The sequence below is a fragment of the Hippopotamus amphibius genome, chromosome 14 (assembly GCF_030028045.1).
Source record: "Hippopotamus amphibius kiboko isolate mHipAmp2 chromosome 14, mHipAmp2.hap2, whole genome shotgun sequence".
NCBI classification, from domain to species: domain Eukaryota; kingdom Metazoa; phylum Chordata; class Mammalia; order Artiodactyla; family Hippopotamidae; genus Hippopotamus; species Hippopotamus amphibius.
In genome coordinates, this window is record NC_080199.1 from 61982595 (window position 1) to 62226387 (window position 243793).

The 243793-nt window shown below is 37.2% G+C and overlaps 2 protein-coding genes across 4 annotated transcripts; both read left to right on the forward strand.

Moving 5' to 3' along the window:
* The first annotated feature begins 50627 nt into the window (after nt 1-50627).
* FNDC3A (fibronectin type III domain containing 3A) lies at nt 50628-216157 on the forward strand. Of its 3 annotated transcripts, XM_057707362.1 has the most exons (26): nt 50628-50868; nt 77519-77656; nt 114584-114659; nt 150970-151046; nt 161878-162115; nt 167146-167415; nt 169289-169347; nt 177075-177232; nt 179137-179196; nt 180404-180542; nt 181926-181979; nt 184077-184201; nt 184577-184751; nt 186542-186628; nt 193079-193217; nt 193763-193831; nt 194615-194733; nt 196527-196632; nt 196718-196893; nt 198355-198468; nt 199144-199293; nt 199397-199680; nt 199781-199993; nt 204184-204350; nt 205543-205670; nt 213653-216157. In XM_057707362.1, the coding sequence occupies exons 2-26, from the start codon at nt 77558-77560 to the stop codon at nt 213965-213967; spliced, it is 3597 nt and encodes a 1198-aa protein (XP_057563345.1). In that variant the 5' UTR covers nt 50628-50868; nt 77519-77557; the 3' UTR covers nt 213968-216157. The 3 variants fall into 3 exon arrangements, with proteins under 3 accessions (XP_057563345.1, XP_057563346.1, XP_057563347.1); XM_057707363.1 differs by lacking the exon at nt 181926-181979; XM_057707364.1 differs by lacking the exons at nt 50628-50868; nt 77519-77656; nt 114584-114659 and adding an exon at nt 146769-146876.
* Nucleotides 216158-232032: 15875 nt separating this feature from the next.
* On the forward strand, nt 232033-236072 carry MLNR (motilin receptor). Its single transcript, XM_057707635.1, has 2 exons — nt 232033-233075; nt 233821-236072. Exons 1-2 carry the CDS (start codon nt 232169-232171, stop codon nt 234189-234191), a joined length of 1278 nt encoding a protein of 425 aa, XP_057563618.1. The 5' UTR covers nt 232033-232168; the 3' UTR covers nt 234192-236072.
* The last annotated feature ends 7721 nt before the right edge of the window (nt 236073-243793 follow it).

Consider the following 243793-nt stretch of genomic DNA (forward strand, 5'->3'; position numbering starts at 1 on the left):
ACTGCGGGTCACCATTCTTGGATTTCTTTATCTGGGTTTCACTCTCCTCCTTTTCCCTCGGGCCTGGATTCAACTCTGAACATCCAGACTCCCGGTCGCCATAGGAAGTTTCAAACTTCTTTCTGGCTCTCCTTCTCAGATTGCTTTTTTAATATGTTCCCTACGGTTTGTCCCCTGATCATGGCTTCATACTCTTTTTTTTCTTTTTTTAAATTGAAGTATAGTTGATTTACAATATTGTTTTAGTTTCAGGTGTACAGCAAAGTGATTCAGTTATATATATTTTTTCAAGATTTATTTTCCATTGCTGATTACTACAAGATATTGAATATAATTCCCTGTTATACAGTAAATCCTTGTTGCTTACCTATGTTATGTATAGTAGTTTGTGTCTGTTACTCTCATACCCCTAGTTAATCCCCTCCCTACCTCCCCTTTTGGTACCATAAGTTTGTTTCCTATGTCTATGAGTCTGTTTCTGTTTTGTAAGTAGATTCACTTGTATTACTTTTTTAATTCCACATATAAGTGATATCATACAATATTTGTCTTTGTCTGACTTACTTCACTTAGTATGATATTCTCTAGGTCTAACCATGTTGCTGCAAATGACATTATTTCATTCTTTTTTACGACTGAGTAATATTCCATTATTTACATATGTATATATGTAAATATATCTATACCACATCTTCTTAAACTACTCGTCTGTTGATGGGCACTTGTGTGGTTTCCATGTCTTGGCCGTTGTAAATAGCACTGCTATGAACATTGGGATACATATATCTTTTCTAATTAGAGTTTTCATCTTTTCCGACTATATGCCCAGGAGTGGGATTGCTGGATCACATGGTAACTCTCTTTTTAGTTTTTTAAGGACATGGCTTCATACCCCTGATCCATAGTACTGAGTCCATCTCCTCCCTCTTGTTCCAACAGACCTTCTTGCCCCTGAGTGAGCTCCTAGCCCCAACCCCTCCTGGCTTGGCCCACCCTATCCCACTGTCCCCACAGTACGATACCTTATATTTACACAAGTATTGATAACTTTCCAAGCCAAGGATGACCAGGCCAACCACTTAGTAGTGACTGCTTAAAATCCGCTTTTGGAAAGTATTCTGAGGCTAAGCTGCAGCGTGTACTATGACTGATTGGCAAGATCTGCCATGGGCAAGGTACTTTTAGCATTTACTGTGATGCCAGTGAGAGCTACTAAAGTTTGAGTGCTCGCTATGTGCCAGGCCCTGGGCTTAATAAAGCACTTGCATGCATTCTTATTTAATCCCCATGATGAAGAAAATGAGGCTTTAGGAGTTAGCAACTTCCCAGGATCACACAGTTAGTTAGTGAGGGGCCAACCTGAGACTTGAACTCAGGTTTGTCTCATCAAAAACCCTGGCTTTTAGGTCAAACACTTCTTAATATTCTGAAAAGACCCTCAAGGGAATAGGTGCCTTTTCCTGTGAACTGTACACTCACTAGGTGTACAATCATTGTTAAGCCATGAGCTTGTCCATTGAGATCTACCCAGTCAGATCTACAAGGAAACTGGAAAAAAGCACAAGCTATAAGAATAAACTAACATGATGGAGTGTCAAATGGAGGAGTTTAATGGAAAGATTCAGCAGGAAAGATCAACCCAAGATAGTAGCTGACATCCTAATTTAAACACAGTGTTGAGAACAAAGCACTCATCTTACTCCCTCATCACTGCACCATGTGTTGGACACAGTGAGGCTCTGAAAGAAGTCTCCCCACTTCAGTTTTCTCTCAGAGAGAAATGCAGCAAAGGAGCTTCAACTTGCAGTTATCTGCTCCCCGTTCAAGGATTTCTCTAGTTCCACTCAGACTTTCCAGCACTGAAACCAAGTAGGACCCTGGAGGGCCCTCTCAGTACAAAATCCTTTCTGTGTTCCCCCATTTCCTGTTAGTAGGAAAAAGGCTTCAGCCTCCTAGACCTTCCCTGGGTTCCAAAGGGCAGATTCAAACAGTTACTAATGGGGTAATGAGGGGATGCAGAAACAAAGGAAAAGCAGTCAAACAACAGTGCAATGATAAAGCAGAGTCCTAGTTCTTCCTTAAGGGATACACAGAAAAATATGTCTTCCAGTTTTTCTACAGCAACTAAGGCCCCCACCCAGATGAAAGATGGTAACTTCAGGCTGAAGCACAAGATTCCTGGAATACCATCCCATTACCTCACCACCAACCAATCAGAAGAAAGTCACACACCCTGCAGGCCTCACCCCAAATTTTGCTTTGAAAAACTCTTCCCCAAAAACCATCGAGTAGTTCAGCTCTTTTGAGCATGAGCTGCCCATACTCCTTTCTTGGCCCTGCAATAAACACTCTACTTTCCTTCACACAACCCAGTGTAAGTAAATTGGCTTTGCCACTCTAGCAAGCAGACTCAAGTTTGGTTCAGTAACAGCACCATGTGACTGCACCCAGCCAAGGGGATCTCGAGGGATCCCAGAAAGGGTAGAAGGGTTGCAAAATACGGGTCTGGCTCCACTCACCAAGCTATGTGCTTGAGGCACAGCTCTGTCAGCCTTGGAGGAAGAGTGCCTATTTTCTAATTCTCACCCAGAGGGCACACATTTTTTGAATTCAGGTGATAGAGACCACCCTGCTTATAGTTTTTCCTTGGCTTCACCAGAACAGCTTTTGTCTATTCTGTAGTTCCTTAGACCTTTCTCTGGGAGTGGAATGAGCTAGAGATGTGATTTGTTTATGTTATTATTTTGATTATTTATCCTCAGCCTCAGGAAAGAACTTGGTAGACTGTTTGGAAACCCTATTGATATCTCTGAAAAATACATTAAATGGTTATCAGTAGATCAAAAAGATATATTGGTAGGTCTTTTAATTTAGAGAAAAGAATTACAGAGAAATGGAAGAAAATTTTGTGTAATGTTTTATTTGCTCAATATTATAAAATTCCAGAGAGAGAACCATTCACCACTGCCGAGATTTGCTTCAGTGTCTAACAGCCTCCCTACCAGTAAGGGAGACTGGAAAACAATTTCACAAATAATTCCACCGTATTCAAGTCTCTGTGTACGAGGAATGCACAAAGTCAACAGTCAGTTCTTACAGAAGTCTCCACAGTGGACACCCAATGACTGCATGAGTCAATGACCAAGGTCCTATTTCTGTCTTTTAAAACACTTACCATATTGCTTTTTTTCAAAATGATGTTTATTGATTTCAATTGATTCAATTCCTACTCCCATAATATCCAGTTGAAGGTTGATTACCCAATAAATATTAATTGCCTTAAACTATCAAATTTCAATAACATTTCATTATTTTAAAAGGCACCCAGATACAGTGCTGAAATGTTTAAAACAGAGACAGAGGGATCAGCACGTTTATTTGATAATAAGGAAATATGGGGACTTCCCTGGTGGTCAAGTGGCTAAGATTCCACGCTCCCAATGCAGGGGGCCTGGGTTGAATCCCTGGTCAGGGAACTAGATCCCACATGCCACAACTGCAGATTCCACATGCTGCAACTAAGATCCTGCATGCTGCAACTAAGACCCAGTGCAGCCAAATAAATAAATGCCTGACTGAGATGAATTCAAAAGAGAATGGGAAGAGAGGAAAGTAGAAACAATGAGTGGAGACAATTCTACCAAACAGCTTTGCTGAAAATGAGAACAGAGAAATGCAGTGGTAGTTGGAGGGGGATAGGGAAGCTATGGGGGGGATTATTTTGACGGAAGACACTACAACTTTTTTGCATGCTAATGAGAATGATCCAAGGGTGAGGAGAAAGTTGATGATACATGAGAGAAGCAGAGAGATTTCTGGAGAAACAGCCCTGAGTAGGATGGGAGGCAATGAGGTCTGTGTGCAGGTAGTAGGCTTGCCTAGATAGGATTTCCAGCTGGGCTCTTATCTTCCCACTCTAAGGATAGATAGACATCTCTTTCTGAAATTCTTTGATTCTCTTCTTTCACCCACCTACACACCCAAGCGGCTTTTTCCTATCTGTCCACAGCAACTAAGACGTGTAACCTACTTTCCCCCTATTTTCTAACTAACTGACATGGCTGATTTTCCTTGATTTCAATAAATTTTTCTCTATCACAATTTCCTTGCTTCACTAGCTATTGACTCAATAAACACAATGTGCCAGGCATTGAGCTGGTTGCTAAGGATACAGGGATGAATAGGACTCCGTTCCCACCTTCGAAGTTCTCATCATCTTGTTTGGGAAGAAAAGCAGTAAAACAAGAATTGTGATGGAGTGGGATGTGTATTAAAATAGAGCTTGGAGCACAGTATGATGAGAGGAACATGGAACAGACCAGAAGCAGCAGCTACGAGCTCCATCTTCACGGAGGAGTCAAGCAGGACCTGTCAGAGGAGATGACATTTGGTATTTGGGGTGGGGGGCTGGGTAGGGCTGAGTACTGGACCTCAGGGATAAGGAGGTGGATTGATTGTTACCTTTGGTTTATGACTCCTCCCCTGTTTTGCTTTTTCCCCTTTATTCCCATTCATTCCTCCCATATTCCTCTCTCTCACAAGCATTCGCTTCACTGTATTTGGTATTTGTCCTCCAATATATGTGCATCCTTGTAAAATTTGGAGTGTTACTTCGCGTTTATACATTTTCTAATTTATTTAAATAGTATTATGCTAGCAATCTGTTTCTGTTTTGTTCTTTTTTCTCTCAACTGTGTTTTTAAGACCCATCAGTAATGCTGTACGCTGCATTTAGTTCATTGCTTCTGATTGTTACATTGCATTCAATCATTTCCCTATCATTTCCCTACAGGACACTGAGCTTGCTTCCAGATCCTCACGGCCTCAAACAAAAACAGGGCCATAAATAGCCCCATACCTGTCTTTCATAGACTCCTGCACAGATTCCTCTGGACTGCTGTGGGAACTGCAGTGTCATAAGATAAATGCATACTTAATTTCACTAAAGGCTGTCAAGCTACTCTCCAGAACAGCTGCAGCAGTTCACCTCACCTATAACGCTTAATGGTTTCCCTTCTCCACTTCTTTGTCAACACTTGCTGTTATCCATGTTTTTAATTTTTGCCAAAATATTAAATGAAAAGTGGTATTTCATTGCTGTTTCCACTTGCATTTTTGTGATTATGAATGACATTAAGCCCCTCTTCATGTACTTGTCATTTATTTGCATTTCCATTTTTGTTCATATCTTTTGTCCTTTTTTCAGTTGTCTTAATTATTGATTAGCAATTAATAATACATTGGTGATTGGGGCATTGCAATTAGCTTCTCTTGTTTTGGCATCTGTGTGTTAAATCTATCAAAGTGTCCTGTGTTAAATAGAAATCTTTATTTTTCACATTGTCAAATCTATCAGAATTTTGCCTCATGGCTTAGGTGTGTTTGAGTCACAAAAGTATTCCCTACATGTCCTTCTATTAAGGTAATAAGTTTATCTTTCATATCTTTAATCCATCTGGAAGATACCTTTGTCTGCTGAGTAAGCTAGGGATTCAAGAAGGTGACAATTGAGCTTGGAGAATATCTACTCATGCACATTTTCTAGCTCTCCAGTTCTCACCATCCTTAAGTCATTGAAAATAACTACTGTCCTACATTTGTAGAAACATGGATGGACCTAGAGACTGTCATACAGAGTGAAGTGAGTCAGAAAGAGAAAAACAAATATCGTATATTAACATATATGTGGAATATAGAAAAATGGTACAAATCAACCTGTTTGCAAGGCAGAAATAGAGACACAGATGTAGAGAACAAACATATGGACAACAAGTGGGGAAAGCCGGGGGGGGGGAGGGGGGAGGGGGGAGTGAGATGAATTGGGAGATTGGGATTGCCATATATACATTACTAATAAGAAAAAATATATCAAATTGTACACTTTAAATATATACAGTTTTTTGTATGTCAATTGTATCTCAATAAAAGTTCTTAAAGGGAAAAAAAAAGATATTTAATGCCAAAAAAAAAAAGAAAATAACTACTGTCCTAGAATTCTACGGCCAGTGAAATTGTCTATCAATAATGAAGTCAAAGTGAAGACATCATACAAACAAAAATAGAGTCTGCAACCAGCAGGACCTCATGGAAGGAAATTCTAAAGGACATTCTTTAGACCAAAAGTAAATGATTGCAAATGGAAGAAATGAAGTGCATTGAACATGGTATATATGTGCAGAAATATAAATTAAGATCATTTAAAACAATAGTAATAGCATCACATAATGTTTCAAACAGAGCAAGAATAAAAATATTTAACATTTCTGTCATATTGGTGAGTAGAGTGAACAAATGCAGTTTAAGAATCTGAAGTCTTTGTATTATTTGGAAAGTAAAGCTATTAAATTTAGAATTATGATAGTTATGGTTCATGGTGTGATTTCTGGAGTAAAAAATACTGCAAAAGGAAAAACGAAGGTGTGACTGTCAAGCTAGTGTGTTACTTCAAGTTCACTGAGAAGCAGATGCCACGACAGGATTAGAAATGCAAGAGGTTTGTTGGGGGAAACATCTGTGAAAGAGAAGGGTTGAAGTCAGAGAAAGTAGAAAACCTCAGACTCGAATACAGATCTGACACCCGTGAAGAACGGGGGAAGGAAGAAGGATTGGGTAGGATCCAAGCTACTATTAGGGGAGAATGTTCTAGGAAAAAGAGGAACAAATACAAAGCCAGAAAGGAGAGAGAGTTCATGAAGCATTCTGTGACCCGCAAAAGGTTCAGTATAACAGGATTATTGTGCAGGGAGCTCCAAATAGCAAGGCAGAAGGAGACTGAACAGCCTGGTAAGGGCACAGTCCCAGGAATGGGGACCTGGAATGGGATGGTCTTACATGCCATGCCAGGATGAAATTTGGATTTTAACCCAAAAGCAATAGGAAGTCATTGGATGACATTTTCTTAGAATGTGGCTTCTATTCAACAGGTGTTGGAGCACCTACTATATACCAGGCACTCTGTGGCTGCCTAAGAACAAGACAGACACAGACCTCACCTTCCTGCTTCAATCAGGATTGACCAGGGAGGGCATAGGCTTTGGGGGAGGGCCGATCAGTAGATAGCAATGTGGGGAACTGAGATTACGAAATGAATCAGTGCAAGTAAATAAAGTATAAGACGCCAGTGAAGTATAAAACCAGGCCAGTGGCAGAGTTCCATGGTGTATCTGCAGGGCTTGGACTAGAATGAGGCCAGCAAGGTACCCAGGGGTCAAAATTTAATGAGGCATTTACTCTTAGGCTCATGCAAGTGTGGGGTTCACACCTGAAATGAATGCCTCTTTAAATTTTTCTTTTAAATAATGGCTTTATTGGGAATTCCCTGGTGATCCAATGGTTAGGACTTTACACTTTCACTGCCAAGGGCCCAGCTTCGATCCCTGGTCAGGGAACTAAGATCCCACAAGCCTTGCAGCAAAAACAAACAAACAAGCAAACAAACAAACAGACAAACAAAAAACCTGAATGAAAAAAATAATCCTAATAATAGCTTTATTAAGATATAATTCATTACCATAAAGTTCATCCTCTTAAACTGTGAACTTTAATTCTTAGTATATTCACAAAGTTGTACCTCCATTACCATTAACTCCGGAACACTTTCGTTACCCCTAAAAGAGACCTCATACCCGTTAGCAGTCACTCTTCTTTTACCCATCCTCCCCCAAATCCCTGGCAACCATTAATTTTCTGTCTCCATGGATTTGCCAATCTGGACATTTCATATGAATGGAATCAGACAATATGCCTGGCTTCTCTCACTTTGCATACTGTTTTCAAGGTTCATCCATGCTGTAACATGTACCAGCACTTGTTCTCTCTTTATTGCTTTATTCCATTGTATGGATCTACCTTTTCTTTATCCATCCATTAGTGAACACTCCAGTTGTCTCTACTTTGGGGCTCTTATGAGCACTACTGCCGTAAACATTGGTGTACAGGTTTCTGCGTGTACATTTATTTTCAGTTCTCTTGGGTATGTACCTAGGATCATATAGTAACTCTATGCTTAACCTTTTAAGGAACTACGACAGTGTTTTTCAAAGCGGCTGTATCACTTTGCATCCCCATCAGCAATATATGAGGGTTCCAGTTGCTCTATATCCTGACCAATACTTGTTTTTCCCTCTTTTTCATTGCAACCAACCTAGTTGGTGTAAAGTATTATCTCATTGTGGTTTTGGTTTGCATTTCCCTAATGACTAATGATGTTGAGCATCTTTCATGTGCATCTTTTCAAACCACTTATCACCCAACCATCACCTTAGAATCTAAAGAAATGAGGGAGACAAAAGCATTTCCTCCTCAATAATGTAAGAGACTCTGGATATACCTGTCCCGTGTCTCTCCTACACCCAGGAGGTGCTTAACTAACTCCTCCTAGCAGGAGACACTCAGGATGTACGCATTTCACCAATATGAAATCAAGCATCCTTAGGTTTTGGTCACAGCCTCTGGCTTACATCAAAATCACCCCGTGACGTCATTTACTTTATCAGATGGCTCGGGATTTCTTTACAAACAGCTTGCCTAGAAAGACCCTTAGAAAGTATGACTCTTTAACCTCCTTATTTAACATAGCTACACCACCTTTTACTGGCGCAAAGCCTCTCCTCAGACACAAGAGAATAAACTCAGACCTTTGTTTTTGTTTTTCTGGGTTGAGCTTAAATGTCAAATACTCTCCATGCAGACAAAAACACTTGCCAGACTACCCGGCTAGCACAGTTAAACTTAAATGTTCACATATGATTTATTTTGTAGCAGAGTAAATTACACAGCTTGTTTATATCAGCCTTGTCAACAGCAAAATGAAGTCATTTACAAAAAAGCCATATTGATAGAGGATGCTGCTGTGGCATAGGACTGAAATCTGACTGAAAGCTATCAAGAAATACCATCTGTGTTATGATTTATGACAATGCTAAAAAAAAAAGGCTGTTAGACTGCTTTGGAAATACTAAACACATTAAGGGCAGCATTTGGTACCACATTTTATGATTTGAATGCATTTTAAGTATATCTGCCTTGGAAATGCATTGCAGTTTCAGGGGAAAAAATATTTTTCTTAAGTCTGATTTGTTTTGAATAAGGACAATCATGGGAAAGTTAGACATCAGCTTATTAAAACTTAAACCAACATTCAGAAGAGTTTAATTACAGAGAATCCTTGCAATTAGACCCTGTAGGAAACTTATCCCTGACTGAAATGTTTCCATATTTTGTTCCTTATTTTTAAGGCCAACTTCATCAGCCATGAATCTATTATGAATCACTGAATTGGAACAAATGTATCCTAAGTTAAAAAGAATAAGAGCCTCTTTTTATTAGTGTGGTATCAATTAAATTTGAATTTTGCCTTTTTAAAGAGTTTTCTCACAATAAGGGTCAAGATTTTATAAGGAATCAGTAGAATGTCAAATGTCTGCAAAGTATGGAATAAGGACCCAAATAAATCTATGTTTAAACTAAATTCCAAGTTGCCTTTTTCTTTATTGTTTTCTAATGGTTTCTAATCAAAACATTCAATCCTACCTTTTTCCTGCTTTCAGTACTTCTGTCATTGGGATATAAATTCCAGTTCTTGTGAGCAACAGGCACAATCCTTTTTTTTATAATTGGAGTATAACTGTTTTACAATCTTGTGTTCATTTCTGCTGTGCAACAAAGTGAGTCAGCTATATGTTACATATATCCCCTCCCTCTTGGACCTCCCTCCCACCCCCTCCGCATCCCACCCATCTAGGTCATCACAGAGCACCGAGCTGAGCTCCCTGTGCTGTACAGCAGGTTCCCACTAGCTGTTTTACACACGGTAGTGTAAACATGTCAATCCTAATCTCCCAGTTCATCCAACCCTCCCCCTCCCACCCTGTGTCCACACATCCGTTTTCTACTTCTGCATCTCCATCTTTTAAAGGCTTTTGTTTTTTAATATTGGGTTTCTGAGTAAATAGCTACCTTTACCAAAGTAATAATTATTTCTAATGGTTCGTAAACAAATGTTTCTTTCATTCTCTCATTGCTTTGCTTTCTCATACACTCAGAGTAATAACAAAATTGGAACAAAGAGAGTAAAACAGGGGTCTGTACAGTTGTCCCATAAGTCCAAACCCCTCTTCCATTCTCTGCTTTGTGGTGCCTGTGCCAGGACCCTGCAAATCACATTTCTACTTTGCCTCCCTGTCAGACTTTGCCACAAGGCAGCACCGGAGGGAGACTGCAAGGCTGGAGGATAAAGAAAGGACTTGAACTTCCTGTTTGCTTCCTCTTTGCTTCTCGTCTACTTCCAGTTCCTGTGACTATCACTATACACATTGGCAACTACAGTCCCTTCCTGTACTGTTAGTTGGATGAGTTTGCAATTTTTCCAACACTTGCAGGATGAACCCCATTTCACTTCCTTAGAGACACCAGCACCAACTGGCTAATGTTCCCACCTCAGGGGTCTGGGCTCCACCTCCACAGGGCTTCTCCTTCAAGTTCAGAGATGTCAGAGACAGTCAAGCTGTGCTCCCTTCCCAGAGGTCTGAGTTCCAGCTGGGGGTAGGGGATGGGGGATGGGGGGGAGTCTCCTCCAAATTTTTAAGTTTTAATAATGCCGACATCTTCCCAGCCATAAAGATGGTAGCCGGTCCCACAGTTGCTATCTTCACAACGTATTAGGGTTCTCTTTCTGCCTCTTCCTTAAATAATTATCAATTTAATACCTAGTCAATAATTCTTTATATTATCTATGTTAAAATAACTTGTATAATTTTTGTCTCCTGAGGTACCAACTGCACATGAATTAATACCAGAAATTTCTAAGGGAAATGTTTAAAAATAAGATCTAGAGGATGGATTTGTGTCCTTGGGTTTGCAGGTAATGCCTTGATAATGGAATCTGGAATAGTGTTTCATGTGTTGGTATTAACAATTTATCAAATTATACCTGTGGTTGATTATGATGAAGTTCTTAATGGATTAAGAACTTTGCAGAAATAAGTGATTGTTTCACTTGATTGTTAATGAAGTAATGTTGACTACAAGGAATGTGGCATTGAATGAATTCTTTTGAGTGCAATGGAGCATTTACAGAAAGAAAATTAGGAGTCCAGATCTTTACACACTGAGCTTAAGTCACAGATTATCAGAGAATTTCTACTCTACCCCTAAAATAATCTCTTATTTCTGGTAGCCACAGGGCAAATATTGTTGAAAACGAAACACAAAATTTAACAGTACAGGTTGCAAAATTACAATGTAAATTGAATTTGTAGCCTCCCTAAGTCACACTCGTGTGAAAGTGAAGGCATTGATTGAATAAGAGTGAGACTAGGAGATTGGAATGGAGACATCTGCTTGGATTCAGAAGACACTGAGACTCTTAACCACTGCCCTTCCCCCCACCATCGCCACACCAAGTCACTTGGAGATTTTCTTGCCAGTAGAAGGAGCCTGCCCTACATGTCTAAGGAGACTATCTACTCCTTGCTTGAATACCCCATAACAACCTCATCTGAAGCAGTTGCCTTACAAGGTGGCACTCATTCCCCTGAAGAATTAGCCTGAAACTTCCTTGTTGTCACCAGGATCATATAAGATCAGATCTTGTCATGTTCAAAGGGGGAAAGTACATAGTCTGATTTGGGAGACAACAGCTTAAAGAAGTGCCAGTGTTGCTAATTGTGCTGACATAGACCTGGAGAAAATGTGTGAGAATGCAAACCAGAAGGTGAAAGGTAAACCCCATGAAAATTCAGGAACCCATCACCTCAGTAAAGTTTCCAGATTCCTGTGACCTAGAACACGCTGAGATATCTGTCCCCTCCGAGGAGAAAAACAAGTTGTTGTGTCTTCCACCACGGACCACTAAAAACGTGGCACAACACTTGGAGGGCCTTTATTTTGGATTTTGGGTTTTGGAGGCAATTTATGTCACTTTTGAGTGTGCTACTTCATTTACAAAATACATGTAAGACTGTCGGTTTTGAGTGCAGAACCTAAATCAAACCTGGGCTGACCTTCCCGCTGGACTTTATGACCCAGTAGGTACAATAGTTTTCAAATACATGAACAAGAGAAATACAAGAAAGTGAAATTACAGGTCAATTTCATTTAAGAGCACAGATGCAGAAATTATAAACAAAGTTTAGCCAAGTCAACCCAGCTGTGTATAAAACACTAGTGTGTAAGCTCTATGAAGGTGATAATTTCTAGTTCTTTTTTCTCCATTACTGTATCCCAACACCTTAACACCACATGGAACATAAATGGGCATCAGTATTATTTTTGAATGAAAGAACCACCAAAATAGGTATATCCCAGGAACACAAGGGTTGTTTAACAATGGTAAATACGTAAACGTATTTCACCACATTAACTGATCAAAACACACACATATGATCACTTTAATAGATGCAGTAAAAGCACGTGATAAAATCCATTGCCCAATCACTAAAACATCAACAACAACAAAAACTTCTCAGCAAACCAGAAAACATAATTTAGAAATAGATGCAATCTAGAAACTTAGTAATAAATGTTACACATATCTATAAGAACTTCGTGGAGAAAAGTTTAACGTTATTAAAGATAATTTTTTTAAAAAAGACCTAAGGAAATAGTTCCCCCAAGCACGATTTTAAGACTAAATATGTTGAGGGTTTTTTGGAGGGGTAAAGGGGTTGGTTCTACAAATCTTTGCCTTGGAGGACTGTTGGGATTCCTATAAGCTTGGGAGAAACATAAATGACCTAGTTTGATAAAAAGTGCATTAGAGCATGTAAACAATATTTACAAGTCCTTACTGCTGTAACCAAGCCTTTGGCAGCCCCCCGAGGAATGTATACTATGCTTTTGTCACAGGAACAGAGGTTCTGGAGTCCATCTGGTTTCTCCAACCAGCAATATTAGGAGGAGCAGTTCACCTGCATGACAGCCCCCTCTCTGTCCTTCTTCTTCCCCTTTTAAAGGTAAAAGGTCTCCCAAACAAATAAAGACGGGGAGGCAATTAGGCAAGTAATCAGAATATGGATAAATTAGAAATTCAACCTGAACCCTAAGTACTTTAATAATGATTGCCGGGGGAGTTCCCCTGCAGTGCAGTGGTTAAGACCTCACCTTCCAATGCAGGGGGTGCGGGTTCGAACCCTGGTTGGGGAGCTAAGATCCCACATGCCTCGTGGCCAAAAAAAACCCAAAACATAAAACAGAAGCAATATTGTAACTAATTCAATAAAAACTTTAAAAATGGTCCACATCAAAAAAAAAAAGTCTTTAAAAATAATGATTGCCAACACATATCAAGCTCTTACTGTGTGCCAGATTGTGCACTAAGCACTTTACATGTATTATCTCATTGAGTCATCACAGTAACTCTAGAAGTAGGTGACATTATCCTCTTCGTTTGATAGAGGCAGAAACTAAACTGTAAAGTGTCGGTTAACCCCAAAGTCACACAGCAAGTGTATTAGTTTCTCAGGGCTTTCATAATTATCACAAATTGGATGGCTCAAGACAACACAAATTTCTTCTTTTACAGTTCTGGAGGCTGGAAGTCCAGGTCCAAGACGCTGGCAGAAATGGTTCCCTCTGGAGGCTCTGAGGGAGAATCCCTTCCATGTTTCTCTCTTAGCTTCTCTGCAGCCATTGATGTTCTTTGCCTTGGGGCTGCAGAACTCCAGTCTCTGCCTCCATCTTCAATGCATATAGCTTTCTTATATCTCTGTGTCGTCTCCTTTTCTGTCTCTTATAAGGACACTCCTCATTAGATTTAGGGCCCACCCTCATCCGGGATGATCTCATCTTAAGAGCCTTACCTTAATTACATCTGCAAAGACTTATTCCAAATAAGGTCACTTTCTGAAGTTTCTGGTTGACATCTCTTTTGGGGACAATGATTCAACCCACTATAAGTAGTAAATAGTATAACCAGTGACTTATATACAGTTCTGTTTGACTTTAAGATCTCAATCTCTTATCCATTATTTTATGCTTCTCTTTTTACCAAGTCTTGCATATAGTAGATGCTCAATAAAAGCTTAATGGCTGAACAAGACTTAAAGAATAAATAAGATACTTAGACAGTCTTAGAGTTTGTTGTACTGGAATTTGTTCTCTAGTCACTTCTTTGAAGACTGATTCAGAATAATCACACTGTGTATAGTTACTATTCCTTCTACAAAGATGTCACTAACTTGCCACTTCCTCCTTGTCATTATCCAGTTCCTCTTTGATCCTTCACAATCTGTTGTCTTAAAAGCAGAAACCAAAGGCAAATTACAAATTCACTCAGGACAGAATTAAAGAGAGAGGTGTGGTCAGTGAGCCCCACTCATGAGGTAAAATGGTCAGTACCAGGCTTCATTCCCACTGATCAAAAGGCAAAATGAGCAGTCACAAGCCTCTCTCAGCGTCTCTGTTTTCGACTCTCAAGTAAACCTTGGACTGTAACACTAATCCACTTCTCATGTTTTCCAAGAACTAGAGAGCAGAATTCCTAGAACAAAAAGGTAGCAGGGTCATGGGGTTTCTTGGTCACTTACTGTGATTTGAGCCCCAGGATGTTTCTGAGGTGGTTAACCTTTCATGTCTATGTCCCAGAAGTCTAAGGGCATGGAAAAAAAAGAGAAAGGAAAAAACAAGAATTCCATCCTGAGTATTTCTTTAATTGAAAAATGTGGTCATGTGAATGATGAATGAAATGTTTGAGATGAAATTTCCAGTGAATACTATCAGCTCTTTCTTTTTGAAATGATTTCTAAAATCTATGAAAAGAAAGATTTATATTCAGAACCATTAATCATGTGAGGTTACATCAGTCTTTGTACACTGAGGATGAATGGTGTTTCCATAGTCAAAAAAAGTAAAAACATTTAAAAGTAAACTCAGTGGATATATGTGATTGTAATCTATCTTTCTAATTATGATGTGCCAAGTGCAATCATGTTCTTAGATGATGACAGCAGAAAGGGATTTTTTAGATATATTTCATGGAATTAAATTCTTCTCAAATTGTCTGATTTCCCTCCTCTCCCTCACAAAAGCAGGGCTGGGGAAGGAAATACAGGAGCACAATTAAGGGTGGGTAGATTGGTTGCTTTTATCTATGATGTCAAGCTTTCCAGAAACTTTCCATTTCCAGTTTCCCCACCAGAAAGTAGACAGTGTTATCTTACTGAGAAGTGAGGTCTTGCAGTGATAACTTATTGAAAGTCAACATCTATATGTTTTTCTATATGTTTAATCCACATTTTTGGATTAAAAAGTAAAGCCATATAGTTCACAATTCCACCACTCCAAAGCGCAGATTTGCTCTCCAGAACCGATATTCAGTGCATTCTCGGCGAGCTCTGGATCTTAGATACCCCGAGAAGTTCACTTCTTTATCCTTCTACCCCCAATCTTGCTTGAATGGTCTGGGCCCCAGGGTGGGACTTCAGCCTACGTTATCCCAGTTCCAGATTTCTGTTCACCTTTGTCACGAAGCGCTGTGGTCTCAGGATGGCTTATGCCTAAGTTCACCCAGATTCAACACATCCTACTTCATCTGTCTGTAAGCATTTGTTAAGGATGCAGGTACACTGTGATTTCTAGGAGACCCCTACATCCTAATTTGCTCCCTGCCTCTCTGACTACCCTTCCTCATTCTCCTTCATTGAATTCCTTTCCCAAGCCAACCACTTTAACACTGATGTTCCTCTGGTTTCTTTCCAGATCCTTTGACCTTCTCAGACTACTGTCATAGACAATCTCATCCCAGTGCTACGGTTTAAATAAGGCATCAACAAACTATAGCTCCCAGGCCACATCTGACCCACTGCCTGTTTTTATAAAGTATTATTGAAACATAGCCACATTCATTTATTTATGTATCGTCTATAGCTGTTTTTGAAAAAGGGAACATAGGTGGAGGAACAATTTTAACAGGAATGAAAGGTAGCAAGAGAATATGTTTGACTTTGCAATCTTTTCAGTTGTGTACCAGTGGGGCAGCCAGTTTAGGTCTAGAAAAGAGTCAGATACGTAAGACTGAAACTAGAGGTAGAGGTGTGAGGATACAGATTTGCAAGTCATCACTGTTTACACAAGACCTGAGTCCTGAACTAGGAATGAGATCAACTGGCAGGCATGCGGAAAGTGTATTTTAGCAACCCCAGGTAAAGGAGGCCAAGGGAAATGAATATATTCTTCATTGTAACCCTAACTCAGTCATTTGGTAAATGCTGATATGGCTTAAGAAAAGAGATAAGTTAATCCACAGAAGACAATAGAAGTGTGCCCTAAGTGCTCGGTGTGGAGGATCAAATGCTAAAAATCTTTGTTGCTGCAGTAGTGGCTGTTGCTTTAGCCAGCCAACCTTGTAACTTTAGACAGTTTGATAGAAAGATAAGCAATCCCTGATAAATTTAATCCATGCAAACCACCAGTTTAGATCAATCTCAACATTCATTCTCAGTGACAAAGTCTTTTATGTGAATTCCCTGGCTAATCATTCCTATAGTAACTAGATTTTTTCATTAAATAATTCTTGTGTGTTGGCACATGTAGTTATATTTCAATTAAAATGCATGATTTATATTTACATATAATGGATTTATTTTTCAAGTAAGCTTTTTATTTTGGAGTGATTTTACATTTATAGCAAAGTTACAAAGACAGTACATGGCTCCTATATACCCCTCCTCAGTTTTGCTCTGATGTTAACATGTGACATTACAACAGTACATTTGCCAAAACTAAGAAACCAACACTGATACATTACTATTAACTACATTCTGGACTCTATATATGTATCACCAGTTTCCCCACTCACGTCCTTTCCCTGTTCCAGAATCCCAAGCAGGGTACCACATTGCATTCAGTCATCATGTCTCCTCACTCTTTTCTGCTCTGGGACAGCTTCCCAGTCTTTCCTTATCTTTCTTAAACTCGACAGTTTTATAGAGTATTGATCAGGCATTTTGCAGAATGTCCCTCCATTTGCATTTATATGGTGTTTTCTCATAATTAAATTAGGGTTATGGGTCTTGGGGAAGAATACCTCATCAGTGAAGTGCCCTTCTCATCACATCATATCACTGGGCACACAATCTCAACATGACTAATTGCTGGGGATATTAACCTGGATCATTTTGTTAGGATAGGGTTGCCAGATTTCTCTATAAAGTTACTTTTCTTTCCTTTCCATACTCTATTCTTTGGCAGCAAGTCACTAAGTCCCGTCTATACTCAAGCTTCACCTCCTGGAGAGGGGAATATCTACTTCTATTTATTTGGAATACTTCATTAAGGAAGACTTCTCTCTTCTCTCCTATTTATTTGTTTATTCAATCATTTATTTATATCAGTGTAGACTAATACCTATTTATTTTATATTTGGATTGTGATCTAATACTGTGCTGTTTCCTTTGTTGTTCAAATTGTTCCAGATTTGGTCATTGGTATCTCCTTTAGTTTGGCTCCTGTGTCCCTTTGATACGTCCCCATCTTTTATATTTTTAGCATGTCCTTGCTTCCTCGCACTACAGATACCTCAAGCTCATCTTGTATTTTCTCTGCTAGAATCACCCACTTCTTAGTTATTTAGAATAAAGAAAACAGTTTGGCAGTAGCTTAAAGCATTAAACACAGAGTTATCACACAGCAGTTTCCTTCGTAAGAGAATGGAAACATACATCTACGTAAAAACTTGTACACAAATGTTCCTAGCAGCATTATTCATAATAGCCTCCTAGTGGAACAATCCAAACGTCCATCAGCTGATGAATGGTTAAGCCGAATGTGGTACACCTATACAACGGAATATTATTTAGGCATGAAAAGGACCGAAATACGGATACATGCTATAACACATATAAACCTTGAAAACCTTATGCTAAGGGAAAGCAGTTAATCACAAAAGGCCACATCTTGTCTGATTCTATTTATATGAAATGTCCAGAATAGGCCAATCCACAGACACAGAAAGTAGGTAAGCAGTGGCCAAAGGCTAGGGGGAGAGGGACCAGGGAGTGACTGCTGAGAGTTATGGGGTTTCTTCGCAGGGTGATGAAAATTTCTGAAATTAGATCATGGTGAGAGTGGCATCATGGTGAGCATATGCTGAGCCATTGTTTAAAAAAATGCCCTTTGGAAACCTAAAGGCCTTTATCAATATGTAAATGTTCTAATATTTTCAAGTAAATAAATCTTTAAAATACTGAATGAGCATGGCAATAACAATGGCTACTTTTCACTGCATACCCACTATATATCAAGCTGTACCCTGTGAAATTGCTGCATTTGACGGCCTGGGAGCTACAAAATGGCAATTTCTTAGGGTTCCGTCTAAGTCAAGACTAGGCCCTTGAATGCATATCATTTTCAACACCAGAAATGTCCCCACCAGCTAGGAAAAAGGCCCAGCGAGATTAAAGAGTTGCTTAAAGTCAGTGAATACCTGGAACAGCCGGAATGCAAATCCCGATCTGCCTACAAATGCTAAGCTCATTCTGCTGGTCCACATGGGCTCCCAGAGCAAACAGGGCTCTTGAATTTTACATGTAATGATTCTAACCATTATTTTCATGAAAATTAGTCATGTACAAGTATACTTGGTTTGGGTTTTTTCTTTAGAGTTTTTTTTTTTTTGAAGATTTATTTATTATTTTATTTATTTATTTTTCGCTGCATTGGGTCTTTATTGCTGCACGCGGGCTTTCTCTAGTTGTGGTGAGCAGGGGCTACTCTTTGTTGCGGTGTGCAGGCTTCTCAGTGTGGTGACTTCTCTTGTTGCGGAGCACAGGCTCTAGGCGCACCGGCTTCAGTAGTTGTGGTGCATGGGCTCAGTAGTTGTGGTGCATGGGCTTAGTTACTCCATGGCATGTGGAATCTTCCCAGACCAGGGCTCGAACCCATTTCCCCTGCACTGGCAGGTGGATTCTTAACCACTGCACCACCAGGGAGGTACCAGTATACTGTACTTGTTTTTAAAGAGGTCAGGGAAAATTAGACTACTTATTTCCAACCTGGAGTACACTCTTGAAAGAGCTCAAACCAGAGCTTAGTATCTTCTGGTTTAGACTTTTCAATTCAGGTGTTTGTTTATCTCTCACATTGCTGATGGTCCTGACATCTCTAGGTAGGCAGGACTTCCTATTTTTAATCTTTTGACTGTTTTCTAGGACCAGAAAGTAAAAGAGGGAACCCAGGAACTTTATGGAAAATAGAAACAATCAGTGGTACACAGTTTGGATAAGACTGTTAACTCTGACATAAACTGCTTTTAATCTTACTTGATTTGTTTCTAACTTTATCTCAGGATTTCTCTATCCTGGAATTGGGTCTTGCCCCACATTCTCAGAGTTTGATACATGAGTGCAAATTTTTAATAACTAGAACTTTTCCTCCTCTGTCTCATGCCAGTTTCCTCTCTTCTTTGATGCTTTATCTTTCTACATCTATTTCTTCCAATTTTCCCCATTTAAGAGTTAGCATCACGCCTCTTATTTATGTTCGTTGCATTAAATGTCATATGAATGCTATGAAAAAATAAAGTTCAGACTATATCTCTAAATATATATGGGTTGGGTTTTTTTGGGGGGAGGGATAGGGAGAGTTAGCATTTTTCAGGGGGAAGAATACATGGTCTTACAGAGTATAGAGTAAGTTATGTGTGTGGTTGCAAGAAAATAGAAAGGAAATAATAGCTTCCCCACCCAACCCTACGTTCCCAACCCTCACCCTGTTTTATTTGTCTCCTTAGACCTCAACACCACCTGACATAATATTTGTTTGTTTATTTTCTCTCTCCCCACATTCAGATGAAAACCCTAGGAGAGCAGGGTGGTTCGTTCCCTGCTATATCCCCAGTGTCTAAAATGGAGCTTGGGCTAGGGAAGCCTCTCAATAATTATTCGTCATATAAACAAATGAATTAACAACATAAACACAAAAGAAATAATTATGTTAAGGAGAATTACAGGCCCTTTTTCCCTCTAAAATTTTCTTTACAGTTACGATATCATATTTAACAGCAGATAAAAAAATGAAAGAAAAAAATGCTTCTTATTCAACCTGAAAATGCTAAGTTCAAATGTTGACAGGCTTTGTGAGACTAGCTGACTGGTCTGAAACATGAGAGGAGGGTAGAGATTAAATGATTGATCTCAGGGAGAGGAGCAAGCATGGGGGCCCCTGTGCAGGATGACTGGTAAAGGAGAGAGAAGCTCATCTGACAAGAGCATGGAATACATTTTTCCTTCCTTTTCCCCCCCTCTTTGTCTTCCTTTGACACATAGCTGATTTCTTTGTCTTAACATTAATTGCAATAGTTAGAAAAGACCCTAATTAAGAGCAAATTCTGTTTAAGCAGAGTGAGTAGATTACAAACCTGTTCGAAGGCACATGTGGCCTTTGGATGGAGAAAGAAGTGATGCTGAATGGCTGAGGAAGTCAGGCCACATGCTCAGAGCCAATTAGATTTGCCGAATGTCCAAAATGTAGCAATCTCTAGTTTAAAAATGAGGTTTGTTTTTTTTTTTTTTTTCATGAAACAGCCTTACTGCCATTTAAAGGCAAACTCATTATTATGAGGGTTTTTTTTTTTAGTAAGTATAACCTGTCATTCACCAAAATGACACCTTAAAAAGTCAATTTCAAGAATCACCTTGGCTGTCGCTCAGTCTCATAAATCTTTTCAAATCCCTTTAGAGCCAGCCTGACAGCGCAACCTCACACAATTTAGGATATAAGTCAGCTACACCTGTTGCCTATTAAATGTGGTTTATTACAACAAATACAATTGTAAACCTATATGCCCCAATCCTGCTTTTATGGTGAAACGCAAACACTCTTGACTCTTGTATTTGATCCTTAACGGTTGTCTTGAACAACACACAACATTTAATAGCTCTCAACATGGCCGTTCTTGATTCTCACGGAACATAAAATGGACTTTCATGAATCGTGGCTTCCCTAAGATAAACCACGTTGTCTATGAAATGAGTAGTAAACGCCTGTCACGTGATCTCTTAAAAAGCTTTGCATTGTTTTCAAATAAGAATACAGTATCTTTCTGACATAAGTTTCCTGGTGGGATTACAAATCTAGTCATTATATCCTGACTATAAATCCAGCCCCTTTCATTTCAGATGAATGAATTATATTCATCTCATCTTAAATGCTATGGAGATTTGCTCTGCACAGTTAAATTGCTGCCATCCTTCTCCCCAGATAGTAATAATAATTTACATTGTATAACTCATCACAATTTGCAAATTCCTTGCACATAATTTTTTTTCTTTTAATTCATGATGGAATACCTCTGGGCCAGGTTTTATTAGTTCCAGTTTTACAGAAGAGGGAATTGAGGCTAAGAAGAGATAAGTAAGTTGCAAAAAGTCAGACAATGATCATTCTCTTATCCATTTTAGACCCAGACAGTAGTATCTCTTTTTCTTTTTCAACTTTTTATTCTTTTACTTTTTACAATAAACTACACATATTTAGAGTGTACAATTTGGTCTCCCAATCTCCCAATTCATTCCCCCCCCAACGCTCCCCGCTTTCCCCACTTGGTGTCCATGTGTTTGTTCTCTACATCTGAGTCTCTATTTCTGCCTTGCAAACCAGTTGATTTGTACCATTTTTCTATAGTCCACATGTATGTGTTAATATACGATATTTGTTTTTCTCTTTCTGACTCACTTCACTCTGGATGACAGTCTCTAGGTCCATCCATGTCTCTAAGAATGTCCCAGTTTCATTCCTTTTTACAGCTGAGTAATATTCCATTGTATGTATGTACCACATTTTCTTTATCCATTCATCTGTTGATGAACATGTAGGTTGCTTCCATGTCCTGGCTACTGTAAATAGTGCTGCAATGAACATTGGAGTGCATGTGTCTTTTTGAATGATGGTGTTCTCTGGGTATATGCCCAGCAGTGGGATTGTTGGGTCATATGGTAGTTCTATTTTTAGTTTTGCAAGGAACTTCCATACTGTTTTCCATAGTGGCTGTATCAATTTACATTCCCACCAGCAATGCAAGAGCGTTCCTTTTTCTCCAGACCCTCTCCAGCATTTACCGTTTGTAGATTTTCTGATGATGCCCATTCTAACCGGTGTGAGGTGATACCTCATTGTCGTTTTGATTTGCATTTCTCTAATGATTAGTGATGTTGAGCAGCTTTTCATGTGCCTCTTGGCCATCCGTATGCCTTCTTTGGAGAAATGCCTATTTAGGTCTTCTGCCCATTTTTTGATTGGGTTGTTTGTTTTTTTGATATTGAGCTGGATAAACTGTTTATATATTTTGGAGATAAATCCTTCGTCTGTTGATTCGTTTGCAAATATTTTTTCCCATTCTGAGGGTTGTCTTTTCATCTTGCTTATAGTTTCCTTGGCTGTGCAGAAGCTTTGAAGTTTCATCAGGTTCCACTTATTTATTTTTGTTTTTATTTCCATTACTCTAGAAGGTGGATCAAAAAAGATCTCGCTGTTATTTATGTCGAAGAGTGTTCTTCCTATGTTTTCCTCTAGGAGTTTTATAGTGTCTGGCCTTACATTTAGGTCTTTAATCCATTTTGAGTTTATTTTTGTGTATGGTGTTAGGAAGTATTCTAATTTCATTCTTTTACATGTAGCTGTCCAGTTTTCCCAGCACCACTTATTGAAGAGGCTGCCTTTTCTCCATTGTATATCCTTGCCTCCTTTGTCATAGATTAGTTGACCGTAGTTTATCTCTGGGCTTTCTATCCTGTTCCATTGATCTGTGTTTCTGTTTTTGTGCAAGTACCATACCAGACAGTACAATCTTTTACCAGTAACCTCAGCCCTGTCTAGTTTTTGACAAAGGTAGAGAGTATATGTGCATTAGGAATGCCAGGCACTAGTTAGCAGGGCCTTGAAGTTGGTCTTGCTGCAGACCAGAGTCAGCTAGTCCTGGGCATTCTGATGCCCTGATGGGACCTGCCACTCTTCCCTGCCTCTGCCTCAGCTCCATCCCAGTAACTGGTTCATGTCTCAGTTCCCCCACTGGCACTGGAGCTATAGTGAGAGCCCACTCCCGCTTATCTTGGCTTAAGAACTGACAATATGCCAAACCTGTGGCATCTTCATCTCTTTAGGAATTATACCCAGTACCTTAGCTGCTGCTAGAAGCTTGCCCTAACCCGTAGAATTCCCCTAAAGCTATAATACGATAAGGCTTACACTGACCTGCAAAGAACAAGCCACTCTCTGGAAATTCCAACCAAAGAGCTCCCGATACGAGATAAGACCTGGTCCCCGTGAAGCCTAAGGAAAGAGAACAATCACAAACATAGACCCTAGAAAGAAAGCTCCTACTGTACAAAATTGAACACATTTATCTTATTTAAGAATTGATTATTAAAACCCAAACTTGATTTCAGTTGTTTCTTGGCAAGTACTAGAATACCATATTCTTGAAAGATCACCACCTCTTCTTGAGATCCTTCAGACATATATGTATAGAACAGAAAAATCCTCTGAGTCAGTTAGGATTAGGTTCAGCTGTGTTATTAGAAAACTCAAATTAATAGTAGCCAGAACATAAAATATTTTATTCTATTAAAAGTTCTGAATTGATACTACAGAGTTGGTATGAAATCCATAAAGTTCTAAGGAACCTAAGTTCCTTCCAGCTTTCTGCTCTACCATCCGTAACATATGGCCTTTGTCCACCTGGATCAAAATAGCTATTTGAGCTCCAGCCAACGCTTCCATATTCCAGTCACTAGCTAGAAGGAAAGGGTCAAGAAGAGGACACCTCAACCCTCTGAAGACTTCCCAGGAGTCACATATGACACTTCCACTTAAATTCCATTGGCTAAATTTTAGTTACATGACCACATCTAACTGCAAGAGAAGCCAAGATTTAGTCTTTATTCCAGGTAACTATATGCTTCTCTCCAAATTAGGATTCTGTTACTAAATAATAAAAGACAAATGAATACTGAGAATCAAATGGAAGATTTTTAATTTTTTTTATTTTTTATTTTTTTTGCCATAGTTCTTTCCTCAAACAACTGTTGAACTCTTCCCAATGCAGGGGGATTCCTTACTCTTCCTTTCTCCAGGACTCCATACCTTACCCTAATATCTCTCTTTGCCCAATTCATGCACCTAGGGATCCAGACAATGGTTCACAAACGCGATCCAGTGCCAAAGCTGGCTTCAAAAGAATCTCTTGAGGAATTTATTTAAAATACAGATTCTTTGGCCTCAAAATTTGAAATTCTGATTCAGTGGGTCTGGAAAATGTTCCTGAAAGCTTCATCTTAAAAACAAAACCAAAAACTCTCCAAATGATGCTGGGTAATAAGTGTGTTCAGTTTGTGAAAATTCATCATTTATACTTACGATATATGCATTTAAAATGTATGTTATGCTCAATAAAAAGAGTTTCTCTTAATGTTTAGAAACATTTCCAGATGCTTCTGTTACACGTCAAGCCATGGAAGCACAGAAAAGAGGCTTAACCAGAGCTTGACTATAACCAGTTCCTGGAGTCAGAACCTTTGTCTATGCTATTTCTCCTGGTTAAGCTGCCATTACTTTTCACACTAATTTTACTGGGAAGCAAGCACTCATTCATTCACCTGCTGACAACTGAATGTAGGTTTGAGACAGGTGATAGGAGAATGTGAGTTGCAAGATTCTCCTCTAATTTTTCGGGGAAATCTAAATTCATGCTGCCACTTTTCAGCCTCTCAGAAGCATTCTAGGATATGTTTTGTTTGTATTTTTATTGATTTCCATTCATTTTCTCCTTTCTCTGCTGGCTTCTTCTCTCTGTCTATGTGGTCTACCTCTCGCTAGGAGAAAGACTGGCAATTGTCACAAAAAGTAGTAGAAGTAAAGGAGAGGTCAGCTGGACAGAAAAGTGAGTTGTAGAAAAAGAGACCTCATCTACCTAAGCCAGTCTAGCTCTGCACATGTGAGGGATCAACGCAGGCCTTCTTGCCCCCATGAAATGACAAGAAAGTCACCAGGGAAGGGCATGCCATCAGGGATTCTGGGCCCCATTCCTACTTGAAGTGTCAAGGTACTGTACAGAGACTCAACCCAACATAGGCTGTCTTGAAGTAAAAAATACTAGAAAATCCCCTATAACAGCCAGTATACTGCGCAAAGATAAAATTATCTCACATTCCACCAAGCATTGCTTTTCCCACTAAAAATTATGGGTGAAGATGTTTTGAAATACTTGCCTATCTTATCAACCCCAAATAAAACATTCACTGCAGTCATAACAATTTTTACCTTAGATCCATTTTGAAATGTTTGCTGATGGTGCAAACATTCCTCTTGGAAATGTGCTTGCTTTTAAGACAATGCCAAATGAAACAATTTTCTGTGCATATAGAACATTTTGAAAATCCTTGCTGGTGTATGCAGGGTCTGTGCAATGTCAAGAAACATATTTAATCAAACATCCCTGGGAGAACAGCTTAGTTCCCATTAGCCTCATTATACAGATAAGAACACTGAGATCTAAATAGGTTAACTAGGGGTTGCAGAATGCTTCATAACAGCAGAGTGCTCTAAATATACCATGTGTACGGAAAGAAAAATGTGATCTCTTGTAGGAAAGAGACCAGGGAAAACAGCTCAGAGGCGAGGAGAATTTATATTTTTGTTTTGAAAGCTTTCATGGCTAATGTCAAATAATACATTGTTCTCCTGAGCCACATACAATTTTCTTATCCAATGTTTTGGGGAATTATGCTAGTTCATCTCCAGAATTTGAGCAAATTAGATGCATGCCCGTGGCTTTCCTCTGTGGAGTACAAAGTATAGTAAGAAAATTCTGGTTATGTTATTGCTATCAATATCCTGCATAATCAGCACATTGCTGATGGTAGCATAGCCCATACAAACCTAATAAATAAATTGCAGGAACATATCAACTCTTATTTCTTCATCCATCAAACATTTACTCTGTGGCAGCTCTGAATCAGTCAATGTGCTAAGCCTGGAGATACAACGATAAATAAGATAGCCCCTACTCTTTAGTAGCTTGGTATGTAGAAGAGAGAAACAAAACATAATCAAATAATTGGAAGATAAAATGATTAGTTAAATTAGAAATACATACAAAGTAACCTGGAAGCACAGAGAAAAGTACAACCTGCTCTGCTTAAAGAAAACAGCAAAAGAATTAGAGGATGTGATATTGGAAGAGCGTCTTAAAACAAAACAAGGCAAACAAGGTGAAAGGCATTGCACACAGATAGAGGTGTACATGGAAGCGCAGAGAAGTACAAAGGACCTAATATGGGAAGAGGTGGGAAATGAAGATAGAAGATTAAATGAAGGGCTACATCATCAATGAGGAGCCAATGAACATTCTAAAAGAGAGAAGGGACACAATCATACTTGGGTCTTGAAAAGATAAATCTGAGTAGAGGACAGACGGACTGAAGAGGGATGCACTGGAGGTAAGTTGGGGCCAGTTAGGAAATCCTGAGTCTGTGCAGTGGTCCAGGACAGAGATGATGAAGCTCAAACCTTTTTAATGTCAGTGAGGGTAGAAAACAGCGAATGAATTCAAAAGATGCTTGGATGGTAGAATCAACACGGGTTGGGGACCAATACTAGAGGTGATAACTTGGGTACTATGGGATGCTGATGTCATTAGCTGAGTTAGGATTATGGGGGAAAGATCAGGTTTGGAAGAAGATAACTTGGTATTTTACGTATATATGATTTTCTTCCTGAGTAAACAGAGTACAGGAAACATAATTGAATCCTTTATTGATTGTTTTGCAGTACAAACATTGTCTTGAAATGAAGAGCTCTCCCATTCCATCAGAAATCTGTAAGTATATGAGTTCAGTGGCACTTGTTTTGAAGTGTCCTTTTGCTTGCCTTGAGAGAGAAGCCTCCCTCCTTGTCCCCAAGCCTTGCAGACCTATTTCTTCATTTCTAAAGCCTGTTGGAAGTCAAGATGCCAAAGGTGCATGCAAAGTGGGAATTGAAAGAGACAACTCAAGACATGCCTTTCCATCCTTGGGTTCCCAGCTTCCAGTACAGGATACAGCCCATGGATCATGCTAATGAAGTTTGAATCTCATTATCATCTGCTAAGATCTGTAATAAGTCAGTGTGGGAGGTCCTAGTTCTGGCCATTAGAAGCAATTAATGACACAGATTTGGAGATATTGTTATTCAGGAAATGGCTTCCAAGAGAAAGATTCATAACACACCAACCTTGTGAGTGACATTGGCCATGGAAGAGTTTAAACATAAACGTCCTTGGGTAACCACAATTGTTTTTAATAATCTGACCTAGAAGTCACTGTGGCACCCTTGTTTCTGCCTAATGGAAAAGCTGGTTTCAGTTCAGACCCCAATTAAGAAATTATTCTTTCCATCCCCACAAAGCAATAGATCACAGCAGCTGACCAGCACAATTAAATTAAAGATAGGAAAGGTAGAGAGCCACACAGAGAATAAAATTATTCCCAGGTAATGACTAATAAGTGATGGAAGGGATTTTATAGATCATAGTGAAGGGAAATACCTTTATTTGCTTATCACTAAAATAATATACTTACACTCTGAGCAATAACATAAGTAGGAATTGATATATTTTTGGCAAATAATATTTGATTTTAGAATAGAGCCATTTTAATTGCTCTTTTGATTAAAATTTTAAAATTAAATGGTACACATATCTAAAGACTTCTGACTCTTAGAACCATTCAAAGCCTGCTCTAATTAATGAACCGTAGTATTTACCTGTTTACCTCAATTACCTTCTCAGGTGTGATCCATGTAGAAGGATGCAAATGTGGTTCTTTTCCATTCATCAAAGGGGAAATTCTCTTTTCTCCCCCAAATTCAAATGTATCAGTTTGTTGAACATTCTATCAAAAGCTTAGACCAGCTTCCCTTCTCAAACTACTGGGTTTCTCAGTTCATTATTTTGTTCTTGTTCGAGGAGCAAAAGAATTCAGGTAAAATTAGACACTTACTGGTTATTGTCATATTATTTACCTCGTGGAGAAATCTGTCAAGAATCACATAAGTCTATAAACCTTTTGTCACCTTCAACTTTGCGTTGGTTTGAGAAACAAGAGCTGGTTACGGACAATGCGACACGAACACAGTTTCATTTATTGATCCTCATATGTGGCCTGAATTTTAATATTTCTGGTCAAATGGAAAATGCCATTACAGTTTAGACAAAATAATTCAACTTATATTTCAATTATTTGAATGCATTGTCTCCACTCTCCTCCAGTAATGCTAAAGATATTTTCATTTTGTTTTGCTTTATTCTACTTGTTTACTTGTTTATTTTACTTAAATGTTTCTGGTCCCCAATTATCTTAAAAAAAAAGAAAAAGAAAAACTTCACGTAAGTCCCTGACACCGAAACTATGTTTAAACTATATCCTCCAAAGGGTAATAGACTCATATTTCCTAATTCCAGGCAAAAACATTAATCCATGTAGTAACTTGAATTACATGGTGAGTTCATCAGAAAGCTATTTGCTTAAAAAAATAAATATTCCATGGGAGCATTATTGAGATTTTTCTTGGCCAAAATTATTTGTCATGCTCAATGGGTTAAAACTTTGGGAAATTCGATCACATATTTTTCATGGGCCGAAGACAGCTCACTCTTTCTTGAAGGAAAATCTTTTTCTCTGGAAGTTGCTTTTGATATTAAGTCACTATCCTCACCAGCTTTTCTGTCTTACCCAGCTACAGAGTGTAACAAATGCATTTCAGTTCAACTGATGTTTCTAGATAATTAAGCTCTTACTGTTATAAATCATTAATAATTTTTCAACATAGAGTCCATGTATTGAATGTGATTTTAAATATGCCTTTTTAAAATAGCTTGTCTCATTTCAGATGAATAACATCATTGCAGACCACCTCAAGGATTGTGGCTACAAACTCAAGGGAGGTGCTACAAACATAAATGCTTTAACCTTTTAAAAAGAGTTCGTTACTTGGTTCGCTATTACACTCATTCACATTTCTATCTGTTTTAAGTAATTCCGTGCTAGAGGATTTAGCCCACAGGGTTTTACTTTATGGATACATGCAAACTGATTTTAATATTTTTAGTTCGATATTTGATTTGGAGGAAGAAGTAACTATGGAGTGTCCTTAATAAGCATCAATTAAAGAAATTATCTTTCCTGGAAAAGTGGAGTGTGGTAAAAGGAAGCGGTTATTATCCTCATTTCAAACTATTCCTAGAAATGTTTTCACCTGAGTATTTTGGTCAGTGGGATTAAGGGGAAGAAAGGAATGTATCAAGACTTTGTCCAAGAGAAATAGGAGCCTAGTCATGTCATCTGGAAATGGAGTCATTTTACAGCCAGGTCAGCCTCCAGACACAGAAGTGCTCTGCAGTCCACACCTTTGTTCTCGTACAAGGCAGAACCTTGTGTTCAGCGGGAGGAGGGGGCGTCTGGAACTACCTGAACAAAAGGAAGTCATTTACGGCTCAGAGTTTAAATAAAGCATGTAACCTTTCAGTAGGTCTCTTTGCTCTCACTGAGCTGTAGCATGTACTGAAATTACATGAATCTATTATTTCCTATGACAAGATATTTATATCATTAGCAATTTGCGATTAAAAGTGCCAACTCAAAAATGTTGTTTGGATACAGTCAACATAAAACTATGTCTATCCATCGCTTCCTATCAAAAAACATTGTGTTAAATCCCACATTTTAAAAGTTTCTGAAACCATAGATTTAGGACCTTTGGATCACAGGTGTTTGTTTCTAACTTGAAAATCCTTCCATCTTACATTTATCTAGTCTTTCATTCATTCAATAGGTGAACCCCTATTATGTGCATAGTTCTGTGTTGGTACCACAAGGTGTTCAAAAGAAGTATGAGGAGGACTTCCCTGGTGGTCTAGTGGTTAAGACCCCGAACTTTCAATGCAGAGGGCATGGATTCTTGGCTGGGGAAGTTCCACATGCTGTGCAGCATGGCCAAAAAATAAAAGAAAGAAAAAAGTGTGAGGAAAGGCACACTCCCATTAAATATTTAAGTGACATATGACAAAAGATTTAGAGCTAAAATGAATGGGAAAAGGAGTTCAAAAGAGAAAGCTACCCATGTGGGCAGTAGTGGTCTAGAGTAGCTTCATTTTATTTTATTTTTTTTATACATCTTTATTGGAGTATCATTGCTTTACACTGTTGTGTTAGTTTCTGCTGTACAACAAAGTGAATCAGCTATACGTATACATATATCCCCACGTCCCCTCCCTCTCAAGCCTCCCTCCCACCCTCCCTATCCCACCCCTCTAGGTCGTCACAAAGCACTGAGCTGATCTCCCTGCGCTATGCAGCAGCTTCCCACTTGCTATTTTACATTTCGTAACATATATATGTCAATGCTTAGAGTAGCTTCATTTTAGAGTCATCTTAAAGCCAAAATTATGAAATCGCTCCCTTCCATTGCTTTCCTGACTCTAGGTACCCACTGTCCTCCTGTGATATTCCTCATTCCTCCTTCAGCCACACACAAACACAGAACCAGTTGGAGCAGAGAACCCCATTATGAACTTCTTCTCCCAAGCAGACTGCGTAGGATCTTTCCTCCCTCTCCTTTTCCCGGACCTCATCCCATCTTACCTATACATTAGACTGTCTTCCACTTAGGGTTTTGTTTTCTGCTACAAAAGTTTCCTACGTATCGTATGCTTTCAGCACTAATTCACAGAAATGGTGTGACCATGGTAATATTGAACACCAGATTGAACAGGTTGGTCGTAGTAATGTTTTTGACCAGAAGGTCAATCTAAGCAGCCACAATTGGCCAGCGCATGGTGACGATCTGTGTGTTAAATTGGCTTCTCTGAAGGAGAAGAGGGAGAGATGAGGTGTTGGTTGCACAAACTTCACTTGGAGAGTGCTCTCAGGAGATATTCCTATAAGGGAGGGAAGACCGAAGTTGAAAGCAGAGGAGCTGACTTGCAAAGTCGTTGCAATTGAGGCCTCAGTCAATCCTTTAAGGGGCTTTGGGGCTGGGTGCTGTCCCATATTGAGGCATGGGGGTTGGTCCTTTTATCCCCATATCATCCAGTCATTGGCCACAAGCTGCTGCTTAGTGGGAGTGGTTCCTTGGTAAAGGCAGTTCCCTGTGACAGTTCCAGTGAGAAACAGTGTGGGCTGACAGCACCCAATATGCCCAGCAGCTTGGGAATGGGAGTGTTATTCCTGAAGGGAAAATCTGAGGGAGGACCAGAGTATGAGGGCAAGATTGGAGGAGTGTCTGTTGGTATATATACATTTAACTCCCAAGTTATTTTTAAGACTAGGCTTCCCGCACTAACAGAGTGGATGCTGATATTATTTCCTTATACATTTATATTCTGTGATAAAAAAAAACTAAGTTTGATGACTCATGATGACTGTCTCCATCACCTTAATAGGAATCGTGATTTTGCAAATCCTTGATTTCTCAAGTAATTAAAGATGGGATTTCATACTTTCAATTTAGTACACAGTCTAAAATTTAATTTACCACACTGTACTTCTAAAAGGGACTCTCATGAAGAGAACAAAGGTCTTCATTTTAGAACAGGTAATCTAACATCGTGCCATTTCATTTGAAATATTCAGACTCAACCTTCTACCAAAAATAGCTAGTGTTGAATTCAAAACACATCCCCCCGGGCTAAAAATTATATCCTCTAATTATCTGGTCTAAATTTATGATGTTCTCCAATGAGTCTCTAATCTGTTTAGACATACCCTTTTTTGAGTCATCGTACGTGTGACAGATATTCAAGTTGTTGTTTGGGACTCCTTAAAATCATTTTGAAATTCAATTTGTATCCCTCAAAATATCATTTATATCAAATCATGAGCTCTTTGGCCAGTTTAAAGCTGGATGACTGCGGAGTTATAACTCAGGAAGTTGAAAGCTATGAGGGATGGCTGGATAAGCGTCAACCATGCAAGTCAAAAAAATTGACTTCATGCAAAGGGTCTGATAGCAATTGTATTAAGACTGCTGTTAATTCCCTGAAAAAGGGTAAAAAGTTCCCAATAACTAATCTCTAAAAGTATATTTGATGGCTCTTTTAGGAATGATTATTATACCCAGACAAATTTACACCACCATATCACCACTACAGGACTTGGCACAATGCTTTACGAGACCCCAAACTAAACAGCCACATATTCTTGTATTACCCACTCAATTGGGGCGGGGGTGGGGGTGGGGGTGGGAGGGTGGGGGGTGGGCTGGGCAGGCAGGCAAGTAGTACCGCTTATGGAAAATATTGTTAAACCTCATTAGCAGAAGCAAACTGACTCCTCTAAGATTGTGCGTACAAACAAACATGCAGAGAAACCCTATAATAAATGTGTTCATCAGAGCTAAGAGGAAAATTAAAGGTTGGATTCATGTCTCTCCCCACGTGTAGATTTGACTGAAATGTAGCAGTGGGGGTGGTGGGGACATGTAGGAAAGATTAGATGGTTTGGAAATAATTTATCCTTCCCAGTTTAATTGGAAATACTAACAAGGACAGGTCCTTTTGTCTTTCCCTTTGAGCTTTTAAAAGGCAGGATGTTCATAATAATGCTTAATACTTAAATAGTACCTTTCTTCTTCAAAGAGTTTTAAATACAGTAACTACCTGCTAGAATTTGTTCCCAGCAGGCCAAGAGAGCCTCTTACCTCCAACCTAGCTAAATTGCTGAATGACACACGTTAAAGTGTAGTGAGAGTAGAAAATACGAAGAAAATAACGGATCCACAGTCACCCCATACCATACAATCATAGAGAGACTGGTTAAAATCCTGCACGCTTTTATGTCCTTTCAAACCTACTATATTTTTCAATAAAGTTTAGTATTCTTTTTTCCTTATTATAAAGGGAACATATGCTTATTGCAAAAAACTTAGAAAATGTGAACAAGGAAAAAAAAAAAGCCAGGTCACTGAATTGCTAATTCACTTTATATGCTGTGATGCTTGGCCTCATGACCTTTGTCGTTTCTTTGTTTTTAAAGAGTGCAATGAAACATTGGAAGTTTAAGCCTGAAAGCGGTTCTAGCATAACTGGAGAATACAATGATGCTATAAAGTAATGAGAAAGAGCAAGGTACATTTAAATCAAACAACTTGTTTTTTTGTGTGTAATTTTAAGTCATCTATTCTTAAAGGAGATGGTTTGGTTTCAATTTCAGCAGCCAAAATATTTACCAGAATGTGTTAACCAGCTTTTGCTAATTTTTTTCCCTCTGAATCTTCCTTGTTCTTTATTCATGTAGTTATTCATTCAGCAATTAAGTACTAAGAGTATGACGTGTGAATGGCTTAGAGCTAGGAGCTGAACAAGGTACTTAAGCCAAGAAAAGCCTGAGAACCTAGCTTCTCGTTCCCTGGGTTGGACTCCTCTAATTTTTAACATTATAAGTAAATAATACTAATATATGAAAGAAAGATTTGAGTAAGTACTTAGAAAATAAAAACCTTTAAAGATCTCAGATTTCTCTTATTTTGTTTATAAATGTGATATTTTACAACAGATTCTAGATCAAGCTAATTTAAGGATCTGTTTTTCATACCACATACTTGGGCCTTATCTAAACTACATAGACCTGCTTTCTCCGTTGAGAAGCTAACTACAGTACTTCATATATGATACTTCATATAATGTGAATGTCACTGCTAAGAGAAACAGTATATAAATTATGGGGCAGGAAAAAAATTTCAAGGGTAAAAAATTTTTACTTAACTCTTATTAAGTAAAGAATTTCTAGTTCAATGAACTCCTTTGTAACAGGGAAGGCATTTTTGTGTGTGTGCCTATAAGACTTCCTGCCTACCTTCAAGGACCAACAGGATAACACCCTTTCCAGGCACTTTCTAGGTCATGCTGGCCTACAGTGATTGTCTCCCATCTTTGAAATCCTATGGCACTTTTTATACATATGTTGTATATAAGATACGCATATAAGACAGAAACCTTATTGGTTACCTTGCTGTCTGAATATGTTTGCCCTCTCAAGCTAGATTATAAATGCTTTGAGGGAAGGCTGTTGTGATGGCTAATGTTACGAAATATATATATACCAAACATATATATATTTCTGGGTGTGTCTGTGAAGGTGTTTCTGGAAGAGATTACCATTTGACTCATTAGACTAAGTGAGGAAGATCACTCTCACTCATGTGGGTGGGCATCATCCAATCCATGGAGGACCTGAATAGAACAAAATGGAGAAGGAAGGGCAAATTTGTTCTCTCTTTGCTACAGCTGGCACATCTATTTTCTCCTGCCTTTACACATCCAGCGCTCCTGGTTCTGGAGCCTTTTGATTCAGACCAAGACTTACACCATCAGCTTCCCTGGTTCTCAGGCCTTCAGACTAGGCCTGAATTATACCCAGGCTTTCCTGGTTCTCCAGTTTGCAGACCCAGGTCGTGGGACTTCTTGGCCTCCTTAACCATGGGAGCCAATTCCTAAAATGAATCTCCTCTTATATCTACACATTCACATATGTCCTGTTGGTTCTGTTTCTCTGGAGAACGCTGTGTAATACAGCTGTATCCCTTATGTTTCCTTATATTTTCCCAGAGTGCTTCCCAAACTACTGCTGTTATGTAACCGTGGAGGGTTCTGTTAACGTAAAATCCTAAGACGCTTCAACGCAGTAGCCCTGGTGATTTTCACAGTGATGATTGTATATTTCAGTACATATTCTCTTTAGAACTACTCTAAACCACATCTAGTTTAGTCAATGTCTCCAATCTTCTTCTTGAACATACTGATCATTTTGTAGCTTCCTGTATTTAACAACAGAAAGATTGTAAGATGGCTGCTTGTAAAATAGGTGGGACAGGACAGAGAGTAACCCTGGCACAATCCCCGTAGTCCCAAGCAGGCCCCAGATATCATGTAGGAGAGCCATCCTTGGACAGTAAGTTTTCAGGCTTAGAAGTGGATACCAGCATAGATAGGACCACTCTCCCAAGAGAGGAGAATGGTGAGAATTCAGGATCTTCTTTTTTTGTCTAACAAAAACCATTTTACTATATATCATGATGTTGTAGGCCAGAGATCAGCTGGGTGATTCTTCTGTTCCATGTGGAGTTGACAAGGTCCAAGATGGCTTCAATTACTGCCTGGAGCCTTGGTAGCAATGGCCGAAAGGCTTGGGCTCAAGCAGGACATGCACATGTATGTGGCCTTTCCATCACAGTGGTCCAGTCAGACTTTAGGTGGCAGTTCAGGGCTCCCAGAAGGAGTAGTACGAGAGCCTAAATCCTTTCTGTTGACTAAGAAGCTTGTCCTTTGCTTCATGCCTGCAGATTGTTGTTTACTTAAATAATATTCTTAGGAAAAATGTTTTCTTTTCAATAGTAAGAATGTTCTTTTTAAAAAATTTGTTATTATTTTTGGTATTATAAAGATTACACATTCACAATCATGTAAGAGATGCAATCAAAATATAAAATTATAAGAAATGAAGTAAAACTAATCTAAAACCCACCACTATCAATTATTGTGGGCCATGTTAAACATTTTTATAAATAGCTGTGTATATGTATAAATATATATATTTTATACATACACAGACATATACGACTTTTATAAACACAACATTGATTTTATAAATGCCACTTTATAACTTAGTCATGGAGAGGGCAGATAGAATATATGTTTGATCTCTATAGTGGTCAAATAAACAACCAAGCAATAACAAGGTTTTTTTAGTTAGTTTTCTGCTGCACTAACATAGGTTAATAGGAATGTAACCTTACTCATTGATGAGGCTAGGTAACTATCAGTCAAGTGTTTGCATTGTACTGCAGAAACCCAAAAAAAGAGAGGGTGGGGAAGGGAAAGAAGGAAGGAAGGAAGGGAGGGAGAGTGGGAGGGAGAGAGGAAAGGAGCGAGGAAGGGAAGAGTGCTTGAATAAATTAGGCGTTCCATTTTTTCTTTAGCTGCAAGAAATCTAGAAGTAGAAAATTGAGGGCTGGTCAGCGGCTCCATGATGCAATCAGTATCCAAATTCCTGTATCCTTCCACTCAGCCATCCTACTCTGCTCATCACTTTGTGGTCCCAAGGTGGCCACTTCACCTCCCAACAGTGTGTCCATGTTGCTGATGGAAGAAAGTGAAGATCAAAGGGGAAAAGGGCAAAATGTTCAAACCAGCTAAGTTTGTCCTTGTTTTAAGGGTTTTCGGAGGTCCTACACAATAATTTCTGTTCCTATCTCAGAAGTGAAAATATGATTGCCCTTGTCTGCCAGGAAGACTGGGAAATATGAGTTTTTGTTTTGTTTTGATGGTTTACATGTAAGAAGGGGAATTCTCACATCAGGCAGGCAACTATCTCTGCCACAATAACTAGTATGTCGTATTTTTAACATACGTAGGTGAAGGTATATGTACATTCCCAGGAAACTTGATCTAAGAGAGGAAAAGACAAAATGAATAAAACTTTTATATAGATAGGGAAGTCTGAATCTATGAGATTGATTTTAGAATAAAGTCCGTGAGAATTCTCAATGAAAAGAGAATTTCTTTATTTTCGATTCAAATTAACATATGTCTGAGATGAGAGAGGAAAAAAAACCCATGATGGATAGAAATATTTTCCTGCCCTCAAGGATTTTATTCCAGTGACATGGATGTTCAAATAAATAATTTAATATAAAAATCTCTATTGCACTGAGAAATACATTAAGGAATATGGGAGTGGTGGGAGAGTTTTGGAAAGGAATAAATGTAGAGTCCACATGTGCTCTAGGCTTAACAGGTAAGTAAAAGTACACCAAGGGGATGAAATACGGGAAGGACTTTTCAGGGCAATGGAGTGGTAAAATGCAGTGTATATTAGGTGCTGACTAGTGCCTTTAAAACATTGTGCAAGAGCACAGGTTGTTCAGAGTTTGATCTATGAATCACACGCATCACAAGTAGGATACTCCAACCCCTGTGATTCTGATTCAACTAAATCAGTGTTTTTGAACATACTTTTCAGAATTCTTATGCACATCAAAGTTTGAGAACCCCAGGTCTAGCCTGATGGAAGAGAAACTGGGTCAAAGAGACTACCACCCTATCAATACCTTCTTGTGTTCTTGTCTTGTACAGTCTAAGTATATTTCTGAGTTATGCTGATTTTTGACTCCTTCCCAGACACTCCTCTTGGACATGCCCTCACTGAGTTCCTAGCCCTAAACCCATGCCATGGAACCAACACAGGCAGAATAATGCAAAGATGTTGAAGCTCTGCATCTAAGATTTTATCCACTTTTTCTGTGGAAGACCCCTTTGGTAATCTAATGAAGTTATGCCCTCACTTCTAAAAACAATGTTTTTAAATACATTAAAATTAAACATATAAAACAAAGCAAGCCAATTATGTTGAAATATATTTATCAACATACTGAAAAAAGGAAGTAAATTTGCACTACTGTTATGTGCTTTTCTTAATGCACTATATAACAAGCAAATGTGTGTAAATTATATAAAGAGAGCGATACCAATGTGAAGATTATTGTTGCTCAGCTTGAATAGAGCATTAATGGTGGTCTTTGACAAAGCGACACATATGTCATATCAAGCATGAAAGCATATGTACTTTTTTTCCTTCCAAGTTCATGTGTCTTCCGAAATCATATGTGTCTCTGTGGACCCCACATTAAGAACCCCTATCTAGGAGATTATCTTGTTGAGTTGGCCTCAAATGGGTCAGTACTGCCCTCCCTGGTGCATGTGAGAAATGTGAGGGAGCAATTTGAGTTATCACAATAATTGCGGGGATGATATTGGCTATTAGAGGACAGGAGGGCCAGGAATCCTGGATGGCCAGCAATGTGCTGAGGAAGTCCCATACAACAAAACACTGTGCTGTCCTGAATGACTCTCTAATGTCCTACCATATATACATGTAGGTGAAAATCCTCTCTATAATCTTATGAATCTAAAATCTATCTCCATTTTACATAGGAACACAAAAATAATATATGCTGAATTGTCCAGGAAAACAACTATGACACAAATTGAGAGAGGAACAATTATAATTTGTTTTGTTTAAAACTTTACTAAGGATTTTTCACTATTTTGGAAAATTATGTCACCAATAGCAAGGCCATTGAAGAAATCCAAGTCTCAAGAACAACACACCTATACCTTGTAACTATTATAGTCCTATGATTCTATGTATGGATGTGCATATGTGGGTGTGTATACATATTTAGCCTCTTCATTTAAATGTCAAATATAAAGTTAAATATAAAATAAGCGGTAAATAAGATAAATGATAAAACATAAAATTAAAATGTAAAGTAAAAGTACTGGTAATATCAAGTTAAATATTGCTTTCCTTCTCTTAAATTCAAACTTGAACATTATAAGTATATGTAAGCATGTGACTACTTCATCATGTCTTCTAGTGTGGTCATATTCAAACATTTATTTACATGTCAAAAAATACATTATTTTTGATAACTTACTTTCCTTTCACTAATGCATTATATAGCCATTATGACATTGTATTGATTGCTTAAAAATTTTATGTATTGTTGTTATGTTATCTATGTATTTTATTTCATGAAGTAAAGAAGGCATTACAAAATATTAATTACAAAAAGATGTATCTGGGTCAGATATGGTTAGGAACCACTTGATCCAGTCCAAAATTTTCACAGTCCTTCACTAAAAGAGCTATTAAAATACATGCTTCATTCCACAAGAAGAAAAGCGAACCTAGAGGGAAAGTATAGGATACAAGAAGCAAAAAGGAGAACAGAAATAGCTAAAAATATGTTAGTAAATATGAATAACTGAGTATAAATTAATATATAAATATATTTTTATGTTCAATTAAGAAATACATTAAAACTTTAGATGTAACAAAAACAGTAACAAAATGGGAGCATTCATTGAGAAAGCAAGGGAGTTGTATATACTAAAGAGTAAAGTATGCCAAAACTGGAATTGTGCTCAGTGAGAGGATAGAAATAGAAATAAATAAATAAATCCATTAAAAGAACAGAAAATAATCTGTAATTTCCAAGCAAGCAGAGAAAATTATGGGACAAGTGGAAAACTTTGTTTACCCATTAGAGAGAAGAAAGGAGGGAGAAAGCAAAGAAAAATATGATAAAAAGAAAATACAACTAAAAATGTAGAAATATGTCTAAATAGATGAATAATCGCAATAAATATAAATAGATTATACTGACCTATAAAATGATAGAGATAATCAGAATGTACAGAAAATACAGCCTCTGGATGCTTATATGAGACACATGTAAAACATAACCACAAAAAAAGACAAAAAATAAAGGGACAGAAAAAATGATATATGCCAAATCAGACAAATAGAAGAACACTTAATAGCAAAAATAAAATGAGCCAAAATAGAATTTAAGGCAAAAGGTATTAATAAGATAAAGAGAGATATTGAATAAGAAGAAAGAATGATCCACCAAGAAAATATAGCAATCTTCAACATATGTGTACTTAAAAGCATAGCTCCAAAATACAAAAAGCAGTATCTTACTAAATTACAGGAGACATGGGCAAACTGACAATCTCAGTGAGACTGAGAGCTCAAACTCAAAATGACTAATAAGAATATTCAAGAGTTGAACAACAAAACTAACAAGCTTGAGCCAATAGATATGAATAGACTTTTGCGTCAAATAGAAAATATGCATTCTTTTCAAGTGCACATTTTTTTAAATGATCACATATTACATCACCAGAGTTCAACAACTTCAAAGAACAGCTATTGTGTAAAATATGTTCTCTGCCCAGTATAAAAAAGATTAGAATTCAAGAATAAAATGTGAATTTAAAATGTTTGGAAAGGAAAAGATGTATTCCTGAATAACTCTATAGATCATAGAGAAAATCATAATAGAAATTAAAATACTTGCAGAACGGAATGGCAATGAATGCACTACACAAAAGGCCCTCAGGAAGTACATGTTGAAAGAGCAAACTAGCATCCAGAGTTTCTGACTTCCAGGCTGCTGGCTTTCAATTGTCATTATGAAAAATACAAAATGAAATATTTGAAAGACAATAGGTAAAAATAAAGGACCAGGTAAACTTTAAATAAAGATAACACTTTTCAAACTGTCAGGCTAAGACTTCCAAAGATACTTAGGGTATCTAACAGAAAACAAATGTTTTTAAGATCTCACTATAAATGGTATTATCCCTACCACCTATGTGATAAATAGACCAGGAAGAAGTCTGGTTTATAAAAGAAGCAAACAAACAAAAATTCCAGGGGTAAAATAACCAGTGAGCCATCGTTAAGAATGCCAGCATCCACTAGCTTAGCTAACTGTTGGAAAGCCAGAACTCTATGTCATATATAGAGTTCCAAACCTATCTGCCATAAATTTAATAAGTTTAAATAAGTCTTAAAGTACAAGTTGATAGAACAGAGAAATATCTCTTATTTTGCTGTATCTACTTCAATTATTCTCTTTCTAAAGAGGAAAGAAGAAATTACTTGAAAAAATAAAATTAACTGGAAATCCAATCAAATGTTTTATATCCTCTTCCTGAACAACAAATATTTCATCCTCTTGAAAAGAAATGATTTTTAACACCAGGTTTCCTTTAGGTCTTTGCCTACATCTTTTTGTGTACTGTTCAATGGAAAAATTACTGTAATAATCCTTATAAATCTAGTCTAGAAAATTTTTACTTACAGTATACAAAGGTCATCATTAAGAATAGTTTAAGCAAGCATTTTAAGGTTAATGGATGCAGTTCTTTTCTTTGAGTTACCTTTGCATTTTAGAGACAAACTGTATGCAAAAAGATAACAAACACTGTCTTCCATTATATAAATACGCAGGTATTTTTTTAATTCATCATTTTACTCTTTCTTCTTGTAGACAAAATGTTTGCTTCCTTATAATCAGGCCATTCATGGAAAAAAGTCTGGATTTGCCTTTTCTTCACACTAGGCGGGTTGCATTTTTAAATCCCCTTTTCCCAGATAAGGTATTGGATTTGAAAGAAAGATACTAATTTGAAATCCTCTGAGATTCAGTAGAGTCAAAGCCTTGTTATAATAGACAATCTACATTCAAAGCACAGGCAGTCCCTAAGTTGCAAATGGGTTATATTCCAAAAGTTAATTTGAAAGTCTGCTGTTTAGAACTTGCAAAGGCATTTTGCCATGGAAACAAAGTTATAAATGACAGTTGAATTTCCAGGCTAACCCACAAAAGTCTATCTAACCCATAATGTGTCTGAATCCAATTGCTTCAAGGAAAGGTTTGTAACAGAACATAATATTCCACTGACAGGCTGATGTGTGGCCCACTTTATTGGTATCTCTCAATTTAGGGTTGTTGACTTATTCTAATATTTTTTTCATTTTATCCCCTAAAAATGTATTAGTCAAATAATAATACCTTTCTATAAAAAGTACTTAACATTTCTCATAGCCGTGTAGATTATTCTAGGACATTGATTTATCTTATAGCAAAGGATAAATAAGTACCAATATTCTTTTTTTTCCCTCTGTGATAAAAACCGTGGTTTCTCACTCTAAAAGTATTTTTTTTTTTTTTGCTTATTTTTTCGCTAACCCTGAAGTTTATGCAAAGTTACAATTCCTTTTCTAATCACTTGTTTTGATGCTTAATCCGTAACGGTTTTTCTCTTGTTTTTATTTGTTGGTTATTTAAAAAGCCTTTGATAACAACAGTGGCTTGACAAATATCAGTGATGAAGTCCATTCAAATAGCTTTTCACTTTTGCCATTTCACATCTCCAAACCCTGATTTAAAACATGTGGTTTCTAAATTCCTCATGTGCCACCGAGTCCTTCTTAATCTGGCCCCAACCTACTTCCTCTGCTCTGTGTGATAATTTCCATCACGAACTTTTGCACAAGTTTATTTCTTACCCCCAGGCACACTTGGCATTTTCCCAATCTCATGCCTTTGTTAGCTGTCAGTGCCATTAAAGTGCTCTCCCCTGACCATTCTATTTGAAGCCTACTCTTCAAGATTCACCTCAAATTTCACCCCTTCTGAACTAACATGGAATAATGGAAACAATGCATTAGAGTTACACAGACTTAGGTATGAATCCCAGCTCTGCTACCTTCTTAGCTGTATGTGAACATAGGTTTAGCCTCTCAGAACCAATGTTTCTCATCTGTAGAATGAGAATTAATAGTACTTTGATCACACTGTTGAAGATTAAATCCCAGAAATTAAATTTAAAATGCATGATGTCTGTGTTTGATCAACCCGTAGCAACTGATTGGTTGCCTTTTGAACCTATGTAGCAAATTTTATCAGAACTGTTCATTTCAAATGTTATATTTCTGAATTTTTTTTTTGCATGAGTAAATATTGTCTCCTTAACCAGACGTTTTAAATCTACCTGGTTAAAATCTACCAGTCAAAGTCCAGGCAGGAAATCAGAAAACATGCTAGGTATTTCAGACAGAGGGATTTAATTCAAGGAATTAGTCATGTGGATATTGAACAACTGAAAGGGCAACAGGGATGCTGAAGGAAGTAGCTAACACCTGCTGGGCTGGGCTGGAGCAGGGTAGAGAACTAAATGAAAAAAATGTCATTGCTTAGAGGAAGAGTCCTCATGTAGTTAATACCTAGGTCTATGAGGGAGGTGTTGTATGGCTGGTGTTTATGCTAATATGGGAGTACCCACTGACTGGTCCTGGTAGCATTGGAGGGATGTGGCACAGCTGGTGCTAAATATGCCAAAGGACATTGAAGCTATTTTGGAGCTGTTACCTTTGACAGGAATTGGAAATACAAAGCAAGTCCTGTCTCTCCTTCACCAGCCTTCCAATTTCTCTTTAATTACCACAGCCTTCATTGGCCAATCCTAAGATGAAGGCAGCTGGTAAGGGAGTCTGGGGAATGTAGTTTCCAGAGCTACCCCAGCATCCCAGAGCAGAATAGAAAAGGGTGGGCTTGGAGCTGAGAGCAAAATATAAATAATCAACACAAAAAAGTAAATTTGTTAAGGTCAAGGCATTTGTTCTTTATACAGAGCCTTCAATATAAAAGGTACTCTGTAAATTTTTCTCGAATGATTCTCTCCTTTGCAATGGACCTCTCACTGAAGCAGATTTGGATTATTAATTTAGATTCTTACAAGAAAGATGTTGCTCTTCGATGCCGAGTAAGATGCCTAGTGTAATATCAATGTTCAATAGACACTGCTATTAAGAAAATTAATATAGTAAATCATTTCATTGACATCCAAGTCCCTCATCAGAAGTACTTAATGGTTTTTGTAGCTGGGGTCACAGCTTGAGTTAAACTGTTTTTTGGTCTAGGATCTGAGCAAGTTTGGGCCCTTTTACAGAGCAGTAGAGCAGTCTATTTACAGAGGAAGGAAAAAAACCTCATCCTAAGTGAAGAGAAGTACGAAAAGATCGCTTCAAGGTCAATTGCCCAGTGTTAGAGGAAAAGACTTAGTGGAACATGCTGTCTATTCCATGAACTCATGCCTCAGTCCTAGAGCTACAAATAAATTGTATAATTATATGCTTTGCTACGGTATACATGGGAGTTTTGGAGCTGAAGACAAGAGCAACAGGAGATGGTACCCATGGAAAACTATATCTTGGCACAGACATGAGTGCCTTCAGGTTAGGGGTTGGTAGTTTTGGCACAGACAGAAGTGCAGCAGGGGAGTTTTGTTGGCTTTGGAAACAACAGGAAAAAATACCTCAATATGTCAGGTGAGGGGAGGAGGATGATGGTGAATGCCATGGAGTTTCTCAGAGGACTAATTCTTGGAGTGTACCCATGCAAATCCTTGGGGATTCTTAGAATCATCTGGAAGAGATTTGAGTGTGGATGGGAGAAGAGTGTGAGACTACTCTTTGTGAATTCTACCACAACCCTAGTTTTACTCTTAGTCTGCTGTAACTTGGGAAAAGGGGCTACATTTGAATTTCCAATGTTTTAAGTCAGTAGTTTCTCTAATTCGAAGCTGAGTATTTATTTGGTAAACTCATCTTTCATTATTTTTAAAATAAGTCTCTTTAGTTTAGTAATGGTAATTACTACTAGTAATTAATTTTAGCTTTTGTCTTTTCAATAGAATGATACTAGGTTTGTATTTTATATACACAGTGTAAAGAGAAAATAAGATCGAAGTTCAGATGTGCCTTGATGTTTTAAAATTTTATACATAAAAATTTGAAATTAGAAATGAAATTAGTATTTTATTTACCTCATTAAAAGTATTCAATTTATAAACAATTTTCCTAGTTTTTCCCATTACTATACCTCATTGTTCTTATTTAAAAGATGCCTGTTTCATTTGTATATGTAAAAATTAAAGGCAACTTATTGTATATGCCATGACTAGTTGATTTGCCTGGTAGTTTTAAAACACAATTTGGTTTAAATATTTACTTCTGAAGTTTGCTGAAGAATGTTAAGTTTAGCGACAATTCCATTTAAATTATCTGAATTTTCATTTCCTAACTCATTTAAATTTTATTTTTAATTTTTCCCTATTAAAATTCCATTGTTATCTTGATAAAGTATTGCTCTGGTTTTGAAATTTGATTTTTTGGAAAAAAAAAAAAGGCAGGTAGATGGAGATAGTTTTTTCAAATCCCAAGTCATCTTCAGCCTCATTATCCGTATAGATGCCTATCTCCTTTTTCTGTCTTTAAAACTGATTCATGTGTCATCTGGTTATGCTGGATAATGATCACGGTGTGTTCAACCCCAGGGCTGCTATCAGTGCCTCCTAAAGCTGTACAAAACATCAAAGAGCTGTTGACAGTCTAAAAGACAGATGTAGAAACCTTATTTTTTCAACCTAGAGAAAATCCTTATAATCTGTCTATTATTGTATAGCCCCTTCAGGTCAGGAAACTATTTAATAAGTTCTGGCCAGTAACCAGATAAGACTTTCCCCTCTTTGGAAGTAAGACTGTCTCCAATAGCATTGCTTTGAAACCATATCATTAACATTGACAAATTTGGACTATTAGGGTATCATTTTGTGATTAAGGAATTCCTTAGTCTTTCCTAATTGGTTTCTCTATAAAGAAGAAACAACAGAAAAGACTTGAACCATAGATGAGCAGTTTTCTTGAACAATTGAGTCAATCCCAGTTTAACTCCATGTCACAGAGAGAAAAACCATCTTATTTGTAAACGTTGACTGCTGTTTGAGCTGTTCTAAGATGTTCAAAGTATGGCGCATGGACTACCTTCATCAGAAACTCTTGGAGTGCTTATAAAAATGCAGATTTCTAAATTCAAATCTTGGTGCAGAGGACACATGGTAGAACTACTATATCTTAAGCATTCCAGGTGATTTTTATTCATGCCGAAGTTTAAGAACTACTTTTCTAGGACAGAGTTAACTCTTTATCAAAGATCACTGAATCACTGAATGGATCTTTTTGATTTTTGAAACGAAAGTAAGGCTTCCAAGGCTACTCTGGATAAAAACAAGGACAGAAAACAAAAAGCAAAATTGCTCTGAGCAGTAAATTAACAAGAATTTGGGAATTGTCCCAAGACAGATTTTGGGGGTCCGGGAAATTTAGAAAAATGTGGGGAAGGGTCTTCTCAGAGTGAGGGTCCAAAGCAACATAGTGGCAGGGTGGGGTCTGAGGAGAATGAAGGCTGGTGAGAAATTTCCTGTGGTGGGAATGGCCAGTATTCAAGGTCAATTTGCTTTCTATTTTATTCCTTGTTTCCTTTGCTTTTAGGGAAGGAGCTTTTTCATCCATGAAGTAAAGCATGGCTGGGAAAGCACAGTGAGGGATGGCGATTGCAACAGGATCAAGAATTTGGAGCAAAAGTTGACTCTGGCCAAGTCCCTTCCCAAGTATCTTTAGAAATATTGACAAAAGTCCTGAACTCTCCTAACCTCACCAGGTCACAATTATCCAGGGCATCCTAATCATACAGTTATTATTTATTTATTCAGCATTGGGCATATACCAGGCATTTTCATGCATTATGCCATTTAATCCTGCAAAGTAGGTATTCTATCTTTAGATTACAGGTGAGGAACTGAGGCTCAGGAGGATAATATGCCCAAGATCAATTGATCAGTCAGTCATAGAGCTGAGATTTGAGCCCAGATTTACCTGACTCCAAAGCCTTTCTCTCCTCCCTCACATTATACCACACCCCTCAGAGACCAACAAAAAGCTTTTGGCTGCTTTAACTGGTGTACCTCCAGATCAACCGCTTTCACCTCCCTCTGCTCTTCCAGACTTGCACCAGTTCCCCATCCAAAGAGATGAGCAATGGCAATTAGTGTTCTCTCTGGCTCTGTTCTGAGTTAGGAACCCCAGGGTTGCTCAGAGGATACAGCCAGCACAACCCTCCCACTGAGGGTTCTTCTGTCCCGGCTCTCTTCCTTACCAAACTTTTTCCCCAAACTTCCTAAAAGACAAGTTTCCACTTGCTGTTTGACTTTTTCATCTCTTTCTCTTCAACCCATTTTATCTTGTTAAGAACTGTGAAGGGTCTGAGATTTTACACTCCTTGCAAGTTAATAACTTAGCCTGCTACAGTTTCTTGGATGCTAGCAGAAGACCTGAGTCTTCTGGATCAAAGGAGTGTATTACATGTGGCAGAGCAAGCAGCACCAGCTTCCTGATCACAGCAGTTCCCTTGCCTTCCCGGTGTCACCCAGGGCAAGATGGAGTAAACCAAGTGATGCTGCACATGCAGTGAGTTTGCATCAAAGAGCTGAGGAACCCCAAGCTTAAGAAAGCTCCACTTTTTTACAATGGGCTACAAGCAAACCTGCCCAACCTTTGCTACAGAAGGAGACATTATCATATTGGATGGTAAATGAGTGTGCCTTCTATTCCAGTGGGAAATACTATCTCTATTTTCTAAGTCTGTCTGCTATACAAACATCTGGGACTTTCCTGGTGGCACAGTGGTTACGAATCTGCCTGCCAATGCAGGGGACATGAGTTCAATCCCTGCCCCGGGGAAGATCCCACCTGCCTTGGAGAAACTAAGCCCGTGTGTCACAACTACTGAGCCTGCACTCTAGAGCCCTCGAGCCACAACTATTGAGCCCACAGGCTGCAACTACTGAAGCCCGTGCGCCTACAGCCAGTGCTCCGCAACAGGAGAAGCCATGGCAATAAGAAGCTTGTGCACTGCAATGAAGGGTAGCCCCTCTCCGCAACTACAGGAAGCCCGAGCGCAGCGACAAAGACCCAATGCAACCAATAAATTTTTTAAAAAAAGAAAAAAAACCCAAACATCTAGAAAAGATAGATAGTCTAGTGCAAAAGCTGCTGGTACCTCTGCTTACTAGATGTGCTAAAATATAACAGCTCTGTGAAGAATCATCTCCCAACATGTTCCTATATCTCTTTCCACTAATCATACAAAAGATTCCTCTTTCCAAAGTGATCAATAATCTCCTAATTGCATGATTCAACAACCTTCTAAAATGCTGAAAGGGACCTCAGAGAACAACATTCAATCCTTTAAGAAATATTTGTGGGGCAGCTACTAAATGCCAGGCACTGTGTAAGCAAAAATAGGCTCAGTCCTTCTCCTCATGAAGGGAGCAATAGACTCATACCTAGTATTTACACATACCAAATGTTACCAGCTGTGGTAAGTCATAGAGGGAAAGGTACATGGTGGTAGGAGGGCTGACATCAACAAGGGGTCTTGAACTTGTCTGGGAAGTCAGAAATGTATTTCCTCACTCAAGTTAAAAGGGAAAAGAATGTCATGTACAGAGAGCCTATAGCTGTTGGGATTACGGCACATTTGAGAAAATAAAAGGCGGCCAGGAAGTCTTCCACACAGGAAGCCAGGGGAGAGTGGTGTCAGATCAGACTAGAAAAGGCAAGACCTCACATGTTCTCGTAAGCCACTTTAAGAATGCTAGTCTTATCTTAGAGCAATGAGATGCTGTTTAAGGGTTTTATATGTGAAGTGGCATAATCTTATTTGCTTTTAGAAAAACTGTTTTGGCTGCAAAGTGGAGAATAAATGGAAGGGCTCAGATTGTATGCAATGAGACCAGATTAGATTGGTGGCAGTTGGAAAGAGGTAGGCCAATTTGAGAGATTTTGGAGGTAAAATTGCCAGGACGTGGTGCTGCAATGAATATGGTTAATGAGGGTGAGGGAGATGTCAGGGGTGACTGCCGCCTGTTGGATTTGAACAACTGGATAGATGAGGGGAAAGGAAAGCAGGAAGTTTGTGAACTAAGTTGGACTAAACTTTGTAACTTTAAGACTTTAAGTGAACATGTCAATGAAGCAGTTGGTATCAGATTTGGAATTTAGGATAAGGGACTGGGTTAGACACATACGTGGAAATCATCAGCATATAGATGAGAACTAAAGCCACTGGGGTGGGTGATTAGGTTTAGGCCAAGAGATTATAATGAAAACAGAAAAGAACCTAGACTGAATTGTGAGGTACTCCTATATTTAATAGCTAAGGAGAGGAAAAGGAATCTGCAAAGGGGATTAGAGAAGCGGTACCCAGAAATGTAGAGGAAAAGCCAAGAGAGTATAGTGCCAAAGGAAGAAGAACCATTCAAGGAATAAGTGGTCAAAATGTTGGGTATTACTCAGAGCTCAAAAAAGATGAGGATTTTAAATAACCCTTATTTTACTGACGAGAAAAATGAAGCACTGAGAAGTGACTTGTTCAAAGTCAATGTAAATGCCTGTCCCTCTCTGGATTACCAGAGAATTCATACTGGTGCCCATGCTAGGATTATTTATGTGTGTGATTCACTCTCTCCACAGAACATAAATTCCCTAGTCCTCACTTGACTCAACCTTACAGCATTGTACACTGTTGACTAATCTGTCTACTTCAATAACATTCTTGAATTATGTCTTAGTCTCCTTCAAAACAGCTGTTTTCTTGTTGTGCCTATACATGTAGGTATGCCCAAAATATAAGTTTTTTAAAATGCCTTTTCTTCCCTCCCCCACCGCAACCCCAAAGAATCAAAATCTTCAGGGATGGATTACAAGATTGTGTCTTTTTAAAAAGCTCCGGAGGAGCAAGCTTTGGAAATAACTAGCTAGTTTGGAAACCACTAGCTTTGTCTCAGACCAAACAGAGCTAGGTCAGCAATATGGAGAAGCCACCCAACTCACCCACACTCTGATAAATCCTCATATTTTAAAACAAAATACAGTTATGCTTCAGTTATTCGGAGATCAGCTTTCCAGCAATTTTGTCTGGAAGAGGGCAAATCTGGAAGTTAAGAAAAGGAAACACCTCTCACAGAAAAAGAAGTTTTGAGAGTGAACAACAACGAAAATATCTCAAGATACCACTTGATATAAACTCACTGTCCTATTTACTGATGGGAAGAAGAGAAAGAAAAGAAATCTCTCATTGGCTGGCTGTGGATATAAACATTTGATCAATCATCACCTGGAGCCATAGAGAAAAGCAGTCAAGAAAGGAAGAGTAAAAAATAAACAGTAAAGGAGAAAGGACGAGAGGATCTCAGCGGATCAAGAGGCAGATGAGGAGATGAGAAGCAGTGACAGATATCGGAAAAGGCGATGAGAACATTCCAAAGAGAAAAAAGAGATCACCTAAGTAGTGATCCTATATACCTCAGCAATCCCTTGGGACTTTAGCGCGTGCCCGAGGTATGGTGTTTGAGGGCCAGTCATCAACAAAGGATTTCATTAACCATTGTATTCCTCAAGAAGGTAGGGAATAAGTACATTTTAAAAGGATTTCTGTAAAAAAGGTGAGAAAAAGCTCTATTTTTTTTAAAGTCAGCACAAGTAATAAACTGATATCAAGCCAAAACAAGGAGCCCGGTTACATCGTCATTGTTTTTGAAAGGACAGTTCGTGGGGTTAGACTCCCCGTCCCCAAGACTACCCCCGTCCCGAGTCCTCCAGTGGAAACCGCGAGAGGAAGCAGCCCTCAGGCATTATTGCAGCGCCCCCAGTTGCTGGAGGTTCAAGGAAATCTCCGCTGCGTTCCCTTCAGACGAGTCTTCAGGCTGTTGCACAAATTAAGGTAATGGGTTTCCACGCGTTTTGACTGGGGGAGAAACCAAGAAACTAACCCTCACGTTTTCAACTAGAGTAAATATCTAAATATTTTTGCTTGCTGAAGAGATCCTGGGCTCTAAGTGTTTGGGATTGAAAACATCCAAGCCCACTTCGGTTGGCTTCGTATTCCTTGGGGGAGTGTCTTTAAAAGCACCTGCCGGCATTAAGTTTTGTGCTTTCTGAAAGAGGCAGACCGGTGCGCCTCGGAGGCTTTTACAATCTGGACTGAGAATTGTGTGAGTGGCCCCAGGATCGTCAATTAACTCTTCATTTCCCTAGTGCCGCTAGCAGCCTGGCCACGGCGGCGGCTGCGACGACCCAGGCGTCGCCGGGCCTCAGGAGAGAGCCCGGAGCCCCGGGAGGGCGGTGGGCGCCCCGGGAGCGGCAAGAGCGACTCGGGCACCCCGTATCGGCGGTTCCGCGGACGCCTCGCGCTCCGGGGAAAGACCCACGGGACGGCGGGCGAGGGCGCGGGGCGGGGACGCGGGGTCCGGGCCGGCCGGGGGCGCCGTCGGCTGGGCTCGCGCAGCCGCACTCGGCGCGCCGACTCCGGGCTCCTCCTCCCGGCTCCGTAGTAAGCATGGCGGCGGCGGCGTTCGTGGTCCCTCGGGTGAAACAGAAAGCGGGAGCTACGCGGAGAGGGAGCGAAGAGCGGGGCTGAGGCGGTACCGTCACTGCCGGGAAACCACCCCAACAGTCAGTGCGCCTGCGGCCGCGGCGGCCCCGAGAGCTGGCTCTGCCTCTGAGGTGGAGCGGGAACGATCAGGAACCCAAAGAAAAGGCGCCGGGGTAACCGCCTTCCTCCGCCTCAGAGCGGCGTGACTCGGAGGTGAGGGCGCGGGCGCTCCTTTGGGGAAAGGCGGGGGAGACCGACGCGTCCCGTTCCCGTCCCGCCTCGGAGCAGGCGCCAAGAAAACCGTTAGGCTGGGTGTGAGGGGCCGGGGCGCCGAGCGGGGCTCGGGCCCGTCGAGGGGCCCGGCCCACCCGGTCCTGTGAGCGCGCGCTGGGCCGAGGGGAGTGGGCCGCGGGCGGGACCCGTCCCCTCGTCCGGCACCTGCTGGGCCCGAGTCTCGCCTGGAGGCGCTCGCGGGGGCGCGGCCGCGGCCCCGCCACCAGCCCGCTGAGGCGGCACGGGGGCGCGGGCGGCCCTCCCTCCGCCCCCCTGGCCCGCGGCCCGCGGCCCGCGGCGAGCAGCGCCTCTGCCGACGGTGCAGGGGGGTCGGTTGCGGAGCCCTCCGGAGAGGATCGCCGGGCAGCCTCGGCGCCTTCGGCTTTGGCCGCCGGGCAGCCGCCGAACTTGAACGCTCCTCTGAAGAGAGTGTCCCCCGCTCCTGTTGGGGTTAAAACCTCGAAAACCCGCCCTTGTGCTTTTGATCCTGTTTGGCCGGTGCCAGTACCTGGCCGTTCCTCCAGCCGGCGGAGTTAACCACCTGTTCAGTCGGGGGGTGGACTCCAGGCTGCAGTCCTCGCCCTGTTTAACAACCTGGATCTTTGAACTTTTAACACGGCTGTGAAAGGACGTCATGTGTTAGGTAAAGGAAAATGAACACATAATTTAGCCATAAAATCGCGGGCAGAACGGCGGCGGTTTTAATTAACGTAGTCGTTAGTCTTTCTTTTATTAATCTATTAGCGTTAAAAGCCTTGGGATATTTTTCTGTGGGGGGAGGGGAGGTGATGGATAATGGGGTGCCAGGAATCGTAAATCCGGGATTTTCTTTTGTGAAATTTCATGTGAGTTCCTTTGGACACCTTTGTGTCTGAGCATCTATTAACTAAGAATACTAGGCTGGCAAGATTTTTTTTTTTTTAACTGTATAATCCTCATGTACGTGTAGACTGTGGACACTGAAAACCGAGCGGTATAATTATTTTGCTTCTTCCCGTGGTCTGTGTTTTTAGCTCTTGAAAGCAAAATTGGTGTGTGTTTTTCTGTATTATAAGAATGAAATAACAGAAGTTGCACTGTTACTATAATATTTTATCACCATGATAGTACCAGCACTAGTGCTAAACATATGCCACCCAGGAGTTGGAGCCATATGTTAGGCAGAAACTAATTGAGTTTTGTGGCTGTGATCTTGTATTTGGATAAATATTTAGTTTTTGTGTATTTGGTAAATCTGTAGTTCTGCCATCATGTAAGTTTTAAAATCACCTAAAAATAGTCCAGAGAAATGAGTCCCCTGCTTTTTTGATATTTTCTTGGTTGGTTTGATTTTTCTCAAGTAATGAGATAAAGTGCCCACTGAGACAGATGGTGGACTTAAAACAGTGATAAAAAGGATTTTTAACACATCTTTTATAACATAGAACCTAAATTTTGCTTTCAGTTTCTTAGCCCACTGATAATTCTTGCTATCACCTCTTATACTAGTTACTGGGAAGAAGGGGTGATGACTTGACAGGAAAAAGATTTTGTTAAAATTTTTATAAATAATTATATGTTTAAGAATTTTAGCACTATCACAAATGTTACGAAATTTTCTTCTTTGCCTTCATAGAACGTCTCTCAGTTTTCTTGTGTAGGTTAGCTGAACATTTTTTATCCCAGGCTTGCTGCTTTTAACCACCTGTATGCTTCTGAATGAACTCCCCCTTTTCCTCTTTTGTCTGAACCCTCAAAAATCATTAACTGTTCAGGAAAAATAAATTTCTGCTTGACATTGGCTTCAATCAAACATAATTACAGGGGTAACTTGCTTCTCACAAATTGATGATATGCATTTGAAAAAACAGATTCTAGGATTATCTTGTGGTGTCATCTGTCTCATCACTTTCCCCCTTTGTATGAGTAAGTGAAAGCTGATTTATTTTATCACGCATTTAGTGATTGCATTTTAATTTTTAAAGTTCTGAAGTAATATTGAGCATATTTTATTACTAATTAAGAAAAAATTTCTCCCTTTTTAACCAACCAGGCAGAGGTCAGGATTGAGAGGCTGTAAAACTGGGAAAAAAGACAAGGGGTGCATGATTAATATTCTCATCATCTTTTGTAGCTTCACTTAGGTAAAGAGCATTTAATTTATAATTTATTTTAGACTTATGGGTAATAGGCCTTTTAAAAAAATATTTGTATTTTTTTAATGTGCATACATCCAAGGCTTGTGCATCTTCTATTTTGCCTATATTTTTAAAATACAGTTTGATGAAGTAACCTAAAGGTTTTGTTTTTTCTTTAATGTTCTTGGTACATTTTTCTATGAAAATGAGTCTAGTTGATATCTTTGAGCACGATGTAGGGATATGCATGTGATTTCCAATTTTATTAGCCAGGTAATCAAAAGATAAATGATAGCTTTTTTTTTCCCTCTAGCAGTCTCTAGCAGACTTCAAATAAATTCGCAATATTGTAAATCCAAAGGTTTAGAATACTCTGCATGTGATTCCATTGAGTCTTTTAGTGCTTCATTTTATCACATTGCAAAAAGAAAAAGCAAAATGGCCCCTGTGGATATCAGTGTCAAGAGCTGCCTGTTAAAAAGAAATTAATGACCAATAGTGTTGAAAGACAATTTCTTTTTACCTGTATTGGGAGCTTTTATAATTTTCTTAGTATTTTGGTCTCATTTTAGAGTGTTGTGCTGTGGTCTCTTTATCCCTTGATCTTTATCTCTATCCTCCTACTAGTAGTTTTGCTTATCTTTCACGTATACTTTCTAAGTTTGTGTAGTCTTACGGTCTTCCATTCAGTTCCTTTGTAGGTGTCTTCCTTTGATATTTCCAGTTACTTATCACCCATTACCAGTCCTCAGGCTGTTTTTTCTCCAAGATAGAGAGATGCACTTGGGAGATGACACATACTCAGAGGATGATGAGCTGCTATTAGAGTGGGGATACAAAAGCAATGGATGTGTTTCCTTCCTTCAAGTAGTTTATGGACTAGTTGGGGATACTAGACGAACACACAAGAAATCATTAGCAAAAATATAAGATGGCATTACTAAATTGTGTGGCAAGGACTGTAATTTAAAGGAAAGTGAGGCCACTGAGGGCTAGAATGATCCTGGAAGGCATTTAAAGGAAGTCAGACTTGAAGCTTAGGAAGAATTTAGATATCTAGCAAAAGGAAAGACATTCCAAAAAAGATTGACAGAGCTGGAAGTAATAGCAAGGATACCAGTCTGAGAGCATCCATGGATAAGTATCAGGAGGAAGAAGGAAAGAAGGTAAAAAAGTCAAGATTTTGGCTAAGTCTCATGGCATGGTCAACAGAGGAATAGGCAGGGTTGGACAGGACAGTTGAGCTGTATCATTATGAACCTATCATTGAAAGAATGCTACATCTGCCTTGACATATTAATAACTTAAGCTTTATGTGTGAGAAATAGCTTATATGTTTTATATGTATGTTTATTACAGTTTAAATCAGGAATCAGCAGACTTTTTATGTAGAGTGCCAGATAGTTAATATTTTAGGCCTTGTGGGCCATTTACAGTCTCTGTTGAATATCCTTTTTTGTTTGTTTTTTTACAATCATAGGATTTGGCCAGCAGGCCTAGTTTGCTGACTCTTGGCTAATAATTGGCTAGGTGATTGTCCATGTAGCACATAGTGTGAGCTGTCTTACATCATTTGTCTACATGGTTGTTTTGTGTGTTTTGTTATGACTATCATTTATGTTTTTTCCCCATATTGTAGTAAAAATAAAGAGAACATTCAGAAACGACTACTATTGTAATTGTTATTTTGTGGCCAAACATCTAGCATCTGCCTAGACTGTCTCAGAACTAGGAAGTGAAAGAAGAAAAGCATTTGAGCTGGGCCTTAGAGCAGTGAAAATAGCTACCCCATATCTTGATTCAACCGGCATTTTAGAAGCGTTGGCTAGGATGCTGGTCGCCTGTAAGTGACAACTGGGGAGCAGGTAGTAGGAAACCTTGTTTTTATTTTTTATTTTTAAAGTGTTTGTCATATCATATTTTTTGTTTTGTTTTTTTCTTCAGATCTTTATTGGAGTATAATTGCTTTACACTGTTGTGCCAGTTTCCACTGTACAAAAAGTGAATTAGCTGTATTTATACATATAGCCCCATATTCCCACCTTCTTGAGCCTCCCTCTCACCCTCTCTATCCCACCCCCTCTAGGTCATCACCAATCATCGAGTTGATCTCCCTGTGCTATGCAGCAGCTTCCCACTAGCCATCTCTTTTACATTTGGTGGTGTATATATGTCAGCGCTACTCTCTCACTTCATTCCAGCTTCCCCACCCCCACCCCGTGTCCTCAAGTCGGTTCTCTACATCTGCGTCTTTATTCTTGCCCTGCCCCTGGGCTTATCAGTACAGTTTTTTTAGATTTCGTACATATGCATTAACATACAGTATTTGTTTTTCTCTTTCAGACTTACATCACTCTGTATGATAGACTCTAGGTCCATCCACCTCACTACAAATAACTCAGTTTTGTTTCTTTTTATGGCTAATAGTCTATTGTATATATGTGTCACATCTTTATCCATTCATCTGTTGATGGACATTTAGGTTGCTTCCATGTCCTGGCTATTGTAAATAGTGCTGCAGTGAACATTGTTGTACATGTATCTTTTTGAATTATGGTTTTCTCCCAGTATATGCCCAGTAGTGGGATTGCTGGGTCATATGGTAGTTCTATTTTTAGGGAAAGATTGTTTTTAAAAGTAGTCTAGAATGAGTTAGTGAAGAGACAGACAGTTGGACATCCCTCAATAACTCCGAGTCATTGTGTTATAGAATAGTCTAATAATTGATATTTACATTGATGAGTTTGAGTCATCAAGAAAAGATTGTATCATGTGTAGATTAACACAAAGAAAAAAGACCTAGAAATCTTTTAAAATATTTTCATTATGATTGTTTAAAGATAAGTTACAGTGATTTAAAGGATAAGTATCAGTCATTTTGAAAATTCATTTACATGAAATATCTCTTTGAAGTTTCTAAATTTACAGGTGTGTATTTCTAAGGCAATTCTATTTCCTTCAGCACATTGTGTTTCATGTACCATTACCAGGTAGATAGTGGTGCCTCAGGTTACGTTTCCATGAATAAATTGGCAAAGGTTACTCTATATTTTGTATTACCAAGAAAGTAAGAATATAGCATAAGAACATTCTTTGATTCAACAGGCATTGGTAAATACATTCTGTATATCAGAGATAGTATTAGGTACTGGGAAAAGTAAAGATGTATAAGATGGAGAGCTGTCTGGATAAAATCAGTGGTGTTTCTTTTTTTCCTCTTAAAAATATTAAAAAGCAAACAAACCAACAAAATCCCAAAACTTAAGTTAACATTTGTCCTTTTTCTTATGTTAGCATTTCCCATACTTTTTAAATGTATGTACTGTCTTTAAGTTTTAAGGTGGTACAAACCTTTTGAAGTAAATTTCAGCCTTCATGAATTGCTACCTAGTAAAAGTTTGGCTTCTTAAATTTTGCTTTAAGAAGAAATTAACAATTCACTCTCCCACCACCCTTTTGTCAGTACTTGAAACAACTTCATTATTCCAGCTGTTTCCGTTTCCTAGATAGGAGATAAAGTACCTTGGATCTTAGTTCCAGCTTCACCCTTATTGAGCCATATGATCTCAGATTAGTTTTTTTCAATCTTAGGTTCCTAATTCTTAAAATGGAGAATAGTATCTATCCTGTTTTCTCCACAGAAATATTATGAGCGACCAAAGAGATGTTGGGAACCATGACAATATTAAAGTACCATATGTGTTTACATTAATACTACTACATTAAAAGCGATGCAGCCTTTTTTTTTAGTAAGACCAGAAATCATGAGTTCAAGTTTTATTCTCTGAAGTTCTGTAAATATAGTATTCCAATAAACATTTAGTTTAGTAAAACATTTTAACTGCCTTCTTGACAAAGAGAATGCACATTTTAAAAGCTTTCTTTCCATTCTTGTTAATCTTTCAGTGTGGTCCGTATCCAATGCCTCTGTTCTTCTTTGCAAGAGAATACTAACCTTCTATTCCAAGGAAATTCAGCTATTCTTTCCACAGTGGGATAAAAATATGCAAAAGTGAATTCCTTATGGTTTTCTTTTTTTCAAGTAGAAGACTATTTCTGTATCTATAGTAATAAGATCCATTTGAACTCTTACCGGAAGGTTGATTATTTTTTTTAAAAACTCCTATATAGACCTGCCAGATATGTGATAGTGCTCTCATTTTACAGATGAAACTATTACTTCTGATTGACTTCCATCTCTCTTCCTCCCTCACTTCTTGAGATTGCTTATGTGCTAGTTCTTAGAAATATAAAATATGATGTGTACTTTGAAATAAACCTTGTTGTAAAGTTATCTAACTTTGATATATTAGATTGTGTTAATCAGCCTCCATTAGAAGTGTCTGAAAGTTACTGTTTTCTGTTTTCCTTCTTCAGAATCCACATTTTAGTATATATTTGAACAGAATAATTTAAACAATTTAAGTGATTTCTTAGTGAAATCCAATTCCCCAGTAAAGAGAAAAAAAATCTTCCTATTTCTCTGAGGGCTCTAAACATATGTTTAAGTACATTTTAAAGCACAGTCAAGACTTTTCTTTAAAAAGTAATTATATGCTTTCTTTTGCAGAAATAGATGTCATATACAAAACTGTACTTTTGTTGAGATCTAGCTTGAAGGAGTAGTCATTTCAAAATCAGTTTCTCTTAAGATTGGCTTAAATAAAAATAAAAGTGAAAACATAATTTATAATTTGTGATTTCATTACATTTATATTTTCTAGATTTTTTTTGGTTTGCTTTTGATAGCCATTCTTTTTTGTTTTCCAAAGATGTTTTCATTTTTATTTTATATTGGAATATAGTTGATTAACAGTGTTGTGTTAGTTTCAGGTGTACAGCAGAGTGATTCAGTTATACATATACATGTATCTATTCTTTTTCAAATTCTTTCCCATTTAGGTTATTACAGAGTATTGAACAGAGTTCCCTGTGCTATACAGTAGGTCCTTGTTTGTTATCTTTTTTAAATATAGCAGTGTATACATGTCAATCCCAAACTCCCAATCTATTCTTCCCCCCATCCTTCCCCACTGGTAACCTTAAGTTCATTCTCTAAGATTGTGAGTCTTTTTCGTGACAGCCATTCTCAGTTACAGTTTCATTCTTAAGACCTGATTTTTTTCCATGTAATATTTTCATTTGCAATATATGCTTTTTTCTTACATTTTAGTTAATAAAATATATTTTTGTTTCTTCTGTGTTAGGACTAGCTATTTCCAATACTTTAGATTAGTAGATAAATCATTATTCCTCAAATGCCATAGTATGCTAACAATTTTATTTTTTTATTGATTACTTGAACCTGATCAAAAACTGGTCTAATCTGTGTGATAGAGTAGACTTTGAATAAAATGTACGGGCAACTGTCCCTCTAGTTCATCTTCAGGCTGCTTCCAGACTAATATTTCAGTAATATGAATTTGTTCAAATCATTGCTCAATTTTAGATGTTAAAAGCATACTACAGTTCCTGCTGCATCAATTATAATGTCTTCTATCTCTATTTTAGGGTTTATACTCTGTTGGTATCCTGTGAATGTATCTGTTTACCACCACATCCCAACTTTGTAGGATAAAGAGCATATGTTCTACATTAAGCAGATATAGGTTTGCTTGTTGGCTGCTTCCCTTACTGGCTGTATATAAACATGAGCATGTTACTTTTACCTCCAGGAGCCTTAGTTTCTTCACTTTAAAGAGGAGTGATATAGGATTTATCTCCTAGAATTAGCTGTTATAGGGATTAAAAGAAAGAGCCCATTTAACATAAGTAAAATGCTTGACATAGGATATTTATATCTAGAACTTTGATAGACATTTCTAATCATTGTTACCCAGGTATCCAAATTCTTGTTTTCACCACTCATTTATTTATTCATCTATCATTTGTTAAAAACTTTAAATGTCCTAGATACTTAGAATATGAATGTCACAAAAATGAGTATCGTATTCCTTTTCCTCTAGCAGCTCACACACTAGGATGAGGGATAAAGACGTGTAAACAAATACATATTCTAAAATAATTAAAAGTAAATAAAATACCTCTTCTCTTGTCTCTCTTCCCTTGTGTGAATCCTTCCTGTAGTTTTGGACTGAACTTCCATATGTTTCCATAATATGCTCAGAATATCATGACTGTGTGTATAACATACTATAGCATATTTTTTTTTTACTTGCCTGTCTCGTCTATTAGACTGTGAACTCCTTGATTTTGAACATACTTCTCATGTTGGCAGTTTTATTGTTGTTGTTTTTCTGTAAAGAAGCAGATAGCAAATATTTTAGGCTTTGTGGCCATAATGCCACTGTTGCAACTACTTAACTATGGTGTAGGAGCATAAAAATCGCCATAGATAAATTATAAATGTTGTGTATAACTGTGTCCCAATAAAACTTTATTTATAAAAAGCAGGCAGGAGGCCAGATTCAGTGCACAGGTCTTAGTTTGCTGACCCCTGCAATGCCACGTACCTTATGGCTGGCAAATATAATGTACTCAGTAAATGATAATAATTAATATATATTAAATGCTTTCTGTGTTCTGTGTACTATTCTAAACAGCTTTTCATGTATCAGTTTACTTAATTCTTAAAACAACTCTCTGAGGAACCTATTATTGTCATCATTTTAAAAATGAGGAAACTGAAGCACAAAGAAGTTAAATAACACACCTAAAATCATACAACTAGTTAGTGAAAGATTTGGGATTTGAACCCAAGCATTCTGACTCCGGAGCCTAGCTTTGAATCATTAAATCATGCCAGTTCTGATATGTTGAATCCCAGGAGTATAATATTGATTCAATAATAGGAAACATATTAATATAATTCACTATACTGGTAGGTTAAAAGGGAAAACAGTATGTTTATCTCTTTGGTACTAAAAAAAAAAAATCATTTTCTAAAATTCAGTTATCCCTGACAACTCTTCATCAGCAAGAAATAATCTTGTAAAGGGTCTCTACCAGAAACCTGTATTAAATGTCATAGTGAAATATTAGAAGTACTTTCATTAAAAAATAGGAACAATGGTAGAAGTCTCAGCCAGTGCATTAAGAAACAAGAAAAATAAGTAGCCTCTAAATAATGGGGAAGAGGAGTGAGGTAGAATATATCGCTGCTGTTATTTGCAGTTGATATGATTATCTACTTAGACAAGACAGGCAACAGAAGATGATTTGAGTCAAGAAGAGATTTCAGTAAACCAACTGCCTGTGAGATAAACTTAGAAGATTCATTAGCTTTCTTATACACCAGCAATAACCAGCTATGCAAAACAGTAAGAAAAGTAGAAGCTTAAATTATAAAATACTTAAGAAATTTTAAAAATATTCAGCACCATCTGAAGAAAACTACAAGAAGTCTGAATGGATGGAGGAATAGTATATTCCTTAATGTGAGAACTTAATACTATAAAATTAGCAGTTGCCACCAAATTAATAAAGTCATTTTAATCCTAATTAGAAATCCAACAGGATTTTTAAAATGGAATTTGACAAACTGATGTTTCAAGTTTTGAGAAGGAAAAATGCTCAAGAATGGCCAGATAAAATTTCAAAAAGAAGCATAACAAAGGGGTACTTCCCCATCAAAGATTAAAATATAGTGTGTAATTATAATTATTAAATAATAAGCTTTTGGAGTGGGAATGAGCATGTTGATCAGAGGAACAGAAAAAGGAATTCAGGAGAAACTCCATGGTTACAGAATTTATTATATAATAAACAAGTGAGTAATGGAAGAGTAGTCTATAAATCATGTGGGACAACTGGCTGTCCAGTGGATGTAAAGATAATTAGGTACTCATTTTGTGGCACTCTCAAAACTAAGTTTCAGTTGGACTAAATATAAGTAAAAAATAAAATGGCAAAACTTTTGAAAGAAGTGAATTAAAAAAAGTCAGGATAATGAAAGTCTTTTCAAATGAGCCATCAAACTTAGATGCCTTTTAAAAAGGTAAGCAATAGACTGGGATAAAATATTTGACATGGTAGACAAAGTTAATATTCAGAGTATACAGGTATGTCTACAAATTAACCAAGTCAACCTGGTAGAAAATGAGAGTGGATAAGTAGGAAATTCATAGAAGTAGAAATATAGCCTATAAAGTTTTTTTTAATAGATTTATTTATTTATTTGTTTGTTTATTTTATTGGCTGTGTTGGGTCTTTTTTGCTGTGTGCGGGCGTTCTTTTAGTTGCGGTGAGTGGGGGCTACTCTTCATTGTGGTGCGCTGGCTCCTCAGTGCTGTGGCTTCTCTTGTTGCGGAGCACGGGCTCTAGGTGCATGGGCTTCAGTAGTTGCAGCACGTGGGCTCAATAGTTGTGGCTCATGGGCTCTAAAGCGCAGGCTCAATAGTTGTGGCGCACGGGCTTAGTTGCTCTGCGGCATGTGGGATCTTCCTGGAGTAGGGATTGAACCCGTGTCCCCTGCATTGGCAGGCGGATTCTTAACCACCTAGGAAGCCCACCTATAAAGTTTTGAAGAAATATTCAAACACACCACTAATAAGAGAAATTCAAAACATCAATGAGATTTTTTTTTTTTAATCTTTGCTAATAAAATTGGCAGAAATTGGAAAATCTTAGTATCAGTAGGTGTCGGATTGGAAAGTAGGCACTCAAACTATTGAACAGAGTATTTACCCTTCATCTTTTTAGGGTAAAAGTTTAGCTGTATCTATCAATTTTGAAAGGACATACTTCTAAGCCAAAAGTTTCATTTCTGTGTATCTATAATACAGAAATACTATCATAGGATCATAGAGAATGTTACCTGATTGTTCCTTGCAGAGGAAGAAAGATATGAAGAAAAGTGAAAGCATTTTGTGTTCATCATTAGAATAAATTATAGTATGCCCTCATAGTAGAATATTAGCCATGGGGAAAAAAATGAAGTAGCTACAGATTTAATTCTTTAGGAAACTCAAGATATTTTACATGGAAAAGCAAGACACTGACCAGTACATGCAGTCACATTTAAACCACTCCCCTAAACCTCATACACACATAAATGCAGAGAAAAAGTCTGAAAGGATACATTCCACAGTGGGTAGCTGTGGAAATGGGAGTTGTGATGGGGCAGGAGTTTAAAATAATGTCTCTACGTATGTTTTTAAGTATAAAACATACAATTTGTGATGTAACATATAATAGAACAAAAGATGGTTTGGATGTGGTGATTGTGACTAGTCCTTATTAGAACCATACCTTCTAGTTGGCCAGCCTTCGTTTATGTCTGTTTCCCTGTGTGATTTTTAACAGCAGCTCCTTTCACTCACAAAAGCTTCCCCGTTAGTGTCTGAAGTCATTGGTGCTTTTAAAAAGAACAATTTCAGTGTAGTGTTGGGTCTGAAGCTGTTACAGCAGGTTAAAGAAGTGAGAATTGTAGGCTAGTGAGTGTAGGCTCAACCTTTATATAACCATATCTGCCAACCAGGACAATTTTATACTTTATTTTTTGAGTTTCTATTATAAAAGCAATTTTCTCTTTCAAATATAAAATTATAATTTTGAATATAGTTGTTTCCAAGTCTTGTGTGCCTGGATATTTTGATCTCCCTTTTTAATATTAGAACCTAATATTTTGGGAAAGTTGGTGGTAAATTTCAAGAGAGATGTCAGCTTAAACTGAAGACAAAGCAAAGAAAAGGAAGATTTTAAAGATAAGATGAGGAAAGATGAGCATATTTAGGCAGTAATTTTTAGCTCAGGCGTAGTTGTATCTTTATAAACAAAGAATGTGGTTATCTCAGAAAGGACAACATTAAAATACTGGGTCCTAGGGACTTCCTTGGTGGCGCAGTGGTTAAGAATCCTCCTGCCAACACAGGGGACACGGGTTCAATCCCTGGCCCGGGAAGATCCCACATGCCACGGAGCAACTAAGCTCATATGCCACAACTACTGAGCCTGTGCTCTAGAGCCTGCGAGCCACAACTACTGAGCCCACGTGCCACAACTGTTGAAGCCCATGAGCCTAGAGCCCATGTTCTGCAGTAAGAGAAGCCACTGCAATGAGAAGCCCTTGCACCACAATGAAGAGTAGCCCCCACTCATTGCAACTAGAGAAAAGCCTGCACGCAGCAATGAAGACCCAACGTAGCCAATAAAATAAATAAAATAAAATAAAATAAAATAAAATACTGGGTTCTACAGACAAATCTTTCTTCTCATGGAAAATACAGAAATGTTTCTTGATTTTCTTATGATAAAATTCTCTATTTGGGAGACACTAATGAAGGAAATGTGTTAAATATGGTGAAGTTATAGTAAAACAGCTTTTACAGAAGAATTCACACCTTTTGGTTGTGAACCTACATGCTAAGGTGTTCATTTAGAAAATATTCAGAAACTGCTGTTTTTCAGTCTTCAACCCAAAATCATTCTGATAGACATAACCAAGAATCTGAAATTCTGAAAAAGCAAAGTAAATAATCTAAATATATAAGCTAGTATTCTACAAAAGGGCAATAAAATATTTGTAGGTGAAAATAGAATTGTCCCACATGTAATTACATTGTGCTCTAAAGGTAACCCAAGTGCTCTGAAAATAGCACTAGACAGCTAGGAGCTGTAAAATGGGATTTAAGCAGTACAGCTGTTGCTCAGCATCTGCAGAGAATTGGTTCCAGGACCCCTGCAGATGCTCATCTTCTTTTATTAAATGATGTAGTACAATAGAGTTGGATATCTACACGATCCGCACCTACAGCTATGGAGGGCCGACTGTACTTAAAAAAAATATCTGTTGGACTTATTTATGTGCACATTATCTGTCTTTTAACAGATTGGAGTTAATTTCTTGGAAGAAATCCTGCTCTCTTTTCCCATAGTTTCCTAAGAAGTATCTTTGTGATTTTTTTTTTCATCAAGATTGCTTTTGAAGTTTTCATGTTAGTATTAAGGTGTGATTTCTTAGTGGAGGGGCTGGAGCTGTATCTCCTGACTGCTTATTAAATTAAGTTATATTTAGTATATCTGACTAAGGAGAATAATGGCAGTGGCCCTCAAACTCTCAACCCTTATTTTAAACCTCTGTTCACTTAAGAGGGGTAAAAGACTGAGGCCCACCCATCCAACCCACTTTCACCTTTCCTTTCCAGTGAACGAGTAATTGGAGAAGAATAAGATAAATGTTATAGTAAATTTGTTGCTGACAATCTTTATAAATTGCCACTTATGGTTTAAGAAAATGAGTATATATATTTGCTTTTATTAGATTAAACCATATAAAATTATTTTAATGTTTCTTACCTTAAGTCGCAATTTCATGTGGTTCAACCTATTATATTACAGAACTGTGCCCTATAATCACTGCTCTCTATATAAAAATACATTATTGCACGTACCAGAAAAATATGTTGTAAGTTATTTAATGTAAATTCATAAGCAGCACATTGCTTATGAAATGTCACCATATAAGCCAAATTGCAAAGTTTATGAATACACCTACTTAAGCAACAAGGATAAAAATGATAAGCCAAAAGTATTATTAATTCATATACGCATCATTGGACACTATAGGGTTAATCAATCAACCAGCTCCAAAAACTAAATTAAATATGAGAATGATAAGCTAAACATAGTAATTGCTAAATAAAAGCTATTAGATTTAAAACCATGACCAGTTGAAGACACTGCAAAAGCCAGAACTAATTGAAGAGAGCACTGATGATAAACAGATAACAAAGTATCCTTCCCAGAAATTGTGATAATCCTGTCTGTGTTGCATGGCAGCCAGATGTCTTAGTAGAATCCTGAATCAGAGGCCCAACTAGTCTCCAGAAATATATTAATTATAGTTTACAGATAACACATTTTTTTAGTCAATAAGAACTCACTCTGTAAGTTGCTGGTAAGTAATACTTAGCCTTACACAGAAATCTAAGAAAACAGGTGTCATTTTCCCAAAATATCTGTGAAAAGAATATTGATTTTTTTTTTTTAGTTCAGGGTATATCAAGAGCACTCTGGCTTCCACTGGTGAACCCAGACCCTACTTTTTAAAATGCTTTTAAAGCATTGCTGTTTGTGTTCTACTTGTGGTAAATTCATTTACCTTTCTTATGCCCATTGGGTACATTAAAAATTAAGAGTAGTGAATTCAGTTCCCTGTCAAGATGGAGTAAGGCAGACTAAACTTACTCTTCTATCTGAAACAACTAAAAAAAAACTAGAAAAAACATATATGAAACAGTGGCATTCAAGATGTTAGACATCACACAGTAGGAGAGGGAAAACATGATGAGCCTTAAGATTGGCCTTGCTTATTGCCTGGAGAAAGTTCCCAGGACATGGCGGGGGGGGGTCCCAAGTAGGTCTCAGCTCCCTGAGTTGAGGTGAAGCTGGCAGTCCAAAGAGAATACAGTGTGCAGGTCCAAGTACCAGAGAAGAGAATGCTAAATATAAAAAGGACTTCAATGATTTGGAGAAGGTCCCCCTTGAGTATTCAGCACAGTACTGGTAAGTGCAGACATGTAAGGAACTGTCCAGGGCTAGAGAAAGAGTCACCTAAAAGGGTTGTATATTAAATAAAACAGTATCCAAGGCTATAGAAGGCCAAAAATAATGCCTGTAACCACCAGCCAGAGTAGAAAGCCTCATAATTCTCAGGGCTTTTGATAGAGTACTCTGGAGGGTCTTGGCTCAGTGGTGGGGAAAAATTAACCCTAGGCTAAATGTAGCTCTGTTCCTGCCTAATACAAGAATATAACTCTGTTCTTGCCTAAAGCAAGACCCAAAAGGATCAAACTGTTTCTAAGTCACTTAGCCACATCTCACAGCAAAGCTCAAGAATATTTAATAGGAGTATAAAAATATCCATCAGCCAGCAAGGTAGAATTTACAGTGACTGACGTTTAGTCAAAACTACTAAGCTTGCAAAGAAGCAGAAGAGTACAAACCACAATGGGAAAAATCAGTCACTTGAAACTGGCCCCAAAATGACATTGATGATGAATTAATAGTCAAGAACATTAAAATAGTTGTGACTGTATTCAGTATGTTGGAGAAGCTAGAGGAAAAATTGAACATGTTATGTAGAAGTACCTTCTAGATTAAAATTACAGTGTCAGGGATTTCCCTGGTGGCGCAGTAGTTAAAAATCTGCCTGCCACTTCAAGGGACACAGGTTTGATCCCTGGTCCGGGAAGATCCCACATGCTGCAGAGTAGCTAAGCCTGTACACCACAACTACTGAGCCTGCACTCTAGAGCTCACTAGCTACAACTGTTGAGCCTGCATGCCACAACTACTGAAGCCTGCATGCCTAGAGCCTGTGCTCCGCAACAAGAGAAGTCACCGCATTGAGAATCCCACATGCCAGAACGAAGAGTAGCCCTGCTTGCCACAACTGGAGAAAGCCCACGTGCAGCAACAAAGACCCAACACAGCCAAAAAATAAGCAAGTAACTAAGTAAAATTACAGTGTCAAAGACAAGATACATTGGATAGGATTAATGGCATGTTAGACATTGCCAAAGAAAAGATTAGTGGGTGAGAAGACATAGCAATAGAAACTGTGGAAAGTGGAAACACAGAGAAAAGAGAATTGTTTAAAAAGGTGAACTGGAGGGGCTTCCTAGGTGGTGCAGTGGTTAAGAACCCACCTGCCAATGCAGGGGACATGGGTTTGATCCCTGCTCCAGGAAGATCCCACATGCCGCAGAGCAACTAAGCCCATGTGCCGCAACTATTGTGCCTGCGTTTTAGAGCCTGTGAGCCACAGCTATTGAGCCTGTGTGCTGCGACTACTGAAGCCCATGCGCCTAGAGCCCGTGCTCCGCAACAAGAGAAGCCACAGCAGTGAGGAGCCCACACACCACAATGAAGAGTAGCCTTTTCTCACCACAGCTAGAGAAGCCCATGTGCAGCAACAAAGACAACACAGCCAATAAATAAATAAAATAAAATAAATAAAAGGTGAACTGGAAAAATATTTGAAGAAATTGAGATTTTTCTGAATTTGATAAAAACTGTAAGAAGCATGATAAGCACAAGAAAGATATATGTCTCAAAGGAATCATAATTAAATCACTTAAGTGATAGAGGAAAAAATCTAAAGCAGCCAACATTAATACAGGACAAAGATAAGGATAATAGCAGATTTCTCATCAGGAGTGATGTAAACTAGAAAATAATGGAGCAATATCTTTAAAACACTCACAAAGAAAAATAATGTCAACCTAGGATTCTTTACCCAGTAAGAATATCTTTCAAAAACAAAGGCAAAGTAGTGATTTTTCAAACATGCAATAGCTGAAATAGTTAATTACCTTTAGTCCTGTACTGAGTGACATGTTAAATGAAGTCCTTCAAGCAGAGCAAAGTTGATTTGAACCATATGGATACCTGTACCTAAGGAAAGGAAGGAGGAAATGATAATTATGTGGGTAAATATATGATTTTAAAATTATTATTTAGGTATTTTCAAAGGACAGTTGACTGTTTAACATGATAATGATAATGACTGGAGTTTATAACATGGAAAATTAAAGTATATCATAATAATGGTGCAAAGAAGGGGAGAAAGGGCAAATATATTGTTGTTAAGGTTCTGATACATATACCTGAAATAGTAAATTAAACTGTGATTAGTTAGATTGTGAAACATTAGTCTGTAATAAGTTAAAGATGCATGTTATAAACCCTAAAGCAACCACTAAAAAAGAATTATAGTCTATAAAGCCAACTGGGATATAAAATGATATAGTAAAAAATAATCGAAGACAAAGCAGTCTGTTTTAATAAACCCTGCAGGTGATTCTGATACATGCCAAAGTTTGAAAACCGTGGTCTTAGAGCAGCAGTGAAACATTACATACTTAGTTACTGGTAGTAGTAGAACTTATTTCAAGAAATCTCGCAGGATGGCATACTTAAAATTTGTGTATTTCATCACGTGTAAATTTTGCCTTCAAAAAAGAGTTAAACAAATACTGAATAGTAGTTACTAAAACATGCCTGAAGTGTTTAGGGGTAAAGTATACTGATGTCTGCAACTTTGAAATGCATTTTTAAAAAAGATGGATAGAGGAATGCATGTGATAAAGGAAAAATGTTAACTTTAGTATCTAGATGGCAAGTATGTGGTATTTAATTATTTCAGCTTTCCTATAGGTTTGAAATTTTTCATGATAAAATATAAAATTCTCACAGTTAAATTTTTGTGCAAGATTTTGAAATGTGCCCAGATGTGCTCTTAGACAATGATGGGTGGTAATAAAATTTTAGCATCTTAACAGTAATTACGGGCAGATATAGAAGACTGTGTTTTAATATATTGATACTGCATTTGTTTATCCTAGAAATTGGCTATTTGAGATATTTCTACTCAAATTAAAATTGGATATTAAAATATGATCTCATTAATGTTCTCTGTTATCTCCATTGATTGATTCAATATGTCAAGATGAAAATGTTCATTGGTTATACCTACATGATCTAGTTATCATTACTTTTAAAAATATACACAATTTATTGGTTTTTAAAACATTTTGTTATAGAAGTCATACCAATCAAATGGAAAGTATTTATGTTAAAAGAGGTTTTAAAAACCATGAAAGTGAATAGTAATGTGTACATTTAATATGAATCTTGATTCGAACAAATTTTAGACAATTTGAAATTTGAACACTGTATTTGATGATTTAAGGAATTATTGATTTTTATTTATGGTAATGGTCTTGTGGGGGGGGTTTCCTGTATATATTTTTAAAAAGTCCTTATCTTTCAGAGGTACATACTGAAATATTTGCAGATGAAAGCACTTCAAAAAATACAAGATGGGAAGAAGTATGTGGTGGTAGAGATGAAACTAGACTGGCCATGAGTTGAAATGGTTGAAGCTGGGTGATGAGGACATGGTCGTTCATTATACTAACATGTTTACTTTGGAGTATGTTTGAATTTTTTTTTTTTAAGATTTATTTTTTATTTATTTTTCGCTACATTGGGTCTTCATTGCTGTGTATGGGCTTTCTGTAGTTGTGGTGAGCGGGGGTTGCTCATTGCAGTGGCTTCTATTGTGGCAGAGCATGGGCTCTAGGTGCTCAGGCTTCAGTAGTTGTAGCATGTGGGCTCAGTAGTTGTGGCACACAGGCTTAGTTGCTCTGCGGCATGTGGGATCTTCCTGGATTAGGGATTGAACCCATGTGCCCCGCATTGGCAGGCGGATTCTTAACCACTGCGCCACCAGGGACGTCCCCTAAAATTTTCCACAAATAAAAATATTTAAGAAAGATATACTAGAGGTTAAATTGAACTTGTGCAGTGTGATCTGAGACCCTAACAACCATTTAATACATTTCTATGGGAAAATATTTTCCAAGTTTTTCTGACTTCTAAATGCAGTGTTGGAAGGCAGCCTGTTTCTAAGTTGAGGACTGCTGCTTTTTTAATGTAATACTCTTCCTTATTTGATATCAATCATTGAAAATCATTGATAGCACTCTGTCTTCTTGTACAAATATAAATTTCTTCTTAAATTAAAAAAAAAAACACAACTGTCCTTTATGGCTTAATGAAAGTTCACCTTAAGATATGAAAATTTAGTTGAGGCAAAATAATGCATTAAATTAATTACATATATTTTAAAGAGTTATTTTTCTGGAATACAGTTAATGTCAGACAGGGTAATTGAAAGAATTAATTAGTCTTAGGAGAAATATAAAATCTAATATGTACTTATTGTTAAATAAAATCTGTGAAATATTTGTTTTAGGTTTCTGGTAAGACATGATAAGATGATTTTGCATAGTGATTCCTGTAACTTTCATCTCAGGAAGTTTCACTATAGGTGGTTTTAAAGTGCCCCCCCCTTAAATATTTATTTATTTATTTATTTATTTATTTATTTATTTGGCTGCGTTGGGTCTTAGTTGTGGCACAAGGGCTCTTAGTTGCAGCATGCGGGATCTAATTCCCTGACCAGGGATCAAACCTGAGCCCCCTACATTGGGAGCACAGAGTCCCAACCACTGGACCACCAGGGAAGTCCCACCCCACCCCCTTTTTTAATCTGATGTAGTCAAGTTTAGAAAGTAAAAAATGCAAATGTGGAAAAGAAAAAAAAAAGAAATAGAGATCTAAATTGGAAAAATACATTTTAGGAAATCAGTTCATAAGATAAATTGGTAATTTGGATAAAACTCCAAGTTCAAGCAAAATGTCTTAAAATTTCACTGAAAGGATATTTACATAGTTGAAAAGCCAGATATGACTCTAGTTGCCTAGGGCTTCTTAAGACTGTTCATTTTTAAATCAGAATTTTGATGAAAGTGGTATAACCATATACACAGGACAAAACAACTGGGGAAATAGACAAAAAAATACTGTAATTCCACCATCTTAATATAATTGCTACTATAATTTTAGTATTTTTACCTAATGTTTTTTCATATGTGTATTTTCAAGTAATCATAAAGTCTAGATTTAAATACACTAAATCTACTTTGGAGTGTATGATAGTCTTGTGATTTCAGATGTGGCCTTGGAGTCCTATAATCTTTAGTTTCATTGATTTAGACAAACCAAAAGACCAGAAAAATATATTGGACTTCTCAATCTAAATGTACATATTTTTCTTATGAGTCTCTCAATTACACTATAGCTGTAATTCAATAGGATCCTGCGTTGCATCTTCCCACCTACTTTTTAAACAAGTAGAGCTGAAGTTTTAAACCCCAGGCCAAGCTTATTGCCATGAGTTAGCTATCTTAGATTCTAAGTATAGACTATTGTCATTATGACAGCAGCATCCTTAAAGTAGCACAAATTCAGGTAGAATGGATGCCTATGAGTGAGATTAAGGAAGAAAAACTGTGGCAAAATATATGCATAAGGAAACTGGTACAGATTCAGAATTATAGCAGGGACTGAGTGAGAAAGCAGTACTGTTTCTAAGCCTAATAGCATTGTAGACTACCTCCCTCCCCCCCACCCATTCATATCTTGAAGCCCTAACACCCCCCCACCCCACCCCCACACACACCATGTGATTGTTTTTGGAGATAGGGTCTTTGGGAGATTATTAGGTTTAGGTGAGGTCATGAGGGTGGCGCTCTCATGATGGATTAGTGCACTTATAAGAAAAGGAAGAGACCAGAGGCTTTTCTCTCTTGGCCAATTGAGGATACAGAAAGAAGGTAGCCCTTTGCAAACCAGGAGAAGGGGACTCAACAAAAGCCTGACCACGCTGGCATCCAGATCTTAGACTTCCTACCCTCTAGATGTGAGAAATGTGTTATTTAAGCCACCCAATCTGTGGTGTTTTGTAGCAGCTGGAGCCAAGTTTGCAAATATTTTTCTCCCATTCTGTAGGTTGCCTTTTCCCTCTTTTGAATGTGCCCTCTGATGCACAAAAGTTTTCAAGTTTAATGTAGTCTCATTTGTCTATTTTTGCTTTTGTGGCCTTTGCTTTTGGTGTTATATCTAAGAAATAATTGCCAAATCCAATGTCATGAAGCTTTTCCCCTGTTTGCTTCTTGGATAGTTATGGGTCTTAGATTTGTGTTTTTAATCTATTTTGAGTTAATTTTTGAATGTGGTGCAAGATAAGGGTCTAAATTCATTTGAAAAAAAATTTTTTTTTTTTGCATGTGGATATGCAGTTTTCCCATCACTGTTGAAGAGACTGTCCTTTCCTCATTGAGTGGTCTTGGAGCCATTGTCAAAGATCATTTGACCATATACATGACAGTTTATTTCTGGGTTCTCTATTTTTTTCCATTGGTGTATTTGTTTGTCTTTATGCCGTTAATACAATGTTTGATTACTGTGGCTTTGTAATGTGTTTTGTCAGGGTTTTTTTGTTTTGGGGTTTTTTTGTTGTTTTGTTTTTGTTTTGGGTTTTTTTGTTTGTTTTTATTGGCTGCATTGGGTCTTCGTTGCAGTGCTCGGGCTTCTCATTGCGATGGCTTCTCTTGTTGCAGGGCATGTGCTCTAGACGTGCAGGCTTCAGTAGTTGTGACACGTGAGCTCAACAGTTGTGGCTCACTGGCTCTAGAGTGCATGCTCTGTAGTTGTGGCACACAGGCTTAGCTGCTCCGCAGCATGTGAGATCTTTCCCAGGCAGGGATCGAACCCATGTCCCCTGCATCGGCAGGCAGATCTTTAACCGCTGCGCCACCAGGGAAGTTCCTGTAATGTGTTTTGAAATCAGGAAGTTTGAGTCCTCCAGCTTTGTTCTTTTTCAAAATTGTTTGCCTATTTTGGATTCCTTGAGATTCCATATAAATTTTAGAATGAATTTTTCTATTTCTGAAAAAAATGCCATTGAGATTTTGATAGGGATTGCGTTCAATCTGTAGATTGCTTTGGGTATTATGGAGATCTTAACAATATTGTCTTCCAACTACGAACACAGGATGTCTTTCAATTTATGTGTACTCTTTAATTTCTTTTATCAGTATTTCATGGATTCTAGTATGCAAATCTTTGTTCTCTTTTGTTAGATTTATTCCTATTTTATTCTTTTTAATGCTGTTATAAACTGAATAGATTTCAGATTGTTTCAGTTAGTGTATAGAAATGCAGCTGATCTTTGTGTGTGGATTTTGTATCATGCATTTTTACTGAATTTATTAGTTCTAATAGTTTTTTAAAAACCTTTAGATTTTTCTACATGTAAGATCCTGTCATCTGTGAACAAAGATAGTTTTACTTATTTATTCCCAATTTGCATGCCTTTTATTCCTTTTTCATGCTTAATTGCTCTGCCTACGACTTCCAATACTGTGTCCATTACTGTAAGTAGATGTGGTGAGAGTGGGCATTCTAGCCTGTTCCCAAGTAGAGGAAAAGCTTTCAGTCTTTCACTACCGAGTGTGATATTAGCTATGGGCTTTTCATATATGTGGCCTTTATTATGTTGAAGTAGTTTCCTTCTGTTCCTAGTTTGTTGAGTGTTTTTATTATGAAAGGATGTTGAATCTTGTCAAATGTTTTTTCTGCATCAGTTCAGATGATCATGTGTTGATTTTAACTTTAAAAAATTTTATTGAAGTATATGCAGAGAAGTATATACATAGTGTGTACAGATCAATTTATAATACACTAGTAATTACCGTATGACAACCTCCCAGGTCAAGACGTAGAACAGTACCAGCATCCCCAAAACTGCCTCTACGCCCCTCCCGGTCCCCATCCTTACTTCTCTTCTGATCACTACCTGATTTTTAATACCACAGACAAGTTTTATTGGTTTTTAAACTTTCTAAAAATAAAATTATGTAATTCGTACTCTTCTGTGTCTGTTTTTCACTCATTGTATTTGTGAAATTTGTGTTTGTATGCTACTAGTTCATTCATTTTCATTGCTGTATACTAGTCTGTTGGATGAATCAGATACAATTTACTGTTTACTATTGAGGGACATTTAGGTTATTTATAGTTTGGGGCTGTTAAAGAATACTGCTGCTATATACCTTCATGTACTTATCTTTTGGTGCACATGTACATGCATTTCTTTTTGGTATATATTAGGAATCTAATAGCTGGATCATAACTGGGTCATAGAATATTTATATGTTCAATTTTGGTAGGTGATATCAAACTGGTTTCCAAAGTGATTTTGTGATTTTATGAGTTTATGAATTCACATTTCATATGAGTGTGCCAGTTGCTCTGTTGCCTCACTAATACTTGATATTGTCGGTCTTTTCCATTTTTATCATCCTAGCATGTGGTGGTATTTCATTATGATTTTAATTAGTTTTTTCCTAATAAATAAAGAACTTGAGGGTCTTCTTATATGTTTATTGGTCTCTTGAATCTCCACTTTTGTGAAGAGCATATTCGAGTCTCATCTCATTTTTCTATTTTTTTAAAGACTCAGTTTTTAGGAGGCCTGTATATATGTTAAATATGTGCTCTTTTCCAGTTATATGTGTTATAAATATCTTTCAGTCTGGCTTGCCTTTTCATTCTCTTAAAGATTTTTTTAAATGGATCGTAATTTTTAATTTTAATGAAGTTCAATATGTCATTCTTTTCCTTTATGATTTAAGAAACATAATTTATACCCTGTTTAAAAAATCTTTCTGTCTCACAGTTATGAAGATATTCTTTTGTGTCTCTTTGGAAGCTTTTTTGTCTTACCTTCTGCCTTCAGATATGCAGTCTACCTGACATCAATTTTTTAAACATTGTTTAATTTGAGGTTAATTAGAATTCTGACTACTAGAAAATTTGCAAGAATACTAGAAAGATATCCAGCTGTTCTTCACACAGACCCCCGAAATGTTAATATTTTATTGTGTTATTACCACATAGATGGTCACATATTGATATAGATATAGATATAAACAGAGATATGCTGGAGCCCATCTTGTACTTGCATACAAAAGTTGATTGTTAAACTTCAGGCATTTTTCAACAAACACATGAAAAGATGCTCAACATCACTAATCATCAGAGAAATGCAAGTCAGAGCCACAATGAGGTATCACCTCACACCAATCAGAATGGCCATCATCACAAAGTCTGGAAACAACAAATGTTGGAGAGGGTGTGGAGAAAAGGGAACTCTCCTGCACTGTTGGTGGGACTGTAAGTTGGTACAGCCACTATGGAAAACAATTTGGAGGTTCCTTAAAAAACTACAAATAGAACTACCATATGATCCAGTAATCCCACTCCTGGGCATATACCCAAAGAAAACCATAATCCCAAAAGAAACTTGTACCATAATGTTTATTGCAGCACTCTTTACAATAGCCAGGACATGGAAGCAACCTAAATGCCCATCAACAAATGAATGGATACAGAAGATGTGGCATATATATACAATGGAATATTACTCAGCTATAAAAAGGGATGAGATGGAGCTATATGTAATGAGGTGGATAGAACTACAATCTGTCATACATAGTGAAGTAAGTCAGAAAGAGAAAGACAAATATTGTATGCTAACTCACATATACGGAATCTAAAAATGGTACTGATGAACTCAGTGACAAGAACAAGGAAGCAGATACAGAGAATGGACTGGAGAACTCGAGGTATGGGAGGGGGCGGGGGGTGAAGGGGAAACTGAGAAGAAGCGAGAGAGTAGCACAGACATATATATACTACCAACTGTAAAATAGTCAGTGGGAAGTTGTTGTATAACAAAGGGAGTCCAACTCGAGGATGGAAGATGCCTTAGAACACTGGGGCAGGGAGGGTGGGGGGGACTCGAGGGGGGAGCGTCAAGGAAGGGAGGGAATATGGGGATATGTGTACAAAAACAGTTGATTGAACCTGGTGTACCCCCCAAAAAAAATAATAATAATAAAAAAAAACAAAAAAAAAACTTCAGGCATTTTTAAGGTTGATTTTTAAACCATGATGGCTTGAAGTGGGCCATGGAGGAGTATGTATTCCATGGAAATTATCAAATACAGTAAATCACTTCTCCCCTATTTTGCACATATCAAATATTACATTATAAAAAACAAGCAAAAATAGGTGCATAACTTAAAACAAGTGGGTATTTGTGGCCACAAGATAAGCAGAGAACATAGGAACTTAGTAGTAACAACATTAGAAGAAATTGATTGAAAGAAGAAGCTGTCAGTGTATTCTGTGTAGGAAGGAAAGGAATTTTTAGGTTTCTAAATGCAACATTTTAGTTGCATGACTGAAGTTTCCAATTTGCAAGCGGAAATAAAACCAGCTACTTTGCATGTAGTGCGATGAATATGGCCATACAAGAAAGCAGTTCATAAATGAGATGATGTTATAGCTTTGAAAAGAATAAAACCGAAGATAACACCTTAAGTGGAATGATAATATTAAAACATAGCAGTGGCTTTAGATTCATTGTGTATACCACTCTTCTTGGAATTAACTGGAGATTCAGAAGAAATTTGTATGTCTATTTGTAAAGCTTCCATTCACCTCTTGAAATCAAATTATGGTCGTACCTTCAGCATTACATTCTAAAATTTTTATAATAATGGTGGTTTGCAGTTTTAGCTAAGTGTGTTAAATAAAATATTAGAATACAGTGACAAAAGAAAAATTCTCAGTGGTTGTTTTTTAATTTATTTTAAAAGATAAATTACTTATAAACTTTCTCTGGTTAATCCTGAGTTAACTTCCCTAAAATGTTTCTTCTTGAACTAAATCATATGACATGCAAGAGGGAAAATACATCAGCTGTTTCCCATCTTATATTTCTTTGTATGTTCCACAGAGTGAAATTATTTGACATGATTTAAGGTACTCAGTGATTTTATTGATCTTTAAGAAATATAGCAATGCAGATTGTCAGAATTTAGATTTGCCCCTCCATTTATGTATGTCCGTAAAAATGTTTATATATTGTATATATAAAACATACGTGTTTATATCATATGCATTTATTATGTAAATGGTTATATATACATTATGTTTAAATGACATGCATTTGTATGAGATAGTTAAATAATATAAAATGTTCCATACTATAGTTTTAAGTATAAAATCTTGAAGTAGATAGCTGTATTGAATTTTTTTTTTAGTCTTAAAACAATGGTTATATATCTAAATAGAAAACTGTTTTCAGGTTAAATCAACTTGTATGAAAGTTTTCTGCAAAGATTCAAGATTTTTAAATAAATAACATGAATTTAATGTCTTATAAAAGGTAAACATTTTAATACTACCAAATTGTAGAATGCTGTAAGGCTCCAGAAATGTTTGTTATTTTGCCTTTCAGTATAGATTTGATAAAATTTATGATTGAGCTCAAAATTGTACTGATTTTGACATATAATTTGCTGACTTTATTGGTTGATGTTATATATGGTAGACTAATAGTGCTTACATCAAATCTTTTACTTTTTATATGTGATACTGTATATACAGTTAAAGAGTTCTAAATGTATGTGCTTTTATCACTGAAATGATTTGGCTTATTGCAAAGTACTTAGAAAAAAATAATAAAACCAGAATGACAGAAGACCAAAGCCAGAGCTTAACACTTAAAACTTGAAGGTTCTTTTTCTAATCCTGAGCACATTTTTGTACCATTTTGCTCTATTTGAGGAATCCATGAAAAAGTGATAATTCTTGTGTAGTTCCTAGATACTGATAGGGTTATGAGGGGGAGTTGGGTCTTCATAAACACCTTCTCTGCTCAAGTTAAAAAAATCGGTGGTAGAGTTGCCTCACTCAGTCATTGCATTTTAGTTCCTATTCCAGTGTTTAGTTTAAAGTAGTGGTGGTTAAATTAAATAAATATTATACAGAGATGGAAGGGATAAAGAGATAGACAGACATGAAATTTAAATAGAAGCTCCTGATACATATTTTGGTTTGCTGTCTACATTGACAGACAGTAAATGAGAAATATAATTTCCTTAAATGATCCGTTGACAGAAAAAACGTAGTCAACAGAGTATTGTAAAATTTCCTTTGACAAGAATATCTCTGTATCTTGAATGTATTATATTTTAATATATTTTTAAGGATGTACACACAAATGGCTATATATTTTTGTTTTTCAGAGTTGGAGGGTTATCCGGTATATTAATGTCTTATTGATAATGGCAGAACATCCACCACTGCTGGATACAACTCAGATTTTAAGTAGTGATATTTCTCTTCTATCTGCCCCTATTGTAAGTGCAGATGGAACACAACAGGTAAGGAAACTGAAATGTTTATTTTCTTTTGTCTAGTACACATGTATTTCTTTCAGAAGAATGCAAAATTTAGAACAGAATGAGGCATCACAACAGTGGGTTCCTGTTAATACATATTTTAAACTCCAGTTCGAAATGTTGTTTTGGCTTCATAGGACAATGAAATAATGGGACTGTTTTTGAAGTTGCTTCTAAAATGTCTTGCTAATTAATGATTAAATTTCTTGTCTTTATATTTAGTTGCCACTGAAATTGTTTTTGTTTTACTTTAGACAAACAATGTACTAGTCCTTGAGTGCTTTTTAACTAAGTTTAACCTTGTACCGTAATGATTATTATAAATCATTACTTCAAATCTTTATGAAGTCATGACTTAAAGTATGTGATTAAATAACTGCCTGCATTATATTATTATAAAACTTTATCTTCTTTTTCTTCTTTTCTCCTCACCAGAATCCCCCCCCCCCCCCAAAAAAAACAAACACACAATTCTTGGTATATTTTTTTCCCCAACCCAGGGCTTTATAAATAGAGTTTAATTTCGTTGCTGCCTTATTACCCCAGTAATCCTAAAGGAATGGGAATGGGGGACTTTCATAAGTACCTGTTATGTGCCAAGCAATGTACTTAATTCTCACAACAATCCTATATGGTAGTGATTTTAATATTTTAAGTGAGGAAACAAGGATTAAGGACATAATAATAAGGAGAAGAAGGAACAATTTGAGTTTTCACATATAAAAAACATGTGCTAAGAACTTTATGATCTTATTTAATTCTTTCAGCAATTCTGTCCCTCTTGCAGATGAAACAAAATGAGTTTCAGAAATGCTCAAGATCACACAAAGCTTTTTTGCTCCATCACTCGTACTACTTCCTTGCAAAACTAAAAGAAATACAGTTGTATTTTGTTACTTTACAAACTTAGTATCTGTAGTGGACAATTATTATTTGCTTACAAAATAAGGGACTACTTTGTTAACTGCTGTCGAAAAATCAAGAACGATTATTTTGTGTTGTAAATTTTCCTGTTTTGAACAAACATGGCACAAAAAGTATGTACTGGTCTTGATTTTCACATGTGCTCTGATGCTTTTAGCTGCAGCTTCATTTCACTGAAGTTGCTTTTTATGGTCAAATTTAAGTCTGTTAAGATATTTTTTCTCCCTTAAAAATAATAGATGTAAAAGATATTCATTTACTTCAAGGCTGTGGGAGTGCCTGCAGTTATCATTGTTGCCTCAGGCAGATCAGTGGCTTCAAGTTGTTTATAGTGTAATTAATACAAGAAAGAATCTATTTAGCAGTTAATTACAGTATACTGATGTAGTTGCTACAGTGTATAGTCTGTTAAAGGGAAGACAATAGGCTGAAAGAAGACCACAATGCCCTCTCAAGACTTATTTCTCTGTTTTACCCCAAAAGGAGATTCTATTGGCAGAATTTTTCTTGAAATCTTGAGGGCACCATGGCTAGCATATAGTAGTAGTTGTGTAGATGGATATAGAGAAAGGAGCTGGGAATAGAAGAGCACACTAGAACAGGATTTGAAGGATCAGGTGGAATTAGTAGGTCTAGAGGACCTATTTTTTTTTTTTTTAGGTGGGGTTTGAAAAATCAGGTGTCAAGAGGTTGGAATAAAGCCCTAAATTCTAACTAGCAAAGAGAGTGCCTTGTAGTTTGATAGGGAGAGAGAGAGAAATGAGTGGAAAGAGCACAGGATTTGGTTGATAGATTTGATTTGGGTAACTTCAGACAAATTATTTAACTTCTCTGTGAATGTTTGCTTCTCTATAAAATAGAGGTAATAATAGCTGCTTAGAATAGCTGTAGCTATGAGGGTGAAATGAGCTTGAAGGAGCTCAGAAATATTTGCTAAATTTGAATTGAAGTACTCAATAAATGTTTAAAAGACTGAAGAAACTCTATGTCAGTCACGACTTAAGTCAACAGAGATAGTTTTAGTAAGCTAAGAGATAATTATGATGGATACAAACTAAAGTGTAAGTGTAAGAGAGTGGACCAGTAGCTATGATAGAATGTAAGGAACTGAAGAAAACTAGATAACAATAAGTAGATAACAATTGACAACACGCATCTCTTTGTCTTAACTCAGGAACTTACTGGTGTGCCAAGCATGGCCAAGTTAGAGCTTGCCTGTGGTGATATGACACCACCTGGTTAGTGCCCAGAGTAAAGAAACAAGCCAAAGACAGTTTCTGACAGAAGGAAGTCTCATGTACGTGTGTGATGTTAAAAAGTTAGGAAAACAGATAGATTGTCCCTTGTCTTTACTTTCTTGGGAATATTATTCTATTTCTTGGGAATATGAGATGGTTTCTGTTCCACCCCTTGAGATCAAATTAATTTTCTTATGGTTGGCCATCCATATTATCTGTCTCCTCATCAATATTTTCTAATTTTTTATAGCAAACATATTTTATACAATGTAACATTATACATAGTGGGTTTTTCAGCTTATGAATCATACTAGAGAGAAACTCTCCTGATACCGTTACTGCTAGTGTTGCTTTTAGGAAAGCTATAATAGAAATTTATCATTCATTTTGACTGGCAGCACCTGAACTATTTTTTGTGTTTGAAGAATTTCATTCCCCTCTTTTCTATTAATAAACTTTATTTTTAGAGCATTTTAGGTTTGCAGAAAAATTTAGCACAGAGAGATTTTCTCATATGCCTCTTCCACATAGTTTCCCCTATTAAAAACATCTTAATAGGTACATTTGTTGCAATTAATACACCAATACTGATACATTATTATTAAGTTCCACGGTTTACATTAGGGTTCATTCTTGGTATTGTCCAGTTCTATGGGTTTTGACAAATGTTCAGTGCTATATATCACTATTACAGTATTATACAGAACAGTTTAACTGCCTTAAAACTCTGCAGTGCTCTATTATCCCTCCCTCATTCCCCACCCCTGAAACTTTGGCAATCCCTGAAACTTTGGTAACCACTGATATTTTTACTGTCCCTGTCATTTTTATCTTTTTCCAGAATATCTTATAATTTGATTCAGACAGTATGTAGCCTTTTTGGACCAACTTCTTTCACTTAGCAATATGGTCTAGAAAATTTCTTTTTGTGGCTTTTTCAATAGCTTCTTTTTATTATCATATAATACTTCATTGTATGAATGTACTGGTTTATATATTCACCTATTAAAGGACAGCTTGATTGTTTCTAGTTTTTGGCGATTATAAATAAAGCTACTCTAAACATTTATGTGTAAGTTTTTGGATAGACATAAGTTTTCAACTCAATTGGATAAATATCTAGAAACACCAGTGTTAGATCATATGGTAAGACTATGTTTAGCTTTATAGGAAACTAATAATCTTTTCCAAAGTGGCTGTACCATTTTTCTTTCTCAAGTATGTCCTTGATTTGAGATTGTACCCTTTCCTGAGAGAGCAGGTAGAGCATTTATGAGTGCTTGTGCTGCCCTTTTAGAACCCCCAAATATGCTTTAGGGAACTTGAGCTTTAAGCACAAGTGGAATGCTCCCAACTCTATTCACTATTTCTACCATCAAAAGAAAAGTTCAGATATTTTGGTTTCTTGTATGGTTCAGCACTTTTTTTTTTTAATTAATTAATTAATTTTCTTATTGGATTTATTTTTTTATTGGTTGTGTTGGGTCTTTGTTGCAGCACACGGGCTTTCTCTAGTTGCAGCAAGCAGGAGCTACTCTTCATTGTGGTGCTTAGGCTCCTCATTGTGATGGCATCTCGTTGGAGAGCACAGGCTCTAGGCACGTGGGCTTCAGTAGTTGCGGCACATGGGCTCAGTAGTTGTGGCTCACAGGTTCTATCTAGAGTGCAGGCTCAATAGTCGTGGCGCATGGGCTTAGTTGCTCTGCGGCATGTGGTATCTTCCTGGGGCAGGGCTTTAACCCATGTCCCCTGCAGATTCTGTTTTTTTTTTTTTTTTTTTTTTAGAACTTTTATTGAGATACAGTTAACATATAATAAATTGCATATATTTAGAGTGTACAGTTTGGTATCCCAATCTCCCAATTCGTTCCCCCCCAACCCTGCCCGCTTTACCCACTTGGTGTCCATATGTTTGTTCTCTACATCTGTGTCTTTGTTTATGGGCAGGCAGATTCTTAACCACTGCACCACCTAGGAAGTCCCAGCACTTTCTTAATTTAACTTTACCTTCTCTAATTTTTACTCATTTACCTCCAAAAATATTGAATGCATTTAGACTTTTGGCTAAGATCTTTAAAAACTCAGTGCCTATCCAGCTCCTTTATCAGAATCTTCTCCATTTCATTAATTTTTTAATTATTATTTTGTAACTCTCTAGAATTATTTTATCTGTCTTTTACCTGTGGGATTTTGATTTATGGAGGTGGCTGAGTAATGACGTAGAGAGACTAACGCCACAGAAAGCAAATCTTTACTACTTACAGTTCCTGAAAGGAGGGAGCACGCCATGCCATGCTGGGCCACAGGGAAAGCATCAGGTTTTGGTGAGAAGGCGGAAGCAGGAACAAGAAGGAAAGCATAGACCAAAGCCATTAATTGGTGTTTTCTCAGGAAAGGCACAAAAGGGTAGAGTGAGTAGCTTAGGATTGGCTGTTTAATAATTGTGGCAGACAAGAAATAACAGGTATTGACAAGGATGTGGAGAAAAGGGAACCCTTGTATACGTTTGGTAGGAATGTATTGATAAATTGGTACAGGTACTATGGAAAACAATATGGAGACTCCTCAAAAAATTAAGAATAGAACTACCATATGATCCTGCAATTTTACTTCTTGGTATTTATTTGAAGGAAGTGAAATCACCATCCCCAAAAGATATATGTACCACTGTATTGTGTTCATTACAGCATTATTTACAGCAGCAGCAGAGACATGAAAACAACCTATGTATCCATCAGTGGGTGAAAAGATAAAGAAGTTGTGGTATATATATACAATGGAATATTATTCAGTCATAAAAAAGAAGAAAATCTTACCATTTGATACAATATGGATGTACTTTGAGGGCATTATGCTAAAGAAATCTCAGACGGAGAAAGACAGTTACTGTATGGTCTCACTCATATATGGAATATTTTTAAAAATGAACTCCTAGATACAAAGAACAGATTGGTGGTTGCCAGAGGTGGGGGTTGAAGGGGGGGGGGCAGAATGGGTGAAGATGGCCAAAAGGTGGACACTTCTAGTTATAAGATAAATATGTCCTAGTAATGTAATGTACAGCAAGGTGACTATAGTTAATGACACTGTATTGTATTTGAAAGTTGCTAAGAGAGTAGATCTTAAAAGCTGTCATCACAAGAAAAAATTTGTAACTATGTTTGGTGTTAGATGTTAACTTACTGTGGTAATTATTTTGTAATATATTCATATATCAAATCATGTATGCTTAAAACTAACTCAATGTTCTATCAATTATATCTCAATTTTAAGAAAATAAAAAAAAAATTCTGGCAGATGTTGGGCTCTACAGGTGGTCTGGTCTTTAGTTGCCTGTTACTTGGGCCTGGGATGATTTGGACAACAGAAATACTGGCTTGGTGTGTAAGAGTTCAGTAAGGGGGTTAGTTGCAGCTGTAGACTTGTAATTGGTTGCTTTGCATATGAGAGGTGTGCTCCTGGCTGAGCCCTTTGCTACCTCTAAGAATTGGTTAGCTCTGGGATGGGCAGTCTCTCCCCAGCCAGCTTAACCATAAATGCCAGAGCATTAAGAACACAGCAAATACAAAAATATGGTTAAAATAATTGGCCCTGTGATGAACAGATGCCAAATAGACAAATACAGAATTTAAGAAAACACGGAACATGCCCTCAGCTTACTCTTTTCAAAACCTGTTTAAATTGTAAGCTGTAACAGATATATATATATATAAAAGTACATAAAATATAGTATAGCATATGATTATAGAGCATAAATCTTACAACTGCCAGCCAGACTAAGAGATAGAATACTGCCAACACCCAAGAAATCCCGTGTGTTCCTTCTGCATCACAATACCCTCTCTAGTTGAAGGTTACCACTGTCCTTTTATGGGAATTACTTCCAGACTTTTCTTTATAGTTTTATCTATGTATACATCAATAAGCAATAATAGTTTAGATTTGCCTATTATTGATCTTTAACAAAGTAAACTTTACTGTAACTGTTCTTTTGTGTCTTGCTGGTTTTGTCCACCATTGTTTTTAAGATTCATTCTTATTGTTGTATGTTGCTGAAATTTGTTCTTTTCATTGCTGTATAGGCTTCCATGTATGGATATACAGCAGTGTATTCATTTATCTCTTCTATTCCTAATGGACATCTGGGCAGTTTCTAGTTTGATGCTGTTTTTTCTTTTTGATTTGTCAAAACTCTTGATATATACTCTGGATGTAAACCTTTTGTCAGTCACCAGTGTGGTGAGTGTTTTCTTTTTTCCTTGTAACCACTCTCTTTAGTGTCTTTTGATGAACAATTCTTAATTTTAATGTGGTCAGATTTGTCAGGTTTTTTTTTTCTTTTTTTAGTTCTTTTTATCTAGAGTTAGTGTATTGTTCTTTGTTTAAGAAATTCTTTCCTACACTGAGGCAATGAAAATATTTTCCTACATTTTCTTCTAAAAAATGTAGTTTGGCTTTGAACATCTTATTCAAAAATCCACTGGAGTTGATTCTGTGAATTGTGTCAAGCATGGGTTCAATTTGATTTTTTTCATATGTATATCGAACTATCTCATACCATTTATTGAAATGACTGTCATTTTCCTGTCACTTTACAGTGATATTTATGCCATAAATTGTGACCATATATTTATGGATTTGTTTCTGCATTATTAATTCTATTTCATTGATCTGTTTGATTATCCCTGTGCCTAGAATACACCAATAACTAAATGAAGTCTCGGTATCTGGTAGTGCAAACCATCTCACTTTGTTGTTCTTTGAGAGTGTCTTGATAATCTTGGTCTTTGCATTTACATATAAATTTCAGAATTAGCTTCTCAGTACGCACATACATAACCTGCTGAGAGTTGGATTTGAAATACTTTGCATCTATAGATCACGATAGGAGAGAATTGACATCTTTACAATACTGAGTCTTTCAGTCCTTGAAACTGAAGTTGGTATATCTAAGCTGTTAGAAATTATGTGCATGTGTGTGAAATTTCATGTTCTCTTGTTGGTAAATAGAAATACAGTTTATTTTTATATATTACTTTAATATCTAGCAACCTTGCAGGATAATAATCTCTTATATTTTTATTACAAGAGAGTGGTACCCCTCCCATTTCCACCCCTTGATTTTTGGACCTGGACTCATGAGTCCTGGCTATGAGAGAAACAGCACCATATATTGGACACCAATTTAGGGCATATACCACCTCCTGGAAAACCTTCCTGCAGCCTTGCAAGGTATTGTCACCTAGCTGTTTCTATAACTTAAAATATTAAATATTTTATAGCATTTTAATGAAATATATATGTGTGTGTATACACACACACACACACACACACACACACACACACACACTTAAACCTGTTGTGAAAGACAGGATCATCAGACTCTAAAGGGAACAACATCTTAAGGAAATGAAACATAATGGTCATGGAATTTTGATGGATTCTGGTCTAAAAATAATTGATATTCTATTATATTAACTCCTAGATATTCTACAGTTAGAATAATTCCTAATCCTCTGTAGTTAAGTGACTCTATAGTTAATCAACTCCTGTGCCCTAGAATCCTGTAGAAATTGTTGACTTTTAAGAAATGTAATTTGGGCTGAAGTGAGGAGGAAATAAAGAATAACTTGTAAGCAGCACTGAATAAATAAGGAAATTCATTCAACTGAAAATTAGCTATGGAATACTGAAAATTCTTTAAAGTGAATTGATTATAAACTTCTGTAATAAGAGATACTAAATGAAAAGGAGGCTTCTTACTTACAAAGGTGATTTTTCACATGATCTTTTGTATGTGCTTACATTAGCTTCGTATAAAGCAAGGTGGGTTTTTTCTTTTTTCTTTTTTTTGTTTTTTTTGGTCAAAAATTATACAGATGCTTGTAGAAATAGAAATTGAATTCTGCTTTTTCAACTCTCATAACATTTCCCTTTCGATAATAAGTTATGGTTATTATATATTCAATGTACTGCTGTATATCTTCTTACCACCAGATAGGATGTCCAGGATTCAAATTTCTGAAATGCATTTGTGTGATTTTTCAGGAAAGAACATTTTGAAAATCAGACAAATATGCACACACATATAAACACATGACAGAAAGTTATACAAGAAATTATAAGCAGGGACTGACCCCAGAAAAAGAGTTTACGTTTTACTATACAACCTTTTGTACTGTTTGAATATTTTTTAATCTTGTGGATTTATTACTTTTTCAATTTAAAAAAAGCTTTAATAGTTGAAAAAAAACCAAAAACCCATGCAGTTCCAAGTATACATACACATCACAGGAAGAAAAGCTCTGGACACATACATACCCATTTATTAACAGTGGTTCTTCTCAGGAAAGAGGGATTTGTTTACAAGAGGTGGAAATTTTGCTTTATCTGAACTGTTTAAGATTTTAGAATGTCTTTGTTTAAAACCAACATAATGTCAGAAAAGTGCACAGATCATTTCTCTGCAGCCCAATTAAGAAAATAAAGTGAAGAAAATTTAAATACCTTGAGGCAGGGACTTCCCTGGTGGCACAGTGGTTAAGAATCTGCCTATCAACTCAGGGGACATGGGTTCAATCCCTGGTCAGGGAAGATCCCACATGCCGCGTAGCAACTAAGCCCTTGTGCCACGCCTAGCCTGTGCTCTGCAGCCTGCAAGCCACAACTATTGAGCCTGTATGCCACAACTACTAAAGCCCACGCACTGAGAGCTCATGCTCTGCAACAAGAGAAGCCACCTCATTGAGAAGTCTGCCCACCGCTACAAAGAGTAGCCCCCACTCTCTGCAACTAGAGAAAGCCTGCATGCAGCAACAAAGACCTAACACAGCCAATAAAATAAATAATTTTTAAAAATACCTTGAGGCAAATGACATTGAAAACACAACCATACAAAATCTGTGGGATGCAGGAAAAGCAGTTCTTAAAAGAGAATTTCATAGCGATACAGGCCTTCTTTAAGAAACAAGAAAAGTCTCAAACAACCTAACCCACCATCTAAAAGAATTAGAAAAAGAAGAACAAACAAAACCTGAAGTCAACAGAAGGAAGGAGATAATAAAAATCAGAGAAGAAATAAATAGAAATTTTAAAAAACAGAAAAAAAATTCAATAAAACCAAGAGCTGGTTCTTTGAAAGGGTAAACAAAATTGGCAAACCTCTGGCCAGATTCACCTAGAAGAAAAGAGAGACCCAAATAAAATAAGAAATGAAAGAGGAGAAATCACAACTGATACCACAAAAATACAAAAAAAAACATAAGAGAATACTATGAACAATTATATGCCAACACACTTGACAACCAAGAAGAAATGGACAACTTTCTAAAAACATATAGCCCACCAAAACTAAATCAAGAAGAAATAGATAACTTGACCAGATCAATTACTAGAAGTGAAATAGAATCTGTAATTTAAAAAAAAAAAAAAACTCTCTACAAACAAAAGTCCAGGGCCACATGGCTTCACAGGTGAATTCTACCAAACATACAAGGAAGAACTTATACTGATCCTTCTTGAACTCTTCCAAAGGATTGAAGAGGAAGGAATACTCTCCGAGACAATCTGTGAAGCCACCATCACCCGGTTACCAAAACCAGTCAAAGACACTACAAAAAAAGAAAATTATAGGCCAATATCTTTGATGAATATAGATGCAAAAATTCTCTACAAAATATCAGCAAACCAAATCCAACACCACGTAAAAAAGATCACACACCACAGCTAAGTTGGATTCATCCCAGTGTCTCAAGGATGGTTCAGCTTACACAAATCAATCAGTGTGATACACCACATCAACAAAAGAAGAGACAAAAACCCCGTGATCATCTCAAAAGATGCAAAAAAGCATTCAGTAAAATTCAACATCCATTCATGATAAAAACTCTTACCAAACTGGGTGTAGAGGGAACATATCTCAACATAATGAAAGCTATTTATGGTAAACCCACAAGCAATATAATACTCAACAGTGAAAAGCTGAAAGCCTTCCCACTAAAATCTGGAACAAAATAAGGATGCCCACTCACCACTTCTATTCAACATAGTACTGGAAGTCCTAGTCACAGCAATCAGACAAGAAAAAGAAAAGGTATTCAAATTGCTAGGGAAGAGGTAAAACTGTCATTATAAGCAGATGACATGATACTGTATATAGAAAACACTAAAGACTCCACACAAAAACTACTAGAACTGATAAACAAATTCAGCAAGGTAGCAGGATACAAGGTTAACATACAGAAATCGGTAGCATTTCTTTACACTAACAATGAAATATCAGAAAGGGAATGTAATCAAACAATCCCTTTTAAAATCACAGCCAAAAAAAAAAATTTTTTTTTTAAATACTTAGGAATAAACCTCACCAAGGAAGTGAAAGACTTATATGCTAGGAACTATAAAACATTAATAAAGGAAAGTGAAAATGATTTAGAGAAATGGAAAGATATCCTTTGCTCTTGGATTGGAAGAATTCATATTGTTAAAGAGGCCATATTACCCAAAGCAGTCTACAGATTTAATGCAATCCTTATCAAATTACCCATGACATTTTTTTACAGAACTGGAACAAATAATCCTAAAAGTTATATGGAACCATAAAAGGCCCAGAATTGCCAAAGCAATCCTGAGGAAAAGGAACAAAACAGGAGACATAACCCTCCCAGACTTCAGACAATATTACAAAGCTACAGTAATCAAAACAGCATGGTATTGGCCCAGAAACAGACATATGGATCAATGGAAGAGAATAGAGAGCCCAGAAATAAACCCACACACCTATGGGCAATTAATCTTTGACAAAAGAGGCAAGAATATGCAATGGGGAACAGACAACTTCTTCAGCAAGTGGTGTTAGGAAAGCTGGACAGCCACATAAATCAGTGAAGTTAGAACACACCCTCCCACCATACACAAAGTTAAACTCAAAATGGCTTAAAGACTTAAATATAAGACATGACACCATAAAACTCCTAGAAGAGAACATAGGAAAACATTCTTTGATAAGTCATACCAATGTTTTCTTAGGTCAGTTTCTCAAGGCAAAAAAAAATAAAAAACAAAAATAAACAAATGGGACCTAATCAAACATACAAGCTTCTATACAGCAAAGGAAACCATAAACAAAATGAAAAAAACAACCTACAGAATGGAAGAAGATATTTGCAAATGATGTCACTGACAAGGGCTTAATTTCCAGAATGTATAAACAGCTCATCCAACTCAACAAAAACAACCCAATCAAAAAATGAGCAGAAGATCTAAATAGACCTTTCTCCAAAGAAGACATACAGATGGCCAATAGGCACATGAAAAGATGCTCACCAGTGCTAATTATTAGAGAAATGCAAATCAAAACTACAATGAGGTACCACCACACACAGGTCAGAATGGCCATCATTAGAAAGTCTACAAATAATAAATGTTGGAGAGGGTATGAGGAAAAGGGAACTCTCTTACACTGTTGGTGGGAATGTAAATTGGTGCAGCCATGTGAAAAAGTTATATGGAGGTTCCTCAAAAAGCTAAAAATAGAATTACCATGATTTCACAGTCCCACTCCTGGGCATATACCAAGACAAAATTACAATTCAAAAAGGCACATGCACCCCAGTGTTCATAACAGCGCTATTTACAATAGCCAAGACATGGAAACAACCTAAATGTCCTTCCACAGATGAATGGATAAAGAAGATGTGGTACATATATACAGCAGAATATTACTTAGCCATCAAAAAGAATGAAGTAGTGCTTTTTGCAGCAACATGGGTGGGCCTAGAGATTATCATAGTAAGAGAAGTAAGAAAGAGAAAGACAAATACGGTATGATATCACTTATATGTGGAATCTAAAATACAACACAAATTAACATATCTACAAAACAGAAACAGACTCACTGACATAGAGAACAGTCTTGTGGTTGCCAAGGGGGAAGAGGGGTGGGAGAGGAAAGGATTGGGAGTTTGGGATTAGCAGATGTCAGATCGTATGTATAGGATGGATAAACAAGGTCCTACTGTATAGCACAGGGAACTGTATTCAATATTTTATGATAAACCATAATGGAAAAGAATATATATACGTATAACTGAGTCATTTTGCTCTGCAGCAGAAATTAACACAACATTGTAAATCAACTATACTTCAATAAAACTTTTTTAAAAATTAGAACACCAATATTTTAAATGGGTAAATTATACATAAATGAAGCTATTTTAGCTTATTGCTTACATTTATTGCTAAGATAAGTATATTTAACATTTTACCATAAAGTTAAAGTTTTTGGAGTTTTTATAACTTCTTTGTTTTACTAAAGTCTTTATTATTTGACTATAGAATTTCCGAGATTATTTAAGAATAATCAGTCCAGCTTCAGTCTTTGTGAAATTATAAATGTGGAAATTTTGAGAAGGTACATTATGAAAAAGGAAAGCTATGACAGACTACTGTAAGACACTGGAAAGAAAATAAGTCTTTTCAGGCACTAATTAAAGAGTATTTTTAAATACTCTTTAAATAATCAGGCATTTTTAAAGAGTGTTTTCAGTATACACTTTAGTTAGTGTATTTGTTAATATGTTTGAAATGACAATATTTCATGCATATACATAAACACTTATTATTTGAATAATTTATTGCAAACTTTAAAATAACCTAGCAGTATATTTGTCATCCATATAACTTTGTCATCATAAAATTTTTGAAACTTAGAATTACTTAAGCAGCTCTTTTTTACTTGATCCTATCATGTTGTAAGACATTATTTAGTCTCAATATTTCTCATTACTTTAATTCTAAATCTCAATATAAAAACTTGTTTGAGTTTTAATGTGCATAATGGATTGATTTCAAAATACTGATGCAGTTTATGTAAGAAAACTTACTCTTCTGTGAGGAGACTGTCAGCATATAAAATAAACTTTTTCTTTTATTTTTTAAGCATAAAGCAGTAGTTTTTATTAAAAAGATAAATTCATTTTCAAATATAGGCATTTCATACTGGGAATATTCATGTTAAGGTGGTATATGCTATCATTTGCGTATAATCTATGTGAACAGTGAATTCAAATTTTAAATTTAATCCTAAAATGAACAAAATAATAAGTGTGCAAATGCTTTGTTAACAGTAAAGTGAAAAACACAATTTTTATCTGGTGATGTTGTAATCATCCCCTTGACACCCTGAATTTATTTTGAATGTCAGTTTTTAAAGAATAATAGAATGATTAAAAATATATGGACATGCAAACCCAGATGAATATCTGGAAATTTGAAGTGACAGTGATATTATAATTATTGTAAAGTGGATTTCATTTTCTTTAAACATAATTTCATTTTGTTTAAAATGGAAAAATGTAAATATGACCATTTAGCAGAACTGGCTTTAGAAGCTAAAGATTTAATTGTTGCCAACCCACACGTCTTCAATGAAATAGAAGGTGCACTTGTGCAGGTATGGCCCTTTTTAGTAGGATTAGTAAGAAAGTGAAGAACAGATCCTTTCATAAGCCATTCCGAACTAGGTGAAGACACAAATCCTCAGTTGCATATGTACAGACAAAGGCATGGCATGATGTGCGCACACATACACATCTGAATATCACATGTGTGCATACATTGTCTATATATATTTTTGTTGGGGAGGCAGATATTACATTACTTTTATACCATTGTCAGTAAATGAAGTATTCTGCCGTCTAGATTGTTAATTAGGATTCTCTTTGTACTGGATTTAAAGGAAATATTAATTATTTTTGAGTGTCTGTTGTATGTCAGCCACTATGCTGGCATTTTGTATATAGTGTTTTCCGTTAATCCTCCAAAACACTGCATTTTTAAAAAGAAGACACTAAAGTTCATGGAAGTTAAATAATTTGTCTAAAAACCATGTATTTATTAAGCAATAGAGTAGAATTTCAGTATAGAATGACCTGATTCAAAATTCATATTTTTTTCTGTTACAGTACTTTTATTTCTAAAAAGAAATTGTGAAGACAGATGAGCCTAAGAGAAAAAAAAAATTTAAGTATTTTCTAATTATCACATATTATATCTTATATTCTAGTTTAACATTGTAATTGGCAGTAACTGTCTCCCTTATTGATTCATCCTTATATCCTCAACTCAGCAAAAAGTGCCTAACATGTAGTATTTGTTCATTAATTATTTGTCAGATAAATAAATGACTGGATGGTTGACAGATCTCAATTGTTTGTCTGTATGGTGGTATGTATTCTTACCTGAGTTTGAAAATGATTTTCCTTCATAGGACTAAAAACTAAACTCAGATTCATTAGTTTGATAGTTGTCCTTTTATTTATAATTATTAATATCTGTTTAGACTTCATCTGAAATATGTTACGTTAGCCAGCTCATCTACAGATTGACAAGATCTAGTGCAGTACAAAGTGTGATTCAGCGTTCTTATAGTGAAGTCAGTTTAATAACACTTTGATGTTTAAATAATTCAGACTTTTGTGAAATGAATTTCCCAGCTTAATTTCTCAGGAAAATCAGATGAGTTCAAATTTAGACATAATAAGATTGGGTGCCTGCAGTTTATCAAGGTAAATAAATCCAGAAATTAGTTGGAAATATAATTTTGGAGCTTGGGGAAATCTAGAGCTATATTCTAATATAGTAGCCATTAACTACATGTGGCTATTTAATTAAAATTAAATAAGATCAAATAAGATTAAAGATTAGTTATTCATTCTCACTAGTCACATTCCAAGTGCTCAGTAGCATTTCTGTATATATACAGACCATATATAGCCAAATAAAGCTAGAGTCTATTATCAGACGGCACCAATATAGAACCCTTCCATCATCACAGAAAGTTCTCTCAGCTAGCCCTGTTCTCAAAGCCAGAGGAAAAGATTTAGGAGCTATTTAGAGACTGGACAGTAGTTAATTCAGCAGACATTTGTTCAACTTCTGTAGTCTCTGTAACTACATATAAAAATAAATAGACTGAAGTCAAGAAGGGCTCGTGTTGTAGTGTTGACAGCATGCAAACAAGTGAATACAATCATGCGCTAAGTGTTATAACAGGAGGATGTACAAACTGCTGTGGGGCCTAATACAGGAATAATCTAACTCTGCTTTAAGGTGTCAGCATCTTGAAGGATGGAGAGTAGAAGAAGAAAGTAGTTCCTTATAGGAAAATGTCAGCAGAAGTCAAGTTTGAATCAAATATTGTGCTAGAGAATAGTAAATAAATCACAGACCAGGAAATGAAGATGAAACTGTTGACTATGGAACACTAGATGGAAAGGAATAAAGCAGATGGATAGCTGGAAGGCTGTAGAGTGGTCAGTACATGAAAATATGGAAAGTAAGAGGCAGCTAGGTGTCCAGCACCAGTTCAGGAGAAATCTCATAAGCATTGTGTCCTGTGTTCTCTCTCTTTTGTGTAAATTGGTCCATTTCTCCTAAGCTAGAGGGCAAATCCTTAAAGCAACAGATCTGCACTGTTAAAAATAATAATACTAAGGTCTACACATACATTGCTTACAATAGCAACAGCTAACATACATAAATAGTGCTTACAACATGCCAGTCACTGTCCTAATCACTTGACATATGTTAACTCATTTAGTCATCACAGCAACCCCATGGGTATTGAGTAAATTTGAAGGCTTTCAACCACAGATTGGGAAACTGCACTGTTAAAGGTATGTTAACTATTATTTAAGGGTACAAGGCCCATAGGATTTTCCCCATTATTATTACTCTCAACCTCCTTAAGTTGGTACCCTAGACCAATCATGAAGAAGCAGTTGGATAAAGAAGGGGGAAAAGGATTAGGCATTCCAGACAATTTTGTTCAGGTGTCCTTATAATAGGATTTTAGGACACAGACACACATAGAGGGAAGACCTTGTGAAAACAGGAAAAATACAGCGATTTATGAGGTTAGGAGAGGGGCTTCAGAAGACCAACCCAGCTGACACCTTGATCTTGAACTTTTAGCCTCCAGAACTATGAGAAAACAAATTTTTGTTTAAGTTTCCCAGACTTGGTACTTTGTTATGGCAGCCCTAGCAAACTAATAGGGTAGCCAAGATAATACATCTGTAAATACTGGAAAACATGAATGTATGTTTTTGATTTCTGAGTTGATTTCTTGCTCTGTCTGCTAAACCCTCTACTGAGTTTCAGAAATAGAGCTGTGAGGTATTTGCTTTGTTCTTCTCAGACCTAACTTAATGTCAGTCTTAATGTACAGTGAAGAATGCAGGGACTTCCTAGAAGGCACAGTGGTGAAGAATCTGCCTGCCAATGCAGGGGACATGGGTTCTATCCCTGCCCAAGGAAGATACCACATGCCACAGAGCAGCTAAGCCTGTGTGCCACAACTACTGAGCCTGAGCTCTAGAGCCCATGAGCCACAACTGTTGAGCCCATGTGCTGCAACTACTGAAGCCCATGTGCCTGGAGCCTGTGCTCCACAACAAGAGAGGCCACCACAATGAGGAACTCACGCACCACAATGAAGAGTAGCCCCCTCTTGCCACAACTAGAGAAAGCCCGTGTGCAGCAATGAAGACCCAATGTAGCCAATAAAATTAATTAATTAATTAATTTTAAAAAAAAGAATGCAAGTTGTGTGTCCTTTGAGGTAGAGAGGAAAAAATTAAATTATATGTGCAAGATTGATGCTGTCCGTAAACATTTTCCTCATTTTTTTCAATGATGATATTTGGTTTTGTAGATTATTTTTATAAAAATACAGGTGAACATTTTCAGAAATTAATGCATCCTTAAATGTTTCATAGTTAGATGTATAGCCCTCAAAATAAACAATTTTTTAAAAAATTTATTTATTGTTTAATTATTTGGCTGTGTTGGGTCTCTTCGTTGATGCCCACGGGCTTTCTCTACTTGTGGTGAGCAGAGGCTACTCTTTGTTGCGGTATGAGGGCTTCTTGTTGCAGTGGCTTCTCTTGTTGTGGAGCACGGGCTCTTAGGCATGCAGGCTTCAGTAGTTGTGTCACATGGGTTCAGCAGTTGTGGCACACAGGCTTAGTTGCTTTGCGGTATGTGGGAATCTTCCTGGACCAGGGATGGAACCCATGTCCCCTGCATTGGCCAGCAGATTCTTAACCACTGCGCCACCAGGGAAGTCCCCCCAAAAAACAATTTAAACTGTTAGAGTTTAATAGTAGAAACAAACTTTAAAATTATTCCCTAAATTCAAAACGTTAAATTTTTAACTGCACAGAGCAAATTACTTATAATAATTTGTTTTTTTTTCCTGTTGTTTCCTTTAGAGATTATATATAGAATATTATACTTTCTGGAACAATAAATAATAGCATTGTTTTTCTGATGGCATCTTAGCAGCTTATGAGTAATTACATTAGAAAACTGATTATTTCCCTGGGATTCAGGTTAGGGGAAAAATATCAGACTGCTTACCCTGTGGAAATGGACCTAAATATCTATATAGTGTTTTGAAAAATTTCAGAGTGATTTTAAAAAGTATTCCTTTTCATCTAGTGCACATCTTCTTTTTTTTTTAAATAAATTTATTTGTTTATTTTATTGGCTGTGTTGGGCCTTCATTGCTGCACACGGGCTTTCTCTAGTGGTGGCTAGTGGGGACTGCTCTTCATTGTGGCGTGCGGGCTTCTCATTGTGGTGTCCTCTCCTGTGGCGGAGCACAGACTCTAGGCGCATGGCCTTCAATAGTTGTGGCTCACGGGCTGTAGAGCTCAGGCTCAATAATTGTGGCACATGGGCTTAGTTGCTCTGTGGCATGTGGGATCTTCCTGGGGCAGGGCTCAAACCCGTGTCCTCTGCATTGGCAGACAGATTCTTAACCACTGCACCACCGAGAAAGTCCTCGTGCACATCTTCTCATCTAATATATGTGGGTGAGTCAAAAATGATCTGCACTCTGGCTGTAGAATTCACAGAAGTTTTAGTATAACCAGAGTGCGGATAATTTTTGACGCACACTAGTACTTTGTTGGTGCTGTGGGTCATTCTCATTTTACACGTAAAGAACTTTGACAACAGTTAAATTGAAGTATATGGCCAAGGAATTTTGTGTTTTTGAAATGCAAAAGAATATTTTCGAAGTTATATTTAGCAATTATTAGTAGCAATTGAAAATTAGATAATAAGGTACAGTTTATACCTAGGTGTTTATGTTTTTTAAAAATTGTTCATTCATTATTTTTTCCTTTAAAAGATATGCAAATATTATTAATAAATGATATGCCCTGACATTTCATAAAGTCAGTTTTTTTTGGTATTACAAAGCATTAATTAATTAATTAATTAAATTTTGGCACTTTTACATAGTGGTTCAGATTCCAAGGTGGTCCCTTAGTCCTGTATTTTTTATTGTAAATGTTCATTTGAATTTGCCTCACTTTAAGTGGTTAGTTGATATAAATTAAGTTTTAAGTCCACTGCACTGGGAGTTTACCATAAGAGAACAGTTGTTTGAATGGTTTTGTAAAATGAAATAATTTTTTCAATAACGCCAATAGTCTCATTTTACTTGTTAAAAAATAAATCTGCATTGGACTAAATGATATCTCAGGTTTCCTTAGCTCTGTCTCTTCCCAGGCTTTTTGCCCTTTTTGTTTAGAGGTGTTCACATCAGGTTTGCTGATTTCAGATATCTATCTATGCACCTTGGTCCTTCTCGTTCCTTCCTCACTCCAGAGATGTCTTTTTCTGCTATCCTGCTTCTTTTGAAAATTATTTCTTTCTCTAAGGAAATAATTTTATATTTTATCTTCTTAAATGTTATCTGTCTTCTTCCATAACTTCTCCAAGCCACTGTATATTTTTTATTATTTATTAGGGAATATAGGGAGCATTAAATTTTAATTACATTTTTCTAGATTTTTCTAGTCTTCATTAATGTATATACTAGGTATGGTTATAGCTTTAATCAGTGACATTTTCATTATACTGCTTTTTTTGTGTTACTGTTTAATGTAACATTTAGTATAAATATTTCCATGTATCATCATAGCCTACTTGTAAGAATAATTTAAAAGTCTACATTATATGGCATTATTTACAGTCATTGTCAACTTTAATCTGCCCTTTGGTGATAGCCATCTTATCCAAAACATATGTTTCAAGCATATGTTTATCTATTATTCAAGAAGTAATGTAAATATTAGTAGTACTGAATATTTAAGTTCAGAATACACTTAAAATGTTCGATAGCTCTACATATCTCTGTTCAGAAGGCTAGAACTTGAACTATTGGCACATATTCAGGCAATTATTTTTATCAGTTGTCTACTCACCCCCTGTTGACACTATTAACTGAAGCCAGTCATTAAAAGCATTTTCCCTGAAGAACGATAAAAGAAAACTGCCTGGCTGATCTATCCTGTGAGCTGAGTGAGGTCTTGATCATGGCACCATGGATATGGAAATGTAAGAAGTGAAAGAAACTGCGTGGAGAAGAGAACGTATTTAGTAATTTTACAGAGGGTAATGAAACTGTCAGATCCGAACTCTGATTTTTTAAAAGTGGTTAGAAATTGGAAGATCAGCAGTGTATTTGCGATACATACAAATATGATCATTTGTTCTTGTGAAATTTGAAGATGTTGAAGAATCTCATTTTTAAAAGTCCAGTCAAGTACTTCATAATCATTTTATGATACTGTATTTGTGGAATGTGCTCTGTAATATTTCCCTATGCTAATAGAGACATCAGTGATACGAATCACAAAATGGTGAATAATTTGCCAGGGTTCCTCATCTGTCACACTTCTGAGAGTTACATTGTTTATAAGATTTCTGTGTTCCCCAAATTAGATAGTAAATTTCAAGAAGCTGTACTAATTTATTTATGACAGTGCTGGTGGGAACAGTTTGGGAGCATATTTTATCTCAGGTAAAATAACTATCATATGTAGTTGTTGTCTTTCTCCTTATCACACTGTACTGTTGTTTATGATGAGATTATGGAAAATTCTACTGCATATCTGCAGATGAATGTAAAATGGCTTAAGAATCCAGATAATTTGAAGACACATTAATTCTGAATTTTGCAGCTAGACAAAAATCTCTGTTGATTATTTGCCAGAAACTGTAAGTAGGCTTAGAGTTAAGGCAGGAACCTTTATTACAAAGTAGCCCCAGTTTGATCTGTGATGTTGGCAGCAGTGAAATGATTCTCAACCACACATACATACATGTGTCTGTTAATTTCTTCTAATCAATCTACCTTTTCTTTAGACCTTTAAAAATAATTGTCTCAGTTGGTATTACTCAGTGGCATAACTTGAATCCTATAACTTCCTTTTTCTGCCATAACATGAAGGCAGATTGTTTTTGTCTGTTTTATTACCCTAGCTCCGCTACCTAGAACAGAGCCTCACATTGTAGTAAGACCTCAGTAAATGTTTGTTGAATGCCTACATACTTCCAAGTCCTCAATGTTCAGCTGTTAATTCATTGAACAAAAGTTTGTTGAAAACCTACTATGAGCCAGGCTCTCGGGTATAGCATTTTGTAAGACAAGTCAAGGTATTTGCTTTCAGGGAGCTCTTGTTCTAGTGGAATGGAAATGGCTCAGTAAACAACTAACCAAATAACTGCACAAAATAATTTCAGATAGTGATAAGTGCTAGCATTCAAAAAATAAAATAGACGGATTTGATAGAAAATATGTGAGGGTGCCCGGACAGTTCAAGATGGCAGAGTAGGAGGATGTGCACTCACTCCCTCTTACAAGAGGACCAGAATTACAACTAAGTGCTGAACAGTCATTGACAGAAAGACACTGGAACTCATGAAAAAAGACACCCCACATCCAGAGACAAAGGAGAAGCCACAATGAGACGGTAGTAGGGGCGCAATCATGTTAAAATCAAATCCCATAAATTCTGGGTGGATGACTCACAAACTGGAGAACAGTTATACTGCAGAAGTCCACCCATTAAAGTGAGGGTTGTGAGCCCCACAGCAGGCTTCCCAACCTGGGGATCAGCAATGGGAGGGGATCCCCAGAGAATCAGACTTTGAAAGCCAGCGGGATTTGATTGCAGGACCTCCACAGGACTGGGGGAAACAGATTCCACTCTTGGAGGGCACACAAAAAAATATGCTCACCAGGACCCAGGGGGAAGGAGCAGTGACCCCATAGGAGACTGAACCAGACCTACCTGCTGGTGTTGGGGGGTTGCCTGTGGAGGTGGGGGGTGGCTGTGGCTTACCGAGGAGACAGGGGCACTGGCAGCAGGGGTTCTGGGAAGTGCTTATTGGCATGAGCCCTCCCAGAGTCTGCCATTAGCCCCACCAAAAATCCTGTAAGCTCCAGTGGTGGGTAGCTTCAGGCCAAACAACCAACAAGGTGGGAACACAGCCCCACCCATTAGCAGACAAGCAGATTAAAGCTTTACTGAGCACTGCCCATCCAGCCCTACCCATCATCAGTCCCTCCCATCAGGAAGCACCCACAGCCTCCTAGATAGCTTTCTCCACAAGAGGTCAGACAGCAGTATCAAGCAGCATCAGCAGTATGTCATTCTGTGGAACTGAAAACCATAGCCATAGAAAGATAGAGAAAGTGAAAAGGCAGAGGACTTTGTACCAAATGAAGGGAAAAGATAAAACCCTAGAAAAACAATTAAATGAAGAGGAGATAGGCACCCTTCCAGGAAAAGAAATCAGAATAATGATGGTGAAGATGATCCAGGACTTTGAAAAAAGACTGGATGCAAAGATTGAGAAGTTGCAAGAAAAGTTTACCAAAGACCTAGAAGAATTAAAGAACAAACAGAGATATGCAACACAATAAGTGAAATGAAAAATACACTAGAAGGAACCAATAGCAGATCAACTGAGGCAGAAGGGTGAATAAGTGACCTGGAAGACAATGGTGATAATCACTGATGAAGAAAAGAATAAAGAAAAAAGAATGAAAAGAACTGAAGACAGCCTAAGAGACCTCTGGGACAATGTTAAACACACTACCATTTGCATTATAGGGGTCCCAGAAGGAGAAGAGAGAGAAAAAGGACCCAAGAAAATACTGGAAGAGATTATAGTTGAAAACTTCCCTAACATGGGAAAGGAAATAGCAACCCAAGTCCAGGAAGCGCAGAGAGTCCCAGGCAAGATAAGCCCAAGGTGATACATGCCAAGACACATAGTAGTCAAATTGATAAAAATTAAAGACAGAGAGAAGTTATAAAAAGCAACAAGGGAAAAACGACAAATAACATACAAGGGAACTCCCATAAGGTTAACAGCTAATTTCTCAGCAGACACACTGCAAGCCAGAAGGGAGTGGCACAATATATTTCAAGTGATGAAAGGGAAGAACCTACAACCAAGAATACTCTACCCAGCAAGGATCTCGTTCAGATTCGATGGAGACATCAAAAGCTTTCCAGACAAGCAACAGCTAAGAGAATTCAGCACCACCAAACCAGCCCTGCAACAAATGCTACAGGAACTTCTCTAGGCGGGAAACATAAGAGAAGAAAAGGACCTACAAAAACAAAATTAAGAAAATGGTAATAGGAACATACATACCGATAATTACCTTGACTGTAAATGGACTAAATGCACCAACCGCAAGACACAGACTGGCTGAATGGATACAAAAACAAGACCCATATATATGCTGTCTACAAGAGACCCACTTCAGACCTAGGGACACATACAGACTGCAAGTGAGGGGATGGAAAAAGATATTCCATGCAAATGGAAATCAAAAGAAAGCTGGAGTAGTGATACTCATATCAGATAAAATAGACTTTAAAATAAAAAATGTTACAAGAGACAAGAAAGGACACTACATAAAGATCGAGGGATCAATCCAAGAAGAAGAGAGAACAATTATAAATATATATGCACCCAATATAGGAGCACCTCAATACATAAGGCAAATGCTAACAACTATGAAAGAGAAAATGGACAGTAACACAATAATAGTGGGGGACTTTAACACCCCACTTACACCATTGGACAGATCATCCAGACAGAAAATTAATAAGGAAACACAAGCTTTAAATGACACAATAAACCAGCTTGATTTAATAGATATCTATAGGACATTACATCCCCAAACAGAAGATTACACGTTCTTCTCAAGTGCACATGAGACATTCTCCAGGATCACATTTTGGGTCACAAATCAAACCTTGGTAAGCTTAAGAAAATTGAAATTGTATCAGACATCTTTTCTGACCACAACACTATGAGATTAGAAATCAATTACAGGAAAAAAACTGTAAAAAACACAGAAACACATGGAGGCTAAACAATATGCTACTAAATAACCAACAGATCACTGAAGAAATCAAAGAGGAAATCAAAAAATACCTAGAGACAAATGGCAATGAAAACACAACGATCCAAAACCTATGGGATGCAGCAAAGGCAGTTCTAAGAGGGAAGTTTATAGCAATACAATCCTACCTCAAGAAACAAGAAAAGTCCCTCAATAAACAATCTAAACTTACACCTAAAGAAATTGGAGAAAGAAGAGGAAACAAAATCCAAAGTTAGTAGACAGAGAGCAGTCATAAAGATCAGAGCAGAAATAAATGAAATAGAAACAAAGAAAACAATAGGAGAAATCAATACAACTAAAAGCTGGTTCTTTGAGAAGGTAAGTAAAATTGATCAACCTCTAGCAAGACTCATCAAGAAAAAGAGGGAGAGGACTCAAATCAATAAAATCAGAAATGAAACAGGAGAAGTTACAACGGACACCGCAGAAATAAAAAGCACCATAAGAGACTACTATAAGCAACTATATGCCAATAAAATGGACAACCTGGATGAAATGGACAGATTCTTAGAAAGGTATAACCTTCCAAGACTGAATCAGGAAGAAATAGAAAATATGAACAGACCAGTCACAAGTAATGAAATTGAAACTGTGATTAAAAATCTTCCAACAAACAAAAGTCCAGGACCAGATGGATTCACAGGTGAATTTTATCAAACATTTAGAGAAGAGCTAACACCCATCCTCCTCAAGCTCTTCCAAAAAATTGCAGAGGTAGGAACAGTCCCAAACTCATTTTATGAGGCCACCATCATGCTGATACCAAAACCAGACAAAGATACTACAAAAAAAGAAAATTACAGACCAATATCACTGATGAATTTGGATGCAAAAATCCTCAACAAAATACTAGCCAACAGAATCCAACAACACATTCAAAGGCTCATACACCATGATCAAGTGGGGTTTATCCCTGGAATGCAAAGATTCTTCAGTATACGCAAATCAATGTGATACACCATATTAACAAATTGAAGGATAAAAACCACATGATCATCTCGATAGATGCAGAAAAAGCTTTTGACAAAATTCAACACCCATTTATGATAAAAACTCTCCAGAATGTGGGCATAGAGGGAACCTACCTCAACATAATAAAGGCCATATATGACAAACCCACAGCAAACATCATTCTCAGTGGTGAAAAACTGAAAGCATTCCCTCTAAGATCAGGAACAAGACAAGGATGTCCACACTCGCTACTACTATTCAACATAGTTTTGGAAGTCCTTGCCACAGCAATCAGAGAAGAAAAAGAAATAAAATGAATCCAAATTGGAGAAGAAGAAGTAAAACTGTCACTGTTCACAGATGACATGATATTATACATAGAAAATCCTAAAGATGCCACCAGAAGAGTACTTGAGCTAATCAATGAATTTGGTAAAGTTGCAGGATACAAAATTAACACACAGAAATCTCTTGCATTTCTATACACTAACAATGAAAGATCAGAAAGGAAACAATCCGATTCACCATTGCAACAAAAAGAATAAAATACCTAGGAATAAACCTAACTAAGGAGGTAAAAGACCTGTACTCAGAGAAATATAAGACACATATAATGAAATATAATGAAAGAAATCAAAGATGACACAAACAGCTGGAGAGATATACCATGTCCTTGGATTGGAAGAATCAACATTGTGAAAATGACTATACTACTGAAAGCAATTTACAGTTTAATGCAATCCCCATCAAATTACCAATGGCATTTTTCACAGAACTAGAACAAGAAATTTTACGATTTGTATGGAAATGCAGAAGACCCTGAATAGCCAAAGCAGTCTTGAGAAGGAAAGACGGAGTTGGTGGAATCGGGCTTTCAGACCTCAGGCTATACTACAAGGCTCCAGTGATCAAGACAGTATGGTACTGGCACAAAAACAGAAATAGAGATCAATGGAACAAGATAGAAAGCCCAGAGATAAACTATGGTCAACTAATCTATGGCAAAGGAGGCAAGGATATACAATGGAGAAAAGGCAGCCTCTTCAATAAGTGGTGCTGGGAAAACTGGACAGCTACATGTAAAAGAATGAAATTAGAACACTCCCTAACACCATACACAGAAATAAACTCCAAATGGATTAAAGACCTAAATGTAAGGCCAGACACTATAAAGCTTGTAGAGGAAAACATAGGAAGAACATTCTTCAACATAAATCACAGCAAGATCTTTTTGGATCCACTTCCTAGAGTAATGGAAATAAAAACAAATATAAATAAGTGGGACCTGATGAAACATCAAAGCTTCTGCACAGCAAAGGAAATTATAAGTGAGACAAAAAGACAACCCTTAGAATGGGAGAAAATATTTGCAAACGAATCAACAGATGAAGGATTTATCTCCAAAATATATAAACAGTTCATTCAGCTCAATATCAAAAACACAAACAACCCAATCCAAAAATGGACAGAAGACCTAAATAGGCATTTCTCTAAAGAAGACATACGGATGGCCAAGAGGCACATGAAAAGCTGCTCAACATCACTAATTATTAGAGGAATGCAAATCAAAACTACAATGAGGTATCACCTCACACTGGTTAGAATGGGCATTATCAGAAAATCTACAAACGATAAATGCTGGAGCAGGTGTGGAGAAAAGAGAACGCTCTTGCACTGTTGGTGGGAATGTAAATTGATACAGCTACTATGGAGAACAGTATGGAGGTTCCTTGCAAAACTAAAAATAGAGTTACCATATGGCCCAGCAATCCCACTACTGGGTATATACCCAGAGAACACCATCATTCAAAATGACACATGCACTGCAGTGTTCTTTACAGCACTATTTACAATAGCCAGGACATGGAAGCAACCTGCATGTTCATCGACAGATGAATGGATAAAAAAGATGTACATATATACAATGGAATATTACTCAGCTGTAAAAAGGAATGAAACTGGGACATTTGTAGAGACATGGATGGATCTAGAGACTGTCACACAGAGTGAAGTGAGTCAGAAAGAGAAAAACAAATATCATATATTAACGCATATATGTGGAGTATAGAAAAATGGTACAAATGAACCGGTTTGCAAGGCAGAAATAGAGACACAGATGTAGAGAACAACCATGGACCCCAAATAGGGAAAGTGGGGAGGGTTGGGGGGGAATGAATTGGGAGATTGGGATTGCCATATATATATTACTAATAAGAAAAAAATACCATATTGTACAATCTAAATATATGCAGTTTATTGTCTTTTAACTGTATCTCAATAAAAGTTCTAATAATGAATAGAATTCTTTTTTCATTTGTTTTTCAAATTTTAACTACAACGGGCTTTAGTTGCAGTATGCAGGATCTTTTTAGTTGTGGCATATGGGATCTTTAGTTGCAGCCTGCGAGATCTTTTAGTTGCAGCCTGCAGGATCTTTTCGTTGCATCATGTGAACTCAGTTGTGGCATGCATGTGGGATCTAGTTTCCTGACCAGGGATCGAACCCGTCTCCCCTGCACAGAGGAGGAGCCACTGGACCACCAGGAAAGTCCCTGGATGAAATTCTTCAAATAAATTCCAATGAAATTAGAGTTGCTTTTCAGACAATTGTAATGTAATCCAAGGGGTCCTATTTCTGTTTTGGCATAAGTCTTCAAAATAACTCAAAATTATTTATGGGTAAAGTGAAGTCTGAAATCTCAGTGCTTAAATTAGAGTCTATCTTCTGGGATAGAAAAGTCATCTGTGATTGCCAGTTGTTTCTGTCCCTAAATGATGGTAGAGGTCTATGTTTTTTGATAAATATAATTTGATGTGCATTCTTAGGTTTTATTATCAGTAATAGTTCACTTCTGTTCATTATTTTTCATTATAATTTCTTCCTTAATCCAGAAATTATTGAAACTTTTTAAAATTAAGCTTTTTAAAAATTGCTGGTTTCTAACTTAATTGTACTTGGAGGACATACAGTGCTGAGCTTTGAACTTTGTGAGACTTGGTCTGTCATGTTGTATATGGTTCATTCTTGCAATTTTCATTTTAATTCCTTATATGTTTGAAAAGTATGTGTATTTTCTGATTGATGCAGTATACTTTATGTGGCTATTAGATCAAGATTATTAATGGTGGTGTTTATATCTTCCTTGATAATTTTTGTTTACTTGTTCTGTTAATTACTGAGAAAGGTATTAAAATATACCTTATTTGTGGGTTTAGAATTCTCTCTAGTATTTTTTAAAAATTCAGTTTTATTTTCTCTATTTTTTTTAAGTAGGCAAGCTTAGTCCATTTGTATTTATTTTATTAATACATTGGAATTTATTTCTAACAGTTTACTTTGTGTTTTCCGTTCACTCTGTTTTTCTGTGCTGGATTTTTCTTTTTTTCTACTTTCTTCAAAATGACGGTTTTCCAATCTTGCCTGAAATATTTTTATTTCACTCTCTGATTGAGTAGATGGCCTAGAAATCTGAGTATAAATTTCTAGGTAATATTTACTTTCTCTTAAGACTTTGAAAATATTAATAGACTATTCTTTTACTGTTGTAGTTGAGATATTTGCTGTGCTAATTCTTTTGTAAGTAATGTATCTTTTTCTCTCTGGATGCCTTTAAGATCTTCATTTTTGGTGTTGTTACAGCTGTGCTATGGAGTTTTTAGGAGTGGATTTTGATTTTTTTTCAGATTTATTGAGATACTGACATGCAATACTATATAAGTTTATGCTGTACAGCACAATGACTTGACTTATGTATATTACAAAACAGTTACCACAGTAAGTTTAGTTAACATTCATCATCTCATATAAATACAGAAAAAAAAAAAAAGAAACCGTTTTTCCTTGTGATGAGAACTTCCAGGATTTACTCTCTTAGCAATTTTCAGATACACCATAACTATAGTCACCATATTGTACATCACATCCCCAGTACTAATTTATCTTATAAGGGAGGCCATTCTCATCCCTCCCCAGCCCCACCTCTGGTAACCACAAATCCGATCTTTTTTTCTATTAGTTTAGTTTTGTTTTCTGTTTGTTTTTAAGATTTCACATATAAGTGGAGTCATATGGTATTTGTCTTTATCTGACATTTCACTTAGCCTAGTGCCCTTGAGGTATATCCATATTGTGGCAAATGGCAGAATATCCATCTTTTTTATGATTGAATAATATTCCTCTGTGTGTGTGTGTGTGAAAGAGAGACAGACAGACAGAGAGAGGGAGAGAGAGAGGGGCACAACTTCTTTATCCATTCTCATTCATCAGTGGATACTTAGGCTGTTTCCATGTCTCAGCTATTGTAAGTAATGCTGCAGTGAACATGGGTGTGCAGATTTCTCTTTGACATAGTGTTTTCCTTTCCTTCGGATATATACCCTCAAGTGGAATTACTGGATTACATGGTAATTCTATTTTTAATTTTTTGAGGAATTTCCATACTGTTTTCCATAGTGGCTGTGCCAATTTATATTTCCATCTATAGTGCACAAAGGTTCTCCAAATTCTTCCCTGCGTTTGTTGCGTTTTGTCTTTTCAATGATAGCCATTCTAACAGGTGTGAGGTAATATCATTATGCATTTTGGGGTTTTTTTTTTAATAAACTTATTTGTTTATTTATTTATTGGCTGCATTGGGTCTTCGTTGTTGCGCACTAGCTTTCTCTAGTTGCGGTGAGCCGGGGCTACTCTTCTTTGCAGTGCACAGGCTTCTTATTGTGGTACTTCTCTTGTTGCAGAGCACGGGCTCTAGGCACGTGGGCTCAGTAGTTGTGGCTCTCAGGCCCTAGAGTGCAGGCTCAGTAGTTGTGGCACAAGGGGCTTAGTTGCTCTGTAGCATGTGGGATCTTCCCAGACCAGGGATTGAACCCGTGTCCCCTGCATTAGCAGATGGATTCTTAACCACTGTGCTACAAGGGAAGTCGTCATTATGGTTTTGATTTGCGTTTCCCTAATGATTAACAATGTTGAGCACCTTTTTATGTACCTGTTTACTATTTGTATATCTTTGGGAAAATGTTTATTCTGATCCTTTGCCCATTTTTAATTGCATTATTTGGTTTTTTGCTATTGAGTTGTAGAAGTTACTTATGTATTTTGGATATTAATCCTTTATCAAATATATGATTTGCAAATATTTTTTCCATTCTTAGTTGTCTTTTAATTTTTTGGATCATTTCTTTTGCTTTGCAGAAGCTTTTTAGTTTGATGCACTCCCACTTATTTATTTTTGATTTTGTCGTTTGTGCTTTAGATGTCATATCCAAAAACTCCTTGGTAAGACCCATTTCAAGGAGCATATCTCCTGTGTATTTGTCTATGAGTTTTATGGTTTCAGGTGTTACATTGGAGTTAATTTTTGCGAGTGTTGTAAGATAGAGGTCTTAGTATCTTTATACTACAGCTTGAAATCAGGAAGTGTGATACATCCCATTTTGTTCCTCTTTCTGAGAATTGCTTTGGCTATTCAGGGTCTTTTGTGGTTCCATATAAACCTTAGGATTATTTTTTCTACTCTGTTTCCCAAAAAATGCCATTGAAATTTTCTTGTGGATTGCGCTGAATCTATAGATAGCTTTGGGTAGTATATGCATTTTAACAATATTAATTCTTCCAATCCATGAACACAGGATACCTTTACATTTATTTGTGTCTTGATTTCTTTCATAAATGTTTTGTAGTTTTTAGTGTAGAGATCCTTCACCTCCCAGGTTAAATTTATTCCTAAGTATTCCTAAATTTATTGTTTTTGATGCTGTTGTAAATGGGATCTTTTTTTTAAATTTTTTCAGATAGTGCATTGTTACTGGTTTTGCATGTTAATTTTGTGTCCTGCAACTTTACTGAGTTTGTTGATTAGACCTAACAGGTTTTTTTTATGGGACAAATGGATATCCACATGCAAAAGAATGAAATTACACCATATAGAGAGGTGGGCCAAAATGAATGGTCTAAATAAGTTAAAACTATAAAATTTTTAGAAGAAAGGAAGAGTACATCTTCATGACCTTGGATTTGGTAGTGGAGTCTTAGATATGACACCAAACATGCAAGCAACAACAACAGCAAAAAAAAAAAATTAGATTGTAGTTCATCAGAATTAAAAACATTTGTGCATAAAAGAACATTATAAGGAAATGAAAAGATAACCTCCAGAATAGGATAAAATATTTTCAGATCTTACATCAGATAAGGGTCTAGTATCCACAGTATATGAAGAACTTTTACAACTCAACGAAAAGGCAAACAACACAATTTAAATTGGGCAAATGACTTAAATACACATTTCTCCAAAGAAGATTTACAGATTGCTGACAAACACATGACACCATGCTCAACATCATTTGTCAGGGATGTTAGGGAAATGCAAATCAAAACCACGATGAGATATTACTTTATATCCGCAGGATATCTATAATCAAAATAACAAGCATTGGCAAGAGTCTAGAGAAATTGTAATCCTTGTATATTGTTGCTGGGTATGTGAAATGATGCAGCTGCATAAGGAGCATGTTGTGGGTCCTCAAAAAGCTAAATGTAGAATTACTATATGACCCAGCAGTTCTACACCTGGGTGTATACCCCCCAAAATTGAAAAGAGGAAGTCAAATATTTGTACATGAATGTTTGCCACAGCACTATTCTCAATAACCAAAAAGTTGAAACTGTCCAGTTGTTTATCAGTGTTCGAATGGATACATAAATTACAGTATATCCATACAACGGAATGTTATTTAGCCATAAAATGAGATGAAGTACCGATACTGCTACAACCTGGATGAACCTTAAAAACATTATGCTAAGTGAAAGAAATCAGTCATAAAAGGTCACACATTGTATGATTCTATTTATGTAAAACATACAAAAGAATAAATTCCTAGAGACAGAAGGCACATTGGTGGTTATCAGGGTTTTAAAGAGGGAAAAAGTGGAGTGACTCCTTAATGGAAATGGTGTAGTGAAATGTTTTGGAACTAGAAGGAGATGGTTGCACAACATATGAATATACTAAATGCCATAGAATTGTACACTTTAATAGTAGTTTATAATTAATATTTTGTGAATTTTACTTCCCTAAAAATATTAATAGTGACAGGAATGGATTATAACATTGATTTTTAAAAGAACCCATGAGCCCATACTCATACTAAGAAACATATAAAGTTGGGGTGTAGGATTAGGGGAAGAATATAGAAAAGAAGTCTCTTCTTAATAGAAGAATGGTAACTAGTAACTATAGAAAGAATGAGGTTTTTTTTAATTGCCATTTTGCAGCTACCACGATGATGTTTAGTAATAATTGTTGAAACCATTGGGTGAAAGACTATTAGGGAATAGAATATTCACAGAGTCTCAAAGTATCACCATTTTGATTGTTTATTACTTTCAAAGGGAAATAGTATCTTTATAATAGAGACATCTAACAGATAATCATCTAAAACCAAGTGATCAAACTTAATACCACTCAGGTATTCTAAAATGGTGTATCAAAAAAAGAGTGAGTGCGGGACTTCCTAGGTGGTGCAGTGGTTAAGAATCCGCCTGCCAATGCAGGGGACCCAGGTTCAAGCCCTGCTCTGGGAAGATCCCACATGTCGAAGAGCAGCTAAGCCAGTGTGCCACAACTGTTGAACCTGTGCTCTAGAGCCTGTGAGTCACAACTGTTGAGCCTGTGTGCTGCCACTACTGAAGCCCACACGCCTAGAGCCCACCCTCCACAACAAGAGAGGCCACCGCAATGAGGAGCCCGTGCACCACAATGTAGAGTAGCCCCCGCTCACCACAACTAGAGAAAGCCCGTGTGCAGCAACGAAGACCCAATGCAACCAATAAACAAATTTGATTAATTAATTAATTAATTTTTTTTAAAAAAGTGAGTGTGAGAGTGAGCAAATGTGGCAACCCATTAACAATTGGTGAATCTAGGTGAGGGGTATATGGGCATTCACTGAATCAACCTTCAGTTATTCTGTACATTAGAAATATTATAGAATAAAAATTGGGGTAAGATGAAATTTGAGTATGACCCTTCCCTGTTTAATAGCCTTGCCTGAAGATTTAACTCCTTAGCTTTATGTTTAAGGATCTTCATGATCTAGCCCCTGTTTATCCTCCCAATTTTATCTCTTTCCATTGCATTTCTCAAACTAGTTTAAACTTTAGCTGTGCCACACTTCTTACCATTTTCAAATTGTCCATGATCTCTTGATCACCCTCATGACTTCATACATGCTGCGTGTGCTCTCTCCTGGAACATTCTCTCCCCGTCTTTAGCTTGTTAATTCTTGGTTGTCCCTTTGAGCATTATGTAGCTATCATCTCCCCCAGGAATCTTCCCTTATCATCCTGGGCTGAGTGGAACCTATAGTACATTGTTCATATCTCTGTTACACCTCTTATTACACTGTACAGTTAATTGGCTGAGTATTAGCCTATCTCCCTCACTAGACTGTGTACTCCTTGAGGCCTTGGACTGTGATTTATTTTTCTTTTTGGTGTCCACAGTACATACAATAGTAGGTGCCACACAGTGGGCATTTAATAAATGATTTTTAGATAAATGAATAAATTTAACCTCCTACCATTTTCCTGAACATCTTATTATAATTTAAAAGAGTTTGTTTATCCTTTTTTACTTAATATCAGGATTATGTTGGTTGTGTGTGCACCATGTTTGATTTTCTTAGTTTTATTTCTTTTTCCCAACTTTGTAGTGAATGAATTCATTACAGGAATTATTAGTATTTTGTATGTTATAGAACTCCGTAGTACAACCAATACTGATAGAGGATCATAATTTTTTTTTCTTAAAATTTTATTTATTTATTTGGTTGTGCCGGGTCTTAGTTGTGGCTTGCGAACTCTTAGTTACAGCATGCATGTGGGATCTAGTTCCCTGACCAGGGATCGAACCCAGGCCTCCTACATTGAGAGCTCAGAGTCCTAACCACTGTGCTACCAGGGAAGTCAAGGATCATAATTAAAAGAGATAACATATATGTAAAGCACACAGCATAGTGTGACACAGTAAGCACTACCTTGGGTCTTTAACCCCATTAAGAATTTAGTGAAATCTAATGAAAATAGTGAACCCTTTCCTAGAAACTTATAATATCTACAGAGAGTTTCATATATAATTCTAGGTGGTTCACAAACCCTTTGAATAACCTTTGGCCCCCAGGTTAAGAGCTCCTGTTCTTAACCCAATGCTTGCCTCAGGTAACATCCTTCAGTAATTCATTACCTCCACTAAATTCTAACACTAATAAGAAAAGGAGTGAAAGAAATGGAATGGGTTAAAAATTTTCCTAAAGAACCATGGATTTGTTTGAGATTGATAAAAAATGTATTGGAAATAAAAACAAAATCCTCCAACCCACTTTCAAAATCAGAAGTTTTCTTTAAAACGACTGTTGGCTCACAGAGGGAATGAGAAAGTAAATGGCAGAAAATCTAAAACAATAATAGTGAAAATATTCTTTATGGTTAAGCCCAGTAAAAATTCATGGTTTTAAGTGCATATATTACTGAAGAAACAATAAAATATTCAACTGAAAAAGTTAGAAAAACAATATGATAAGCCTAAGGAGAACAGAAGAAAGAAAATAATAAAAGTTGAAAATAGAAATTAATGCATTAAAAGAAACCTACTTAGATGACTGCTGTAACCTCCTGCTGTGTCTTCCTATATCTGGTTGCTACACTGCAGCCAGGGCAATCCTCCACAGCACTACCTGCTTATGTAACTCTTCCTTGTCCTTAGAATGGCTCACAAGACCCTTCTTAACCCAACTCCTGTCTTCCTTTCCCCACATTTCTCACCTTTTTCCTGTATCCCATTTCTCCAACTCTTACCTCCATCTGCCCCATTCTCCAGCCATATAGAACTACAGAACTTCTTTTGGTTCATTGAATTTGATAAACTACTGATGATGTTTCCTTTCCTGGAGCTTTGTATTTGCTCTTCTCTATACCTTAAAGGCCTTCCCACTCTTCTTGCCTAACTAGTTCCTTCTCAACCTTCAGGACTCAGCTTAACTTTTACATTCTCTCGAAAGGCACAACACACACACACACGTGCATACACATGTACACACACACTCAGGTAACAGACTAATTTAGATGCTTGGTGCTGTGTGCTCTGATAGTGCTTAACTTCTCTTATCATAGCACTTATCACCAGTCAATATCAAAGAAACGTTTGAAGAAGAGTAGTAATTGAAGTATACCATCAGAAAACATATTTCTAAAGTTACAGTATTTAAAGTCATTAAAAACATATTTCCAGAGCTACTTTTGCCAAAGTAGATAGTGTTATGGATGAGATAGGCCGGAAGAGTATATTGTGTGCTAAAGGAGGTATCTTAAATTGTATTGGTTAGCTCTCTAGGGAAAAAAATATTTTTGGATCTTCTCCAGATAAATTTTAGGTGCATTAAAGAACTAAATATAAGCAATTAAATTATATAAAACTAGAAGAAAAGAGAAATTAGCATTTTTATCAAACCTCTAGGTCAGTGTTGTCTAATGGGAACATAATGTCATTCGCATAAGTAATTTAAAAATTTTTAGTAGCCACATTAAAAAGTAAAAACAGGAAAAATTAATTGTAATAATGTTTTATTTAACCCAATATGTCCAGAATATTATTTCAACATGTAATCAATATAAAAATTATTAACAAGATATTTTACATTATTGGGTTCTTTTGTACTAAGTCTTTGAAAACCAGTGTGTATTTTACACCATGGTACATCTCCATGTAGACAAAGGCCACATTTCTAGTGTTTGATAGCCAACCACAAGTTAAATTTAGAAGCAATAGAAGATGTCACAAAGGAAAAAATTGGTAACATTGGCTATAGGAAAATAAACAATTGTATTAAAAAATTGAGAAGACAAAATGGGAAAATATTTGTAGCATATTACAGTACAATATTATTATTACTACTGTTGTTATTATTATTATTCAAAGAATTCATATGAATTGCTAAGAACATGTAAGACCCCAAAAGATAAAGTAAGATGACAGACAACCAGTTTATAAAAGAGCTAGTAGTAAATGTAAAGATAGACTTTAACCTCATTAATAATCAAAAAAAGTACAAATTAAAACAATAGTGGGACTTCCCTGGTAGCACAGTGGTTAAGAGTCCACCTGCCAGTGCAGGGGACACAGGTTCAATCCCTGCTCCAGGAAGATCCCACATGCCGAGGTGCAACTAAGCCCATGTGTCACAACTACTGAGCCTGTGCTCTAGAGCCCGAGAGCCACAGCTACTGAAGCCCATGCACCTAGAGCCCGTGCTCCACAACAAGAGAAGTCACCACAACGAGAAGCCCAAGCACCGCAACGAAGAGTATAGCCCCCGCTGTCAGCAACTAGAGAAAGCCCGTCTGTAGCAGAGAAGACCCAAAATTAAATAAATTAATTAATTAATTAATTAATTTACTTTAAAAAAAACAATAGTGATTACTATTTTAATCTATCAAGGTAGCAAAAATTTTACAACTGTAATTTTTAGGGTTGCAGAGAATTGGTTAAATGGTATTCTCATAGACTATGAGGAGGCATGTGAATTCATAAAACCCTTTTAAAAAGCAGTTTAGCAACAGACATGGGAATTCTATTTCTTGTAATATATCATAAGGAAACAATATTAATTATAGAGATGGGAAAACTACATACCAAAATGCTCACTTTGAAATTGTTAATCATGGAAAATTTGAAAACTACCTAAATTCTTTAATTAAGAGAATGGTTAAGTAGTTTATGGTATAAACATTTGATGACATACTTTGAGTAATAACATGGAAAAGTCTTTTTTTAATATTAAACCCAAAAAATATACAGAATTGGAGATCTTATTTCCCCCCCCCCTTATTTTTAAGGGGGGAAATTAAGCCCATGCATAGAGAACAGGACTAAGAAATTTATCAAAATACTAACAACGTTTATTAGGATGGAAGGACTTCAGTTTTTTTCCAGTTTTTGTTTTTCAGTTTTCCAGATGTCATAAAGTTAGTGTGTGTTACCTATATAATGAAAAGAAAACTACTCAAAATTATGATTAATTTAACATATTTTCAAATATACTGATAATTTGAGATGTGATACTAATTCAGGTATGCTCATCTCATTCTCTGCCTATCATTTTATACTTTATTTTTAGAAAAACACAATACTTTACAACTGATGAAGTAAGCATAGATGATCCAAATATTCTGTAGTTTGACTCCATCTTTGTTTCAGAGTGACGTTTAATGAATTTCCAGTAAAATTGTGCCACTATCTTTTTCTGTTCCCTTACTTTTGGCTTAAGTCTGACTTCCAAAAAAGTGAAGTAATTAATACTTTTTCAACAAATATGAAATCCCCATTTTCCTTCCCAGTTTCATATGATTAAATAGCTCACATCTGCTCTCTTATTAGCAATATTTAGTATCTTGATATACTGATTTACTCTATTGTTCTTTTGATTAATACTTCTTCCCATCATTTTAAGGTTATTCTGGTACAAGTTAACCCAGGGGAAGCATTTACAATAAGAAGAGAAGATGGACAGTTTCAGTGCATTACAGGTAAGACTGGTAATTTATTATCATTTGAGACGACTAAGATTTATGATACATAAAAGTGTATATGCTTGTGATTTCTTCCTTTTTTTGTCACTACGTCCACACCAAGGCACAAACTCTGAATACTTTATGGCTTAACTTTTGCAGTAGCATCCTAATTAGTCTTTTGCCCTGGTTTCTTGATTAATCTTACTATAATGTTGTTCATGATACTCCCCTGATCAGAAATCTTCAGTGAATCCAGTTCAGGTTCCTTAGTCTTTTTGAAAGATCCTTTCTCTTTCTTGCTTGCTTCCCACTTTCCTTTCAATACTGTTCCCTTCTATCTTGCTTAGTCTCCTCATTCACTGCCTCTGAACCTTTCCTGTACTTTCTGTACTATTCTTATCGAGAGTTTACCCATATCACTACTACCCTCAGCCTATCCAAATGCTTCCAGACTGAGCTCAGATCTTATCTTTAAAAGGTTTTTTATAAAGTCTTTAGTAAGCATCCCTTCCACACTGCTCACTAGCCAACAACTCCTCCCCCAGACACACACACACACACATTTGTGCCAAACAAAAATGTCTCCAGATATCACCAAATGTCCCCTGGGAGGCAAAACCACCACTAGTTGAGAACCACCACTCTGTGTGAAGATGAGAGCAAGAAAAAGGTCATTAGCTTTGGAATTAGAGAACCTGGGTTTAAATCCCAACTCTGCTACTTAACTGGCTGTATGAACTTTTGCATGTTATTCAACCTCTATCAGGTATGTTTCTCAGTAAAATTCCCATCCCTGTGAATAATAACACACCTCATAGGATAATTGTGAGGATTGACTAATATGTATAATAAAGCACTGTAAACCAGACCTGGCACATATAAAGAGCTGAGTAAATGGTGATGGTGGGTACTGTGGTGGTGTTTAAGAGATGACCCCATCTCCTGTGAAACCGCAGAACACCACTTACTGTGCCGTTCATTTAGCAAGAATGCAGTTTCTGGTAACATTTCTTCCAGTTAGTATTTTGAAAAGTCATTTAAATTTTGTGTGTTTAGCTTGGAATGTTTATTGAGTCTCTCCAACTAAGGACTTTATGGGCAGATACCATTTCTTACATTTCTTTGTATTCCCTTCAGTTCTTGGCCTTCCACATACTGGGTACCTATCTAATAGTTATTGCTTTCATTTGAAAAGAGCACGTTAGAAGCAGGGGAATCATATGCTTTATCATCCAAACCAGGATACTCTTAAGAGTAAAAGCGGACCCTAGCAGTTATTCCATGACAATTGGTATCAGTCAAGATTGTCCCAGGCAAACCAGGACTTATAGTACCTTCTCCCCATCCGTCACCATTTAACCTGGGCTGTCAAGTCAATATAAGCGAAGAAGAAATAGACCTAACTCTTTCTCGAGAAGCAATTAGCTCAGTAATTGCAATTAAAACTTTTAGCCTGCCAATTAAACCTTACATGTCTTAGAGTTAGCACTTTCTCTAAGTTAATTTAAATCTTTTCAGTGGCAGTTATTTGGTAACTTCACAAATAGGAGGGGTCCACATATTGTGAACTTAAACCAGGTAATAGAATTTGTAAGCAGTATAATAAACTTTGCCTATCTTTACTTATCAATTAGGTTTTCATAAAAATAATTTCATTTTTATTCTGGGTACCTCTTAGAATATGTTTTTAGTAGAGCATACCCCTTAGGTTTATTTGTACATCTCTTTTCAAACTGTTTTCAATAAATGTTGTTTATGATGGAAGCATTTTAACTAATATAACATTGGTCTTTTCAAACACATCTGCAAATGAAGATACTCATTAATGTTTTAATGTGACTTAAAATGCAAAAACTGATCATTGCAATTGTATAACCAGATTTTGAATTTTAAATAACTTATATTTAAAAGTCAATTTGTAACTAATTTGTACACCCCTTCCATCATAAAATCAATTAAATTGATTTTTTTATGCAGCAGTTATCCCTTCAGTCAGGACCAAAAAAAGCCTGTCTAGTTTATAATGTGCCTGTAGTACTAACAGTATCCTAATAGTAGGAATTGACTACCATGTGAAGGATTTTTAGGCAGGGATGCATTTCTTTGCTTCAATAGAAATGGGAGACTCTTCTCTCTATACATCAGATTATAAGAGTGGAGACTTTGTTTTAAAATTACTACTGGGCGGAGTTTTAAAAACACAGGAAAGTTTAGCAGGAACCATACAGAAAGTAAAAAGCTCTCCTCTCTTTATGTTTTTGTTTGTCCAAAATTAAAAGATGGAATATAGATGGAAGGTAGTAGTAAACAAGAGATTGGGTTGAAGTCTTTGTGAAGACCAGTGTGCCCTCACTCCAAGAAAGAGAAGACAGGACAAGAAAAGGCTAAAGGCTGCTGGTGCTCCTCTTTTCCCTTTTTTTGCTCTTTGCCATCACTGTTTCTATCACATGGCAGTCATCTTCTGGACCTAGTTCTTGAGCTAGGTAAACAGTCAGTATAGGTAGAAGTGGAGGCAACACATGAAAAAGGGAAAGCGAAAGTCTTAAGGAAGGAAAATGATGTGCCAATGAAACTGAGAGAAAAATAGGGTCCCTAAGGCCATCAAATTAGGAAAGCTTTTCTCTTCACAGCAACTTTACTGTGAAAACCTCTGTAGTAAAACCTGAAGAATTGAGATAAATCCGGTGTAAATTAATAAGCATTTGAATTAAACTGTTCTTTTTAAAGTAGTTTTTATTACCTATCAAGAGTTTATAGAAACAAAGACTAAGTTAAAGAATCACAGGGAACATTAGAGATCTAAATAATCTCCCTATTTTATTGGAGATTCAGAATTTGTGAGTTACAGCTAGTTATGGATAGAGCTCAATATAGAACATTTTCCTTCTGTATAGCACACTGCTTGAATAGATAAACTACTAATATTTTTTTCATGAATTTACAAAGCCTCTGCTGAGGTATACTGTGCCAGCTGCAAGGGATTCAAAGAAAACTATGACACAGTTCCTGCCATGCAAGAACACAGTGTGGTAGGGGAAAGGGGGGAAAATTAACAGTTGTATCACAATATAAAAAGAATCATTAGAGATATGCACAGGGTGTTGTGGGTGTATAGGAGGAGTAATCGCAGAGTGATTATGTCAGGAAAAACTTCAAAGAAAAAGTGACACGTCCTGTCTTTCAGGAAAAGAGCAGTTGGCCAAATGGACAGGGGGTCTCAAGAAAGTATTTTAGGGTGAGGGAGCAGCGTACAAAAGCAACAGAAGAAAACAACAACTTGATTTATTTGAATAACTGCAAAGAGATTGGAATTGCTAAAAAAGAAAAAAAAAGTTGTATAAAGGGGATATGGACAGAGGTAAATCTGAAAATATAGTCAGCTCTTGAAATGGCTTGACTGCCGTACTAAGAATGTTAACTTTATTATAAAGGTGAGGAAGCGCCATTGAAGGAGATTATGCAATAGAGTTAACATCCAGTTTACAATTTGGAAGGATCACAATTTGGAAGGATCAGTGAAGTCTTGCTCTTCTGTTAATATGTGGTCATCTGTTAATCTGAAAATCTTCCTACTTCAGATATCTAGAAATGTTCAATAAAATGTAACAAATACTCTTAAATGCATTGCATAGCTTCTCTCTCTTCCCTCCATCCCTAAAAAAGAAGAAAAAAAAAAGAAAAGACATTGTTATGGGCCAGAAACAAGGGCTTTTCAATATTTGTTTTTTAAAAATTGTTTCATATTTATTATGAAAATGTCATTTGTTTATTTAATGTGACCTTTTTTATTGTTCCATACCATTCTTTCTGAGTCTAATACAGGATCTAATGTCTGTCTTTCCTTACTCTTTGCCTTATTTCGTGTCCTTTTAGACAACGCGTAACTCTTAAATATCTAAAAGTGTAGCTCCCTGCCTTTTACCACTTTTCAGTTTGCCATTCTGCTTATTGGTTAGGTTTATGGATACTACCTGATTCTAACCTATACCTCATTTTTGCCATCTAAAGCCACTGTTGATGGATTTTAACCCAAATACATCATTTTATTTTTGAAATTGGAGTACTATGTTGAATCTCTCTTTTTTTCCTATTAAAAGTTATTTTGAAACCTCTAACAACTTGATGTTTTATGTTTTTTTAGTGAATTGCATTGATAGCATGTCAACAAATTCTCTTTTGTATAATGAGGGATATTATGAAAATTCATTTTTACTTGGTAATTGTGCATAGGAATGTAAAAACTTTATTATGTGAATAAATATTAAGGTTTAGTATTAATAGATCTTTGTAACAAGTGCTAAAGACTGCCCTTCTTAGTTTTGTTTTATGGGGAGATACACAGAATAGAGAATTAACCAAAGTTTCTGAATTTGGGTTACTGGTGAGGTCCTAGAAGCATATTTTATAGAGAGTATGTGGTGAACTCATTTAAGATCCCTGTTGTAGAGCTGACTTTCCTGACAGTAAATTGGTACCCATCCTTCAGGCATCATCTGTTCTGTGAAGTGTTTGCAGACAAGATCTTTCTTCACTTTCTCTCCTCTTCTACCCCTGGATACACATACAGAAATCATGGAGGGCAGAAATTATGTTTGACATATGTTTGTAGACCTGCTGTCTTGCATAGCACCCAGCACACAGAGAATGCTCAGTAAGTGTTTAATTAAGTTGAATGAGAAAGAGAAAAAACTAACCTTTCTTGAGCATTTCTGTGTGCCAAGTAAATGGAGTCTGTATAGACAAACGATTTTATCTAAAAATCCTCCTTATTGAGAGGTAGGTATGGCTTTTTTTTCCCTTCTTTTCTTCCAAGGTATCTCAAAATGAATAAATAGGACTAAAGAATAAGAATTTATTAATTAAATATCTAGTGGTTTTGCATTGTTATGGGACTTCTGCTGTGGTATGATTCCATGCTGCCCATGTAAGATACAAAGATATCTTTAAAAAAAGAAGTATATAAATCAGCTATGCTTGAATAGTTTTTATGTGCCCTGGCCTCAAATGATATACTTTAGGAAAGAAAGATATTGATGATTGTTCAGTTTTGTTAACCTAATAAGGCAGTAGTTGAGCTCATGCTACCTGGGTTCAGTTTTAGCTCTGCCACTTACTGTTATATCAGTCAGATTGTATTAAGCAATTTAGTGATTATTTTTACATTCTATCTTATACTTGTTGGTGTAAAGAGGGAGAGTGTGTACATGAAAGAGTCTGTCCATCATATAGGACTTGGAATATACCTAGTCACAGAGATTGTTATTAGACCATACCTTTTTGACATATTGTTTATATCTGTGGAATCATAAAACCCAAAAGGCCTACATCAGATATATAAATCCTAATCATGTAGATCATGGATTAACCAGATCTACATTTTGATGATTTGTTTTGCAATATTGCTTCCACATTTGCATTTCAGCACGGATGAGGACCTCATATTCTTCATCCATTAATTCATTCATTCAGTATTCAGTAAGAGACAGAAGTTGAATAAGCAAGCACTCTTTACTTCCTCAAGGTTATTTGACAGACTTTCTCATATATCTTTATGGAAAGATAAAATAAAATTTCGTCCCTGGCCCACTGCCAGTTTAAAGCTTTGTCTTAAGTTATATTACCTAGGACTTTGTTCTTTAGGGCTTTCTGTGCACTTTTAATCAATAGCTTTGACAAAAATAAATGACATGTTTATAAAAGTATCAGCTATGAGACAGTTACCAAGGACAACTAGTAACATTAAATAAATGCCAAACTCAAGAAGATCAGGATATATTGAAATGATAGGTGAAAACCAGTAAGATAAAATTTAAGAGTAATAATACAAAGTTCTACATTTTGATTTTAAAAAATTAATTGTACTGGTACTGTATAGATGGTGTGTATCAGAGTTCCTTTTTGAAACAGACTCTTGTCAATTAAGCACAAAAGGAGTTTATTACTATGATACTGAGACCCTCCGCCTTCTTCTTTTTCCTTCCTAGCACTTAAGTCCTAAAGCCATTGGATGGGGCAGAACTATGTGGACACTTGTCGTAGTCCATTAGGGCTGCCATAACAGAATACCATGGACTGGGTGGCTTGTAAACAACAGAAATATATTCCTCAGTGTTCTAGAGGCTGGCCATCCAAGATCAGGGTGCCAGCATGGTCAGGTTGTGGTGAGAGCCCTCTTCCCAGGTGCAGACTGGGAAGAGGGCTCACTATAACATCACGTGGTGGAAGAGACAAGGGAGCTCTCTGGGGTCTCTTTTATAAGTGCACTAATCCCATTCATGAGAGCTCAACCCTCATGTCCTCATCACCTCCCAAAGGCCCCACCTCTTAATACCATCACTTTGGGGTTAGGGTTTCAATAAATGAATTTTGTGGGGACACAGACATTCAGTCTGTGAGCACTGCACTGGTGGGAGTGGGGGAAGTGAGCTGTAGTGCCCCAGAGTAGGGTTTAGAGCTAAATTGGGGGAGGAGTTCATCATATAGGACAGCAGCCTAGTGTAGAGAGTCAGAGCCCAAAGAGAGTAAGGAGGAGATTCACACAGCAAAGTGGCCTGCTGTATGGACTCAGAGCCTAAACAGGCTGAAGAGGGTGTCTTCAAGAAGGGTTGGCCTGATGTGAATCAGAGCCTGAGCAGAGTAAGGAGGTAGTCCACATGGTGGGGTGAGGGATAGAATGGCCTAGTGTGGAAAGTCAGAGTAGCCCAGCACAGGGCATTAGAGCTAGTGTGTGACCACACAGAGCCAAGGAGAGAAGGACATCCACATGGGAGTGGGGGTGAGGGGCAGGAAACTCAACGTGCGAAGTCAGGGCCTGGGTGACTTGAGCATCCTTTCTTCGGGGGATAATATCTTGAACTTTCCTTGCCCCGGACTTAGAGTCAGAAATGTTGATTTTTCTGACTAAATTACCACAGGATTCATTCTAGTTTCCTCCCTTTCCACGTCTGTAACTCCTTCTCTGCTGTATAAGTCTTATCCCAGAAAGAAGGAAGTGCTCAAAAATGGTTGGAGACATGTCAGAAGGACGTAGTAGCCAGCTTGAAAGAATTTCCAATAGCAAAATCAGGCACAGTTCAAGCATCAAAATAATGATAGAAATGGATTAAAGCCCACTGAATAAAATAGGAAACAATGAGTTAACAAATATAAATAAATAAATGAATAAATTGCAAGTCTGATGAAAATGGACTGTTTACATAGTTTCAAAATACCTCTCCGCAAAATGCTTATTGATTCAAGTCAAAAAAAAAAAAGTAACTTTACAGTGGAAACTTGGCAGATACTGTGTTAATCAGGTGATCAAACTGTATGTCATCAGTAATGTCAGAAATCAAAATTGTGTGCTACTTGATATGATGCATTAAGAGGAACGTGGTGTCACTTCTGTGATATTTCTGCCAAAAATGCACGATATGAATCCAAACTCAAGGAAATAGTAGACAAACTCAAATCAAGAGATGTTCTACAAAATAACTAGCCTATAATCTTCAGAAGTCAAGATCATGAAAGTCAAGGAAAGACTGGGAAACTGTTCAGAATGATAGACTAAAGAGACATCCTAGCTAAATGCAATATGTGATTCTGAACTAGACCCTTTTGCTGGAAAGCACATTATTAGGACAGTTGTGAATCTTAGGTGGGATTTGAAAATTAGGTAGTTTATTAGTTTCTTAGGGCTTCCATAACAAAGTACCACAAACTGTGTGGCTTAAAACAACAGAAATTTAATATCTCACAGTTCTGGAGGCTAGAAATCCAAGATCAAGGTGTCAGTAAGCTTGGTTCCTTCTTGGGGAGATTTTATGTCTTTTTCCTAGCTGCTAGTGATGGCCAGCAATCCTTGGGATTTCTTGGCTTGTAGATGCATCACTCCAGTCGCTGCCTCCCATCTTCACATGGTATTCTCCCAGTGTCTCTTTGTCTTCACATGGCTGTCTTCTTAAAAGGATTCCATATTGGATTAGTACCACACTCTACTTGGGCATGACCTCATCTTAACTAATTATGTCTGCAGTGACCCTATTCCCAAATAAAGTCATGTTCTGAAGTACTGATGTGGGGGAACCTAATTCAACCCATAGCAGATAGTAACAAGGTATCAGTGTTAATTTCCTGGTTTTGATGGTTGTGTAGTTATATCAGAGAATACATACTAAATGCATGCTAAAGTATTCTGTGGGTGCTGAGTCATCGTCAGCATCTTACCTTCAAATGGTTTAGGGAAGAAAGCTCTTGGTGCCAGCTGGACATGTAGCTTTTTTTGTAAATTTGTGATTATTTCAAATTTTTTAAAAAATATTACTTTAAGAAAGTGATATTAGGGGACTTCCCTGGAGGCACAGTGGTTGAGAATGCACCTGCCAATGCAGGGGACACACGTTCGAGCCCTGGTCCGGGAAGATCCCCCATGTTGGCAGAACAACTGAGCTTGTGCACGACAACTACCGAGCCTGTGCTCTAGAGCCCTCGAGCCACAACTACTGAGCGTGTGCGCCTAGAGCCTGTGCTCTGCAACAAGAGAAGCCACCGCACTGAGAAGCCCGCATACCTCAACGAAGAGTAGTCCCCGCTCACCGCAGCTAGAGAAAGCCCATGCGCAGCAATGAAGACCTAACGCAGCCAAAAATAAATAATTTATTAAAACAAACGAAAGAAAGAAAAAATGATATTGGCTATCTTACAGAATCTTTGGGAGTATTAGAGAACCGTACTCAAGGCTAAGCTTAAGGAACAATGTCCCAAAACCATGCTACAGTACTAGTTCGATTAGGAAGTCATCATGAATGCCATGATTGTACCCACGCCCTTTCTTCACTAAGAATTCAGTGTCACTTGCTTCCAGCACAGATTCCACTTCTGGAACAGGAATCTTGTAGTACCTACCACTGTCTCCTACATTATCAGCACCTATAGGAGCAGTGTTCTTTACCTCACACCAAGGTGGCTCCTCCAACACACAAAAGGACTGTAGATAGTATAGATCAAAACAGACAGTGTCCACTATAGTGCAAGAGAGAGGACTTTATGACTAGAACTTGCTTATTTTAGTAGAACTAGGGCTAAGTATGAGTCACCTATTGACTCTCATTTACAAAAGTGAAAACAAATGAAATCCTGAAGTGCAAAAATAGAAATGTATGTTCACAACAGATGGTAATGCTGTGGTTAGGTGGTATCTTTCTAACATGTTTGAAAGAAGTAGTAACAAACTGAGATTGAACCTAGGAAGGTAACTAGGAGAGCAGAGAATCATGGAATCATTCTTATAAAAAAACTATGTAAATACTTGAAGGATGTTAAACCTAGAAAAGAGAGCTGTGTTTTGCAAGACATTCTTCTCTGTACCTTTAGGGGGGCAAAATTTAGACTAACAGGTGAGACAGAGTTACAGGGAAGCAGATTTTGACACACAGGGAAAAACTCTCCAACAATTATGGCTGTATAAAAATGGAGTCCTTGCTTTGTTATACCAGAGTCCCATCATTATGTGTGCTCATGTACTGGTTGGATGATATTATAAAAGTAATTCTTGCATAGTAAAAGAATTTTGGTTGTGCAAGTTCCAGCATTCATTCTATCAAAAGATTCTTTGATTCCAAAATGACCTTTTAATTAAACTGAGATCTCCTTAGTTAATTTTGGAAGTGAGTACTTTGATTGAGAGTCTTAAATTTAACAAGTCTGTCTGTGCACTGGCACATTTCATAGAGTAATCGAGCTAGTGAATAGTTATTGCTCCTAATAGACCTATATATAAGATGCCAACTAGCTAATTTACTAATCTGAATTCCTAATGAAATAAACACTTGTGAGAGAAACATCCACTAAACTTCAATCTTATAGGGGCAGAAACAATAATGCTGTCTTTAGTTTGGTACATAAAACCTTACACAACGAAAATGTTCAAGGAATATTAGCTTCCTTCTATTTTGTTACCTTAACAATAAAAATTGTCCCTTTTTTTTCTTTGGTTCTCTGTGCTAAAATAATGCCTTTTGCTAGGTAGGCGTGCTGTCAATGTTTATTAAAATTAACTACTAAAATATTTTTCAGTATATTGGTAATTTGTTTACCTTGGTAACTACTATATACTGAAAATATACATTTATACTTAGGGGTATTTTAGTGCCTTGGAGTCTTCAGTATGAGCACCAATTAAGATTGTAAGGTAATATGGAAATTTTAATTTAAAAATGTAAAAATATAAATGTAGTGAGCCATAGACAATGCCTAGATGTTAATCATTTAGGCAAACCCTGGATTTCTGCCTATTTTCTTATGATTTGATTCTCACGTGTAGAAAAATTGTAAAAGTGAGTTCAGGTTTGTTGAAAGCTATTAACCTTTGTTTCTCACAGCTCACCTTACTTAGGGAAGTCAGAAACCTAACTAATAACTCCAGAGTGTGTTGATTCTGAGCGCTTTCACCCACTAGCGTTAGTATGCCATCAATACTACCTCTAAATCTTCCTGCTTTCCTTTTTGCTTCCAGGTGGCTCTGACCAGCTTCTGCGTAGTTACTGATGTTTATTTCACCATTTTTGCTGCTGGTGGGAGATTATTGGGCCCTTGTTGCTTCCACTGTCACCTTATTCAAAGAGTGACCAGCACTGTTGTTCCTGGGGCAGTTACTGTCAGCACCTCCGTTCCTGTTTTTCTTCTCTTTACTGCTGCTGTTCTTTTTTTTTTTTTTAGCTCTTTATTGGAATATAATTGCTTTACCCTGTTGGTTGCTCTTCTTTATTACTGCTTTTATGCTCTCACCTTATCTCCTCATACACCTGATCCTGACTCTTCCTGATGTTATAGGGATATTGAAGTTAAGGGAAGGTTTGTCCCCACCAGTAAGTACCACTCTGTCCTTCTCTGTGTTTTGGGATCATAGTGAGTTGGAAACACACATGTGTAGCCTCCATCCCGCAGTTGGTCTGCTCTTTCATATTTGCCACCTCCTTTGCAGAGCATTTTATTAGCAAGTCTCCTCCTAAGATGAGCCAGATGACTTTTGAGGTTCTTAATAAAACAGTATTTTGTTAAATACTTATAAGCTCTGTATCCCACTTATCCCAACTCTGTTACCTCAGAGTGAGTTCTCTGCGCTCCAAAAGTTGGAGCTCCTGGCTTTACTTTTCTCTGTGTTCTAGTCTGAATCCTTATGCTCACCAGATGTAATCAAAGCCCTTTTGTCTTTATAATTTTACCTTTGCTAGTAATATCTCATAACTGAAATCAAACAGCATGTAGAATTTTACTTCTGGCTTCTTTCACTTAGTACAGCAAGTTTGAGATCTGTCCATGTTGTGCACGTATCAATAGTTTGCTCATTTTTATTGCATATTTTTGTTACATTGCATGGATACCCCTATCTTGTTTATTTACTCACTTGTTGAGGGGCATTTAAGTTGTTTCCAGATTTTTGCTAACATAAATAAAATGGTTGCAAATATTTGTGTAAAAAAAAAAAAAAGGCCCTTTTCTCCTAGGATGTCTTTGTTGGGGATGGGAAAGGAAGTTGAAGTTTTCATGCAAGTAGGACCTTGCATGAAAGGTCCTAGTGACCTTCTCTGATATCCTGAAATCCCTGAGACATGTATACAAACTACACCTCAGGCCCCATGAATCTTGTTAGATATGAGGGTGAGTCAAAAATTACCCACACTCTGGTTATATTAAAACTTCGGTTATATTAAAACTTCTGTTGACCCCACTGTCTTATCAGTGCTTTCCATTCAAGGCTACTGTCTCCCCAGTCACTGCTGTACAGGTGTGAACATGGTACATCAGTTCATTTGTAACTGCGGTGTGAGCAAAAATGGGTATCCCACTTGTGATTTGCAAAAAAGAAGAGCAGCATGCAGTGATTTGTTTTTTGTGGTATGAGGGTGACCTGGTGCCATTATTTATCAAAGGCTTTGTGCGCAGTATGGATAAAGTGCTTTGCTGCGAAGAAGTGTGTGTGAATGGATAGAGATGTTTATTGAAGAGCTGAAGCTTAAACTTGGATAAATGCAGAGGACTGCTGTCCAAGGGCGTTGTGATCTTGCATGACAATGCACGTCCACACACTTCTGCCCACACTGTTGACGTGCTGCAGAAACTTCATTTTGCGATGTTAAAGCATCCTTCCTGTAGTCCTTATTTTGCTCCATCAGACTTTCACCTGTTTAATCCCCTGAATGCAGCCCTGTGAGAACGAAGATTCACTTCTAATGAAGAAGTGAAGACAGCAGTACATCTGTGGCTCACAGCTCAGCCTAAAACATTTTTTTAATGAGGGAATACGAAAACTTGTTGACAGATGGACAAAGTGTATTGAAAAGCAAGGAGATTATGTTGAAAAATGATGTATTTGTTCTTCTCTAAAAGTTAATTAAATTCCACAGCCAGAGTGCAGATAATTTTGACACCCTTCTATGTCAGACCTTTGATATTAAAAATACCTCCAAAATTTATTAGCGGTTAAATGTCTGTTGTTTTATATATCATGGTCATTACACTTTTTTGCTATAGTTACTATAACTAGCGGTATGAAATATAACTTTTCTTCCTAAATTCACAACAATAAAACTTTAAAGAAATAACAGGACATGTGAATTAACTAATGGTACATTTTTAAAGGTACAAGTCTGGGAGTAGGTCAGCCTAGGTTTTAGGATCAGTGGATGGGAGTTAAGGAAAAACAGATTTAGCTCAGTATGAGGAGCAACTTTGTAATAAACAGAGCTGCCCAGGAGACTCGGGAGCAATCAGTTTCCCATCCTCCTTTGTAGGTGGTAATACATATACTGACTTCACTTGATGGTGCCATTAGGAGGTTTAATTTCATAATAGATCATGGATTATTGGAGTTGATGCCTTTTAAGGTTCTTCACAAGTCTAAAATGTTATGATTCTATATCCTTGGGTTACTTAAATTATTTTGCACATATATGAAATGAGGATGGCCTAGTGTGAATGAGAGTCAACAATTTTCCACCAGCTCTCAAGTTTTTGGGTATTCATAACTATGCTAATATCTTATGTGCTATCTTAAATTTATTTTAATAATAAGTAGATCAGTATTCCAAGAATTCTTATAAGACCACTGATTATCTTCAGACTAATGACTTTACTATAAATATTACTGAACTTAATGAAGTTCTTTAGGGTCTACAGAAATTATAAGTAACTGAAGTCCAAATCATATGTCGTAGATTCTCATTCCCATATGATAAGCCATTATTTACTTTTTTCATAATTTAACAAACTAAAACATGGAGAAGTTATATCCTTTATACATTACTAGAAAATCTTAACTACCCTTAGAAAATGCTCTGAAAGTGTAGGTAACTATTTTTCATACTGGTGGAAATCACATTATTATATTAAAAAGTTTGCCCTTTACATTTTCTCCTTCTAAGATGAAAACATCAGTTCTAGTAGAGAGGCTCAAAGTACTCATTTTGAAACATTAATGAGTCTTGTTTGTGAAAATGAATCATAATAGATCATTCATTCATAAATTCAGCCCCTTTTAGGTTTAGTGAATGACTATGACTCATCCTGAGTACATTGTATAATAGTCCCAGGTTGTCTCTAAATGCTATTAAATGTTACTTTTCAAGAGAAACCATGTTATATATGACTTAGTTAAAAGCAAATTGCAATGTTTATGCTAAAAAGGAAAATATAGGCAAATTAAGTTGTTTTCATTTCTTTATGTTCCTAATGAATAAAGTATTCTGTTAAAGTTGTTCTCTTGGAAATAGGAAATCTAAACCAGTTCAGTGAGTTTGGTTAAAATAAGTGAAAAAAATCTCAATTTTAAAAAATTTTAATGAGTGGTGATGGCAAAAGGAAAGTAAGACCTAGATATATAATTGTGTAAAATAGCCAGCAAGTAAATGAGGATCTTAGTCCAACAACCACAAGAAGCTGAGTTCTGCCACAGGCACATAAGGTTGGACGAGGACTCCAGCCTCCAAATGAGAACACATCCTAGCCAATACTTTGATTTTCACTTTGTGAGACTCTGAGTAGAGAACCCAGTCCATACTATGCCCAGACTTATGAACTACAGAACTGTGAGCTAATAAATGAGTGTTTTTTAAAAACTACTAAGTTTGTGCTAATGTTACACAGCAATAGAAAACCAAGACAATGGTAATATGAACTTTTTTTCTCTCATGCATTATGTTCGAAGGTCAGTTAGTACTTGTATGGAGTTCTTTGCCCCATAGGTAATAAAGGGACTCAGGTTACTTCTATCTTGATCTTCCATCCTAAGGATATTATGCTCATCTGCATGATCCAAGATGGCTTACCACCATGTCCGTATCCCAGACAGAATGGAAAAGAGGAGAAGAGAGACTTCCCTGGTGGTGCAGTGGCTAAGAATCCACTTGCCAGTGCAGGGGACACAGGTTCGGTCCCTGTCTGGGAAGATCCCACAGCCATGGAGCAACTAAGCCCATGTACCACAACTACTGAGCCTGCGCCCTAGAGCCCCTGTGCTGCAACTGCTGAGCCTTCGTGCCACAACTACTGAAGCCCATGCACTCTGGAGCCAGCATGCCACAACCGACCCACATGCTGCAACTACTGAAGCCCACCCCACGCACCTATAGCCCGTGCTCCACAACAAGAGAAGCCACAGCAGTGAGAAGCCCATGCACCGCAATGAAGAGTAGCTCCCGCTCACCACAACTAGAGAAAGTCCTCGCACAGCAGCGAAGACCCAATGCAACCAAAAAATAAATAAAAATAAAATACTGGTATCCACAAAAAAAAAAAAAGAGAGAGAAGAGATAAAAGATATGCCCTCTTTCTTTAAGGACACACTGTGGAGATTATACAGATCACTTCTCCTCACATTCTCATTGTCCATAGCTTAGTTGACCACTTCTAGCTAGACAAGAGGGCTAAAAAAAGTTTAAATAAAATAAGGGCTATATATAAGAAACTTCTACCTCCTCCCTTTCTTTTTACCCAAATACTAATCCCTCTGGGATTAATATTTCTCCATGCTTCCTCTTTGTCCCTCTCGAGATTTTTGTCATTTGGAGTTTAGTCAGTGAGCTCAGCCCAAAGGAGGCCATGTCAAATATACATACATGTGTGTGTGTGTGTGTGTGTGTGTGTGTGTGTGTAAAATGAGTTACGTATATTAGATATTTTTAAGTGTTTGATGCCTTCTGATATATTTTATAATAATTAATAGAAAAAGGTCATTCCAGTTTCGTTGTCATTGCATATGCGCAATATTTTAACAACTTTTTAGGTCATATCAGTATTTATTTTGTAAGTTTTTATTTATAGCAGAGGCTTAGTGCCATTTATAAAGTTGAGAGAGTAGTACATTCTGGGTTTAAAATACCCATTTTGCCTGTTCTTTTTCTAACTGAGAACTGTCTATATAAGCAGCTTCTTAAGTGAGGAAACCAAGACTAATGATACTGTAATTTATCAAATCACTTTAACTAGCTGTATAAATTGGGGAAGTTTCCACAAATAGCCACATTAGAGAGCTGTACTTTCTAACTGGATCTGATTAAAACATGTCACAGAAACCCGTGTAAGCATGTATTACACCTAATTGAGTAGTTTTATGGCCTTTTAAGCACATTAGTCCCTCATTGATTAGGATTCAAATTTCTTTACATAAGTCTTTCACTTTTCCATATTGATTTCTGTAACTACAAGATGGGCCTTCCTAAAACTTGACTTTATTATTATTATTATTATGCTGAAAACAAACTGAAAAACCTTGCCATCTTTCATTTCATATAGCATAGAACTCTTAGCCTAATTTTCTAAGGCACTCCATCATCTCATTCCAGTCTTTCTTTCTAGTTTTAATTTCAGAAACCTTCCACTCCAGTTATTCCAGAATTAGTAGACACTCTAGTCTCTAAATATTTCTTACAGAGACCCCTCTCATACCTTTGGTCACATTGCTCCTTCACTGAAAAATTACACAGGAGTGCGCACACACGTGCATGCACATGTGCACACACATGAGAGGGCTTTCTGAATTTTTGCAGTTCTTCAAAACTCAATGCTAACTATTTCCACCTCTTGAGATTTTCTTTCTCACCAGCCCAGGATTAAAAAGTGTTCCTCCGTTTCCTTTTGTACACGTTGTCTAGCCTGTATCTCTAATTTGGCATATGTTATTTATTGGTTTTTACCTCTTTTCTGTTTTAGAGTCCACCACTATTAATGTAATGAGTGCTCTTTATCTGCCAGCATTGTGCTGTGTACAATTAATCTTATTTAAACCTTAAAAGAGTGAGAAACCTGAGGTTCATGAAAGTCTCAGAGCTAGTTATTGGAAGCTCTGGGACTCAAATGAAGGTCTTCCTGACTGTAACAATTATAATTTTTATCACTACACCAAGGGATCTCAGAATCAGCTGGGAAGTTTAAACATGCCAGTGTCTGGACCCACATCAACCTTTTTCAAGTGATTATGGTACAAAACCACATTGTATTCTTGTGTGCTGGATCTCCTTTCCCTCCCCGTAGCACCTAGAACTGCCCCTTGCATTTATAGAAACTTTAAGTGTTTATTGACTTATTTTAGGAATAGGCAATAGAATTGTCTTTATTTCAGCTTTATTTCACTTACTCATTTCTAATTGCAAGACCAGTGCCTTATAGATCCTCAAGAAATGCGAAAAGGGTCAGAAAGTGACTTTGTATCTAATTAGCACATATGATACTATCTAATGGTTATTAAACAATTACTGTACCAGTTACTTTTGTAAACATTCTACAAGTAATTAATCTGTTTAATTCTCGCATCAACACTGTGAGATAAACCCTGTGAGATAGCTATTACTATCTTCATTTTATGGACAGGGAAACTGAGACATAGGTTAATAACTTGCCCGGAGTTACCAGGCAACTGAATAACTGAGTGGCTGAACTGGGACCTGAACTCTGGTAGTCTGGCTGCGGAGTCCACACTTTATAGCCTCTTTTCAAACATAAAGTACCTAAGATGGCACTCTACTCATAGCTTAACAGTAGTTAGTTCCTCTCAACCACATACCTTTTTCTGAAATATTTTCATATACCTACTGTAAGTCATTCAAAATTGTATTGTAATAGAAATGGGAGTGTCTTATTTCTAAAGATCTGAAACCAAATTACTGTAGACCGGGAACTTTACTCATAAATTCATCTCTGAACCCTGAGACCAAACCTATCAAAAAGTACCACTTAGCTTTATATATGTTGTATTACATGATGCTAGGGCAAGGGAAAAAAAAATCTCTTTTGCTTTTAATTGTAAAATGTAATTTTTCCTCAGAGCACATCTCAAAGCATGTTTTATTTCATTTACTAATCCTTTGAGGAGTAAACAATACCAGATTTTATATTAAAAACACTAAGTATTAGAATTTGAAAAGGTTCTTTCCTCATTTATACCTGAGAAAGATCTTAATTTTTATTACCCTAAAAAGGTGGGGGAGGGTAATAAAATTAAGGGGAGGATTAGTATCTTTTGATTCTACCTTCTTGTCTTTTGGGGAAGAAACCTTCATCAGCTGGCTTTAAGATATTTTTGCCAAAGATGATATTATTAGAGTTAATAACTATGGCATAAGGTATATGCTTTAAACTTTAACCTGGGGCAGAGTGTTTTTGTTAAAATACTTTTCTGATTAACTGAAAATCAGAAAACTTTTTTCCAAATCATATTACCGAAAATGTTTACAAAATGAACGCTTGACATTTAGCCTTAGTAAATAGAATGTACTGAAAATAATTCATTGTCTTCCAGTGCCCTAAATCATCATAAGCATTAATACTGATTTCATGGTACTATAGTGTAGATTATTTAGAAGATTGAATTGAATAAATTGATGAGTCTAGATTAGAATGTGAGGTTTCTTTTAAAACCCATTCTATTATTTAGCAAATTATTATGAACTTGATACGTACAATTACTATTCCAAAACTCTGGAGATTCAGTGATGAGTAAGATAAACCTTATCCCTGCCCTCCATGAAGTTTATGATCTCATAGGGAAGACAAAGTATTCACTAAAATAAGAAAAGGTTTGTGATTGAAGAGAACAGGAAGGGTGCTATGCAAGCTCCAGCAGGAACATCCAAACCAGTCCAGGGACTAGGAAATACTTCCTAGAGCAGGGGTTCCCAACCACCGGATCGAGGAAAAATTGTCTTCCACGAAACCAGTCCCTGGTGCCAAAAATGTTGGGGACTGCTGTCCTGGAGGATACTCAAAGGATAAGCTCTATTTTTTACTTTTTACTTCTCCAAAATGGAAAATTAAAAAGATTACTAATTAGTAGTTTTATTTAATCAGGACTTGAAGTCTGTTTATTTGCTTATATATTACTAAAGATATCAGTGGAATTAGCTCTTTTGTAATAAGGGAAAATATTACTTTTAATGAATATATATGCAGCAAAAATAATTTGAGCACATTTTCTTCAAGTGCCTGTCCCTATATGGTAGAATTACAGTTGTCTTTTTCCTTCTTTATATTTTCTGTATAATTTGATAATTCTGACAAATATTAATTGCTTAAATAACCATATAAATGTTGTTTTAACTCCTTTAAATTTTAGTCCCAATTTTATTTTATAAAATTTGTAGTTTTATTTTTTAAAGCTGAGACCCTGAGGAAAATCGTGGACCATACAATGTATTTTGGTGCAGATAAGTGGATTTTTTAGTATAAACTAAAAAAAAAGGGGAGGGGGGACATAGCAAGCTTATAAGTGTAAACAAATAGTCTGACAATTTTTGAAATCAAGAGGGTAGGAAAAAGGAAATGTGTAAATTTGATACCATTATTTAGAACTGGCTTAAAGAGTTCTGACGTTCAAAAGGATAGATAAGAAACCAGGGCGAAAAGTTCCTATGTTGAGGATTTTGTCAACTCCAAAAAAGTACCAGTGTAAGCTAGGCTGTATTTATGAAAGAAGATGTGTTTGTTTGGATCCTCTCTACTTAACCAAATCATTCTGTGAAGGGATGGTAGGAAAGAACCAGTACCTACTACAAACCTATTTTTGTGCTTTGCATTCATTTTGTTAACCCTATGTAAGAGCATCTAGAAAGATCACTTTCCTTCTTAAAAATAAAAACCAGACTCTCTAAAGTTAGCTTCACTAGAAGAATCTCCGGGTGAGAAGAGCAACTAAATTACTGATACAGAGATTTACCTTATTTTAGCCTTGCAGTAACTGGAACCACAATTTTGGACTCAAGGAAGTGCTAATTAAGCAGTCTAACCTAGGCATAAACCTTTCTGTTTTTTTTCACCAAAGCATAGCTGGGATAGGGCAGGACTAGGATCCTCAGTGAACATTTATATAAAGTTATAAAGAGACTACCATGAATTAATTACGTAATCTGATTTACATACCCTTTTACTTATCTGCAGAGATCGTCCCAGGAAAAAAGAAAAGATCTTTTCTGGTCCTTTTCTTTATATGGCAACATAGTGAAAGTGATTTTTAGTACCTACCTAGATATAAAGGGATGGAAAAAAATCATTCTTTCACAAGTCTTATTTTCCTATGTCACAGCAACTAACACTAGGCATAATCTCATATCTCATGAAGATCCTCCTTATACTTATAAAAGTATGACTTTGTCCCTGACTGTGGTTATGGTATTATATTAAGGTACATCCAAACATGCTACCATTAAGCATAAGAGTCAGGCAACAACATAATAAGGGTGGTGGTAGAAGATTTCCTTGTAAGTATGTATTAATTTCTCTAAGGCTCCAGAGGTTAAGTTCCTCTCTGCCAGAGTCATAATTTTAACATAAGACTCTGATCTCAAAATCTGTGCGTTAACATTATTTGAGAATGTTGGCTCACTTTTGGAGGGTGGGCTTTAATCAAATCCTGTTTCCATTTTTTATGGGTCAGCACAGTTCTCTTATCTTTGACATCCTCTTCTGCTCCATTTTATATAATCCCTCAGCATTTTTAACAATCCCTTTATCATTACAATGAAAGATCATATTTGAATATTTTAACATTATTTTTAGTCAGCATATTGGAATTTCTCACCCTCCTGTACTGAATCTCAGGTGCTTGCCAGAGCACGGAAAACACAGTAACTAAGGGCAGGCATGAGAGAGAATTTGCCCACATCTCTTCCTATTCTGAAGGACAACTCATTCTTGACAGCCATTTGAAGGACTTAGACCCTGCTTCACGGCACAGTGTGGGAGACAGGCAAGTAATCCACAGTTAAAACAGAGAGGGTAATAGGTGCTATGATGGAATTAGGTACCCCCGGATATATGAGAGGCCAGAGGAGACGTACCTAACCCAGCTTGGAATAGTTGTTGAGTACGTGCAGGAAAAGATAATGCTTAAAAAAATAGAAGATAACCAAGAGGAAAAATAATTGAGAAATACCTTAGAAGCAGAAGGAATGGCATGTGCAGAGGCATAGCACAGAGAAATTAGAGGAGACTGATAAGGTATGATTAGAGAAATAAATTGGAGAGCAGAATACATTGAGGAGTATCAAAATGAGACTAAAAATGGAAACAGGCAGTGTTACAAATACCTTTATATTGCATGCTAAAGAGTTCAGGTGTTATCCTGAAAGGAACAAGGAGCCACTGAAAGATTGATTTTAAGCAGGAAAATACTGCCCCCCCCACCCCACCCCCCAAAAAGTAATAGGGATAAGACCTGAGGACTCAATGTGGAGGATAAGAGACTAGAATGATTTACAAATTTCACAGTCAGTTGAGCATAAGGATAAATGACTGTGTCTTTTGCTATGCTACAAAATATAGGGGGAAAAAGAGAATTGGTTTGGGTAGAAGGATGGAAATGATTCATTTATTTCTGAACATGTTAAGTTCAAAATGCTTTTTGGTTTTATAGCTCTTTCTCATAAGAAAGTCTTGGAATGTGTATTAGAGTTCTCCAAGAAGTCCCATAATCTGTTAACTATAAGCTGGAGAACCCGGAAAGCTGGTGTAATTCAGTTAGAATCCAAAGGCCTGATGGTAGTCCTGATCTGAGTCTGAAAGTCCACAAACTAGTACTGTTGATGTCCAAGGGCTAGAGAACACAGATGTCTCAGCTCAAGCAGAGAGCAGATTTGCCCTTCCTCTTCCTTTTTGTTTTATTCAAGTCTTCAAAGGTTTGTATGATACCCACCCATGCTGGGCAGGGCCCTCTGCTTTACTAGGTTCACCAATTCAAATGCTAATCTCTTCTGGAAACACCCTCACAGACAAACACAGAAATAATGTTTTACCAGCTATCTGGGCGTCTCTTAACCCAGTCAAGTTAACATATAAAACTAACCATCACAGAATAGAAATAGTGAAATTGTCAATATGAAATTTGAAGCCATGAGTTTGAGTGTGTTCTTCAAGAAAAGTATGCAAAGTAAGAAGAAAAAGAGTTTGAAGTTGGAGGCATGAGAGACATTTTAAGGGATTCATAAAAGAAGAATGAATAAGATATCATATAGAGAAACATACAAGTTTCTTTTATCTATTCCTTTTAAGACTCTAGCAGTATAACAGGTACTGTAGGATTGTTGGTAGGTATTATAGGAGGAAAAAAGTCCAAAGAGCTGTTACAAAGAAAACAAAAGAAATTTGTTTGCTGTAGACTACCAATGCCTTTGACATGCTAATATTCATCAAGAGTTTTCAAGAAAGTGTTTGTTGTTTGCAGCATGGTCTAAATTCTTTTGACCATAGAATCCTTTTTTAGAAACTCCTTTTGAAACCAGATTTTATAAAACATATGTTCAGAAACACTGTCCTTGAGCAAACTCTTGAGTTTTAGCTTTCAACTTATAACATTTTGATACTCATCCCCAGTGTTATCCTCTTAACATCCAAGAATATGTATACTATAATCTTGGGAAAGGAGCAGGGAGGAGAAGGACAATGTAAAAAAAGGTAAAAGACAAGAAATAGAAATATTTGCAGCTTATCAGAAACAGCTAACTTCTTAAATATATAAAGAATGTTGCAAATCCAGTAGAGAAATAAGCAGGGGCTAGGAAAAGATCACGGAAAATGAAAAATAAATGATTCTTAAACATTTAAGATGAATATTCAACCTTACTTATAAGAAAATGCAAACTGAACTACATTGTGACACTATTTTCATGTTTTAGATTGGCATATATCAAAAAGTTTGATAACTGCTGGTAAGAGTGTGTTAATGAGAATATAAGTACAAACTGAGATTTGGTCATTTCAAAAATACAAATTCTCTTTGATACAGCGTTTTCACTTCTAGTAATTTATCCTTCTGACACATCTATGAAGTTATTTGTACAGAGATATTCATTGTACCATTGTTTGTAATAGCAAAAAGTTGAAAATAACTTGAATATCTATCAATAGGGGAATAGTTAAATAAACTATGGTACATTGTTACAGTGGAGTGCTATGCAGCCATTAAGAGGGTGAAGCAGCCTGTGCATATACCAACATGGAAAGATCTCTAAGCTATATTATTGAGGTTCAGAACAGTGTGTATAGTATACCATCATTTGCATTTTTTAAAAGAATATACATGTAATTGCTTTTGTATGCATCGCATACCTCCATTAAGATTTATACAAAACAAAAGAAGGGTTGCTTTGGGGAGGAAAATTACAGCTGGGGGGCAGAGTTGAAAATTAAGGCCTCAAACCTGCAATCTAAATATTTCCAAAATGTTTAATAGCCACAAGCAAAGAGCTTAGGAAAAGCCCTGTCTCCTACCTTTCTCTGCTTAATTTCATCATAAATGATCTACATAAATAAGACTCTACTTCCCAGTCTGGTAATGTTTGAACCATTGAAGAGAATGAAAGGGAGACAGGGTCTCTGTTCCTGTCTTTGACTTTGTGGAGTTTTTGCTAATTCTTTGAACTCTTTAGCATGCTATCAACATAGTGAGTTTTTAATTTTCTTTTTTCCATTTAAGACTGTGTTAGCTCATAGGGACTTGCCCTGAGAAGGCTGAAAAAAAAAGTGAGTAGAGTAAAATAGAAGCTAATAGCAGATGATCAAAATATATAAATCATGATAGAGAAAAATAAGACCTTACAGTTCAGTCTTCTCATGATGACAGTTGATGTGCAGTGAAAAAGTATAGAAATATTTTCAATTGTGAAATAGCATTTGGTGTCTACTGTGGAAAATCTGGATTTAAAGATTACTCCTCAAAAAGAACTATGAAGACAACTGTCTCAGTAATTTTTATGTTTTCCAAATATTTCTTTCAGATGATTAAGAGTTAAAAACAACAACAACAACAACTAACCAACCTTAGGATTAGGGAAAGCCCTTTCTTTTCCTTCTTTTTTTTCAAGTTCTGTTAAGAAACACCACTAGTTGAGGAAACAACATGAAAGCAGGTGCCTGAGAGCATGGGAAAGGCATGTTTCCATGTTAGTCTGATTATGTCAGAACAACAAAGATAGAATGAAACACCTCCAGCTCTCAATTCCTTTCAGCTTTCCAGTTCTCCTAGGAAGTGATAGTCTTTGAGGAGAACATAAGAAACTAGAAGGACTGGTGATACTTTTAAGTGTAGAGACTGTTTCTTTTCAGAAGAACCTGCAGCAGGATGTGAGTGGTCTGTGGCAAGCCTCCAGGGATAGTTTCTGTTCCTGTTATAGGAGAGGAAACCTGTAATTCCAGGTGGTACATGTAATTCAAGGAGAAGATATTTTGAAATGTTATACAATGGTTACTAATAATAAGCCATCTTTTCCAATGTCTCTGTAACCATAAAAAATTAATATTTTGATGCCAGTAAAGCTAAAAACAGTAAAAGCTCAAAGAAGAAGGTGACAGTGGGAAGAAGACTCTGAGATGGCAGTGAATTGTGAGGCCACAGTGTAGTGCTCCAAATCTAAATCTGAATGTTATTTATCAAGCACAACATGTTATATAAAATGCTTAATCAGGGATGGCATAGTCTTCAAAAGATTTGTCTGTAAGAGCCTGGCTACAGAGGCCATTTTCCAGATAACTCGTGTGGCTGGTGGAGCCTTAAGACATGTTTTAAAAGGTCCAGAACTTAAACCACAGAAGCTGTGAGGAAATTTAAAGGTAAATATAGTCTGTATGTGGGAAATATATAATTAAAATAAAAAAGTTTAGCCATTATATAAAAAGGACCTAACACAACCCTTTTCAACATCAGCAGTACTGATTTAATGCAGTCTGTACATGTTGGATGATTGATCGGCCCCATCATGAAGGCACTTTTTTTTTCAACCCCTGTGGCCTTAATGTTTGATCCTGACAGGATTTGCGTCATTGATCCATATCACAGTCTGTGTGATGTCAGCATGTGGGTGTACAGTTATGGAGATGTAGTTAACCTCATGTGCTGCAGTAAATCCCAAGCACTGTTTCCTACTAGAATAACAAAGAATGATTCATCATTGTTCACATTAGACTGATACTAAAAATAGTAATGTTCATAACATGCTGCATCCATGCATATTAATATCAGAGCCTTTGTAGCTTTCTAAACACGAGCACTAAAAATAACTCTTGTTTAGAAGCAAGTGCTTGTTAAACACATCTCCTACTTGAAGTTTTCTATCTATATACAGTTTGATTTCGTGCTAAAGGTAGGTTCTAACCATAATATGATAGTCATTCTTCACCCTTTTTCTACTTAGTGTGCTTTTCACTGGTATATCTAAATGATCAGCAAATCTAATTATAGAAATTTTCAATTACCTGTACACAGATAAATGAAGGTACCCATAATTGTGAATCATACTTAGGCCCCTGATTTAAACAGTCTACTTTATCCAGCCTTAAAAATGAATACTAAATTTTCAAGGAAAAGAAAGGCCCCCTAAAGCAGTGAATAATAATTTCTTTGATCTTTTCTCTTTCTTCTATAACTTCCTACCTCATTCTGTTCCCAAATTATGATCACCAACTTGTTAAAATTCCTAGACTCAAGGCACGTGCTAACTGCCAGCCTTGTGAATAAATGTTGCCAGGTGTTTTGTAGCCTGAACAAATAAGCATCTCTTATTAATAAGGTGACTTTATGGCCCATTCTGTCTGGGACAGTCCCAGTTTATGCCTCTCAGTATCTAACCGGTTTAACATTTGTTTCAGACTTTTCATTTTTTAAGAGTATAATTAATAGTTCCATTAAAATAAACTGATATATCAACCATCATTTTGTATTTCCAGCTTCTGCCATGATCTCCTCTAAGCAAGCAGTTTGTCCATCTCTTATTTTTACTTTAATAACCTGTGATTAAACTTGAAGGCAACCAGAATAAACCGTTTCTCTTTCCCTGACCCCTGGCAGAAGCCAGTTAAGGATAGCAGTTGAGGTACTTAGGTAGAGCAAAGTACTCTTAGATAAAGAAGGACTAAGGACAGCTAACTCCTTCCAGTCTCTTGGTGGTAGTGGCTGCAGAAGTATGTGATGCTGATGCCCCTGATGGCCACTTGGTGTCACCAGGCCACCGGTTGGAGGGATCAGTGGGACGCACATAAGAATAGATGAATGAAAAATAATATGCAGGAAATAAAATCTACATATCCCTGCCTCAGAATATATAAAAAATAGTCTGAACGGTTTTGTCATTTATTATATAAACCTGTAACTATTTGTTATTGGCAGTGCTTTTTTATTTTGCAATAAACCCTCTCAGCAAAAATAAGCTAAAAAACTCCCTAAATTTAGTGAAACATTCAAAAGAATTATAAAGAGAACTCAGTGAATTTTGTTTGTAAAAATATTTGAAGGTATTGTAGTCCCAGTGAAAATATTTGGACTGAAATATTTACACATTTCAATAAGGAAATAAATGGAACTGAGAATATCCTCCACTTAGCAGAATTTGTTCCCAGCTTACCAAACAGCACCTCAGAATCATAGTATGCCCTCAATATAAACCTTATAGTCTTAAATTAAATATTATAGAAAAGAGTCAATTGAACGTATCAATAGTTTCAAATTTATTAACTATAAAATACAACAGTTGCAGGCAGTTTTATGAAAAAATTAAAAATAAGACTACATTGAAAAAAGGAAAATTTTCAGTTAAATACCAGTGATATGGAATTAGAGACAGATATGGCTAACAAATTGATTAAAATACCTAGATACGTACTAAGAATAATTGTTCCTCTTATACTGCTCTTTAATATTCAGGTATTCAATTTAAAGAAATCTATAAAATGCTCTTTAACATACTTGCATATGTGCTTTTTAATGAAGCATTTTTTAATATTTTTGATAGTTCTTTTTCGTGTTCTGCAATATAATAAAATTAATTTATCAATCAGTAAAGAATAATTTCAAATTATATAATTTTAATGATTTTTTAAGCTACCCCTTTCACTTTCAGAAGTGTCCTAGATTAGATGATGGTAATATGATTACCCTACCTATGCTCTGTTTTCTCCCTCTTCCATCACCAGAGTTAGTCAGCCTTGAGGACAGATTCTTACCTCTCTTACTACTGAGAGTTATTCCCAAATTCTTGTTCATAGATTGGGGGAAGTTCTACCAGTCTAGGAAATGCAGAAATAGGGATAATGTAGTAGTTATTCATTAAGCTAAATTTATTTAACTTAAAGACTTTGTTAAATTCTGAAGTTAAGGACTTCCTAGGTGGTGCAGTGGTAAAGAATCCGCCTGCCAATGCAGGGGACACGGGTTCGAGCCCTGCCCTGGGAAGATTCCACATGCCATGGAGCAACTAAGCCCATGTGCCACAACTATAAAAAAAAAAAAAAAAAAAAAAAAAAAAAAAAAAATTCTGAAGTTAAATCCTTGCTGTTTTGAGCACCTTTTCTTAATGAAATTATGTGATAATATAGAGTTCCTTCCATCTGTGCTTCTTTTCCACCTTCTTTCCTTTCAGTGTCATTACTTGCTCTCAAAAAATGTTGGTTACCTTAATGAGTCCCCAGAATTTGTTTTGAAATTTATATTGGCGTGTAAATCCAAATACTTGGGAAATACTACATTAGAAGTATTTAGACATCTAAATTAACCATTCCCTGGCTAGTATCTAGGCTTCTAACCTCCAGCCACCCTCACACCCCAGTCAGTTCAAACCATATCTGGTTTTAGGATGATCCTCACATTTGCTTTCTATTGGCATGCATCATAGAGAGTAACACTTTTGTCAAGTTGACTGATACTTTAATGTAAGTAAAGAGGGAAATTTTAGAGAAAGAAAATGCTATCGTGTGCCTCAATTTGCAAGGTGACTAAGGCTCCTAAAAGGCAAAAGAGGAAAAACATGAGCAAGCAAATAAGAGAGACTTAATATAAACAAGGTATAGAACTCTGCCCAAGATAAAGTTATAGGTTCCAATCCTTTGCTCCCCTTACCTTCCTGACGTTATTTGCCTATATCATTGTCAGCCACTCCCCTGTAATATACTCCCTCCCGTAGAGCATTTGATTAGTTGCAGATTTCATTAGCCTTTTCTTGGTCCCTTGACTCTGTGGACATGTATCAGTTATGGTCTAAATTGCATGAGCTTAACACATGTTCTTTAGATGCTTTTTCAGAACCTGTACCTTAGGACTGCCACGAGAATCGGAGTCACTATCGTGAGTCAGTCAGTCTTTTGGAGGATTAGCTTTGCATTTGCATAGAGGAGTAGAAGAGGGACGTATTTCACATCCCCACTCTTAAATTTACATTTTATATGATTTGAAATCACTTTTTGCTAAGGTGAATGAGTTGGCCTCTTAAATTTTCTGGCATGCAAATGACCCAGACTTATTCTTACAATCTAAGAGCAGCCTTAATAAACAACTGATCTTATTTATTGCCAGAAAGAATTTTATAAAATCAAAGTCAACTCTTCCAACTTCTAATTTGCTTCACAGATGATAATCCCTTTCTGCAAGTCAGCTGATACAGCTGTCTTACTGTTTAGCTGTTCATTTTGCAGCTAATAGTTATCCTTGAGGATACATTGCTTAAAGTTAGATACTTATTGATACTTTACTAAATTTCATATATGACCAAAATCAGCATTAGTTTAGAGCTGCTCTAGTTTTTTTCAAGCCAAATCACTGGGGCCATGCTCTATGGCAATTTGAGATGTACTCGATCTGCAGAAAATGAGGACTAGCTTGACAGTGTGGTCCTTGATATCTCAATCACATTTCAGCTTATACAAACCAGAAAGTTTTTATGGCCCAACTCTAAAAAGGTCATAATGCTAGCCTCACTCCTTATTTATATTATTTTTTCTATCTTAATTTTCCCTATGTTAATTTTCCCTTTTCTTCAGTTTCTCATCTGTTTTGTTTTGGGGTCTTGTTGGTTGCTTGGTTGCTTGCTTGGTTTTTTTAGGGGTTTTTTTAGCTTTTGTTTTTGATGCTGTATGTATCTCTTAAATCTCCTTAGATTAACTTTTAGAACAAGTTTGGTTATTGAGTAATTCACTGAGTATTTTCCATATGATATCCCTCACTTACTAGAAGTTTTTAGGATCTTTCTTCTGGACAATTTTAGTGAGATACATTTAGCTACATTTTGCTTTGTTACCATCATATGTAACTAACAGATATTTGGGATATATTGTGTGGGATCTTCCATCCCAATGTTCACTGCTATTCTGTTTGTGGTTTATCTTCAAGAAAATTTTGGTGTTATTGTGCTGCAGTTTTTCTCATTCATTTTATAATTTGTATTATTTGTTATATCCTAAACAATAGAAGCAGAGTAATGACATGGTGAAATGCATGGGTTACAGAGCTAGACCACCTAATTCTGTTGCTGGCTTACTAGCTGTGAGACTTTGCAAGTTACTCAACCACTTTTTATCTTAGTTTCCTCACCTATAATATGGAAATAATAGTTATACTACTTCATAGGGATATTATGCAGATTAAATGAGTTAATATCTGTAAACCACTTAGACCAGTGCCTGGTACCCAATAAGTGCTTATAAACAGCATCACCCAACCATAGTGCTACACTGACAAGCCTACCTGAAAATCAGTATTTCAGGAATGCTAATAATTAGTGAATTAAAATCAGGTACTAAAGGGGAAATGAACGCTCATCACTGCATAATGTTTTCCTGTAATTATGATGTTCTCAGTGCATCTTCTCTCTTTCTGTGGGAAAATTGTTTGACTGATGCACATTCTTGAATTAACAAGGTCTTTAGGAAACATAAAATATATATAACATATTTTTTAAATAACTGTAAGATCCTTGAAAGTATGGACCCTGTCACTAATCCTGGGCATTAGAACTCTGTGGCAACTGTGAGGATAGTTGAGGACAGTTAGGATATAGAGCTAAGTCTTGTTAAAAGGGTACTGAAGACAGACCAGTAAAGCAAAGACCCCAGTAGAGGAGGAAGTGGAGATCAAATCAAGAGTAGAAGTGGAGAGATAGCTTTCACATAGTGTGAAGGGACAGTGATTTTTCTGAAAATAGAAGAGGTGAGAAAAGTTTGTAAATAACATTGAAAAAGTTCAATTTCATGCTGAGATATGCAGTTGAGGTTGGGTTGCGGAAGGCCCTTAAAGAGTGGTGAGGGTCTCTGATAATCACTGTAGAAAACAGGATATTGGTTATTAACCAGGGATAAATTCCTGAGAGGATTCCTGAGACATGCTGATGGCTGAGTTAAGGTTGGATATAGCTAAATTTATAAATGCCAGTCCAAATACCATTTGATTTCTACAGTTCAAGTCTCTGAGAAGATAGTTATCTGATTGATTAAAATTGGGGATTTTTAGAGAAGGAGAAGTAAAAGGAAGACATGGATAGGAAAAAAGATCAGGCCATGAAGACAGTGGTGGATCAGGAGAAATGGGAGATCATTATGAGGAAGACCGAATGTTGTAGAAGAAAGAGAACTGAAGAGATGAAAGATAGATATTGTGGCCAGAGACTGAAACATGAAAGTTTAAGGTTTCAAAGATGAAATAGTGGAATTCTAAGTGATAAGTTCCAAGATACATCTTTGAACATGGGTTACTAAAAATAGAATGGAGGAAGAGAGTTCAAGAAATGTTCAAGTTAGGATTTCTTGGACATGAAAGTCATCGTGCTGATAGATGCGAGCTGGGAAAAACACTGTGAACATGGTGCCAAAGTTCTCAATAATCATTGACAGCAGTGATAAAGGGCAGAGGGTGGTATAGTCCTGTGGCGTGATCTCAAGGAAAAAGAAACAAGCGTGAAACAGGAACAACAGTGGTAATGGGAAGCAGCCTTGGAGTGTCTGGAGACGGCCTCAGGGGGAAATGGGAAGCCTCTGCTCCCAGTGGCTGCTGGAAAAACTGTCCTGGGGGAGAGCCAGGTTTCATTTAAAGAAAGCAAATGAACAGGTGTTCTGTGAAAAGGTTGAGGCTATAGGGGAATTTATAAGGAAGAGGTTCTAGTGAGCACAATGGAAAGAATTGAGAAGGAGATCATCAGTTAAAGAAAGAGTCAAGAAATGGCAACAGCTGTGTGAGAACATGAGCCAAAATGAGAAGTGGGCTGCCGGGGCTTGCTTTTTGTTTAAGGGCTGAAGATCAGAGGCATGATTGGATTTACTGGGAGCCTGAATCCATCATTTATGAGGAGATTCTGTTAAGACCAAGAGACTCTTAGCTATGAAGTCTAGCTCTTCAGGGTAGCCTTGCCTTTTAGTAGAAACTTAGAAGGTAACAATTTCCCTTCCCCACTGGTGAGAATAATCCTTTAGTGTCTTATCTCCTCTGGACTGTCTGGCATGTATTTATTGAAACCTATTGCTCCAGGTTATCCCTTGCTAGTTCTTTCCCACGTTTTTGGAAGACTGAGCCTTTAAACATGGTTTACGTATTTTTTAAATATTGCCCTATTGTTAGATAATCCTGGCTTTGCCTCATTGTGTGCCCTTGGCAAGTCACTTAATTGGATTCTTCTTCAATTTCCTTACCTATAGAAGATGCCTACTTCAGTTATTGTTAGGATTGAGTTAACACATGTAAAACACTGAAAAGTGCCCTGTACATACTCTGCACTATAGAATTATTTTTTAAAACATATAGTGATCATACTTTTACTTATAATAATAACTATCATTTATTGAGTGGTGCCAACCAGTGTACTTGATAATTTAAATTTATCTAATTTGATTCACATAACAGTGCTATGCTATTATTTTAACCTTTTTGCAGAAAGAAACAGACTCACTGAAGAGCAATACATTGCCTTGCTAATAAATATTGAAGCTGTTATTAAAACTTACATCTTTGGTACCAAAATCCATTTTCTTTTCACTATGCAACTTATTTCAAATCACAGTCATTATCATTACCTGTATATATGTATTAGCTATTAATAAATTTCCTTAACTACATAGAACCATAAAGTAATGAAACGACCCCCACAAGTTCTCAGTCTTATTCCCCTTTCCTGTAACTGAACATCTGTAGACTCCTTCCTGGTCTCCACACATGCTTGAGTACAGTGCTTTAAGCACCAATCATGACCTGTCTTTTCAGATTTCATGGATGAGTAAGTATGCCATCCACCAAGTATCTGTACTAATGTCCAGGTTAAATCTTTAAAAACAATGACAACAAAAAATTAGAGGAAAAACAAGAAGTAAACCCAGCAATAAAAGTGGTAGCCTTTATTAGCTTGAGAGGTTAAATGCCAGCCTGAAATAAAAATCCCATGTCTGAGGAACACGTTGATCAAGCCTATATTCCATAAACAGTTCTTTTGTATACTGTGGCATTCCTTAAGGGTTGAATATGAAGAGTGGATCAGATTACATAAGGACATTTCAGAGCTAATCTTCTAAATTAGTGTTATATGTATCCTAAAATTTATAAATGAAAAGCAGCTGGCTGGGTAATAAAATTTTAATTAGTAGATAGTGCCTATTATGTTATCAGAGGGAAGTGAGAACAAAGAGAATTGTTTTACATCAGATATGTATTTCTCCATGTATATTTTGATGAGGTTCTTAAGGGAGTCTGAAAATGGTCAAATCGAAGGCAGAATCAGTAGAAATCATTTAATCATTTACTGTATCCCAAACACTGGCAGCAGCACGCTTGCTTTTTTCCCTTTCCGCGGGTCACTGTAGGTCACGTGATAGGTATCACGTGACTCGGTCAAAGGATCTTTTCCTCTCACAGCTTTGCAAGAAAAAAAAAAAGCCGCCGCCGTTCTCCAATTAAAGCTGTTAACGTGTACTACGCTGTTTCCTTGTTGGATTTTCTCGTTCTCTGCTGCTACTGTAAAAACAAAATGAGTGGTAAGATTTGCTGACTGATTTTGAACATTCTGCTTTTATTTTAAAACGTAGAAAGTGTTGTATTAATCTCAAGTCATACCGTGTTTTTTCAATGGATGCCAGATCTACCTCTGTAAAAATATTTTAAATTGTGGCTACGTACTTAAAGTTGGGCTGATTTTATATTCCACAGAATATATTTTATATTCCAGCGCGTTTCTTTTTACAGCTAAAATCTGTAAATTGGCATTAGATTATTTGGAAGCCATTGTGAAAGCTTGCTTATAAAGAGAATGTGTGGCACGTCAGCAGTCCGTTGCATTTTAGGAATTTAAACCCAAATATCTAGTTTCGTTTAAAAAAGAAAACAACCTCAAATGTGAATGTATGCTAATAAATAATAAAAAAGAGTTTAAATTATGCTAGATGAAATATCGTCTTTATTAAATCATGATGGCACTTTTTAAGGAATTGAGGCTTCTCAAATTTCTGAAGATAATTGGTGAATAGAGTTGTTTATTCTTATGCAAGATTTTGGAAAAGGAAATATGCCCTTAAAAATCAATAGCTGTATGATTTGGGGTAGATTTTGCTCAAATTATATAGGTTATTAAGGAGTTACTAGGTGTATCTACAGTTGTTTAGTTATAGGCATTCTGCCAGATGTGCATTTAATGGTACAATCTGTAACAGATTTAGCTTCTTCATTGGGACAAAATCTCCCTCACTGCCCTTAATCAAGGTTTGTAGTTAATCTTTTAGTGGTTCGTAGATTAAAAAGTATTGTTGAAACTAGGAAGGTAATTGAACTTTTGCATCATTAAATATGCAAGGTTTTAGAGTTTTGCTGCTACAGACAGGAATAGTAACAGAAATGGTGTTGTAAATACTGTAGTTATAAACATGAATACTTATATTTATTATGTTTATACAATGGGAGTTTTATGTGTTCAGTGTTGCATGTAACTTTACACCAGTATTTTAGATATTAAATAATGATATACATGAATTATCTTTTTTTAAGAAAATCTAACCTTGTATCATTTCTGCCTCAAGGTAAGAAAATTCACTTGCTAAAGTGAAATGATTACTTCATAGATAGGAGTTAATCATTATTCCTGGACTGCAACTAATAATGGATTTACTGCTGGTTTATTTTAGATTAGGTTTGTTCTCTCTTCAGTATCACACTTAAGTATAATTAAAGAATAAAGTAGCATTTTGTACTACTAAAGTAAAAGCAATTTTAGCAGCTTTCAAAGTGTAATATGGTTTGAATTATAACTACTTAGTATTTATATATTCGTATTTTTAGTAAAAGAAGGACAACCCAAAGCAGTTATGTAGTTTTGCAAGTTTAAATGTAATCAGTAATAACTTATTTTTTACTCTGAAGGCTAAAAAACAAACAAAAACTGGTTCTGATGACTTGAAGTAGGGATTAAATTTGACCACATATGCAAGGAACCATAGTCCCTGGCACATAGAGTAGAAACTCAACAAAATAATTTCCTTTATGAAGATTACAGATATGATTTTCAGTGAATTCTCTTTCTGGTTCTTAGCTAAATTTCATATATTCTGAATAATATCTAAATCAGCTGTCAGGATTCAGAAATCTGGTTTGCTATAGTTTTATGTAAATTAACTAATAGAAGTAAACCAGCATTACTTTAAAACTGCTGTCATTTTCTCTTGAGTCCAGCATATAGAAGTTAAAAGGTGAGTTTCAGATGAAGCCTTTCTTGCCTAGAGGTATAAAGCACCTCACAAGTTTTATTTAGTGAATTTATAGGTAATGTTGGCTTAGATGTGGAAAAATTTTGTTCTTCTGTCATATTTTTCAAGGATATGAAGATAAAGAAGGCCTTAGTTTTCATTAGAAGCATCACAGCATAGTTCTTAAGGCTCAAGTTACATCATTTGCCAAAAGTGCATATTTTAGTTTACTAAATACACAGTAGAGATATATCCTTAGAAATGAAACTCCCTGGTTTTGTATCCTAGCTCTACCACTTGGGCTATATTATATATTAACCTCTCTGCCTCAATATCCACATCTGGAAAATGGGAGTAATAATATTTACCTAATAAAATGATTATGAGGAGAAAAAAAGTACATAAAAGGCCTAGCACATAGTAAGTTAGTATTAGCTATTTTAAGATAATATTCTGAACAACTTCATGTATTTGGTGGACTTGTTTTGGATGGGAGAAGTATTGTTGAAAGTTATTTTTAGTCATATACAGTATAATTTGGTAGTCTGTCCACATACATATCACTCCTTACTTCCTCTTAACCATTGGAGTCTTTTTACTGCTTTCTTCCGTCTACTGCCTGCCTTTTCTTTCCTTCTTCTCCTCCTCCTCCTATTCGTCAACCCCTTTCCTTCCCCTCCCCCCTCTCTCCCTCCCTTCCAGCCCTTTTCACTTTCCTCCCGTCATCTTTCTTATCCTTCTCCCTTTCCTATTCTCTCTCCTTGTTTGCCTCCTCCTCCCTCCCCTCCTGCCTTTATCCTCTCCTTCTCCTCCTTCCCTTCTCCCTCTCCTCTTTTCACCCTTTCCTTACCACTGTTTAGTATTTACCCTCCTGTATTTTCCTTTTTTCCTGCATTCTCTTTTCTCTTACCATCCCCACCTTCACCTGCCTTCCCCTAGCTGCACCACTACTTTGTTGTTTGGTCCTCACCCCTTCTCCTTCCCTAGAAAGAGGAGAGTGGCTATAATCTGGATTTGCTGTAACCTCCCTGCACTTCATTTTGTTTTTCTGAAATCTGTATAATGTTACCAACGAAATTTGTTTCTTTTCTTTCCTGTGATTTAACTTTCCCTCCTTGGTTTCTTTTATGACTGGGATCCATTATACGTACTCTGCAGATTGAAATCTACATATGAAAGGAACTCTTCCTTCATTACGTTCTTCATCAGACTCTTGGGTACCTTTATTTTCCTAGAAATGAGTAAAGCTCTCTGAGAAGGTTTCATTTCACGTTATTAAAAACTAGTGGGTGACTTGGTGTACCTCAAAAAAAATAATAAATAAATAAAATGAAAAAAAATTAAAAAAAAAAAACTAGTGGGTGAGGGGACAGTGCAGTCTAAAGTTACAGGGGAAGAAAAGGATCTGAAGGTAAGATATTCTTTTTTAAAGTTATGTAAAGCAAGTAAGATTTTAGTTCCTAGAAAGAATAAAACACACCTTCGAAGAGTGCCTGATTAGAGAAGGGAAACATCATATTTTTAAAAATAGTTTGGAAAGGATATCACTGTAAAAATGAAAGGAAATGTAGAATAAGACAAGCTGAGTTTTTTTAAAGAACTTTTCAATGTAAGAAACAAAAAATTTTTCTTTCCGTAAGTTTACGTGTATAGCATTTCTCTAACTTTGTTCTCAAGCCCCCACATACACGACTTACACAAAGCAAGTTCCAAATTTCTAACTGTTCTTCCTCATACTGCTTTTCCCTCTTGACTTTTTCTTGATTTTTCCTATTGCTTTCCAGATTTTTGCCTTTTGTATTTTTCATTGATTTTACATGCAAAGTTTAGTTTGATTTTCTTCTAGGTAAGTGTTTCTTAACTTGCATAATTATAAGAATTACCTGGGATATTTGTAAAGCAAACATGCTGATTCAAGACCCCCATTTACTGTAGGCATACTAAGCAAGAATCTCTGGGAGAACCTGGAAATCTGTGTGGGTTTTTGTTTTTTTTGTTTGTTTGGTGTGGTTTTTTGTTTTTGGCGGCGCCACAGGGCATGTGGGAACCTAGCTCCCCAATCAGGGATCGAACCTACACCCCCTGCAGTGGAAGCATGGAATCCTAACCACTGGGCTGCCACAGAAGTCCCTCTGTGTTTTAAAAAGCTCCCCAGGTGACTATTATGATCACCAAGCAAGTTTGAGAAACACAACTGTAGATGAGTATTCAGTGCATTTTTAAGATAAACATTTCTGTTTTTTAGCGGGTGAATCATCTGGATTTCTTTTCATAGTAATATAGTCACTGTTAAGAGTGTTTAGTTTAGATGAAGAATTCAAAGTGTAATTCAGGTTGTTTTCAATTTTTTGCTAAAAAATCCTGGATTAATACATCATTTCTGTGACCCATTCAGGTCCTGCTCAGGTTCCAATGATGTCCCCAAATGGTTCTGTGCCTCCTATTTATGTGCCTCCTGGATATGCCCCACAGGTATGTTTTATGTTATTTTTCTTTTTATATCTATGTAATAGTGATCATAATGTTACTATTTAATTCAGACAAAAAATACCATTTAAGTGCTGAAGCTTGCCCAGTACAGTATATCCTTGGTAAATCTACTTCAGATATTTTAGTACATTTAGTATATTTGGAAAGGAGGAAAACTTAAGTTAGCAGCACTCATCATTTGGCCTTGTCTTTGGGTATTGAATTATAATAGAGAATTAATTTTAGAGTTTTATCTCCTTGGATATGTGGATAATATATGTAATATCTTAAGGTTTAAAGGTACCTACACTAACTTTTTAAAATTAATCATTTGCTTAAAAGTAATCCAAGACAGTGCTTCCAAATTTATTCTTACAGTCATTCATAGACACCCGTAATAACTGTATGACATGTTGTGGTCAATAGAAGAGAATTTAGACCTGTAGACCCACAACCCTAAGGGCTAAGAGGATCAATATCACCACACACTTGTAGCCCTTTCCTGCATACCAGCTGGAAAGCCCTGGCTTGAAGAAAAAATGATAGCTAACTTATTTTCACAGACAGAATTAAACTGTAAGATCTGTAGGTGTTCAATATCTGCTGCTGAGATTCTATGTAGTCGGCATTACTTGCTTCAAAACCTTTCTGGAAATATCCAGTTTCTTATCCTAGCACTGAATTTATACTTGAAATTTTCTTCAGACCCTCTCTTACTTCCTCCCTGATTATGCCAGAATATTGGCGGGATATTGTTATGGATTCACTGCCCACTCTGAAGCCTACCACTATATGAATGACAGCAAAAGAGGACCATGATGCTGGGGAGAATGGAAGTAGTGTAGGAATTAGAGTCAAAAAGCTGGATCCATATTATGTTTAAAACCCTTGCTGAGAATAAAGATGCAGGCATAGAGAACAGACTTGAGGACATGTGGCAGAAGGGGAAGCTGGGACAAAGTGGGGAGTAGCATTGACATATATACACTACCAAATGTAATATAGATGGCTAGTGGGAAGCTGCTGCAGAGCACAGGGAGATCAACTTGATGCTTGGTCATGTGCTAGAGGGGTGGGATAAGGAAGATGGGAGGGAGGTTCAAGGGGGAGGGGATATGAGGATATATGTATACATAGAGCTGATTCACTTTGTTGTACAGTGGAAACTGGCACAACATTGTAAAGCAATTATACTCCAATAAAGATTTAAAGGAGGGACTTCCTAGGTGGCGCAGTGGGTAAGAATCCGCCTACCAATGCAGGAGACACGGGTTCGATCCCTGCCCCAGGAAGATACCACATGCCGTGAAGCAACTAAGCCCATGTGCCACAACTATTGAGCCTGTGCTCTAGAGCCAGTGAGCCACAACTGTTGAGCCCATGTGTCGCAACTACTGAAGCCCATGCGCCTAGAGCCCGTGCCCTGCAACAAGAGAGGCCACTGCAATGGGAAGGCCACGCACCACAATGAAGAGTAGCCCCTGCTCACCACAACTAGAGAAAGCCTGTGTGCAGCAATGGAGACCCAACACAGCCAGTAAAATTAATTAATTAATTAATTAATTAATTAATTAATTAATTTAAGAAAAAGATTTAAAGGAAGGGAAAAAAACCCTTGCTGGCTGCATGGCCATGGAAAAATCAACTTACTTGAGCCTCATTGTCCTCACTGTAAAAGGGTAATACATATGAGATAACATATTTGAAAGTGCTTTGGAAACTTTTCAGAAGAATAATCTGCTCACTATTTCTACTTTTGTTCAGCACATTGACTCCTTAGCCTGCATTCTGCCTTATTACCCTACTAAATTTACTCCCTGGTTTATACCAAACCAAAGGCCTTTTTCCAGCCCGATCTTCTTTGACCTCTAAACATTTGATCCTATTCATATGATTTACTCCAGATTATCCAAGATTTCCTTGAAGTAATGCTATCCTGATTCTTCCTACTTCTCTGGTTGCTCCTTCTCAGACCTTTCTCCACCTACGTAAAGTGGATACCTGGTCTTTTCTTTCTGGCAGAGTTCAGTTTAACAAATGTGTTGAATGGCACCATGTGCCAAGCTCTGTACTGGGTGATAGTGACATAAAAATGATTAAGATAAATTCTTTGAAGGCAGTTACAGGGTATCCTACTATTCTTTCAGCTAACAGTACCTTTTACTTTTATGGCAAATTTCTACCCCTCTCATTTCACTCAGTCGTGACCTTCGAGAATTAGCCTTCTTTGAACATTTTCAGGTGCCTCTCCTCTTGGGTTCTTACGGCACATTATGTATATCCCTCTTTTAATGAACTTTTCATGCCACTTAGTTAATAAATTCTCTTTCCTGAGGAGATTATGAATTCATACAGTTCCTGTATTTAGCAGTTTTCAAGAGAGACGTATTGAGGGCTTATATATGTCAGGCACTCTTCTAGGTGCTTGAATAAAAATAGGCAGGACCTCTGTACTTCTATAGTTTACATTCTTGTGGGGAAAAGGAAACAATAAGCATAATAAATGGATAAATTATATAATGTATTAAGTGATGAATAATGGAAATAAAATTGAGCTAGTTGCATTTTAAAATAGGGTGGTCAGACTAGGCATCACTGGAAAGGTGCCTTTGAACCAAGTCTTGAAGGACAGTTGGGAGTTAGCCATGCATTTATTCAGGGAAAGAGGATTCTGAGAACAGAAACAGCCAATGCAAATGGCCTAAGATGAGAGCGTGCTTGAACAACAAGGAGGCCATCGTGGCTGGACTGAGTCCTTAAGGCAGAATAATAGTAAGCAATGAGGTCAGAGAGATAATGGGACTAGATCATGTAGGATTCCTATTCATCTTTATTTCCTCAATGCTGAGTACAGTGCCTGTCATATATTAAGGGCTCAATAAATATGAGTAAATCAGTCAAATAATCATCCAAGTTGAGGTTCTGTTTCTTTAGGCCAAGAGCCACTAAAATAATCTTCCTATATTACTTATTTGATTTTTTTCACTTCTGTGCTCATTAGTTGTGTTGTCCACTCAGTGAAGTCCAGATTTCTTGACACGCAAGGCTTTAACATAGTTCTGTTCTAGTTCGTCTTCATACCCTTCTCTTGATACATCTAATCACATAACAGCCTAACATGACTACTGTTTTTCTTTCTCCATGTTTTTATTAATGCTATTACCTGAGGAATGTTATTCATTCTCTCATTTCTGCCTTTTGAAATTCTACCCATCCTTGAGAACCTAGATCAAGTTATTTGTACCATTCTTTGGTTATATATTTTGTACCACCTGGTATTATAATTGTATGTGTATATATATATACTTATATGAGATTTTAAGTTCCTTGAGCATAGGGGGGTACCTTTTAATTATTATGTTTGTTCTGTAGTAACTCAGATATAGTAGGTGTTTCATAAATAATTGTCAAATAAGTGAATGAATTTTAACAGTAATGTTACTGAAAGGATAATGTGAGGCTAATAATTAATGATTAGTCAACCTTACTTTAAGATTATCTCTAGGAAGTGTATCGTTTTAAGCACACAGCGGTAATCCAAAGACAAAAATCTAGTCTCATCATTACTGAAATAACTTAAGTACCCACTATTTAAGAATGGATTCTAACATTTTGACATCACTGTTGAAATACATCCCCCATTGCCTGACATACACAACTTCTGATGTTAGAAAATACTCAAAAAGAGCCAAGTTCTGGGCACAACTAAGAGCTTGGTAATTGTCCAAAACTTGGCACATAGCAATCATAATTATATTAGCAAATATAGAAGCTGGGAGTTCAACCAAACGTTAGGACACATAGATGGCTATTGTAAAGTGCACGTTGTATTTGGCTCAGCAGGAACCGAGTAGCACATACATTGAATCCATGAATAGCTATCATCTATAGTCTCCTTTTAGACTTTTGTACACTGTTCTCCTCTTAGAGCAACAGGTTTAATCACCTCCATCCCAGTCTTATGTGTATCTATTGTTGAAGGCCAGTGAGCCAAGGAAGGTCAAGTAATGTTTTGCTATATCATGTAATTCAGTACATGCTAATAGGATGCAGCGAATGTATGTATCTTAAAACGTTTGATCAGGCAAGCAAGGACTGAAAAAATTAAAATCCATTGTTGGGACCATTTAGCTTTACCACTGAGAAAGTAATAATGCTACATACCTAAGACCATATTGAGGCCAAAAAATGAAAGGTTCAAAAGATAGATCTTAATTTAAGATGAAGATCAAGATTTAACAAAAGTACTTATTAGTAGAAACATGAAGAAATCATGATTTACCCAGGAGAAATCAACTTTCAAATTTTTGATGTTGGTACCAATGGCATGTCCCTGTTAAGTTTAGAAGCACTTCAGATGTGAACTGATCATTAATTCACATATATTTTAACTTCATTTTTGAGAATAACAGAGTATTATACATTTGGTAATTTGGGAATTAATTGGTTCTGTTTTTCTTATTTGCAATTTGCAAAGCCCAAACTTTCCATTAAAATTGCCAGTTGTGCTTTCCTTCCTTTGCATTTTTATTCAAGAATTCTCCAATACTGTTTATTTTAGAATATTTGTACCTTATTGCTCTAAGACTTAGCGTTCTACTCAGAAGTAATGAGAATAATCAGACTTAATTTTTCAGTTACATAATTTTTATTGTTGGATCAGAAAAATGAATCATCGTTTTAAAAACATTTTTTTATTAACCATAACACTATATATGATACTGTCCAATATGATCAAGAAACCTAAAGTTAATTAAAATGATATGCATAAAGCGAAATGTAACTGTTCACTGGAAACTTAAATATAAAAGAATACTAATTTTGCAAACAAGCCAGTGGGAAATATATTTATTGATAAAGAACAAACATAGTTGTATATTTTAAAAGTTGTGTATTTTTCTGATCATTACTATGTAGAAAACTTGGAAAACATGTAAAAAAGTAGAGAAAAAGATTTCATTGAGTGTTATAACCCAGAGATACTCTCTGTAAACATTTAGTATATTTCCCTGTAGCCTTTTTCTAATTACAAACATAATTTTAGACATATCTTAATGAACTTTAATATTACAGTTTAACAAACAAGAAAGGGAGATTTATGAGAAATTTGATATACTGCATAGAGGCAGAAATGTGTGCCAACGGAACTGAGATATCAGATGGAGAAACAAATAGTAAAACTCAAAAGCAAAGCAAATGGTGACACAGAAAGCAAAAGGTGACAAGTGTAGAAGGAACTTAATATCCTGGCACATAATAATAATTTATAGTCTCTAAGGGCATTGCAACTCAGAATAACACTTGATATTTTACTGATGAAGTTAATGAATTATCAAGAAAATATTGTAAACTTATCTGAATGGGACTCCTGAAAGGTAATATCCAAAGTTCTCTACTTCAGCCTTTCTTGCAATGGCTGCCCTGTTTTTTTATGGAATGTGGGTTGTTATGGTGATGAGAGGGTACTTAACAGGGAGGGGATTGTAGATCTCATAATGTGGGGAAAGGGCATCTTATCAGCTTCATGAAAAGTTTCAGATTACTCCTTTGAGCTGGACTTGGTATTTCATTGTACCTCTATGTCAGCACGTAGCAATGAGGTCAGTAAATTTTTCAAAGATTCTACAAACCAGTCTGATCTCAGTCTTCTCTGTCTCTCGTAGAGAGAACAGTCAAAAGAGATGGGCAGCAGTGTAAGAGACTAGAGGGGGACTTAGAGGTTTAGATGAGGATGAAGAATCACAGTAAAAGCTGAAGAGAGATGTAGTTGCTTAGTGACATGACTGTGTGTTTGATTAGATATATAAAATAAATACCTGTTGGATGAATGGCCAGAAATATCTTTATTATTGTTTAATAGCTTAAAGTTGGAGTAGTTCAGAGTTCAAGGTGAGGCGATAGAAGTAGGTTGCTAAAAGTAGCAGGGAAGCAAAGGCTGTAGGAATTGAAGAAGTCACAGAACCCTAGTAGTTCGGTGGTGTTGGGGGGGTGTGCGGGGGACATTCAAGTGGAACTAATAGAAGTTGTTTCTAGTCATATCATTCTTTAAACAAATTTTTTGTGGACATCTGTTATATGCTAGGTGTACTGTACCAGATATTAGAGAGAAAACTATGCAGAACGGATCTGTCATGGAATGTATGTTCTGGTGCACAGTGTAAAATGTCAGTCAGTAAACACAACCTCCTTTCTCTGCAGCTTGTTCAATTACATCTGTGTTCATTAAAGAAAAGAAAACAGAGCTTTGTCTAATCAGAAATTCTGTGGCATATGTGTTTAGATGGTCAGACTATGCTGATAGTTCCGTTTAATTTTCTCATTGTCTTCAATTTTTTTAAACATAGACTAATTTGAATTATATTTTACCCTTTTTTTTAAACTTTTCACAACTTGTTGATTTTATTTTAATCATCACCATCGGTGTACCCTGTTGATATAAAATTCAGTGTTTTGGCTATTTCTTAGCAGCTGAAGACTTACTAGATAATTTTGAGGTCTCTGGCCTCACTCTGAAGTTACTGGCTGCTCCGATGGTTACTTGAAGTAGTGGAGTTCTCCACACTCTCTTGGTCCTGATCTGGCTCTTTTTTTTTTTTTTTTTAAATCTCTGCACCTTAGCTTTTTTTTTTTTATTGTGTTAAGAAAGATACACATTAAAAATTTACCATCATAACTATTTTAAATGTGCAGTTCAGTGGTATTAAGTACATTCACACTGTTGCACTACCATACAGCCACAAGAACTCTATATTTTGCAAAACTGAACTCTGTACCTTATCAACCTTAAAAATAAAATACAGTTTTTTAGCAGCAAAATGAGGTTATTCAGGAATATCAGAGGAATTGCAGTTCAGGGCATGCAAACTATGGCAAACCACAAGCAAGTCCCCAAAACAAAGAAGGGAACTATTCTTTTATAAAGAAAAGAAGGAGTTGGGAAGGGGTGATTTCTGAGCAGAGTCCACTGGAGGAAAGATAGCTCAGGGTTATGGCTGCTTCTCATTAGGCTAGTTGTGGTGGCTTCTCATTGGTTGGGCTGTTGCTGGGCAAGGAGAAAAATCTTCCTTCCTCCAGCTAGGGTAAAGTAAGCTTCTTCTGGTTGGAGAATGCCAGATATGCTTCCTTCTAGCATCTGCAAGGGGCAGCAAGCAGTAGTACCTGAGAAGCCTTCAGGGGTTCCCAACTCTATTTTAAATGAGGTTTCTTTTATTCATTTTCACAACCTGTTAAACAATAACTCCCCAATTTCCCTTCCCTCCGCTTATCTTTATATTTGAAATGTTCTTTTTCAGCAGAAAAGTGGTTTTAATTTCATAAGTAATTTAACCATTTCTTTTTTAATCAATGAGATCTCACTTGTGTTTGTGAAATTTTAAAAGACACTAGAAGGCACGTATTTATGGATTGTGTGCCCACAAAGTGAATAAGGGCGTAGATTTGAAGCCAGATTATCTGAGTTCAATTACTAGCTCCTCCACTTACTACCTGTGTGACCTTGCAAGTTATTTAACATCTCTGTGCCTCAGTTTCCCCATCTAAAAAATAGAGATAATAATACTACCTATTTGTAGCATAGCGTTGAGGATTAAATAGTTAATGCATGTCCCTTGAGAAACTTAGAGTTATAGAGTAAGACATATGCATTTGGAAAATTAACAAATACTGCAGTGTTGTGGATATCAAACAATAGAGAATAAATGCGGTAGAATTGTTAGGAAGGAGAGATCACTGAGATTGTGGTTGAGATTGTGGTGTCTAGGAAAGGGTTCACAGAGAGCAATCAAAAGAAACTATCTACAGACTGCTAACCGCACATCTCTACCAGCATCTGGAGTCATATGCTCTACCTTCTCATCTCATCAGTCCATACTTCTTTTTCATGTATAACAAAGACAAACTTGTCTGCTTCTGTCTAGATCCTGTGCCCCAGCTGGAGTCCTGAATTTCATCTCCTCTTGCCTGCTCAAGGACATTACTCTAGCACTCTCTCTCCCACATCATCAATTTCTTACTCTCTGGTGGTTGTGCTCATTAGTATATCAGCATGTTGTAATTGCTCTCACTAAAAACAACACATTTTTTTAAGCTGCTTGATTCTACTACTGTCAGTCACCACCCAATTCCCATATTCCCCTTTGCAGGAAAATTTTCCAGAATTGTGCTATTAGTACAATTACTCAGCAGCCAGAGTAATTCTATTAAATGTAAGAGTATATCAGGAATATCTCAACCTCAGCACTATAGACATTTTAGGCCCAATAATTTTTTGTTGTGGGGGGTTATCCTCTGTGTCGTAGGGTATTTAGCAGCATCCCTGACCTTAACTCAACTAGATGCTAAGTAGTATCTCCAGCTCCAGGTGTGACAACCAAAAATGACTCCAGATATTGCCAAATGTCCTCTAGGGAGCAAAATCACCCCTGGATGAGAACCGCTTGTTTATATCCCTCTTCTACCCAAAACTCTGTAATGGTTCCCCATTCACTGAGTAAATACAGGAAATACAAGTCCTTAGTAGCCTATACAGCCCTACCTCTTGACTTGGGCACCTCCCCTACTTTTTCTTTTTTTTTTGACCATGCGCAGCATGTGGGATCTTAGTTCCCTGACCAGGGGTTGAACGTACGCTCCCTGCATTGGAAGTGCAGAGTGTTAACCACTGGACTGCCAGGGAAGTCCCTCCTCTACCATTTTGTATCTGTTTAATCTCATCTGCTTCTGTCCTTCCTCCTCCTTTATGTTGATCCAGTCACACTGGCTTCCTTATAGTCACTTCTACTTTAGAGGCTTTGTTCTAACTGTTCCCTCTACCCAGAACACTTACAGATTTTTGCATAGCTAAATCCTTCAGTTCCTTCAAGTCTCTGCTCAAATTTCATTTTGCCCATAAGACCTATCCTGATCATTCTTTTATACTACAACCTGTTCCCCTCCCACAATACTTCTAATCCCCCTTACCTGTTCTGTTTTTTTTTCATAGTATTTATCACCATGCACCATACTAAATAATTTACTTTTGTTGTTATGTTTGCCCCTGTTAGTGTGTGTGCCTGTGCAGACACATCACTCTGTTTCTTCTCTTCTAAATTACCAGTGTCTTTCTGTTCAAAAAACAAACTTTTTATCTTTTCAATGAATGGAGGAGGTTAATGCTAGATTTGGAAGAATAGATGGGATTTGTGTGGTTATAGATTAAGGGGAAGCAAAGTGAAGAGGGAAGATGGCATAAACCAAAGTACAAGATAAACATGTAGGTAAGTATGAAGATAGATTTTTTTTAGTAGACCAGCCTGGCTGGAATTAAGGGTTTAGAATTTGGTATGGAAGAAAGATATAGCAGTAAAGATAGGTTGGAACCAGATGGGATGCTAGGTGGAAGAGTATGTATAATACAATCCTATCAGAAATGGGGGGCTCATTTAAGATTTGTGAGTCAGAGTTGATAAAGGTGAAAGTAGTATGTTAATGACAGGCACTGTGGTTTGGCTCATTCAAAATCCATTTCAAATTCCTTCCAATATCCCTTTCTATAGGTTAGAGGCTGAAAAACTATTAACAGCTTCCAGATTATCTTCAGCTAGGGTTCCCAATATGATTTAGTTTCCACCAGTTATATGCACTTGTCTGAGGCTTAAATCCAGAACTGAGTTAAATAGGGAGAGAGGTGGGATATGAGGCGTCCACTGTGCCGGAAGCAAGACATTGTAATTCTAGAGCTAGTTTATAAGAACAGTGGTTCATTTGCTCTTCTGGTCCCGTATTACAGACAAGTCATCTCACACTCCAACAGGCAAGGTTAGTTTAATAGGCTATTTATTTAGTAGCAGCTATATTGTTTCTAAAGTAGTAATTTATTTTTAATTTAGGCTTATCTATACCCAAATAAGTGAGTTTTCTAATATTCCTACCTAGCACATATGTTTATAAACAAAATTTGCAATTCGTTTAAGCATAGTAAAATGTATCCTTCCTGAAAATTTAAGGATTTGCCTTTAAGTTAGCGCTTAATCATTTTCTGTTATTAGCTATTTGTTACACTTCAGTAGTAATCATTTAAGTCTAAAAGATTAAGGACCCTGTTTTAGTAGAAGGATTTCTAATTTTGAGGTTAAATCTCATATCTTTTTTAGGCTTCCTGTATGTCTTTGTTGTTTCAGTGAGGTTCAAAGGGAACAAATCTGTCATTTTTAAAAATCCTTTGCCACAGTGTGACCCCCTATTTAAAAATGTGTAATTTCTAAAACTCAGAGTCACAGATATTTTTCTTATCTGGGAGTTAATGTATTAGGTGTTTGCCTCCCTTGAAAGGATCTTCAATTATTGAAGTTGTTCTGGTCATGTCCTAAGAGTTTTACACCTGAATTCAATATATGGTTGATCTTAGGAGTCTGGATCCAGTTTTTTTTTTCCCCATTTCTATTTCACAATTTCTGTTGTTTCCACAACTTATTTTTCCCCCACCCATAATCTGGAAAAAGAAAGTAACTCCTGACCCTATTATGTTCAAACCAAAAGTTCCCTTGAGACTCCCTTCATTTTTACTGTATCACTAAATGCATGTAACACTTGAGATAAATACCAGATATCATAACTCATTGTTTATATTATTATTTACCTAGTCTTGTCAGTGTTTTAAGATTTATATTGCATTGTATAACAACTACTTCACGTTGTTGAGTGTTAATTCATATGTAGGTAATGTATTTAATAAAATCTTTTCATGTTCTGTAAAATTTCTTAATTCCTAATTGTGTAAAAATTCTTACTCTAACATATTTGAAAAAAATGCTTACATTCTATAGAAGAAACTTCTAATCTTTTGTTCATTTTGTAGGTTATTGAAGACAATGGTGTTCGAAGAGTTGTTGTGGTTCCTCAGGCACCAGAGTTTCATCCTGGTGGTCACACAGTCATCCATCGTTCTCCACATCCTCCTCTGCCTGGTTTCATTCCTGTCCCAACTATGATGCCCCCTCCACCACGCCATATGTACTCACCAGTAACCGGAGCTGGAGACATGGCAACACAGTATATGCCACAGTATCAGTCTTCTCAAGTATATGGAGATGTAGGTAAGAATCCAAAAATATTCCCGTTTTATGGAGTTGGCTATTCTTTGCTTGGATATAATAGATGCTATTATCATATTATATAAAAGAAACAAAACATGATAATATTACAATCATTTTCTATTACTCAAACACTATATTAGGGAACTCTACTCAATACCCTGTAGTGACTGATATAGGAAAAGAATCTAAAAAAGAGTGGATATATGTATAACTGATTGACTTTGCTGTCCAGCAGAAACTAACCCAACGTTGTAAATCAACTTTTCTCCATTAAAAATTAATTAAAACAAAACAAACAAAAAATATGATATTAAATGTTCATCTTCATGATCACCTTTCAAGGCAGATAAGTTAACAGAAAATCAAAGAGGGGAAGTAACTTCTTATCGTGCAGCAATATTTAGTGGGGACATATTCAAACAAGAGGTCTTCTTTGTCCTACTGCTCTCCTTTTAAGCCAGGAATAATCATGCTGCTGTTAAATCCTAAAGCCTCTGATGCCACTAACCAAAGTTGCTAGGTTCTGTAAGATACTGAAAAAAAACAGTAAGACATACATAACATCTGCCCTCAGGGAGTTTAAATTATTGGGAAGAAAAGACAATTACACACACACAAAATAATCTTATTCTTTCCTATGGCTTTAAATACCATCTATATACTGACAGTTCTTAAATTTGTATCTTCAGTCAAAACCTCCCCTCTGAGCCCCAGACTTTTTTTTTCCCCATACTTTGCATTTCTTTATTTTTTCCCTAACCCAGACATTTATTTTTAACTGCCTTTTTTTTTTTTTGACTGTGCCACACGGCTTACAAGATCTTAGTTCCCCAACCAGGGATTGAACCCCAGGCCACGGCAGTGAAAACCCGTAATCCTAACCACTCGGCCACCAGGAACTCCCCAACTGCCTTCCTGATAACTCCACTTAAGTGTCTTATACATCTCAGTTATAGCATTTTAAAACATAAATCTCAATTATGGAACCTGCTTTTCTCTGTCATCTTCAAAACCAGGTGGCCAAATTTAATTCCTCCTCTTTTAACCCCCACATCAGTTGGTATCTATTTTCAGAAGTTTCCCAAACGCATCTACTTTTTCTCTACTGCTGCTCAGTTCTAGTCTACCATCAGCTCTTGTCAGGACAGCTGCAACAACAGCTTTCCAGTTGGTTTTCTGCTGTCATTCTTGCCCCGAACCATCCAGGCTCAACCAGAGTAATCATTTCAAAATATAAATCAGACCATTCTTCTATTTTACAGATTTCAGTGACTTTTTATAGCATTTAGAATAAAATCCTAAGCGCTTCCCCTGGACCAGGATTTCTCAACCTCAGCACTCTTGATCTTTGAGGAAGGATAAGAGTTTATTGTGGAGGACAGAATTGTGCTTCATAGGATGTTTAGAAGAATTCCTGCCCTCTACCCACTAGATGCCAGTAGCACACAACTCCAGCCCTCACCCTCATCGCAACTCAGTTGTAACAACTAAACATATCTCCAGACATTGCCAAATGATTCCTGGGGGCCAAAATTGGCCCTGGTTGCAAACCACTGCCCTGGACAAGATCCTGCCTTGTCTCACTTGTTCCCACACATGTGCCCTACCTCCAGTTTTTGAGAACCAAGCTCTTTCTTGCCTCTGCCTCTGCAAACGTTGCTCTCTCTGGGGGAAGGGCTCTTCCCCCTTTTCCATGCAAGGCTTCATTTTTTTTTTCCTTTAGATTTCAGCTTTCAGAGAGATCTTCCATAATCTTTCCTTGTCAGTCTCTAGCACTGAAACCTTTTGTTTCTTTCACAGAGCTTAACAGTTTGATTTTTGTTATTGTTGTTTATTTGTATATCTTTCTCCCTTATTTAACTGTAAACTACCTAAGAACTGAATCTGTTTTATTTATCACTGTTTTCCTTGCACTTAATCGTACCTATCATTTATGCTTAGTAAATTTGTAGAAGAAATAACTCTAAATACAAATTTTAAATTATGCAGCATAGCCTGTAAGTAGTAGGTGTATTATATATATTGTCATATATTACATTTTTTTCAAATTTATCTCTGTTGCCCAAGTAATGCATATTAATTCTGTAGGTCTGAGTGTGGTTGGTTTTCTGCATTTCTAACAAATTCCCAGGTGAGGCTCATACAGTGGTCCAATGAACATAATTTTGGGTAGCAAGAGTATATACTACAAATCAGTTTCTTCCATTTTTTCACTCCTAATTATGACTTAGTATTTTTAAATGTGTTTGAGAAAATTATAAGAAAAAGCTAAATATTACAATTTACTGCTATTTTACATTGTTAAAACCCATTGTTATTCAGAGGATATGAGATATGCCTTAGAATATATGAATATGAATCACAGTGATGAGTAGGAAAGTGAAGCATACAAATCTGTGAAGAGCATAAATCTAAAAACCAGCTACCCAGTGATGGAAGATAAGAGTCATATTGTTTTTGAGATTATAAGCAATGGAATTTACCACTGGATCCTAATGACTTACAGTAGTTTTATAATCTGTAGCTGCCTCCATGACCCCTTTTCCATGCTTTTTTTTTTTTTTTTTTTTTTTTTTTTTTGGCGCATGGGCTTAGTTGCTCCATGGCATGTGGGATCTTCCTGGAGCAGTGATTGAACCTGTGTGCTCTGCATTGGCAGACGGATTCTTAACCACTGCGCCACATAGGAAGCCCTTCCATGCATATTTTATCCAACATTTCACTGTCAACAGCTGTGGTTATTGAGCCTGAACTTTGCTAGACAGTATGCTCATACACGTATTACTTCACTTAAGCCTCAGTAAAATTCTCCAAAATACAGATGAAGAAACTGAAGCTCAGGACTATTAGTAACTTCCTGCTCCCTTTGACGACAACATATTTTTTATTTTCCCCTCATGGTTAATTTTTCGTTCTGTTTGAGTAATAAGTGAAATATAAAAACATTTGGATAACTACATTTTTAAAGTATGCACTAATTAATTACAGTCCCTGTGTTCTTTTTCTTTTTTATTGAGATAATTTTGACAAAATTCACCATTTTAAAGTGTACAACTCAGTGATTTTTAGTATAGTCACTGGATACTACATTCACTACTGCTATCTAATTTCAGAACATTTCTGTCATCCCAAAAAGAAACTCTGTGTCTATTAAGAGTCAGTCCCAATTTCTTCTTTTCTCCCACCTCATAATCTGCTTTCTCTCTCTGTGGATTTGTCTACTGTAGACATTTCATGTGAATGTTCATACAATATATGGCTTTTTGTATCTAGCATTCTTCACTTAGCATATTATTTTTAAGGTTTATTTCAAGCTTATACCATGATCAGTACTCCTCTCCTTTTTATGGCTGAAAAATATTCCATTATATGGATATAATTTTGTTTATCCATTCATTAGTTGATAGACATTTGGGTCATTTCCATTTTTTGCCAGTTATAAATAATGATGCTGTGACATTTGTATACAGGTTTTTGTGTAGACATGTGATTTCATTTATCGTGGGTATATACCTAAGAGTGGAATTACTGGCTTATATGGTAAATTTATGTTTAACTTTTTGAGGAATAGCAAAATTGCTTTCTGTAGTGACTGTACTCTTTTACGTTCCTACCAGCAGTGTATAAGGATTTTAATTTCTTCCTATCCTTGCCAGAATTTGTCTTTAGATTCTAGTCATCCCACTGAGTATGAAGTGTTATCTCATTATGGTTTTGATTTGCTTGTCCTTAGTAACTACTGATGTTGAGCATCTTTTCATTTGCTTATTGGCAATTTTTATATCTTCTTTGGAAAAATGTCTGTTTAAATCCACCCATTTTTAATTGGGTTATTTGTCTTTTTATTGTTCAGTTGTAAACATTTTTATGTATTTTGGATACAAGTTCCTTATCAGATATATGATTTGCAGATATTTTCTCCCATGTTGTCTTTTTACTTTTTTGATGGTATCCTTCGATGCAGAATCATTTTTAATTTTAATGAAATTCACCTTATTTTTTTTTTGATTGCTTGTATTTTTGGTGTCATCTCTAAGAAACTTATCAAATCCAAAGTCATGCAGATTTGTTTCCTGTTTCCTTCTCTAAGTTTTATAGTTTTAGCTCCTACTTTTAAGAGCTAAAACTGTAAAGCTCTTTGATTCATTTTGAATTAATTTTTATGTATAATATGAGGTAAGGCACTAAAGTCACTCCTTTACTTGTATATATCCAAATTCCTATTTTTTTATTTTAGTATTATACATATCCTTACAATATTCAAGAATATTATACTAATTTTCTTAAATCACTGATAAAGTAAAACATTTTTACTGAGATTGAGACTTCTTTTGAAAAATATTTTCTCACCACAGATTTTAAATTTAAAATGAAAATAAACTCTGAGGACAATTAATTTAACAATATTTATGAGTGTATTGATTTATATTATATTACTATATGACTTTTATTAGAATGAATACATTCTTCTAAGTCATAGCCATGTTTACAATATCTGAAGATGTAATACTCTGTACCTAGATTCTATTATTAGTGAATAGTCCCACTCATTTCTTTTTGCTAACTCTTAAAACCTTTTTTTTTAGTGATGATTTGCTTTTTTGAGCCATAAGGGAATTTAGGCAGGTGGTGATTTTCTGTTTACTATTTTATATGTTTGAAGTTGAAAGAGATGGGAAAAGTAATGGCTGCAAAAGAGTAAAAGGAGAACTGTACACCAGCTCAGCTCTTATTCCCCACCTGTGATAGTCATAATATACCACCAAGCTGTTTCTATGGAGATTAATAGTTGAGAAAAGAGGAAGGAAAGAAATGTCTGTAAGATTATAATAATCATCAAGTCACAAAGCTTGGTTCGCTCAGTTGGTGGAGACACAGGAATAGCTTTGTTTTGCAAGATTATTCTTTGAAATATCGTATAATATATAAGTTTTATATAATATAATGATAGATCCTGTTCTTTTCTCATGCCATAAATGTGTTTGGAGAAAGTGACCTTTTCAAATGTTTATTTTTTATTTTCTCCTCAGATGCTCACTCTACACATGGAAGGTCCAATTTTAGAGATGAAAGATCTAGTAAAACATATGAACGTTTGCAGAAAAAATTAAAGGATCGCCAAGGAACACAGAAAGATAAAATGAGCAGTCCACCATCATCACCCCAGAAATGCCCTTCTCCCATAAATGAACACAATGGGCTTATGAAAGGGCAGAATGCTAGTGGCGTAAACACAGGATCAGCAAAGAACAAGTCAGGAAAGGGAAAAGGTGGTGCACAAATTGATACGGAAATAGAAGGTAACTATTTAAAATAAAATAAAATTCTAATTGTACTTTTTATCATCACTTAACCTACTAAAAGTACATTCTAACCTTTCAGTCGGTTCATCATACGAGGGTGAGTCAAAAATTATGCACACTCTGGCTGTAGAATTTATTTTAATTAACTTTTAGAGAAGACAAATGCATCATTTTTCAACATAATCTCCTTGCTTTTCAATACACTTTGTCCATCTTGTCAACAAGCTTTCGTATTCCCTCATTAAAAAATGTTTTAGGCTGAGCTGCGAGCCACGAATGCACCACTGTCTTCACTTCTTCATCAGAAGTGAATCTTCGTCCTTGTAGGGCTGCTTTCAGGGGACCAAACAGGTGAAAGTGATGGAGCAAGATCAGGACCACAGGGAAGATGGTTTAACACCTCAAAACAAAGTTTTTGCATTGTCAACAATGTGGGCAGAAGTGTAAGGACGTGCATTATCATGCAAGATCACAACGCCCTTGGATAGCAGTCCTCTGCGTTTCTTCTGAAGTTCAGGCTTCAGATCTTTAGTAAGCACCTCCATCCATTCGTACACACTTCTTCGCAACAGACACTTTCTCCATACTGTGCACAGTCTTTGATAAATAATAGCACCAGGTACACCCTCAGACCACAAAAAAAACAAATCACTGCACGCTGCTCTTCTTTTGTGCAAATCATAAATGGGACATCCATTTTTGCTCACACCGCAGTTACAAATGAACTGATGTAACACGTTCACTCCTGCACAGCAGTGACTGGGGAGACAGTAGCCTTGAACAGAAAGCGCTGGTAAGACAGTGGGGCCAACAGAAGTTTTAATATAACCGGAGTGCAGATAATTTTTGACTTTTCTTGTACTTCACATAAACTGTAGATAAATAGCCTAACACTTCTTAAATGTGAGGGGAAAGTTTTAGAACCTAAATTGTTACTAGGGTATTTCTTTTCACATTTTGGGAAAGCTCAATTAATTTCACCTGTATCATAAATTTTACTAACCAAAAGAAATTTCTATTTGATAGGAAAACTCAAAGTTCATCAGATTCCTTTCCTTCTCTTTCTGGACCTAAATAAGGCTGTCCTGCTTTTTATCAAAACTCTATTCCTCTAAACTTCTTTATATGCAAGTCCCTGATAGCAACTAGTTCTGTCATTCACAGTCTATTTATATACTCCATTTCTTTCCTCAAAAGTTCTTTTCTTTTAAGATCCCCATGTTTCCCTTGGATCCTTCCTCTAACCTGTGACTTCTACCATATGAACTCTGAGCACCACTTCCTTTTCTTTAAAATTTCCATTCCCCATCAACAAATGTAATGCTTTAACAGCCTCTTGGCTTGTATATTAACATTTATTAAAATGTTCTTCCATATTTTTGAGAACTTCTGATCATTGTTTTCAGCACTGATGTTTCAGAAGAGTTAAGCTAAAGTTTCAGATACATCAGTGGTGACTATAGGTTATGGTCAAGTCAATTATATTCCTATTTTGGGAACCACAATTATAGCATGACATGAAACAAACAGTTAAGTTGTCATTAAGAGGTATGAGATTGGCAAATAAGAGCTTTCCAGAGAGAGCATTTTTTTACTTTTTTTAAAGTGTAAAAATATACTTTCTGTAAGAAAAACTTATTGACTATTTCAGACATATATAGTGGTTTTATAATTAGTAATCATAGTTAAAATGGACATAGAAACTGAGGGAGAAGAACTCTAAGAGCCACAAACTGTGGAATATGAACTAAGGAGTAAAAACTAGAAAATAAAACTCTGAAATACCAACCTCTTGGTATATGTTTCAGAAGACATACTGTGAAGGGAGTGGGATGATTGCATTTAACTTCATTTTGTTTTTTTTTTTAAGAAAAAGATGAAGAAACTAAAGCTTTTGAAGCACATCTTTCCAACATTGTCAAACCAGTGGTAAGTATCTCATGTATTTTCTTGACATTTATATTTAATATATTCATATAGGATTTTGGTATATTCAGGCCTTGCTTAAAATTTAACTATATGTAAGGAATGTGAAGTCAGTAATGGATCAATACATATCTGCCATAATGAGAGATAGGTTAATCAGTGAAGCAGAATACTCAACCAAGAATTCATTTTTTAAACAAGGTTTTAATGTATGCCCAGTGATACTGGAAATCAAGCATACTGGATATATACTGGACCAAGGAAAGATCTAATAAAGAGTGTAGGTGTAACTGATTATCACTTTTTTAAAAACCCATTTATATCATTTCCATATAAAATATATCCAATTAACTCTAGATGCAAAAAGAGTTAAAATTAAGCCATAGAAGAAATATTCCCCAATCCTTTTTTTGTATAGATGGAATAGAAGAAATCAGAAAATCAAAAAAAGGTGTGACAGCAGAACTGGCTACATACAATTTTTGCGTATTTTTTAAATAGTCTAAATACAGGCTGTCATTCTAATAGGAAAAATATTTCCATCAGGTAAGAAAAAAGATTAACATTAAGTAAAGTGCTCACACAAACTGAGTTTTTTAAACCCATTAAGACCCCAGAGGGTTCTTCACTAGTAATTAAAAGAAATATAAACTTTTCTGAAACTGTGAGGTCTCATTTCTCAGTAAAAAGCTACACAAACGAAAATGCTTGTTGCAGCATTAATATTAAGAAAAATAAAACAAAGGAATGCACACATAAGTTGGGATATTTTTACTGGACAGAATGATATGGGCATTTTAAAATATACTTTTGAAGACTGCAAAAACATGCAGAGATACTTCAGTAAGGAAAAATACTGGAGATCAAGCTGTTTGGACACCATGATTACAGCCTTATGAAAAAAAAAAAACGTTAAAAAAAAGTTAGAAAAAGACTAGAAGGAGAAACCAAAATATTACAATATTTATTTAGATTAGTTTTTCTTCCTCTGCTTTCTGTAAGAGTTATAACTTCACTCCATTTTAAAAGCAAGCTAACAGAAGTGCCAGTGATTAAATTTAAATCTTGAATATTTTATTATTAATATGTGAACTCTGATACTAAAATATGTAAGTAATACATAAATATAGAGTAAAAATAAGCCTCCTTTTATCCACTCCAATTTAATTAGGCCTAACAGTTGGGATTTTCTTCCAGTCCTGTTTCAGTTCATTTGTATATGTCTGTGCATCAAAATATAAATTTTTCCTTTTGTCTTTTTATGAAAAAGGGGACACACTGTACCTGTTGTTCTTTGGCAAGCTTTTTTCACTTACTGTGCTGTACCTTAGCAATCTTTCTATGTCATTACATTATTCTTTGAGGAGCTACATAGTTATTCATTCATTGAGAAATATTTATTGACATCATGCCAATCAAAATATGTATTGAGCCCTTACTGCATGTCAATAAATTTTAAAATATACAAAATCTTGTGTGACAGTAAAAACTGTTACAAAGATAAGGTGATGTGATGAGTTACTGAGGAGAAGGGAGTTATTTAAATAGAGCAATTAGGAAAGCCTCTGAAGAGTTAGAAAAGGTACAAAAGTTGGCAGGAATGGGGGAGGGAGAGCAGGAATAAGCAAGGCAAGCTTTGATGGATAGAAAGATCCATTATCACTGGAGTGCAGTAAAATGGAGGAAAGTGAGTACAAGATGTGGTGCAAGAAGTAGACTAGAGCTTTTTCACCCAGGATAAGGCTATTTATTAAACACTGATAAAAATATTTATTGGTTTACGAAACAAAAAACTCTACCTCTCCCCACCGCCTGCAAAAAGTTGTGCTAAAATATTTTGTGCTAAGTTACCCCAAAAATACTTTGATTTATTTCTTGTATGAAAACAGATTAGATAGTTGTTGTTAGCCTTAACACCTTCTCCACAAAGGCTTATCTTTTCATTTTACCCCATTTGAGGAAGTTTCAGTAAACCAGTCACTCATCTAATAGGCTACTGTGATCTTACTTTTTTTTGACAGCCCTAAATAATAGATTTGCATGCTCTAGTTATTTTCATTCCAATGTGTTTTCTCTTAAGAATTGAGCATATACATGTAAATTAATGTAAATATATATAGAATTATTTCACAAGTTTACTAGTGTCAGACTCTTTTCAAAGTGTTTTGAATGCCTGTATGATTATTTTCTTTAATTCCTACAACAATTCTCTATATTACTATTTTCGCTATTTTATAGATGAGGAAACTGAAGCAAGAATAGGTTCAGTAAGTAGTGTTGAAGCTGGGATTGAAATATTCCAGTATTCTTCCAAGATCTATGTATATCCAGATGTCTTTCACTAGATTTGCTAGAAAAGGAATTTGATAGTCTCAGTAGAATTGATATCTGAATGATATAATAGATAATGCTAGTAGAATTTACTTATTGTATATATAATATTAAAAGTATAATTTTTCAGACACATAAAGCGTGAAACAATTCTTTTAAAGAATTTCTTGTTCAATATTATGGGGAATATATAACGTAGTAAAATAATAAGCCCTGTGTCATAAAACGTAATGTAATGCTGATGGTTTTGTTTTGCTTTGTTTTGTTTTAGTTTGTTTTTTACAGTTTGAGTGGCTATGCCTTTTTTATTAAATTTCTTGTGAGCTGTGACGTACAGGTTAGGGTTTCTTATGTTTTTGTGTGTGTGATTATTTTTGCATGCTCTAGTTCATTTAGAGCACCAAATTAAATGAATTTATTCACTTAATCATTCCATAAATATTTGACCATTTACAAAATGCCAGATGCTGTGCTAGAAGCTGGAGACAGACTGAAAAGCAAAGGAAAGGCATGGCCTCTGCCCTCAGAGGTTAGGAGTCACCATAATATAATAAATATAAAATTGTGTCTGTGAAGTGCCAGAACAAAGAGATATAATGCTGTAAGAGTATGTAATAACATGGCGACTAGACCTTGACAGGGATGTCAAAGAAATTTCCCTAAGGAAGGATGATTCAACTGAAATTTAAAGAAAAAGTAGTGGTGGGGCACTGTGGACAGTTGGTGAGTGTGGGGAAAGTACCTCAAACAGTGACCAGCATTTGAAAAGCACTGAACATGGCACATTCAAGGAACAAAAAAAAGAAGAAGAAGAAGAAGAGGAAGAGCTCACTTGTGGGACTCAAGTGCAGAGTGTGGTGGAGAACATGGTTGCTAGTCTCAGCTATGCAGCTGAGGCTGGGACAGCTGAGTGAGCTGGGACAAGTCACTTAACCTTTCTGAATCTCCTTCTCCCATAAAATGGAGACTGATGGTATTGTATATGCTAACACACTGGAAATAGTTGTATTAGAAGTGTTTGTCTTATTATTGGGTTTCTTTGAAATTGTTTTAAGTCTCATTTCTAGCAAAATATACTGACATCTTTAATAATGCTTAAAATTAGACATAACTTGCCTTTTACTCATTACCTTTTTACTTTCAGAATTATTACCCCTTCCTGTTCCCTTTTTATGGTTACTAGACCCAGTATCTTACTACAAGGTTCCTTAGGCTCAACCTTTGAGTTATCTTCAGAATAATTCTCTCACTTCCTAATCCCCACATCCAGACAAGAATCAGGAATTGCCATTTCAGTAGCTTCCTAGCTAGACTTTGTTTAACCCAACAGACAGCTTTTCTTCAAGAATGGTTTTGATCACTACCCGACAAAGACCACAGTCTTCCTCAGAAATGAAAGTATACTGTACATAATTCAGCCACTTCTGTTTTCATTTTTGCCTACTACCATTTAGTCTGTCAGTACTCATACATATTTTTACATGGTCATGTCTATTTTCAACTACTGCCTAGAAGTGGAATCAGAATGGAAGCATTGTGGGGACTTCCCTTGCCATCCAGTGGTTAAGACTCCATGCTTCCACTGCAGGGTGCTCTGGTTCAGTCCCTGGTCAGGGAACTAAAATCCTGCGTGCCATGTAGCATTGCCAAAAAAGAAAAAAAAAAAAATTTTTTTTTAATTAAAAATAAAAAATGGAAGCATTGTGTGCAAGAAAAGAACTGAATTATTCAGGCCCTAGTTGCTAGTTAAGTGACCTCAGACAAGTTACTTAACCTTTCTGAATATGTTTCATCTGTAAAATGGAGATAGTTATGTCTGTTTTGCCTACTTTGGAGTGTAATTATAAGGATCAACTGAGATGGATATAAAAGCAAACTTTACTTCTAAAGTAGCATACAAATAGAAAACATATTTCAGATGATTTCCATATCTGTATTTTTTTTTAAAAGAAATGAATTTTTTTTTAATCATTCATTTATTTATTTTTATTGGCTGTGTTGGGTCCTTTTTGCTGTGCGCAGGCTTTATTTAGTTGCGGTAAGTGGGGGCCATTCTTCGTTGTGGTGCGTGGGCTCCTCATTGCCATGGCTTCTCTTGTTGCAGAGCACGGGCTCTAGGCGCGTGGGCTTCAGTAGTTGCAGCACATGGGCTCAATAGTTTTGGCGCCCGGGCTTAGTTGCTCCGTGGCATGTGGGATCCTCCTGGAGTGGGGCTCAAACCCATGTCCCCTGCATTGGCAGGCAAATTCTTAACCACTGTGCCACCTAGGAAGCCCTCCATATCTGTATTTTTAACCCTCATTATTCACCTCTTCCTCTAGAACCACATTTCCCTCAGCATCATAAAGAATACCCAAGTTTATGTTTTGCCAACAACTAAAACTTCATCTAGAACACCAAATTCTTAATCTTTTTTTCCTAAACTATTTTCTCTTCTCCATTGTTCCTCTAAAATGAAGAAGGAATTGGATTAGATCACTTTAGTTTTCTAATTCCTTTCAGTGTTTCCACCAATGAACACTTATCCATCCAGATTTCCCTGGCTCACAGTTTCAGTATCATCTTAGATTATTGCTTTACCTTTAATTCTCCCCATGCCAAATTGAAAGCTTTACCCATTTTTTCACTACCTTTTTCTAGGATCCACTCTTCCCTGGCTATACACACACATTTACTGCCTCATATTTTCACAGAAATTTCACAGTCCACTTCTCTTTCTTCTTTGCCACTCATTATAATCCATCTAAAACCAGCATCAGAAAACATTTTTTTAGGCGTTTTTCAGACTACATTCATTCTCCTTGACCTCCCTCCAGTATTTGACACTGTTGATCATTTCCTCTTTCTCCTATCATCCTTTTAATGGTCCACTACCTCTCGCTCTCTCTCCCTTAATCTATGGTTTTCATGAGCATGAAATTACTAGGTAACTTTTTAAAATACACACTCACACATGTTCCACCAGCTTACTCATTTCTTTTCTACCAAATTATATCCCATCCCATCCCAAATCCCTTAAAATCCTGTTCAGAATTCACTTCTCATGAAGTTTTCCACAGCAACCCCACCGTAATCACATCTTTTGTGCCTTAACGTTTATATGCAAGTAATAAAATATCTTTTTTAAAGAATGAGTTGGGACCAAGAGTTTTTCTATAAATATGGATTGTCTAGAATAGTTGAAATTAGCAGTGTGTCTAATTTTTTTTTTATAGCTATACTTGGTAAATTCAACATATTATCCTGGAAGAGTCTATTAAGTTAATAGTTTAAAGTATAGTTTAGTTAAAATTTTAATTGATAGCATTCTACAATTTTAATTTCTTAGTTTAGACAAAAATACATCATTATATAAAATTAACATTAGAGGAAGCTGGGTAAAAAGTATACAGGAACTCTGTATATATACTGTCTTCCCAACTTTTCTGTAAAGCTAGATTTATTCCCCAAAAAAGCCATTTTAAAAATACTGTATTTGATTAATTATGGTAAACAGATCATCTCACTCATTTTTATAGATGACACCTGGAACCTAAAAGATTGAGAGTTTAGTATCACCAAGCAAATTAGTGGCAAGTCTTCTGTCTCCCTACTTAGTCTTGTCTCTACTGTCTATACTTCTGATGTTGTAGTCAGTATCCACAAAGCCTGATAAAATAAGCTTTATAATATAGATGCCAGTTAATGCTGTTAACTGACCTACCTTCAGAATACTGTTCGCTTACCTGTTCTCACAGTTTAACACAGTTATGATCATCCCATAAAATCAAGAAACTCTAAAAAGAGGTATAGATACATGTATGTTAACAGAATGTTTGTGTAAAAAAAGAGAGAAACGCTTGCACAGTTACAGGTTAATAGCTAGATAGACACTGGTTAAAACAAGGAACCACTTTTAAGTCTGTTGTAAATGAAACATAGTACTGTACTAAGACTTTTTAAAGACAGTATGACAGTAAATATTACATTTCCTATGACTGAACAGAAACAAAATAAATACAGTAACAGTCTTCTAAATTTATTCAAGCTTTGAGAGCTTTGAAAGGGAGAGAAAGTTATGCCTGTGTTTATTCTGCCAAATTCAAGATAGGGGTGATCTTCGTCCTAGTGGTTAGTGGTTTGGTTTTGTTTCTGTTTGTTTTGTTATCTTTGACTAAGTCATTTAAATGTAGGTAATTTTAAAGCAAGCTTTTACATTAATGTCTAAGTATAACTTGATACCTTTCTTACCAATCTTTAGTTTAAATCTAATCCCTAGACTTTTTTTCCTCTTTATTAGACTTTTATTATAAAAGTAATCCAAAATGTATAAATGCTATTAAAACCTCCTGTTTTTCTCTCATAACTCTACCTGCATCCCACCACACATACACACAAAATCTCCAAAGGTAAGAATTAGTACATTTTTACAGTATATTTTCAGATATTTGTATGCATTTTTTAATTTAACACAATTGAAATCATAGCATATATATTGCTTTGCAGCTTCCCTTTTTCCTCTATTACATAGCACCAATATATTGAGGACATCTTTAAATGTCAGCACACACGTCTTCCTCATTTTTTGAATACCTGCATAGTAATATGTTAAGAAGCTGTACCAGTACTTCCAGTTTCTTGCCATTATTAACAATGCTGTGATGAGTATTCTTAAGTGTGTATATTTATGTACTTATATAAGTTTATGCAATATTATCATGAAAAGGAATTCCTGGAAGTAGAATTCTGAAATCAAAAAATAAACACATTTTAAATTTTTATAATGGTTCCCAAGTGGCTCTGTACAGGGATTGTACCAATATATACTCCTGTCCTCATTTAAGAGACTATCCAGTTCTTCAAGCCCTAAACACACTGGATATTAATCCAATATTTCATCCATTAATTAATTTTAATCTTCCCTAACCCAGTGGATGAAAAGTGGTATCTTGTTTTAATTTACATTTATTTATGAGTGTAGATATATTTTACATGTATTTTTATTTTAAATATTATTCAGTTATGTTTATATTTCTTTAGACAGTCCATGTCCTTTGCTCATTTTTCTCTTGAGTTTTTGGTCTTTTTCTTTTTGTTAGACACTTTCTAAAGTGAGGAAATGAATGCTTTCAAGCATGTTACAAATGAGTTTTATATGCCCTTCTCTTGACTTTATATGATGTTTACACTAACAGTTTTAAACAGCCCCAAATGGTCTTTAAACTTTTGTTGAACCCATCCGCCCTTTCACAGCAAATTGTATCTCATCTACAAATGGACAGGTTTCTATTTGTGAGTTGTTTTATTTAAGTAGATACAGATATATTTTATTTAATCTTGAAACCCCATTAGATTTTTTTACTGTTTGTTGTACACATTACAGTTGTTTCAAAGAGCTTTTAAATATTATGTTTTTGCAGGCCTCAGACATCCAGGCAAGGACAGTAGTACTTACCTGGTCACCTCCATCCAGCCTCATTAATGGCGAAACAGATGAGGCTACTGTACCAGAGCTCTATGGTTATGAAATTCTGGTCTCAAGTACTGGCAAAGATGGGAAATATAAAAGTGTATATGCGTAGGTATTTGTTTTGTTTTACTCCCTCTTATTATATAAGTTAATGGTTTATCATAAAGAGCTTAAAACTAATTCTGTGCTGTTTTCCCTCTTCATGCTTTTATTTTGAATCTATAAGTTGACCAGTGATAGTAATTTCAATGTAAATAGTCCACATGCTGGCTGGTTCACATTTCTATCTACACTGCGTTGGAATAATCACTTTCGTTGCCCACATTCAGCTTTTTTATTTTTCAATAGGCTCCATAATAGATATTTCACTATTCATGTATTCCTGAGACATAAATATAAATTGTAGTATGTTGAAGCCAGGACCAGAAATGGAGAGCTCTTATATTGTGAGTTTATGCAATGTGATATTGCTTCTCTGGGGAGTTGGGTTTAATTCTTATAATGTACAAGCTCATGTCCTGTTGTAAAATGAATTTAGTACCATTGTTCCATATTTCTGTGTTGGTATGTTAGTAATCATACTTCGAAAACATCATAGTTCTCTTTTCTTGGTTCAAAAGTATACTACACACCAAGAAGCCTTAGAAAGTGTCAGTGGCTAAAATTGTGACATTTATGATTGATGGTTGTAAATAAATTATTTTTATGTTCTTATTCGTATAGAAATTGCTTATTATGGGAAAAAGAGTGAAGTTACAATTTCACCACCAGGAAGACTGTAAAGGGGGTAGTTAGCCATTTGAATGATAATTATTAACACAGAACACTGGGTACATAGCCTTCTTGGTATCTTTTTTCAAAAAAATAGCTAGTATGGGGAAGAAAGGAAAGTGAAACTGCTCCAGTGATTGTCATCTAGTAACATAATGTTATAAAAATGTCCTGTCTCCTTCTCTCTGTTGAGACTTCTTTGTGTTTATGCTATTTATTTTTCTTAAAAGAGACAAACCTACCTAATAAACAGAGAATAAAGGACCATCAGCATTAGGTTTCTTTTTGTGTTAATGGCTGTTCTAGTTTGATATAGCTGCTTTCTAATAGGAAGGATTTATCTCCATTTGCAGCCTGACCAGAGGGCACAAGAGGGACATTAGTCAACCTTAGTCACCTCTTCACCCTACATCAATTAAGGTCTCTTTCTAAGGCTACTACTACAGCTGCCCAGTTCATTAAGGTGTACTTCCATCAGCAAGACATGTTTCCTTGGCTTTGATTTGAGAAACAGGACAGCTGGATGTAAAGTAGGAGGGGGGATGGGAGGTGGAGGAAGAAGTCCATAAAGTGGAAATGAGAGAAACTTAACTGAAGGAAATGGAACAGAGAACAGTGATTTAAAAGGAAAGGAAAAGAAAGTCTAATTTGTTGGCTGTGTACCCAAATAACAGTTGTATCAAATGATTAAGAAAATATGTGCTATTATATTTGAAAATGTAATGGTTGCCATGAAAACTACCTTAAATTATATTCACTTTTTTTAATCTGCTCATTAAACTGTAATATTTTAAATAAAGTTCCATGTTATGTTATATTTTAAATAAAATCCAGTAGTGGCAGACTCCTTGAAGAAATTTGGTAATTTTAATTTCAGTAGTACATGTGTCATTTAGCATTTTAACTATATGCCAGTGGATTTTCAAATAATTTAAAACAGTTCTGTTTCTTCAGTAAGCTAAATATCTTCCATAACTCCACCAAAAAAAAAGTCTGGCTTACACAATTGATTTGCTTAGCACAACTTTTTGTTTTAAAGTGGTATACAGGTACATCCTCAAGTTTGGCCTATATCCTAATTACACAAATTGCATATTACTGCAATCTGAATGTGGTTACAGTTGGAAAAGTAAGAAGTAGTATGACTTCATGAAATACCACAAACTGTCGTGTGCATAATACACATCCTCTGGAAATGCTTTTTTTATCAGACAGTGAAATGTTACCTTTTTTTCCCCCAGAGGCGAAGAAACCAGTGTCACTTTAAATGATCTCAAACCAGCTACAGATTACCATGCAAAGTAAGGAATTCCTATATGTTGCTTTTATATGATATAGCATAGGGTTTGTTTGTTTTTAATGATTTCCTTAAAAGTCTAGAATATAAATATTAATTTTAGATTAAAAACATGGATTTTGTGGACTTTGATTTTTCTTTTGGTATAACATTTTCCCAAAAAAAACAAATTTAACTCAGATGTTGTATTGAAGGGTAACCCACCCTGTTTGTTGGACCCAGGGATGAGAATGGATATACAGAAAATATGTATAATATATCTGTAATGTCTAATGTAGCACTGGAAAATTGTCCCAGCTTTTGAAAGTTTTACAAAACAGAATCATAAATAATACTTGCTACTTATTTTTACTCTATCATATTTTGTAAGAGTTTGGGGTAACTTAGATACTACTGTTTTACTGTGCACAGTTCTTCTATTATAACTTACTGAAATTATTTAATAGACTCTAGGGCCTCCCCAGCTGGGACTCAGTATAACAGTTTAGTCCTATTAAACTGTTAAATTATAAAGTCTTCAATTATGCATCCTATGGATGAATCCAAAGTATTATCGAACCTAATATTTTTCAAACTGTGGATTGCAACCATTATTGAATCATGAAATTAATTTTGTGGGTTATATTCAGAATTTTTTTTTAAGCTCTTTATTGGAATATAATTGCTTTACACTGTTGTGCCAGTTTTTGGCTGTACAACAGAGTGAATCAGCTGTATTTATACATATATCCCCTCCCTCTCATGACTCCTTCCCACCCTCGCTATCCCAGCCCTCTAAGTCATCACCCATCATCAAGCTGATTTCCCTGTGTTATGTAGCAGCTTCCCACTAGCCATCTGTTTTACATTTGGTAGTGTATATAATCACATGGAATAGAAGGTATCAGCGTATTACCCTAGTTAAGAATATTGTTTCAGGATACTTTTGTTGTGCGTGCATGTGCATGCATGTGTGTGTAAATACACATTGCAGAGACACAGTTACAGTTTAAAATGTATTTCTTACTTTAGGCAGTCAGAAAAGTATGACAGCCACTGGTCTACTCTGTTTTTCTTTTTTTTAAGGGTCACCCTTAATTTCTGATATGCATATTTTCTCGAAAGAACATTTAGAGGGCATTTTACTGACTTGCAGGTACTTAAAGTTGATATTATAGAATGGTAGGATACAATGATTCTGCAGGATAAAACAATTTAATTTACCACCATAGAGTCCAGGCAGAATACAATTCTATAAAGGGAGCTCCTTCCGAAGCTGAAACTTTTACCACCTTGAGCTGTGAACCTGACATACCTAATCCACCAAGGATAGCCAATCGGACCAAAAATTCACTCACTTTGCAATGGAAGGTAAGAATATTCTCCAGCGTATTTCCAACTGGACATTTGTTTCCTTTTTTTTTTCTGTAGTATTAAACTTCCTTTGTTTTTGGAGACAAAAAACGGTTTAAGCTAACTTGGTCTTCCTCTTCAAATATATTAAATAGGCATTTGTTCCTTACATCCTAAACTAAGACTCATCAGTTTTTCTTACTATAATGTAAATATAGCAGAAAAGATTGATTTATAATTAGCAGTCCTTGTGAATGTGTGATGACACTGCAATGTGTGATTCTCAAGCTCAGTACTACTTTCTATAATATTTTGTAATGACACCTTTATATCCTGAATTTTATCCTAAAATGAGATTCATAAGAACTTAACTACACTTATAGTTTTAAAAATATTAACATGATGCCTTAAAGGAGAAATAAAATTATTTTCAGTAGAATAATGTATTTTTTAATATATAAATATTTGGGCCCAGCTATACAAGAAGATGTAATGAAGTGGATAGACACTAGATAGAATTGGTAATTCAAATACCACAGGCATCATTGTCATTGGTGACATGATTTTTCTGAAATGATACATAGGTCTTGGTAAATTTCTGAATAAAATTAAGTACAGTCTTTCCCAAGTTGCACAGTAGTTGCATTTGGGGGAATACAGTAACTGTTAAAACTATACCACAGATACCTTGTAAAGTACAATTAGGTTCTAGGCAGTAATGATTGTAAACAGATATTTCACCTATATGGATGTCCAGGAGCACATTCAAAAGTCCTAGAGGAAAAGAGCAATTCTTCATTGTACTGAAATAGAGGTGAAATTCTAAAGTTCTAGAGTGATTAAATACTGGGGGGGAAAAAATGACCAAAAAAGCTGAAATTTTCACCACTGAAAAGTAAGAGATCAATGAATTAGCAGTATTCGGCAGTTGACACATGGAGTCTAGAAGCAGAGATCCAGACAATATGCCCTCTTGGAGTTCCTTTCAGGCACTAGTGTTTTAACTTTTTAGTATATTACACAATATCACTTTCAGATTGTAACTTGAGTTTTAATGAAAATGACAGGATCTATCCCAGAAGCTTAAAGCTGATAAAACTTTCTGATAAAAGGCAAAGTTATTTTTTTTAAAAAAAGGATTATAAAAGTTAATATAGCTCTTGATAAAAGAGACTGTTCAGTTTTCATAAAAATTTGAGTAGCCTCTTTGGTTGTTTTCTTTTCTTGAAGTTAAAAGGATTATAGGATATACATGTATTTCTATATTCTCTGTGCAGATTTTTCCAGGGCTAAATCCCAGAGAACATCTGCAATACAATAGATGCCTTAGATTAGATCATCACAATATCTTTTATAAAAGTACTAATTTGTACTCACTTTGTTTTTTGGTGTTTGTTTTAGGCACCTAGTGACAATGGTTCTAAAATCCAAAGTTTTATTTTAGAATGGGATGAGGTAAGTACATTTAAACTCTTTAAATTAGGCTAAAAGGTACGCATATCCTCAGGCAGAAATACCTTTTTGTTTAATAAGGTTTTTTCCTCTTTAAAACAATATGAATGATTTCGTGTGGTGCATGAGTCAGTGGATGGTGTTCTTAGAAAACATTACTGACTGGACCTCCTGATGTTTTAGTTTTTTTCAACTAACCCACCATCAAAGCTATCACTTGGTTAATTAACTTGATGGAATATTTTCTTTCACATCAGCCTTAAAGGCAAGCATGTTTGTTTACTGTGACTGCTTTAACAAATTACCATGAACCGGGTGGCTTAAAACAACACTTTTTATGCTTTTATAATTCTGAAAGCCAGAAATCCAAAATGACCTTCACTGGGCCAAAATCAAGGTTATCAGCACAGCCATGCTTACTCCAGGGACTCTAGAGGAGAATCCACTTCCTTTCCTTCTCCAGCTTCTGGAGGCTGTCCTCATTACTTTGGTTCATGGCCACATCAGATTACTTTTTCTCCCCCTGCTGCCATTATTACATGGCCTTCTTCCTCTTCTGTCTTCAAGTCCTCTGCCTCCCTCTAAAAAGGGAGGGAGGGTGGGTCACTTGTAATTCCATTTAAGGCCCACCCAGATCATCCAGAATAATCTCTCCATCTCGAGAGCCTTACCTTAACCACATTTGTACAGTCCCTGCCACCATATGAGGTAACATTCACAGGTTCTAGGGATTAGGATCTGGATATCTTTGGGGGCTGTTATTAAGCCTACCACAACAAGCATACTCAGCTTTATCTTTTAGTACTTTCTTTGTTTTACTGTCATTTATCATGTTCTCTTTTGCCCTGCTGCTTCACTGCAGCTAAGAGGAGGGGCCAGAAGGAGTAGAAGAAATTCCACTGATCATTTGGGAATTCATTAAAAGAGTAACAAGGCACAACCCAAGTAGGTTTCATTCCAGAAGTTCTAAGAGAATTCAGAATTAGGAAATCTATTGGTATATCATAGTAATTGGGAAGAAAAACTATATGATCTAGATAAATTATGATAGGTATTTGATAAAATTTATCACCCATCTCATTTAAAACTCAAATTAGGAATAGAAATGTAATTCCTTATTTGATAGTTTTGTATTAAGTACTATCACTAAACAATAAAAGCATTTCTAGTCAAAGCAAAAACAAATCAAAGTTGCCAGTTTTCCCCACCTTTATTTGACATTATTTAGGAAGTTATAGCTAATACAGTATGATTTGGAATCCAAACAAGAGATAGAGCTATGGTGGCTGGGCTGGGGGGCAAAATTATTATTTAGAGATGTTTTCTATTTAGATAACTCGATAGAATCAACTATAAACACTATTAAAATAATATTAGAGTTCAATAAAGCAACCACATTCACACTAAAGATTTTCTTTGATGCAGAGGTCACCCTAACCGCCCTTTACTTCTACCACACAATGAGAAATGAATAGAAAATTTAGAATTTGTCGGCTTTATCTAGCATTTTAAATTTCTAAACCTCTTCAGTTGTCCTTAACTGCAGACTTTTCTCTCTCCCATCTTAATGCCTGTAATGAGATTTTTCTCTCTGTTTATGCTCTTTGTTAAATCTGAGCAGTAATGGCGCCAGAATCTTTAAGGACGTATAGCAGCTATGTAGGTGGTTTGGGGATGAGTAGGGACTTTTTCTTAAAACTGCGTAGAACGTTTCATAGGTTGAGGAAAGCTGCCAGTTATGCATATCAAAGATCAACCTATTTCCACCACTACCAGTCCCCCCCATCGAGATTGTGGGGTCCATACCCAGAAAGAGTTTCTCGTACTGAAAGCCAGAGGGTTAGCATCAGCTATAAAACAGGGTGCTTAGTTCAAGAAGCTACATAGATGCCTGCTCTTCAGTTTTTGAATTCTGCATTAATGAACAGTGAATATGATGTAAAAGATGTGTTATCTCAGCCTTCTTTTGAGATTCATGACATGCATGTAACAAAAGTGACTTTTAATGTACACTAGCTAATATGTTACTATCAATTAGGAGTTAATGTGGATTTCTCTTTTTACAATAATGTACAATGATATATAATAACTTTCTTTTAGGGAAAAGGAAATGGAGAATTTTGTCAGTGTTACATGGGCTTACAGAAGCAATTTAAAATTACTAAACTGTCACCAGCAATGGGTTGTAAATTTAGACTATCAGCCAAAAATGACTATGGTACAAGGTAAGATACATTTTAATGTAGATACTTTAGACTATTCATTTGTATAAATTATTCACAGTCCAAATTATCCACTAAAAATTCTGCCTTAGTTTATCACTTTGCTGATATAGTTAAGATGTGTTACTAACCTTAGCAAAAGCTATAAGAGAATTGGTTAATTACCTAAACTGTAGTTTTGAAAGAATACTAATTCACTTTTAGGTATCTGCCCTGGTTACCATAAAGGTATTATCAGATCCAAGATATATTATTGGATTAGAATTAGTTATCAAATTTATCATTTCCCCCCAAAATGTCACTTATCAAAAATGAGTTCTTTGGCTATAAAAAAATAACTTTTTTTCATTCCTTCTTAAAAACCATTTGTTTCAACAGTGGTTTTACTGAAGAAGTCTTATATTATACCTCAGGCTGTGCACCTTCAATGCCAGCAAGTCCTATATTAACTAAAGCTGGGGTTACTTGGTTATCCTTACAATGGAGTAAACCCTCAGGAACACCATCAGATGAAGGAATTTCTTACATTTTAGAGATGGAGGAAGAAACTTCAGTAAGTATATGTATTTTAAGTAGGGTGTTTAAAACATTTCAGTGTGACATTAATCCTGATACAGTAAATATTGCCACAAGAGTTAGATCCTTCCTCAGATGCTTTGAAACCTTGGTTGGTTACTGTTTGGGAGGGATTGGAAGTGAGGGACAACTTAGTCTTTTGTTTTCTTGATGTGTTGGAGGGGGGTTTGTTTTTTATGTATATTTGTATACATTTTGTGCCTGGGAGCAACACAGACTACATTTTAAGTATATTTACTTTGGGGAAAATAAAGAGAGGCAAGGATCACCACAGCCTTAGAATAAGCAACTCTAAAAGATGAGAGCATGTCTCCCTGTACCAACTGTGTTCATACAGTGCTTTTCCAAGTGCCACGGAAACTTTGAAGAGTTTCACATGAGACTGTATAGCGCAGCCTGAATCTAGTTACCAGTGTCTCATCTCCTATAAGCTAGATCTGAGCTAAACAAGAGTTAGGCTGTCTTCTATTAGTTATATATAGTTCCATAGCTTTTCCATAGAGTTACTTTGAAGCAATATGAGTCAAAAATAGCTTGGTCCCTAGACAGTTAATGAGAACATACTGTATAGCACAGGGAACTCTACTTAATGCACTGTGGTGACCTAAATGGGAAGAAAATCCAAAATAAGAGGGGATATATGTATCTGTGTAGCTGATTCATTTTGCTGTACAGTAGAAACTGATAACAACATTGTAAAGCGACTATGCTCCAAAAAAAATCAATTAAAAAAAAAGTTTGGTTCATCCTGGGTGTATACCCAGAAGAATTGAAAATACATGTTTGTAAAAACTTTGTACACCAGTGTTCATAGCAGCATTAATCATAATAGCCATAAAGTAGGAATAACTGAAATGTCCATCAGCTGATGAATGGATAAACAAAATGTAATATATCTGTGCAGTACAATATCATTCAGCCATATAAAGGAATGGAGTACTGACATATGCCACAACATGAATGAGCCTTGAAAACATTATGCTAAATAAAAGAACCCAGTCATAGAAAACCACATATTATGTGATGTCATTCATGGGTATAGGCAAATTCATAGAAAGTATATTAGAGTATGAGAAAAGAGAGGAAGTGACTGCTAACCAGAAAATAAATACAGGCTTTACTCTGGAACTAGGAATTAAATGATGGTTTCACAAGCTTGTGAATATACTATAAACCATTGAATTTTATACTTTAAAAATGGGAATTTTATGGCTTATGAATTATATCTTTTTAATTTTTAAAAATAACATTGGGAAAGTAGTGAAGCATTGTCCCTGGGGCTATAAATAATGCCAAACCTAAGTGACATCTTGACCTGCCAGCACAACCAACCATTCATCTATTCACCTAAACACAATTATGTGTTCAGGGAAAGTTAAATATGTTAAATAGTTACAGTTTTATTTAACTCTTGGAACACCTGTCTGGAAAATTCACCTGTCTGGAAAATTCTTGTTAGTTCTAGGGATAAGCTTGTTGATGGTGATGTTACCATTGTCTCTGATTTTCCCTCAACACAAAGATCTTCTCTTGGCTACTGTATTTAGTAAGAATAACTGGTCGTCTTCATCCTCCTACAAATGTTCAGTAGCATTTCTGGATCTGTCTACTCAAGATAGAAGCATCAAGGTGAAGGTTATACTCAACCAGGCATTAAGCACATTGCACATAGCAGAAGATGAAGAGGACCTGAGTCTTTTCACATATTCTTTATTCCCTATATTTCTGCTGTTAGGCCTCTAATGAAGACTTATTTTCCCTTTCTAGGGATATGGTTTTAAGCCTAAATATGACGGAGAAGACCTTGCTTACACGGTGAAAAATCTCAGACGTAGTACAAAGTATAAATTTAAGGTAAGCTTTGAAAGCCCTTGAAAGATTTGTTTGTTGTTCTTATTGTTCCTGTTTTAAAGTCAAATACGTGCCTCATTCCCATGGTTTTAAATCTTAAATATTTTGGCCTTTTCTAATGAGCTTTATTGTTTTACTTTCTTAACTATATAATAATGTTTCTCAAACTTTATGTATTTGAATTCAAAACAGTCTTAATGTTTTACAGGACTTTTATTTGCAAAATGTGAACAAAATATCTTTTAAAATGTGGATGTCATTGAACATAGTCAGAATATGCTTTTTTTGGCCGGTATATCAGAAAAAAGTAATGATATTTTAATGCTCTATCAAGTGGTGCACAGTTTCATTTGTCCACTTACTAGTAGTTACTTGATGAAGGTGATATCTACCATGTTTCTTCACTGGAAAGTTGTTCTTTTTCACTTCGTAATAAGTATTTTGTAAATACTATGTAGACATGGTGTTCCTCATCAGAGTTTCACCCACTAGTTTTAACACCCATTGATAATTCTTGCCTGAATCAGTTATTCAGTAGTCATGATTAATGGTTGCCAAGTGGTGATTTTTCAGATTTTATCATTCCATCTACATTTATTAATTGGCATTATACTACAAGGAAGAGCTTTCTCTTCTCATTTATTTATATCATTATGAACGCATGGATTCCTGTTTACTGAGTGGGTTATATTTTGTTGCTATGGTTATCAGTTATAAGGTTCAAGTTGTCTTAGATTTGGGAACCCTTGTCAAGCTGACTTCTGAATCCTTCTGACATGTCCCCACCCCATCATTCTTTGAGCCCACCCTTTTTGGCACATGATATTCCATACTCATCATGTACTTTCTCTTCTTCAACCTTGAAATAGGCCATTTCTCAAAGCACTTGGGTCCTTTAAGTGGACAGTGGTATTTAGAAGTCAAGATCTGGGTAGTAAGTATACTTAATGCTATAAGGATGTTGCTACTGGATATCCTCTCAGTGGATAAAGCTAAGAACTAGGTGTATGTATGTATGTGTGTGTGTATGTTTTGTGTGCGTGTATACACACACACATACACAATTTACATGCACACATGTATATTCTTATTTCTAGTATATCTATTTTTAAAAATCATGAGTTCGCACCAAATACTTCCATTTAATCTAGCACCACGGGCTAATTCTAATTTTCTCCCTTTCCTTATTTCTAACTCCTGTCATCATCAATGAGAAACTTTGCCCCATTTATGTTCACAATATTTGCTTATTGGATGAAACTCCCCCTCTTTTCTTCATTTCCCTAAAGTCCTATTCAGGGTGCTTGAGTTTCTGCTAAGTAAATGCTGCTGCCTCCACCCAACATACCTCCATCTCCCAGCACATATACTTGCTTCATTTGGCCCACCTGTTGGCCTTTGGACTGAATTATTTCAGGAGGAAAGTGGAGATACTGTACATGTCATTTCTTGCTTGCTTGAGGCTTGGAGACTCTACGTATTATTCTTGCTCACTTGAAGCAGTAGCAAGCTCTGAAAATTCTTCTCCTGTGGAGACTCCTGAAATTCTGTATCTTTCCTAGTATTTCATCCATTCTAGGATATACTTTAGCTCTGACTTGGTCAGTGATATACTTTGCTATTTCTTGGCAGACAGTGCCTGAATTAGCTAATATACCAGTTAATATAAACCAGCCTACATTTTTGTGCAGAGGTTTTCCCAAAAATGTAATAGGATGCTTATTGATAAATTCATCATCTGAATTTTCCTACCATTGCTTGTTTAAACAAATTATTCCAAGTAAATGACAGAAGCTACTGTAAATTGTTTTCACTGTTAAAAAGCAAAGATAAATTTTATTACTCCTTGAGAACCTAAGAAAGAAAATTTTAATGATAATGGGAAATTTGATTATGCAGTGCACAAGGGTTATATTAGTCATGCTTTATTTTTTATATTAGCTTCATTTCTAAAACTTCTAATAATGCTGGGTCATTTTAATTTTCAAATAGTTTTTATTATTGACAAGATTTATAAAATACCTAAGAAGTATGTACATTTATTCCAGTTTTCCTCTTATGATGTTAGCTTGCATTTTTGCTTTGGTAATGATTATCATACCAGCAGGTCTTTTGAGGGGAAGCCGTTAATGTCTTTATAATTTGGTAAATTTATTTAAAAATTCTGGGGATAAGGCCTAGCAATCCGTATTTCTGCAGGCCCTCCAAGTGATTCTGATGTTTGCGAAAATTTGAGAACTACTGATCTAGAGGAGGGAAGAAAATATTAGGAAATGGAAAATGGTGACTGTATGAAGTTTCCTGACACTCAAACATTTATTTTAAATCTGCCATGTACTGGGTGCCACCTGAGGTGGGGTTAAATTATTAAATCCTACTTATACGTCTGAGTCTTCCTTTTCTAGCTTGACATTGCAGTCTCCTCTTTCAAGCAAATATATCAAAATAAAATCTTAATACTCTAAAAGAAATCTTAGAATACTAAGCAAAAGCAATAAAAATATTATAATGCAGGAAGTAGTGACTATATAGTATATTATTATTTGTAAAGAAACAATAAGGATATGATTAACATAAAACCCTAATAAGAACAGTTTACCAAATGCCAGAGTTTTAGGTTCTACAGTAAGGACAATCCTAGGAGACTCAAAATACTAAAACAAAATTAGAACAATGAAAAAATTTTAAGGACAAAAAAATGAAAATAAAACTTTAAAGCATAAGAAAGCGATCAGAATTCTTAAAATCATTTAAAATTCAGAGTGATAAACAAGCGAACAATGCTAATTCCATCCAGTGGTTCACTTGGAAGCTGGGCTAGGACCTAGTGTCCAGATTTTTAAAAAAGAATTAAAACCTTCAGAGACTAGTGGCCAGTCCTTATGACTCCGGGCCACTAGAAAACTGATGCCTTATTGCCTGAAGTTCCCAAAAAATATGTTTTCAAGTAGCAAGGCTTCTAAAAATCAATGTCTGAGTGCCCGGAGCTGAGAACCCTTGGATACCTTTACTTCAGCTTGTTACTTGTTTCTGAGGCCTTCTTATAGGTGAAGAGAAATTAAAACAGTATCTGGACCCATCAACTTCTCTTATCTTTCCATCCTTGAAATTTGCTCATACATCAGCATCTATGAGAGTATATAGTCATGTTCCCTCTTCTTTCTCATCTTATCTGTTGTCATTTTATGACGTCTACCTTTCTCCTCTGCCCTAATCTAAGTGTGCCCAAGTCTAGTCCTTAGTTCTTCTTGGAATATCCCTCTCTGCCTTGGATATATCATCTCTTTGGCCTTATACTAGCTGTCATTACTGTCCTAAAGAATACTAAATCTCCAAACCTGTTCTGTATCACTCTCAAGCTATTTGTTCACCTTCTAATCCAAGCTCTATTTCATACCTAGATTAATCTTTCTGAAACACAGCTTTCCCTCTAAAAAACAATTTCCTTAATTTGCTATAAGGTTCATTATATTCTGACCCATTCAGTTTCTTAAATATGCTGCCTTTCAGTTCTTACTTGAACTGGCTACCTTACCACACTGAATACTCATCCTTCCTTGAACAGCACTCACTATTTATTATTCCCTTCTGCTCTTGTACTCACGGCTTTCTGTTCTCTCTTACCCAGGCTTCCCCTTTCACTGCTGTTGTTTGTGAAGACCCCATTGTCACTTTCATTTGCCTTTTCAAAGTCTTTCTGGACCATTTTAGGCCATAGTAATCTTTCTTCTGTTGCCTAATTGTTTTGATATGCATATTGCCTGTCTGCAAAGAATCTGCGCAAAGATTCTAAACTTTTTGAAGGTAAAAAGTGTACCACACCTAAAGTTATTAGCATAGTGCTTCCTCTGTGGTGGTCACTAAATGAATGCTTTATTTGTAAAATTTGGGGGGAAATATGGTTTTATACCTTATGGGTTAACTGAAATAAAAGGCAGTGCTGAAATATATAGCTTTAAAAACATAATTGGTGAATCTTATGGTTTTTAGAGAGACTGCTTTTACTTTAAAAGCTTCCTCAGACTTCCCTGGCAGTCCAGTGGTTAAGACTCTGCCTTCCAATGTGGGGGGTGCAGGTTGGACCCCTGGTAGGGGAACTAAGAATCCCTTATGAGGCACGAGCTTCCTCTAGAGGAGGGGGAGGGGCAATGTAGGGGTAGGGGACTAAGAGGTACAAACTATTAGATATAAAAAAATTTAGCTACAAAGACATACTGTACAATACTGCCATATTTAAAATGGATAACCAACAAGGAACTCCTGTATAGCACAGGGAACTCTGCTTAATGTTATGTGGCAGCTTGGATGGGAGGGGAGTTTGGGGGAGAATGGATGTGTGTGTGTGTGTGTGTGTATGTATGGCTGAGTCTTGCTTTGTTGTGCACCTGAAACTATCACAACATTGTTAATTGGCTATACTCCAATATAAAATAAAAAGTTTAAAAAAAGGCATTGTACAATACAGGGAATATAGAAAACATTTTATAATGACGATAAATGGAGTATAACCTTTAAAAATTGTGAATCACTATAATGTACACCCTATAACTTATGTATCAACTATACTTCAATTTTTTTTAAAAAAAACCTTCCTCTAGTTGTGAAGTTTAAGTAAACACTGTGTACTGTGTTGACAGTGTTTTGATCCCCTTTGTAGTCTAATTCATAAAGCAGTGGATGGAGTGAGAAAACATCCTGAAAATCTGTCTGAATATGTGGGAGGACTGATGAGGAAGCCTAAGCAAAATTGAACAATTGGACTAAATTTAACTGAGTTCTCATGGGTTGCATATTTGGGGTGATAGATTTATTTAGATCCTCATCTGTAGTGTCATGTCATAGTGGTCCCCATTCATTCAGCCAATAATTATCAAGCATCTACTCTGTGATAAGCACTGTTCTAAACAATAAGAATTCAGTAGTGGTCAAAACTGCTAATATGTTAGTGGAAGGAATAGATAGTATCAAGCAAACAAATATTAGATAGTGATAAGTGCTATGCAACCTAACTAAAACAGAGTGAATTGACAGAATGACTGGGTAGTCAAGGAAGTCTTTTTGGAAATGACATTTAAAGAGATTTGAATAACAAGAAGGACATAGCATGTCAAGATCAAAAAGAACATTCCAGGCAAAGGAAATAACTGCTAATGTAAAAAACCAGAACCTTTTGAGTGGAGGTAGTCGGGTGGAATCACATAGGGCTTTGTAGGTAAGAATTTAGACTTTATTCTGGGTAAGATGAGAAGCCATGAAGCTGAGAAGTGATAAAGTCCCTCTGGCTGCCATGTAGAGAATAGATGAGGTTGAGGAAAGGAATGGAAGCTGGGAAACTAATTAGTAGTATGTTGTAGTCATTCAGCAAACATAGGATAAAGGAGGCTTTGACTAGGGTGGTGGCAGGTATAGAAAACAGAGAAGTGGAGGTAGAGTTGATAGGATTTACTATTAGATTTGACACATAGGTTTAGAGAAAGGATGAAAGATCCTTCTAGATTTCTGGCTTGAGTAACTAGGTAGGTGGTAGTAATGCTTTTTATTGATGGGGATGAACAGAGATGGAGCAGGTATGGAGAAGAGAAAAATCATACCAAGTTTGATATTGGACTTGAGGAGCTTTAAGTTCAGTAGAAGAGACAGGTAAAAATACAAATGTAATTAAATTTCTAAAGTCAAAATATAATACCTAAATATAAATTATATTTATCTAAATAGCACAACTTAGCTTGAAATAATGAACATTTATTGTCTCACAGTTTCTGTGGGTCAGAAATTCAGGACCAGCTTGGCTGGATGTTTCTGATGCAGGGTTTCTGTGAGGTTGCAATCAAGATGTCAGCTGGGGCTACAGACCTCTGAAGGCTTGACTGTGGCTGGAGGATGTGCTTTCAAGTTCATTCAAGTGAACTTTTTGCCAGGAGTCCTCAGTTCCTTGCTGTCTTTTGGTCAGAGGTTTCAGTTCCTCACCACATGGGCCTCTCCTTAGGGAAGCTACACACACCATCATTTCTTCTGTGTTGTTTGTTAGAAGCAAGTCATTAGGTACAATTTAAAAGGAAGAGGAATTAACCTTTATCTTTTAAAGAGAGGAAATTCAGAGAATTTGTGGGCATTTTTTTAAACCCCTGAAGAATAATAAAAGAATAAGTTAAAGCAAGACTAAAGCCCATCAAGTATCACCAGATTATAGCTTGTTCCAGTTATGAGTCTTGTTTAGTATCAAAATGTTATACTTGTATGTTCAGGACTGATTCTAAAAAGGGGATTATACCTGAATTTTCTTCATATATGCTATCCCTTTTTTGTTTTTAATGCTGAGTCCTTTTTGAAGACTAGCAATTCTCACATACATCATTTGATTGAGCCTGTTTGTCTCTCACCACTTTGCTCATTAAGCCAGTATCATTAGGTATCAAACATTAATTATTTTATGTCTTTGTGTTCTCATCATAGGTTATTGCTTATAACTCAGAAGGTAAAAGTAATCCAAGTGAAGTAGTAGAATTTACTACATGCCCTGATAAACCAGGAGTACCTGTAAAGCCCTCAGTTAAAGGAAAGATACATTCACATAGTTTTAAAATAACTTGGGGTAAGATATTATGCATATTTGTATATCATTACTTTATGTTTGATTAAAATGATTTGAATATTTAGGTCACTTTTAAGATACTTGAATAAATTTGTTAGCTCAAGTAAGTTTAGTAAGAAATGTGAGACTCATTCATTGTTTGAGGATCTTTTTGTGGAAAGCTTTATTATACTCACGCATATTAAGTTCAGATCTGATGGAGGAAGAACTTGGGATCCACTGTAGAACCATGAGCAGGGGCAGCACTGTGTGAAATGAAAGATTACTGAGCTTGTAGCTAAAATTTCCTGGCTCATCCTGGTTTTCACGAGAAATTAAAATCACTTATTCATTTAAAAAAATTAATTGAGCACCTGCTTTTGTACTATCTTATGCAAAAACGAGAGTAAATAAGATGCTGGAATTAATTTTTAAAAAATCATTGCAGGTGATTCTTTTTTACAACTTTTAGAGCAATCCTGGGTTTGGTATCCTGTTTATTACGAATTTATGTCATTTTTAATTGTACATACTCTGCCTGATAACACTTTTGCTTCTTTGGATAGACCCACCAAAAGACAATGGAGGTGCAGCCATCAATAAATATGTAGTAGAGATGGCAGAAGGTTCTAATGGTAAGAATAACTATTAAAATTTGATAGATTTGTACGTCAGTCTACCTTTATTCTTCATGATTTTAAATTTTATGATCTCTTTCCTTTCCTCTTGATTTTTTCCTTTGTAGCATTTAAGATTTTGCCTATTATGACCCACTTTAAGTTGTAATCTCCAGAAATAGTGGCTTGAATGCAGGACTGCTATATAGCTATATTATTGCATTTTCTTATATTTTTTTCCTATTTTGTATTGCTCAGTTCCAGTATACCTAAAGTCTTCTGAAGGTTAGCTTACTCGGTTAGATTTATACCCAGATGTATGAGAAAAATCATCTTCTAAAATTTAACTTACGTTGTACTAGTTTTAGTAATAAATTCTTTGCTTAGTGAACTTTATTCTTGAATCACACATTTAACAATCTTTATTTCTATCAAATGGCCTATTTCCTTGCAAAAAATAAGGATATCTTTTAATTGACTAAACTTCCTATAGTATTGGTTCTTCATAATGTTATTACTGGACCAGTAAATACATTTAAAATGCTTAATTAAAAGCAAATTATCAATCTAAGCCAAAGTCTATACAGAGTTACAGAGATATTTCACTTCAACAAAGCCATGCAAATTTGTCTAGGAAGCTGTGCACATAAAATTAGATTATTTCCAGGAAACTCAAAACAGGCTTAAATTGTTTCTGAAAAATTACATAAGTACTTATTTAGTGAAGCTAATAAGTGTCCACGATACCAAAATGATAAACATTACCTGGTAGCCGATTGAACATAATTCTTCACCTTACAGGAAACAAATGGGATATGATATACAGTGGAGCTACTAGGGAACATCTTTGTGATCGACTGAATCCAGGCTGTTTCTATCGTTTTCGAGTTTACTGCATCAGTGATGGAGGACAGAGTGCGGTAATACTTATATGCAGATTTTTTTTTCCCAAGTTTGGTCAGATGAGATGGGATCATCAGATGCCACCTCAAATACTGAAATATATCATAAATGTATAACCCAGGTGGTGAAGTTTATAGTGACCAGATTTTTCTAATACATGTATAGTACTTAGTTTGTGGTCAAAATTCAGTGAATATCTGTTGTCTGCTTGCTGTTTAGCTTTGGAAGAATAAATATATGAAAGCATTGCAGGAAATTTTATAAAGATAAATTTTAGGATGATGCTCAATAACCCTACCTAACAGAAATAGACACAAAATAATTGTGGGCTGCTTTAGTGCACCGTAAATTATGTGCATCAGGACAAGCCGTAAAATTGCCATCTACATTTAAACACAAACTCTAAATATCCACTCATTTCAGAAAAGCTTGGCAAGAACTTCACTTACTAGAGACCCAGAGACCAAAATGGACTTAAACGTGCCATTGATTATATGTGAGACATTTGTAATGATCTGGAGAAGTATGTTTTTTAATAGAAGTGATTTTTTTGTTTTTTATGAATTCAACCAAGAATGTTTCTTGGAGCATTCATAATTGTGATTATTTTTCAAATGGGATTTAATGCAATAAAAGTAGGTTTTTTTAGTAAATTATGAGCATTTTGTTGAAAATGAGAGTACTGTGAAACTGAGTTGCAAGTCCTACCCAACAGGCTTTGGATCCAATTGCTTCATTTTCTTTAACAAGAAAATCTTCCTAGATTTAAAAAAAAAAAAAAAACCCAGTCCCCTAGCCCCTCACACAAACACACACACAAAACACCTATTTTTCTAATATAGTATTTATAGTATTCTTCTATGAATAGCTTTCTGAATTAGGTGATAACATTTTTTCCAAACATAAATAAAACATTTGGTTAAGTGTAAACCTTAATACAATGCAGATAATGAATATGGCACTGAGTTTGTGTCAGTGTTTTTAAGAGAATCTTTTTTAAAATATAAGATTTTTTTTTTAATAACATAGAAACTAAAAGTAGTACCAAATACCTGGAAGGATGCCAAATACTTGGGAAAACTTACCTGATTTTTTTTTTTTTTCCCTAAGATATTTTTTAATTTTTTTTGGGGGGGGGGGGTACACCAGGTTCAATCATCTGTTTTTATACACATATCCCCATATTCCCTCCCTTCCTTGACTCCCCCCCCCCAAGTCCCCCCCACCCTCCCTGCCCCAGTCCTCTAAGGCATCTTCCATCCTACTTACCTGATTTTTAAATTGTTTTTAGGGTGAAAGAAAGAAGGAAAGTTTTTTTTAAAATAATAAAATTAATGTTTAGGTTAAAAATACAGTCAAGTGGCCAAAATAGTCTAAACCTCCTGAAAAGAACAGCAAACAGCATTTACAGAATGTTAAAACTTCCTTCTTTAGAAGAGATTTGTAGATCCATTTGGACATGATCAAAAATAATGTCCATTAGGTTATGTCGGAGTTTTTTTTTTTTAATTACGTAAAGAAGAAAAGAAAGAGTTCTGGGGGTTTTTTGTTTTGTTTTTTTTCCTGGTAACTTTTTTTGTATCTAGCAGTCACATAATACATGTATTTTATTTGTCTATATAAAATTTGAGTTTTAATGATTTAATTGGGTTTGATTTTATTCAGAACTTTATTCCTTTTCTGTTGATAGTCAAGTTCAATTTCAAATTATTGGTGCAATCTTTGTGTTTGTCTTATTTTCCTTTAACAAAAACAGTCTGATTATTTGGCTTGGGGCATTTCTGTTTTGTTTTTGCTTTTGTTTTGGCAGGTATCTGAATCTTTACTTGTGCAGACTCCAGCTGTGCCACCTGGCCCATGCCTCCCTCCCAGATTACAGGGTAGACCCAAAGCAAAAGAAATACAATTACGATGGGGTAATTTTCATTTTGGTAATGAATTATAATTGTTAGTACTAAATATATTCCTCTTGTTAAATTGCATGAATCTTTCCACCTTTAGGACCCCCTCTGGTCAATGGTGGATCACCCATTTCTTGTTATGGTGTGGAGATGTCTCCTGTAGAAAGAGATGAACCCAGAGAAGTTTACCAAGGTTCTGAAGTAGAATGTACAGTGAGCAGCCTTCTTCCTGGAAAGACTTACAGCTTCAGACTGCGCGCAGCTAACAAAATGGGGGTAGGAAGACCGAGCTGACTGAATTATAATCACAGTGGTATTTCATATAACATATGTCATGTACCCATTATTTGACCATTTTGCTTTCAACGTGTGACTCCAGATTTTACAATTTTTAATAAGTCTCTGTTGATAAATAAGAGAGAAGTCAGTATATACCATAACTTAATTGTTATAGAAGCTCAGTATTTTCAAACCCCACTTACAATACGTGACACTTCGGGCTTCAGCGGAGCTAAAGTTTGCCTTTCAGGCAGTGCTAATAGGGTTTACTTCATAAGAAGTAGAAACATGATCATAAGATGAAATACTTAGAGAATTTAAGTGTTTGGAGGCTGGTTATATGTAGCATTTACTTTCAGTTGGCAACTAGTTGCGATTCATGTTCTGCCTAAGGGAGAAAACTTACCTTCTAAGCATTTCTGGTTTTGTGTGGGTTTTTCAAAAAAATATTATCTATGTATCTGTACAACTCCATAATATGGACAGAATAGGTGATATCTCCATTTTACAGTTGAGGAAGCTGGGGCTTAGAAAAGCTAAATATGTTGCCCCAACAGTCACACAAACTAAGTGGTAGAGATAAGTCACTTTGTCAGACTCCAGAGCCAAAACCCTTTGCACTCAATAATGACACCTCTCATCTCTCTAAAAGTTCTCTAAGGACAAAGCAGTAATTTCTTACTTTAACTATGTTAACACTGTGTTTCTTTAAACTACAGTATAATTAGAATTCATAAAATTAAATTGACAAGTCTCTCCCCATTATTTCAGATTTTAGTAAAACTATGCTGTTTTATGTCTCATTCTCCGAGTTCATTATATTTATAAACTTATTTTTAAATTTCTTATATGTCAATTTTATATACTTTGTTGGCATTCCTTACATAAGTCATTCCTTCCTCTCTGAAGTCATAATCTTGTCAGCCCCACTGAGGCTGCAGTACACTGGGACAGCATCTTTAATGCTAGTGTCTTTATATTCTCAGGTTTGTGATAACTTGTCAAAATCATCTTAAGTAAATATTGTTCTCTGTATTTCCAGAGAATTTACATTTTTACACCATACTAAAGCTATTCTAAATTCTAAGATGTAATTTATGCCTGTCATCTCTCATGCCTTTAATTGGTATGCATTTCTTCACCCTTCACATAATTTCTTCTTATTTATTTGACATACCTAATTCCTGAGTGCCCCGCCCTTCTTACAGAAAACAATTCATTAAGTAATAAGGGGCAAGAGAAGAAACTACAGTAAATGAAACCTTAAAATACCCCACATATTTACTTCCATGGTCATTAATTAAATCTTTACTTTCTGTGATTTGTTTTAGAATTGTATTATGTCCAGTTAGTCTTAAAGGAAAGGGATGGTGAATGTAATTATTTGTGGATATTTGTGGAGAGCTGTGCAGTTGGTAAGTGAAAAATGAAAACACTGGTTAATATTTGTTTTTCTAGTTTGGACCATTTTCAGAAAAATGTGATATTACCACAGCCCCTGGACCACCAGATCAGTGCAAGCCCCCTCAAGTGACATGCAGATCTGCAACTTGTGCACAAGTGAATTGGGAGGTATTATACTTTCCTTGATTTATATTTACTTTAAGTGATTAAAATAGCTTACATAAAAGAATAAAGATACTGTTCATCTCCATAAATTATACAGAGTAAGTCCTAGTTAAATTCACTTGGTAAAAAGTGAATTTCTTTTTCTCTTTGAAGTATTTAAGTAAGGCATATTTACAAGTATTTAGACTCATGTTCATGATGTGCTTTGTATCTTATCAAAGGCTTTGTCTTAGTACTGAGATGTTTATTGTGAACTTAATGTTCAGAACATTCATAAAGAATTAGTATAATACTATTTCTCTCATGTTTATTGTCTCTATAATGATAATTAATCTTCAGTTTCCTTTGAAATTTAACAAAGAAAATGTCCTGTACGATTTAACATTAAGTTAATAGAATTATTTTGGAGTATATTCACCTTAAAATACTCTTTCTAAAGTGATTCAGTCATATTTCTACTTCTAATTGAAAGCAAAGTTATATTTTTTGACAAATCTTAAATTCAGATGGCCTTAAAGAATAAAAATGTAATATTGAACAGTTTAAATTCTGTTAAACATTTTTTAAAAATCCAAAAACAATTCAGTTTTTTATATGCTCAGGTAAAGAACATTTTTGCCCAAAAGCTATTTAATCATTGTCAGGACTTAAGACCTTTATCCTTTTCTTAATTTAAAGGTCCCTTTGAGCAATGGAACAGATGTCACTGAATATCGGTTGGAGTGGGGAGGAGTTGAAGGAAGTATGCAGATATGTTACTGTGGGCCCAGTCTCAGCTATGAATTAAAAGGACTTTCACCAGCAACTACGTATTATTGCAGAGTCCAGGTAAAGGTGGTCAGGGCCTTGTCACTTACTCTATCCGGAGTTTTGTGTTTTGTGAGCATTTTCATGATCATGTCTTTAACTTTTGGGCTCTGCTAATTTGTAGGCTCTGAGTGTTGTGGGTGCGGGCCCTTTCAGTGAAGTGGTAGCCTGTGTGACTCCACCATCAGTTCCTGCTATTGTGACTTGTCTTCAAGAAATAAGTGATGATGATATAGAAAATCCCAATTATTCACCATCTACATGCCTTGCAATAAGCTGGGGAAAGCCTTGTGATCATGGTTCAGAAATCCTTGCCTACAGCATAGACTTCGGAGATAAACAACCCTTGACAGTGGGAAAGGTTACAAGCTACATTCTAGACAATTTGCAACCAGATACAACATACAGGTACACAGTAAAAACTATGTTCGTTTTTGCCTAGACCAGAGAGACACTTTAAAGAGAATAATCATAAATTAAACTTTTTTTTTTTTAATATGGCACTTAGAATACGAATTCAAGCCTTGAATAGCCTTGGAGCTGGTCCTTTCAGCCACATGATAAAATTAAAAACTAAACCCCTCCCTCCTGATCCGCCTCGTCTGGAATGTGTTGCCTTCAGCCACCAGAACCTTAAACTGAAGTGGGGAGAAGGAACCCCAAAGACATTATCAACAGATTCTGTTCAGTACCACCTTCAGATGGAGGATAAGAATGGAAGGTAGGTGTTTCTAATTGCTTCTTTATATAGTTTCTTAGGTCTTAAGTATATACATTTTTTTAACAGTAGAAGTAAATTAAGTTTTCAAAAACAGAGTTAGAAGTCTCATATGAAATAATTTTTAAGTATGCCATTTTTGAAACATCAGAAGACATAATGAAAATTTTCTGTTTATAATTGTGAGGGTGATGCAAGAGAGAAAAAATTAGGGGACCTGTTCTCTGGCCCTCATCTCTAACCCCTCTTCTCTCTTCACGCTGGTAAAAGAAACAACCTTTGCTGCAAAATAATCTCTTAAATGCTTATTTCCAGCAAGAAGCAGTTTTTACAGTAAATGACTGATTAGCTTAAAGCCTTTGAGATCCTTGGGGCAGGGGTTATGTCTCACCTTCCTCTACAGCGTCACAGGGCCTACACACCAAGTGAATGCTGTAGTTCACTTCCTTACCATCAGGTCTTAGACTCTCTAAATAAATAGTCCAGTCCCCTGGCTACCCAGATTCTTCTCCGTGCTGCCAACCTTTACAGTCTCATTACATCCATGCCATATTTTACCCCATTCAATCATGGATTTGAATTATAGTGTTACTCAAAATAATTGTAGTGTAAATTATTCAAATTCCAGTCTGGGGCAGTTTATTGATAGTATATGCAGAATAAACAATGCCATGTATCTTCCACAGCTGTTACTCTCATCTTTTAAGATAAGTTTTTTTGTTGTTTTTGTTTTGTTTTGTTTTTTCACTCATTAGAAATAATTTGTCTGATAGAAATAATTTGTACGTCTGATAGATTCAGAATACTAGTGACAGTATTTCCCAAGGTTACTTTGTGTTTTTTGTGTTGGGTTTGTATCTTAGCCAGATATTCAATAATGAAATATTCAAGGTACTTATATGTAAGTACTCTCTATTAGAAATACTTACACATTTAAAATAGCACACAGAAGTAAACATACCGTATCAACAGTAAGAGCATTACGCAGAGCAAATAGTATCTCCTGAAATCTGTGCCTCTATGATGTTAGCCTTTGATCTTGGCAGAATTTTATGTCCTCTTTGTAGTCTTATCTCTAGAAGGAAATCCTTTGCCTTGCCACAACTTTTTGGTATAGCCATTTATCTTTAATATATGTTGTTATTGTTAGATGAATTAATTCTTTATTTTTGTCTCCTTTCTAGCATTTACATTTGGGGTAGTGCAGGAAGGTTTACTGGAAACAGGTTTAATTGGTGTTTGGTTGAAAGATAATAGAACAAAGATTCTATTAAGTATAGATTATATTAGTTTATATTCTATTATAGAACTTTAGGCTTAATTAATATTTAGCTAGCATCTAGAGAATAGTTGTAGGGTATGAGGTATGGCTTATGGTCTTCGGCTGTGGAAAATAAAGAAATTAAAACGTTTTATGATATTGTAAATTTACCATATAAATTTAATATGTTAAATCCATTTAATATCTTTAGTTACTTTCCTTTGACTTTTCACAACTCTTTACACTTGCTATGGGATCATATCAGAATGCTACCTCAGCTGTTCCCTGACCACCGGTTTTATCATCGTTCAGCTTTTTTCAACAGTGGTTTTGCCACTGGTTTTTTTCCTATCGTTAAAAAAAAATTGAGATTCAAAAGGCAAGACTTATCCAATTATTGCTTCTTGGAAATACTCTTACTAAAGATCATTAAATATTTCTTCATTTTTAATCTAACTGGTTTTCAGACTATTATAACTGTACGAGTATTGATTATTCATTCCTCAATTTCCAAAAATTTTTAGAACAGCCAATCAAAAATTTGGAGGATGGGATTTCTCTGGAGGTGCAGTGGTTAAGACTCCATGCTCCCAATGCTGGGTGCCCAGGTTTGATCCCTGGTCAGAGAACTAAATCCCATATGCATGCCACAGCTAAGAGATCACATGCCATAGCTAAGGAGCCAGCCTGCCACAACTGAGACCCAGTGCAACCAAGTAAATAATAATAAAATAAATAAATATTTTTAATTGGGGGATATTCCACATATGGATAACATATATGATGTTAAACTTACCGTTGAATAGTTCAAGTGGATAAATTATATACTTCCTGTGTGTATATATATACATATTTTATATATATATATTATATATCTCATACTCTTATGTAAATCTTAAGAAAACCTCACCAAATCAATTAAAATTATGCCGGGGAAAGGGAATTATCATTTTTTATGTGACAAATTGTATGCCTATGACTCTAGTTAGAAATAATTTATAATGAAAATTGTGATACTGAGTATCTTTTAAAATGTATACATTAAAAAACAGCACTCAGAAACAAAGCTTATACCAGAAGCCTGAAAAGAAACAGCTACTATGGTTGGATATGAAATTTAGCAATAACTTCAAACTATACTTAAAAGGCCACAGGGATCAAGACAGTATGGTACTGGCACAAAAATAGAAAGGTAGGTCAGTGGAACAGAATAGAGAACCCAGAGGTAAACCCACGCACATATGGGCACCTTATCTTTGACAAAGGAGGCAAGAATATACAATGGGAAAAGGACAGCCTCTTCAATAAGTGGTGCAGGGAAAATTGGACAGCTACATTTAAAAGAATGAAATTAAAACACTTCCTAACACCATACACAGAAATAAACGCAAAATGGATTAAAGACCTACATGTAAGGCCAGACACTATAAAACTCCTAGAGGAAAACATAGGCAGAACACTCTATGACATCCATCAAAGCAAGATCCTTTTTGACCCACCTCCTAGAAGAATGGAAATAAAATTAAGAATAAACAGATGGGACCTAATGAAACTTAAAAGCTTTTGCACAGCAAAAGAAACCATAAACAAGACAAAACAACCCTCAGAATGGGAGAAAATACTTGCCAACAAAGCAATGGACAAAGGATTAATCTCCAAAGTATATAAGCAGCTCATGCAGCTTAATACCAAAAAAGCAAATAACCCAATCCACAAATGGGTGGAAGACCTAAATAGACATTTCTCTAAAGAAGACATGCAGATGGCTAACAAACACATGAAAAGATGCTCAACATCACCAATCATTAGAGAAATGCAAGTCAAAGCCACAATGAGGTATCACCTCACACCAATCAGAATGGCCATCATCAAAAAATCTAGAAACAATAAATGCTAGAGAGGGTGTGGAGAATAGGGAACTCTCCTTCACTGTTGGTGGGAATGTAAGCTGGTATAGCCACTATGGAAAACAGTTTGGAGGTTCCTTAAAAAACTAAAAATGGAACTACCATATGATCCAGTAATCCCACTACTGGGCATATACCCAGAGAAAACCATAATCCAAAAAGAAACATGTACCATAATGTTCATTGCAGCGCTATTTACAATAGCCAGGACATGGAAGCAACCTAAATGCCCATCAACAGATGAATGGATAAAGAAGATGTGGCATATATATGCAATAGAATATTACTCCACCATAAAAAGGAGTGAAACTGAGCTAAATGTGATGAGGTGGATAGAGCTAGAGACTGTCATACAGAGCAAAGTAAGCCAGAAAGAGAAAAACAAATACTGTATGCTAACTCATATATATGGAATCTAAAAAAATGGTACTGATGAACCCAGTGACAGGGTAAGAATAAAGATGCAGATATAGAGAATGGACTTGAGGACACGGGGTTGCGGGGCGGGGGGGGGGCAGGGGGGTGAAGGGGAAGCTGGGACGAAGTGAGAGTAGTATAGACATATTCACACTACCAACTGTAAAATAGATAGCTAGTGGGAAGCTGCTGTATAACAAAGGGAGATTAACTCGATGATGGGTGATGACTGAGAGGGCCAGGACAGGGAGGGTAGGAGGGAGTTGCGGGAGGGAGGGGATATGGGGATATATGTCTAAATACAGCTGATTCACTTTGGTGTACCTCAAAAACTGGTACAAGAGTGTAAAGCATTATATTCCAATAAAGAGCTTAAAAAATTTTTTTTTCAGGAAGTCATGTCAAACTGGGAAATTTACTAATTCTGTGATTTTCATCATCTGATGAAAAACACAGATTTACTGCATGACAAACCATTCCTGGCATTAAGTTGTAGGAGTAACTTATTACTCCTGAGTAATGTCCGAACTGTATTTTTTTAGTGGTTTTTAAACATTTTTCATAAGGTACTCAAGGTTTATTTTTCATAAGAGTCATTTCCATTCTAGGTTTGTATCCTTGTACAGAGGTCCATGTCATACGTACAAAGTACAAAGACTTAATGAGTCGACATCCTATAAATTCTGTATTCAAGCTTGTAATGAAGCAGGGGAAGGTCCTCTCTCCCAAGAATATATTTTCACTACTCCAAAATCTGTCCCAGTTGCCCTGAAAGGTAAGTTATACATCCTCAACTTATTTTCTTTAATAATAAATTAAATGCACTTTCATAAAGTACTTTTTGTATGATTAAAATGTATCATCCAGTATGTGTCCAACATTTAAATCATAAGAAAATTAGACAAGCCTACCTACTGGCAGTTTCACTTAATAATAAAAGCTATTTTATCTGGCATATTGATAAGCAGACAAGTGCTGTTTTTTGTCACTGATGTTTTTAATAATCAAACATAAAAGTACTAAATTGAATAGATAGGCTAGTTTTCTAATAGGGTCATTTGCTGTTTCCACTGTCGTTACCTAAAGAAAAAAAAAATCACAATTCTGATTGTTTTGACTCACTACCATTTCATTCATTTGGATTTCAGGGAGAGAGCCAGGTCGTCTGTTTAGCAAAACAAATAAATACTTAGTTAACTTGAATTTTTAAATCAAATTTATATACATACACATTTGTGTATATATTATATATTTAAAATTAATTTCAGCAGTGTTCTTATTTTAAAATGACCCTGGAAAGTATTGTACTTTGTGCATTTAGCCAAAAAAAACCTAAAATTCCTCACCGTCTGAGGACAAATCAAAGACTTGTAGTACAGTGTCCTGGATCATATACCTGAATACATCATTTGTCAAGCAGATCCATGGTTAGCAAGACTGTTCTTGACTAGTCTTTCTAATAATGTTGATGGATCTCACTGAGTTATTTTTCTAGTCCCTCATCTGGTTTAGTGTCTCTTTACCTTAAAAAGATTGCTGATTTTAACACTTTTGTACCCCACTATTGAGTGAGGCAGTCATGTATGTGGTCAAGCAGCTGGGGGTATTTTTCAACTCATTCTCTTAGATTTCTTAAATTGTAAAATTTCATGTTCTGAGTTATCCTCTTTGACGTACCATAAAAGATGTTATAGAACTACTGTTGGCTTTTTAGCGCAGTGAAAATAGTACTTATCTTGACAGATCTTTTAATCAGTCTGGCCATTGGAGTCCTTATAGATTATAGGACCTGGAGATAGTAAGAGTTAGGCATTGACCATTTCTCTGCAAATTTCAAAAATTCACTGATATTTATTTCAAGTCTGTAACTGTTTTAAAGCCTGTTGATTTTGATTGAAACAAGTGTCTGTGATGTGCCAAGTTAAAAATCAAGTAGAGCAGATTTTATTTATATGTATTCTCTACAGCCCCCAAAATAGAGAAAGTAAATGATCACATTTGTGAAATTACCTGGGAGTGTTTACAGCCAATGAAAGGTGATCCAGTTATTTACAGTCTTCAAGTCATGGTGGGAAAAGATTCAGAATTCAAACAGGTATGTGCCAAAATACAATTCTGTAGCTATGTATTTTTACCTTTTTCATTTTTATGTATTTTCAATGCAAGATTTGACTACCTTTATCTTCCTAATTCAAACACATTTGTTCAGTGCTTACTATGTTCCAAAAATTAGTAACTACACAATATATCAGGATTCAAAATCTTTTGAGTGTGAACTGCACTTAAACACTATTCATTCATTTGATAGGTATTTATTGAACTCTGTGCCAAGCACTCAGGACGCATACTGAACAAAAAGGCCTTGGCTTCATGCAGCTTACATTCTAGTAGAAAAAGATACTAAAAGCAAATAAACACATCAATATATCATATGTTAGTGATAAGCACAATGGAGAAAAAATAAAACTGGATAAAAGGAGTAGGGAGTACTAGGTCGAGGAACACCTAGTGCTGTTTCATACAGGGCAGTCAGGTGACATTTGAACAGAGACCCAAAGGAAGTGAATACAGGGAGGAGAGTGTTCCAAGTAGCAGGAACAGTAGGTGCAAAAAAGGCCCTGAGGCAGGAGCATGCTTGTTAAATTTAACGTACAAGAAGAAGGCCACTGTGTCTGGGGAGGTGTGAGCAAGGGGAGGAATAATAGGTGAAGTCAGGGCTTTAAGGGTAGAGGGTCTACGAGTGGCATGGAGATCTTGTAGGACATTATAGGCCATACTTTTACTTCATGTAAAATGAGAAGCCAGTGGAGGATTTTAACCAGAGTAGTGACATCATCAGACACAAGATCATTGTGAGTAGGATGGGGACAGATGCAGAGACACCATTAAGGAGGCTGTTATAATGCAGTGTTGTAAATATGACAGTAGACACAGTTATTATGGAAGCCTAGAGGAAGTATCATCCTTGTGAAATTTCAGAGATAGGCTCCTGGTAGGAAGTGAATAGCCAATGAAGTGGGGAGCTATTGGTGTTCATTATAACTTTTATAAAGAAATTTTTATGCAACTCAGAAGCCTTATTTTTGTAAGCATTTCATCTGTTTCTCCCTTTTTGCTGTCAGCCTTCTTGATTTTGAGGGCTGAGTTATTTTCATTTTAGTATCTTGTATTTTCTTTTCTCACTAGAAAAATCATTCATCTGTTTTATTTCACTCTTGTGCTGTTATAACTATTAATAATAGAATACTTTTCAATACAGGTATAATTTTTCCCTTCAAGTTTTGCTAAGTATGGAAGCATAATTTCTTAACTGAAATTACAAAAGGCCCCAAAGAGTCCGATTAAATTTAGCCTGTGGTTATTTTTCTTTATTAAGGCATCTGCAAATTGACATGATAATTAGATATGAATATAATTTACAGATAAGCAGGTTTCCTTCTAAGGAAGAAACAAAATTAATATTAAAGAAAATGTAATTGCATTACACGTCTGAAGGAAATAGGGACCCCACATTTGAGTAGTATATGAATTTTAATAAACATATCACTACATGAAACAGCAGTGCTAATTCTAATTTAACTTAAAAGCTAAATTAACCCTATCACACCACTCTTACTTTAGATCGTAAGCATACTGTAAAACTTAAAATACTGATTTCCTTAGAACCTCATCGTATATGTGCTCATCTAAATATCTTTAATGTTTATAAAATTTTACAATTTGGGACTTCCCTGGTGGTGCAGTGGTTAAGAATCCGCCTGCCAGTGCAGGGGGCACAGGTTCAATCCCTGGTCCATGAAGATCCCACATGCCAAGTCCCAAGATCCCACAACTAAGTCCGTGTGTCACAACTACTGAGCCTGTGCTCTAGAGCCCACAAAGCTGCAGCTGCTGAGCCCATGTGCCGCAACTACTGAAGCCCGTGCACCTACAGCCCGTACTCTGCAACAAGAGAAGCCACCACACTGAGAAGCCCATGCACCACAATGAAGAGTAGCCACCACTCACCGCAACTAGAGAAGGGCCACGCACAAAGACCTGATACAGCCAAAATAAATAAACTAAAAAAAATTTTTTAAGATTGATTGGCAAGTTCTATTCCAAAAGTTTGAAGGTCTTTTTTAAGAGTTCAGTCTTATTTATGGCATTTAATATTTTACTTAAAATTTACTTGATATTCAACACGAATTAAATACTACATATGAAGAATTTGGGGTGCTACATTATAAGTTACTGTTCTGATTTCAAGAAAGTTATTTATTAGACATTAGCAAACAAGCAGAAATTTTAATCATGATATCTTATGTAAGCAAACATATAAAAGGTCATAAGATAAAACATACTTTGTAATAAAGGGATGATTTTTTCCAGCTGGACTTTGGCATGTTTTCTAAAATGATTATCATTAAAGGGAGTCTTTGGGGGTGGTGGGGGGCGCTGATGAACTTAGGAGGAACCATGACCTCTCAGATGTGACTAGAGTAAGGCTCAACAATGGAGTGTGTCGTGGAGAAGGCCAGGTCTTGGTGGGACTTTATTCTACAGCAGTGGGAACTGTTGATGTTTTTAAGAAGAGGATTATTATTTATAAGTTGGTGGTTGAGTTTCCAGGTTAGCCTATAAAAACCTGTTTAACCTGTGGTATTGCTAAGTTTGGGGATCTAGAAGCAAATTAGCCTGGCAGCAACCAGTACTTACAACCCTGGGCCAAACTTAGAAACGTATTGATTTCTGTACATTCTTCCCTTCTGTCATCCCTCTTTGATCAGTCAGTGGCTTTGGCCAAACTCCTGCTGCTTCTTGCTCTGTGCCCCACTCTGTAGCACCTCACTGAGGCTTGGCCCCGTTCTCTAAAATTACACTCTTCCTCTGACTCTTAGTTCTTTCTCTCACATACATCATAATTCTCATATACACAGTATAACTGACCTTATTGGCATTAGGAAAAAGACTCTGCTTGGGAAAATTCATGTCAAAAATCAAGTGTCTGCTGGCTCTTTAATCCTCTCAGAAGTGTATACGTTTTTTAAAGCAAGTGCTTTTTAACCAAAAGCAGCATTTCAAGTGGTATAACAGGGTGAAGTGTAAATATTGGGGGACAGCAGAACCCCATCAAAGCGGATAAGCCCCATCTGGGAGTCTATACCTAAGACAGTTCTTGTGTCTAAGCTCATTAATGTTACAAGTACCAGGAAAATTAATTCAGATTGGCTTGTAAAGTATAAATCCTCAGAAGGAGAAGTCTGTAGGTAGGCAGGTTGATCCAGGAGCTTAATGAAGTCATCGGGGACATAGTTTCTCTCAGTGTTCAGTGCCTGCCATGGGGAACTTACTGTTCCCTGTTCACCTTCAGGGAAAAGACAGCACTTGGGTTACAAAGCATCCCTGAAACAGTAACTGTGCCAGGGCTTAAGCCAGCCAGGGCCCACCTCTGGAGTTAAGCCTCAGCCAGCTTCTCCTAGTACAAGGGCTGGATAAGGGAGAGTTTGATACCCCATCCAAAATTAGGGTACTGTTGGCAATGTAGGAGAATGGTTGCTGGGACAGTGGCCTGTTGGATTCTATACAACTTCTTCCTTTTTTTAAATTTCTGAACTTAAAATTCTCAAAAACAGTTGTTCCTCAGAATGGCCTGCACACCTAATAAACCTGAATGTCTGGGAATAGAACCCACAATTATGTTTCGGGGTTTTTTGCTTTGTTTTTGCGTTTTTTTGGGGGGGCGGGGTGCTGTTTTTGTTTGTTTTTAAGTTCCAAGTGGTGCTTAAGCACAATAAATTTAAGAACTATTTCAAAAGCTCCAAGTTCACTTACAACTCCTTCAGCAATAATAATAATAGATTAGTAGAGATGAGTTACATGGTTATTTGTCTATATTCAGTTGTTTTTGAGGGTTTTTACTGTTCTCTTCATGTATTAATCACTACAGAATAATTATTTGCAATAATATATTCTTAAGTTACAGAAGGATCACATTGTGTGACCATATGTGCCAAATTTTATGACAACATATGCTTTTTTATTGGTCATGATGAATACAGTTGACTCTTAAACACCACACGGGGTTAGGGGCACCAACCCCCCAGTGCAGTAGAAAAACCACAGATAACTTTGCAGTTAGCCCTCCATGTTCACTGTTCCACATCCGAGGATTCGGCCAGCCTCTGGTTGTGTAGTACTGTAGTTTGTACTTACTAAAAAAAAAAATCCATGTATAAGTAGACCCTTACAGTTCAAACCTGTGTTGTTCAAGGGTCAACTGTAATTACTTTTTTTTTAATTTTATTTATTTATTTTTTTTGGGGGGGTATACCAAGTTCAATCATCTGTTTTTATACACATATCCCTGTATTCCCTCCCTCCTTTGACTCCCCCCCCACCCTCCCTTGAGTCCCCCCCACCCTCCCCGCCCCAGTCCTCTAAGGCATCTTCCATCCTCCAGTTGAACTCCCTTTATTATACAACAGCTTCCCACTGGCTATCTATTTTACAGTTGGTAGTATATATATGTCTGTGCTACTCTCTCGCTTCGTCTCAGCTTCCCCTTCACCCCCTGCCCCTTCCCAAACCTCGAGTTCTCCAGTCCATTCTCTGCATCTGCGTCCTTGTTCTTGTCACTGAGTTCATCAGTACCATTTTTAGATTCCGTATATGTGAGTTAGCATACAATATTTGTCTTTCTCTTTCTGACTTACTTCACTCTGTGTGACAGACCTCTAGGTCTATCCACCTCATTACATATATAGCTCCATCTCATCCCTTTTTATAGCTGAGTAATATTCCATTGTATATATATATACACATCTTCTTTATCCATTCATTTGTTGATGGGCATTTAGGTTGCTTCCATGTAATTACTTTTAAATGTAATCAAATCTGTAATAAATCTTAGGAAGGTTTTGAGTAAGTCTGTGTTCAGTCTAATAGAAACGTACTGCTGGAATCATTGTCTTACACTAACTACACAAATAATACAGACTGCATATTACTCATAAGATCATATTATGGGTATGTAATGTACACAGAAAGTAGAAATAGTTAAATAGAATTTGTTCCTCTGTAATGACAGCTTCAAAAGTGGTTATCTTTGATACTAAGTATGTATACCTGTCCTTAAAAGGTAACAAGGACTGTCTTAAATTTTAGTATGAGTACTTGGTAAATTAATCTAGCCAACCAAATAGGTTTTTAGAATGTAGGTATAGAGATAGATATAAGTAAGTAAAAATACCGATTTCAGTCTTATTGGCCCCAATTCTCCAGTTGTTATTTTCTCCATGCTGTGATGTATTCACAAAACTAAAATTAGAACAAATACCAATTTATCAAACTCTAAACTTTCTGTAAAGGTTTTCCTGTAAATTCTGCTGCAGTTGGCATATTATTTCAAAGTTCTTGGCCAACTAGATATGCGCAAACTTTACAAGCTTAAATCTTAGTCTGTATTTCTTAGTTAAAATGCAAAGAAAGTGAAAACAGTAATCTCTTACCTGTCATCCTCTTAACTATAAATCTGCATTAATTTATATTTGCCACATTCTGCCTAAGTAAATGGATAGTTGATTGATAGCAAATATAAAGGGGATGTTTTAGTTTTTGTTTTGTTTAAATTATATGTAATCTGTGAGCAATAGCTATGGACCAGAAAATTATGAATTTATTAGTTTTTACTTGCCCTTTTCTGTTTATTAAGGTCACAGAATTTATCTTGTCAATATGAAAGGGGGGTGGTGGAAATGGTTTTATTCATTTTAATTCTTATTTCTCATTCTGAGACCTAACCCAGTGATCTTGAGGCTGAGACCCATCTTGAATAGCTTCACTTAGATCTATAAACCTTTTAAAATCAGCTCTAGCAAATTTATCTGTTTTTTTCAGTCCTGTATCTACAGTTACCTATAGGATTTCTCCCTGCTTAGTTATCGTCCCAACATCTAAAACAACATTGAAAATTTGATCTTATCATCTTCCTTCCCAGTCTCTCCTCTCCATCCTCTTCCTCATTCGTCAGTATCATAAACACTAACGTCAATTTGGTCCCCAAGCTTTAAACTTTTGGAATTGTTTTGTTTTGTTTTTTTGCCTGCCAGCTCGTATTCACATAAAAGTCACTTTTTAAATGATCCATAAAAATTATACCAAGGCCTCATAATCTTATGCTTTTATCAGCAAGAGCCCCTGTCCTGCCTAGCTCCCTCAATCCCTCACTCAGCCTCGTGGTCAGGATTCCTTAAACACTGGCTAAATACCACACACTAAAGTGGACCCTGTGGAATGAAACCTACGTTTCCAGCTAGTGTATTAACATATTCCTCCTCTCGATGTCAGATCTCTTCACCCATCACCCCCATGCCATTTGTTGAGGGTTTTTTGCTAATCATGTTACCATGCTCATTTGGAGACAAATGAAAAGTAAATTTTCAAGACAAAAATTAAATATCACTCATTATACCCATAAGAAATCCTTTTTTTTTTTTTTTTACACTAAATTGACTTCTTTGTATGTATACTGTTTCACACTGCTTTCTAATACAATCTTCTGATTTACAAGATTCATCTTAAGGCTTACTTTTTTCAATAAAAGTTCATTTATATATCTTCTCAGTATCTATTGATATACATTTTGATGTATACATAGTCAATACTAATTTAGTGGCCTTTCACTAAGTACCTATTTATATGCTAGATTCTGGAGACACAAAAATGAGAGAAAGATCTTACCTTGCTCCTTTGGGAGCAAACCAGTATGTAAAAATTTAGATTTACAACACAGATACAATTGAGGCAGCTTAAATTGCTTGAAGGGTGCTTCCCTAGTGGCGCAGTGGTTAAGAATCTGCCTGCCAACGCAGGGGACATGGGTTCGATCCCTCAGCTGAGAAGATCCCCCATGCTGTGGAGCAACTAAGCCCATGTGCCACAACTACTGAGCCTACGTGCTGCAGCTACTGAAGCCTGCATGCCTAGAGCCCATGTTCCGCAACAAGAGAAGCCACCGCAGTGAGAAACCCTCACGCCATAACAGAGAGTAGCCCCCCCTCGCCACAACTAGAGAAAGTCCATGCATAGCAACAAAGACCCAACACAGCTCATACATACATACATACATACATCTTAAAAAAAATTTTTGCTTGAAGGAATGCTAGCCCAGGTTTTGGTTGATCTTACTTATATAACTTACCAAGTAGCTGGGGCAACTCAACTGGGAAATCACTGTGAGTCTTGGTCTTTTCATGTAGAGAATGAGTGGAGGGCTACAGTGATGGAAGGGTTGGCTTCCATATATTGAGCACTCGCTATATATGCTGGGCACTGTGCTAAGAAGTGCTTTAACAAATATTAGTTCATTTCATTCTCGTAATTATCATACAAGATAACTACTATTGTGCCCTCAAGGAGTGTGCAGTGGTAGAGCAGAGCTTGGACCCCAGTTCCAATACATATCCTCTCAGTCACTAGCACACTCTCTTGAAAAATCTCTGGAATTGCATTCTTGTTATTTCCCTTCTGAGGCATGAGCAGAGGAGTTGGGTTTTAAAATCCAATTCTTTGATTCTAAGTGATCTCTCCTTTTAAAGTTTATAAAATGATTTTCCATAGACACCTATAGAGAGCTCTCCTTTTTCACTTATTGTTTCATTCAGCAGATCTGTTTGAAACTTTACAGAAACCATGATATCTTATACAAAGATATCATGGGAGAGCAAGATTAGACACTGTTCCTGCTTTCATGGAATGATTTTGCAAAAGTTTAACTTCTCACATTTGGCAAAACCAGAGAAACGCCTGTGGACTGATTTTGCTTGTTCTCTAGCGACTCTGGGGGCACACCTTCACTCTTCAGCTGGTCTGTGAGCTCTGTGAGGGTAGTTATCACATCCTTACTTTTCAGATTTCTCCGGCCATTATACAGCAAACAGTTGACTTCTTTAAAAAAAAAAAAACCTATCCATTAATGTCATTTAAAAGATACAAGCAGTGGCACTCACTAGTTTTCATGTCAAAAATAATTCTAAAACTAGCCAGTTTTAACACAGATTTTCACAAATAATTATTTTTCTAATGTCTTACTGTCAGATTTACAAAGGGCCTGACTCTTCATTCCGGTATTCAAGCCTTCAGCTGAACTGTGAATATCGTTTCCGTGTGTGTGCCATTCGCCAGTGCCAAGACCCTGTGGGGCATCAGGACCTCGTAGGTCCCTACAGCACAACAGTGCTCTTCATCTCTCAGAGGACTGAACCACCAGCCAGCACCAACAGAGACACTGTGGAAAGCACGAGGACCCGGCGGGCACTCAGTGACGAGCAGTGTGCAGCCGTCATCCTTGTGCTGTTTGCTTTCTTTTCCATTTTGATTGCCTTTATCATTCAGTACTTTGTAATCAAGTGAAAATATAGCTTTATTTTTAATATTGTATTACATTTTATTTTGTCATGTACTAAAATTATTTCTGTATTGCTTTTACAAAAACAGTGACATTTAGCACTGGCATTGAGACTATAGTACATCATTTTTGCCATTTTTAATGCTTATATTGTTAGGTAGAGGCTGGCACCTTATTAGAATGCAAGCCACAGAAATAGCAATGTTTGGTTTTTTGTTTGGTTGGGGCTCTTTTTCTTTTTTTTTTTTTTTTTTCTTTTCCTTTTTCTTTCTTTTTTTGACATGCCTTCTTGTGAAACAAACTTTCTGAGAGGCAACAATATATAATTGATATTTAGACCAGTCAGCATGAGTGTAACAGTGACAACCTGATCTGTTTGTTTTAAAGATTATTACCTAGTGAAAAATTCAGAATGATTAAAATTTACACTAACATGCTATATAAAAATGTTAAAGTATGATGCTGTGAAAGCAATCTAGTGCTATATTTCTACCTCCTCATTTGTCTTAATTTGGTAAGTGGGATTATGATGAATAACTGGAGGGGCCTAGCAGACAAAAACTGGATGAAAGAACGTGCATGGAAAAAAGAAGCTTCTTGTTGGATAAATGTGGAGTTCTTCATTATAAGAATATATTCATGAATTCACAGATAAGTCACTTAAAGAAAGCACAGACAGTTTACTTGGCCTAAAAATATTTTAATGTTTACTCAAAAACACATCTTCAGGTCTTGAGAACATGGAAAAGAACAGAGGGCTTTTAGATAGTTACTTTTTTAAAGTAATCATAATCAATTCTGAATTTCACACCTATGTAATTTGGTTTTATGAGCCTTTGAACTATATGTGTGTGTATAAGGACATGCACGTACATATATGGCTTTATATATACCAAGTGTAGAAATATATATATGCATACACTCTCATCTATCTGGGATAGGCTAATTTTGAAGAACTCCCATAAGTTTTGCTGCTTCTCCCATAACTACTGCCATCACCATCAGAATTCATAATCAAACCTAACCTTTTTGTTTGGGGCACCAAATCCGAAGACAAAATTAATTTGCACCAGTAAACTTCAAGCTGCTTTCTTTCTTGAAAAACTAATGTTTAATGTAATGTCTGTTTGGATACTGTTGCAGTTGTTGATTGCATGTGGTTAATGTTGCATTAGAGCACTTTGCAATTACATAATTCATCAATGTTTTGTGAGCTTGCATTTGTGAGTTATTGGATGACCAGATTGAATTTTGTCAAGTATCACATTGTACATCTTGCATAGATGTCCATGACTGCCAGTAATAATACAGTTTGTAATGAAACTATCTAAAATTCTTGTTTTATCACATCTGTTATCTGTAAAACACTTGTAACTAGCCTTTTTAATTTATTATTTGAATTGTAGGATAGTGAATCACTAATTTTTAGTTGCTGAGGTTATTAGCATTTTAGTGATTACTAAGCACTTCTGTCAGTCTGGGGAAAAAAAGGACATGTTTTGTGCTTTGAAGATCTCTGAAGAATTTCTTATATTAGAATGGGCATGTATTATAATTGTTTTATGTCAAATGATCTGTGCTGTAGAAAAAACATTAACCTTTGTTCAAAAAAGAAATGGATAAAGTTGGCCTTCCCAAGTGGTAAGAATGATCTGTCACTATAAAATACTGTATGTTTACATTTTATTTAAATTTAATCTCTTATGTGTAGGCTGATAACTTCCCCCAAAACAGTGATTGAGATTGTTTTCTAGATTGTTTAAAAGTGCCACATTTGGCAGTACAAATGAGTTTGAGTGTAATAGCCCAGAGATTTCTATATAGTTGAATGTCTAAAATGGTAAAATGTGGCCACTGTGGCAGTTACAGTGGCTTATGTTTTTCATAGTAACTCAAATGAACTCCTATTTTTGATAGTAAATGTCATTTAATAGTGTACTTGCCATTTGAGCCTCACTGCAAAATTAGTGCAGAGGAGAAAATTTTTAATGTAATCTTGATTTTACCTCATATACTGTACATTCCAAAAACTCTAAACTTTTTAAAGATTATAGATACACTACCAAACATATCACCTTAAAATTGTATAAGGTTGAACTTCATACAAATGAAAAAATATAATCTCATAAAAATACATAAACTATGTAGCAAAAGTATCTTTAAAATCCATGGGAAATAAAAGTTGTATCATTCTTTTTCGAGAATGTTTATTGTATTCATAAATATTATTTGCTGCCTCTTTTGGAAAATGAAATGTTATGGTCTCCCCTCTTGCAGTTGGCTTACAGTTTTCTCAAAAGTATTTAAATCTTCAACATGAGAGGATCCATACTCAAGAAGGTCAAGTTTTATCCTAGTCACCTGATTTTGTGCAATTCAATATGTATACAAGGTGTATATATATATAAACAAACAAGATATCTAATGAATAAGAATGGGTCTGAGGTAAACTTCCCATTGGAAAGAAAATCTGACCTCACCTCACCTATTCTGCATTCTTCACCTACTTCTTAGTACCTTCTTTCTCCCATCTACAGGGGCCTAGAACCTTCCTGTTACTGGCACTGCAGTCTGACCCCAGGTCCGCTCTCCACCAGAAAGTTCAACATTTCCTCCTACTTAATACTGTACCAGAAAGTTCTCACATGCACTAGACATTCAACATTCTCACATGTTAACATTTCCATCCCACAGACCTCATCCAGGGATACACTGCTTTTTAAAACCCAGGTGGATCCCTAATTGCCACAACTGCAGGCACCACAATAAAATTTAAAATATTAGGTTGGGGAAGAGGAGAATCACTCCATGGAAGCCACTGAGTTGGAATCCAGCCTTGAGAACAATATGATACTGATTTACAGTTACACATCACCTCTTTTTTGTTTTTTATATTTGTTTTGTTTTTTGGGTTTTTTTGTTTTTATAGATTGGAAATAGGGATACTACACGTTGTGCTTGAGCATTTTGTGGGCTGGTTTCCAACGCAAGTACCTTATCATCATGAAAAGATTCTCTGCAGGAGGAGCCCATGTTTACAGTGGCCCAATTAGGCAAACAGACTGCAAAAGAAAATGGGTCCCCAAAACCGAACACCAGTCTTCCTACAATCTAACCACCTACCATCAGCATAGATGATGATAGTACCTCGTATTTTTTAAACGCTTTTTAAATATAGTTTTAGCATGATCTGTGTGCCCTCGAGAGTATCCCTTCATTTATTCGTTATTTTCTCCCTTACACTTTTAAAGGGGAAGTTGACAGAAGAACTAAGATTTTAATAGTTGGGGTCAGCAAATCTTCAGTGTCTAGAGTGGTACCTTCAAATATTTAGATGCCATAAGGAGTTTTTTATCTTGTATAACAGGATGCTGTGAGGAATTTGCCAAGAGAAAAGTTTCAAAACTGGATAGATTTTAAAGCCACGTGACTCATTCAAATCTCAGTAGCATCCACTGACCACTCAATGTGTGCTAGGTGTTGTGTTCAGGGCTTTACCTTAGTTATTTCATAATCCTAATTGCTCTATTAAGTATAAACTGGAGGGACTTCCCTGGTGGCACAGTGGTTAAGACTGTGCTCACAATGCAGTGGGCTTGGGTTTGATCCCTGGTAAGGGAACTAGATCCCATATGCATGCCACAGCTAAGAAGCCTGCCTGCCACAGCTAAGGAGCCCGCCTGCCACAACTAAGGAGCCCACCTGCCACAACTAAGACCTAGTGCAACCAAATAAAAAAGTTTAAGTATAAACTGAAGCATGGAGCATCAAGCATCTGCCAAAGATCATATGGCTAATAAGTGATAAGAGTTGAGATTTGACTCCATGTGATTGGTCTAGTGCCCCCACACTTGACCACTATCCTCTGCTGTCTCCCAGAGAAGTCATGAATTCTAAGAAGGAAATCAAAATAATTGACTTTAATATTGCATTATGATAGCATTTGCTGAGTACTTCCTGTATGCCAGGCATTGTGCTGAACACTTCCCCACATCCAAAACAGCCTACAGCCCCCTAAGGACAGAACAGAAAGAAATCAGATTAGGAAAATCTAGTACACATATCAGACGGACTAAACGTGAAGCTCTAATTTCTTTCCTCTAGAATTTTATTCTTTGATATTTTGATTCCAATTTTGAGCCTCCACCCTGCCCTAGGAATAACTCATTCTGCTAAATACTCATTCATCCAAGATAACTTCTTCAAATGTGGAGATGAGGCTCAAAAACAGCAGGTCACATATTGTGTCATTCCATTCATAGTAAATATCAAGACTAGGTAAATCCATAAAGATGGATTCGTGGTTGCCAGGAGCCCGAAGGAGGAGGAAATGGGTATGGGATTTTATTTGGGAAATGTTTTGGAACTTGATAGAGGTGGGTGGGTGTTGCACAACATTGTAAATGCACTAAAAGCTGCTGAAATGCGCACTTTAAGATGGTTGGTTTTCTGTGAATTTTTCACCTCAATTTCTAGAACAGACTATAAGACATTCCTAGATAGCACACGACTAGCCAATCCTGGACAGAGAGTCAATAAAATAAATTCACTCAGTCATTAAGTCCATGTTTCTAAGGACACAGGCCAACTTCTCAATTCGTTTTCAGACTTGCCAGACCTCCTTGGGTGTTCCCTCTCTGAGACAGTGGGTTGTGCCTGGTACAACTGAATCTTTATGGATGTCACTGATAGCTATTAAATTAATTGGCCTGCCCAAGCCTAAGTTATCAGCTCTGACTCAATATTTCTAGGATGACCCAGTGGTCTTGGAGAGGAAATTACATTTTACAGTGTCAGTTTACCAATGACAGCAGCTGTGCCGTAAGAATGTTCATATACTGTAGTATAAGACTTTTTTCCTCACAGCCGATATTCTGAAAGGCAACCTAAAAGACATTTGAGGAAAATTCACGTATTAATGCTCAAGTACTAATATGAATAGAATTAATTTATGATTTTCTAAACTTGATTCAGACCATTAAAACCAGCATGAAGACTAGTATCAGTCATTGCTATGAAAAACTTGGAATCCATTCACTGTAAATCTGGCTCAAAATGACCTCAGAGGGATGAAGAGTATATATAAAACTACAAAGGGTCCAGAGAGTGCACATTATTCTAGAAAGAGCACACATAGTTTATGACAATAGTGTTAACAATTTTTTCTGGGACACCAAATTTTAAAAGATACTATAAATCCACGAGTATAAAATGTATAAATTATACTGCCATTCATTTGGGAAAATAAAAATAGAAAAACCCTGAAAAAGAGCAATAATAGGGGACTAGCTGCACTAAATTATAAAGCTTCAATAACTGATAATACCAGCACACAAAAAAGGAACAGAATAAAAAGCCTGTAGTCCCAAGCACATAGAAGAATTTAGTACTTGATAAAGCTGGCACCTCAAGTCAATGGAGTAAAAATGAGCAAGTCAATAAATGATATTGGTATAGCTGGGTAGCCACCTAAAAATTAAAGTTGGATCCATATCTCACACCTTATATCAGGATGAATGCCAAATGAATTTAAATGTAAACAATGAAACCAAGTAAATGAGGAGACGTGGGAGAACTGCTTTATAATCTTGGAATGATGGTGGCCTTTCAAATTGTGACTCAAGATACAGAAGTCACAAAAAGACTGATCATTTTAATGCCATAAAAATAAAGACTTCTGCACAGCAGTAGAAAAGAAAACAGTTAAAGCAAATAGCAAACCAGGAAAAAATATTTGAGCCCATAGCCCAGAAAAGGGCTAATCTAATCTTTCTAACATAGGAAAACATAGTTAAGTTCTGAAATATGGAGATGAAATTATTCATAACCCAATATAAAAACAGGCAATTCACATAAAAGGAAATAAAAAGAACTCAAACACATGACAAGATGCTCAATCTCACACACAAAAGAAACAAAAACACAGAAAAACCATTTTCACTCTCATTGGCAAAAATGCAAAACTTCGATTACACACTATCTTGGTCACTAGAAAAACAAGACATCACTGGTGGAGCTTAAGCTGTTTAATCCCTATGAAGGGAAATTACATACTGTTTATACTCTTTCAACAGGCGAATTCACTGACAAATATTTATCTACAGATCTAATCACCCACACATGACACAGTGGACAACACTATTCATTGCAGACCTGTTTGTAACAGCAAAAGACTGGAAATGACCTAAATAAGCAACAATGGGAGACTGGTTAAATAAATTGTACACCCAGTGCAACGGAATACTATACAGCTATAGCAAAAAGATTACAGTAGCCTTCTATTTACCGATCTGGAAAGAAGGCCAAGATATATCATTAAGTTAAACAACAAAGTGCAGAATAAGGCAGGCACCCAGGTCAAATACCCTTGTCCTCAAATCTCCTGGGTCCAGGCCAATGAGTGAATAAGCTTTCAGATCATGCCAGCCCCCAACTGTCTCCCAGCCTTTGGGTCTTTACAGCTGAGGTCCCAGTCACCATGGAGTAGAGACTAGCCAGCCCTCAATTCCTGATCTGCAGAAGTGGCTCCGTAAAATGGTCAGTTTAAGCCAAAAAGGAGTCGGAAATTTTGTTATACAGCAATATTTACTGGAACACACAATTCAAATTCTAAAACACATGGATGGCCCTTGACCAAACAATGATTCTCCTTCAGGCCACTCCCCACCTACCCACTCCCAGAAAACTGAGGTTGGGAGTGGCCAGGTGACTTCTTTCAGCCAATGAAATGTGAGCAGAAAAGAAATTCACTCCTGTACTCATTAGGTTCAATCACGAAAACAGATGCCATACTAGGTAATTAACATGGATCGTTTAACACCAGGCATTCGGTTAACAAGTGTTAGAAGACTGACAAAGCAAGCAAGTGGCACTGAGGTGACATAGAGGTAATAGCTGTATTTAAAACCTGCCACTTTGGGGGTTGGAAGCAAAGTGAAGATGTTAAGGGTTTCAAGCCTAAAAAGTTGGAGAAGGAGCCCCAGGCACCAGGACTGAGACTCCTGAGAAGGGGCTGCTGCCTGGCTGCTGCTGGTGGGGCTTCTGTTTGTGCCCAAAGGAGCTGGAGACTGGAGCCCATGCTGCTAAGAGGGCACAGGCCACCCATCCCACAGGCACATCCCAGGTAGGACAAGCAGACAGGAAGGAGCAAATGCCTTTTCCTCTGCCCCACCCTCCAGCAGCCCTGCTGACAAACTTAACGCTGGGCAAAAGCAGTTTGCAGAATTCCAGAAGGGAGAGTTTGGAGCCCAGGGACAACAGTTTAAAGCTTCCACTTTCCATTTCCTCCCTTCCCCTGCTCCCTTATGGGAGCATCTGCTCTTACAGAGATGACGTGTGATCAAAGCAGCCTTTGAGCTGGTGGAACAGTGAGTCATCAAACAAAGAAGACTGCTCTGGACCGTCCCCCAGATGCAAGGCAGACTCTTGGGGAGCAAGAAACAGATGCGTGAGGTGATAGGCTGTTGCTTCTGTTACCTAGTCCAAGTTCATACTGCTCACTGCAAGACAGGCCAATCAATCAAGAGAAGAGTTGTTGGGGCAATGAATAGTGACTTTAGTTAGAAAGCCAGCAGACCAAGAAGATGGTGGGCTCATGTCCCAAAGAACCATCTTGCCAGAGTTAGAATTCAAGCTTCTTTTATACTAAAAGGGAGGGAGTAAAGTCAAATACTTCCTGGTTCCAGTCAGCCTCCAGAGGGGGAGGCTTTCTTCTTTCCTGCGGCCATTCACAGGTGGGCCTGGTCAGGATGTTTCCTGCGAGCTAAACAAAGGTGCTTTAGCTTAATGCTCATTACCTCGGAGGCAGGGTTCCCAGAGATGGGCCATTCTGCAAAATTTATGCTTATAGGCAACATCACATTAGTGATTAACTTGTAATAGAATACAAAGGCTCTTCCCTATTACAATTCCCCACTGTCAATGTCCATTCCAGAATCTGGTGCAGAAAGGGATGCAGATGGCTCTGGCTGCTTCAATGAATATTCCTCAGAATCTCTAGTCAGTTCTTTTTTATTTACAATGATTTGAACCTGATGAAACCCCTTAACATTTTGTTGTCTAATTTGTAGTTGAACTTGGGGTTTTGTTTTCTGTTCTCAATACACATACTAAATTCCTGTGCTATTTGGACAAAATTAAACAAATTGTTTGATCCTTCTCCAGCTACAGTGAAATTACCACCTACTTCAGTTGGATAGGCAGACCTGTCAGAAGCAAACTCATGAACAGAGGTTAGTATAGTGCCCCAAGTTTTAACATAAATGGCAACTGCTAGGTCTTTCAGCACAATGTGTAGATTCCCCACCTAGACAGACACATGGAATGGCCTACCATACAGTATTTCAAACGGGCTTAATTTAAGCCTGCCTCTGGGGGCCACCAATTCATAGCAAGGCAACTGGCAAGTTAGTCTCGACATATTTTAGAGATGTTCCTTTTCAATGGATGATTCATTTTCTTGGTTTTTCCTGTTGATTATGGTCTCCAAGATGAACGTAGTTTCAATGCCTTAATCCAAATCCGGGGATAATTTCCCTAAGGAGGGCTTTAACCACTTCAGAGACTTTCTGTCCAGGTGGGATATGCTAGCACCCATCCTGCAAGGCGTCCAGAAACACCAGCAGGTTAGCTGAAATTTCTTGCAGCTTGAGACATTTGAGTAAAGTCTATTTACAGTCCTCAGTGGGGCAGGTTCCTCTGTTGAGTCCCCATCTGGGGAGGTCTGAAAGCAGTCTTTGGGTTATTTTTTAGCACAAATCATGCAATTCCAAGTGATTTTCTGGATGTCTTTTGTAGGTTAGGCCCCATTATATATTTTTTTAATCCATTGTAAAGCAGCATCTCTCCCATAATGGGTATTATTATGAAGGTGCTGCAGCACAAGAGTGCTTCAGGAGTCAAAACAATTGTGCACTACATTTCCAGCAAGGTGTGATTCAAGTGAAACCCCATTCTTTGGCCCTCTTTGGTTTTTTCTTGAATACACTGGCTGGTATTTTGACAAGTCAATCTGTGGGAGAAGTGATCCTCTTGCCTCAGAGGACAATGTTTTAGATTAAGTGTCCCAGCATCCCTTTTTAATGGGGTTCCTACCAGATGTGTTCTTGGCCTCCCCGGGGGTGCCAATGGCACACACTTCTGGTCTTACCTTTTCCTAGACCTTGGGGGAAAGAGCTCTGTCTCTTTTAATGGGATTTTCACGAGCACCATCTGTAGGCTTAAAGCATGTTTTGGTGGGACTCTGATGTCAAGCTGTTCTGATGAAAGACTTCAGGGTGAGGTCTATCAGAAACTTAAGCAGCTCATTCCCCATTCTCGATTTTACCTGGGGCTCCTGTGCAGAATTAGATGTCTCAAGTCCAAGGGAACCCCTGGGCTTCTTCATTCATCAGTGTTCCTCTCTTTCTACCATATGAGAGGCTCTTGTCTTTTACTGTGTTTCTTCTTATGTTTTCACCTAGGACAATCTGTCTTCCAATATTCTTCCTTCTTACGGTAAACACAATGTTCCTTCCCCAATGGTGGCTTACTTCTCTTCAGGTTACTCGCCTCCAAGGAATCCAATGCCGCTGCCAGAAAAGTGGCATTTTGTGAATTCCCTGGTGGTCCAGTGGTTAGGACTCCACACTTCCACTGCAGGGGGCACGGGTTTGATGTTGGTTGGGGAACTAAGGTCCCTCAAGACTCACAGTGTGGGAAAGAAAGAAAAGAAAGAAAGAGAGAAAGAAAGAAAGAAGGAAAGAGAGAAAGAAAAAAAGGAAAGAGAGAAAGAGAGAAAGAGAGAAAGAGAGAAAGAAAGAAAGAAAGAAAGAAAGAAAGAAAGAAAGAAAGAAAGAAAGAAAGAAAGAAAAAGTTCAGCTAGAAAAGTGGTGTTTCCTTTTGCATCTTCTTTCTTCTGTCATTGTTCCCGGTTGAACACTTTAAAACCAACATCTACCAACTGAGAAGATGCTTCATCTCATTTTTGCTTCTCATTTGTGTAACCTGCTATCTGAGGCATTTTGTCCCCCCCAAAAAAAGGTCCAATTTATCATTCTAATATTTTCAGGGGCCTTGGGATCTGCGTTAGTATAACATCTGTAGGAGTGATAAATCCTTTCCAAAAATTCAGAGGTCTTCATTTGTTCTTTTGCTGAATTTCTTGAGTTTTGTTCAAACTCTTTTACTTTGGTTCATTTTTCAAAGCCCCGCCAAGATGCACTAATAAGTAGTGCTCTAATAAGGGCATTCCTCCATCACTGGGGCCCCAATTTGTTTCAGCTGTGGTACTGCCAAGTGGGCTTCAGGTGTAGAGGATCCTCCCTATGAAGGAGGGTTGTGATTTTTCCAGTTAAACAAGTCTGAAAAATCCAACTGGCTGGTCATTTGCTTTGAGCCCCCTATATGAGATAACAGCAATGGAAACTGCCCTGCCCTGGGAGTGGTTCCCGGCCCATACTGGGTGCCTTGTTGGGTCTTAGTTTCTTGGTCTGGTATCACCATCTAACACAGGATTTTCTAATCGATCCTTAAAAGAAGGGGAAGACCTGAGCCCCAGTGTCAGGAATTGGGACCGGATAGGAATGGAAGGTGGTGGAAGAGGTGAGTATATTGGCATAATGGCCAGGGCAGCTGGGACAGCCAGCTCAGCCAGCGGAGTTAAGATTTGAAGCAACATATCCTCACTCTCATTCCCTTCCTTTTCTTCTCTTCCCTGATAATAACACAAGTGCTTGCACATAAAGGATTTCATCATTCCTCCCCACTTTTTCACAAAACAGCTGTAGAGTCCTTCGAAAGCCACTGTAAAACCATGAACAGCAATTGATCACCTCTCACCATTGAAAGCATGCCTTTTTGCTTTAGCATCAGCCAACAGGGATTACAATGCAGTTGAAAAGAAATTTGGTTACTGCTGTGACATACAACAATTTAAGACAATTACTAAAATTATGACTGATTATCATTTACCAGGATATACCAGAATTTTAGGAATTCCATGTAATTTTTAAAATGTGTATATTAATAATGTTTACCTATATGATACAATTTAAGACATTTTATCACCACTTATTTGACAATGCTTCCCATGTAGTTTAACACACCAAATAAGCCTACTTAGTTTGATATTCCTGTCTCTGAGATGGAGAAAATAATTTAAGGTGTTCCAGGGACCCTTTGGAAAACCTCAAAGTTAAGCCAGAGGTCAAATGAACCTCATTTACAACTTTATCATTGGGAAGTTTGTCAAAAATATCAAAAACTTTTCACCAGTGATAATAAAATATCTCAATGGCAAATACAGATTACTTAAACACACGATTACCAAAAGCAGTTCAATATTTTATGAAAACTTTGTCCTCTTAGAGAACCAAATTCAGGTTTTGTACCATTTTACCCTTAAAGTTCATTTTCTTAATTAAGTTCAATCTTATCTTAGCCAGTCCTGACCCTGCACAAAATTCTTTCAGTGTCCCTTCTCCACAAACCTTCCACAATTTTCTGTATCCATATTAATCACTTTCTTTTCCATTCAGAAACAACAGCTCTAGGACAAAACCATCTTTTTCCATTTAAAAAAATGCATTTTCATTCCTCATACCATTTTATAAATAGTATTTTTTTCTAATTTTTTAAAATTTATTTATTTATTTATTGGCTGTGTTGGGTCTGCATTGCTGCACATGGGCTTTCTCTAGTTGCTGCGAGCGGGCGCTACTCTTCATTTTGGTGCGGAGGCTCCTCATTGCCATGGCTTCTCTTGTTGCAGAGCTTGGGCTCTAGGCATGCAGGCTTCAGTAGTTGCAGCACATGGGCTCCATAGTTGTGGCTCACGGACTCTAAAGCACAGGCTCAGTAGTTGTGGTGCACAGGCTTAGTTGCTCCTCGGCATGTGGGAGCTTCCTGGGGCATGGATCAAACCCGTGTCCCCAATATTGGCAGGTGGATTCTTAACCATTGCACCACCTAGAAAGCCCTCCTCATACCTTCTTTGCTGAAAACACATGTCCTACATCTGTGCATACTAAAATTTTACCTTATAATTCTTAACCTTAAAACCTTCACCTCTAGTGAAAAACCAATAAGTTTGTAAGTTGTCATACCAATATTTCCTGACTAACTTATACTTTAGTCTTCCTCTCCTAAAAAGGTAGGTAAATTTAGACCTGCCCAGCAATTAATGTTCTAATATTTTATCCTATTTGAAATGACCCAGATATTTAATGAATTCTCTTCATTTAACTTAGTTTCAAGTTATGAAAATGTGGAGAGACTATTTTAGATAGACATTTCCAAAACATAATTATTCCTACAGAGTTTACCTAAAACTCTTACCTCATTTATCTCTATTTTATTTACTTAAAAGCTTGTCATGTTATTTTTCTTGCTGACAAAACTTGTAATAGAATAAGGTCTTATTTGATTTCTAGTAACCTAGGTACGATAAAAGTATACTTAATGTTGATGACGCCAAAGACATGTCTATATTAATCAAACCAACAAGCTTAAGCTAACTTTAATTCCAGATATTAATTCAATACTCAATATTTCTGTATATTAACACATATATGTGGAATCTAGAAAAATGGTACAAATCAACCAGTTTGCAAGGCAGAAATAGAAACACAGATGTAGAGAACATATGGACACCAAAATGGGGGCAGGGGGTGGGGGGGTTGGGGTGGGATGAATTGGGAAATTGGGATTGTCATATATACATTACTAATAAAAAAAAATCAAATTGTACACTTTAAAAAAATAAAACATTATCTGAAATAAATCTCAATCTTTCTCCATTAAAAAAATATACTGAATATTTCCTAGATCACATGAACCTAAAATTCACTCTGACTGGTTTTTTATATTTGAATATTTATATAAGTGCTTAATTTCCTTTAAGCCAATTAAATAGAGCTCTTTTACAAGTTAATTTTGGCAATGCCACACATCTATAACACATACAAACACACAAACACAGGGACCTCACAGTTCCCATTGCAAAATTTCAGCCATGAATCAGGTACAACAATATAAAATCCAGCAGTTACAAAAGAGGTTGTATTCAAACTGGGTTTCTGGCAGATGGGACAAATCAAGGTCATCTATCTAAACCCTCTTTTACTAATATTTATGGAAAAAACACTTCTATTTCTATTTGTAGCTTTTGGTGATTTTAGGAACCAAGTGGAACCTTTCTCTTCTTCCTGGGAACCTCCCAATCTTGGATAAGAACAGACAGGTTTTGTTTTGTTTTCTGTTCCTTTCTTCTATTTGATATTAGTAAAAAGTTTTAAATACCACAAAAGTGATTTGGCTGTAAATGGTTTTGCAGCCAAAACCATTCAAAATGAAACAAAAAACCCAAAGGACAAACAGAAAATCCTAAATAAACCCTCAAGATTGGTCTTGGGGTTTTACATATACCAATGACACAGAAGACCATAAATGACATAATTAACACAGCAAAGATAGCAGTACATGGTGCACACGGTCCCCAAGATAACCGCCTAACCCCTTGTGGAGATCCTAACAAGTACTGCGGCACACACTGTTTCAGTAAGATACCATCTTCCTCTCGCCCACGGGTTCACAGCTGTAATCAGATCACTTATTCAAAATCCACCTCAGAGGACTTTCTTTAGGGACAGTTGAAACATTCCTCATTTTTAAAGACAGAATTTCAAGGGACTTCCCTGGTAGTGCAGTGGTTAAGAATCTGCCTGCTAATGTGGGGGACACAGGTTCAATCCCTGGTCCAGGAAGATCCCACATGCCACGAAGCAACTAAGCCCACATGCCACAACTACTGAGCCCAGGTGCCACAACTATTGAAGCCTGCGTGCCTAGAGCCTGTGCTCTGCAACAAGAGAAGCCACCACACTGAGAAGCTTGCGCACTACAACAAAGAGTAGCCCCCGCTCGCCACTAGAGAAAACCCGTGTGTAGGAGCAAAGACCCAACACAGCCAAAAAATTTAAAATTAATAATAATAATAATTTAAAAAATAAAAACAAAACACAAACTGCAGACACAATTGCTGTAGTCCAAAGAAACAAACGAACTGGTTCACAAATTGGGGTAAATGTCCAACAACTCTCTCCCACTCAAATACAAAACAAATTGGCTTATTCTGGAGGAAAAGCTCCAAATGGAGAAGAAATAAAGTTTCTGGCTGTACACACCGGAGCAACTTACCCTACCGTAAGAAGCCCGTCAGCTCCCAAACGTTGATTCCTTGCTCCAGCTGCCAAGCGCTGGGGGAATTTTGAAGGGAAGATCCTCAAGACAAGTGGTCCCGACAGCTGCTAGGGCCTTATCTGAAAATTCTCCAAAGTGGGCCAGCTAGCCATAAGGAGCAAGGCTTCTGGCTGGCTGTGCCAAAGTTTGTTACCAAGTCTAGGCTGGTACTGCTCGCCACACAGCAGGCCAATAAATATTCAGAAAGCCAGCAGACCAAGAAGATAGTGAACCATCTTGCCTGAGTTAGAATTCAGGCTTCTTTTTGACTAAAAGGGGAGGGAGTAAAGTCAAACACTTCCTGGTTCCCGTCAGCCTCCAGAGGGGATGTGTAAATTTCTCTTCCCTGCAGTCATTCACAGGTGGGCCTGGTCAGGATGGTTCCTGAGAGCCAAACAAAGGTGTTTTAGCTTAATGCTCATTACCTGGGAGGCAGGGTTCCCAGAGATGGGCCATTACCTATAATTTAGGCTAATAGGCAGCATCCCTTCAGTGATTAACTTCTAATAGAATACAAAGGCTCCTCCCTATTAGAGCTGAGCTGCAGAACCTCTCCTCTGAGGACCAGGCTGGGTTACTGTGGCCCCGCCCCCAGGCACCTGTGCAAGTGCAAGAGGCTGCAGCCTAGGGCAGCTCCACGGGGAGGCAGAGTTGAGCGGCAAGCATCTGCTCAGTGATGCCTCAACCCCACATGTCAGGGGTGTCGGGAGGTAACAAGGGCTCTGGGAGCATCAGAGATGACACTTACATCCAGCGGAGGGTCTTGGGAAGCTTTACCTAGAAGGGTAACATTTTGGGTGTCCTTAAAGGGCAAATGAGATGGGCTCTTGAGAAAAAGAGATGGAAGGAGAGCCAACAGCAGGGGCGATGGCATAAGGGCCAGAAAGCATAAGATTTGGCCAGAGAAAGAACTAGATGGGGGCTAGTTTGGACCCTGAGTTAACCAACATTTATTAAATTCTCACTTTGTACCAGGCACTAGGGAAGGATTAAAGATTAAAGCCTGCCTTCTGGAGCACGTGATGTGGGGAGATTGGGGGGGGCAGATAACAAACAAATAGCTAAGTAAACTCAACAGTAGGTCAGTTGGTAATAAGCTATATAGAGAAAATACAGCAGAGCAGGGAGTGTCTGAATGGAGGGTGTGTAGTACAGAATAGTCAGACAGGATACAGTGGGCACTAGTGAGCCTAGTGGTGAAGACACTGTCTGAGTTCCCTCCTAGTTTCCTAAGGGCCTTTAAGCCACCTGACATTCCCTCCCCACCCAGCTGGGCCCCCTTAGGGAAAGATGGGGCAGGAGGAGAAAGCCATTGGAGAGGAGAGGATGTTATCCAAGAGGACTGAACACTCAGTACCCAGAGGAGCTGTTTAATTCATCCAACTGGACAATGCTTTACTCAGGCTAGAGAATTGTTTCTTGCTACCCAGTAAGTGAGAGTCCAAGGAAAGTTCAGATCAACTAGAGATGGAGAAATTACATTTCCAATGCTTAGGAGGAGGAGGGAGGGAGGGAGGGAAAGTGGAGACGGTGAACGCAGAAACTCTTTTAGGTTTTACTGAAAACATGGAAATGATCCAGAAGAGGGAGAAAATCTGATGATGCAAGAGAGAGAGGAGAGGGCTTCCCCTGTGGTGCAGTGGTTAAGAATCTGCCTGCCAGTACAGGGGACATGGGTTCGATCCCTGCTCCAGAAAGATCCCACGGGCGGTGGTGCAACTAAGCCGGAGCATCACAACTACTGAGCTCACATGCTGCATCTACTGAAGCCCGAGTGCCTAGAGCCTGTGCTCAGCAACAAGAGAAGCCACTGCACTGAGAAGCCTGCACACTGCAATGAAGAGCAGCTCCCACTCGCCACAACTAAAGAAAAGCCCGTGCGCAACAATGAAGACCCAACACAGCCAATAAATAAATAAACAAACAAATAAGAGAGAATTCCTAGAGTGACTTCTAGAATTTTGGGGAGGTGAATGAAATGCTGAGGGGGCAGAGTTGACTTCAGGTACAAGTACCATCCACTCATTCATCTCTCCAGGGGGTGGATGAGGGGAGTGGGTACGGTGATGGGAACACATAGTTCTCTTGCAACTGTTTCTATTCTTTCCAGGAATTGGAGTGCAAGGTCACCACCTGAGAGTGAGGATGGGGAGGAGGTCTTGGGGATTAAAGAGAAAGAAGGGTGTACAAGAAAGTGGTCTGGAGCGCAAGAGAGCAAATTAAATAGGGTAAGTATAAGGACGGTGGGAGAAAACTAAGTGCCCAGCTAAAAGTTGTGAATTTCAAGCAAAACAACTCAAGCTACTTGGGAGCCTGCACAGAGTAGGCAGAGGGTTCCAGCTAGGGTTATGGTCGTGCTCTGGTCAAGGAGACAAGTATGACAATAGAGAAAAGAGCATGGGAATTGAGGGTGTTTTCCTGGGGGCAATTAGTATTGCTCTCAGAGTTTAAATCCGTTAAAGTGGGGAAATGTGGACTTTAGGCAGGTGAGGGATAAGGAAAATGTAGGAGGAGAAGCCAAATGCAGGTCCCAGTGCAGGTGAAGGATTGCAGGAGTTGAGGTATTAGGGAAAGTGAGTTTGAAAGATAGGGAGTGGAGGTCAGAATTTGGAATAAAATTGAGATGAAAGAGAACTCCCAGGCCCTGTAATGATAAGGTGTAAGGGATGTCCGCAGGAGCTGCTGCCTAAGATGGGTGGAGGACAAAACCATTGACAGAAAGGAGAAGCAGAGGAATTGTGTAGGGGTGTGAATTTTATCAGGAGTGTTTGAGAGAGTGAAGGTCAGCCACCAAATTCTCAAGAATGAGGGTGAGTAATGGGGAAGGGGGCTGGAGAGGACAGAGTGTGAGGAAGTTAGATTCAGAGGTAGGTTTCAGGAGAGCTGGGAACAGCAATGATGAGCAAGGTGACGGTACCCTTCCTCCAAGCCCATGGCTCTGCTTGTGAGAGAGAACTGTGGGGAGCGGGGGAAGCAAGGCACTACAGCAAAGCCTGCTTTCAGTTCCAGAAAGAAGAAGGGAACCTTGGGAAAAGAAATTGAGGATTTAAATCACAGTTGGATGGATGGAAAAACCGCTAGAGGAGCATCCATCCAAGAAGAGAGAAAGAACTCAGTTCTAAGGACTTGAAGATTAAATGGAAAGCACAGCACCAAACACATCAGGAGCTCTGTGTCAGCTGTTGTCATTAAGACCACAATGAATTGACTCATAAATCAGTTTTTAGTCTTTGCCCCAGAATTTTAGTTCTTTCTGGTGGTGGCCAATACTCTATTAAATTTATAACATATTTTGTACACAGGAACAAAATAGCACACGTTTAAGTACTCAGATGTAAACGTAAATACTAAAGCCTTGTTCTTTACAATGAGTAGACATGGTCATGTCTGTGGATTTCACAGCCATAAGAGATCGGTGAATTTACTTGGTCAACTCCATCACCACTTGAAAATTTACCAGAGAAATGGCTGGGCGAGGCTGGGACTGATCCGAGATGACTCGGTTGTAGAGCCACGACCAGAACCCGGAGGGGCTCTAGATTCTGGAGCGAGCTCCTCTCTTATTATTAGTATTGCTACACCTTCCCGAACCGTCAAGCCGCAGCCACCAGCTGAGGTCCCGACCTACAAAAGCGCCCAGGCGGCTCCTCTGGGTCCAGTAACCAGCTCGCTGGAGTTCAGAAATCGCCTCCCGCGTCGGGGCAGGGCTTGTCCGCTGTGGGGAGGGAAAGGCCTGGAATGCGCGGAACACCGCCGGCCTGGGAGCGGGGCCGGGGCGGGCCTGGCGGTGGCCGGGGGCGGGGCCGCCCGCCGCCCGCTCCGCAGCCCTCCGAGCGGACCCTGCAGAGCCGTGTTCCCGCGCGCGGTGCAGCCGGGCTCAGGCCGTGCGGGCGGCAGGGGCTTGGCGCCGCCCTCCGCGGGGCCAGGCGCTCGGCTCCCGGCCCAGCCCGGGGGCGCGGCGGCGCAGAGGAAGCCCGCGCGGCGCGCCCATGGGCAGCCCCGAGAACCGCAGCGACGGCTCGGAGGGCGCGGGCGAGCTGCCGTGGGCCGAGCTGCTGCCGTGCGACGAGCGCCGTTGCTCGCCCTTCCCCCTGGGGGCGCTGGTGCCGGTGACCGCCGTGTGCCTGGGCCTGTTCGCCGTCGGGGTGAGCGGCAACGTGGTGACGGTGCTGCTGATCGGGCGCCACCGCGACATGCGGACCACCAGCAACTTGTACCTGGGAAGCATGGCCGTGTCCGACCTGCTCATCCTGCTGGGGCTCCCCTTCGACCTGTACCGCCTCTGGCGCTCCCGGCCCTGGGTGTTCGGGTCGCTGCTCTGCCGCCTCTCGCTCTACGTGGGCGAGGGCTGCACCTACGCCACGCTGCTGCACATGACGGCGCTCAGCGTCGAGCGCTACCTCGCCATCTGTCGCCCGCTCCGGGCCCGCGTCCTCGTCACCCGGCGCCGCGTCCGCGCGCTCATCGCGGGGCTCTGGGCCGTGGCGCTGCTCTCCGCCGGGCCCTTCTTTTTTCTGGTGGGCGTCGAGCAGGACCCCGGCCGCGACACGGTCCAGGACCTTAACGGCACCGCGCAACTCGCCCCCTCGCCCTGCGCCTCCCCGCCACCTCCACCCCTCGGGTCCTCGCGGGCGCCACCGCTGTCCCCGCCGTCGGGGCCCGAGGCGGCGGCGGCCGCGGCGCTGTTCAGCCGGGAGTGCCGGCCGAGCCCGGCGCAGCTGGGCGCGCTGCGCGTCATGCTGTGGGTCACCACTGCCTACTTCTTCCTGCCCTTCCTGTGCCTCAGCGTCCTCTACGGGCTCATCGGGCGGGAGCTGTGGAGGAGCCGCGGGCCGCTGCGAGGCCCGGCCACCTGCGGCCGGGAGAAGGGCCACCGGCAGACGGTCCGCGTCCTGCGTAAGTGACGCCGCCTCTGTTCCCCAACCCAACCCCTGGTCTCCCAGCCCTCGACGCCTCTTCTGGCCACGTTTCCTTTTGTCGTTCCACCCCAGCCACCACCTGCTTGTCCCTGCAGTCTCCAGAGAAAACCATCTCCCGTCCTCCAGGAGATCTGGGTCACCCCAGCAACCCCCTGAGGGTGGGATACCCGGGTCCTGTAAATAGCAATTTTCCAAAGCCGCTGTGATCAGCGAGCTGGCCTGATCCAGGATGGATAATTGCAGGGTCTTAAGCCAACTGCCTGTCTCTGTTAGATGCTGCAGATGTGGAATTACAGAACCCTGGAGAAGACGGGGTAGATCACGTTAAGATAAAGTGTTATGTTACCCTGAAGACTAAAGTGAATCATGCCCATATCAGAAAATAAATAAAGATTGTGCCGACTTGTTGCAGAATTCTCTTCAATGGAAAACAGGGAACATGTTTCTGGAGTGGGTTTGTGGAAGGAAGCCTGCCAAAACAGCTTGTTAGTAGAAACTGCTCCTTCTGGTTTATGTCCGGCCTTGACAGTACATGTATGAGCCGAATGTTCACTTTTAAAGCAAATATCGATGCTGTCTGCAACCGGGTAGTTTTTCGGGGGTGGGGATTTGGCTAGGCAAGAGTTTTATTTTGCTGTTACATTACTTCAGATGGCTTCCTGGGGACCATTATTTGTTTTCAGAGGCTTTAGTTAATTCTGGTGCTGTGTCTTGTTTTGCAGTGGTGGTGGTTCTGGCGTTTATAGTTTGCTGGTTGCCTTTCCACGTTGGCAGAATCATTTACATAAATACCAAAGATTCCCGGATGATGTACTTCTCTCAGTACTTTAACATTGTTGCTCTGCAACTTTTCTATCTGAGCGCATCCATCAACCCCATCCTGTACAACCTCATTTCAAAGAAGTATAGGGCAGCAGCCTGGAACCTGCTGCTGGCCAGACGTCCCAAACAGACAGGTTTCTGTAGAAGCAAGGAGGCTGAAGGGGACCCTGGAGGACACATGGCTGGCTGCACCGAGACCAGCGCTAACGTACAGACTTCAGCAACCAGCACAGCCAAACACGGTGCCTCTTCCCACAGCTCTGGGACTTAAGGGAAAACAGGGCTGTAGGGAGAAAACCGCGAGGGAGAAAACCGCGAGGGGGAAACCAATGCTGTTTGGGAGAATTAGAAAGAGTGGTTGAGGTTTTGCAAGTTGGTCAGCAACTTAGCATGACTTTTTTTTTTTTTTAACAAAGGCATGAAATGTAACTGTACCAATCTCTCTGGTTTTCCTTTCATGTACCTCCTCGGGGACATTCATTTTATCCTCCTGAAATCCCACATCACAAAGTGTGCTCTGGGGAGGTTTTGTAAGTCCTCATTCTCCTACTCTTGGGAAATATGACCACTCATTTTCTGGTTAACAAGTAATCCAGAGAGATGCTGCCATAAAATTTGTCACCTGTGAGGTCAGAGGTGTATTTTTTTTTATATTTTGGATATAAATGTGATGGTTCATCTACAAGGAATCCAGGATAATGAGAGGGGTTTTGTTATTGTTTTTTGACAACTTTGAAAAGGTGAAAAATTTATTAAAAATTTTAAACTACAAAATGTCCATAGTTTTTAAAAGTTGCATGTAAACTTCCTGCTTTATAGCCTAATTTCAGAGTCTGGCTTAGTAATCATAGTAAGCAAGGATAATGAAAGTTTTGATCCAAGAAACTCTCTTTTATTACTAAATGCTTATATATGGCAACAAAAAATGTTTAGAAACAAGTGAAAGAAATTCTGGGTAGAGTCCAGTGTTCAGGGGTCCCACCTCTCTCACGCTCAGAGCAAATCATTAAGTTTAGGCACAATACCCTCTTTCAGAACCTGGTCACTGAAGCCTCAGGGCAGGGAGCTACAGCAGGACATGGCTTCCACAAAGTGACTGCTGATCACATTGTTAAGAACTTTAATGCGCCTTATTTTCCTCAGCTTGATGGGATAAGTAGTGATGGAACCAAGTCTCTGGTCTGAGTCTAAACTCTTAAGAGCCTTACCCACTCCCACCCAGAGAAGCTGCACTCACGGAAAAAACACAGAAGTCAATGGATGTAGTCAAGGGTGAGAGAGACTGTGCTGGACATTCTGACCAACAACTCTGTAACTTTGTTTTGGTTTTTTATAGTTTAAAACATGAACCTGTTTTTAGAGGACTGCTGCTGCCTCGATGAACTCCAAAGGGCCTGAGCCACACCAGAGTCTTATGAATGGCGCCCCCTGGAGGTAGACAGGATACAACTCGCCCAGTTGTAAACTACAAACTGTGACTCTGTAAACAAGGGTCCTCTCCACATGCTGACAAGGTCCTGTTGCTTTTTCATGTGATTATCTATGTACAGTGATGCCTTCAAGTCCCCTTGAAGTGTCCTAATACCCCAGCCCTGTCCTAAACTGACGCAGGAGCAAAGAAGCCTCCCATCTACACTGTGTTTCTTCCAACTAGTGGAAGAAGCAGATAGCCGTCACTTGGTGCAGCAGTCCCTAAACTGTGTTCTGCAGATTTGGGGGGAGTATTTAAAAAAAGGATTCTGTGGTCAAATATAGTAGAAAAACACTGCATGCTGTATCCACCTTCTCAAGAGTCACAACACAAAATATCACATCAGAGGCTCTGAAAAGTTGTTGGGGACACTGATGTTCTCACAGTGCAGGTTCCAGCCTTGTGCCATGGCCACCCCCCTGCTTGGTGGCACTAAGTGAGGACATGCTGGAGATGCAATCACATAGTCTTTCTTCTCACAGGAGTTCCTCTCTGGGGCAGTCTGATGCAGCTTCTTCCCTGTGGAAAATCATGGCAAAGAACCTTACTGATATGTTATAGTATAATATTTTAAGTACAGAAGCAAAGACCTCTCCTTTGAGCTTTCTTGTTCAGATTCTAGAAAAGAGGGATTTATATCACCTTCCTGTGACCTACGTGTGTTCCCAGGTGTGGGTGGGAGGAGGATCACCCTTCCCTGCTGCTGGGTCCCTGAGATGGGAGTATCTGAATTCCATCCCTCCTGTGGATTGCTGTGCACCTGTTTTCAAAATGGTGATCTCGGGCTTCCTAGGTGGCGCAGTGGTTAAGAATCCGCCTGCCAATGCAGAGGTCACGGGTTCGATCCCAGCTCCAGGAAGATCCCACATGCCACGGAGCAACTAAGCCTGTGTGCCCTAAAAATAAAAATAAAAAAAAAAATAAATAAAAAAAAAATGGTGATCTCACCTGTTAGTGGATTGTGAGATGAGTGGAGTGTGTCATGTGTTTCCTTATAGGGATGCAAATAGAATAATCAGTGCATCACATGTAGTAAGACTAACTGTTGTGTTGTGAAACTTTTGTTTCAATTACATATTGGTTGCTGTCTTTCATGGTTCATAAAATAAAATGTATTCTCATTGTTGGTCATGGTCAAAAATATTTGAAAAGATGTTCTAAGTTCTAAAATTGTTCCCTACCACGACAGAAAGTGTCCTCTGGTGTTGACAACTGGCTATAAAGGGGAGGGGTGTCCTGGGAAGACTTGTGGTGGCCAAGTCAGGGACCACTGGAGAGGGACGGCCGAGCTGTGGTTTCAGTCCTGGGCCTCCCTCCGCCCCAGGGATGGTATCCTGGACGCTGTGACTGGCACTTCTCACTTCCCCTGGATGGAGATGTGTGCTGGGTCCCTCCAGGGCTCTCTTTGAGCTCCTTTTGCAGGCCAGGCCACTTTTTTTAGGTGAGGAACCAACCTTGGGCAAGGGTTTGTGTTTCATTCATTCACTTCACAAATATTCACCAAGCAACTGCTAAGTGCTAGACGTATATGCCAAAATACTCTAGGAACATTAGTCCATGTCATGTTGTCAAAATCAACTTTTTAATGGCCTTTTTTGCCTTGAAATGTGTGATTGTATCATCTAGACTAACCACAGACTCAGCTCACAGGCTGATAAAAGCACTCACATTGGATGGGCCTGCAGAATTTCAGGTTAGTGTCATCTACACAACTTCCCTTCCCTTTTCTATAGGAGACTTTTCCACTTCTGAAGCAGTTTCACAGCACCTCCAAGTACCCAGGAGCCCCGGTACAAGGTCCTCCAGGGGACATGAGAGCAATGTGTTGATGAAGTTTGAAACACTGAACATGGCCTCTTCTGCCATTTCTACTCATATTAACAGTAACATTTGCTAGTATGTGGAAACTTTCACACACTGTTAGTGATTATACAAGTCAAGTGTTTTAAGTGGGACTTTAATAAAAGACTTTTCCTAAACGTAGCTATGAGGCAATTTTCAATTGTGAGCCAACTTTCTAAAGATTTGGACCTCTAAATATTACAAAGAACCTAGTCAGCTCTGAGCAGCCTTCTAAAATCAGCATCCCCAATCCTGGGAGCACAGGAACTTTTGTCATTTAGAGGCATGTGCTCTGTGGGCAGCATCCTTTGTGGCAGTCACTCAGCATGTCCTTCACTCTGTGCAAGCTACAAGGAGGTGATAGAGGCAGGCTCTACTCACCACCTTCTTATGAAAACAACACACACACTTTTGAAAGATTAGCAGATGCTTGTATAATAAGGGCTAAAAGTGCCAGATGGACCAGGAGAGCTGAGTGTGGGCAGATGGGCGATACTCTATGTGTATCTTTTTCATGGCACTTAGTCTGTCACATCACAAGGGCTGATTCCCAGAGTTTGTAACTTGCTGCCTAAGGGCAGACTATGTTTCATTCCCCTTGGCACCTCCTGCACAGGTAGACAACATGTGTTGAACTCAACTGGATAGGGATCTTCACCCCAATGGGTGGACAGAGATGGAGGCTGAGTAAGCAAATGACTGGGATGTCCATTCTGAGCCACTGGTCAGCTCAAGGGAAAGTACAGGACAGGAGCGAAAATGGCACATATGGTGAGTGGGCACTGAAGGGAGTAGAGGATGGAGCTCTGAGGAAGAAGAAAGGAGGGAGGCAAGGGCACTGGTGTGATCAGGAGTTGGAGCCTGCAAAGCAAACCAAGCAGCCTCTGGGGAGGCTGAGCCTGGGAGGTCAGTTGGGACAAGGTATGTTCTGTAACCCAGGCATAGGGCACTTGTGGGGTAGCGTGGTGACACTGAACCAGTAACACAACCAGGTTCAGCACCTCCCATCACCAAGACTCCAGCACCCTTGTGGCCTCAGAACAGGGAGTGTCCCTTTCCTTACCCTCAATCCCCAGTGCCAGGCACCCCTGCCTTATTTTCCTGCATCTGTACCTTTGTGCCCCATCCCGGCTCAGGCAGGCCCATAGCAGAAAAGGTCCAGTGTGACACCTCCTTTCCCTCAGCTTTGCAGCAAGTGTGCAAGTCTCAAATATGTTCCAATAATTCCTACCACTTATGACACAGGGATAAAAAAAATTTTAAACAAAATTTTTTGAAACCCTGTAGTTTTCAAAGTTGTGGTGTCTTAATATTACTATAATGGTTATACCTGTTCATAACTGGAACATACGGAGAGCTACACCTGATCTTTGTTTCTGTCTTACTTCTACAATAATTCATTACTTTGTCCTTACAGTGATTATTAGCTCCCGTCCCTCAGGCTTTAGTCCCCTCTCTAATTCTCTAGAGCAGTAGTCCCCAAACTTTGTCACGCATGAGAACCACCTGGAGGGAGAGTTAAAACACAGGTTGCCGGGCCCCACCCCCAGAATTCCTGATTCAGTGGGTCTGGGGTGGGTCCCGAGAATGTGCATTTCTTTCAGGTTCCCCGATGATGCTGGCTCTGATGGTCTGAGGACCACCGTTTGGAAACCCCTACGGGAGACTGTTGCTACAGAAAGTGTGAGCCACAGACCTGTGGCATTAGCATTACCTGGCATCTTGTTAACATGCAGACTGTCAGGCCCCACCCCAGAACCTTCTGAGTCAGAATCTACATTTTAACAAGATCCCCAGGGGACTCCTACGCCCATTACAGTTTGAGAAGCATCCATTTAGAGGCCAGACCGGGCCTCACAATCTCTGCGGGTTGAACCCATACGTAGTTTTTACAGCTCCTCGGGTGATTCCCATGTGCAGACAAGATTACACACCGTCAACAGGCTCCCTCACAGAAATCTCTTCCATTCTCGCCCCACCCCCTCCCCCTCCCCACCCCTTGGCTCCCTTTCTCTGTATTTACCTCAGGATAAAGGGAAAGAGGCGAAGATAGTACACAAAGATACCGCAGGTGGGTTTGGGCGGTGGATTCACAAGAAAGTCGTTTATATTCCAGCAGAAACTCATGACCGTGGTCCAGGGACGGCTCCCCGGCTCCTCAGGCCCCGCCGCCTCCCGGTCCCCTTAACGTCGCCCTGCGGCGCAGTCCTTCCGCCCGCAGGCCAGGCTGAGCCCACGCTTCCTCACCAGGCCCCAGCCCTGTCTCCCGCTCTTCAAAGCATCTTCTATTTTTGTTTTCCCTCAACTCCTGACGGGTTCCTTGCCCTCTTCCTCAATCCCTCCGGCAAAGGCCTTTTCAGCTCTTGGAGGCCTTCCTGGAGGCTTGAGTTCTATCCCGATTCCTTAGCCCCATGTCACCTGTGGCCCTGCGGGGAGCCCGGGGACTTGAGTCTGGTGCTGGTTCCTGAGGGCAGCCGGGCGGCCGGGCCGGGCTGCGGGTCCCAGCGAGCGGGCCTTAACTCTGATAAGTCACAGCAAGAGCTTGCTTGACGCTCCAAAGTCCCGTCACGTCTCCAACCTCTCAACGTTACCCTCACGGAGTCCCTAAAACTCAGAGGCTGACTGGATACGGGAGACGAGGAGGTCAGAACTCCAATATTTTAAGTCTGTGATACTAGGAGAACACTGGTGCTATTTGAAGGAAACAGGCTACCAGATGGCCAACATGGCGCAGCAAGCGGCGCGGAGCATGAAGACCGCCATATGCCGTCTGCGCCTGCGCGCCCGCCGCCCCTGCGCCCGCTCGGCCCTGGGGGCCACGCCCTGCTGTCTGCACAGACGTTCACTGACAAACGTGAATGGATAACAACCGGAAGCGGTGTTGGAACCCTGGGAATCAGCAACTTTGCACAGGAAGCTTTGGGAGGTGTTCACTGTAGTCTGCCTGAAGTTGGGACAAAATTGAACAAACAAGAGTTTGGTGTTTTGGAAAGTATGAAAGCTGCTAGTCTACTCTTCTCCATCAGAAGTAACTGAAATGAATGAAGCTCTAGCAGAAAATCCAGTGCTTGTCAAAAAGGCTTGATCAAGATGACACTCAGTAATACTTCAGAACTAGATGAGCTAATGAGTGAAGAAGCATGTGAGAAATACATAAAATCTATTGAGTAGTGAAAATGGAACCCTAAAGAAACTAGTTTGAAACAACTTAATCTAGCATAGTTGTCTTAAATTAGTGGTGGCTAGATTTTTAAAAAGCAACTTGTAGCAAATAATAAATAAATAAATAAATAAATAAATAAAATTTTTTAAAAAAAGCAACTTGTAGCAAAAAAAAATTACTTGTAATATGTTACCGGAAGAAAATACCCCTTAACTTTCTAATGACTTAAGATAAATACATCTTTTACACAGCACCCTATGATTTTTTAGGCTAGGCTCCAGTTATAATATTCAGAATTCCTGAAATTTTTGGTGGTAAAACTAGTTATAAAAATTACATTATTCAAGGATAACATTGTTATCTTAAACCTTATGTAATATTATAACTTGCTTACAGCCATCCCTGGATCTGGATCAAAATACTTAATAATCTTCCCATTGGAAATAACTGGCAGTAGGGACAAGTTTTTTAGTTGTACAGTGTCAGATAAAGAACAATACTATCTTAATTGTGCAATATACTGTGTTTGCTAGTGCTTTTTTTATACAGTGAAGCTATAGCCTTGCAGGAAAATAAGAAACAATTTAATAATAAAATATTCAACTTAAAAAAAAAGAAATAGGCTGAAGAGGAGGTTTAGCAGGGGAAAATAGTGAATTCCATTTTCTTTTTTTTAAATTGAAGTATAGTTGATTTACAATATTGTTAGTAGGAATTCCATTTTGATTAATCTCTTTTCCAATGAAGCATCCCGCTGGAAATGCTCTGTTGTTGCATTTCCCACAACCCCCAGGAAATAGGTCCCAATAGTCAAATTGAAATGCTGCAATACCATGGAAACCTTTTTTGTTTTTTGGGGTTTTTTTTTGGGGGGGGGCAGGGAATTCCCCCATGGAAACTCTTTTGACCATAGAGCTAAGTTTCTTCTCCCATTTCATAACATTCCACAGAACACTCTGGTTTGAAATACTAGAGCAAAGTGTGGGTATGAAATCAGGGCTAACGATAAAGATTTGGGAGTCAACAGCTTAGAAGTGATCATTTAAACCAGTGGTTTCTCAAACTTTAGCTTGCATCAGAAACAACTGGGGCTTCTTAAAACACAAATTCCTGGGCCCCGCCCCAGGAGACCCAATTCTGTAGGCTGGGTCTGGGCCTGAGAATGCACATTTCTGTCTGGTTTCTAGGTGATGCTGTAGCTGCTAGTCCAAGACCACACTTTGAGAACCACTGATGTTAGTGATAGGAATAGATGACCTCTCCAAGGAGAAAGCTTAGAGAGAGAGAAGGAGAGGCTTAGGTCTACATGCTGATGTTCCCAGCACAGGCTGGAGAACTCACTGAACCAGGCAGAAGGAGCAGAAAAAGGGAAAGTGATGGATTGATACTACCCAAAGAAAGAGAGTTTCAGGATGGTTCGGGAGCCATGGGGTCAAGTACCCAGAGAACACAAAGAGAACGAAGTAGGGTTATTAGATAACACACAAGATTCCTAGTTCGATTTGAAGTTTGGGTGAACAACAAAATTTTTTTTTTAGTGTAAGTTTAATAAGTGTACATACAATGTACTTCATCCCAACTTATGACGGCTTTACTTACGATTTTTCGACTTGATGATGGTGTGAAAGCAGAATGTGTTCTGTAGAAACCATACTTTGAATTTTGCATTTGATCTTTTCCTGGGCTACCTACGTGCAGTACGGTACTCTCTCGTGATGCTGGACAGTGAGCCATAGCTCCCAGTCAGACCTTGATCACGAGCGTAAACAACCTGTGCACTCACAACCATTCTGTACCCAGACAGCCATTGTTTTTCACTTTCAGTACAGTATTCAGTAAATTCCATGAGCTATTCAATAATTTATTATAAGATTGGCTTCGTGCTAGATGAGTTTGCCCAACTATAGGCTAAGTGTTCTGAGCACATTTAAGGTAGGCTAGGCTAGACCATGATATTCAGTAGGTTAGGTGCATTAAATGCATTTTTTTTTTTTTTTTTTTTTTTTTTTGGCACACGGGCTTAGTTGCTCCACGGCATGTGGGATCTTCCTGGAGCTGGGATCAAACCTGTGACCTCTGCATTGGCAGGCGGATTCTTAACCACTGCGCCACCTAGGAAGCCCTTAAATGCATTTTTGACTTAGGATGTTTTGAATTTATGATGGGTTTATCAGGACATAACCCTATCACAAGTAGAGGAAGATCTGTGCTAAAAATATCATTCATTAATTATCTGAAATTCAAATTTAACTGGACACTGTATTTTTATTTGTTAAAGCTGGTATCCCTAAAAGAAGGGTGATGGAAAGACCCCAGGATCTGGTAAAAGGAAGGAACTTGGAGAGCCTTTCAGTGGAGCGTTGAGGGCAGGAGCCAGAAGCTGGTAAGTTACAGAGTAAACGGCTGTGAAACAACAGGGCTGAGGTGGTCCTGCCTTGGGACCTCCGTGTACAGGGATCCCAGAAGCCAAGGAAGGGGCTTTGCTGCTGGTCCGGCCCTAACTTGTACCCTCGGCCAAAAGCCAGACTCCGTTACTGTGGCTTGTGCCCAAGCTCCCTGCATGGGAGCACCTGCCACCTCTGTGCTGAGTATTTGCAGCTCGCACTGATGTTCTTAAATCACAAAACTGAAGAAATGTGTCTGATTCAGAACTTTCTGAAACAGACTATGCAACAAAAATGTGTTGAACTGAATGCATTTAATTTGTATATAATCCATTCCTGGCAACTTTTAAAGGCTTTATTTATTTTTCTTTCTGCAAAAGGTGTGGAATAAAATAAAATTTTGTTAAGTGATCAATTAATTCACAAGGTTGGGGGTGGTTCTCATTCTGGAAAAATGTATCTCTGTGTGACAATTGAGACCATAGATAGTGAAGTAATATTTCACTGTATGTATAGAACCTGGCATCATGCCCAGCACACAGTAGGGACTTAATAAAAGTACTTATATAGAGAGAGGATACTACACATTTTGAGCATGGAGAAAGACTAATTTCTTAAAAACATAATGCATTGCACTATTATAATCAAATGCTTACATAATTATTGTAACGTATATATAATATATAATAATACAATGTACTTGGCACACTGTTCAGCATGCAGTAATCCTCAGTGTGAGCTAGCATTACTGACCTCAGCTCATATGCTACTGACTTTCCCTTGTTAGAAAGAATCAGTCTTTCTCCCTGTCCAGAATGTGTCCTCCATACACACACAATGCAGCTTGACTGCAGAGTAGTGTTGTGGGCAGGTATATACTGTGTCCAGTGAATTGCCTTCCAAAATGAAAGTCCTGCCCACCCAGCTTTTAGAGAAATATTCCCAAGGTATCTATACACTCTGCTCTTCATGGAAAGTCAGGGCTTGTTATTATCATTGTTACCACACTGAGA

Excerpts from the sequence above, each read along its gene's own strand:
- FNDC3A (XM_057707362.1), top strand. The coding sequence starts at position 77,558 with ATGGCAGAACATCCACCACTGCTGGATACAACTCAGATTTTAAGTAGT. Across the intron at positions 167,416-169,288 it reads AATTGATACGGAAATAGAAG|AAAAAGATGAAGAAACTAAA; the intron begins GTAACTATTTAA and ends TTTTTTTTTAAG. Across the intron at positions 199,681-199,780 it reads CAACCAGATACAACATACAG|AATACGAATTCAAGCCTTGA; the intron begins GTACACAGTAAA and ends TATGGCACTTAG.
- MLNR (XM_057707635.1), top strand. The coding sequence starts at position 232,169 with ATGGGCAGCCCCGAGAACCGCAGCGACGGCTCGGAGGGCGCGGGCGAG. Across the intron at positions 233,076-233,820 it reads GCAGACGGTCCGCGTCCTGC|TGGTGGTGGTTCTGGCGTTT; the intron begins GTAAGTGACGCC and ends CTTGTTTTGCAG.